Source organism: Catharus ustulatus, chromosome 1 (genome assembly GCF_009819885.2).
Source record: "Catharus ustulatus isolate bCatUst1 chromosome 1, bCatUst1.pri.v2, whole genome shotgun sequence".
Lineage (NCBI taxonomy): Eukaryota > Metazoa > Chordata > Aves > Passeriformes > Turdidae > Catharus > Catharus ustulatus.
Window position 1 is genome coordinate 108,981,269 of NC_046221.1, and position 288,358 is coordinate 109,269,626.

Below are 288,358 nucleotides of genomic sequence, written 5' to 3' on the forward strand. Positions count from 1 at the left end.
CCAGCGCAAAAACTTCAATACTTTAAATAAGATTACCCCATAAACTTCTTCCTTTGGCCCATATTTATTTATTTATTTATGAATTAATAGGGCAAATTATTATCCCATGAAGAAGAAGATAGTTGTGGTTACTTCTGGATCCCCCCACCTCAAGACAGACATCGAGGCTCTGGAGCAAGTTCAGAGAAGGAAAGGCAGCAGAGACTGTAAAGGGCATGGAGTACAAGTGCTGCAAGGAACAGCTGAGGGAGCTGGGGTTCTTCAGCCTACAAGAAAAGGGGGCTTGGGGGAAGCCTTATCATTCTCTACACCTACCTGAAAGGAGGCTCTAGTGAGGTGGAGGTCAGTCTCATTTCACAGGTAACAAGTGATAGGACAAGAGGAAATGGGCTCAAGTTGTGCCAAGGGAGGTTCAATTATGAAGAATTATTTTTTTCGTGGAAAGGGTTGTAAAGAAGTGGAACAAACTGCCCAGAGAAGTGGTGGAGTCACCATCCCTCCAAGTTTTCAAAAAATATGTGGATATGGCATTTGAGACATGGTTCAGTGGTGAACGTGGTGGGCTAGGTTGATGATCTTAAAGGTCTTTTCCAAACTTAACAATTACAGAGTAGGATTCTATGATTTTATGGAAAAAAAGAAAAACAATTCAACCTCATTGGGAAGTTCTTAGCTGATATGTTAGTCAGCTGGTCTGGGATTTAAAGTTTGGGTTTTTTTCCTGTAGGGCCTTGCATCTGTGGCTTTGTTGCAATGCCAATTAATTCAATCTTACATGTTTGTGTCATCAGTTTACAGAGATCATAGAGTACTTTGGGAATGTCATAATATAAGTATTCCCCCAAAATCATGGTATAAACTCCATTTGCTGACCTATATAACCTATGTTTATTTTATAGTTGGCTTGTATTCAGTCGCTATTTGTCAGAACAACTTCCAGTCTGCTGTAGTTTTTGATATTTCATTAAAAATCCTACAGCAGTAATAGTGTTTTTTTCATGTTACTTTATAGCTTTAGCAAAAGACTCTAAGGAAAAAAAAAAAAAAGGAAAAAAAAGGAAAAGAAAATTTGCTTGGTTTCATTGTGCATGAGATACCAGTCAGGGTTTTTTGTTTCTTGCTTTTACACATGAGGAAAGCTGAAAAGAAAAAGAGAGAAAACTATGGCTTTGTGGACAGCTCAAGATGAGATAGACAAACATTATCTTCAGGCTGATGGAGCCTCATACAGAGATCTGTGCATTCCTGGGAGTACCTGCAGTGGGGTCACCTTGGGCTGCAGATCAGTGGAAGGGAAATGGGAAAAAGAAGAAAGTTTTGCAGATGAGGAAGAATTTTAATTACCTCTCACAGGACAGTACCTTTGTCTGCTCCTTACAGACCACCAGATATGTGCAAGGAGGAATCCAGGAGTAGTAAATCCACTGCACTGCAGTCTCACTGAAAATCATCATTGACTGAAGTTTGATAATGTTTTCATTTGTTTAAACACAAGCGTTTCTTGATTGAAGTCAAAGACAGCTAGTGAGCTCAGCTTCTAATCTCTCAGCTCATCAAACTGATTGGCTTTGTGTCTTGTTCTCCAAAACAAACCTCTAATTAGTGCTGGAATTTACACAGAAACAGTCACCTTAGTAAATACAGCCTGACGATCCATCCATCATGTGTACAACATTTCTCTCTTTTTGCTGTGCAATTCAGACTCTAAACATTTCCAATACCTCATAAATTTTTAATTATAATTATTTTTAAAGTGGAGCTGATACCTCATAGATATTAAAAACCGTTAGACTGCTTCTTCACTGATGAGCCTTTGTTTATCCAGCACAAAAGAGACAGCAACACTACTGCCAGCCTTGACAGCATTTACACAGACTTTGCACTGTGGATAGCTCTGTAAGTAGAAAGGGAATCCGAAAATAAGTTCTACTCAGTGAAATTTCAGTTGACAGGAATTAACCTAAGATTGCCCCATAAACTTTGTCCTTTTGCCATATTTATTTCTTTAGGAATAATAAGGCATCTGATTTCCCTTATTATCCAAGTCAGGCTACTCTTTCAACACAATCTAAAGACTGATCCCATAACTACCTGTAATTAGTTAAATGGAAGAGTACTTAATTTAAAAATCATACTCTTCAAATAATACAGAGTTCATTTTAAAGACAGAATGCAAACGTTAACTCTGTTTGCATTCTATATATTAATGGTAATGTTTGAATAGTAGAGGATGTCTCTAAATAGCATTAAGAAGGTGAAGCACAGAAATTTCCTTATCATAATTTCCTGCTTTTATCCACCTGTGAAAATTCAGTTGAAACTCATGTAAGAGTGCCCATAAGTTAGCAGCAAAGCACAGTCACCTACTTTTATAGACAGGAAAAGTTGGTTCTGGTTTTAAAATAATGCTCTCTGAATTGTACATTAAGACACTCCTACTGTTCCTCAAAATAGGAATCTGACATAAGTTTTTGAACTATTATTTTATAAATGGTTTCTGGTTTTAGTCTTAGGCAGGGCTAATTTCTTGTAAATTGGAAATGATAAATTATTCAGTTTGCTAATAATGCCTTTCCAGATAGGTGTAAGGCACTTCCTTGCAATAGCAGGAATGGCAGTTAAGGTTAAAAAATAGCTCACATTGTGCCCACATTTCCTCCCACATAAATAAAGTTAAATTGCCTCTTGAATTGGGTTCTATGCCAAATTTCTCTAACAGAAGCTTAAAGCTGACATCAAAATCATGTTTAATAAATAAATAAATAACTTAATTTTAAAAGCTGCAGAAGACAACTGGAGAGGTTCATTGTTCCACAAGTTAGACTAAGGTCACCTTTAAGCTCTTGGCTTTCATCTTATGCCTTCTTGAAGTTTTATTTCTTGCATTATCTCTTTATAATCTACAAAAAAAGTAATGAATCCTTACTAATCTCACACCAAGATCTTTTCACACAGATTTTTTTGCACAGGCAGGTGTATTCTCTGAGCAGGAAAAACTCATGACTTGCTGGTAAAAGATCAACCACCAGAACAACACTGGTGTCCTGCAAATCTTTTCCCAACTGCACACCCGACTACACTTGAAAAGAAATACAAATTCACTGAAGAAAAGATTGACTGCTATTTAATAATTTTTGCAAAATAATAAAGAAGCAACAATTATCCACAAACTCCAACTGTTCTCACAAATTAATTGTGGTTTAAAAGTATGAGCTAAATTACAAATTTTCTATTCACTCAGAACTATCTGAGATGTTAAGAGCATAAATTAAATGCCATTTAGCTTGCACGTTTCTGTGAGGACCAAGTAATATGCTCACTGCTTCCTAATGCAACTGTGGAGGTGATGGATTTGGATCCTTCAAGTTCCACAGGTCTTTCCCACAACATAAATTTGGAGATGAACAGTAATATTTTTCATGCTGTTAACATTTGTTCTTCATCTTATAGATGTCTCTTGTGAACTTTACCATGGTTATCCCTTAGCCTGTATTGGCTACTGAAGCCTTCAGGTTGTTGTAAAGTTTAATCAAAACATAAGGAAAACCTCATGCCCAGAGTGGGAAGAGCATTATGGAAGGGTTGTTGCTGATTACCTGTAGTGGCAGTGTTTCACTATCGCCTCTGGGCTCCATTTTTTCAATGAAAGAAAAATCAATGTGAATTCAATGTGATCTTTTGTGGAGGATTGTATTTGCCATAATTCAGTACACCATCCAGTCAGTCCTGCTGAATAATTACCACAATTTCCACCATGTGACCTGTATCAAAGAAAATATTCTGAGTCTTGCTTTCAACATCATTGATGCCAATGAGTCTATTCTAGCAGGAAAACAGCAGAAACCAATCAACAGAAAACCATCACCACTTATTTTGCAATGTGGAATCAGTGCAGCTCTGTTAACCTGTTTCCAAACCATGCCACCCTTTGCAGGCACAGCTTTGGGCTACCCAGTATCTCTTGCTGCCTGCATCTCCTGCTTTGGTAGCCATGAAGAGGGCAGAGTTACAAGCAGTGTCTCTGTAGTCAGATGCCTAGGCACAATACAGACATGTGATATACTTACCACAATATAACAGTGCTGTATTTAATTTCAAAACAGAGTCTGAGACAACTGCACTGCTTTCATTGGGTCTATCCAAAGCTCCGTCGAAGCAGGGTTCCCAGGATGAAGAGGTCTAGGAATTACAGTCAATATTCCTCTTCTTGTTAGTATCTTATTATTAAAGCACTTTTATTATGCTGTTAGCTATTATGCATTTTTTATTTATATTGGGGAAGGACCCTGTACAACCAGGCAGTGGTGATACTTCTGTGCTCTCCCAGCTCCTGCCCACATCTCCTTCTTGGCAGGGCTTTGGACCTATTTGCTGTACACCATGGTACCTTTTTCTGAGAAGACAGACAGGAGGTGGTTGGATCCTCTGCCTTTAGTTCCTGGGATAAATTATGGCTGGTAATAGGAGGGTGTGACTGCCTGCTCACAGCCCCTGGAAAGCTGCACAGAAGGATATCACTAATCCAAGGTGCTGTCAGTGTGAGGGACATGGAAGTGCCTGAACATGGGGCCATGTACCAGGCATGGATGATAGCCCAAGCTTTAAAAACCTTCTGTGTTATGGCAGTTATGGTTCTGAGAGAAGTATGAATTTACAGAATCCCCTGTTTTGTTCTCCCCCTTTGTAGCATCCACACTGTCCTGGAGCTCCTGCTATTCTCCAAAGCCAGCCCTGCTCTCTGGTGGGCGCTTCAGTCCAGGCAACTCCTGAGGTCCGTGCAGCTTGTACCACGAAGGAATCAAGCCCTTATGGGACCCTGCTGTTGGGGGGAACTGACATGGTGTCTTTTCTGGCTAGGCAGCAGGCACTCAGTTTGCTTATATCTTTTCCACTGGCCTGTGACAGCTTTGTCCAGGCTCCTGGAGCAGCTGTTTCCCAGATTCCTCTGAAACAGAAGTTTTTCTTGAATCCTCATGGAAGCCTTTGTCATCTCAGAGCCAAGTAGCATGGATTTCAAATTACAGCTTGAAATCATTTTCAGGAATAGAAAGGGCAAAAACTTTTGCTGCTGAAGCAGAGTATCAGTCTACCAGCTGAGGAATGCCAGTAGGAACTTGGGTGATGTCCTGGCCTACACCTCTTTACTGGGTTGTACTTCCAGCTTGTCAAGTTCCTGAGGTAGTGTCTCTATTGAGAGGAAGTTGTGGGCAGCATGTGCTGTGATGAGCTTTTTGCTTTGAATTTACTCCTCTCTTTATTCTGTCACAGCTCAGATTTATTAACCTCTGGACATCCTTCTCTGAGGGAGGGAGAAAAATACTTGAAGGGTTCTGGGGAACAGCTGAGGAGTTTTCTGAACCAGCTTTTAGTAGTGACTGAATGTTTACATTAGTAGCAGACAGGCAGTTTATTGTATTGTTTTTACCTCTGATTACAAGCGATAATCATTTCCAAAATGCTTTTCCAGAACACTCGAGAGGTGCTTATGAGATAATGAGGCAGAAAGGCAGAATGGATTACAAGTGCGTGCAAAAAGCCCAACAAAAATTAGAAACCCTTTGTTGTACGGTACAGCTACAGATAAAAATCTTATTTAGCCATTTGATGCAGCTCCATGTGTGTTTATCAACTGGTTATAACAGGATACCTCCTTCAGGAAACGATTCCAAATTCCCTACTCCAATTCCAGCAGCTGTTGCATCAGCCGTGTTCACAGTGTAGCAATGTCCCTAAATGCATTGGGAGTGGGATGGATGGTAAGGTGGGATGGTGGGATATGCAAGTTATTAAATGCTATGGATGAGGAAAAGCCCAGCAGTGCTGACAGCTATGAGTGCCCCCGCTGCCCTCTGGGGTCAGGAGGTGACCTCATGCTCCTGAGGGGCCTGAAGGGAACCTGCCATTAACACAATAGCTCTGCCTTTAGCACAGCAACACAGACAAAAGCTGAAAAAACATAGTTGGTGTTCTCTTGGAGTTTACTTAGGTGCAGGATGCCAGAGTGGTTCTATTCAGACTCTGCATTTGGGTTTTCTCTATTTTGAACTCTCCCAAAACTCTGCTTTTGCCAATGGCAATTTTTTGTCCATAGTGTTATCTCAGGATGGTTGGATTAACATATCCACTTTGTGCTACATCATCCTATTAGGATTTTCTATTTCTTTGCAACTGAAACACTCAGTCCTTAAGACAAATGTAACTAATGAAAAATAGGTGAGAGGAAAAGCAAAATTTTAAGAAATTCCCTATCACCAGATTTATGCGTATTTTTCTAGTTATTTGCAGATTTTTGTTTTACCTTTCAAATCTGTTTGCTTGTTTTATTTTGTTGTACATTTTAATTAGCAAGACCAGGAAGTGTGAGGCATTTGGGTATTATCGTTCCTAAAGTTTGTGCAATCTCTGTCTTTCTTTCAAGTGAAGTTGGAGCAGTAGCCATTTAATTTATTTAAACATAGATGTCTCCTGTACTATTTGAATGTGTAGCTCTGCTAGCTGCATATATGATATAGTAACATTCAGAGTTTCAGTTTGTGCAGATTGTTTTTGGGGAATGTATAAACATGCACAAAAATGTCCTAAAACACTTCCATTCTTGCACACATTTCTTCACTCATTCGTGGTCTTACCTGTACCACAGCATTCCATTTTCTCATTGGGTTGGTTTGTCAAAGACTAAGAAATTTCTAATCTTCTCCTTGCAGTACCTGATGCACTCACTCGGGGTAAATGTGAAGTTACACTTGCTTAAGAAGCTGAGATTCTCATCTATCTTCATAATAATTCAAAGCTCATTAGAAACCTATGTTTGGAAAAAATTATATTAATGGTGCCTTAAACGAGGACCATTCTGATTGCCCGGAACTTAGTAATACCAGCAATGAACTGGGGGAAAGGAACAATAGAGAACACAGTAATCCTCTTCTCCAAGAATGTACATACTGAACTGAAATTTGAGAAGAATCCGTTTTCTTAGGAAATTGTTATAATGGGCACTGAACAATGGTGATATCCTCCTGCAAAGTAATTCAGTGGCGATTTTTGTAGTTGTATACAGATGTTTAGTTAAACTATAATAATCAAGTCAGATGATAAAGGCCAGAGAGGGATCTCAATTTACGTTTCCTAGCTTTTGTGTAATATTCTGATGAGGATAAATACATGTAATAATAAACGGGCATTTAGCATTGCATGGTTCCAAGATAGTACTCTTCAGCTTGCTGTTACTTGAAGAAATGGTTAAACTGATCATAAAGTTGTAAACTGGGAGATTTTATGTTGTGCAGATGCTCCCTCTTTCCCTTTCCTTTGTACTTGGCTCCCAACTGGTGCTTATGATCCTGCACAGAGGATTCCTTAACCTGACCTCTATGATTTTAGAACAAACGACACTTTGGCTCTTGAAATTTGTTGACTTTTCTCTCCACAGATGTTTTGCTTTGCTCCTCCTTGCCTGTCCTGAAATTTAAGAAGTTCCTGGTGTGAGCAAAGAATGGATCTGTTGGAAGGGACAGATGTGGAGTGTTATTTATTTGCCGGCTTGAAGGCCTTTGATAAGGTTTTGTGGCAGAAATTTTTCATTTTATATCTCCTTGACCCATAGATACGTCTCTTTGTCTATGTTTTGAATATAAACATTGCTATACTTTCTCAAGTATAACTCATAGCTCTGAGTTACATGATAAGAAATTGCTTTTATGTAAAATATGTAACTCATTATTATTATTGTTAGGAAACCCTGAGTTTCCTGACTTCCCTGACTTCCTTGATCAGTCAAAAAATCTCTAGCCAACCAAGCTGAAGTCCAAACTGCAAAGAGTTGCCCACGATTTGAAGAATTGCAGCCTAACTTGCTCATGCAACTCAGCCATATTTTTGTATTTTGAAATATGGTTTTTAATGCAATACCACAGAGAGGAGCACAAGGTTTTCCTTAAAAAAAACCAGCATTTTTTAAACACGCTTACTCCTTTTCTTAAAAAAGAGGGAATTTGCATTTGAGAGATGGTATCTGTTGACTCAAATTCCTCTACCTTAACCAATTTTTGGCATAGAGCTCTTTTCCCAGGAAAGTGTTCCCTGCTGCATCTTCCTCGATATACTCTTTAAGGAGTATTGTAGATATGAGCTCTGTGACCTGACAAACCTTAAAAGCAGTAAACTCTAATGGATATGAACTTTCCTGAAGTGCTGAATAAATGTGTCTATCCTGAGAAATCTCTGCAACATTTTTACTATGTTTTGTGCTAGTTTCATAAGGTACCTGATTATCTAAAATCTGCAAAGATTTCCTATGGGACAAAGAGTAACCAAACTCATAGTTTAGCTGCTAAGGAGAAAACTCGTTTAATTTACTAACATGGCTGATTTGTTGTGGTTATGTGGAACAGGGGCTGGAGAACTATCAGCACGGGAATGAAGTTTCAAAGGCGGGGATGACAAATTTATAAGGAAAGCCTTTACAGATTTTTATTTATTTATTTTTTTTTTTTAACACGTGAGAACATCAGCCGTACGGAAAAGTTGTATGTTGAATTAGCTCAGCGGCGCTTTCTCCCTTCCCACGCTTTTACCTTATTTCGCACACTCACCTTTCCCTTCCTCCTCTTCCTTGCAAAAATCCTCAGCTCAGTAACTACGGCTTTCCAGAAGTGTTTAGGCACGGGGCTCGCTGGGCTCGGCGCGCTCCGCGCATCACCCGCGAGATGCGCTCGGGACCGCAAGTGCTTGGGGCGGCTTTGAGGGGTCCGTGAGCGTGTGAAGAGGGAGAGAGTGTGTGAAAAGCGTGTGTGTGAGGGGGGCTGCGTGAGGGGGGGTGTGTGAGGGGGTGTGTGTGTGAGGGGGGCTGCGTGAGGAGGGCTGTGTGAAGGGCTGTGTGTGAAAAGCGTGTGTGTGAGGGGGGCTGCGTGAGGGGGGCTGTGTGAGGGGGACTGCGTGAGGAGGGGTGTGTGAAGGGGTGTGTGTGAGGGGGGCTGTGTGAGGAGGGCTGTGTGAGCGAGCCCCCGGAGGTGCGGGGCGGGGCGGGCCGGGGGCGGCGGGGAGCAGATATAAGGCGGGCGGGCTCGGCAGGGCGGGCAGCGTCCCTGCGGCGGCGGCACCGGCCATGGGCAGCGGCGGGCGGCGGCTGCTGCTGGTGCTGCTGGCGGCGACTTGGCTGCTGGGGGTGCCGGGGCAGGGCCAGCCCCGAGGTGAGCGCAGAACGGGGGTGCGGGGTGAGCAGCGCAGTGCCAGGCAGGGCAGTGCCCGAGGGGGTGCAGCCTTTCGCCCCCGCGGGGCTGGGGGAGCCCCGGCAGTGTCCCCGTCCCCGCCGGTGCGGGGGCCGTGCTGGGATGGATGCGAAGGCACCCGCGGTGGGAGGCGGGCTGGGGTCCCACCGCACGCTTCCCGACGGCCTCCCCCATCCCCTCGGTCCCTGTGCTCTTCCCCCATCTCCACGTTCCGCAGCCGCCCTCCCCCACTTTCCTGGAGTTCTTTCTCCTCCCTCGGCGGCGGGGGCCGCTCCGCCCGGCCGCCTCCGGGCCGCCCACTCCCTTTGTGGGAGACGCCGTGGAGCGGCAGAGAGCCGGGGGAGGCAGCGAGGGGGCACCGGGAGCCCCCGGCCGAGCCTCTGGCCCGGTGGGAGATGGGTCAGGGCCGGGCACGGGCCGCGGTCCGGGGGTCTCTCCCTGGGGAAGGCAGAGGAGCCGGAGCCCCGAGGGATGCCGCACGCTGTCGCTAATATAAACCAGATTAAGCTCCGTCCTAAGGAGCGAGAAGAGTCCTAAACCACTTTCCGGGGAAGAGACAGAGGTAGCATAAAGAAGTTAAGGAGATAATTTACGAAAGTTTTCTTTTTTTTTTTTTTTTGCACGTGGGCTGGCCGGTGCGTTGCGGCCGGGACACCGGAGCGCTCCGCGCCGAGCTCTAACCCTGGCAGTGACTTCATCACTCGCATCCTCTTTGTTCAGGCGCTGTAACTCGCCTTGTCCCGGTGAGACCCAAGCTGCTGAGCGCATCGGCTCACCCTGATGCTGGGTTAGCAGCAATTGACTCTGCGGTGTGCTGGGTCCTGGTGGGGAGCGCTGGTAGACACCAGATGCTCTCACCTTTGGCTTGGGTCAGCTCCTGCTGCGGTCCACAGCAGAATTCCTGCCGATCCCTACTCCCTGCACATCAACCCTCAGTCCCATTACGTCTCCATTTAAATGAAAACAAAAAAAAAATCTTGAACGGAAAATGCTTGGAAGGCATGTGTTGTGCAGATGCATGACTTGTTTTCTTTATGGTGAAGTATGGTGTTTGAGATGGATATAGTGTGGGAGATTAGCATCTGGATGTTTACAGGCTGCAGTAAAAACAGAGTGTTTATTAATATAATTATGTGTACAAAATATCCTCTAGGTAAAGAGGACAAAATCAAGCCCAAGTAAAGTTCAGAGGTTGCATCTCAGCTTGAAGACATACACTTTACTTTGGTTATGAAAATTCAGTCGTAGAAACAAACGAAATGCCAGATGAAGTGATAGAAGTTTTACTTTTTAGGGATTTTTTTAATTTTTTTGTTTTTGTTTTGTTTTAAGGTACCATCTTACATCAAATAACCTTAATTCAATACTAAATCCTACTTGAATATACATGATAACATGCAGTTTAAAAGGTAGGAATTTTCATGAAGCTTGTCATACGTGGATGACAAAAGCCAATATATTTTTCTGTTTTTTCATTAACATTTGCAGTGATCTCACTGCAGTAATGTGCAGTTTTTATACAGCAGCCCACGGGTGCTAGAGGCATGTGGATAAAATACTTGCTTTTTATGTCAGTGATTGAAGCTACCAATATATTTCATTGCTTCTAAGCCACCCCTCCTGGGAATATTTAAGTTCATAATTGTATTTTTCTAGTTGAAAGATCAGGTCGAGAGCACATTCCTCCTATTAGATTAAGTTGATAGAATTTTTTTTCTCAGCGTGAGAGCACAGATCATCCAGGGAAGCTGCGAATTTCAACCCCCCTGGTGGTGAACTGCCTTACAAAAGCCACAATTCAAGATAACTGATCCTAAAACAATGTGAAGAATGCAACGCAGATTAGAATAGCAACGTTGCTTTTACAGAAAGTAAACAACTTAAGTTCAGAATTGTAAGCATCCTGATGAGGTAAAAATACATTTTGAAGCGAGGATGGAAAGATTTCTCAGAGCAGTTGTCAAGAGAACTTTGGGGAAAAGTATCTTGACATGGCTGTGTAGAGTGATGTGGTAGAAGTCAAAGCATTTCTTGTTTTTCTGTTCAGTTTTGCTTTTGTCTTGTCAGCAAATGAAGAAAATGGGGGGGGGGGGGGTACCACAGCTGCAAGGCTCTGTCAAAAAGTGCTGAAGTCCAGTGTAAGAAAGAGAAACACACAATACTGAAGTCACTGCACTGAACAACTTTGAAAGTTAATGATTGGTTCTTTCAGCCTAAAGATTAATATCTACATAGCTATAAAATTTAGTTGGTATTTTAATTACAGGTGTTCTGTTAAAGTGTCCCTATCATAGTGAAAACTATGCTTTGCATTTTCTGATGAGTTTCTTGGACACACTAATGGAGTAACTCTTCATGAAAAGTGTAACTGTGTCTACTTACAGAGGAATTATTTTACAACGTCAGAAGAAAAAAGCCATTTCAGAGGGTTGTTGTAGCAGCTTTGCTCTGTTGGAACTCATTCTTTGTTATACTGGAGTTAAGTGATACATGTCTTCAAAGTAGAAAGGAAAATCAGTTAATGATTTTGAACACTATTGCCAACATTTCATAAATTTGGCTCTGCCATTGTCAGGTGATTTTTTTTCAGTAATTAAAAAAAATCCTGCAACTGTAAACCTGTGGTAGTGTTAACTTGGAAGGCTATAGCTGTAGACTAAATATTTCCTCAGCTGCATCTCAGTTTGTTTGTGCAAGCTGGTGTGCTGAAGTAGCCTGCTCTGTTGTTCCTGCTTGGGGTTTTGGATAAGTGCTGATGTTCTGGGAGCTGAATGACCCCGGGAAGATTCTCCACCTGAGCAGAGATGAACATAGGTATTTCACATGCCTGTCACCCATTGGGTTTAAGACCTGCCTTTGCTTCAAGGTTTACTGGTTTAGTAAGTATTCTTGGGCTATGACTAATATGCAAGTTGTGACACTGTGGTCAGCAACCACCTTTTTTTTCCCTGAAACATAAGTGATACCAATTACATTGTTAGAGCACATTCCCAGGCAGTGGGAGATTTATGTTAATCTCCTTAGTGTGAGGTGGTTTGAACCCACATTTCCAATCTCTGAATAGAGTTCTGTATTACCAAGTTGCTGTGACAGGTAATGCAGAGGAAGAGGAGTGTGTGAAATTTCTCCAGACCTCTTTGAAACTGAGCTACTGTACAGCCAAGACGGCAAGCTTCCTTCCAGAAGGGAAAAAAAAGCTTATGCTTTAGTTGGATCATTAGGGTGCTCAAAATGTAAGGAGAATACAAGTGCAGGCCTCCCTCTCTTTTATTTATTTGCCACAAACTGCAGTAACATGTTTGACTTCAGGAGAGACTCTCATTGTACCAGTGTCTGCTGGGATTTGTTTGTTTTAGATTTCAGTTGTTTTTTACTGGGTTATTCAAGCCTGGCACCACTCATGGTGTGGTTGTGAATCCCACTTAGTGAAGAAGGGCTCTTTGGTGACTAAGTCAGGGTGGTGGGTTCCACCTCAAGAAGTAATGTACTGTAATTGTAGGAGTTACAGCATTTGGCAGAAGTTTGGGGTGTTGCAGATTTGGCTGTTAGTCTGTGAACCTAGGTGGGTGGATCTTACACTCTCAACTGCCTTGTTACAATCTCATGCATTCAAAGGTGTTTTGTGCAGTGAAATAGTTTCCTCTGGCACTTTTAAAACAGACTGTCTGGAAGTTTTGGAGGAAGTTTTTCTAGCATTCCAAGATGAGTTGGATGTTGTTTTCACAATTGCTTTCTATGCGGGATGAAAAAAGTATCTTAAGTGCTTCACCATACTGCATCTTGGGTTCATGTATGCTAGTGGCTTGAATAGACCTTGTTGCCATCAGTCTTACATAGCAGTTTTTTCCCAACATCTGCAACAGATTTGAGTGTTAGAGAAAATGAGAAGGCTTCTTTCCCCTGCAAAGTTTGCCTTTACTTCTAAATATTTCCCTTTAACATTTCTGCTATGTTTTCACCAATGTGAATATTCTTTCTTGATAAGAGAACAATAAAAGAAATTTTAAGTTCCTTGAGCCTTGTGGAACACTTAAAAGCAGATTGTTTGCAGCTTGCAGTATGAGACAGGAGACCAGTGAGCTAAAAATAAGACAGGAATCAGAGGCAGAATCACTTTACATTGTGGTAAGGTAAAAACTTCTTAATTTTTGGCAAAATTTGGTACAATGTATACTTGGCTTAAGTTTCCGCTTTTTCCTCAGATTTGGGAATCTCAGTTACAGTGAATCTGTATGTGTCTTGTGACTTCAGGTAGGCTAAGTAGCAGGGGCCCAAGATACTTATCATCTGTCCACACTCTTATTTAAGTTCTGAGATTGTGTGAGAAGTCTCATGTCCTCCCACAAAGGAACACAAGATCAAGGTGTTATTATTACACCAATAACGAACCCAGAGAAATGAGCCCCTGCCAGGGCTCCCCTTTGACAGCCACCAATGTGTTATGGGAGCAGCTCTTCAGAGCTTAACAGGACTGGGCTGGTGACAGGCTACAGGGGTATGGGTCTCACCCTGGGATAAAGGGGAAGAACATCTTGGGATTGCACAGGACTTATGTTGGGATGAATGGAGGATGGGCCAAAGATGGGAGGGATCAAAGTGGTTTAGCAAGGAGTGAGTGTTGGGGAGCCACGGTGTGTGTGATGGGGCTGGTTTGTGTGCCAGGCAGTTTGTGGCTCTGTGACTGGGGTGGAGCTGTGGCCCTCAGGGGCTCACATGCCAGATACCAGCAGTGGTATCTCCATCACAAAATCTCCGTTTTGTGTGTGTGGTGTGGGGGAGCACAGTTACTGGATCCAGCAAAAACTCTGGAAGAGCAGATGTAACTCCAGAGCTCCTGGCTTTTGTTTCCTCTGAGTCCATTTGACTGTCAAAGCCTTAATATAGTGGAATTTATTCTGTGTAGTACTCTAGAAAGGTCAATTTTAGATGACCAGTTGATGATGTCACCTCAAACAGAGGTCACATTGTGTGCCCTCAGGAATGCTCATTTTGTGTATACCACTCTTTTAGAGTTACAAGGTTCCCTAAGTTCATGATAAGCAACATAAATATATTTTGAAACTTACTAAACAGAAATGAGGCTTGATCTTATTAAAAGGAATATGTAGTGTAAAAAGTAATTGATCTCAACTAGAAACAAATTTTGCTGATTGAGATCTGACTTGTGGCTGGGGAAGAAGAGGAAGGAACTGAGAAATGCCATTTTTTCTGGTAGTCTGCAAGGAACAACATGGACATTCTGTGGGAAAAATGTGCTTGGCGTTGATTAAAGCTCTAAATTTAAAATCTGCTTTGTGCTTTCTTCCTTGATTTATTTTGCAAGAAATCACCAACAAGCCATAGACCATTTTCTTTTTTCTTGGAGTACAAAGGTATGTGACAGAAAAATCCCATGAAAGCATTCTAAGTTAGACTGAAGATTAAGATAAAAAAATATTTGTCTGTCGTAAATATTTTCTCCATTCCCTGAGGGCTTAGAAAATGCATCACTTGAAATTTAGGGCTATCAGTGAGAGTTTATCAGTTGTTGGTATTTGCATCAGTCTCACAAAAGATCTTCAGGTGGGCTTTGCTGCCTTCCCCTACTTTTTTTTTTTTTTCTGTCTGCAGACATCCCTTCCTGACCAAAGAGAGGAACATCACGTTGCAAAAGTTTTGCAAGACCAGATTGGTTAGCAGGAATTGTGATTTGTTAGTTGCCATAAACCTTAAGAGCACATCAAACTTTTTTTTTTAAATTATGCTTTTAGGTGCTTATGTGGTATCTCAGAGGCTCTGTACTGTGCCTCTGAGCTCACAGATATGGATACAGCTCTGTCTTTGAGACTTGAGACCAGTGGCTCATTGGCTTGTGTGTCAGAGCAAAATTAAGGCTAGGTATATCTGTTTATTCTTTAATAATTACTTCTGCTATGTGAGGACTTCGATGATTTCTCAAGCATTCTGTGCTCTTTTTTAGAGCCTAGAAAAAAACCTGCTTTTCCTCTGAAAAGAATTTTATTTTATGCACATTTTTTGGGTATTAATAGCTATATACATAACAATTTTACAGGAAAACTGGAAGACTTTTTTTGTAATTACATTAGATATAAATAACAATTCCTGAAAACAGAAAAGCATAAAATTGAAAGACTAGAAACTAACTTTCAGTATTCTGATAGTAAATATTGTAGATGCACCTAATTTAAACTTATCTTTCTGATGTGAAACAGCAGTTACAATTCCTGAGAAGTGTAGGGCAAAACCTAGAGATTAAAAAAAAAAATTAAAAATCAGGTTTTCAAGTAAAACCAAAGCATTTTAAGTATCTCTGGGAAATCTCAACTGTTCCGTGTGAGCTCAGAGATTGGATTCATGGTAGGCATTTTCACCCACTGCCCTTTCCACAAGTTCTACTTGGCAGGCTTTGTAAAGCAGCGGCTAATGTGGGTCGATGGGCTGACACGGTTGGTTTTTTCCTTGTCATTTCTGGGCTTTTCCTACCAGGCAAAGGCCGAGAAGATCCCACTGCTGCTTTGTGTAGGTGGAGTAGATGTCAGCCTTCAGCAATAAATTCCTTCTGTTTTGTCATCTTTAACTTCTTGGCTTTTGCTGATTTTTTTTCTTTTTTTGAAGCTGTCATTCGATACAGTAACAGCTCTGTCAGAGATATTCCCTAACCAATTCTTTTAGATTAGAGATTCAGATTTGAAAGTTGTTTTGCTAGCGTAATGTAATTCCTTTCTGTGAGCTCGTTTATTGTGCTGCGGGACTCAGCCCCCATATTCAGTCCTGCATAAGAATAAAACTTAAAAAACTGTTTAAGAAATGGTCTTCCCAAAGTGGAAACTTGTTTTTTCTCCTTGACTCTGCCTGCATTTTTGTTTCTGCTTGCTCAAAAATGACCTTGATAATAGACTGATGTATTTCTGTAACTTTTATTTGCTGAGAGTCAGAGAGGACAGTGCAGAACCTGTACAGGTATTCAAAACAACCTCTCTAGTCTTGATTTGATTCTTTGATCATTATTTTTTTCTCGTGGACCCGACAAAGCAAGAAGTTTTTAATGGCAAATCCTAACTCTGCAAATCAGTGGAGTAGGTCTTGCTGACTGTAAAAAAAACGCTGGAATTCAGTCATTGGGCATAAATACAAATTGTAGCTGTCATTGATGGTAACTAAGATTAGTATTGATTGGTTTTTTGAAAGCATGACTGGAATTTTGCGTTTTTTCGCAAAACCCAGAGATGTGTGTAAAGAAATGTTTGTGTGGGTAGGAGAGGGAAAAACCCCAGTAGCAGCTGAGAACATCCAGTGCAATTTGATTGTGGCTGGGTGCAGCCTTGCCAGGGAGCACTGGAGCAGGGATCTAATGGGCAGGCTGGGTGTCTGGGGGCATGGCAGCCTGGGGAGCCTGACTGCACCTGTGATGCTCCATACCCAGGCACAGCTGCTGCCAGGCTGCATGGAGCCCAGCCAGGCTCCACTGACTGCTTGGGGGACTCCTGATCCATCTATGGGTAGCTAAACAGTGAGTGGATCAGGGAGAGTCTAGCACCAGCAGAAGGTTTGTGCTTTAAAAAACAGTCAACTGCATCCCACATTCCCTTTTTCTGGCTGTTTGTTTACAGAAGTGAGAAATCCAGGTCCTGGAAGTGCTTCACTACTGATAAAACTGTGGAAGAGAGTCCACTGGTTTTTCTTGTCTGGTTTTAATTCAAATGCATGAATAGCTAATGTGTGTTTTGTTATTCTGCATGCCACACCATTCATATATTTTATTTTCCTTTGCTGTGGTGTCTTTTGTGCATATCTTGCACTGCTTTAGGAGGGGAAGGCAGAAAAGGCTTGTAACTGTGTGCCAATCCTCTGATGATTAGGTTGTTTCTATGTTATTGGCTGAGAAGGGCTAGATAACAGAAGTTTAACATGAGTGTTCTTTGAATTGTCAAGATCTGTGGAAACCTTGTGGTTTAAATTAGGATTGTGAAATATATGGTGCTGAAATTTCTAGGATTCCTTTTATTTACTTTAACTTGTAGTCTCTGAAATGTGTGCTCAATGCCTTCTACTAGAAAACACCCTTTAAAATATGCTGAAGAGACAAAAAATTTGATGGCAAAATCTACTTCACTGACTTGGGGAGAATTGCTGTGGATTTACATTACATCTACTGACAGTTCTTCATTCCTTCAGTAGTTGCTAACTAATGTGTTCATTTTGTGTGCCTCTTTTTTAATTGCCAAAGTAGTTCAATTCACTCTTATGTGATAATTTATTTCTTACAGCATAAAGAAAAAAGTTTGCATAGATAGAAAGTAAATCTGCTATGTGTCTCAGATTTTTTTTGTACTGTAATCAGGTTATTTAGATATTATCAATAAATCTCACTAAGACTTGATTAGAATTTTAGGAACCACACATTTTTTTGCTAATGCAAAAATGTGAGCTTGGTACTGAAATTGTCTATAGATAAAACATGATAAAAACGAATTTTAGATAAACATGAATTTTAAACTAAAAGTTACAGGAATTAAGTCCTTTCCAGACCTATCCTAATTTATCTTCCTTGAAGTTGGTTTACAGTGTGTCTGCCAATGTTCTCCAGAGCAAGTCCATCAATGCTAAAGGCATGCAACAAATACAGAATCTGTCCTTGGATGAGCACACTTTACTTGGGAGTGGTCACACTGGGGACAGCTTAGTTTTGTGCATATTTAATAGTATTGTAATGGGGATATTTCTAACTGAAGAAATGATTCTGCAAAATACAGTGCAGGTTTTCTGTGATGTGGAGGAGGCAACCCTTGGCAGGCAGTGAGAAAGATGTATGTGATGGGGTGGGGAACTGCTGGTAGACAGCTGTGTTCAGTGAGTGTCTTGCTGTGGGTCAGAGGTTGCCATGCTGATGTTTAGCTCCAGTGATGTGTCAGGGTGCTCAGAAACTTCCCTGTGGGTGCTTGGTGAAAAGATCTGCTTGTTGCTGCGCTGCCATGGCTAATAGTGGTAATAGACACGTCCAAGTTTGGGTGTTTCCAGTAGGCTGAGAATCCTGCAGGAGTGATAGGGAAAGGGTCACAAGGGGATTCTTGGCGGTACAGTGGCAGGGAAGAGGTCAGGATGTTTGCCCCAAGGAGGAAAACCCTTTTGGTATACCACAGAATATTGACAGATGACACAATCTCTCTCCAATTTGAGCAACCCCCCCTTATCTTTTCTGCTCTTAAGGACAAAGGGACATAAGCTGCCCACTCTGCAGCTCTTCTGATGTTGTTGTTGTATTTCCCATAGTCATCAGCAAAAAATGTTTGGGGTGTTTCAGGCGGGATCCAACTGTGCTCGATATTATTTTAGTGTCACTGTAACATGGCTGAATTTTAAATTAAACTACTTGAACTCTGTTAGAATTTTCCTTTAAAATTATGCTTTGGGCTGAAATGCATCATTCTTGTTTTCAGGCCAAAGGCAAAATACTTTCAGAACACTTGATTAAAATTCCATGTGACTGTCTGAGTTCTTGAGCTTTAATGGCAGTACAGAAGAGAACTTTTAAAATATTGTTCCCCCCACCCCGTTTTTTGGTACTTAAAATTACACTTTTTCAGGAATTTAATCTGCGTGACACAAATGCCTTTGAATTTCATGGAGGCATTTACTGTAAAATAATCAAATAAGAATTTACACGTGGTGAGAGTTTGAAACATAAAAAAATGTGCAACAATTGACTTGCTATTAATTTTTAAAATAGTTGCAGTTTGTGTACTGTACATTTGTTAATCTGTTTGCCTGGAGACCAGCAGATGTAAGACCAAACAAAGCATAGTGCTTTGCAGTTTTGCTAGTTGCCTAGGGAAAAATGCCTAGGGAAAAAACCCAGCAGGATATATATATTTTTTTTTTTTTCCAAGGAGCAGAAAACTACCTGCATGTAATGTTGAACAGTTTGTTACTACTGAAATTTTAAAAAATAATGAAGTGCAAAAAAAAAAAACCCAAAAAAAAAACCCAGTCAGGTTTTTCCCAATTAACCTTGAAGATAAGAGATTGCTAGATCTTGTCAGTAGAGATCAGGGAATGACCAAGTTTTGCATGTGTTTGGAGTTATACAGTTGCAAATCCATTCAGGTCCATTCAAGCTGGAGGAAATGTCCTTCCTTCTACCCAGGAAGATCTGGCAGTGATACAGGGCTGTATGTGCCCTGATAATGGCTTTGTGCCTGTTGGAATGAAAACATTTTTCTTTTGTGTCTGAAAACAGGAGAGCTGGTAATTCTGAGATGCCAAAACCTCTTCAACTTGAAATAGCTTTGGTTAATAAATGGAAAAATTCGACTTAAATAGAAATTAATCTTCATCTAATGCAACTTCAATTTCTAATATTAAGGAAGTGACGAATCTTTTCTTTTAAATTAAGAAAATGAAGTAAATTTGAGTTTATATACAGCTAGTTAATAACAAACTTTTACTAAGTGAAAAATGCATTTCAGAGTTCCTTTGTAGTGCACCTACTTCTTTTATGATCACAAGGTAATGCCAACTGACTCAAGGGCATTTCTAACTGTTTTAACCTTCTTAATGTTTACATGGGGCAAAAAGTAGTAACATTTTGTTTGGTTGTGATACTCAGTCACAGTATTGAAGTGAGTGGGACCTCTAAGCCTTTAAAATTCTTCCCAAGCTCAGGTCTCCTAGAATTTGCAAGTGATAAATGGAAATTTAGAATCAGAAGAGGGCTAATAGATACTTGGGTCATAGTTTCCTTTTTATCATAATGAATGATCTGGTGTACAGCCTAAAGCTGCACATTTATGCATGCAAATTTAATTAGGATTAAACCCAAGAGGATTTTAATTTACAAGACAGTTGCTTCAGGTTGAAAACTGGTGATAGAAAAGAAGTAAAAGGGGAGATATTATTTAAGGAGTCATATTAAGTGGGAGTGGGGGAAGTGTACTTTGAGTCCTACATCAGTAAGAACAAAAATGTTTAGTTTTGTTGATACTGGGTCACATCCTAAGTGACAAGTGGCTGAGGTCCGTAGGCTTTAACATGCCGGTCACACTGCCAGTACTTCTGTTATGTTAGTCTAAGCTGATATTATTTCTTAGGCAGCATATAAGCAAAACTGACAAGACACTGAAGTCTTTAATAACTGTGGCTTGTATTTACTTCAGGTTTGAGCAAAGATTGTTCCCAACTAATGACTTCAGAAAAAAAGCTAGTGTACTGGTAAAAGAAAGAACAACCCCCAAACCAACAAGCACAATGATGCAGACTCCTCAACATGTGGAAAAAGCTTTGGGTGAACAAGAAAGAACTAATTTCATGGTCTGGCAGGTTTGTTGTTCCTTGGCAGCCTGCCCATCTGTCAACTTTTGCTTTGGTGTAAATGCTGTGGCAATTTCTGAGCAGATTCTTGAACTTGCCAACAGCATACAAAAAAATCAATACTTGTAAGACATGGCTTGACAGAAGAAATATTGATTATACTTTGGAAATGCATGATAGGATACTCACAAATTACTCACCTATCACATCAAGTTTACTGTGATGCTGTAAACTAGCATGGAATCTAGTTTTCTTTTGTTCTACTCCCCCCTTAGTTTGTTCTGATTGAAATAAGCAGCAAGTTACTGTCAATATTGAAGGTGTTAGAAATACCTGTGATATAATTTTTTATTTATCCCCAGGAATTTAAATTTATTTTTTTCCCCTCAAATCCCTGAAAGGACCAAGCCATAATACTAGAAACCACATTCAGGGCTGGGATGTAAGCTATAACACCTGTTGAATTCACCGGTGTCTTCTATGCTCAGGCTGTCAAAGATGTGCACTCCTTTGGGAAACAAGGTAGCGCATTTGTAGGAATGTCTGGTTGGGGCTGAAAAACTTGAACTTCTTCAGTTTTAAGCATCTGCACCCTGACGATATCTTTGCAACCTTATCCTCTCTACTTCCAATTTAAGTCTCTGTGATCTAGATCTGTGTTTGCCAGCTGAGCATGGACAGACTCAAAAGGGGGGTGTGTTTGAAGTTTGTACCAGCTAACTTGTTAACACATAGCTTTCTAACTGAACTGGTAATACTAGTTTGTGTTAGTGAGTACTAACACAAAAATACCTAACCGATCTGTGGTATTAAAAATGCTATACTTTGTGTAAGCAAACCCTAGTTACTGTGTAACTGGAAGGACAAGCTTCAGTTTCTTCTGCAGATCATGTATTAGTATTACATGTCTTTCCTTTTTCTAAACATTTAATCTGCAGTCTGGGACTTCTTTGTTGCAAACATTATTGATGAGTTTGATAATTCCCTAATTTCATTTCCTTTCCCTGGTACCCCTATTCCCAATACTGCATATTGCAATGAACACTTTACTGGGACATGTTGCTTTCCTTGCTCTTTCTTTACCTCAGTTTTCCAATGCATTTTGTATATAGCACGCTTCATACACTTTGAAATTGAAAATCTTTTTGGAGCTCAGGTTTTCTGTTTTTCCTTTGGAAAAGAAAAAAACACCTTTTTTACCTTCTAATTCTGTTGCATTGGGCCCATCAGCCTGACTGCATGCTGTTGTTTGGGAATTTTAAGGAAGACATGCATGTTATGCCAGACACTTGCTTCTTAACCTTCATAAACTGTACTGAGGAAACTAGTTGTAGGAAAATAGTGCAGCTGGTGTTCATTCTGGAATGACTGAACTTTTGCTTTGTTTGCAGTCTGAGTTTGACAGAATTTTATTAATTTGTAGTGTTATAACTTTTTATTAATTTCCATTATTGTAATTATTTTCAACACATTTCTGAGCACTGAATGCAATTAACACATCATTGAGCCTAAGGGAGACCACAGTAGGTAAAATGCCTTTGCTGTAGTACCCTGTCTGCATTATGGCCCTCATTAATAATGCTGAGTGCACATAAGCAACTACAGAAAAAAAAATATTTGGCAGAGAAACTTTGCCATTTAGAAGAAGGGGCAAGGTTTCATCCTCTGTAGCTTGTTTGTGCTCTAACAGCTTGCAGAGTTCAAACAGAATGTTTTTGTTACATTAACTGGTGTAATGAATTTGTTTTGTTGTCCTTTTTTTCTGGTGCTCCAGTTGGATTGCTTAAGTGTGATTTGCAAAAGCTTGACTGGATCAGAGCTGTAAAATAATCAGTAGACTGGTCTGAAAGCAAGTGGTTGAGTGCTCAGCAAATGGCTGCCAAGTAATCTGTTTTACAGATAACCTGAGTTCATCCCACTTTTGATGTGGAGTATACTTCTTTTTCAGTAAGTGACCAGGCTCTGCAGTACAACAGAGCAGGATCTTTTACTTACCTTGGTGTGCAATGCAAATAGAACAGCAGTATCTGGAAAAAAATACGGAACTTATTCTCATGTGCATTAATAAAACTGTCAAGAATTTAAGAAGTTATTCTACTCCAGCTGGTGCTGATGAGGTCTGAGGATCTGCACTGTAGGAAAAATGTAAACTGCCAAGTACTCAGAAGGATAAGAAGTTTAGAAAATGGACTGTAGAAAGATTGAGAGGCTTGTTTGCATAGTCTGGAAAAGGGTGTGTGATAACAGCTCAGGTAAACAAAAGTTGTAATCAAGATCATGACTGATCATGAATGCAGCAAAGAGGACTGAAAATTTGTAACTTTTAAAGTGATAAGTGCCAGACTAGGCTTGTCAAGGATGTTGAGGAATATCCCTCATTGGAAGCTCTTGAGAACAGACGAACTTAGTATGTTCTTACCTTAAAAGTTGATTAAATTAAATAAGTGTAATCTTCACTAGCCAGTATTTCTGTGATTGACACATTAGTCAACTCTGCTCCACAGTATAAGAAATAAAGAATGGGTTTTAAGAAAAGATAGTGTTCTGTCATGGTAGAGGTTTCTTTTCTGAAATAGTTTTATCTAAATATTGCAAATTAAAGTTTGCAGATGTTCTGCTAAAAAACCCCAAACAGACTCTGTAGTTAAATCCTGTAAGCTCGATGTTTTGCTGGCAGAAATTCTCTCTGTAGAGCTACAGAAAAAGAGGTGATCAGTTTTAAAAATAATTTCTAACTAGTGGCTTGCTACCTAAGCTTATTGTGTAAGTTGTGGTAAAGCTTTCAGCTTTTCAAGTAGGTTAAAGCTGCAGCTAACACATTTTTAGGCAATGTCTCCACAAAGTGGATTATAAGGCAGGTTGAGTGTTATACCCCACATTTCTTGCTGACTATAAGAACAGAGAATTAGTGCCTTAATTCCCATAGTTTGAAGTTAGCAATTGCAGCCCATTTATTTTAGGAAAAACAGCCTAAATATTTGATGTGATTATGGGGTAGGATTCTGATGAAAGTGTACAGGGAAGGTTAAACTAGGGATGCTTGTTGGTAAAATATAATGAGAGTAAATCTATTGAGCAGCTAGGAATTTGAACCCCAACCTGATTGTTCCAGGGCTTTTATTTAATAAACTCATTTAATCCAGAACTTGAGTAAGACAGAACAACTAAATCAAATCTGTGCTATTGAAAACTGTCTGAGAATGCTATAAAGAATGTAACCTCAACTTCTGTGTGTAATGCTATTACGTATTTTATACATTCTAATATTGTGACATTTTATTACATTTTGTCCATAGTCTAGTCTGTTCTCCTGAAGTGTATCAAACTATTCTGAACTGTCACTGTGTACTCTGTAGATGTTTTCAGTACAGGGAGAATCCAATGGTTGTGGGCAAACTTCAGTATTGTGGGTCTGTTGTGAGATGGTGATTGCCTTAACATTTTTGAAAACGCTAACTTGCAAATGAGATTAGACCCCTTCAAGTATTTCTGTGTTCTGAAAAATGACACAATAAAAGCTCATTGTTACTGAACACATCAGCTCTTTATGGTGTTTAAGTCAGATCTGCTTTGTTCACTTGCAAATTACTGCTTTATTACACTCAGCACAAAAAAAGCCAAAATACTTAGAGAGAAATTAGACTGTTGGCATCACTGAATGTCTCAATGTTGCTCAATGAAGTCTGATTTAGACTCTTCATTGTATACACTAATGAACAGTCCAGAAGACTTTCTGGACTCAGTTCTTCGCTTGGTTCATATAGTCTTTTTGTGTTCATTTCCCATCAGTTTGTCTTCTTTGAACAAAACCCCCAACAAACACCTCCCTAATTTAGTTAGCTTTCTAGAAATATCAGACAGATCAATGAATCTGGATTCAGAAAGAAGCTGTCGCATATGTGGCATTTCTGTAAGAGTTTTGCCATCTTTACTGTGTTGATCTGGATACCAAAATGTATTATCTTTATTGTGCTCGTTGAACACATTTGGTGGTGTAGTGAAACCCATGTAAAGTAGAACTCTCATGAGCATCCTTCTGTTTGTACAGCTGTTTGTAAAAGAAATTATTTTAATCAGCTATGTCTCTGCAAGGAAGATTGTTATTCTGGGGACTGTCTCCCTTCATATACCATCTATAAAAAGCAGTTTTACACTATCTGTCATACTGTGGGGATTCATACAGTTAAACACAGTCAAAAACATAGATCATGTATGCATTTTTCCAAAATGCACAAATCCTCTTCTACCCAAAACAGAACAGTGATTAAATACTATTAATTTTCTGATTGAAAGAATCATTAATCAGAAAATGAAATTGGGGTTTCGTTCAAATGTAGCTGTGCAAAAATGCAGACATATGTAACAAAGCTTACAAACCCACATATAATTAACTTGAGTTCCCAGGAAAGATATTTACATCAGCAACAAGGAGCTTGTGAGGACTTTTGTATAACCTGGTTTAAAGTAGAATAATTCCCAAAGAAATGTAGGTGGTGTGCTTGACCATTAACTTCCCAATAGAGAGACAGCTGTCCTGGCTAGAGATGCCTTTTATTTAGGCAATCCATGATAACCTGCATGCATTATCAGTACTTTGAATCTGCTCCTAAAAGCTGCATGCTCCACCTGTCACTGTTAATTTGAATAATCAGAGTCAGTAGGTATATTGAAGCACATAAAACAGAAATTTCCTCATCTGTCTTAAAACTCTTTGCCTGTCTTCTTTTTCCCTGGCATACTGCATGCTGACCAACTATTCATCATTTAAAAATGTTACAATTTGGCTTCATTATAAACAAGCCTTTTTCCTGAGTTTTGCTGAAACACTAATGCTTATGTCCTTCACCATAAGGTTTGCCTGCTGAGCTGTACATACAACAAATCCATCTAACCTCTGAATTACTTCTTGTCATTTCCTGAAGGATTAAACAGTGTAGAGTGTGGATGTGACAAATTCTGCCCTATCCACATTGCAGATCACCTTACTAGGGATGTAATTCCCTCCACTTCCTCTGAGCTTGGGGTGTTTTGTCTCTCTAGGAAAGCTCTGAATGATATAACTCTGACAGTACCCACTCAGATTTTTAGTTCTCCCTTACTGAGTTTGTCATGCATCCGGCTAAAACCAAGTCTTTATAAATGAGAGCAATTTGCTTGAACAACTAATGAAAACATTGTGCTTAGCTTTTGTGCTGAGCTGTAGTGAACCAATTGTTATTCTTTCTCAAGGTCAAATTAAGATCTAGACACTTCATTTTCTGGCATTGGAGTGTGTGTGAATCTCTGGTTTGAGGCAAATGAGCATCTGAGTAGCTGTAAAACAATGAAAGAGTTCACCTTAGCATGAAAAGTGCAGGCCAGCTGTTAGAAGTAAATGAGTTTAGTTTAAAAATCCTTCCAGCTTTTCTCAGGAGCACCACAGTTGCTTGCAAAATGCTGAGTAGTAATTCCCATGATTTTGCATGGAGCACTTGCCTTCTTTTCTAGTGGGAATAATATAATGAATCCAACTCAATCTATCATTTGTGCTATACTTTGGATAGAAAACTGTGAAAGTTAAATGGATGAAGGATCTAGAGGGTAAGTCCTATGAGGAGCAGCTGAGAGGGCTGGGGTTATTTAGCCTGGAGGAAAGAAGGCTCAGGAGAGGCTTTATCACTCCCTGTAGCTCCCTGAAAAGGAGGATGTGGACAGGTGGGAGTCAGCCTATTTTTCCAGGCAACAAGTAATAGGCTGAAAGGACATAGCCTTAAACTGTGCCTGGGGAGATTCAGATTTCACCTCAGGAGGAATTTCTTCTTGGGAATAGTTGTTAAACATTGGAAATTGACTGCTCAGGGAAGTGGTGGAGTCACAGTTCCTGGAGGTATTCAAGGAATGACTGTATGTGGCACTTGGTCTAGCTGACAATGTGGTAATCAATTAGAGGTTGGGCTTGATGATCTCAGAGGTCCTTTCCTAGGGATTAAGTGATGCTGTGATGTCGTTAAAAATGGAAATACCATTTGCTAAAATTTAGGTTTAATGAAGTGTGGTATTTTCTGATGGAGTTTGGTGTCAGTTACGGCCACTTGCATCTAACACCAGGATATGACGACAGTCCCCTGTTTATCTGTAAATGGCTCGTTTAAGTGACTGGTTCTGTGGTTGCTCATCTTTATCAAACCTACTGCTTCCTACAAGACATAACAATATTTTGCTAGATATTTGTTTTCTGTCTTTAATTTTTTCGGGGGGGGAGGTAGGTGGAGAAGTAAGAGAGAAGAGAGGTTCGCAGAGCAGCATCCAAGAACTTTTTAACTCATAACTGAGTACCTGGCTCTCCTTAGTAAAAGAATAAAGAGGAACAATGTTCTTTGAAGATACAACATATTTATTTGAAATTTACCTTTTTTCAATTTCATTTGTTGCAGATGCTTATTGTTTCTTTATAAATAATCTCCTACACTATTCTTGATCTTCCCTGAAATCAGTGGCTGCACCTCTGCAGTTCACCTTAAAATTTAATTGTGAGATTTGGAAAAAAGAGATTCATAAGAGAGCAGAGTCAACCAGGATTTGGAGAAATGCAGTACCTTGCAGGACAAAGATAGCAATCTCTTACTTTTTATTTGGATCCTGGGGCAAAACTCCAGTGCAACTCGCTTGGATAGAAGTGCCTTTTTTTTTTTATCTCTGTGGGACCCAGAAAACTCATTATGAGATTGAGATAGTGTTGCTATTCCTTTGGCATAAGTCTGTTGAGTGAAGGCTGTTGGGGGCAAATTACTGTAGCAAATGGAAAGGAATGACAGGGCTACTGTGTAGTGTGAGTGAAAGTAATGGGTGACCCAGAGAAGAAATGGATAGCTCTTGAAGATGGGCTGGTAGACCCCTGCATGAACAATAATTAACACCGAATAAGAAAAATCTTATATCATTGGAGAGCAGTGTTAAAAAAGATACCCTCTTCTGCCCCTGAGCTTTCTTGTTGAGTAGGAAAACAGAGGGGAGCATTTCTTCTTTGGCTCCAGCTTTACATCTGGAGACGCACAAGGCGAGAGAAGCCTGTGCAGAAAACATCTTACTGGCAGAAGAGCCTCACTAGAGTAGTCATTAGGATGTCTTCAGCATCCTCATCTGCATCAGATTTAGGTGTAATGAGAACAAGGCATCTGACCTAGTCTGGATTTAACATAAATGAAGTCAGGATTTTTAAGAAATAAAGAACTCCATCTCCCTCCTATTGAATTTCAAGTCATAGCACAATTGGAAACACAATGTTTGTTATTCATATGGTGGTGGTTAGGATTTAGCCAAATTTTCAATAGCTGAAGGCAACTCTTAAATAACACTGCAACTTTTCTCCAGGCTTTCTGGGGTAATATAATTACCAGGCAAAGGCACTCTAAAGGAATATTGAATGTAGCCTTTTTAAATCACAGAATTGTTAGGGTTGGAAGGGATTTCTGAAGAACATTTGGTCCAATGACACTGCCAAGGCAGGGTCACCCTGGGCAAATTATATAGGAACTTGTTCAGGTGGGTTTTGAATGTCTCCAGAGGAAAACTCCATAAGCCCCCTGGGCAGCCTGTTCCAGCCCTCTGCCACCCTCTGTGTGAAGAAGTTCTTCCTCATGTTGGGGTGAAACTTCTGTTTTACTTTATGGCCATCACTCCTTGTCCTGTTGTTGAAGTGTGCTTAAAAGAGCCTGGAACGATCCTCTTGGCACACACCTTTGAGATATTTATATGTATAAACAGCTTAGGAATGCAAAACTTTTGGTGTATATTGTGGATAACAAAGTAAAAGAATTCATACAGTTTTACTAGTGGAGTAGGCATATACTTTCACAAATGCGGCTTGATTTTTTAATTTTTTTCAGATGAAGAAAAATGTGATTTTAATACCTTTCTGTCGCAACACTAGCAATTCTTGTGGTGTTTTTAATGTGCCATACCAAGGCTCTAGCTTTGATTCTAGCCCACTGGGTTTAATCTCTAAAGACAGGACTCCTCGTTGCAAAAATGCTTCTTTTTCAGAGTTACTTCTGAGTGAAAATGGAGTATCTCACTTACACCATAACTATGCAAGAAATAAAAGCTTTTTAGCTCATGAGGGCCAGCTGGAAGATGATTAAGAAATTGTGCTTGACTTCTATCACATACAGTATTCTAGAAATTTTATCAGTAGCCTTCAAACCAAAGTAAAACTTTACTTCTTTTAGAAAAAGCAAAGGATTGCTGGTCTGCTAGCTGTAATCTTGAAACGTAGACTGTTGTTACATTATTCCAATGCAGAAGAGCAAAACTATTTGAAAGTACAGTGAAGTGTTTGTGTAAAGATTAATAAGTGGCAAGCAAAATATCCCTTAGACTTTACAGAGACTGCAGAAGAAGCCTGTAGCAAAGGTCTAAAGTTCAGTCCTTAAATCTTTCAAGTCTGGAGTGTCCTGTTCAGGCCAGTGCTGTTGCTGATGCAAAGAGCTTGTGTTAAACGCGTTTTCCGCACCAGCTGAGTGTGTGCTCTACAATCCCTCTTTGATTCTGGCAGTGGGCCAGTTGTCCCCCAGGTTTTGATCAATTCAATATGCAAGGGAAGGTTTACTAACTGGAAGAATTGGTTTGCAAACTCCTGTGTTGCTCAGCATAAAACATCCAAATGTGGAGTGAAATAACAGGGATACTGCTGTCAGGGTGCCAACTCTGCATGCCTTACCATGTGAGTGATAAACATAATTTCTTTCAAGGCCTGTTTCCTGCCATTTTGAACCTGGCCAGCAATGCTCACATCTCCACCAATGCCACCTGCGGGGAGAAGGGACCAGAGATGTTCTGCAAACTGGTGGAGCACGTCCCCGGACGTCCTCTGCGCAACGCCCAGTGCCGCGTCTGTGACCGTCACAGTGCCAATCCCAAAGGCAAGCTTCACGTGTTTGTTTCATGAGTTTGTGTCTTTTTTTAACCCTTCCCCTTGAATACAGAGTGTATTGGAGTCAAATGTGTTCTAGTTTTAGTCTCTCTGCTATGTGAGTGCAATTACCTTGGAGCAAAAGGCTGATGAAGTGTGAGCACCATGTATCACCACTGAGCACTGCAAGATCCAGTGGCAGCCTTTTTGTCTGAGGGCAGATTTCAGCTTTTACTTCTTTATGACAGGAAGAGACTGTGCTTTGTGTGAAACAAATGTGCTGGGTCAGAAAAATGCAGTGAGATTAATTTTCAAGAGATGTTCAATTATTTTGCTTTGAAACAGAGCAGCACCCAATTTCCAGTGCAATCGATGGTACCAATAACTGGTGGCAGAGTCCCAGCATCCAGAATGGAAGGCAATACCACTGGGTCACCATCACCTTGGATTTAAGGCAGGTGAGTAACATTCATGTGAGTGTCCTTAAATGCATGTAGGATACAAGTCAATACAAATTGATTACAGCTTTTCTGTGTTTAGATAAAACAAGAAAAGTTTTTAGTAAAAACTCTCATGCATGTTCTTTCTGTCTTGGTGACCAATTCCATCTGTACCAATTCCTTTGTCTCAGTGACTTTCTTCTGCCTCACCCTTCTGTCTTTTCCTCAAACTTCTGTCATTTCCCCAGGAGTCCTATGATAGTGTTTTTCTCTACCTTTTACTTCTTAAAGAGTTACTTGAAATCTGTGTTTTCAATGACTTATTTTTAGACAGCAGTGTTTTCAGGGTATTGGCCAAAGCACACATTTTATATGTGAGGATGCATCTGACTGATTCTGATCATCATCTTGTTGGAAGGAGCACTGGAAAAGAATGTTCTAAACTATATCTTCTAGGAACTTTTGCTGTTCGGTGTTCTGCGGAGTTAGGGTTTAAATTTCTAAAACAGTGATTTGTGACCCTGGGGAGTCTGGAACTGTCTGGGCAAAAGTTGTTTCCTCTGTTTTGGCCACTCTGTATGGCCAAACTTGGAGAGATTTATCATTCTTAGACAAGAACATTCTAAACTATACAGGGCATTTGCTAATTTATAAGTTTGTCCTTTAAATTTACAAGAATCAGAAATCTCCTACCCTGCTTCAAGAAAAGACAAAATAATTAGTGAAGAAATATGTTTTCCTTGGCTTCTTCTTGTTGTTCTGCTTTGAACAGATTTATGTACTGGCCTACCTAAGTTGTTTTAAAATCAAAGCTCAATAGTTCCTTATTCATATGGGAACACCTCCAAACTCTGGAAGAACCCGCTTTATTACTTACTAAGAAATGCATACTTGAGGTGAAGAATTGGTAAGAAACTTTTGTAGGATCTCTAGACCCTGCTTAAAAGTAATTTTAAAGATTAAAACAGAAGGTTTTAACTTTGATATTTTCAAATAAAACATAGTTTAAGCAAGTGCTTAGTTTGCTCTTTAATTAGAAAGCGGAACTGTTAGGAAAATAATCACAGGGTGTCTTTTGTCAGTGACAGAAGGTTTGGATTGGATTTTCATGTTGTTTGAAGAGTTAGATTTTTGTTTGGTTTGTAAATGGACAAACAGGAAGGAAAAATGAAGGTGGAGGGGATGCCTTAGTTTTTATCCCCCTAGAACAATTTCACTTTGGAAACAGACCAGCTGAGCTGCCCTCTGAATCATTTATTCTTCAGTCTTAGTGCTGTTGATGTTTCAACAAATACGTATCTTTCCTCTCCTGACCCATGCTCAGTTTCACTAATTCGATTTGAAAAGTTTCCCCCAAGGGGCCTTTCTTCTGTGTTTTCCCTAGAGAGTTTGAGAGAGAGAAGGCATCTAGGGCTATGCAAACTGAATGTAAATTACTGCTCTGTGAGAAAGGATTTGGTTAATAGAGATTGCTTGAAGTCAGTGAGTTATTAGAGCTGACTTGGTGTGCTTACTTTAAACGAGTCAGCACAAGTAAAGAAAACACAAAAGAAAAGTATGTGAAGGACCTTAGTGATTTTAGTAATTGTTTACTTCGTACATTTGTTTCAGAATTACTGAAAATAGGACCAGTAAAAATAATCTTCAAAGTCAGTACCTGTGCTTAGTATAACTTCATAATTCGTACTTTGTTTTTACATTTCAAGCTTTGTGCACTAAATCTGTCAAGTACCATATTAAAGTAAACAAGTCCTTTAACTTTACTTGCCAGAGTATATACTCACACCTTTTTCTGATGTTAAAAATAACCATTATTTGTGGGCTTTTTCTTTTTGCAATTGTCAGAAGTTCTAGGATTAAAAGGAATTGACTGTGTCTTTGGATTATTACCAATGTATAGTTTAGAGATATAGTCCAAGCAGTTGGGTTGGCAAATGCTGAAACATACCTTTGTCTGGCAAATACGGGGAAGATTTCTGTAGCTGGGAAACATTTTATAAGGATAGTGAGTACTTATGTCATGATTTTCTAGCCCATATACATCATGGCAACTAGGGAAATTTATTCTAGTGTGCCTTTCAGTCTTTCCAGGATCTACATGTATGATACTCTTTCCCCCTTTCCATTAAATGTATGGCAATGATCCAGAACTGGGGAAAGAGTAGTGTAGCAATGAGGTGTAGCGTTGATGTACAAGACACTAAGATTTGATTTATGACCTTGTGTTTCTTACACTGCTAGTTATACAGAAACAAAATACACAGCAGTGGTTTTCTATAAAAACAGCATTTTCTGCCTGAGTTTGACTCCTCTGGGCAGTTGCACTGTGAAATTACAATTCTAATAAATCCTGGCTATGATACATTTTAGTGGTGTGATTGAGCCAGCTGTAAGATATTACTCTGTGACACCATTAAACAAAAGACTACTTACCTCAGTTTTATTGCCACACTTCTAAAGGTATTTAAATGTACTCTGTATCCTTGGTGTAGCAGGAAGGCAGATGTTTGTATGTCAAAAAGTTCTTGAATTGCAAAGCCAAGAGTAGCTCTTCTTAGAAGACCCATAGTAATAAGTTGAGTTGAGAAAACAACTCCACTTCAGATTAAGTCATAGCTCATGAATATTCTATGAGTGCTGAATTACCACTCGGAGACTGATGTAAGAGTAATTTGTAGTTTCTGCTATTACAAGGTAAAAAAGAATGTAAATATTGTAATATAATTTTCCCGGAGCTTTCATCTTGAAATCAACTGGCAAGACCAGGTTTCTGTAAAGATACATGGTTTGCCGATGTCAAAACACGCTGTTCTCTTGACTTTACAGGACTAATGCTAATTTGTTGTATGTGGCAAGCTTCCTTAGAAGTCTTTTGTGGCTTTGTAAAACTGATGATGTAAGATTCAGGGTGCTCATCTGTACATTCTTACAATAAAATTCTTGACTAAAATGAATTTATCTCTATTCCAAATTAATGCTTGCACATAATGTATCAAAATCTTAAAGAAAAGATAATTAATGAGACTAGGAGTTCTGCTGGATTTAGTGTATTTAGCACTTTTAACATCACAGAATCATCAGAGCAAAATGTTGCAAAAAATTGCTAGGCTTCACAGTGTCTGAGAGCATGCTTAAAAAGAGCATCTCTTAAAAAGATATCTCTGTAAACAATATAAGCTGATATACATCCCTTCATCTAGTCTTCTATTCTTTGAGAATATTCAAGAATGATGCACTTGGTGTTGCTGGATCTGCATTCAGGGAAACAAGGTTTTTAGAAAGTCTAATTAAAGCAGAAATTTCTCATTTTATTGGCACTGCAGCTACAAAAAGATTTTTTAGTACAAGTTTATTTGGCTGATTTTAACACTCAGGATTGAAATGCCTGTAAAATGACACTTTTAGTCTATGGCTTAGGAATTGCTAACTTGCTTTGACTTGCCCTTTTTACCCTTGTAGTTCAATAAGGAAATTATTTCTGAGAAAGTTATGGAGTCAAATTGAAGTATACAGATCATTAGCTCTTGTTCAGGTTTATCATGTGGCTGGTTGGTGGGCACTGAATGAATGTGGAAAGTTGTAAGAAACTGCCTTTGGTGATGTGCACATTTGAAGAACTTATAAAAGTCAGATTCTGTAAAGAAGTGCACAAAGGAAGATCAGTTTGCATTACATGGACTTCTTGACTTATTATGGGTTGCAGAGGCAGTGGGACAGGAGGTGTGCAAGCCCCCTACCTACAGACATTCCTTAAAACATCTTCATCTATGAACACTGCGGACCCCTTAGTCCCTTCCTCCAACTTCATTCCCTTGCTTGGAAACATAATCCCTGAGAATAAAGCTCCTCCTGGTAGGTTGTCTTGTGACTTCTTGAGTCTGAGAACATTTTACAAAATCCTTTATTTATTTATTTAACCTGTATTATTTCTGTGACTGACAAGTTTTCCTGAAGATGTTGATATTCGTTGTTATGTGAATTTACCTGTGGAGTAAAATGGGATAGCTGTGAGCTATGTGTGTAAATAGAAGAGTTGAGAGGAGATTTAATTTGTTGACTTGTGCATTGAATTTGTGCACAGTTGCTGTGAAAATGTTAATATTTAACTGGCGTTTCCCTCCCTTCCCCCCTCACCAAGGAACCTGATATTTAAAATAAGTTTAACTTGCATACTCTTGTGAATTTCCTTTTACTGCAGCAATTAGTTTGTAATGGAGGATAGCTCATTGTTACTAGTTGGAACTGGATTTAAAACTAGCCACATCAGCTGCAGACTATAATGGGTCTTGAAAAATCTCAAAGTAATCAAAAGTAGATCATTTGTTGTTCAGCCAACTGTGTAATAAGTAGGGAAGCAGTTTAGTTGATCACAGCAAGCAGAGAGAACAAAAATAAATAAAGGACATATGAGAGTTTTTGAGGGAGATTTTTTACCAGGGTATATGAAAGGTTTGGGTTCCAGTCTTGCATCTTTTATGTGTTTGAGAAAGATTACTGACTTCAAAGGAACTTGGAAGTGCATAGTTGTTTCTAAGCCCAGTCAATAAAACTTCTCTAGTTTTAATAGTTCTGTGAAGTTCTCATCTGTGATGGAGAAAATACCCATACAAGCCACTCCTGTCACATTCATGTGTCTTCTGGTTTTGGGTACTGAAATGATGATATGCCAGATTCTGCTTGGCCGTAACTGAGTGCAAAACTCAATAGCACTAACTGAACAATGAAATCCAGGTTGTGTGTAGGGAATATAGTTGTTTAGCTTGAAATCTGCCCAAAGTATGTACTTTGTTAGTTTAAAACCACATATTTTGACTTTTCTTTTTTAGTTGGAGATTGCTGGCATGATGTAGGTTTTATTTAAAAGGTGCTCTTCTCTTCATGGAAGCTGGATTATAATTCTTGATATTCATTTAACTTTGATCAAATTTTAAGATTATGTGAAACAACAGAGGACTCACAGACCCGAGAGAAATTTTATTTCTAAGACTGTCTAAAGAGCTGGCCTTTCCTTTTGCCTGCATCTGCTTGCAATGCTGAAAGGTCACAGTAAAATCCTCATTTTCTGTAAATTTTCATGTTTATTGGAGCAACTAGGAATGTTCTGTTTGTATCTGACTGATGTTTAGCAGGATAAAACTGGTGTGCCTGTAAAGAAAGTCAAACCAAGTGAATACTGTTGTTTAAGTTATGTCTGATTTAATAAAAAAGTAAGCTGGTTTTACTTTTTTAAAGATATATGTAATAAATAATTTGAAGATAAGTATCACAATTTTTTTCCTTCTAATGTGTAGAAGGTCTCCTAATCAAAGCTTTATTCACTTAAATATTTTGTTTCAAAAGTAGTTTCCTGAGTTGCATGCACAATGCAGTTTCTATTTATTTTTGTGAATTTATTTCCCCATTCAGCAAAATCAAAACCTACTTTCATGTGGCAAGTATTGTTCTTGCTCTGACTTTAATCTCTTTTGCAAAAAAAAAAAAAATCCTAAAAATTTAAATTTATAGTGTATGAAAGAAGTGATTGCAGCCAGATTGGAGCTCAACACAGTATTAATACTACACATGCAGACAGGAATTATGATGATAATAGCAGCAGACCAGGCAGTATGCTTAAGTGGAAATACATTTCCCTGAGATGACTGAATAATGTAGAGATTTTCTTTCATCTAAATGTGTCTTGTTACTCCAGTGTATATGAAACATGAAACTCTTACATAGAAGTCTTATGAATTTGCAAATGCAGCCTTTTTGAGTGATTGAGGTGATGTAGCAGGTACTGGGAACATGGTGATTTTGCAGTAAGTGCCCTTCAGTGTTCATGTCTGATGCTGTAGCGAGCTGGGGGCTGGTGCAGATTATCTGACTGCCATGACGAGGTGATTTGAAAGGTGATATGAACTTAATTAGTGCCCTGCCTACTCACAGAAGTGCTGAACAGTCCTGTTGTACGCATGGGAGGATTTCACTTTGGGTTGTCAGAAAAATGGTCAAGATAGCTGCATAGCACATATACATCTTAGTGCTCCTTAAGAATATTAGCTATTTTATCATACTTCTTTTTGTCACATTCAGCTTATTTGTCTATATGCATTTTTAGCATTGTCTGTAATTAGTCTTCTGCTGAAATAACTTCAACACAGGATGAAATTTTAAGGCAAAGAGGTTTTTAATATAGGGTGTAAAGAGTTTATCAGAAATGCTATTACAGAGAAGATTACATTCCGTGCTAAATTGTAAACCAAAGAGCTTTTTGGGCTACATCTATAAAAATCCCCACAAAAACAAACAACCAAACACCAAAAATCAAACAAGAAAACCCAAACCAACCCCAGTTTTTTGAAGCCCTCAGTGGTTCAGAAGAGCTAAACATTTCCCACAGATTATTATACCCAACTAAGCCTGAAATGCACAGTATAGATATGGATTTCAGCTCTTACATCAGCACAGACTGATGCCCTGGACACAATTAGACTACCTCTTGTCTAACTGTTGTGCAAAAAATTTATCTAGAGTTCCTGTATCAATTTTTACCCTCTCCACAGGCAACCCATATACTACTTTTAAAATTTAAATTTGCTACCCTATTGGCTTCTGGTGGTGTTTTACAGTACAATGAAGTGTTAAAATGTTCTTCTTGCATTTTTTTTCAGGTCTTTCAAGTTGCATATGTCATCATCAAAGCTGCTAATGCTCCACGACCTGGAAACTGGATTTTGGAACGCTCCATAGATGGCACAGAGTTCAGACCATGGCAGTACTATGCAATTAGTGACACCGAATGTTTAACTCGTTACAATATTACACCAAGAATTGGGCCGCCAACTTACAAGAGAGATGATGAAGTGATCTGCACCTCCTACTATTCCAGACTAGTTCCTCTGGAACACGGAGAGGTAGCTTTGTTTTTGTAGTAGCAGTTTGTGATTAAGCACATGGGGTGGTAGCAATTTAAAAACATTTGAATTGCAGAGCTCATCACCCTCAGCACTACCAGATCATCTGTTATTCTTCTTTAATAACATTATCTTTACATCATGTACTAGTACAGCAAACTTCTAAATGTTGAGATTAAATGTGTCTTTGGCTCTATGTGCTCCCATTACTAAACTCTCTGTTCTCTCTTTCCATATAATTTGATGGTAGCAATTAGCTGTGAATTATTAGTTCCTTTATCCTGAAAGACTATAACAGAGGGTCTGTGTTCTGCCAGTTTTTTCATTTAGTAGAGAAAACTCCTGTTAGGAACACCTGGTTGTGTGAGATAAAGCTGCTAACACTGTTGAAGTGTTCAGCACAGCTGGAACTCCTAAACAAGCCTTGGCATTGTTTCAAGGATGTAGCATAATTAAAAGGGCTATGAGTTGTGCAGTCTTGCTGTTGATTGTTCTTTCTTTTCTTTCTTTTAACAAACTCTATTCACGGTACTTGTGTAATTTATTACGAAGAGGCAACCACATAATGAAATGATACATTAAAACCAGTGGTTACTCCATCATGAATGCTATAATGTATGACCATGATAAAAAGTGTGGCGTTATCCTGTGGAGAATGGTACTAACTCCTAGCTCCATAGAAATCAATATGTTTTTATTTCTTGGTTAAAAAAAGATTGGACTGTATGTAGCCATTCATGTAAACTTAAAACTAACAGCGAGAAAAAAAACAGTGAAATTCAGTAATGTAAAGTCACATTTACTTTAATAAAATGTTTGTTGCAGTGTTGTGAGCATATGATCAGCATATAATCAACACAGAACCAACAGATCAGATGGAACAAAGAAGCCTAAACCTGTCTGTCCACACAATTAACCCTTACAGAAAACCCTTAGGTTGACTGTATAGGAACAAGTGCTGCTTGTAATGTACGTTTTGTAGGTCATATAACTCCAGCTCCAGGGATGCCAAAAATTCAATTTAGTGACATTTTTTCTCATTCTTTTTTCCTGATGGTACACATAATTTGGCTACACTGTCTAAAACACTTTTTTTTCCTGAGCACAGTGATGGAAAAACATAATGCAAAAAATGGTGGAATTAAATTTCTGTTTACTGTGGAGAATCGTAGAATCTTTTTAGGTTGGAAAAGACTTTCAAGGTCACTGAGTTTTACTATTATTTTTGCTAATAAGGACTAAGGTCATTGAGTCCTACTATATGAGTTCAGCACTGCCAACTTCACCCCTAAACTATGTTCTGACAGTGACATGCGTACATGTCACTCCAGGGATGGTAACTCCATCACTTCGCTGGGCAGCCTTCTCCAATGCTTGACAATCCTTTCTATACAAAAAACTTTCCTAATTTCCCATATGGGACTCCCTTGGCACAATTTGAGGCTATTCCCTCTTGTTCTATCACTTGATTCCTGAGAGAAGAGGCTGGCCCCCATCTGGCTACAGCCTCCTGTCAGGTTAGGGAGTGATAAGGTCATCCCTGAGCCTCCTTTTCTCCAGGCTAAACACCCCCAGCTCCCTCAGCCATTCCTCACAGGGTTTGTGTTCCAAGCCCCTCACCAGATCTGCTCCCCTTCTCTGGGCACACTCCAGCCTCTCAATGTCCTTCCTGAATTGAGGGGCCTGGAAGTGAACACAGGATTTGGGGTGCAGTCTCACCAGTGCCAAGTACGGGGGGACTGCCACTGCCCTGGTCCTGCTGGCCGCAGTGTCTCTGACACAGGCCAGGATGCCACTGGCCTTCTTGGCCACCTGGGCTCAGGTTCATCTGCTGTCAACCAGCATCCCCAAGGGTCTTTTCTGCTGGGGAGCTTTCCAGCCACTCTGCCCCCAGCCTGCAGCACCACCTGGGGCTGTTGTGACCCAAGGGCAGGACTTGACCTTGTTGAACTTCATCCAGTTGGCCTTAGCCCAGCTATCCAGCCAGTCCAGATCCCTCTGGGGAGCCTTCCTGCCCTCCAGCAGATAAACACACATGCATAAAAGCTGTCATTCACAAAGCACAGGCTGCTCCTTTGTTGCTGGACTGTCTGTCAGACAGGAATATTGCCTACACAGAATATCTCACAACCTGCATTAGTGAATCTTGGAATTTAGGGATTTTAATTCGTTCTGGCCAATCGGTTGAGCTTAAGAATGGCCCTGCAAACCAGTTGATCTCTGTAAGTGCCTACCTTCTATCCAACATTTGCTAGCATCCCAGTTCTCTGCCATCATCTTGGAGCATCTTGATGTGAAAGAACTGTTTGGGTAAAAATACTGCATATCTAAATATGGATTTCATTAACAATGTTTGTTTTATTGGTTTTTTTTTTTGCCAAATCTGACATTTTGCCAGTTTGGCTGCTAGATTTTTCTCAGGTTTGAAGAGATAGATCTGCTTGACTCTTAAGTTCTGTTGTTTGCCTCATTTGTACTGCTTGAAGATCTGATTCCGGCAATTTACATAATCAGTTTAGGACTAATGATGAATTGCAAGGCTTTAGCTGCAGTTGTTTGAAAATGGTCTTGAGTTACGAAGGACAAGTAAGCCAAAAAGGCATAATACAGAAATACCAGGGTGTATAAGTTTATATAACCAATAAACTAGCCAAATTTAGCAGTGTGCAAGGAGAATCATGATATTTCTTCTTTAGTATCTTAGTCAGTATCCCTTCTGTTTCTCCTTTTTTTGCTTGTTAAGATTCTTCTACAGTCTCTATAAAGATTTAAGTGTATTGCCATGAAATTTCTACTAGTAGAATTTCTAGACAGCAGAATTTCTACTGTTCAGGCTTTTAGAGTAAAAAAGTGAGTTGTAATTTACATTTCATCACTTAAAGGCACTACTTAGGCATAGTGAGAGTGTATATTAGGCAGAAAAGACCATGTAAAATGAAGTGGCATGAGACACATGGGAAGTAAGACCAGTTGGTTGTGACAGGCTTTTCTTGATCTTAAAATCTCTGGTTTCCAAGTGATAAAAAGCAAACACTTGTGTTAGAAATTCCGGTGCCATGGTTGGGTCCTGCTCTCTTTGGTGAGGAAATCAAAGGATTGCAGCGAGCCCAGCAAATTCTATGTCTGTACTGAAAGGTAAATGAGAGTAGGATGTGATGCCCTATGCTGAAGTTGTGTTCTTCTATAGTTGAGCATATATGTGTTTATTTTCTTCAGTAAAATGAGTGCAGTGATATTTGAATATTTGACTGATAATTCTGCCTTGTAATTCCCAGCAGAAAACAAAACTTCTGAATTAATATGTCACAACCAATTTGACTGAAGAGAACAGACTGAGATGTGGTGGGCATGTTCAGTCTTCAGTTGCATGGGTACAAAGAGGAGAAATCTCTTCTGTATGTCTGTGACAGGATCCAATAAGAATTCTGAAATTGCAACAAGGAAAAATGTTTTCGGGATTAGGAGTATTTCTAGCAATAAAGCCTGGGCCTAGAACACATTGACTTGGAGGGTTGTAAAGTCAGCACTAACACTGGTCTTCAAAAACAGATTGGTCATCTATCTAAAAAACTCTAGTAAATTCTGCTTTAGCATAGGAAATAGACTAGAAGAATTGTTTGTATTTCTATGAGAGCTGAATATTATATCAGGTGCTTCTAATTTTCAAGATGAGACCTGGGAAACATTCTGGTTTTCATAACTGTTATTCTGCCATTGAAAAATGGATGAGCTATCAGAAAAGTGGAAATCTTTGAACACACTATGTTAGAATATTAAGAAGGAATGGTGCTAATCAATAAATGTCAAAATTATAATTTTGGGAATGTGACCTCCATTACAAGTTTCTGTTTGTATGTCTTTTAAAAAACACAGTTACTCTCTAGGGAGCCCCTAGCTCCATTACAAAATTGAGGTTTTTTTTCTTTAAATTAATAATAATAAAAAAATCTATAACATGTAAGAATATTTTCAGAGGGACAATTTGCCAGTACTGTACAAAGTTGAAATTATAAATTCAAGAGTAGTATATGAGACAAAACTGCTCTTTATAAATGAGAATATGTCATGCACTCTGAAATGCAGCTGACAAGCCCAAACATGACCCTTTGTTATGGACACCAGGTGAACTGTTGAACACTTTTCTGTTGTCTGTAGGGTAGGGTCTTGTTTTCTATTTCTTACATAAAATGGAACATAGGGGACTATATATATACTGTATATATGTATATACTCTATGTATTGTCATAGGGGACTGTATCCTCATGTGTTCCTAAGTAGCTTTGGAAAGAAGGAAGCGGCTGTTGCTAGAAAAAACTGTGCAGTTTGATACCAAAAGTCATAGTAGGGCCAACTGGAATTGTGCAAGAGAGATGTAGGTCAAATGAGTGGGTTTGTGATGACAGCCCCTTGCTTTCAGCTGTCATCCCTATTGTGGCTTCCCACTGCATTCTCTTATCACTGAGTACTTGCTGATTGTGCAGCCCTGTCACTGCTAAGTGCAGGAATGATGACCCCAGACTGAGTATGTGAATCAGATTGTGCTTTGTAATAAGATCTTTCTATTTGCAGAGAAGAAATCTGTAAAAACAAAATTGAGTTTATGGCTAGAGTTACATATTCCATCTTAATGAGGGGGACGAAGGAAGACTGTAGGACCCAGGGATTCACCTTGATACTGTACCTTGTTTTTTCTCATTTTATCTCCACAAGAGCCCAGGACACTTGGGACTATGATGAGCTGATAATGGTGGTTTCAGAACAGTGTGAGTCAGGCAGCAGGAATTTTACTTGCAGGTAGACAATGGGGAAATAAAAAGAACTCCAGGTAGTTTAACATGTCACCATCCTGAGTTGTTGGGAAACAAGATAAGTTCTGTGGTTTTGAGTCTCAGACTGATGTTTGTTGTGATAATAAATGAATCACAACTATGTTTGTGACTAAGCCAGCCTTTCTTTCCAGATTCACACGTCACTGATCAATGGTAGGCCTAGTGCTGATGATCCCTCACAGAAGCTGTTGGAATTTACTTCTGCACGATACATTCGCCTTCGACTGCAGCGTATTAGGACTCTGAATGCTGACCTCATGACTCTCAGCCATAATGATCCTAAGGAGCTAGACCCTATTGTTACCAGAAGGGTAAGATGGTTGTTCATAAATGGTCTTCAGTACAGCTTGATTGAAGAGTTTGTTCTGACCTATTTGAGAAGGAGAAGTACTTTATCGTTGTCATTGGGAGTGGGTTCGATAGGTTGTTAAATAATTCTTGCCTTGCCTTTGACACCATTAACAATATCTTGTCATAAACAGCTTTTAGGAAAAGATTTTCAGGATGGTTTTTATTTGTTTTATTTTTATTTGTTAGAGTAAATGATTTTTACTAGGAGCAGTGTTTATAATACTTTTTCATCAAGATACAAAATATGATTTGGCTGATGGAGATGCCACTTGTGGTTGCTCTTGACGCAACTGCAGTACTTTTGTGGTGTATCATGGATTTCAGGACCCAGTGCTGCAGTTCATAAACATAATGTTTTGAAAACATCGCTATTGTGTATTTTCATGTCTTATAAGAATTTTCTTTGTTATTTAAAGGCTGTTATAATCAATTGTTTTAGAGCCTGTGAATTAATGTAAAAATTTTATAGAATTCCAAGAGTATTGACTGATTTCCAGATTGGATACTGAAACTGAGCCCCAGGCTTAGACTGACTTCTTCAGCTTTTCACATAAATTCAATATTTGAAGTCTAAACAGTTCTGCAGGATTTCTGCTTTCTATCTTGCCATTTTGATCATCTTAATTTGCCTGTGACTCATAGGTTAACACTTCAGAGGCCTCAACTTTTTCTGTGCAAGTAGACTTTCTGATGAGAACAGGAGAACATGAGAAGTGTTTCTTCCTTCCCTTCTTTTGTAGCTCTTTTCCTTGAAAAACATCTGGAGGCGACTCTTCCTTGTGCAGCAGCAGGATTCTTGCAGTTTGTGGCTTCTCTTATACAGGGAATTCTTGTGCTGTCTGCGTAGCTGAGCACAGAAGGGAGGAAGGAACTTGGATTTGGTCAGGGCTTAGTGGGTACTTTCAAGGTGTCCATTCAGCTGCAGCACTTTAAAGTGTAAAATCTGGATGGTTTGCATTTTCTGTCAATGGGAATTGCTAGCGTGGAGACTGCAAGAGCAGAATATTGGACAGTAGCTGCTCCATCTGTGCCATGCTGGCGACAGGGAAATGCACAACCTGAGAGGTGAGATGATCCCACAGAGCAGGTTGATTTTTGGATCTATCAATAGTATTGGCATATCAAGACATACAACCCAAAAACTAAAGTTTGGCATGGAAGCATATAAACATACATCTGAGAAGCAAGAATTTGGAGGACAAACATTGTGACTGGTTTTGTAGCATATACAGTTTGGCAATCCAGAGCTTTGTACTTCACCTAGCACTGCTTTGTGCAGTTCTGCATGAAAAACTACATCTATTGGCCAGGGTTCCCAAAGTCTCACCTTGAGTCTCACTTTGTTGTACAACCAGCTATAAGAAAGATAACCACTTCCAGCTTTCTGGATGCTGTTTTTATTGACTTTGAAGCTATTACTATGGTTGTTCATACCAATTATATTTAGTTTCCTGTACATAGTCTTGAAAAATGGCCAATTCGGATTCTGAGTGTTCAACAGCACCTTTATTTCTGTGTTCTTTTTATTTATTTCTGTCTGTAGCATTTGATTATCACTTGTCTCTCATTCAACTCCAAGCTGCACACAGCTGCTGTGAACCATACACTGTCAGAAAATAGGACAAAGGAGATGAAGCAGGGAATGCAGTGAGAAATTAAATTCTGCTTTTGTCCCCTTCCTTTTTCAGCCTGAACCTCCTTCTTTGTAGTTTAGGACTTACTGTTCATGATAAGTCTCTGAATTATTTTTGTAGTTCATGCCCATAACACTAAAATCCTCCCAAAATAGTGAACATAAGAAATTTAAGACCATAAAAAAATAAGTATGAAGTCAAAGAAGATAGTTTGCTCCAACTCCAAGAGCCTTCAAAGAAATAACAGTCAGCATGTCTGACCGCCCAGGGCTACCTCTCTTCCTGAACTAGCTGACATTAGGGTTTCTAGGTCTGAGAGCATTGAACTCTTCCCTTAGAAGTATCCTCAAAAAGAGTTTCTTGTTCATTCCCCTGTAGTACATACTTCCCAGGATACAAACAGGCCAACCATGTTGATACTGCAGCTGTAACTGAACCCAGATGGTCATTTCCTGCCTCTTCTTTGCCTTGAAAATTAAATCCTTTCCTTATGCATGTTGTTTTTGCTCACCACCTGGCAGTATTAATGGATAGTATTCTGCTGTATCTGCAATTTTTAAACTAAGAGTTTGGCTAGAATATTTCACTGGATACACAGTAGCAGCAAAGAGCTAGTCTAGAAATGAATGTGCCAAGGGGTTTTAAGGGTGGGAGAGTTCCCATCTCAAGGAAGCATACTTTTAGTCCCTGTTCTGACTCTAAAATATTGCAATTTTTTTTCTTTATGGCTTCCTGTAGAGTGAAAAAGGTCACATTTGGTGGTCTTTTTCAAAGCTGAGGAATTTTACATATGTACTTAAAAGTTAAAAATCAGTTGGTGTTTCATACCAATAGGGAAAAACACAGGAAAAGTAAAAACTGCAAAAATTGAAGGTTTCCCCAAATGGCAAATATTTTCAAATATGTCTTTAATTTTTCAAGACACAGAGTAGTTGAATGCTGGCATTTTATTTTGCAGAGTAGGGCATGGAAATACATGGAAATACATGTAAATGTCTTTTATTCATACCTTTCTCACCTTTGTTATTTTTTGTAGTACTACTATTCAATAAAGGACATCTCTGTTGGTGGCATGTGTATTTGTTATGGCCATGCTCGAAGCTGCCCTTTGGATGAAATCACAAAGGTATTCTTTAATCTCATTATTTTTGCAAAACAACTCTTCCAATTAAAAAAAATCCTAAGGAGAATGAGAAAGAGGAAGCTAAATAATTTGTATGCATCACCCCATTGCATGATGCATACAAATTATTTGCTATATTTTTCTTTTTTTTTTTTAGGGGAAGCATATCTGGGTTTTGTAGTGTAACTTTCTTGAAGTAAACTCTTTTTCTTTGGCATTGAATTTAAACAATTCAATGGACACAAGACACTGTCTTGAAGCACAAGAGATTTGCCCCTCCTGTTCTGGAAAGGCTATTCCCTAGTAGTTGATGTACCATGGTAGAGAAGTTCAGTGCTACTTGTAGGGTATTTGTGCGTCATGCCATTTTTGGGAGTAAGATTGATACTGGGCAGACTTTTGGAAAAACTGATTAAGCTATCCATTAAAAAAATTAAAGAAAGTGGATTTTTTATTCTTAGAAATTGCAGTGCCAGTGCGAACACAACACATGTGGAGAGAGCTGTAACAAGTGCTGTCCAGGCTACCACCAGAAACCATGGAGACCAGGAACCCTTTCTGCTGGGAACAAATGTGAGAGTAAGTATGCACAGGAATTTAGGTAGTTTCATGTTGTCTTACTATTCTCTTGTTTGAGGTTGCTTTCGTATAGATCTGTACTTATTCCCCAGAAAAATCCGCAAACTTTTAACTGTGTTGATGGGATTTTTCAAAGGTAGAGAACCTACTTCAAATTGTAAATGTTTAGATGGCTTTCAATAATCTGTTCAGTGTGATTCCTTGGCTAGTGGAGTTGTGATGTAGTATAGCTTCCAGAATCTCTTTTTCAAAGGGACTTGGGGATTTACTGTATTCCTGTAGAAACTAGCAGATTTGCATCAATCATTTTGTTAGCCACTTGAAATGCAAATTTCATCAATTGATCATAAATTTTGTCAGATAAAAACCTTTGTTCTGATAACAGGTGTTTTGAAAGAAACTCCTTATTGGCCAATTGCACTTCAGATTGTCTGACAGATTGACTTAGGCTGTGCCAGTATGGCTGAATGGGTTGCTAGGGCTAGTTTCTGCATTTTCTCACTTCACATTACTGATGCATAGCACAAGCTGCAGATAATGAAGAAGCTATTGGATAAAATTTAAAGGTCTGGATGGAAAAAGTAATTTTAGTCGATGCCTTTGGTCAAGTCGTAATGTCACTCTTCAAACTAAATTTTTTGTATTTTTTTGTTGACCTCTCATATTTTGCCTATAATATGAATAAGAGAAGAATTAGACAGGTTTTCATCTGTAACACAGAGGACAGAAGAAGGAACATTATTGCTAGTTGCAGACATCACTGTTGAAAACAATCCTGACAAGATTGTTTTGTAGGATACAGAATTTTAAAACAGTGCTGTTAAAATGATAACAGTGGTTTTGAAATTTGCCTACTTGCTAAGAAATGCAGTGTATTAAATCTGATGAAGCATGTGCCATGGTTAAAGGGAAAAAACACACTTTTGAGGTCAATTGATAGCTCTTCTACTTACATTTTCAATTTTGAAAAATGTCAGTATTATAGAAAATGTTACACAGTGCGAATAAGAAAAAAATTGATTTCTTTTCCATTTCTTCTCAGAATGTAACTGTCATAACAAAGCAGAAGATTGTTATTACAACCAGAGTATTGCAGATCAGAAAAGGAGCATGGATATTCATGGCCAGTATATAGGAGGTGGTGTGTGTTTAAACTGTACTCAACATACTGCTGGGATCAACTGTGAAATGTGTGCTGATGGATATTTTAGACCACACAAAGTAAGCTTTAGAAAATACCATTCTAATGTTTGGTGAGCATGGTATCATGCCTATTTCAGCTGATTGTGGTTAATATATTTTTTTATCCGTTGCAAAATAATTAAGAACGATCAAGGGGTTTTTTTTGTAAATGACATAACACCAAAACTTTCAGAAAAAAAACTAAAATGGTTGTCCAGTTGTGTGGGAGTGTAAGTCAAGTTGCTGGAGAAGAAAATTGTGAGTGAAGATGGCACTTGATATCCTAGTGTGGAAATGTATATGTTTTGATAGGAAAGCCATTTCTCCTGTGGATAAAGTTCTAGAAAGGTCCAAAGCAGTTAAGTTTCACTGTCTTCAAAAGTGCCAAAATTGTGTACCATCCTGTATTAGCCCATTTCAATCTGTGTTAAAAAGGACCTGGCTCAAAGATCAGAATCTTTGGCTCATGAGATGTTGCAACAAATGCTCTCCTTGATATGATTTTTGCAGAACTTGTGCTCTCCGAGTGTACTTTCCAGTGTCAGTCTTTGGAAAAAAGGCATAAACGCTACAAGACATTTGTTAAGATGTGCCTGATGGAGTTAAACAGATGAACTTATACAAGTTAACGCTGTATGTAACAGCAGTGTTAGGAGTCTCTGTATGAGATATTCTGAACTAAATTTCTACTCCACATAGTCTTGCTTTGGTACGTTCATGCATATTTTGGAAAACCATTACTTTAAATGGCATAAATTGGTGCAGAGAGCAAGGGTGAGTCCATAGGAGTATGGCTAGACAGCAGGTACAGCTCATCCAAAGGAAGTACAGTAGTTTCACGAATACAAGCCGCACGGATTATAAGCCGCACTTCCGGTGCCTCAACAATGTTGCTGTCTTTGTCAATAGATAAGCCGCACCCCGAATATTAGCCGCACTTTTGTTCGTCGCGAGAATCCGTGCGCAGCTTTCACAAATTGGCCAATTAGTAACAGGATCGCGGCATAGAGGGCTTTACTGGCTCGGGGCGGGGCCAGGAAGGCTCGGCCCGCTCATGGTTGCTGACGGGGCCGGCCGGGTGGTGCTGCAGCCGCCGCCGGGCTCACTGGCCCCCCTCTCCCGTCAGCACCGCCTCGCCGCTGCGTTATTTACGTACTTGCCCTGCCGGCGGGCCAGCCACTGCCGCCGCTGGCAGGCATGCCGGCCGCCTCGCCGCTGCGTTGTTTACGTACTCGCCCTGCCGGCGGACCAGCCACTGCCGCCGCTGGCAGGCATGCCGGCCGCCTCGCCGCTGCGCTGTTTACGTACTCGCCCTGCCGGCGGGCCAGCCACTGCCGCCGCTGGCAGGCATGCCGGCCGCCTCGCCGCTGCGCTGTTTACGTACTCGCCCTGCTGGCGGGCCAGCCACTGCCGCCGCCGCCGGGCTCGCTGGCCCCCCTCTCCCGTCAGCACCGCCCCGCTACCGCGTTCCCTAGCCCTGCCGGCGGGCTGCCGCCGCCCCGCTCGCCGGCCGCGCCGCGCCGCGTTCCCTAGCCCTGCCCGCCGCCGCCCGGCTTGCCGGCCGCGCCGCGTTCCCTAGCCCTGCCGGCGGGCTGCCACCGCCGCCGCCCGGCTCGCCGGCCGCGCCGCGTTCCCTAGCCCTGCCGGCGGGCTGCCGCCGCCAGGCTCGCCGGCCGCCCCCTCCCGTCTGCACCGCCGCCGCGTTTCCTCGCCCTGGCCGGCACTGCAGGCCCCCGCACCGCCGGGCTCCCCCACGCTGCTGGCCCCGATTCTGCTGGGCTTCCCCCGCTGCCAGGCAGCCCCACCCGCCGGCCTTCCTGCTTCTGCCATGCTCCCCTGCACTGCTAGCCCCAGTTCTCCCAGGCTCCCCCGCCCTGCTGACCCGGCTCTGCCGCCCCCCTGCCCCGCCCTGCTGGCTCAGGCTCTGCCGCCCGCCCCCCACACTGCTGGCCCCGCCTCTGCCAGGCTTTCCCACCTCTGCCGGGGCCGGCCGGGCTCCAGCTTGGCTTGGGGCTGCCGCGGGCTCTCACTTCCGTGTTGGCAGCTTTTAGAATTTTGTTAATGTATTAGCCGCCCCGGAATATTAGCCGCACTTCCGGCTTTCCACCAAAATTTTGGTCAAATTGGTGCGGCTTGTATTCGTGAAATTACTGTAATTGGAGTCAGAGATTGTCTTAGAGTTGCTGTAAGAAGCGTTGAAGAAAGATTTTCAATCCACTCATAGCCATTAAATGTGTATCTAGAGGTCATTACTGATTTGCTTTACAGCTGAAGCACCTTGGAGGACAAATTTCCCTGCAAAACCACAAAATCTTACCATATGATTTGCACTGCCTTGTATTTCAAAGATTTATAGATCATGAAGTCAGAATGAGTCTGTATTAATAGATACATTGAACACAGAGCCAAAGATTTCTTTAATTTCCTTCCTCTTTGAACCAGAATATCTTTGCAAAAGGCATCCACTCTTGTCTTAAACATTTCCATATCTTTTGGCAAACCTTCACAGTAGTTAATTGCTGTTACTTTAAGAAAACGTCTATTTATGCTGAATGTGTCACACTTCAGCTTCCAGCCATTAGCAGTTACTCTATGTTTGTGCTATTGACAATCAACTTTTGTTCCCACATTTAAGCATTTTCTAGACTGCAATCCCCTGATCCTTCTGCTTTCTTTTTCCTGTCTTTATTCGTTTTAGCTTTGATGATTGAAGACAGGAAACTGATGAAACTTTACTTTTCCCAGTTGATAACTTGAGAATTTGCCAGAGTACTTTTATTTTATAGGTTTCTCCCTATGAGGATCACCCCTGCTATCCCTGTGACTGCGATCCGTTCGGCTCTCTGAGTTCTGTCTGTGTTAAAGACGAGCACCATTCTGACTCTCAGCGTGGTAAGGAAGCAGGAACTACATTTTCCCTAAACCTCAAGTCTGGCTGTAGGTCACTGAAGTCTGAGAGTACACTATCCATTTTTGAATGACTGCCTTTTAGGTACCACTTCTAAGCACTGGTAAATCTTTGGGAAGGTGAGGCTGAGGCATAATGTAGTTTTATGATTTTAAAGTATGTCAGGACCCTGAATGTGCTCTCCGTTGGGGGCTGTAGTCTCCTACTATGTAAAACAATGTGAAGTCTTGAGATCCAACACTGTGAATGCTGTTACAGCTGACACAAAATGCATTTTGCTGCAGTTTCTGTGCATTTGATTCCTTAAATATGAAAAATAGGTGGTGAGACTGACCTTGGGCCAAGTGTGTGTGGAATATGACATGAGTGTAATAAAAAAGGAATGCTTAATTATTTGCACTGTCTGAGACATCTTGAATCCAGCCTATTGCCCACTATGATATTTTTTTTCTCTTCTCTACTTTTGCTCTTCAAGGGACTTTGCCAGGCCAATGTCAGTGCAGGGAAGGTTATGCAGGGGAAAAATGTGATCGTTGTGCATTTGGGTACCAGGGCTACCCAAACTGCCTGCGTTGTAACTGCAGCCTGGTTGGTAGCATTAATGAAGATCCATGCACGGAGCCTTGTCTTTGCAAAGTGAGTATCAAACTGCCATTTGTGTTCAACATGGAATCTGTGGTTTATTAACTCCTTTTTAATAGTGAAATCTCGTTAACTGGGAAAATCACTTTATAAGAAGTAAGCTGGTGTACACCTGACAGCCCAGAACTTAAAACTACTAATTATTCTCTATACTGAAAAATACAGTAATTTATGTTGAGTAGTTCCATATGTTGCTAATGCAACATCTTCTATAATAATGGGCCAGACTGACATTAAAATGAAATAAAACCTGTACATGTGTGAGGCAGGCACAGAGAGTGAGTATGCCTAGCTGGGTTTGGTTTTAGGAGTGAGCTGAAACTTCTCTTCAAAGTCACTGATTGCTTGCAAACAAATGTTGTGTTTAAAACATCTGCTTTGTGTGAAGAAACAGCAGGCATTTGAAAGAACTATTGGAACATTTGCACTAGACATATGTATGAAATATGATTTAATTGTTCAATTACAAAATATAAACCATAAAAATGTTTAAAAAGAGAGCAGTTTTGCAACATTTTATTTTTTTGGTAAATATCCAAACCTCTTAAAATTTCTTGCAGCTGTAGATTCCACTGAATTTTATTCCAAAACTGTGTTAATATTTAAAGAAGTTACTTAATTTTCTGAACCAAATGTTAGAGTAGTTTATGTATTTGTTGCCAAATACGATAGTGAAGAGGATAACATGGTTTGTTTGACAATTCTTCTGAAAATTGAGTCCCTTTGCATAATTCTTCTGATCCAAAAAAGCAAACCTATGTAAATAACAGGACTCTGGAAAAATGAAATGGCTCCAATCATCAATTTAAATATAAAAAGGAGATACAGGCCTGATTTTGAGCTAGGGTAACACTGTATCAACCAATGCAGCTAATTAGTGAAAATTTTGGCAAAAATTGGGCTAGTTTTTCAGTGCTGCTGTGGGCATGGGCCTGGGATACAGAAATTTTAGGCCAGATCACAAAGAGTGTCACCAGCCAGTGGACCACCAATGGAGATGAAAGAAGAAAAATTGTGCGCTCCAAATATCAAATGAAGGAGACAGGATGTCTAAGCCTTTGCAGACTCTGTGAACACAGTAGAAAAAGGTATTCTTTTTTTCATATGGTGCATTTTGTGATATTTGAAATATTCCTGAAACACAGCTCTTGAGGTGTAGTCATTGGCTAAGATTTTTATTTTTCATTAAGGAATAAATAATTTCTGTCTAATAGTGTTAGACATTAAGAAATTGTGATCCAAATCCATCCTGAAGACTGAGAAATAAAAACACTGAAAAGAGCATACAAATACTATTTCTCTAAAAATCCAAGATTTTAAGATCTTATTATCTCAGGGAGCACTTTGCCTGAGATTTTCCCCAAGTTTGCATATGAACAAATAGAAGCAACCATCTTCAACCTTCGAATCAGAACTGGAGATCATAAATTTCTAATGTGCTTTGCAAACACAGGTTATACTTTGCTTACTAAAACACATAACCTGGCTGTCTAGAGAGGTCTTATGTAAACTTGACATGCCAAGTACTGTTCCAGAAGAAAAGACAGTTGGAAGTCTCAGATTTCTCTCTGGTAAGCCTGAAATTTGCTCCATATGACCAGATCTGATGTAGGTCTGCAATCTGGAGTGATTCTTGTGACTGAAGTGAAGGTATCCTGGTAACTGCTTCTGAAAGCAGAATTTGGTCCACAGGCTTTGCATTTCACATGGCAATGCAGTGCTTGTGTAGACCTCCACAAAACAGTAAGAGAGGTGTGATTCTCATGGATGCCTTGCAGTCTTAGTGCCCTAACCATATGCGTCAGGGAACTTTGTGAGGTGTTCTGTAAAGTTCTTTTTGCCTTTGTAGTGGAGTTTTCCCATAATTGAAACCAAAAGTTGAGATTGGAGAGCGGTGTGCATCCAGGTCTTGTCCTGATATGAACCCAGGACATTATCAGAATCCCTGGCAGTAGGAAATGTTCTGTCTCTTAGTATGTAGAAATACCCATGGAGGTCTGCTATTTACACAGCTTTGTGGGTATTGATCAAATATTTTCTCTCCTGGTTAGTTTCTCAGAAGCAATTGTCTAAACTTTTTTTAAGAAATAGCCACATATTTCCTACACAAATTTTTTATGACAAAAGAATAATGAGTGCACCATTTTGGATTTTTTTTCCCCTGTAAATTCTGCCTTGAAAGAGGTTTGTAGCTGGATGCTCTGAATGACTCAATTTGCATGGCAGAAGACCAATGAAAGGAGCTAAAAGAGTGGAGCACTTCTACTTCTGGAGCAGGAATTTCTGGACCTTAGCCAGAGCATATTGGGTGGAAGAGTTGCCAGCTAGCGTAGTGTGGTGTTCTTCCAGGAAGAGATGTCAGCAGTAGTAGGTGTCACAGCTTAAATAGTAAGAGATGGCTGAGAAACTGTTGTCTTGAAGCTGGCTGTGGTGGCTCCAAGAACCTGGCTTTAAAGGTGAACTTTCTGGATTCTGTCTGGTGAGATATCTGAAAGGTAATCCATTTGGATTCAGAAAACATGAGATCTTTTCTCCAGGGCAATCTACAAAGTCAAGCTACGAGAGAAGTAGACTGACAAGCTGGCAGAATCTTTTCAAACCCTGCCTCTGTATTGAAATTTTACTACAATAGAACCCTTGCTGGGGCTTGTTTAGATTTTGATGAACTGGCAAATTCTGATAAATTTTTCCAATCAGTTTCAGTTTTAAGCTTTGAGTCTTATTCAATAATCCTGCTGTGCTGAAATGTGTTTTCTTTTATAATTTCTGAATGCTGTTATGCCTAAATCCCACATAATCCATGGTATTTGTTAGCATAATAATGCTGATGTGAACCAAATGTTATATGCCTTTGACAGGAAAATGTAGAAGGTGAAAACTGTGATCTCTGTAAACCAGGATTCTACAATTTGCAAGAAAGAAATCCTCAGGGCTGCACAGAGTGTTTTTGCTTTGGCGTTTCTGATGTCTGTGACAGTCTTACATGGCCTGTCAATCAGGTATGTATGTTATATCCATGACCTAATATTCTTTCCTCAGGCAGCTGCAAAATGTACTGACATGTGCCCAAGTTAACTGCAAATTCTGGTATATGTCTCCTGACAGAGGAATGGATTTTCAGTATCATTGGGCAGCTCTGAGGTAGTCAGCAAGTCATCCCAGGCTTTGGCCCCGCTGGCTTGCAGTAATATCAGAAGCATTGGGTAGTGAAGGCTGCAATAATGCACTGGAAAAATGAATTTCCTTGCTCTCATACTTATTGGACAAGGCTCTTGGATGTCTGGCGATATGGCCAATACTCTTTCTTTGCAAACAGTGTTTGTAAACATCACTGTCTTCTGATCAGATAGTTCTTGAGTTCCCACCAAATTCCTTGTCTATCTTTGCCACATTTTGGGTCTCCTGTTTTGTGTACAACAAAAAGGGAGGAGAAACATACCAAACTGACTGAAATTCTAAGATGATTGAATAAAACTCTTTCTGTGAGAAGAAAAAAGTTCTCTCATCTTGGGACTGTAGTGTTTGCCTTCCTCCAGCTCAGCCCTATCTATAAATTGCCTTTAAGCCTTTGAAATTCTCTGTTTCTGTCTCAGAGAGCTGCATAGGTATAATGTTATTTTGTTGGAAGGATTAAATCACACTCATCATATTTTTGTTCCTGTCAAATAGAGAGGTGGAGGCCATCCTAGTCTGAAGTGGCATACTCACATATTTTGGGTGTCAGACTTGGCTAATGAAAATGTTTTAAATCTATCAGGTTGAATGAATATCTAGGAAGAGGTGAATGCTTTCTCAGTGACACAACTGCCTGAGTTCCATTAATATTGCTGCTCTTGTAGATTTCAGACATGACTGGATGGCTCGTTACTGATCTGTACAAAGCAAGGAGCGTGCAGCCTCAGCGAAGCCAATTTGATGGACCCCATCAAATAAGTATTAACAACACTGAGGCTGTGAAAGTATTGAAAAATACTTACTACTGGTCAGCACCTGAGGCATATCTAGGAAATAAAGTAAGTACTCAACTAAGAAGTCAAACTCCTTCATTGGTTCTCTGTCTTAAGCATAACCTATCGCTCTAAATATGTAGTTTCTGTAATTAATTGAACATAAAGCTCAGCATTACCAAACTTCTCACTGTATCTCTGCTTTTTAAATCAGAATGTTCTTGTACAGACATTCCCAGTACCCTATTTTTGCTCTTTGAGTTTATCCATCTCCCCTCTTCTTTCCCTGCCTATCCTGGGCACAATATAATCTCTCTTGACTGTTGCTGATCCATATGCTCACATTTCCCATGCACTTGGTTTCTCTCCCAAAACTTACACCTTTTATGCCTTGTCCCAATAACTGTAGATGGTGCTATTAAAATCTCTTACCTGTTTCTTGGACATCTGTTTCCAAACAACTAGTCTTTAATTTTTTCCATGTTTACTAGCTGAAACTCTGGATGTCCTAGTTTTTGCAGCAGAATCACAGAATAGTTGAGGTTGGAAGGGACCTCCTGGGGGTCATCTTGCCCAATCTCTGTCCTCAAGCAGGGACACCTAGAGCAGGTGATGTAGTAATACCATGATCAGAGAGCTGCTTCTGAGTGTCTCCAAGGATGGAGACTCCACAACTTCTCTGAGCAACCTGTGCCACTTCTTGGGCACCCTCACCATAAGTGTTTCCTGTTCATCAGAAGCCTCCTGTATTGGAGGTTGTGGTCATTGCCTCTTTTCCTGGCACTGGGCACCACTGCAAAGAGCCCAGATCCATCCTGTTTGCACCCTCTCTTACGGAGTTTGTGTATATTGGTAAGATCTCTCTGAGTCTTTTGTGGGCTGGACAGTCCTGCTACTCTTGGTCTTTTCTCCTATGAAAGATGCTTCAGGCTCTTAATCATTTTAGTGGCCCTTTGCTGGACTCTTTCCATTATATCCACCTCTCTCTTGTACTGGAGACCTAGAACTGGAGTCAGAACTCCAGCTGTGGCCTCACCAGTGGTGAGCAGAGGAGAACCTTGCAGCCTTACCTGTAATTATTTTCAGTCCACTCTCTCTGCCCACGCAGCTGTGTTTATTATTAGTGTAGTGACACAGTAAATGAAAACAAGTGTAAGAAATGCAACATTAAGGAGCAGATTTTGCACCAGGCAACACTCAAATTCTGATTTCTTATTCATTTAATGTGAGTCTAACTGTTGGTTAACTTACTTTGTAGTAGTCAGCAGCAGTTGTGGGGCTAAGGACCACAAAAGGTGGTGTATGAAATGTGAAAAACTCCAACATGCTGTGCCCCTTGGCTAGGATGATAGTGTGAACACCTCAGCTGTCTGTTCAGAATCCTGTTAGTGTTTCACTGAATGAGGGCACTTACCTGAATCACCTGTAGGGCCTTGAGCAAGCTCTCACCACCTGCACAGCAACAAGCCAGCTCTTGTCCCTGTGCTGGCACTCGTGGCATGTTAAACTTTTCCTGTAAAGTGGTATTTGCAAACTTACAATTGTCTTATAATTTGGATGTTGTACTGACCCGTGTAATTTCTTTGTGTTGGCTGGAGATTATTGTGTTGTTAAGACTTTGCTTTGTGTTATTCCAGCTCACAGCTTTTAGTGGAGACCTGAAGTATACGGTATCTTATGACATTCCAATGGAGAGTGTGGACAGTGATATAGTGTCTAGCGTGGATGTCATCATTCAGGTGGATTTTTTTTTTTTCATCTTGTTACTATTCAGACATTATTAAGAATCTATGAAAGGGTTAAAAATTAAAATAATATTTCTATAGTAGTGGTTTTGTCAGTTTTAAGTCTCTTAAAAGTCAATATCAAGATTTATTACTATTTATTTCTGATTTTCAAATCTGTTTGTCTGAAATTGTAGGTATACAATACTAGTTTTAAAAGCTAAATACCTAGAATTTAATCTGTGTGTGTATGGGTGAGTTGCTTATTATCAAATGTACAAAGCTGTGTTTACAAAATGAACTGCAATAAACTAGAAAGATTTACGCTTATTAAACAGGTGAGTGTTCTTGCTGATTGCTTGCTTTTCTAGATTTCTGTTGCAACTAAAAAGGCTCTATACTGAATCCAGGCATCTCCAAAAACACTGTTTTGTAGAGGTATTTGATTTTTGCATTTCAGTTCATTCTTTTACAAAAGAATTCTTAAGTCTCTGAACCAAGAGAGAATGGGATTGTGGTCTTGAAACCACACAAAATGTTGACCTTTTACTTAATTAATGCAAGGAATTTAATTTGATTGCCCCTTCTCTGTGTTATGTGGATGTGTATTTGACACTAAATGTTGTTGCTTAATAAAATTTACATACAAATACGGAAAATGTTTTCTCTTGTCCCTCCATTTCAGGGTAATGGGCAGATTCTGAGTACAAGAGCAGCAGGCTTGTCATTACAGCCATATGAGGAGTATTCTAATTCTGTGAGATTTGTATCAGAGAATTTCATAGAGTTCAATACAAAAAAGGCAATAGACCGGGAAATGTTGATGACTGTTCTGGCAAATGTGACCCATCTTCTGATCAGGGCCAACTACAACATTGCCAAAAAGGCTGTGTATAGGTAAGTGAGATAAAATATTCAATTTAATCTATGTACTTCTATTTTTTTCTGCATATGAATCATGATTCTTATTGGTGATATTCCTGAAGCTTTATGTTAATAGTTTCTAGAAAAAATGTTGTTTATTGAATTTTCTTAAGACTGATCTTTGTCTCCAAAACACAGTCGTATTACAATGGACTTTATATATATATATATATATATACACACGCATATATATCACATATATACACTTATAATAGAATGGACTTATGTATATATATAATTAGCCTTATTACAATGACTGCTTTTTTCAGAGGGAAATGCCTCCAGAACTCTCTACAGTATGCTTATTTGGGTATATGGCAAGTTAATCCATCGCTGGCTATTGAAAACCTATCAATAAAGACATTGATTGTAATTTCTTTTGATGTTTATGGATGTTGTTGAAACTCCTAAGGAAGACCTTAATAAGAAAATTAGGCTGCAGTGGATTAGCTAATTATTCCATAGTTTCAAACCAGTATTGGCAGTATCTGTGTCAGACCTTATAGATCTTTGTTTTACCTCTTCTCCAAGATACACGAATCAAGTTATATTGCTCTCAAGGGAATTGGCTTCATCATTTACTTAATTTCTTTACACTCACTGATAACATTTCTTCCTCACTCCCTAATTAGAGCATGGTGCTAATAGCACTAAAGTTATGGATTCAAATCCCCATATGGGCCATTTATTTAAGAGCTGGAATTGATGATCCCTTCCAACTCAAAATATTCTGTGAATATTCTGTCATCTGGTAGCATTTTGTGTCATTATAATAGGAATTGATAGCAAATTTGCTTTGTGCACCCACACCACTCCGGTGAAATTTAAGCTCATTTAGGGATAGTGTGTTCATCTTTACAGAATATTTGTAAACATTCCTTTTAAAAATGTTACCTATGGCTGAGAGGGTTGTCTCTTCCAGTAACAATAGTGATAACAGGACACCTCTGCTCCCAGGAGTGTAAATGCTGTGATAAGAGTATGATCACAGGCTTCTCACAGAGGAGATTGGTGCCTGTTCCTCAGCTGTCCCTGCCAGGGAACAGTGCCCAGTGTTAACCTCCCCAGAAGCAAACTGTCCTGTTGAAGATTGTGTCTGGGGAAACAAATGATGTGATGTTTTCTTGCTTAACCCTAGGCTGGACTCTGTGACCCTGGATACTGCAAATGCAAATGTTATAGATCTTTCTACAGCGCCAGATGTGGAATTCTGTGAATGTCCTCAGGGTTACACAGGAATATCCTGTGAGGTAACCTTTTACAGTGTTATGTGTATGCAAAATTGCCTCCTATTGTAAGGGATCTAGGTTTAAATGCAGGCTGCCATTAATGAAACTGCCATTAAAGTTTATGTTGTGTGGTGATCTACTGCCTATTATACTTTATGCAATCCCAAAGGTATTTTCTTTCAGGTACTCTAAATGGGATTTAAAACTTGTTTCTCGAATTCTTTTTCATAGCAGTAAAAAATGATGATGTGCTTCGGAATATCAGTGTTGCAGAGGGAGCAACTGTTAAAGCTCTGTGAAGTTATTTTGAGCTTACCTTACTCATTAATAGCACTTTTTCTGGATCAGGATCATGTTCAGTTTATTCCTTATATGTGCCATTAAGTTTATGGAGGCAATAAGGAACCTTAGAAGGAAAGAATGCTAGCTTTTGGAAGAACTCACAAGGGTGAAATGCATTGTGCAAGGTGGTGTCTTGTGTATCTGTGAATAGAAGACTTAGAGGCATAGTCCTGCAGAATAGCAGGAATTATTTTGACAAATAATTTCAGTATGAAACCTTGTGCTGTGACATTGTTAATGTTTCTGCAGAGGTGGTAGAATTCTTTTCTATTGTCCCATAGTAATGAATTTCACAGATTAAACCACACAAAAGTTAACTGTCATGCCTCCAAGGAACAAAGGGATGAATCAAAGTTTTATAGAGTTAATTCTTATCCCCTTTATCCAGTGCATGTTAAAAACAACCAGAAAAGAGCTACAGTGACATCAATAGGGTTGAAAGAGCATTCAGTTACCAGAGTATGAATGGGTTGGATGGTGGGTGGTCGGAAGTGCACGCTTTGAAAAAGTTTTGATGTGTATTTCCAACACACGTAGTGGTACTGCTTTTTCTCCCTTCATTTCTCTTCAGTCCTGTCTGCCTGGGTACTACCGTGTGGATGGAATACTCTTTGGAGGTATTTGCCAGCCCTGCAAGTGCAATGGGCACGCATCTGAGTGTGACATTCATGGTGTTTGCTTTGTAAGTCATCCTTCAAAGTGTTCTGTGTTTTAAGCATCTATTTAAGAATTGGGAGAGCATTCTATCTGTGGGACACAAGTTTACAGAGTGCATAGTTGCAAGCTATGGGTACCAAGTGCTTATTTTTGTTGGTTTTCGATGTTTAGTTCAGAGTAAGTTTCAAGACTCCATAAATGTGTTTTCAATAAAGAATTTCTCTGTTTATCATTTCATGTGGGGAATAGTCAGAACTAATACAAAAATGCCATCATATACTGCTTGATAAAAACCTTGACCTTGCTTGCTGCAGGTTCCTGAAAAGAACAATTTAAGCAGTGAATATCTGTTTTCAGATGTATGTGCAACTTCCATGGCTAACACCATTGGAAATTGCACATCACCTTGTGAAGAGAAAATATAGCTCTCAGATCTCTTCTGAGAATTAAAGGTTATTGGAATAAAATAGATAAACACCAGTAAAAAGTATATAAGTTTGTTACTGCAAATGTGTGCAATATGCAAAATATGGCTGTGTGTAAGTAACGTGGCTGGTTTCATAAAGTGTATTCTAAAATGTAGGAAGAAACAATCAGGATTGTTAGAAATCAGAAAAAAAAATTCAAACACTTATTTTCAGAGTTCTGGGCAGTTCTTCATGGCTTGAATAATGACTTCTTTGGATGTCATACTGCATGCAGACTGCTGTAGGAATCCCTCAGGGGAAAAACCATCCAGAGAAAATACCAAAAGATTTTTCCGTGTCTCACAGGGTTGTCAACACAACACGACAGGACCTTTCTGTGATCAGTGCTTGCCTGGCTTCTATGGAGATCCATCCCAGGGAACGTCTGAGGATTGCCAGCCTTGTGCATGTCCTCTGAGTTCTGCTGCAAACAAGTGAGCTTCTTATACAAAACTGTCTCTCTTTTCTGTCTTCAACAAAAACAGAAAGTGAGATAAAGAAAAATGTCATGACATCTGAAGGAGAGAGGAAAGAACCTTTTTTCCCTTCATCTTTGTTTGAATATATCTCATAGAAAAGTTGTTTTTCGAGGCAGACAAATATATAGATTAGGCTAAAGAGAGACTGAGTGAATTGGTATGATTTTGCATGGTGGATGAAAGTAGTAATTCAACCTGTCCTTGAACTTTGCACCAAAACCATGGTTACCTTCCTTATTTTTTCAGAAAACAGTAGAAGGACAGATGCGTTGTATCTGAAAAAAGAAACTCAGTGCTTTAATTGTACAGCTTTGCTAGAATGAACGCCAAGTTTTCAGGAAGTTTTAAAATCTTGCTTTTAAAGTAAAAAAAACCAACCCAGGTGTTTTTGAAAATTATACATTTATTTTGACACATTGTAATGTTAAAAGCATTGATAAACTAGGAAAAAATTCAATAGTTTATACAGCTAGATGCAAGGAAGGGTTGATAATGAATGTTTGCAGAAACCTTGTGATTCTGTGAATTGATACCAACTGCCATAAATATTGTTAATAGTTTCAGTCCCACTTGCCAGCTGAATGAAGAAGGTGGAATTGTCTGTGACAAATGTCTTCCAGGCTATACTGGTTCTCAATGTGAAAGGTATGCACACTAATTTGGGGTAAATATCTATATCATTGCCATCACTAGGTGGTTGTCATCCTATCTTCCTTGTACTGTTCATATCCCATGTACAGAACATTCCTAATAAAAATTTCCTTCTTATTTTGTCTTTCATTGTAATAGAGACACTTTAGATTAAAATTTAATAGGAAAAACCTCCCTTCAATGAGGAGAGTATATGACATGACCACACTCCAACTGATAAACTTTCTAAACTCTGATGCAGGTGTGCTAATGGTTACTTTGGGAATCCTCTTATGCCTGGACAGTCGTGTGCTCCTTGTGAATGCAATGGCAATGTAAACCCTCAAGAAGAGGGCCACTGTGATCCCTTCACAGGACAGTGCCTGAAATGTCTGGGGAACACAGCAGGTCACCACTGTGAAAAGTGTGCTGATGGGTATTATGGGGATGCAGTGATTGACAAAAACTGTCGTGGTAAGTTGTTACTTTTATTGCTCTCAACATTTAAAGAGCCCAAAAATGTAGTGTTCATGTGCAAAATGGATGGGGACACATGCACCTTTGCTGAAAAAGTTAATCAAGTTGTGAGTTGGCAAGTGCAGGTTGAAAACTCTGAGGTTGGGTTAGGCTGAGGGAGGGGAATGTATTATGTTAGGGTTTGACACCTGGTATCCCTGGAACTTACTGGCTTGCTAAACATTGTCCCTCCAGTGACATACTGTACATACTTCCTACTTCTGAATGTCACAGATAAAAAGGGCTGGAAGAAAAAAACCCTCAAATACAGCTATTCAGAGGTGTTTTGTTTTGGTTTGTTTAAAATTTCAGTCCAAATGCACAGGCATTCCTGTGATATATTAGCATCTGTGATGAAACACATAATATACCAGATTTAGAATTCTGTATAATAATGAATGCCTACAGATACACGTGAATAATTTTAAAATTTGGTTTCTTTTTGTCTGAACACAAGCCTGTGCCTGCCACGTGAATGGTTCCCTTTCAAGTACTTGTCAACATGAGACAGGCGTCTGTTTCTGCAAATCAAATGTAATTGGAGAAAGATGTGATAAATGCTTGGTAAGCAGATATATTATCTGTTGCTAATGTATGTATTTTCTTATATTCTTCTTTATCTATAGATATTGATTTGAGCAGATACAGAGAATAGCAGCAAATAGGTTCAGGGGAGAGAGGCCTGTTGCTGGAGTGGAGACCCAAGTTTGTCTGCAGAGGTTTTTGTGGCTGAAAATTGCTCTGCATGTGCTCCTTGCAGATGTGAAGCTATGTAATTGATTCAGCACCATCCTGTATAGGGCTGTTCAGGCTGGTGCTGACACTGCAATCAAAAATCAAACCAAACACTGTTAACCTGAAGGGAACTTAGAGCTGTGCTTCTGTAAAATTAAGTCTGAGTAGGGAATATCTGAAGAAATGTGGTTGGTGATAATAAATGCACCGTGGCTGAATGCCAACAAGGGATTCAGCTGAAAGGCAGGCCTGTTATAAGAACAAACAGATATTCACTGGTGGTACAAACCAGCAGTTTCCAGTCTATGCTAAGTGTAGAACGACATCAGAGACCAGAGCAGGAAATCTTTGGCCAGTTCCTGCCTTTTGTTCCAGCCCAGCTGAATGACTTTGAACACACATGTACACTAGGTCACTGACCTGCTCCATTCTAGGCTTTCATTCATATCACAGGTATCTGTGCTTGATCAGCATGGCCCACCCTCACCTCATGCAAGTCTTTAAATCAAAATAACATCAGACTTCAAAACACAGTGTCTTGTTTTTAAGATTAGAGTACCATGAGAGCAATTTAGGGTTGAGTTTTTCACCCTAGTCCATATTACTATATAGCTGGCAACAGTGAAGGGATAATGCCAGGGAGTCTTTCCACAGCAGTCATGCAGTGCTGGCCAAGATTCATGCAGGTCAGACATCATGGGGAGGAAACAAGAGTGTATATTGTAGTGTTTTCAAAAATTTGTGAAATTTAGCTCAAATCTATTTATTTCTTCTCCAACAGAATGGGTATTATGGGCTGCTTACAGGGCTTGGCTGCGTTCCCTGCAACTGCAGTCAGTTTGGCTCGGTGTCCGAGGACTGCAATCATCAGGGGCAGTGTCACTGTGTGCCAGGAGTGGCTGGAGAGAAGTGTGATCGCTGTGCTCATGGCTTTTATGCATTCCAGGATGGTGGCTGCACACGTAAGCTCTAACCCACGATCCTTCCAGAGTTTGTCTGGAATTTCTTTCAGTAATATTTTGTGTGTTGAACTCTGGCAAAGGTCAGTTTTTTTGATGATGATACAGAAGAATCTGTAGGAAGGTCTGCTAATACTTTGATTAAGCTGGGGAACAAAACATTTCTTTGCTTACTGTGTGGCTCCTTGTAAAAGGTGGTGACTATGAAATAATTCATAAAGGGTGCATGAAAGAAATATTACATCCTCAATGCCTCCTTTGTCTCTTTATTACAAAACCCTTCAGTCCTTCAAAGAGAATGAAATCTTTTTTTTCTGCAGTTGGGAAATTGAGGAGCTTCTGCTCCTAAAGATTTTTACTTTAGTTTTTCATTTAACTCTTAAATATATTTTTCATACTTTGATAAGAAGTAATTCACTCTATTTTCCCATCATCACCTGGCTGCGTACAATTTTTAATCATGATAAGGAAGAATTTGTTCATCTGAAAGGAGAACATGCCGTCAAAACCTAATTTTTCATGTTAATAAGGTGCCCTTTTCAACACAGTATAGCTAAAGGAGTGCCTGCCTTTTCTCCAGCCAGACAAAACCACTTTTCTCATGCCTCAAACAGTGCATTAAAATGAAATATGCAGTGAGATTGTGATAAGATTGTTTTGAAATGAATATACTTTGTCTTTACTAAGAATCAAAGATCCCTTGGGTACCTTTAACCATTTCATTACTGGAAATTACTTAATGTTATTAAAAAAATTAATAAAATCACTTAATTAAAAAATTCTTATTTTTAATTGGAATAATATATTTTTTTAATTGCCAAATGCATCCTGCAGTAGTTAGTTATTATAAAAATAGCTATCTGTCCCTCTTATTCAATAAGGAATTCTTGAGATTAATCTTTTCATCTGCTTGAGAACATTAGCATATCTCCTGATGAGTTTTGTGTCCTCTGTAATAGAAATTTTTTCCTACAAATGTAATCTACTCCAGAAGTAAATTTGTGTGGTTTTGTTGATCCCCCTGTGGAAGTGCAGCACTGCTTTTTGAAACACCAAACAGGCTAAGTCAATAAGCAATAATGGGCTTCCAGTAAAAAGATGAAATGGCATGGTGGTCATGATTTGTTTCTCAGTGATTAGGGATGGCAAAGAGTTCCCAGTAGAATAGACAAAGGTGCTGCATAAGAAAAGTAAGACTATTGGTGGTCTTGGAGTTTCTTCTCTGTAGTAAAGCATGGATCAAGTTACTAATTTGGTCTTGTTTCTCTTGCAGCCTGTGACTGTGCCCATACTCAGAACAACTGCAATGCTGATTCTGGCCAATGCATTTGTCCCCCTCACACCCAGGGACAAAAGTGTGAACTCTGTGAAGAAAATTACTGGGGACTCTCTCCTGAACTTGGTTGCAAGGTACAGTAGTCTGAGTGAAAAGCCATGGCTGCTGAAAGCAATTTGCCTTATGCAGATGTCAGAATTGGCCTCTTGTTTGGAGAACCATGATCTTTATTCTGTCTCAAAGTGTTAATGCAACATGCTCACATTAAAACAAAAAACAGCAAAACAGCAGATGGCGCAATGTTTATTGAGGAACCTTGTAAGAGGGCTGTCTTTGAAAATGCTGTCAGACTGCTTATTTTGGTTAGCTGCATAGTTCACATTAAAATTGTGAGGTGTTAAACATTTAGGTGTTTAAATAGTGGTATCAATCCAGATTTACAGCAACAATGGGCAACTGGGAGTATAAATCCGATAATATTACGGATTTAAGAACATCGGAAGTTTCTTGAAAGTTACTACAGGCATTTTTTCTGAAAAATTTATAATTCAAGTGGTATAATGTAATAATGTTTCATGGTTGGAACAATGATAGCTCCCATTATCTCAGCTTAATGCTTATGATTAAGCAATAAAATGCCAAGTCAGTGCAGATCCAAGGAATAGCAATCATTTTTGCCTTTAGGTTCATGCAGTAAATTCCTGTCAGAAATGGCATTGGTCCAAACTATTTTATAAATGTTGAGATTTTAAAAAGCCTCAATTACATAAATGTAATGGGTAACTTCAGTGGAGAAACCACAAATACAATCAACTTGACAAGGTCTGTCATTACATGCAGTAAGTACTTAAGTGGCAGCCAAATTTGCGTCCTTTTTCTGTTTAATTTTTTAGAGTAAGGATGATAAAGTAGTCCTAATGAGTCCTCAGAGTTACCCATCTTTGTGATTTATAATAACATAGTTGGCAACTGGTCTTTAAACCACAGCTTTGTTACCTGTCAGCTTACTGTCATTCTTACCTAATATACTGTAAAAACAATATGCTGTACATTTGTGCATTTCCTTTGAGGTGTTCCTCTTATAGGGTGATTCCACAGCACTTGCCAATGATCAGGTGTAATTAAACATGCAATTGCTCACTTTTGCTAGGTTATTTATCATTCCTTTTGGTTGCAGCATCACAGTAATGAATGTGAAATACTCTAAGGTATTTTAGATACTTTTTTGATGCAACAAACAGTAATGTGATCTCCAGATAATAGTCCCAAACAGAGGCATATTCCTTATGCTGAATAGTAACCACAGATAAGAAATTAAGAGTGAAGGCTAATCAAGACTACTTCAAAAAAGAATGCCAAATAAAGCCACCCACTTTGCATGTTTGTAATAGCAGGTTCCTATTACTGATCACATAATGAAGGATGCACTCTGCCAGAAAACAGTTTTCCTTTGGTACTGAGGTGCACTGCATGCTGAGCTTCCCACCTTTGGGATGCAGTGAGATTCTTGGTTCCTCATCAAATAGTAAAAGCATCTTGAGCAAGATGCAGAAGCTATTGCTTCTTGAAGTCTTAAAATAATGTTAGTTTTAAGATTTTCCTTTCTGTCATATTTATAAAATGATTATACTTATAGATATCTTTCATTCCGCGTTTATACAACATTATTTAATTTACTTGCTGTGCTCAATTACTAGTACTGTAAATTAAGTATTTTGGATGTATTTTTGTTTTCTGGAACAGAGTCCTTCAACTCCTTTAGTTCCCAACCCACATTTGGGAACCAACAAATTTTTGCCACCTGCTGTTACTGGAAATGCAACTCTTTGCTAAAATACAAACCAAGCAACCTCATTTCTGTGTGGAATTTCTTCCCTTTTATTATTGTACAGTATTTGTTGGCAAACACTGAGTTTTAAGGGTGATTTTTAAATTTACTGAGTTGTTTCTGTTGTAAAAAAATTTTTTATAAAGATCTGCCATTTATGGACAATTCTTCTCTTCCACTAAGGCTTGCAACTGCAGCAGCACTGGTTCAGCCAATCTCCAGTGCGATGTATTGACAGGTCAGTGCCAGTGCAAAACTGAATTTGGAGGACGAGACTGTTCCAGATGTGCCTTAGGCTACAGGGACTACCCAGACTGTGTTGCCTGTGACTGTGATTTGAGTGGGACCAGAGCAGAGACATGTAATGACACTGAAGGAGTTTGTGGTTGTGAAGAAGAAACTGGCATGTGTACCTGCAAGGTACTGAGTTATTCACTCCCTCTGGGAAAGCATTGGTGTTTTCTAGACATTGATTGCATTGAAGTCAAGGAAGATACAGGGCTGAAAGGACTTCAAAAGGCAATCTGTGTCATTTATGAGTACACCTAGATCACTGCTAAAGGATTTTCTGTGACTGATCTTACTATTAGGAAAAAGTGAAAAACGGTGCAGTTTTTCTATTCGTACATATTTGGTTTTATCAGGTTTGGGAATAACACATTAGTTCAGATGATATAGCCTGATTTTTTGAAAATTCAAATTATAATGATAGGAAGAAACCAATAAATCCTAAATGGAGAATCTCAGTGTTTTTTGAAATAGGTTTATGTTGCAAGTTTGAATTAATTTCCTATGCTGGAACCAAAGGCAGTGCTTAAGAGTAACTCAGATATATTGCTAATAGTGAAGTCTGATATTCTCATGTATAGGAAACATTAAAAACACAAATAGTATAGATTTTTCTGAAAAGATGGGAATCAATTCTTGAAAGACTGAGTGATAGAAAACTTACTTCAAGACAACAAATTTATGCCTTCACAGGTGTCTGTCCAATCTCTGGTTAAAGTACCAGTGGGTGCTAACTGTAGTTTTGGGTGTTTCTTGAGATTCAGTTTACCAGCTTGGAATTGAGGGCAAAAAAAGACACTTGGGAATAGGTCACTTAACTCCTATTCATACTGAGCAGTTTATTTGGTTTTTGGAGCTCATTTTCCAGATGCAGTTTCGGGAGGGAATTCTGTCTTGAACTGAAATGCATAGCTGCTGATTTTTGAGTTTTATGTGTGGGGTTTTGTTGTTTTGTTGGGGTTTTTTTCAAAGAAAGAAGTCAAAACAGCATTGGAAAATAATGAAAAAAGTAATGTACTACACAGTAAAACAGATTGCAAAAAATAATTGATATTCTCCTGTGAAGTTTATGTAGCAGCCAGTTTTTCTTCCAGAAATAATCATCTTTCATTTCAATAGCGAAGTATTATGAGTGTGCTGTTACTTTTTTTATTTTTTTTTTTTTTTTTTTTTTTTTTTATTTTAATATCCTCCAGGAAAATGTTTTTGGTCTGCAATGCAGTGAGTGCAAACCTGGAACTTTTGGTCTGTCTGCTAACAATGCGCTAGGATGTACTCCATGCTTCTGTTTTGGGATGTCCACATCTTGTTCAGAACTAGAAGACCACGTGAGAATTCCTGTAAGTAAAGCAGTATAACCACACAGACACAGTTTGCTGTTTTCCTCATGTTAGGTACCACACTGGTGCCCACATTTAATGGATCAGGCCAAATGTCCTGGCTGGCTTATGGGGCCAGCGGCATGGGTCAGAACAGAAAAGAAAGCAAATGTTAAGTGGTCATACTCTTATTTCTGAAACCTTGCATTTCACTCTTCACTTCTTAAAAAAGTACAGTAGTTTCACGAATACAAGCCGCACGGATTATAAGCCGCACCCCCGGTGCCTCGACAATGTTGCTGTCTTTGTCAATAGATAAGCCGCACCCCGAATATTAGCCGCACTTTCGTTCGTCGCGAGAATCCGTGCGCAGCTTTCACAAATTGGCCAATTAGTAACAGGATCGCGGCATAGCGGGCTTTACTGGCTCGGGGCGGGGCCAGGCAGGCTCGGCCCGCTCATGGTTGCTGACGGGGCCGGCCGGGTGGTGCTGCAGCCGCCGCCGGGCTCACTGGCCCCCCTCTCCCGTCAGCACCGCCCCGCTGCTGCGTTAACGTAGTCGCCCTGCCGGCGGGCCAGGCACTGCCGCCGCTGGCAGGCATGCCGGCCGCGTCGCCGCTGCGTTAACGTAGTCGCCCTGCCGGCGGGCCAGGCACTGCCGCCGCTGGCAGGCATGCCGGCCGCGTCGCCGCTGCGTTAACGTAGTCGCCCTGCCGGCGGGCCAGGCACTGCCGCCGCTGGCAGGCATGCCGGCCGCGTCGCCGCTGCGTTCACGTACTCGCCCTGCCGGCGGGCCAGCCGCTGCCGCCGCCGCCAGGCTCGCCGGCCGCCCCCTCCCGTCTGCACCGCCGCCGCGTTTCCTCGCCCTGACCGGCACTGCAGGCCCCCGCACCGCCGGGCTCCCCCATGCTGCTGGCCCCGATTCTGCTGGGCTTCCCCCGCTGCCAGGCAGCCCCACCCGCCGGCCTTCCTGCTTCTGCCATGCTCCCCTGCACTGCTAGCCCCAGTTCTCCCGGGCTCCCCCGCCCTGCTGGCCCGGGCTCTGCCGCCCGCCCCCCGCCCTGCTGGCCCCGCCTCTGCCAGGCTTTCCCACCTCAGCCGGGGCCGGCCGGGCTCCAGCTTGGCTTGGGGCTGCCACGGGCTCTCACTTCCGTGTTGGCAGCTTTTAGAATTTTGTTAATGTATTAGCCGCCCCGGAATATTGGCCGCACTTCCGGGTTTCCACCAAAATTTTGGTCAAATTGGTGCGGCTTGTATTCGTGAAATTACTGTAAATATCAGATGTGTTTTCCAGTTTTTTGGGTTGGGCATTTATTACTCTAATATGGACTATTGACTGTTTCAAAGCTCCTAAAATTGTAAACAGAATATTTGGTTGAATGAATATTTTGCTCTTTGTGTTGCAGATAACATTAACTCCAGATCAGGCTATTCTGCATGTAGTAGCTCAAAGTAACCTGACTGGAACAGTGGAAGGAGTATTTTCACAATTTCCTGATGTTTTATTGGATGCTACCATAGTCAGAAAATACTTAAATACAGAGACATTCTACTGGAAGTTGCCAGAGCAGTTTCAGGGAGACCAGGTAAGAACATTAAATAATTGGAATGCTTTGTAGATAACTTTGTTGTCTAATAGACTTCCTTTACTCTAGAATAGTAGAATAGTACCTTTATCTTCATAACATGTTTCTATGTTAGTTCTATTCTTGTAGGTCATAATATTGTAACTCTTCAGTGATTAGAACTTACTTATAGCTAGCACAAACAATAGATTTTTCTTGACCCTGTTAATTGCTAACACCCATATTTAATTACTTCCCAGATTCTGGGGTGGGGAGGGCAAACAGTGATATATTTAGTTTCATTGTAGAAACCTAAAAAAAAGTGCATACTTGAATCAGTATAGAGATCATGGAATCTCTGTTGCTTAGGAATTGAATGAAAATTGAGCGCTCACCTTGAGCAGGTCTAGGTAAAGAAACTAAGACTGCTTTTAGAAATATATATTTAACTTTAGTGGAGAAGCCACTGAGTTTGAGTCAATTTTCATGTTTTATTGCCAGTTCTTCAAAGGACTGGCAGTTTTCCAGTCTACAGAGGATGTTAAAATATTTTCAACTAGTAGCTCAAACCTTAGATTAAATAATAGTAATAATTTTTAATCCAAACAGCTCATGGCCTACGGAGGGAAGCTGAGATACACTGTTGCCTTTTATGCTTTGGATGGCTTTGGAACCTCAAATTTTGAGCCACAGATTCTAATGAAGGGAGGTCACACTAGCAAGTTGGTCATCTATGTAGATGTGCCTTCTCCAGAAAATGGAGTAAGAACTGACAAGGAGGTAGAAATGAAGGAGGTAAGCCAAAACACAGGAGGAACACACCATTACCTTGAATTAAACTTGAATGTTCATGGCTTTTATAATAAATAATAATATTAATAATAATAGTACAGTAATTTCACGAATACAAGCCGCACCAATTTGACCAAAATTTTGGTGGAAACCCGGAAGTGTGGCCAATATTCCGGGGCGGCTAATACATTAACAAAATTCTAAAAGCTGCCAACACGGAAGTGAGAGCCCGCGGCAGCCCCAAGCCAAGCTGGAGCCCGGCCGGCCCCGGCAGAGGTGGGAAAGCCTGGCAGAGGCGGGGCCAGCAGTGCGGGGGCGGGCGGCAGAGCCTGAGCCAGCAGGGCAGGGCAGGGAGGGCGGCAGAGCCTGGGCCAGCAGGGCAGGGGAGCCCGGGAGAACTGGGGCTAGCAGTGCAGGGGAGCATGGCAGAAGCAGGAAGGCCGGCGGGTGGGGCTGCCTGGCAGCGGGGGAAGCCCAGCAGAATCGGGGCCAGCAGCATGGGGGAGCCCGGCGGTGCGGGGGCCTGCAGTGCCGGCCAGGGCGAGGAAACGCGGCAGCGGTGCAGACGGGAGGGGGCGGCCGGCGAGCCCGGCGGCGGCGGCGGCAGCCCCGCCGGCGGGGCGAGCGAACGCGGCAGCGGGTCGAGCGAGGTGCAGCGCGAGCGAAAGCGGCGCGAGCGAACGCGGCGCGGAGCGAGCGAGGCGCGGCGCGAGCGAGGCGCGGCGCGAGCGAAAGCGGCGCGAGCGAAAGCGGCGCGAGCGAATGCGGCAACGGGGCGAGCGAAAGCGGCGCAGGGCGAGCGAGGCGCGGCGCGAGCAAACGCGGCGTGGGGCGAGCGAACGCGGCGCGGGGCGAAAGCAGCGCGAGCGAAAGCGGCACGAGCGAACGCGGCGCGGGGCGAGCGAACGCGGCGCGGGGCGAGCGAGGCGCGGCGCGGGGCGAGCGAGGCGCGGCGCGGGGCGAACGCGGCGCGGGGCGAGCGAACGTGGCGCGGGGCGAGCGACGAGCCCGGCGGTGGCGGCAGCCCTGCCAGCCGGGCGAGCGAACGCGGCAGCGGGGCGGTGCTGATGGGAGAGGGGGGCCAGCGAGCCCGGCGGCGGCGGCAGCACCACCCGGCCAGCCTCGCCGAGCCGTGGCGCTGAGCTGGGCCACCCGGCCCCGTCGGCAACCATGAGCGGGCCGAGCCTTCCTGGCCCCGCCCCGAGCCAGTAAAGCCCTCTATGCCACGATCCTGTTACTAAGTGGCCAATTTGTGAAAGCTGCGCACGAATTCTCGCGACGAACGAAAGTGCGGCTAATATTCGGGGTGTGGCTTATCTATTGACAAAGACAGCAACATTGTCGAGGCACCGGGGGTGCGGCTTATAATCCGTGCGGCTTGTATTCGTGAAACTACTGTAATAATAATATTAATAATAATAGTAATTATAATAATTACAATAATTATAATAATTATAATAATAATAAATTATTGTTTCCTTAGGATTCTTGGAAGTATTTTAACTCTGTTTCTGATGAACCTGTCTTACGTTCTGACTTCATGTCTGTGCTCAGCAATGTTGAATACATCCTTATCAAGGCAGCTTATGGCCAAGGATTACAGCAAAGCAGGTAAAGAAACCTGTGTTTACATTTATTTGTTGTATTGCATTTACTGTGGTTTAACTTACAAATAACCCCAACTGAGCTATACAGTAAGGACAGAGAAATTTGCGATTTCCTATTTATGACTTTTGCTCTTTCTCTAACAAGAAAACTTTGACTTTTAATTGCAGCAGAATCCCTCTTGAATTTTTTTGGTGAAACACTAAATGACTCTGCTGCTTACTTTGGTAGCAAAACACACAAAGGAGCACAGGCTGATGCAGTGTGTTCTGCAGGACTGATGATACACTTAAATATTTTCTATTTTCTAAAATATTTCTTTCCCATCTTATTTTTATGGATATTGAATTTTTTGTTTCTTTTTTCAGTTGAAGCACATGGTCCCCTGGGTTCTTGGGTTTGTATCAATCTAGATGTCTCCTGTAGCTTAAAACACTGTGGGCTGTAGCAATAAGATTGTCCTACCTCAGAATAGTAGCATTTTCTTACCATTTTGTCAAGAACTAAGTTACTAATGAGAGTGAGGGGATGGGATGTCATCATTTCATCTGTCAGTCTGGAAACTAGCAAGACAAGCAAGATGCATCCAGTGAAAACCCATTCTGTAGGTCTTCACAGCTCTGACGACGTTTGATTTCACCTCCAGATTTTGTGTTATTTTTGATTCACATGCCCCCAATTATCTTTTTGTTAGCTCTGTCCAAAACTGTGTCATGAGACAAATGTAGTTGTCTAATATTTCTGAGGAAGAATTATTATACTATTTCATGGAGGGTTTGGAAAGTTTTCCAGACTGAGGGGGATCAACCTTTATTACTTTTAATAATTTCTGATGTGCTCTTATGTGTAGATTCTTAAATCCCAAAAATAAGTAAAAAATTTTCAGTTTTTGAGATATTTGTTTGGGAAATTAAGGAAGATTATGTATTGTAGCCCTGACCTTGAAGCATGTAAATGTTTTTGTATCTCTTTTTTGGCGTTCATGCTTCTTTAGATGTTCACACTCTCTTCTGCATGTATCTTGTAGAATTGCAAATATCTCAATGGAACTTGCAGTCAAGTTTGAAGAAATGCATGTAGGCAGACCTCTAGCTCATCTTGTAGAGCAATGTAGATGTCCTGCTGGTTACACTGGATTGTCCTGCCAGGTACTGAACCCTTGAATCCTTTTTGTGTAAATGAAAGTAAAAGATAAAAACCTATTTAAATTTCTTTTAGAATTAATTGTAGCTGTTGACAGCTGTGAGAATTTTTAAAAATATTTTATTTTACTCCCCTTACAACTAGAACTGTGCTCCAGGATACTACAGGAGAAAGCATGCAGAACTCGGTGTGAGAGAGCCTCACGCTCTGATAGCACCTTGTGTGCCATGTCAGTGCAACAACCACAGTGAAACCTGTGATCCTGACACAGGAAAGTGCTTGGTATGTACATCTTAAACATTCTTTTAATGATTTCACCTGAGCATACAATGGCAGTAACCTATCCAAGGAGTTTTTAGGAGAAGTATATGGCTGTACCTCTTGAAAAAAATGTTGGGGTTTTTTTTCCCTCTTTGAAAGATGGAAAATCTGAATAGCTTCGCTTAAGGTCCATTCAGTAAATTTAGCAAGGTTTTGAGGCATTACATACTCAAAATCATTAATTATTTTAGTTTTAATTTTACTTCAAATATTACTTGTATATTGGTTGAGTTTGTCTATTTTTTATGAGACTTTCTGGGTATCTGGATAAGGTCTGCTTAGGCACACAAAAAAAGGAATAAAGGATGCAGTAATCCATGCTGTACCACAGACTTAAATCAAAGGTAAATTCTTTCTCAGGAAGAGAATCCTCTGGGCAGCTTTAAAGGAGGCTTTTTTTAGCGGCCAGACTACAGTATTATAGTGATGTGCCTCAGCAAAGTCGATTTGCTCACTTTTCTCAGTTTATCCCAAAGGTTGCACATATGATTAACACATTTCCTCTCTCTTGTAGTCTGTCAGGCTGTGGACAGCAAATTCTCAGCTAACCAAATAAGTCATATTAAGTCCATTCCCTGGCATTGCTCAGTATTTTTTTCCTAATTTTTTCTCCAGTTGCTTTGTTTTTCCAGTGGTGAGTGGGTTGGTTCAAAGTCAACTTCTGCTGAATTCATTCTTGAAATTAGTTTTTAAGTGAGTTTCCTTAGCCCTTCAGGCTTTTCAAAACAATTCTTTTGCTTTCAGGTTTTTGTGAAAGTATTTGTCTCATGAGTAAAAACTAAGGTTCTCAACTTTTACAGGGCTAAAATGCATAAGTCTTTCACAGAGGTGAATATTCATCATTCTTCCTCTTAGTTTCTTGTTGAGGGTTAGCAAGTCATCTGTGTCTTGAGATTACTACTCCACCTGAGTGGTGTAGGCAAGAGAGTTGGTTTTCACCTGACTTCTGCATTGCTACTGTTTGCCTCATCAACCAACCTAAAATACACGCTAGCCAGTATATGAAATACAGAATAAGAAATAAGAAAGATTAATAGAAAAAAGTTGGGGAAAGTAGAAAAGTACTATCGTTCACTTGAGGGACTAGTATTGTGTCTATAATACAAATTTGGTGTTTTAATATTTAATAGCACTGGCTATTGATCAGTAATCTTGACAAATTAATTGTAGTGTCTGTGAATCCTAACTGTGGATAGTCCTCAGCATTTACTGAAATGCTGAAACAGAAAAACCTGGTAGTCTGTTAAATTTTTCCTATTTTTTTCCCCAGTTTGTTTGTTTCTTTTGTTTGGATTTTTTGTTTGTTTTGGGTATTTTTTAGGAATTTTTATTTTGTACTGTGATGTCCTGACCTGAATTGATTAATAGTAGCAAAAATACAGAGACTTTATGGAAATTTAGAAAAGAAATTAGGTCAGCCTGCCTGAAGGGGCTTTCACATAAGAGATAATATTCTGGCATTCTGTTTACATAAAATATATTTTCACTTAGAGAATGCTGACCAGTGGGTAGTGACATGCAGAAATTATTGTTGGAAACTGTTCATAAGTACTGATAAACTAGATAAATTTCCTCCTGTTGTTTGTTGTTGCTTCAAACCATCTGAATTTTGTGTCTCAGAACTGCAGAGATAACACAGTTGGTGATTACTGCAGTGCTTGTGCCCCAGGCTACTACGGGAAAGTAACTGGATCTGCCAACGACTGCTCTCTTTGTGCCTGTCCCAGAGCCAACCCTGTCAGGTAGCCAGAACTTACTAACTCCAGTGCACGTTTTGCCATTCCCATTTCTTGTGTTGTACATCTAACCTCCTACTCCTTCTCCTACACTGTCACAATAGGGGTTGGTTATCATTATGTGTTCTTAATCTTTAGACATTTGAATGCTGCCTATTTTTGTTTAGTAAATGGGGCTTGTATTCTGAGCTGTACTGGTAACTCTGAAATTTTAAAATAAAAGGATTAGGTGATAGATGAGTCAATTTTTTCTCTAAGACTAGAACACAGACTGCTTTATAGATGACTAAGTTCCTGTGACATTGTTTAATATAAAATGTGAGTCTCTTTCTTAATTCAGAGAACAGTACTTTTATGTTTACAAAGATTCAGGCCATCCCCACTCAATGCAGGAACTTTTCATGAAATCAATCCTAGGGGAAGAAATTTATACATCTGCTTGTTTGGTAGAGGAACAGTTAATTTTGTATTTTGAAAAAAAAATGCTGTGCAGGCTGGGTTTTTTCAGAAGCTTAAAAACATGTCTGTTGTTTGCTTTTGTATAATTGAATCAGAATGAGAGTCTAGCAATTCTGGTGTTCTCATGCAAGTCTCAGTTAAATACATACAATAGCCATATCATACAGCATCCATTTTACATTGTCTTACATTTTTAAATGATAGCCACAATGTACTCTAGCATTTAATGCATTAATGGAGCCACCCTGGGAAAGCAAACTTAACTAATTTAAAGTACAAATTCTAGAGCAATGCAATCAGATTAAACAGAAGATGCTGTTGCTTACAGTATTTAACCTGTGGCCAAAGGTGTTATCTGTCTGGTTTTTATTTATATGATAGCAGGTATTTGTTTATCCTTCCTCCAGTTTTAGTCCCACTTGTGTCCTGAAAGGTGTTCAGGATTACCTCTGTGATGCTTGTCTCCCAGGGTATGAAGGACAGTACTGTGAAAGGTGAGTTGCACATGATGTTCGCATTTATTCCCAGCTCCCAAGGACAATTTGGTTAATATGAGCCATGAGTGCACTCAGATTATTCAGTGTTCACAAATAAGTGTATAAAAGAGTGCTCAAGGACTTGGAGTGATTAGCTAGTTACTGTTGAACTATCAATAAAATTTCCAAGCTGTCAGTCAATGTACCACTGATGTCATGGTGAACATCCCGTGATGCTCAGTGTGCCTTTCCTCCCTGCAGGTGCTCCCCTGGCTATTTCGGTGACCCTCGGCTCCCTGGTGGCAGCTGCCATCCGTGCCAGTGCAATCCCGGCGGTTCTGTAGATGGGAATTGTGATGGTGCCACTGGGCAGTGCCTCTGTAAGCCAGGGGTGACAGGACAGCTCTGTGAGGAGTGTGAGCCGAGGCATCTTCTGCTGGAAGATGAGTGTGTCTGTAGGTGGTTTTTAAATTGTTTGCTTTCCCAAGGGGCTGTGCTCCACTCCAGTGAAACTTATGTGCACGTGATTATTCCTTGGATGGGTTTATGATGTCAGGCCATGTTCTTTCCATGAAGGAAAGAGACCCTTAAAAATTACTATTCCTATAAAACAGAGAGGTTTGGAGAAGGTATTCTCTGGAGGTCTCATCCAACCTCCACCATTCTGTGAACACAGAGAATACTACAGTAGAGATCATAACATCAGCCAAGCAGTTAATCCTTAAATGGCTTATTTAGTGTTACAAACAAGTTTAAGGAAAGACAATTTTAAAACTTTTGCTGACTGTAAAATATCTTATTTTTTGCAAAATTTTGAATTCCTATAATACTATTGGAATTTTGCCAGGTTTATACACATTCACTGCCAGTAATAAGTCATATTCCCCCAGTAATTACTCTTGTAACTTTATGAGAGTGTAAGTAGAATAAGGACACATCTAGTACAGCAATCTGCTTCCATAATGAATCAGGATTTAGAACTCTGGTTTTATTTTGTATAAATAAAAAAAAATCTGGAAAATAAATGGAATTACAGGACTGTAGGCTTGAATTTCCTGTCTGATGAGCCTGTTTGCTGAGTGGCATCAACATGGATTTATTGCAAAATAGCTAAATAGGCTCAATAAGCTTATAATACAGCAAGCAGCTCAATAGTTAGCAGAACCAATAGGGCTCTAATGTTTGCTAACCTAAGTAGAATGTGTTTGGAATAAGTTCACTACTGGGCAAGAAGGGAAAGGCAAGACTACAAATTTGTACATTCAGAGTTATTATACTTTAACACTTAACTTAAATGATGAAGGCACACACTATCTAAATAAAAAGTGCAATATTTTTTGTCTTTATTTTAATACTAATTGTGCTTCCTTAAAATTGTTTGTTTAGCTTGTGATGACAACTGCACAGGAGTTTTGTTAAACAGTTTGGATAATCTCAACGAGGCCATGCTTTCAGTGAACCTCACTGGTATTGACCGTGTGCCCTATGGGATATTGTCAGAGCTGGAGAATGCAACACAACATTTGAAGGTAAAATGAATACTTAAACAGCACAAATATTCAGTCACACTTCTAAAAAAAAATTTGCAGCCTCCCACAGGCGCTAGTAATTTGGCAGAAGGCCTCCTGAAGTTCATGGTTTGAATATGTGTAAGTAATACCAGCTTAAGACCATTATGTTTGCTGTGGAAATATACCTTAAGTTATTTGTCTGCCTGTTTCAGTTTATTTTCATTTGTTGCTCTGGCATTTAAATAATAAATGGACAAATAAATGGATTAATATGTTTTTCAATCAGCAATTGGATTTCTGAACGTGCTGTATGTATGTGCTTCACCTAGATTATTTGCATTCTTAAGTCTAGCCAGCAAGGGAATTAACTTTCAGTGGTGAAATAGAAACAGCTGGCCAGGTCCTCTCCCTTTTTTGCCCCTTTGCTAAAGATCTGCCAAGGCACAGATCTAGAAGCTGTTTCCCTAGAGTTCCCTGGATCCTTCCTTGGAGTGGTAGGCTTCTTTTCCATTAACAAAGGTGCTTGGGGTGCAGCAGTTTGCTTTCTTTCTTGGACTGCTGTGTGGCAGTCCAAGTGCTTTACTCTATCCTCCATCTCAGGACACTAAAGTCAGGTGATTGTTTCAGTGTTGGATACTTTCAGACTGCTTGGGACAATCTTCCCTTCAGCTCCTCCCTTTAAACAAAGCATGAAATACCATTTTTTGTGTTTCTAGAAGGTCATTTATTATTGCTGAGGAATAGGTTCATGTGGCCTCTGCACAAAACCAGAGATGAACAGGATCCTCCCTGCTTCATGATTACTAAAAATAAGCACATTTATTGGTAAGAGTCTTCTCAGCAATAGCCAAGCAGACAAGCTCTGAGTCAGAAACAGCGCTATCTTCTTTGTATTTCATCATATCATAAAAAAATCAAAATAATGTGAGTCTTTTTGTGCTGCTAAATTCAACAAATTAAAATTTTGAATTATAATTTCTTCTACTTAAGATATAAGGAAGAATGAGTTCCAATCAGTGTACTTCAAAATGTTAATATTTGCAATAATTGATGGCAAACTTGATTTAATTACATGTTTATGCTTCAGCAGAGGTACTCTTATTCTTCAATTTTAATTGCTAACCTTTTAGTTGGAAAGCTTCAGTTTTGCTTCCCTTCCTTTATGTCCTAAGGCATAAATGTACTGAACTATTGTAATACTTCAAAGATACAGTTCACTTGCTTTATATAATTAGTTTGTGTTTGTATAGGAGCATCATCACCTTCTACTTGGAAACATTATTCATATTTAGTTTTTATTGAGCACTTTATTGCGAAGAAAAGTCAAATCTTAAGTAAAAATAAGGGCAGTTTAAGTTTCTACTTACTTCTTAAGTAAGTTTCTTGAGTAACTTCCTTCACTATGGTAAGTTTTAAATAAATTCGCCTCAACTACTTAAGTAAGCTTCTATTTACCTCTTACTTTTGAAGTTTTAGTATATGCATTTTTTCAATACTAAAATTAAATCAAAGCCAGATGTCACTTTCTTGGAAGTGGGGTGCTTAAAGTGATATAAAACTTCTTGTGACTCATTTAATTTTGTTTATATTGGGTGTTTTTAAACAATGAAATTGTGGGGGTGAGTTAATAGTCTTATTATTTTTCTCTGTTTGGAAGCAGGTATCCCCCTTTTTCTAGATATTTATAGATTACCTTACTTTTTGCCTTATACCAAAGAAACTGTGGCTGGGGGACAGAAAATCTCCCAAGGTTATTTCTGTGAATTGCAGACCTTACCTGAAGGGCTGTCCCCTGCACTCATGCTGATAGCTCAGGAACTCGAGTACAGTGATTTCACGAATACAAGCCGCACTGAGTATAAGCCGCATCTCTGGGTGTTGGCAAATATTTCGGTTTTTGTCCATAAATAAGCCGCACCTGAATATAAGCCGCTCTGTTGTTTGCAGCGAGGACCCGCGTGCAACAAAGTTGCCAAATAGTAACGGAACCGCAGCAGGTCGGGGTTTACTGGCTCGGCTCAGGCTGTGCAGGCTCGGCCCGCTAGGGGCTGCTGATGGGGCCACGTGGCCCAGCTCGGTGGGGCTGCTCGGCGGGGCCTCTCGGGGCTGGCTGCCGCCTCTGGGGTCGCTCACCCCGGCCCCGCTCTCGACGCGGCGGGCAAGCGCAGAGCACATGCCCCGGTCCCGCCGCGGTGGCGGCGGGCGAGCACGGAGCGCCCCCTACTCCTGCTGCGGTGGCGGAGAGCGGGGGCGGAGCCCCCCGCCTCCTCCCCGAGCCATGGGGATGTCAGCACAGAGCCCCCTGCCTCTCCCCCGCCTGAAGTAGGGAACTCCCCTGCCTCCCTCCCTCCCCCCACGCTGCCCGTGCTGAGCTGGCCCCACCCGCCGTGCAACACATTAACCAATTTGTAACAATCGTGAAATCCTGGGTTTTACTGGCAGGCGCTTGGCTCAGCACCCTGGCTGGCACTTCTGGGGTTGTAAATGTCAGAAAATTATTCACATATTAGCCACATTTCCGGTTTGAGAGCAAAATCTAAGTCAAAATGGTGCGGCTTGTATTCGTGAAATTACTGTACCTCCTCTCTTCTGTACCTTTCTGTGGGTCTGTTGGTAATTACAATATTATCAAATCAGATTGTCCGCTCCTTATTGCTTCTGCACCTCCAGACCATTGGAAGACTTCAGTAGTTCTGTTTTTCTAGTTAAAGCCTCCTGCTTTATTCTGTCTGATAAACCTGAACTGGTTGCTGTCCTATCCTGCTTTTTTGAGCTAGGCTTTTAAAAAAACCTACTGGGCTTTAAGGCTCAAGAGTTTTAGCTTTCTTTGAAATTTCCGTTTGAGACTCTTGTGTACTACTTTTTGAAAAATTTATATTTTACTTATATATGTGTGTATATATATGTATGTATTAAAGTTATTATGGTATTTATTTTATTGGCTCTGAAACATCTAAAATCTAAAAATTACCTTTCCTAGATTTGCTCTCTCTATAAGAGCTGCCATTAGTTTCTTTGCATCTTTAGAAAAGTGATATTCTGTTGCAGGCCTTGACTGTTTCACATATTAAAGGCTTTTAGCAGCTATGGGACTGGGCGAAATATTTAATTTGAAGGGTCTTGGAACTCCTCAAAGTAGTTTATTTGGGCAGCTCAGACTGGCGAAATTGAGAATCAAAAATGCAGAACTGCTGCTTCTTTCTGTTTTACTCAATTAAAAATACAATATGGATGGATTCTTGCTTAAAGAAATGGTACGCTGTGTTGCATGAACTTATGTCATCTTGTGTGCTTTGAAAATCAGTCCTTTCAAACATATGAATAATGTAAATTGTGCATAGTTATTTTCTTCACAACTTTTCTGGTTGAAAATTTCTTGGTCCTCAAATTTCAGTAAGCTGTTACTTCTCATTTCTTATAGAGGTCTGTAGTTCCTAGAGAAGATGCAACTTACTCATTAGATACAGCAGAAGAAAATCTTCTGAATTTATCAGGGGGAATTGATTACTTGCATGAAGAGGTAGGTGCTGGTTTCTTTATTCCTAGCATATCTGGAGAAATCATTTGAGATTTCATAGCATAATAGCTTAATGCCAGAGACTTGTTCAGAAATTACTTACACAGAATCACAAGGTTGGAAGTGACCTTCAAGATCATTGAGTCCAGCCCATGCCCTAACACCTCAACTAGACCATGGCACCAAGTGCCACATCCAGTCTTTTTTTTTGAACACATCCAGGGATGGTGACTCCACCATCTCCCTGGGCAGACTATTCCAGTACTTTATCACTCTTTCCATAAAAAACTTTTTCCTGATATGCAACCTATATTTCTTGGTACAGCTTAAGGCTGTGTCCTCTTGTTCTGTCAGTTGCTGCCTGGAGAAAGAGACCAACCCCACCTGACTACAAACACCTTTCAGGAAGTTGTAGAGAGTGACAAGGTCACACCTGAGTCTTCTTTTCTCCAGGCTAAATCTATAGAGTTCAGTGAAAGAATTCAGTCCATGCTGTAGTCTTCCTGAAAAGAGGAGTTATTTGTTTTGTGGAAATCTTCTGCAAACTACAGTGGTTTATGATATTCTACAGGAGATTTATGTGGTTTCTGCTGAAGTTAAGTTTTTTTGTACTGTGATCACTTAATGTCCTGAAAATGGAGAGTGAGTTACTTTTGTCTCATTGGTTTTACTGTGTGGAGCTTTTCAAAAGTTATGTTGCAGCTGAGTATTCACCAAAAAGTCCTTGCTACCTGTAGCAGTGTGTTTAAAATTATCTCAGGAGAAATAAATCTGTTAAATTCTCACAGGAAAAGTAGACAACATTTGTATTCTTAATCCAGCCTTAACAGAAGAATAGTTGCAGATAGGAAATACACCATAGTACTTACCCATTAAATCTCATTTGTTGACCATATGTATTTAATAATTTTCTGACCATGTATAGAGAATTTAACCAGGTGCTTCCACTGAGTTTTGTTATTGTATTGGATTAATATTGATGTATCCAGAACAGTGATTTTCTTAACAAACATTAGTTGTACCTAAAAAATTATACAATATTTACTTAGTTAAAGAAATAGCTTTGCTAATTATGAGCTTACTGATTATGGAAATAATTGATAACTCTAATCTGAAAGTATGGAACTTTAAAAACAATTAAGGCATCTACAAGCATGGAAGCATCAGAGATTTGTAAACGTTAGATCTACCTTATCAAAAAGCACTATTTCCTTAAACTAAAGTATTCTTGATATTAAGAAAATAAGCATAAAAAACATAGGCATGTGTCAGGAATTAATCAGTGTTTTAGGAGAACTGTCAAATATCATCTCTGATTTTATTCTAGACAACTAGATTTTTGAAAAAAGCTCACCAACTTGACACAATGACTCAGAAAACCAGGAATAAAAGTCAAGAACTGACTGGCTTTATTGACACAGTACATACAACCATCAAAGGTATCCTGTTTTTAAGATATTTCCATTTCTTTACAAAACTTAGTAAGGCTATGTCCTTTGCAACTATTAAATTCCTATTTATATGGAAAATGCTATAGTTTGCACAGGGGATTCAAAGATGTCCTCTTTATTATTTTTTAATGGGATGACTAAATTGTTTACTCTCGTACTCAGTACTTGCTGAAGTTGCTTTGTCACTGAATGAAACACTGGGCCTGGATCTGCCACTGTCAAATGCTGCATCTCAGAGCCTGCAGGATGATATCTCTGCCCTTTTGGATGCATTGCGCAAGAAGGATTTTGTTCAACAGCACCATAATGCTACCACAGTCCTAAAGTAAGCCTGTTCTACCAAAAACTGTATTTCACATATGTTTTGCCATGTAACACTGCTCTTTTGAAGAGATATCTGGAGAAACATTTTGCCATAATAAGTGTAATAGTTAGCCCAGGCGGAGCTGTGTGAACTTTATTTTAGAGTTGCATGATTTGGTGATGCTTGGTCATCCCATGTGATACAAATCAATAATAAAGTCTTTCAGAAGTCTGTAAAATCAATAGTAAAGCCTCTTCACTTGGATGTGATACGAAATTCCCTTGCAATAAGTCAGAAGACTCACTGATTTCAGATTCTTTCAGATCTGACCCTAATATACATCTCTGTGCTGATTTTGACTGAAAACTGTCTCAGTCAAGTGCAAGCCCAGGATGTGTCAGGCCTGCTGAAGGACATGGCAGTTGATTGTCACTGGAATGTGTAACACAAAGATCTGCAAATAAAACCAAGGCATTTTTTAAAGCATTCTCAGCCATTGCTTAGGGTTGCATTCTGTTGTCTTGATTTGTCCCCAGTTGAAGGCGATTTTGAAATGTTTTTTATAGTCATTATTAATGCTTTTTGCAAGATAAAAAAATTACATTTCCAAAAGTCAGCAAGTATTCTGTTCCACTTTCAGAAATTCTATCTAATGCCAATGCACACCAAAACCTGTAGGAATATTAACATTGGCTTCAAGGGACAACGATGTAGATAAGAGTAGAATATTTCTGAAAATTTGACTTTTTATTAAGTGCTTTGCATTAAACAGGATAGAGTGTTTGTTTTGGTAGCATATCTCATTTTGTTCAGCACGCTCTTCTACTGAATATGGAAGTGTATAGAAACTATATAGACCTGAAAATGGACCAGAAATGTACCTTTTATTCTTATTAGGAACTTCAGATATGTTTCCAAATGTGGTGTTCCTTAGTAAAAGAGGGTTCTGACTTCCAACATCAACATCTTTTGAGCTGTTATAGAAGGTGTTTGCAAATTAACTTTTTCAATTATAGTGTCTGTTGAAATTTCTGAAAGCTCTCTGATAAGGGTCCTTTGACAGATTGAAGAAGAGAGTTAATAAGTTCTATAAGGTTGTTTGCTCTGCAGATTTTCTTAAGCAATGCAGCTGTAAATTCAAAAATTATTTAAATAAGCAGCTTGCTAGTCTGTATTTTAAAGAGTAGTCGTTGCCACACAACTCACAGTGGACTGAGTTTGTGATAATGTACTTGAGGCAACATTTGTAACTGAGGTCTCCACTCATTTACCATGAAGGGCAAAGTCCCCAGACAATTTGGAATATAACTTATTTACTCTATGCTGAAACAGAAGCCATTATTGATTGGTAAAATGCTTTAAATCTTCTGACTTTTTTAAGGCTGTGGCTTCTGATTGAAAGGAGTCTGAATTTTAGTTTTAGGAAATACATGCAAATGCACATCTGCTGTTTAGTAAGAAAGTTGGAATCCATTTTGCTGTATATAACTGTGAAATAAACTAGGTTTCTTTCACTTTGGCTAAAGATCTATGTGATATGCACTCAGATTAACAAGGACAAACATTTATGTAAAAATACCACTTCAGGAGTTGCAATGTTCAGCATATGTGCTGAAATGAAGAGAAATAAAATAATAGACTTTCAGGATAATTTTCATTTCTGTTCCTTCAGTTCTGAAAAATGTTCAAAAAGAGATGAAATATTCCCAAATAGAACAGCTGAAGCAATTAACAGCTGACAGATTTGGGAGAATTTAATATTTGCCAGATAATCTCTGTTGCTGATTAAAAATATAAGTGCAGGGATTGTTCATTTCAGTGTTCGTTTTAATAAGACTTTATTTTTATTTGATATTTAAACTTTTCCAGACTCTTGTGTCTTTCAGTTCTGGTTACTTGTATTTTTCTAGTGCCAATCCTCATAAATGATGGTTTGATCCTACATTTAAAATATCAATCAGTACAGTTAGGGTATAGAGTACTCCCAGAGGAAAGTTTCACAGAGATTTTGATGTGGGGGATTATGTCCCAAATTAGGTCTAAACAAATGTGATTCATATTTTCCCGTTTCCCCTCTAATCATTACATGCAAAGTTTATGAACTGTATTACTCTCCTCTCCCCAGGCAGTCATTTTCTGTGGTAAGATGAATAAGTAAACTACCATATGTATGTATGCTATTCTAGAAGAAAATGGCAGACTTTAGTAGGAAGATGCAATTTCACATTGCACCGTTTTCTCCTTGAGAAATCCATGCCTAAGTTTCTCCTTTACTGTTTCTTTAATTTCTGATTCCTCTCCTTTTTCAGAGCTGCAGAAAAGTTGTTGACCCAGGTTCAGAAAGAGTATCTCAAACCCCAGCAGGAACTTGCTGAGCTAAAAACAGATGCAAGCCAATTCTTATCAAAGCAGAACAGCAGACTGCAGGATGCCCAGGACCTGGTGAACGCGGCACTCGCTGACATCAATGAAACCCATCGCTTGTTTCCTCTCATCTCCAGCAACCTGGCACAGTTAAATGTAAGACTGGACAGTCAGTGTTGCTGCATAAGAAATACCAAATATGTGATTGTGTTTTAAAACTGATACTTTACACTTTTTAAAACATATTTAAATGTTTTGAAATATATGATACCTTAAAAATTTAAAGGAAACCACACCCCTGTTTGAAAAGCACAATATGATGTGTTATGTGAACTCATATAGCTGCCTTATCAACCTACTATAAAACACTTCATTTATGCTATAGGACAAAAAGCAAAAAATAAAGGAAGGTGAAGAAGTCTCAACCATGCTCATTAAAGAAGGGAAGGTCCTACTGAACGCTGCTGCTGCTCTTGCCCAAGATATAGAGAACTCTACATTTGTAAGTCCTCAGGTTTTAACATCCTCCTAGAGACTCTCAAGTTTGTTTTGCTAGTGAAACAGAAAAATAAAAAGAAGGGAATTTTTTTTTTTTTTTTTTTTCAGAATGTGGAAGCCCACCAGGATGGGTTGGTCCTGTGGAGCACCAAACTGCGACATCATGTGGACGAACTGGTGATGCAGATGTCTGTGAGAGGAATGCTTGACCTGGTATACAGAGCTGAGGAACATGCCACCCAGTTCCAGAGACTTGCAGATGCACTAGAGAGGTGATAAACCGAGGAATTACAAAATTATGAGATTTACATTGGTGTCAGATTTAATATAAATAGGTAGAGGCCTAACTCAGTAATCAAATTCCCTGCCCATGTTTTGAAATCAGAAAAATTTGCTTGGAGTGACATTAGGCAATTCTTGACTTCACCACTGCCGGATAAATTCAATAAAGCAGAATTTAATATAGATTAGATTTCAGATGTTTATAATTTCCTCCTAGATCCTGTGTCTGTACTTAGTTTTTGAGTTTCAGATAGAGGCTTGTTTCTGTTCTGTTTAGGTGATACGATTTGTTTTTTCTAGGGGTCTTTATAAATTGAAAAAATTAGCATAAAGGGAAGAAAACAGGGGGAAAAAAAGAAATGGAATGGAACAAAACAGAACAACAACTAACAAAGTAGAAAATAGCCCTGTAATTGAAAACCTTTTAACTGATCTTTGAGGTCAAAATAATGAATTGAAAGCCCCTTATGCAACATTGGGTAAGGTGTGCTCATTTTTTTCAGAATGCATCATGTATTCTGGAAAGATGTGCTTGTTGTAATTGAAGGAATGGAACTGCTTGATTGAAAACAGAATTACTTGTTAATTGTCTATTTAGTGACCTTTCTAGGGTAAGAAATCTGACTCTGAATGCAACTGCTGCTATTGGCACTCACTCCAGTGTTAAAAGTGTGATTGAAAGAACAGAGAGTTTGGCAGATGATGCATCTAGAGCTATGAATGGCCCCTTGGATTTAGTAAGTATCAAAATTAGTACTTTAATTTATGTCTTCTCCCTTATTATTTATGAATATTTGTTCTAATTGTATCTGCACTTGCTGAAAACTCGAGTCTTCTTGATGGAGGCGTGTCCTTGACGGCAGCCTGTCCTACCAGCTAGTATGTACTGTATCCTGAATCCCTACTCCAAGGCAGCAATGACACCACATTTCAAGTTCTTTTTACTTTGCTTTTCTCACTGCCACAGTACCATTATCCCTTTGCTTTGCTTGCTTTTTAGTGTCTTAATGTTAGCTGGACTGGACTTGATTCTGTGAGGATTTGTATCAGGCATTGACATATATTCCCGTAGAACTTAGATTCCCAAACCTCCAGTGCTCCCTTTCACCTTTGGAATTATTCAACAATCTCCTTATTTGACCCATCCTGCTTCCATTTCTATCTGGGTGTTCCCAACCACAGCTATTTTGCTTAGTAGAGGACATTTGATAACAAAGGGGGATTTGTGTCTCATCTACCTTCCCTCTGCCTTCAAAGGCTATCAGATTGTTACTGCAACAGTAGATTAGGAAGACCAGACTAGTTCCCAATCTGATCTCAACAGTTTCCTATAATTTTATTTCTCCCCCTCACATCTCTTATACCTGCAGAAGCATATGTGTGATAATGCTTTACATGACAGTGATCAAATGATCAAAATAGTGGAAGTTGTTTTGTGAGCTTGTATGTTATTATATAGCTCTCTGTCTTATTAAAACTTTCTATGGCATGAATCCTTCAAGATGTTTTTCCAGGTGTTTTTCAGTTGGAGAACGGTAAAAGAATGCTTCTAAGACTGTGATTTTGAAATATCTCAATTTAAACTGCTCAGTGCTGGAAATTTTGAGTTAGACCTGGAATTAGAATTTCCAAAAGACAACACTGAATCACTAGCAGTATTGAAACTAAAATTTTGTATGCTTTGTTTCATAGTTGTCTTTTTAAAATTATTAAATCACAAAGACATTAATTTTCACATTCTTGAATAAAGATAAAAACTTATACTATTTTTAATGGATGCTTAATAAGATAATGAATAGAATATCTCATAAATTACAGGAATGTTCAATAGCCTTGTGTAGGTGTCAGCAAATACTTAAATGTTTTCAGTTGCATTTCTGTTTTTCATATGTGGCAATTTGATGCCTGTGTTTTTCAGCCAGATGAGTCTCTTAGCCTTCTGGGAAAAGAAACTCTACTTCTTAGCTCCAAATTTCAGAATGAAGCTAAAAATCTGAAGAAAAAAAATGATGGTCAGTTCTACAGAATTTCTGCCTCTATTTCTTTTCTCTGTTTTCTGTTTTGTGATGCCTTTTTGTGTAGTTCATTATTTCTTTAATGGGCATAAGCTAAGGTAAATACATATCTATGACTACATACATATTTTCATGCAATTAAGATCAATGCTTTTATGAATTCTCAAGGGATTTTAATTTTTTTGGGTAAGAATAAAATTTTTCTCTGTAAATGTTTAAAAATTTGGCCTTCACTATACCCCATCTACCTATAAGCAGTGCTTGCAATGGCTGTTTTTCCAAACTTTATGAATTAAATCATTAGTGATTGTGTACTAGACAAAGGAAAAGCTCAAGTATTGAAAATTCCGTTTGTTTTTATGTAATAAATCATGGATGACACAGGTATGTAAGATGATGTTTAAATCCTAATACTTTTTACTTTTTCCTGCTGGACAGCTGAAATACAAAAAATAAAAAAATAAAGCTGAAGTTCTTTGTCTCCATAAATTCAAAAATAATTTTGGTTTTTTGTGCAGAGATACCAGCAAGGCATTGAAGTCTACACTATGAAAATTCAAAAGGTTTTGTGTAGGAGCAGAAGCAAACCCTAAGTTAAATTTTTGACAAATTTGGACAGGGAATGTTTCACAGAGATAAACTGTAACTGTAAAATGGTTTCATCTTGCAATACCAGTGGTTTACAAATATGTACACATTTTATGTAGTTCAGATGGACAGAATTACCTTTTTTTGTTCCTTGTATTCTACATATTTTAAATTCTAATGAGAGGAGTCTGCAAACAGATCACAAATAGATAGAAAAAACCACTTCTTTGGCTCCTGTTAGATAACATGAACAGTGAAGAACACTGTAAAAATTATTATAATGGAATAATTTTAATTTATAGCCTTTTCCTCACTGTGTTTGTAGTCATTCAGTCTCATGGAATTGGCCAAAAAAAGGTAGATTTGAACATAACAGGAGCTTATCTATTTATACTGCATTCATTTTGCATTCCTGCTTTTAAAGTGCTCTTTCTATTGAAAAAAAAAGCTCCCTTGATGAGATAAATGAATACTTTGGTTTTGTGTGTGTTGTATGGTATTTGTTTATGCATATGTTATTTCTTTCAACAGGACTTCTATTTGGACTGAATGAGTTGAACAAAAAGGTAGAAAAGATTCAGGAAAGTGCTAATAAAATTGGCAACCAACTTAATGATTCTCTGTTGACACTCAGAGCATTGCCTAACAGTAAGTGAAATTTATATTTACATTCTCCTTATTACAGAACTCTAGTACAATTGTAATAAAACCCTGTTCATTATCTGATTGCAGAGACCTAGCAATAAACTATACTGGAGACTTCATTTAGCCTTCTAAATATTTTACATTCTTTTCAGTAAACCCATTAAACATAATTGGGTTATAATATAAGGTCTGTAGTCTGATTCACATTTCACATTGCTGTAAATCAGGATGGGCTCTGATAGAAATGTAATTGCGCTGATATGAAAGGAAAGCAAAGTTATATTTAATCCCACATGCAGAGAAATTTACATGTGGAACTCTGAGATTTCACTTTCTTTTCTGACTTGTTTCAAAATTGTTTATGCTAATCTGTTAATTTCACAGTCTGCATGTAAATGTTTTTCTGTTGTAAATGCTGACTTCATTTAATTGATTAAAATCTATTTTCTATACTTTTCTAAAATGTAAGAATTCCTCTTTCTCAGTCATTATTTTGAATAAAGGCAAGACCTAGAGCTCATGGAAACTAATAAAGAAAATTACTTTGAAGTTGTGAATAAGAGGGTCTGAAATACTTTGCCAATCTTAATAATGTGTTTTGAGTTAGAAAAACACTGATAAAGACCTCTTACTAGGGTTGTTTAATTCTACTGTGAATCTGGATTAGAATGCTAAGTTCAAAGCCTAAAATACCCATTTTGCAATTCAGAGATCTAATTCATGCTAAAGGGTAATGGTAGTGATGATTGGATATGAACTGCAGGATGCTATCTGACATAAAGCTACACATTGAAAATTAAGTCATTAAAATTACAGGAGTGTTCTCCTTAACTCACAGCTTAACATTGTTTGATTTCAACTTTGTTGTCACATTTCTTGAGGTTTTCTCTTTTCTTTTCCCCCTGATCAGAGATTCATGGTGGCATTGCTCACTGTGTAGAGAGTGGTGAAGAAAGATCCTTGGAGCTCTAACTCAGGCCGTTTTTGCCTGCTGCAGCATCTTCCCACTATTGTGGGTGGGGGGTGTAAGGGGCAGGCTGAGATTGGGAGTGGTGCACTCAGTATACAGGTGATGGTAGCCAAAAACAAGGGTGTGCTAGACCTTCTACCTCACCAGCTTTGCATAGGATTCAAAACTGAAGTCTCAGACAAGTATGGGTGCCAGCACTCATTTAGGGAACTTAAATACTGCGAGCCTGATGCATTCATACAAAATTCCTGATGAAATAGGCAGAATCAAGTTCCCCAAAGAAACAAAAATACAATTCTTACTGTGGCAGGAATGTAACTGACTGCATTCCTAGTATTTTGACTATGTTTGTAGCTGCTGTTACAAAGCCAGGCATTTGTTAGTCACAAGAATGCATGAAAGTTTTGAATGTGTTTTAACCTTGGAACTGTGTTTCAGATACCAGGAAATACATGCTTGAAGTCAAAGAGCTGGCTGTGTCTGCAAATACCAGTGCTGTGGTGGATTTAAGTAATTTTGGGGAGTTCAGTCAAAAGCTAATGAATACATCTTCTACATTGTCCCAAGTTAATGACTCTTTGAGAAAAACAAGTGAGCTCATAACTGATTCATCAAAAGCTGGTAAGTTTGCTCGGTGGAAATGTCACTGCTTGCAGAAGCAGTATTAATATTCAGTTTTAACAGGCATTAAACATGAGTCTGATGGATTGAGGGTTTATTTCTAATTCAGTAAAAATATGCTAACTTTTTTAAAAGTTCTCTGGAGGATTCACATGGGATGTATATCCATTACTGATGTTAAAAGTTGCTGACACCAAAATGATCACACACTGGCTACCTTGGCTAAGTATTTTAGCCATGAATAGTACATTTACTTTCACCCTGCTTCAACATTTCTTTTATGTTTTCACAGCATTCACAGCTGAAAAACAAGTTAAAGAAGTTGAAGCACAAGCAAGTCTTTTGTTGGACAGACTCAAACCTTTGAAAATGCTAGAGGAGAACCTGAACAGAAATCTGTCTGAAATTAAAGAACTTATCAACCAGGCCCGCAAGCAGGCAGCATCTGTAAGTTCCATAATGCCAGACTTTAATGAATTTTCACTTTTAGCAAGGAGGTTCTTTGAGATAAGGAGCATAAAATTTACCTTCAAGGTACCTGTACCTCGTTGTTGTTGTGGAGCCTCAGTGAAGTCCAAAGAGCACTGACTGATGCTAAAATCACACTGGCAGGGGTTGTTGGTACATTTTTAAGGTTTTAGCATCAAGGTTCTTATTGCATTTGTGAGTTTGTAAGAACAGCAAGCTAGTAATTTATCTGCTATTTCCTCCTGTTTCCCATAAAAATAATGAAACATAGTGTGTCAGACAGCAGTCATGAGAGATTTTGACGAGAAAGAGACAAGTTGGGGGATGGTACACTGTTTTTCTCTTTAGTATGAGATGTTAATTTTTGAGATTGTTTAGAGATTGATGTGGGGTGCACCCATAAAACATCAAGTACCGTTGCAAATTTTTGTCAAGAGTGTTGATTCCATCAATAAATTTGCCGTCTTTGACCTGTCATGTCCAAATGGTCTTTGCAAGCAGTAGCTGAGCATCCAGAGTACTTTATGACAGTATACTTGTTTTTAAATCTCTGCTTCTCCCTTAAAGACAGCAAAAGTGAATCAACTGTAGTACGGATCTCATTAGACTGTGAGAGAAAAATGAAAATGAGTAATTTTTGGTATGCCTTTGACATAATTGTGGACATGTTATTGCAAGGTTTTGGGAGGTTTTTTTAAAAAAACCAGAAGGCACTGAGTTCTTCCTGTACATCTTCTTAATTAAATGGTTATTGCTTCTATGTCACAGTCTACTGAAGCTTAATGAAACAACTGCATAAAAAAAGAGAATGGTATTTTCTGAGGTGTCATAAGCCACAGAGGTTCCTGGCAAGGTGAAAAGAATTGTTAAGCAAAATCTCTTTTTCCAATTTGAAGGAATGTGTTTTGTTTGGGGGGGCATGGGGGTTAGGGTTTAGTTGGGGTTTTTTTTGTTTTGGTTTTTTTGGGGTTTGCTTTGTTTTGTTTTTTGTTTGCTTTTTTTGCTTGTATTTTTGTGCATTTTTGTTTGGGTTTTTGTTTGATCCTTTTTGTTTGTTGATTTGTTTGTAATTTTTTGCTACACAAGAGAAAGTATGTATCTGTGTCCAGATCATGCATACATACACATGTGCTATATGCAGTTAGCAGTTACAGATCTATTCCAGGAAGTTAAAGGAATTAAGCCTTTTTTCTTGCTAAAATGGATTTTCTGTCGTTATACTACCAAGCTGCTGGAAGTTTGGCTGCATTTAGCTTGGATCAATGCTTTATCAGTTTACTAAACAGTGGTCTTAGGGGTATGACAGCAGGAATATGATTTATTTAATCTTTAAAAGTTGAACTTGCCATATTTATAAATGTATTTTTTTAATATTGTGTAAACTATTGCAAATTTGAAATAATCAGAATTATTGCAGAGGGTCTGCCTTCTTAATTTAGTAAGAAAAAAAATTCTCCACATAGATTATATGCATACATTATATACTATATACATATATTACATAGAAATGTTTTCCTTTATTTTAAAACATTTTGAATTTCTGTATCTTTATTTTCTGATATTGTGACATGCCTTTTTTGCTGATATATGTTCTTCTGACCCAAGACTTGTTATTTTCTGAGGTATTTGAATAGTTTATTTACTGATCCAAACCTCCCAACTGAATGATTGTATTAAGATAGATTTCATTCTTTTCTATTGTGAATCTCTTTATCAAGTGATACCTCCAAGATTGCAAAAATCAAACCCAGGTAGCAATGCTTAGATTTTGTGGAAGGATCTCAGCAAAAGTTTTTGCATTTGTTGATCAGAAGCTGGGTACATACTCCACAAATGAGTCCTGTGTACACTGAGACTTGTTTAGATTCCATTTTCTTCTTTTCCTCCCAGATTAAAGTTGCAGTATCAGCAGACAGAGATTGCATTCGTGCCTATCAACCCCAAATTTCATCTACAAATTACAACACCTTAACACTCAATGTGAAAACTGCTGAACCAGATAACCTCCTTTTCTACTTGGGTAGCAATGGAAAGGTAAGTTTCTGGTGTACTGAACGTGATGGTAGTCAAAAGTTTTAAATTACTTTAAAAAGGTTTAAAAGTTTGAAATATGCTTTTTCTTACTTGATGTCAAACTCAGTAACCAAGTGGGGCCCCTTGCAGACAGATGTGTTCACTAGGAGTGGAAATATTATTGTGCCTTAGATGATTCCAGACATTTTCAGAGATAGAGAATGAAAGCACCAGATTCCTTAGCCATTGCCTCTTGGCCCTGTGATGAAACTTCCCCTTCCTTTTCCTGTGTTGTGCATTAATCACATGGAGAGTAACACCCTCTGTGATACTTTCATGTAGCAAGCTGCAGTATATCAAAGGATTTGCTTGGAAACACAGCTTTCACACTCCCTTTCAAATGGGTGGATGCACCGTGCTCATGAGAGCCGGCTTCAAGAAGTGGGGTGGCTCACTGACACATTTCTGTCCTCTTCATTCCCTCTGTAATCCCAATAAATGCACAGCTGTTAGTTCCTAGAGGCACACTATCATGGGATAGTACTTTTCTACAGACTAGTTAAGTCATTCACACTCAGGATTGTATATTTCTAGACATCTATGTATGTGTACATCTCCTGTTTATATATATATATTACATAAAGAAAACATTCAACTACTTGCATATAACCTGAAGGACTTGTGTTTCGTTCGAATTGAGTGAAAAGCCTGATTTTGCTAAAGCTCAACTCCTGTAATATGGGATGTAGGGACATGAATCTGGAAAGACTTTCTCCATGTTACTGGTGAAAATGCACATTCGATGCCATGAGTTAGAATAGGCTCTGCTGTTTTTCAGACAGACTTCCTGGCAGTGGAGATGCGACGTGGTAAGGTCGCTCTTCTTTGGGATTTGGGCTCTGGATCAACAAGAGTGGAATACCCTGATTTTCAAATTGACAACAACAAATGGCACAGAATACATGCCACCAGGTAATTAAAACGAGAATGTCATAAGTGTTGTACAAAAAGCATCCACTGAGGTTTTCAGTGATGAGATTTTCCTCGTCCTTAGAAAGAAAAGCCAATAGAATGTATGTGTTAGTTAGGCCTGGTGATTTCTAAGACTATTTATTAGTATTTGTATTTGGCAGGTTTGGAAAAACAGGTACACTCAGCATAGAGGAAATGAGCTCCAATCAGAAGCCTTCACCTAAATCTGGAACCTCTCCAGGGACAGCCAGCATATTGGATGTTAACAAGTCAACCCTAATGTTTTTTGGAGGACTTGGAGGGCAAATCAAGGTTAAATTCTGAGATCAGCCTTCTGTTAATTGTTTTGAACATGTTTAAGAAATACACTTGCATTAGAAGTAATTGCATGTTTTGCTTACTTCATCAAGAAATGCCAGGTACTCTGAGGATAAAGCAGAGATGCTGTAAGGGTCTTATAGTATCCTGAAGTTAATTTTCGCTGGGCATTTTTACATAAAATTTTAACCAGGACCATCTGTGTCTGCATGCACCATGTATAGACATTATAAAATGAATTTGGATTTTGTTTACTTCTTCCATGGTTTCTTTTAGTTTGCAACTGTTATTCGTGCAATGAGGTGTGTAAGTAGGTCAAGGATATAGTTATTTTACTTTTTTGATGTACTAATCTATTATTATTTGAATTGTAATTGTTAATAGTTATACCAAAACATGTTGTTTTCTTATTATGACTTATATCTAACAAAGTTCAAAGAAAACAACCAAGCAAAAATTTTGCAGCATAATTTTCAGAGTACTTAACACTAATTTGTATTCATGAAGTATTTCTTGTCTTATAGAAATCACCTGCTGTTAAGGTGACCCATTTTAAAGGGTGCCTAGGAGAGGCATCCCTGAATGGCAAATCTGTTGGTCTTTGGAACTACATAGAAAGAGAGGGCAAGTGCAATGGCTGTTTTGGAAGGTATTTTGTCTCTTTTTTTTCTTTTTTTTTTTTCTTTTTTTTCTTTTTTTTTTAACAGGTTTAGAATAATTTATATTTGTAATGTTATATTTTGGTGTTAACTAAAAATAGGGAGCTCAGACAAATTGTTTCACTGATCATTAACTTACAGTTCTGAGCACATTAATCTGAATATGTCAGTGGTGTCAAATAACTTGCTTGTATGGAATTTCAGTTTTTGAATCACTTTCTCAGAGGAGTTTTATTGTTGCTCTCTATTTTGTGCATGGGAAGTAGAGACTACCAGCAAACCAAAATACTTTGGAATCTTTGCTTTCCAGTAAGACAAATTTATTCTTTTCTAGGGTAAGAAACAGTGCAAAGCAGTCTTACAAAAAAATTTGATGGCAAAACTGTAACTACTGAGCTTGGTACCTTTTGCAGACTGTATTCTTTTTATGTTTAAGAAATAGAAAAGAAATATGCTTGTCCATATTCCCTTTGCAGAATATTTCATGCAGAAACAGCAGAGGGTGCTGTTTGATTGTATGAGATATTTTTTACAAGTCTTGTGCTGCAGGGAAAGGGGCTAATAGATCATGTATTGTAAGTGCAATTATGCAAAGCATTTTGATAAATGGATGACATGTTTTAATTTAGAGGGTGTATGCTGTAACAATTATTTTTTTCCCTGAAGAAATCACTGGGTTTGGCTTTTATTTTTGTATATAAGGGATGAACACTTATCTTGTGTGCATCCTTCCCCATGGCTAAATCATGTGTTGTGAGGTTGTGTAATGGAAGTGGCCGTTGGCTAGAATCCTTCAGTTATTCATTACATCAAGATTCAAGCTTTTCCCCACACTTTATAAATCACTGCCTGGAGGCTGCACTGACTCAGCAGTACCTGAAGGGTACTGGTTGGCTAACCAGAAAAATGGACAGAGAATGTTTACAGGGGCATGGAGTGACAGGACAAGGGGGAATGGATTCCAACTGAAAGAGAGTAGGTTTAGATTAGATTTACTATTTACCCTTTACTATGAGGGTGGTGAGATGTTGGAAGAGGTTGCTCGGAGACATTGTGGACGCCCCATTCTTGGAGGTTTTCAAGGCCAGGTTGGAGGGGGCTCTGAGCAACCTGGTCTAGTGAAAGGTGTCCCAGCCCATGGCAGGGGGTTGAATGGAATGGGCTTTAAGGTCCCTCCCAACCTAAACTATCCTATGCTCTACAGTCATTTCACGAATACAAGCCTCACCAATTTGACTAAGATTTTGCTCCTAAACCGGAAATGCGGCTAATACTCAGGAGCGGCTAATATATGAATAATTTTCTGACATTTACAACCTCAGAAGTGCCAGCCAGAGTGCCGAGCCGAGCAGCTGCAAAGTCGGCATTTCGCGATTGTTACAAATTGCTACTCTGTTGCACCGCGAGTGGAGCCTGGCTGCCTGCAGGCAGCACGGGGGGCGGGGAGAGAGGCAGGAGAGCTCTTTCCTTCCCTCCTCTGCCGCAGCCCAGGGGAGAGACGGGGGGGCCCCGCACTGCCACTGCCGCGGCTCTGGGAGCAGGGGGGGGGACCTGGGCCGCCCCTGCTGTGGCTCTGGGAGGAGGGGGGGAGTCCGCGCCGCCACTGCCGTGGCTCGGGGAGGAGAGGGGAAGGCCGCGCCGCCACTGCCGTGGCTCTGGGAGGTGGCGGGGGACCTGGGCCGCCATTGCTGCCGCCGCCGCGGGAGCGGGGGCGGCTCCGTCCCTGCCTGCCACCACAGGGCAGCGCTGGGCTGTGGTGAACGAGCCCAGTGGCAGCGGCGGCTGGCCCCCAGTGGCCCCGCCGAGCGGCAGCGCCGGGCTGGGCTACCTGGCCCCGTCGGCAGCCCCTAGCGAGCCGAGCCTGCACAGCCCGAGCCGAGCCAGTAAACCCCGCTCTTCCGCCGTTCTGTTACTATTTGGCAACTTTGTTGCACGCGGGTCCTCGCTGCGAATGACAGAGCGGCTTATACTCGGGTGCGGCTTATTTATGGACAAAAAACGAAATATTGCCAACACCCAGAGATGCGGTTTATACTCAGTGCGGCTTGTATTCGTGAATTTACTGTAACTTATATTTTATATAAAAACTACTGTGAAAAAACAAATGTTCAGTTAACATTTTTTTACTTCTATTTCTGTAGCCCACAGGATGAGGACACTTCATTCCATTTTGATGGCAGTGGATACTCAGTTGTGGAAAAGGCACTCCGCTCAACAGTGACTCAGATAATAATATTTTTCAGTACCTTTTCACCAAATGGGCTTCTTCTGTATCTTGCTTCAAATGGCACTGTAAGAAAATGGATCAGATTCCTAAATTGTCATACATGGTCTTAGATAATTTGGTGGTTTACTGGTTTCTTTATTTTTCAGCTCACATATATTAGAGCATATTACTACTTTTGTGTAGTTTGTCACCTGTGATTAGCATCATAAGCCAAAGGAATAAAGACAAGAATCCTAGAGGACAACTCATTAGAGCAAATGTTCAGCAAAACAAAGGGCAAAATTAAACAATTAAAATGATTCTTCATAATTTATTTAAATTTTATAGTAAAAATAAATAATTTTAGACTAAAATTAATGATTACTTAACTAAAGGACAGAAAAGGAAACAGTAAGGGCAACAAGCTAGTTTCTTTCTGTTGGAGAAACCTTTTCAGAATGTAAAAATGTTATGGAACTCAGCTTGCAGAAGGACAATATAATAATGAAAAACCATATTGAATTAAATCCATAAGATGGGAATTCAGTAAACTGAAACAAATTAAATAAAACTCCTGCAACAGCAATATAACCCAGACCCATCAGCAGACCTTCATTGTCATGTCATGCAGTTTACTGCATTCTTAGATGGTGGTTTTCTATTCCTTTAGGAGGCAAAAAGCTTTGTTTGGGTACAGATTCGTTCAGAGTCTCTGCATTATTCATTTGCTTTATGTACTCACTGCCTGAATACATTGCACAATGATATCTGATTTAAGCTTTACAGTTCAGAGGGGGCACCTTTAATGCAATTCAGAAAGTCTTTTTCAATGTTTGAGGAAGGTCTTTGCTTCTTGCAGAAAAAATATCATAGTGTTTGATTGTTACACTAACTATCAAATTACTTTTAACTTCATCCAGAATTAGGAAAATGTGACTTTACCTCTTCCTCTGCCGAGTACTCAAACCCCACAATGCATTTAAGTAAGGATAATAAGACAAAACAAAAATACATCCTTGAGAGGTACTTGTAACCTTAATTTTCCTAAATATAGTGAAGATGAGCATCTTGGGTGTAACAAATAGACCAGGTGCAAGAGTTACGAAATCTTTTCCACACAGTAGGCCAAACCTGCCAGGGATGAACTTGTCAGGAAGATTTTATTTCCAGCAATGTAATCCATTAGTTTGTAATCTGTTTTTGTTTTGTGGGCTTTTTTTCTTCCTCTCAGAGAGATTTCTTGTCCCTTGAGCTTGTTGATGGCAAAGTGAGGGTGACTGTTGATCTTGGTTCAGGACCCCTTACTCTTACAACAGAAAATCGTTACAACAATGGAACGTGGTACAAAATCTCATTCAATCGGAATAAGAAGCAAGGTAGGCTAAAGACTGAAAAATCCGTGTGTCTGCACATTTACAAATACAAATATCTAAGACAGCTGCAGGGAACATGACTGCAACCAAATTTGATCACTTCCAATGCAGTGTCTTTAGCAGCCACCCCTATAATACTTTTAGAAAGACCACGGTGTGAATCTTGTGCTTGGTTTAGCGCATCGCATAAAGAGCAGGTAGTGTAGAAACTGCATACCAATAATCTTTAAAGATTCAGATTTTTGTCTGAGCCTGTAGATGAGGGATCATGTTTTCTCTTCTGCATTTTAAATTACTTAGTACAACTGTTCTGTGGGGGCCTGTTTGGCAATAACGCATATGTGCTAATAGCTATAACATATTCTCATATGTACCTATTTTCCTGTAGACTTCTCCAGATTTGGTTTTGACAGAGAGGAATGAATAAGATTAACAGAATAGCTGGAAGTACAATAAATTGCTCATTGCAAAAATAAGAAGATTGTCCATACATGTTCAAGTCAATGAATACATTTTCCTTTATTACGGACAAGATTGCCAGAAGGGAAGAATGTGTATTCATGTCCTTCTCCAGATCTTTGCTCTCTTTTCTTTGCAGGAATTTTGGCAGTAATGGATGCTTATAACCTTAATTATAAAGAAACCAAGCAAGGAGAATCTCCTGGAGTTGCCTCAGACCTGAACCGCTCTGATAAGGACCCAATCTTCATTGGTGGGCTACCAAGATCAAGGGCTCTGAGGTAAAGTGTCTCACTTTTGCACCTTTGCTAAGAATCTTGTAAGGTGAAGGAAGAACTTTTACACACTCTTATCTCCTCTGAAATTAAAGAAAAAAGTGAATTCTGGAGTTTAGTTTATGACCATGTATACCACATCTGTCCTTTGACTTCAAACTCTGATATGGTGCTTTTCACTGGTAGCCCTGATGCTGCAGTTCAGATCAGAATTAATTTTGTTTTATTCCTCCAAGGGTGATTTCCACCACAGTAGCTGCCACAGCAGACCCCCCTGCTCTTTGGGGCAAGCAATCAGCACTGCTGTCTGCAATGATGCTCCTTTGATCCCTACCTGTGCGAGCCTTGCGTTTTCCAGATGGCATTTATGGGCAAACTGTGCTTAAGGATAAAAGTTGTACTACGGAATTCCTGTAATTCAGTAACTTGGAGCAGAGGAAAAACAACTGTGAGCAGATCAACAGAAAACATTGCAAACACATATTTTATAGCCTGTCTCTAGTTTATGGGGGTTTTTTGTATTGCACGTCTGTACTGAAGTTGCAGTCACATTTCTTCCACTGGCTTCACTGTGAAAGGATAAATATGGCAGGAGAAAATCTAATTAAACTTCCTGTATGCTCTTGACAATAAGGTAAATTCTAGTACATTATTGGTCTCTGCACAGTCATTACAGACTGCAGATTTGTTGATCTTAGCTGGCATACCAGCCTGTAAGGGATTATGACAGGTTAGCCTTAGATTTCTCAGCCTTAAACTAGGAATCAAATTAGGCATCTTCCGGACTTGAAAAGTGAAAATAAATGCTGCATAGTAGACAGCTGCTCTTACCCTTTTACACAATCCATTTTCTTTCAGCTGAAGATTCACCTTAAAGTTTTGAGAAATTACCTGACCTGGCAACACAGCATTACACATTTGCATGCTTTAATTTGGGCACAACATTATCTTGACTCTTTTTAAGACCAGATTTAGTATCTGAGCGTAAAACTTAGACTACATCTCTTTTCACTTACACCAGATAAACTGCATTCTTTAAAACAGATCTCTTTCTTTTCTTATTGAAGAGAAATTAACCTTTTCTCCCAGGACATTCCAAGTACTACTCCTTGGAAAGAAAGCCTTGTTTTGTGTTTCAGGAAAGGTCTTAATAGTAGAGTGTATGTGGGATGCATCAAGAATCTTGAAATATCTCGTTCCACCTTTGACTTGCTTAGAAATTCATATGGAGTAAGAAAAGGCTGTGTATTGGAGGTACGAGACTTTAAAGTTTTATGATCTTTATTTTAATGGAATAGTGGTGTTTACTGTGAGTTGAAACAGATTTATCTTTAAAAATTCTAAAATAATCTAATCTATATTTGATTTTTTTCCTTACCTGACATTATGTAGGGATAAATTCAGTAATTATTTCTGTTCTTCAAAAATTAGCCTATTCACAGTGTGAGCATCATGAACAATGGATATATTGAGCTGGTACCTAAGTCCTTAAGCCCAGAGTCAGAATTAATGGCAACTTTTGCTACAAAGAACAGCAGTGGCATCATCCTTGCTGGACTCAGTAGGGGACTGGAAAAGCGACAACGAAGACAAGCACATTTGGCAAGTACTGAAAACAAAGAAGTTTTGGGGATTATTTTTGCCATTTTTATTTTGTAAAATCAAATCAAGTTGCTATATATATTGTGTGTCTGTTGTACAGTTGGAGCCTCTAAAATCCAAATAGAAAATCTTACTATTTCCTGCTCTAAGAGAAGGAGTAGCGTGTGTGTGTGTGTATTAAAAAAAACCAAAACAAACAACTCTTGCACTTTACCTAGAGTTATTTTGACCAGAGAAACATCCAGCATTTGTGTTTGCTGTTAGAAGGCTTTGCACTCTGAGAGGTACCAATACAATTGCTACTAGACTTTGTGTTTCATTAAAAAGTTTGCAACAAGGTTGGAGGTAAATTTTTTTTTCTTATGTATGTTCTGTTTAAACACTAAATGAGTGCCTGAAAATTGAGCTACAGTTAAAAATTAATCCTCTGATTGAATCTACAGCCATTCTTTTCCATCATGCTGATTGATGGTCATCTTGTAGTGCATGTTAATGCTGGAGATAGAGCAAGTACTAGGAAAGTAGTTCTTCAGTCTGCTAATGGAACATACAGTGATGGACAAGAACACTCTGTCATCCTAATTCGGAATAAGAGGTACATATGACTGCAAAGAGTACTACCTGTTTAATTATTATATGCTGTTGTCAGTTCACTGCACTCTCTGAGGAATTGCCTTTGCTAGCTTATTAGGTGGGATAATCAGGGCTGTGTTTTTCTGCTGTCAATGCAGATGTTCTGATTTACATGGTAATTTTATACAGCCACTGATAGAGGTGTAGCTGAAAGCTCTCAGAATCTCTAGAACAGCTTGGGGCACTTGAGTACAAGCATACTAAATAGTAATAGAAAAAAAGATACACAGCTATCAAAATAATTCAGAAAGATATTTAACAAAACTTTACATTTTAAAAATTGTCAAAAAAGGGCTTCCACCTTTAAGACATTGAAAGGATTATCAAAGTAATGGAATCTTTATTTATTAGAAGAGCACATTTTTGAGGCCGATAGGAATGTTTTCATCTGAAAATGACTCTCTAAGACCTTGCTGAATGTTTTCCCTACTTTATCTTTTTCAGGATCATAACTGTACAGGTGGATGAAAGCAAACCTGCAGAATTGAGGCTTGGTTCAGCAGCAGAAAATAGCCCAATTAATATTTCCAACTTCTATGCTGGTGGCATTCCAGCAGGAGAGGGCATCTTAGGGATAAAATTGGCTGGCTCCTTTCATGGCTGTATCAGCAACCTTATTTTTAACAAGGAGTAAGTCAGAAGGGTAACTGCCTTGTTTTGGAAAACCATGTATAGTAATTGTTAAATTTAGTTTGTGATCTCTTCCATGACACTTCCATTTGCTTGGTTTTTAACATAAGATATGCATGATACTCATGATCTGACTATTAGACAGAAAATGGATATTACTAGCTCTATTTCTAAATAGTATTAAAAATGTCTTCAATGTTTATGGAGATGCTGGACAAAGCACAGCTTTCTCTACTATAATTTCATCTGCAGTGACACACAGAATGGTTTTCCAAAAATATTATAGATTCATATTGTTCTGTGGACGGATTATTTGCCACTTCTCAATCTGTTTGTCAAAGATGCCACTTCTTTTCTTTCCTTTTCTCCTGATACTACTGAAAGACCTTGAAAAATACTCTCCTTCTGCTTCGGAAATAAGCAGAAATTAACCTCTTAAAAATGTGTTGTTTATTTTAAATGTAGGCTTTTATATTTCACCACTTCCATGAAGTATGAACATGTGGATATGGACAGCTGCTTTCTGTCAGAGAAGCCTAAAACAGCTGTTGTGCCATCAGACATTGTGATTCAGCCTGAACTTCAGGCTCTACCACTTCCCCTGAGACCTCTCACAGACACAAAAAAAGTGTGTATTGCAGCAAAGCTCTGTTGCCACCTCTTTTGTCCTTTCTTTGTGGAGAATTATCCAACTATAGACCTCATGCATTTGCTTCCTCTGCAGTATGGAATGGTTCAATGGATATTGATTTGAAATTTGTGTTTCCTAGAGAAAAACTGATACTAACCTTTGTAGCAGCCTGTTGGCCATTTGGAATGGAAATGTAGCTAGGTTTATCACTCTTCAGGCAGCAGCAGCAGCAACAACAAGAAAAAGTGGAATGATAATCTCCCAACAGAAGGACTTGACTGTAACTATTACCTTGGTGTATTCCTGCCAACAGGACTCTGTGCCCAAATTTGCAGTAGCTGTGCAGTTCTGCATTCGCATTTTCCTGGTCACACACATACAGTCTCTGCTCTGTGTCAGAGAGGAGGCACAAATCACTTGAGAGACACAGTGTCTGAATGCAGCTTGCCTGGCACCTGTTTCCTCTCACACAGTCCTGTTCCCAAGAGAGAAGGCACATTACTTCTCTCCTCCTGCAGCTGCACATCTTTATAATGAAGGGTTTCCAAAGCATTCTGAAACCACTTTCCTGTGGCAACAGAAAACAAGATTTTTTACATTTGATTTTATAAAAGAGCAAGATTTCATGCATACAATTGCAACTAAAAAAAGAAACAAATTGTCCTTTTTAGGGCTAAAGTAGAGCATTGGTTTATACTCTGTTACTTAGCTCTTCATACTCCAAATCATAAGAAAAATGTGTGTCCTCATAAAATGGGAAAATATTTCTACCAAACCTATAATATTTTCCCACTGAAATTTTACTTCTAGCATTAGTTTTCAAAAGGGCTATCAATTAAGACAAAAAGTGAATTAAGTATGTCTCAAACTGCAAACATTTCTCAGTAGAAAAGGCCAGTGCTGTCTATGAGAAATAGCTTAATCATTAGAATTAGTTCTTTTTGAGCCTGGAGATAGGTTGGAATTTAGTTAATTGATGTTTTGCTGTATATTTTGTTGTTATCTTGTGGCTCAGTTTTGTTTCCTACAAAGCTCTATGCAGCCACATTGTCATTCAGCAGTTGCTGGGCAGCACCTGACACCATCCTACTCAATAAAGACCTTTCATTAACAGGTAGTTTGTGCAAAAGATGAGCTGCCTGATCGTGTTCAAGGTGCCCATCAGTTTGGACTTGCCAAAGGCAGCCACTTGACCCTGCTCTTCAATCAGTCTGTTGTCAGGAAGAAGTGAGTATATCCTGAATTACACATGCACACAGTGTTATTTTGTATTGAGCTGCAAGAAGTGCAGCGATGGTTTTCATGATTGATCACTGCATTGCCAGCTTTGAACATGGCCCTCACTTCAGGTTTCTGTGAGCTCCTCATGGAATAAAGTATCCCAGGTTAATGATCATGAATTTAGTAATTCATGGTCAGAGTTCTGCATTTTTTTCCTCTCAGACTTGAGTCTCACTGTACCCTCTGTAAATACTTTAATTTCTTTTTTGCACATACAGAGCTCACATCCAGTCCCTATTCCTTTGTCTGGTGCAGATGACATCTCACCCTCTCCCCTCTATTTTCTGCAAGTGCACTTTCTGTGTTTGAAGGTGCACTTGAAGGACACAAGGCTGCTGAGAAGAAACATTTTGTTAAGACCTTATGTATGAACCTTTCTGCCTCTTTTACTTGAGAGGCTCCCAACAAAGTCCCCATCACTTGTATTTGCTTCTTTCAACTTAGGAAGTCCCTGCAGGCATTGAGAAAAGAGTGGTTTTTCCTTCTAGCCCTTCTGTTACAGCTACTGAGCAAAGGACATTGCAGAGGATTGATGCCATGTACTCTGAACCTGGTGTCCACATAATAAATGGTTCATTAATCTCCTCTACCTTTTAAGCCTCCCTCTGTTCTCAGTCTGCCCATAATATCCCAGCAAGCCTGGCTAATAGTAATGGATGCCATAGTTATCCTGGAATGGGTTCCTTTCTTGGGGCAATAAGCAAACCTGCAGTCACAAACAACTGAGCCTGTCCCTCTTAGAGTTCATCTTGCTCTTTGACAAGCATTTTTTCCACTTCTGACAGGTACAGCACTGATTTTCATTATGAAATACATTTTAAGTCATGCTTTCTTAGAATCAACACAAATTCTACTTTTCTGGCCTTTGTAATAATAAATCTCCTTTCATAACAGTAGATTGGTTCAGGCTGTTCTCTGTGTCCAGAAAAGCTTTTCATCACTGCAGAAGAAATACCTTTCAGTAACACTGAATTTTTATTGTCTAGACTTTCCGTCCAGCTGAATCTCAGAACCTTTGCCTCCAGTGGCCTGATTTACTACATGGCTCACCAAAACCAGGTTGATTATGCAGCCCTACAGCTTTATGGGGGACAGCTCCATTTCTCATTTGATTTAGGCAAAGGAAAAGCAGTAGCTCTTCACCCTGCTGTTGTCAGTGATGGAAAATGGCATACGGTAGGTGGTCGCCAATCCTGTGCTCCATTTTCTCTTCCCTGGTGGTACTGGTATGGATTTTGCTTGCCTTCTCTATATACTTTGTGTTGTAACAGCAAACTGGTTCTAACCCAGTAATGAAGTCATTCAGAAAACTTTTATTAGATAATTATTTCCTTTAAAAATTGTCATTAATTGTACATCAAATCCATCTTCCAGCTACTGTCAAGTATCTCAAACTATTTAGGAATTAAATCATTCACCAAATGTATAGTGATGGTTGTCTTCAATAGAGAAGGACCGAACAGAGAGGTGTAAAAAATCTGACCTTCTTGACAGAGAGCTTTCAATGCATTATGTCACCAAAGGCCTGCACTTCAGCATCTGACAGGGTGACAGAGATTTGTGGGTGCACTGTTTCCCTTTTCTCCCATTTACCGCTTACTACCTGAGCACATCACAGCAGCCAGTGACAACAGGGGAGCACTCTTTCCTTTCCTTGGTTAAGGCAACATGAGAAAGGGGGACATTTGAAATGCATGGAGGACTTGTCATAAGCAGAGTCGAGGAGAAATTATGTCTACAGCTTGGAGGTGTCACATAGCACTCAGGGCCTTCTGCACAAAAATTGCATCAGTCTCTATTGGCCCAGCTCCTCCAAGCAGCCCACCTGCTACTGGCTCTGGCTTTCTGTGTGAGAAGTGACTGTGATGTATGCAGGAGTTTTAGAAGTAACTCTGAGGATATCACTTTTCCTGAAGGCAGGTGAGGATGACAATATTCATCCTGCTAAGCTTCCCCTCCTCACTTAACCATATGTGAAGCCTTCACTCTAGGAAGTGACTTCTGTGGGACAAAGTGATTGATGACACAAAGCTGCCAGCTTTCCTAGGTGCCTTGGGAATCAGCAGAGATCTTTTTGCTTTTCATAAATAATCAGCAGAAGAAAAAACAGCAAAAAATAACATGAAGAAAGGAAATGTGAACTTCTGTCAGAGATATCACAGTTAAGCTCTGCTGCCTACCCTGAAGGGAGGAATGCTCCAGGACTTACAGCTGCCTGTTTAAAGTTACACATACTCACATTAAACTCCTACTGACATTATCCACATTTTAAGAGCTGAACAGATTCTACACAGGAGCTGACCTATCTTTACTACCCAGGACATAAGGCAGGAGCTTTAGCCTTCTTCAGAGATTAAAGCTGTCACACCTCCCAGCTAGGGGTGATCATTGCTGTGGCTCTGCAATCAGTGCATTGCTACTGAAAGAGGCACCACTTCTTTTCATTCTCTACTCTGCTCATACAACCCTGCTTTACCCCTTTATACCCTTACCAGCCCAAATGTTAATGAAATTTCATTTTGAACCTAGTCATGATTCTGAGAGGGGCTAAAAGTAAATAGAAAAGAATAAATGGCTAGCTGACTTCCCTTAGCCTCATGTGAGTAATTGTTTTAGGGTAAGGCAGGCATGAGGGCATAAGTGACAAGATGGACAGAACTGGAAATCTTTTTGCTCATAGTGAACGTAGCACTGCCTATCATAAAATGACAGCATAGGAATGTGCACTTCAGAGAGCTGAGATGGCTCAGCTGTTGGGTTGCACAGAAATTGCAGGAGGCCAGCACAGAACGTCTTTCTCCAAACTCAGTGACGTACCCATATCCTAAGGCAATAAACTGGTGATTTAAAGAAATAATAAAACACTGAAAACCTTAGGCAGGACAGTATGAAATCACTGTGAGCCCTTGGGAAGACAAGAAAACTGTTCAACTGCTCAGTTGCATTCAGAAATGGTCACAGCCTCAGGAAGAATTTCAATAGGGTGCCTCAGAACAGAATGTCAAAGCAATTGATCCACTAAAATTTGTCTTGCTTATTTCAATGGCAAATGATGACTAGGTAACAAATTCAGCTTACTCATTGATGTTTTCATGCTTCCCTTTTTTCCAGGTAAAGACAGAATACATTAAAAGAAAAGGTACAATCATTGTGGACGGACAAGAATTGGTAGCAGTCAATGCTCTGGGAGATGGTAGCACCTTGGACGTGGAAGGGAAGCTCTATGTGGGAGGACTCCCTTTAGACTATGTGCCAAAGAATCTTGGGAATGTAAGAAGGTTTGGGGTGGGGGGTGCTTCTGGCATTTTGCAAGACTAAAATGAGCATATTCCAGCAAAGTCATCAAATTCAGCATCCTGTCTCTGACAGGCTAGAAATAAGTACTTAGGGAAAGAAGCAACAAGGAAAGTAATGACCCTTTACTAGATCAATCTTTCTAGCTTTCTATGGCTTAATGACTCCAGCTACAGCTTATATCTTTGTGTGTTAGTAATAGCCCTTAACAGAACTTTTTTTCATTCTGTTTCTCTGTTAAAAATGGATAAAGAATATAATTTTCTGTCTTTCACAGTAAAAGGTAAAAACATGATCCACAATCTCAGACGTTTTGGTACCTTAGTCCTATTGCATTCAAATTAGATCCCTTAAATACCTCTGAAAGACTGAGTTTACTGTCTTTAGATTAAAACATATTTTTAATACATGCTTTTAGAGGGTGGGTTTTTGTCACCTTCCTCCTTGTGCAACCCTTTCTATCAACGAGGATTATGGTGATGACGATAATGTTTCTCATAGAATTGTAGAATGTCCTGAATTTGGAAGGGATCCTCAAGGATCATTAAAGTCCAACTCCTGGCCCTGCACAGGACACTCCAAGAATCACACTATGTGCCTGAGAGCACTGTCCAAATGCTTCTTGAACTCTGTCAGGCTGGTGCTGTGAGCACTTCCCTGGGGAGCTGTTCCAGTGTCCAGACACCCCCTGGAGTGATTCAGATAAACCTTTCTGATGAAGAGAGCTTGCAAAATGTCCTGCAAAAATCTTGATTACTCATTAATTTGCTGAAGCGTGTTTGGAATGTTTTTACTGTCGGGCGTATCCCTTCTCACAGTCAAACAAATACTATTCTTTCTGTATTATAGGCAGTGTATGCTCTGTTTCTAAACTGTTTGATTTTGACTCTAAGACATTATGTACCTTACATAATTATATGTAATAATAGAAATTTAATTGTGTAAATATTTTAGATTCTACTGTGTTTTGTTCAGATAATATTTTATCTACAATGAAATCAGGTGAATCCCTAAGAGAGCATCACAGCAATTTATACTAAACATTGCCTCTTATGTTTCCATATGCTTAGGTTACTCACAGTATTCCTGCCTGCATTGGTAGCATGACAATTAATGGCAAACAACTGGACAATGAGAGTCCTGTCTCTATCTTTGCTGTGAATAAATGCTATGAAATAGTACAGGAAGGTACTTTCTTTGATGGAAGTGGCTTTGCTGCTCTTGGTAAGTGTCATTAAATGAAAACAGTGCCTTACTGAATTAATGTTAATGAAAACATACTCCTTTTAGGTCTTACTGGGACTGTGTATAATTAACTGACTCCTCACACAGTGAGTGCATGCCCTGCATATGGATTTCTAACTGAATCCCTTTACTCCATTCATCCAAAAGTAGTAATTTCTGAAAAGGGCTATCTTGCACAAATAAAAGAGATAATGATTTTTATACTGGGAAAAAAAAATTAGCTACATCTTTCTTTAGCTAAGAATACCCATGTTCATGATGTTAAAGAATATGAAGACAAAAGACTTGGGAAGTAACATGAAGGATTACATTTGTGCTCTTTACTGTTTCTTACAAATGAGATAGAATGGATTAAATCTGAATAAATTAAAAAAAACCTTATTTGGGAATTTATCTTTTACAGTAAAATATGGGAATTATGACTTTGGAAGACTTACTTTCCAGAGGTTCTGCAAGGTCTTGTGCCAGTAACATAATTAACAATTTTTTGTAGACCTTTTAATGGTAAAGGATATATTTAACTTTGTACCGTGGGTTGCAAGTCTTCTGCTAGAAGCTTCTAACTTCCTTTCAGTCAGAGAAGGCTACAAAGTGCGGTCTGATGTGAACATCACCTTGGAGTTCCGTACAACGGCGGTGCACGGGGTTCTTCTCGGGGTCAGCAGCGCCAAGGTTGATGCCATTGGACTGGAAATTGTACATGGCAAGGTAGGCTCCCCTGTGCAGGCACACTGATTTCACAAGGCTTGTTTCAAAATGGGAGGCTAAAGCTCTTGGAATGCATGAAATACGCACCAGTGAAGTGTGATGGAGGCAACTTTCCACAGCATGAATATGGGACACACTTCGTCTCAAGGTTTCTCATTGCCATCATGATAGAATGTGCGATTAGCAGAAGTCACTGGAACTTTTTGGATTTTTAATTAGTGTAATTTATGTTAGTGTACAGCCATCTGACCTCCTGTACTACATACCTTGTATGTTAGACCAAATATATATCTTTTTTATTGCTTAATACTTTTTCTGCCATAAAGCTGTCCTTGTCCTTGAGAAAAATATTGCATATACAATGCACACTGTTTTGTAACCTCTTCTTCAATATTCATGAGCACTTAACTCATTCTTTACTTCTACTGGCCATTATGCTCCATAAACCTTTTAACAATCAATGTATATAGTTCTCCAGTCATCTCTTGCATAAAAAATATGCACTTGATTGCTCTTAAGTATTTGTTTTTGCAGAAATAGCTCATTTTTTATTCAAAGCTTCCTACTTGGAGATAGTGTTAAATATCACTGTTTCTGTGGGACATACTTTCCCAGTTAATACTTACATATTAATCCTCCCCACAGAGCTAAGGAAATGTCTGCTGCTTTGAAAAATAAATACGTGAAAAAAATCAATACATTTATTGGCAGCGACAAGTACTTTCAGGCCATTCTTCTTTCTCTTCAGTTATATACAGTGAATCTTCTTTCAGATCTGAACTCGCAGGTTCTGTGGAAAACGTCTTGATTTGTATTTGTAAGAAACATTGAAATCCCTAGTGAAGTGTATCAATGGACCATTGCATAGGTAGATCTAAGTGTTTTAAATTTTAGAAAACAGGTTACTAAGGATCTACTCTATCCATCAAAGTAAATATTAACCATGCATTTTGCCAAATATTTCAAACGGAAATTTCTGCACCAGTATGATTGTGCTTTTATCTAGGCAGATTAGTTCATGTATTCTCACTTTATATCTTCATTGGCATCTGGCTGTTTGCACAGGTTTTATTCCATGTCAACAATGGAGCTGGCAGAATAACTGTTACATACGAACCAAGAGGCACAAATAGCTTGTGTGATGGGAAATGGCACAAGCTTCAAGCAAACAAAAGCAAACATAGCATTTCGCTGATAATTGATGGGAATTTGGTTCACATTGATAATCCCTACATCCAGTCAACATCTGCAGATACGAACAATCCCATTTATGTTGGAGGTTATCCTGGTAGGTACAATAATATTTCCCTTCCCTTCTGTACCTCCTGTACTCATTCTCACAAGAGTGACTCTTAACCCATGCTCCCTTTTGGTTTGCCATGGAAATTGTGATTGTGTACAGCTCAGCTGTTGCTTCATATTCTGCTAGTTTCTATTTTAACTTCAAAAACACCCATACAGAGTGACTTCCTCCTCTACTTTTCCCTCTCATCTTCCATTGTCCCCTGGCAAGAACTACAGTAATTTCACAATTATAAGCTGCACCATTTTGACTAAAATTTTGGTCCAAACCCAAAGTGCAGCTTATAATCAGGTGCGGTTTATATATGGACAAAGGACAACAAGTTGCTGTTTTAGTTTGGAGGACAGGTGTCTGCTGAGAAAGGCAGGAACTTCTCTTTGAAATGGAGAATGTAAGCCCCCTCCCTCCAAATTATTATAATTTTAAAATCAAGGGGCTTTCAGGCAAAAATATGGGATTTAGGAATAACAGTTCTTTTCTAGGGAAATCAAAATAGAAATACAGTACTACAAAGAAACAAACTCCAAACCTGACAAAGTCAGAGTACAACCTGACACCCCGTCAGGCAGGGTGTTGGTAGCAGTCCCATTAAATGGTGGCTGCATCCTCCTGCAGTGACAGATGTGATTCAGTTGGAGCAGTGCTCCTGTACAAGGTGCAGTTTCCCTCTGGAGGTCCAGTGGTGATGTGGAGAAATCCAGTTTTCCTCTGGAGTCCAGTGGAGAAAGGGCTCCCTTAGTGTCCCAAAACCTCTGTTTTTATCTTGGTAAGAAATGTTGGGCTCTTCCCCCTGACTGGAGCAACTTCCAATGGGATGAAGTAATTTCATCAGTCACACAGTGGGACTCAATGGGCCATTAGCAGAAAATGACTCGCTGGAGGAAGGATGGGTTGTGAAAAGATAAAGAACAATGCCCTGCCTGGTTTCAATGGATGGCCCATTAGCAGAATATCTGCCGTTGAGATAAGGATCACTGCCTCCACCCTCAACAGATGGTGATAGAATAGATACCTTTTATCACACTCTGTATTGAAACGTGCTGCTTATAATCAGGTGCGGCTTATGTATGGACAAAGAACGAAAAGTTGCTGGCACTCGGAAGTGCAGCTTATACTCAGTGCGGCTTATAATCGTGAAATTACTGTACTTCTCCAAACTCTGCCAAGTTAGTGCTGTCCGTGGCTTATGCTTGAAAAGAGCAGTGACTGTCCATGTTGGGATGTCACACTTCATCCAAACATGAATAGAACTTGATGCTCCTCAGGTGTTGGGTTTACCTCTCATTTCAGAGGGGGAGAATTTTAATAACCTGGATCTTTGTATTTTTTCAGTTTGGTAGAAATAGATTACACATATTTCATGTTTGTTTTTCAGCTGATGTCAAGCAAAACTGCCTCACAAGCAAGAGCTCATTCCGTGGCTGTTTGAGGAACCTTGTTTTGACCAAGGGCCAGCATACAGAATTGTTTGACTTTAGCAGAGCTTTTGACCTGCGTGGAGTGTTTCCTCATTCCTGCCCTGGGGCTGAGCACTGAACTGTAGCAAAGCCTGTCTGGATTGAGAGAGGGATTGTTTTTCTTTTTGTTGATCTGTTATTTTGCATTCTCATTTTGTAATGAAAAGAAGAACTGACAAGAACCTGCATCTATTTGATTTTTCTGGTTGTTTTCCAACTCAGGTCATTTATATTTTTTAATCAGAAGCTCTATGTCTGCATTTTAACTAAATGGTTTTAAACAACAAATACCTCTACAAAAATTTTAATGGCATTAATTGGGTATTTTTATTTTGGGAATTTTTATTAATCAGTGTTTACAGTATGTTTTCTTTTGATTACTTGACAGTATTTCATTTTATTGTGTGTTGGTGGTTTTGTAAGAAGGTAATAATTTTGGACCATATAATAAAACTACAATAAACTGCATTATTTCATGTAGTTCAGTTGTCTGTGTATTTTAGTTAGAAGAAAAAAAGCTGGAAGGCTGAGAAGTTACAAGTATGCCCACTACAGGGAGGTTGGAACTAGATAATCTTTAAGGCTTCTTCCAAGCCAGGCCATTATATGACTGTGATTATATGAAATGTAAGTGGACATAGTCCAGCAGAGGGAGCAGGAGACTGAATAAAGGCATAATTTTGAAGGTCTCAGATTCAGAGTTTAATTAATAGAATTTTCTTAGTTACACTTCATAGGGTAGCTCCAGTTCCTTTTCCTTCTGCCTTGCTATCCAGTGCTTCTGACACTCATTATAGATACATTGGATAGACAGATTATATTCCTGTTTATGCTCTCATGGAATCAGCTTCAGGACAAGCAGCACCTCTATGGCACAGAGATGCCTGTGAAGTGATGTGTTGCTGAAAAAACAGTTTGGATCTTATTTGGGAATAACTATGTATTTTGGCAATGCAAACTAATGCATCATTCTTTGGATAACTCTTTCTTGTGGACAATGGAAGCAGTTTTGAGGCCAGCCTTCAGTTGTACCTTTGTCTTTTCTTACCATGCTTGCCTCTGTTTCTAAAATGAGTCTTTCAGTAGCTGTTCTTAAGCCATATTTGGGAGATATATGCCCAGTCTCAGTCAAGTAAGGACATCCATTCATCAATTGGCCAGATCATTGAACAGTGACAAATGTGTCCCCTACTTTAATATGCATCTATAATAAACATAGTTCTTTGCAAGTTACTTGCATCTCCTTTTTTTTCTCTTTGAACTAGCAGTATTTTTGTTTGGTACCTCCAATTTTATTTGCTTTTACTATGCATTTGTACAATTTATTCTAAAGTTAGTTTTTCTCTATGTATTTTTGTACTACTTTAAAAACTACTGGCTGAAATGAAACTCCAAAGCAGTTTGCCATTGCTTTCAATGAGGCAGGATTCCAAGCAGTGTGTTTTCTACATTGCAATGAGGTAGACCAAGGCAAGAGCTCCTGGAGCAAGGAGATCCTCCACTTCAGCAAGGGCGGCAGAACATGGTCCTCTCTACAGCTGTTCAGATGCTGTAACAACACAGTTGCTTTGAAAAAGGATACACCACTGCTTCTCTGCCCCCTGCTTCTATCCAAAATACACGTGGTTAGATTTGAAGAGCAGGGTTTGTTGTAATTTTTTTTATTTTTGACATGGATACAATACAGTGGACACACTCTGCTGTACAAACACACGTACATGTTGGCGTACTTCAACAAAACACATAACATAATGAGGATTGTAAGGGAAACGTACATACAAACACTTCACTTTGATTAGTGGCATTGTATTATTTTCCAGAGAAGACACACATTAATAGAAACCCATTGAAAAATAAAAATGAAACACCGTTTGTTTGTATTCATTGTCTATTAACCCCAACATCTGATCTTACAAGGTTCACATTGCAAGCATAATTTAGGCAACATGGTTTGTATAAAATTTCATCCATATCTCGAAGTAGGTATTTTACTAGATTTTTTTTTTGTAATTTCAAATCTTGCCTCATACAAAAAGAAATACTGTGTCAGTGTTAACATGAAATTGATAATAGATTAAATAGTAAACGTCTAAGCCAAAATATTTTTCCTGGAAAATGCAGAGTGAGGTAGTTAATATTATACATGGACACAGACACATTTGCACACACTCACACTTTCTCATGACATTCGCTGCATATACAGGTCAAAGGATTCCAGTCTGATTTGCAACACCTGCTTTTTACAATACTCTCTCTCTATATGTTGATATGCAAAATGCTGTCCTTGTAGAACCGTGGAGTATATAAATGCTTGAGGCATCTTTGGAATTTCAGTAAATTTCTCCCTGCTTGCTACCACTTTCTTAGTAATAGCTTTCCAGGTATGTTACTTTTTGTTAGGTGACAATCCTCTTGCAACTTAGTTTTGACTTCAGCTTCTGTTAGGAGGAACAAAATTCCTCATGCCACTAGCATCTTGAAATATAAGACCTAAAGTTGAAACATCATATTGCAAAATGTCATTGAGCTTGTTGCATTTGTCTGCCACATATTAAATCAAGTTAGTGTACCAAAACAATACAAAACAACTTAATGTGGAACAGTATTAACCACTACACATGGTTCATTAGGGCCATTTCTATCAAAAGAGAATTCTGACATTCTGTTTCACAGACAGGAGGTATTTGGCCATTCTATGTAGAATCTAGTTCATCTGCTAATATGCATGTCTTATAAAGTTATAGGCAGTTTCAGCATAGAACAAGAGCTCACAGGGTGGATTTTATTACATCATATTTGACTTTCCAAAGTTGAGAAGCAGTAAAAAAGGTCTTCCAAAACCCCCTCGTATTCTATACAGAATGCAGGGAGATCCATTTCAGAAATAACATTGATGAGGTCCAGGACATGCTGAGCAAGTTGCAGCATGACCACAGGGCTGCTCTGTCCTTTCCCTTGGACAGCCATTGGGAACACAGAGTGAAGTGAGTGGGCAAGATGGAGGAGGTCAATATATTTGTCTGAAAGTATTGTAGGAAGTTAGCTCATTTGCTATGACATTTCAAATTATTTTCTTAATGTTTGGGCTTTCTGTAGTCACAGAATTGCCTTTCAGTTGGCTATAGATAAAATGATGCTTAGCATTTATATGATTCTCTTTGTATTCGAAGCACTTTCCACATAAAAAGCCTTTGCTGAGTTTGTTCTTCCCAGATGGATGTTTATAACTCCTGATCTGCTCAGGAAATTGTTTGCCTACAGAATTTAACTCAACTAATTCTCATGTTGCCTTTATATGGAAAGTACTAGTCCTGCTTTGCAGCTGGCAGACAAGGGCAGCATAAGCAGAAAGGGTTGTCCTTTGCCACAGAGGGAACTAAAAGGTATTGGGAGCAAAGCACATGACAAAACGTTTATGCTTAGTCCTATAAACAAGCCACAGATCTACTATCTCTTGTACACTTAAAATAAATAGTTGTCAAAATAAGGAGTGTATTTTATAATACAACTGTCCTGTTTTTTTCCTTGTTGCAACTATGTCTCCTTTAGTGTTAAGAAGAAAAAGGAAAAACAAAAGAAAACAAAAAATCTAAACAAACAAACAAGAACGAAAAACAAAAAAACAACCCAAAAAAACCACCAAAACAACCAGAAAGTTAAAGATCTCACGGTTTTAAAGAAAATGGTTGTAATTTTTTATCATTTTTATCAAAAAGATAAGAAAGAAGACAGGATCTGCCCTCTGTAGTCATCATTGTTGCTGGTGAACTTACTAATTCAATGCTGATTTCTTTCACTGACCACTAACAATGAAAGTTAACTACCAGAGAACGATTGACACATTTTAGAGGCTGTGCTTCTGGTTCAGATCCTCATTGCACAGCTTCAGCAGAGCATCACAAGTTACAGGCTTTCTCTGCAGCACAGCAGACTTTATGTTCACCTGGAGGACTTGGTTCAGTGTGCTTTTAAATTGCTATGTAATAACAGAACTTGTGCCTGTTCTGCTTCCCTGTGTCCAGATCAGGAACAAAAATCATTGCTCAGGCTGGGGGTGGTTTTATTGTGCCACATCATCATCTAATGGTGGGGACATCGCAGGGCAGTTGAAGGCATTGGTTCTCACTTGTTACATATGACAAAGATGAAAAAAATACTTGCTCTCTTCCAGATTTGTGATTTCCCTACTAAACAAACCTCTTTTAGTTCAGCATAACCCAAAGTGAGATGACTGAGTGAAGAACATCACTTGCTCTTGAGACTAGCTCCAAACCAGACATCCTCTCTGACATTCCCAATGCAGTTGCTGCCCACTCTTCTCTTGTCAGCCTGTGTGTTTGCTTAGACTGCATGCCAGGTGCAATTTGCTATGTGTTTGTAAAACCTTCAGCACAACTGGGCCTAGATTGGCTATGGTTTTAAAGACCTAATGTGTAAATTATTAAACCCCTTTTCTCATTGGAAGCCATGTTTCTTCTCCATGCTGTATTATACAAGACCTGAACAAAGATCTCTCTTGTTGATGCAGCTGAAGAGTATAAAAATTGCTTACATATTAAAGCTAAAATAAACAAAATAAAAAGAATTAGGTTACAAATTATAAACTATAATGCTTAACAAAAAAGGTGTTGCCTGTAAGTGGCACCATTAACACATCTCATAGTCTGGCATTACACAGATTTAATTCTGAGAGTATCAAGTAAAAGGCAGAGCTAGGGGCATATACCCCTTCTCACCTAGCTTTTGTCTCCTGAAACTTGTGTGACAGGGGAAGGGAGGGGAGTGTGGATCGTGGCAGTACAACTGCACACAGCTGAGGAACCCAGACAGATGATTTTGGAAGACTGGTAGTGAGATATACGGTGGTATGTGCACTGAGCAGTACAGCTGTCTATAGTTCCTCCTCCTGCCTCCCTCCCCCAGTATCAGGTACTCATGAGGAGTGACTGAGAGACACAAGTATTGCAGTAACACAAACTGTATGGGTTTACTTTCAGGAGAAAGGTTTGGTTTTCACACAGCTGTCTTGGCACTGCTGCATGTTGAGCTCCCACCTTCAATGCCTGACAGACATCTTCCTTTCTCCAATGTCTCTGTCATCATCTGCGTTATGCTGTGGTCAGTAGTGTTTCATTCATCTGATGCCACTGCATTATTTCCAAAAAATGTTCTAACACCAGGTCAGGAAACGAACACCGTACCTTGGTCTGCCCTCCTCACCTCCGGGCCAACTGGCACAAGTGTAGTCCATATGAAAGCATAACTAATGTGGTATTTTTCTGATGGTTTGGAAGTTGGAATACCAAAGTACTATGTGCTGACCATCAGTTGGACAGTACAGTAGGAAGGAATGATGTCCTGTAGCTACCATTTTGTTTTGTCTCTGCAAGAGCTCTTTAAAATGACAGGCATCACTCTTGTCCATTTGGCTTTTGTCCAGTATACTGCTGCCTTCTGCTTCAGCTGGCTTTTGGTTTTATCACCCATTCTGCATGAGGATTTGCCCGGTAGACATCTAGCATGAACGCATCTGGATCCAAACAGTGCTGACCTGAAAAGGAAATTGTCAGCCATGAATCATAGGGTGTTCTAAGCACACAGGGACTGAGCTGTTTTAAAATGTCCTTGAAAGCTTCTCTGAGTAGCACACAGCAAGCCTGGTTGGTGTGTCCATCCAGCTAACATCTTGCCTGGGTACAGAGAGGGTCTTTGGTAAATTTGCCAGTGATTTTACTCTGTGACAGTCATGAATTCACTGTCCGTTCTAGGCAGTATGTCCTGCATTACACTGAGTAATGGACAAGACATTTAGTCAAACAATGAATATGGTCTCTTCAGAAGCATCAACAACACTGTTAGTGTAAGTGGTACAGCATGGGGGGCTTTATTTCTTTGGATTTACTTAGCTGGAATTATAGCTCTCTGACTTCTACTCTATTTTAAATGCTGAAAAAGTAGCTCTGTAAACAATGTGTTCCCATACAGTAGGACCTCGTGAAGAATTGCAGGACTCTAACAAGGTGTTTGGGAGTTGCCAATTTGAGGGTTAAAAAAAATAATAAAAAATCCTCTGCACTCCAGCTGCTTCATTAGCTGGTGATTGGGAAGTTGTGGCTGCCTTTGCCAGAATGAGGATTTCGTGCCTCTTAGTTGAGTAATAAGGCAATAAATTCTAGAGTTAAGTTGATTTGTGGGACTATATTGCATTTACATGGGGTAATGAAGTCATTTCACTAGTGAGGTTACTTTGCTGTGACACAAGATTATGGTAAAATTTTTGTACGGTTACTTATAAGGTCATTGGGGTCCTAATGATTTTATTCAAGTGAAAGCAATATAAATGAATTAATGCTTAATCAGTGGACTAAGGTACCCTGAAGGATCTAGGACTGTAAAAATGATTTTAAATGAAGATGCAAATTAAATGTCTGAATTTTTTGGAAGACCATTGTAGGAATATTTGGGATTGTTTCACAAGGCCTTTAGGATTTTTTTTTCTCTTTTACCATCAGTTGGTCATCTTGTTTGGACAGGCAAAACAAAACACTAATCTAATTTAGTTTTGTATTATCATCAGTAACAAATACAGATTCCTGATTGCTGCTGAAGTAAGTCTGTGATGTTTTGTAATAACTTTAGAGAAACTCTTTAGAGCTGAATCTAGAAGAAATAAGGAATAATCTAATCAGATAATTCACAACTGAATCCAACAGAGCATCAGGAATTTTGGTATGAACAGAGAAAGGAGAGAGCCAGGATTGTGTAATCTCAAATTAAAATATGTTTTTTGACCTTTAGGCCAGAAACTTGTGGAGCAAGCCACTGTTGTTATTATTATAAGAAGTGTCACTGCATGAAACAGAAGAAGACAAAAACCCTACTGTAAGGAATTTGCAATCTAAATAAAGCACACAGATTAGTGTGAGTATAGAACACCCACATCTGCAGGGGTTGAATTCACAGTTCTGTGGGTTTTTATTTGTCAGAGGTTAACATTTTCATACAATAAGACAGAAAAAGGTCTTGGAAAAAGGCTTGACAGCAAGGTGGAATGTGCTTGCAATAGAAGACTAAGGAGATCTTAACCATGGAAAAATTCTCAGCTACGGGAGTGAGAGAGGTAAGGAAAAGGTCAGCTGAATTTGGCAAGACTGTAAAAAGTGCTGCTGAGATCCAGCCACTGGGTGCATTCTCTCCTGTGGGGTGTCCCTCCTGGCACTCTGGAATTGGAAAAAATAATGACATTGATTCTAACAGCTTTAGGGTCAGGTTCCTTTTCTCCAGATGGACTGGAGGGTAGGAGAGAACCAGCTGTGCCAAAATAGTGCTACCCTGAGGTGTTTTAGGAGGTAAGGACATTCAGAATTAATTTTCAAAATTGAGACCTACCTATATTTCCTCCAATTTCATGTAAACTTTGGGTCTGGCCTCTCACGTTCTGTGATGATCCACGGCTAGGATGGAAAAAATCCTTTCAGTTTGTCTTTCTGTTACAACCACAGTCTTATCACCCATCATCTATGTTAAGCTAAAGCAAAGCTTTTTTTCCCCTGTGAACTTACGAAAACCAGCAACTTCTACCAAATGGACCACTGCAGAATAATGAATCTACTACAGAGGAAGATTATTGCATCACAGTCAATGAACCCTTCTATATATTTTTTTATATTATTTAGTCAAAGAACAGAATTATGTGGTAACATTGGAAGACTCTGCAGAAAAGACTTTTCAGACACAATTCGCCATTTCCCATAACTGCTAATAATTATTACTTTAGAGAAATAAAACCATTCTAGACTTATGGATAGATGTAAAACAATACCTTTGGGTTCTCTGTGTGGCAAGTCTATAAAACGTATATTTAATGTATGTTTTTAATAGTGGTCTACTAAAGGGAGAGCAGATTGATTCTGTATAGGAGCCAATTAAGTAAAATTAAAAGAGTAAGATAAGTGGTTAAAATTTCTTCGACCAACATAACCATAAATTAGCAATTTTAGTTTAGAAAAATGAGTTCTTGTAACACAATGAATCTTTGAAGAGGGAACAGTCTATTAATTTATAGTTCTGACATTGTTGTTCAGGAAAAACAAAATGTTCTGCTTTACCCACCTGTTTTCACAGTGGAATCGAGCCAGGATGTCTTTGGCTTTTGTTTGGCTGTTGAGTTGAATTGCCATAGAGACTTTTGAATGCAGTGGAGCATAAACTCTTATCACCCCCTCGGGTATGTCAGACTGCAAGTATGGAGGAAAAGTGACAGCTCCCTAAAATCAATATTCAATAGAGTAAGTCTAAGGCAAATATTGCTCTAGCTCAATTCGAAAGCAGTTCTACAACCTCATTTGAGGTTGCTTGCAAAACTCTCTGTCCTGCATTCTCTTGGCTATTCAAAAGACATTTACAGTCATAAAAATGCAAATTTGTAGACACAAATCAGATACAACACAAAGACACAAACTCTTAGGTAAGTAGCACATAAATGCACACAGGGTAAAGCCCTTGAATTGTGACTTTAACTTATTTCTGTTAACATTGGTCAGTGAAGCGACTGCTTATTTGAAAACTTAAAAATTATTAAGAATATCTGTTCTTCCTTCTAAAGATGAAATTTTTCTTGAGGCAAAAGATCCAGTTCTCTGTTTCTGCTTCCTATATCTTCAACTAGATTGAAGTGCATGTACAGTAAAATATCAAGTACCATATGGCTTCTGTTAATTTGAAGTTTGACCTTGTGTAGGGTTCAAATGATCATCTATGAAGTTTATGCACTCTTCCATGATTAATGGTGGATAAATCAATTAGCAAGGTTTGCATTCCAGTTCTAATCCAGTTAATACCACGCTGACCAGAACACAATAGTCTCTCCAGTCTCTGTCTCTGTGTAATTTAGAACATCTGAGACCTGGGGACTATGTTAAGTGCTCTCAACATTAAACTCAGTTATCCAAACAGAGTTTGCCTCCAATTTGCCCTTCATATTTCAGCTCCTTGCCATGGCTACCCTCATTTTTATTAGCTGTAAAGCCAATTACTCCAATCAATGGACTTGTCTTCCCAAAGGTGCAATGACTTCAGTAACTGACTCTCCTCAGAGTAGTCTATCTGTGTTCATCCCAGGCTGAATTTAACTTTGCAGAACAGTGTCTGCACTGCCATTTTAAACAAACATCTCTGTCTCCATCTGCTGCACCAATGTATGTCCTACCCTACCTAGAATACTTCAATCAGTGCTGGAAATTTCTTGAGAAAGGTGAATTAGAATTGATTCACCACTCATATACAACATTTAGTTTTCTACCTTTCCCCCCATACATTACCTTCTGAATTTTCTCTCTTGTCTGTACTAGATGTCTAATTTGCTATTTCTCATAATCTTTGATAACTTTCCCTCCTAATTTTCTTTTCTTTTGTTCTTCAAGACTATTCTTCAACAACTATAGAGTCCTTTACAGTTTCCTTGATTACTTCTCTTACAATTCACCAGTCTTCATTCTCTTAAACATTCATGGAAGACTCTAAATACTTCCAGGTTATTAAAGGTAGTTACTACATGGAAATACATGTAATTGCTATAGGGAAAGTGTAATGCATAGAGACATGACATGTGGACAAGTATCCATTTCTCCCCTCCAACTATACAGGGAATAACCATGCAATCTACTTCATTGGGCACTTAACATTTAGACATAGTTTAGGTGTCTGCGGTAGGCAAACTGAATTTTCTCTGTGCTTAAAAAGTTAGTGCAAAACTCCAAGACTAAAGTTTGCAAGAATACCAAATGGACTGTACCAGGACATGGATAAATGCAGTTAATCCTTATATGGACCATCCTACCATTCAGCTCCAGATCCATGCATTTGTTGAGTATCTACAAATCATTGCTGTCAAGGACAGTCCATGTTTCTTACAAAACAAGTTAAGAACCAGCTTGGCAGCTTTGGCTGCTGGAAATCATTCTGTCTTCCTTACCTTTTCTTAATCAATTCCCAAAACTTTGCCTTATCACAGTGTTGGACTGGGAAGCACACCTTTCAAGATCACTCTCAAATCATCTTATTTTGTACAGTAAAATTTCATCCCCACACCCAGAATCTTTCATGAGATAAAGGAGGGAAGCTGTTTAAAGCTGCCCTTGAAACTTGTATCTTTTTATCACACCTCTGGTCTTTCAGGTCTCTCCCGTTCCATGGTCTTTCTCCTCAGAAGTTTTCTCACTCCTTTGTCAAACATCAGCTGTCTCTTGCTGTTGTTCATTGCTGCCTCATTCATTTTTCTAACTTGGGAAATCAGGAAGGATGGGACCTAGATGGAGGAAACCAGATCTGAGTATATACAGTAATTTTTTCCCAATGCGTTGGGTCTTCTGAAGGGCACCGATTTTTAGGCAGCAGAAGCTCTGTTTATATGTGCAATCAGTAGCTCCTCTAACAACCTACAGTTATTCCTTTGGTGATATCTTTCACGCCATGTGAAACTTTAAAATTATGTTTGCAGCTGCAGGAACTTTATTAGGAGGTAGTATTTGCAACCCCCATTATACCCTCCCTTTGTTACGAGCAAACGAGCTGAGACTGTCAATATCTTCAGGCCAACCTTCAAAAGTTGAAGGTTGTACAGAGTACAAACAATGTATACAAACAATGTGTGAGAGAAGGCAATTGATGCTAAAATAGATGTCTTAGAGAAGTAGGAGCTCTCAATCCAGAAATATCTGTCAGGATGCCTCATTCTAGATATAAAAGACTCCAGTCAGTTTCCAAAGAAACTGCTTCTCCTTGGAAGGTCAGTTTACTCTGATTTCTGCACAAAGCAAAAACCTGCACAGGAATGGAACCATAAAGGGGGAACCAGCATTACTCACTGTCCACAGGATGTCCTGGTACCGGATTAAAAGCCGCACAATGTGCGCGGTGGTGGCGGCTGCTTGCATCTCTTGCTGGTTTGCACGTTTCCCTTTGTAGATGAAGAGGTTTGGTGCTACAATCATAGACACGTTCCACAAATTCATCTTGTTTTTCCCTTCATTAGCAACCACCTTCTTCAGGAACTGAAGAAAGGCCTGGAAAAAAACCAATACTTGTTTAATCTCAGGAAATAAATTACTTTTGAAATGGAACATTTTCAAATGCACATGCCTGGTTGCTATATTTGCACTTGGAGGTGAAATTTAGTGGTTTTTTCGTTGCATTTGGATTACTCTGATATTTGATGTTACAACAACTTGAGTCAAGCACAGAGGAATAGTTAATATTATCAAAATATACATTAATTAATTATCTATCATTTAGAGAATAATCCCAAATTTGTAAGGCAAATACAGCATCTACACTAAGGCTCTGAATCCTATAGTAACATGGTAAGATGTACACATATTGCGAGGGAATAGTTTCTTCACAGATTACCAAGTGTCCGTTTTGATGTATCTGGCCAATGATTTTTATATCACAGTCACTGGAGGTGATTAGTCTTCAAATCTGCAACAGTCACAAACGAAATACAACTTGAAATTTCTGCCAGCACCCCCCAAACTTTTATTCTGGGATAACAAAAGCAAGAAGAGTTAAGTATTTGCTCATTGATGTTACTTTTGCACATGCTTGGCAGAGTCAAAGGAAATTAGTTTCCCCTTTTGGGTAGTTTATTCAGAATTTTGCTTGAATGATTAACAGCACAGCAGCTATAGTAAGAGTTGGGGTCTACCAATGAGTCCTTCTGCAACACTGCTCTGGTTTCAGCTGGGACAGAGTTAATTTTCTTCCTTGTGTCTGGTACATGGCTGTGTTTTGGATTTAGGATAAGAATAATGTTGATAACACACTGATGTTTTAGTTGTTGCTAAGCAGTGTTTACACTTCTTCAAGTGTAATCTTTAGCTTCTCATGCTGCCCTGCCAGCAAGGGGGTTGGGGCTACACAAGGACCTGGGAGGGGACACAGCCTGGAGAGCTGACTCCCAGGGGATATTCCATACTGTATAGCATTGTGCTCAGTATCTAAACTATGGGGAAAACCGGTCTGGGCCCACTGCTCAAGAACTGGCTGGGCATCAGTCAGTGAGTGGCGAACAACTGCATTGTGCACCACTTGTTTTGTGTATTCTAATTATTAATCATCATTTCCCCATTCATTTTTGTCCTATTAAACTGTTACTGACTCAACCCATGAATTTAACTTTTTTTTCATATTTTCTCACCCATCCCACTGGGAGGGGAGAGGAGTGAAGGAATGGCTGTGTGGTGGTGTGCTGGCTTTAGATGGGGTAGAGTTAATTTTTTTCATGCTGACTGGTATGGGATTACGTTTGGGACTTGTGGTGTACACAGTGTTAATAATACAGATATTTTTTTTGTTATTACTGAGCAGGACTTGCTTAGAGCCAAGATCTTTTCTGCTTTTTGTACTGCCCAATGCTGAGGTGTAAGAGAAATCAGGAGGAAACACAGCCAGGACAGGTGACCAAAGGGATATTCCAGACCATGCGACACCATGCTCAGCATAGAAAGGTGGGAAGAAGATGAAGGAAGGAGGGGACTTTTGGAGTGATGGCATTTGTCTTCCCAAATAACTGTTACATGTGATAAAGCCCTGCTCCCCTGGTGATGGCTGAACACCTGCCTGCCCATGGGAAGTGGTGAGTTCCTTTTTTTGCTCTGCTTTTGTGAACAGCTTTTGTTTTTCCTAATAAATTACATTTATCTCAACTCATGAATTTTCCAGCTTTTACCCTTCTTATTCTCTCCCTGATCCCACTAATGGGAGTGTGAGCAAGAAGCTGCATGGATTGGTTGCTGGCTAGGGTTAAATCATGATAGGTATTAGCTGCCTCTTGGTTAAACAACAAAAACGATACCATTAAAGCCACTGTCTTTCTACTCTGACATAGCAATTAAAACATTTTTTCAAACCCAAGAATTACAAAGTAGAAACTGCATTGGAGAGGTTTCTAAAATCTCATTATAGACAAGAGGGTGAAGCTGTGTAGAGAGTTTTGTCATCACTTCTATTTTTGTACTTTTAATAATAAAGTAGTAATGAAGACTACTCCTCTAGCATGTGTTTTACATATGCAGCTCTGTATCCAAATGAACTTCGGTGGCAGAAACAACTCCCATTCTTTACAGAGCACTAGTAGACCTTCAGATGCTTTCAAGACAGTGTTGTTCTTGTCCCTTGTTACTTTATATAAAATACAGGTAAAGAGGCACCTAAACTCATAAAGTTGTATCTAAACTGACTAGTGAAAGGCTTTCAGAGGTGGGACACCTGCATGGTCCCAATCAGCAGGGGATCTCACAAAATATCTAGAGTTTCCCAGGAAGCTTGTTCACTCAGGTTTCCTTGATGTAGAAACTGGCCCAAAGATGCAATCAGTGTCTCCTAGGGTCAGGACATAGCTGAAGTCAGATCTGGGAGCTCCCAAGCATCCAAAACTGTTGCAGCCACTGTGTTCGTATCAGGAAGTGGGGTGGGCACGGGTTTGTAAGGCAAGTCAGCTGAGGGTGAGCTCTGTGCTACAGATGCCCTTCCAGTACCAGGAGTGCACTAGGCAAGCTTCTAGAGGGCAGCTCCTCTTCTAAATTCATCCTGGAAAATTTCAGTTACACAGAAAATCCAAAAACTGGACCTCCTTTGTCCAAACTAAGTGAGGAATATGCTTCTTTGAAATGAGTGCTCCATAATAATGATGCCTGAGATGTATCAGTTGAATACCCCTGGCAACTATTTCTTAATTGCTTGTAAAAGAAATGACAGCCAGGAAATTCGAGCATTTTTCAAAGAAATCATCAAAACCACAGATGAATACTTTCCTGGTGTAGCATCTGAAAAAAATGAGTCTCTCATTTAAAAGTCAAAAGCACCACAGATGGCAGGTGATAGCAAATGAAGAACTTACCTTGGCTGCGTCTCTGTTGGCCTCAGGCATCAGCATGATCAACAGATGCAAAGCTTGTAGTTGTAACTTGATCTTGGAGATTTCTAAGGACATGAATAATTAATGCTTTTGAAATCCCAACTGCAACTGGTTTGTTCTAAAAACTGTGTCAGCAGTTCTAGAAATACCAACTAGTGCCTGGTTGAGACTAGCATGCTTAGGTGTTGATTAACCATACACTTTTCCCCAAATATAAAATGACCTTAACAAGTGGGTTTTTCCTCATCATCTTGCATCTTTGTCACACAGGGGCAAAAGGCGCTATAAAATTCTATCTACATAGCTATCATACATATCTATCTATAATCCAGTATTTTTTTGTACTAGCTAGTTTCTCTGAATATCTGTGTATTTGTTGTAGAGAATAAAGTCACTTCATTCTGCACAAGCGTCTCCTGTTCAGTCTTCTCCAAACTGCTGAGCCATTGTATGCAGCCTGGGATTCACAGGAGCACACTCAGGTATGTGTAGTTTATGGGAAGAGGTCACCTCCTTCTGCCCTTTAAGCTACTCATGGAGACACTGAAAGCATGACTACAACCTTAAATAAAGATCCTCAGCTTTCTGCACCAATTTGCTAATAAATTCACCATCCTGAGACTTTTAGTCTGCCCTAGCTCAAGTGACTTTACAGTGAAGTCATAGGTATGGCAAGGTAAAATTACATTCTTCCTGGAAGACAAATGAACAAAATGTACTGAGATGTACTGAGATGGAGAGGTGTATGTACACTGAAAACAAAGCTCAGCTGCCTTTCTGCACTCACACAGATCTCTGTACCAATGGTCTGACCTCAACATAAACTTTAACAGAAATAAAATAGGTCCAGTAGATAAAGGACAGCAATTTGAGTTTACCTTGCAGAAATTTTCATTTGTGAAACCTACGGTTAATGTGAATCTGAGTCTATATATGAAAGTGACTGTTTACTCGCAGGTTTCAAATTTCACATTAAACAGTTGTTTTGTTCACACAACAAGCCTGTGCTATTAGCTAAATGCAGACACCGTTCTCCTTTGAAAACAAAATCTTGCAGAAAATGAAAATGTTTAGGCAGAGCACTGAGTGTTTCTCTCTACTTCAGAGGGAGAAAAAAGATTACATGACTTTTCTCCATATACTTCAGAGAGAGAGAAAAAATGTAATGCCTACTCTTGCATTTTATCATATTTTCAGTCCATACTAGCTCCATTTCCACATACTTTCTACTAGTGTGATGAATGCAGGCAAATATTCTACAGTGAAGAGTGGGCTGGGGAGTTCTCTTATAAACATTTTCAGCAGTCCCGCTGCATCGTTATTTCGTACTTGGTCCCAGTCAAAAGTGTCTTCATAAAATTTTGCCTCAAGTTCTTGATGGAGATTCTGAAAGATAAAAGAAATGTCTGGCCTTCAATCATTGCTGCTGACCCAGCAGTTTGTGATGAAATCCCATTACAAGCAGTAGGCAGGTTTGTGCAGCCCTCGAACTAAAGCAGCCAGTGACAATCTAGGTACAGCCATGTGGTGTTCGGAGCAGGTCAACAAGCCAAGTTCCAGCAGATATTTAGCAATCAAGGCTAAATGTGGTTTGCTATAGCTAGATTTTTGACAGCGAACAATTTGAACCATCTTAAAACAAGGTAATTTTGTGCAGTATCTTAGAACTAGTAGCAGAAAACTCAGCACATCTCTTCTTTTTGTTTAAAATGCTCTCCAGAGGTTTGACCCTTAAGTCACAAGGGAGTGGTGTTTCCTCCTCACTGCCAATGAACTTGCTAGATACATGGGCCTTGAGCAAATGGCTTAAAATTTAGGTCTTCCCATCTTTGAAAGGAACTTTTATGTTAGGATAATTATAGTTAGATTTGGTAAAATTGTAGAAAATAAAGATATAAACCATTACTGTCAGAAAAAACTTAATGCATAAAAAACCCCCCAAACCTCTAAAAACACAGGAGAGATTTAACATAGAATTGGTGATGATGCCATTTTGGGTTCCCATTTAATCCCCTTGCTCTCCAATGGCAGCATTCTGCTCCATAACAGAAGTCAGTTTTGTTCTGGAGGGTCACCAGCCAGTGTTCAAAACACATATATTAAAGGGAAATTCTCAGCAAGGTTCCTAGTAGGAACAGGATTTGCTTCCAACCCAGATCACTGTTTGAAAAATGCAAGCTCCTCAAAAATTTGTTGAGTTAAAAAGATTGAAGGACAGTATTTTAATACAAGGATATCTATAAACAATGCAGCTTTCACAATTATTACTGGTCAAACACTGTCCTATCCATAGGAAGTTTGTTGTTGCTTTTTATGAGACCATTTATGACAAAATATATCTGTAGCAAATATTCAGTTTCAGATCACGATTTTGTCAGATGTACTTTAATATTATGCAAAAAGTTCAGTCCATTCAGGCAGAAAAGCTTTTAAAAATGAATTCTGTTTGCCACGTCTCACATGAATGGAAGGAAATTACATATCAAGTACAGTCACACATAATGAAGTAGAATGGTTGCACAAACGGAAGTAGAAAGTCATTCAGAATTTGGCATAAAATGTTACAGTCTCATTTTTACTAGCACATTTCACTGGTTTTAATCTGGGCTATCTCAGCTTCCTCTGTATTCACATCCTTTGCACATAATCGATACAAACACCTAGATTGAATTCTCGCCTGTAACTGGCTGGAAATGTGGAACAGAAATCCTCACCTCATCAAAAGCACAAGAGGACAGAATTCTACTCCACATTTTTCTGCCGAGAAATAGAATGCAAGATTTTTGAAACACAAACATTTTTTATATATGTACATATATATATATATATACACACATATATATCTCCCTCTACACAAATAAACATATCTTTTATACACTCAATTCCTTCCCTCTCCTGCCTTGTATACATGTATGCATCTGTGCATCTAATACTTTTAAAATATGTGTTGTAATTTTTTTAAACATGACTGATTCTTCACTAGACTATCATACAGTTTTGGTTCACTGTAGCTTTTGTTAAAGAGGAAAACTTGTATGCATTTCTTCTATTCTTTGTTTTATAGAAGAGTAACCTTTAATCATTTCCATATGCCTTTTCTTTCTCCAAACAAGACTGAAATAAAGTTGGAATGCCCTCAAGTCCTAATGTCATAATAATGTATGAAGGCTTTTGAAGGATGAAATCTGGATCTGCTTTGAAAAAAATCTCTCTTGCTCATTGGTTTGCTGGGCAGACTCAAATGAAACCAAAACTCAAATAATTTAAAAGTTTCATATGGGCAGTTTAACTTATCACCTAGCATAGAGGAGTTGCATATGAAGTCATATTCATATCTCATAGCAGCTCCCAGGATACAGGTAGTGAAAAAGAAGTGAACAAGACACAGTACAGTGTATGCAAAGAATATGGAACACAGTGTATGCAAAGAATATGGAAATAATTGAACTAGAGCACAGGCCTGCTGTGTAATCTCCATGGAAAGGCTGGAAAAATTTGAGATTTTGTGAAATAACATTGAAGTATTTGTATGAAAAAAATGAGGAAGCTGAAAAGTACAGAGCAAGTTAGGAGCTCCCTTCTGCAAGATGTGGCACTTTTCAAGGCTCTGGGTACTTTTATCAATGCACAGAGTCAAAGGAGCTGGGATGATGCTGCCCATCTTTGGTGTGCTTCATGTAATGCAGCTTCTTATTCAGCCATTTTTTATGATCCCCAGCCCACCAATATTTAGCAATCCCTAACATTTGTTTGGCTGTCACAATGTTGAGACTTCCTGCCCCAGAATACAAAACTAGCTTCCTTGAGGATGAAAAAGTGGGAGTAGGATGGTCCCTCAATGCTGTAAGGTGCTGCTTGAACCACATTTTAAAAAAAGCCTAGGAAAAAAAAAGCAAAAATCTGGGAAAGAGATAGACCCTACTAAGCCCAGGAAAAAACCCAACCAAACAAAAAACTGCCTTGTTTTTCTTATTTGCCTCCTCCAGCTCCTGAAATGAAGTTGGTCTGGAGAAACAATTGCAAATATTACTGGCCCACAGTGTCAGGCTATTGGGTGCCAATTATACTGTGTTCATGGCCCACAAATAGCCTGTGAAAATGCAGTACTTCAGGCTGCCAGCAGTGAACACAGGCCAAATTTCTCTCACTTGGATCATGAAATTGCAAGATCACAGGCGATAAATGAAAAATAAAATGACACAGAGGTTAAAATGACATAAAATAAGATCTTTATCTGATGTTCACTCGGTTTAGGAACTCTGCATTTCTGAAATAAATTAAAACAGAGATAAGATCACAGCAATTTTGGGTGACAGAGATAAGCTGAAAGGATGTCTCAAAGTTTTGTGGAGAAAAATTGCATCCAACATCAAGGCTGTGCTTTATATAGAACATTAACTAAAGCAAAGTAATAGACCAAATGGCCTGTGATTTATTGGTTCCCAGGAACTAGTCTGACCTTTCACTGGCAGGAGTAGGAATGCTGAGCCACACAGATCAGTATTCATGTGCAGTCTGAATTTGCATTATTTTACACAGAATCTGTGGTCCAGAAGACAGAAAACTGGCTTGAGTGTATACCTTGACTCTGGAGGCAGATCCAGGAACCCGTAGAATTCCTTCAGTTTCCAAACCTGTTTCCTCAAGCTTGAGCAGCAGCTGAAAGAAGAGAAAAAAAAAAAAATTCCAAGAAAATATTCAGAAGTGTTTAAGAATACTCCTGTTTTTTTTCAATCTAGATATCCTTGAAACTAATCTGAAAAAGTTACATTTCTATGGAATCAGCTAATGAAATCCAGTCAGCTCATGTAAATAAATCTGCCTAATTTTTCTCCATAGTCCTGATCCTGAAGTAAGGAGCATGCAGAGTATAGGAAACTGCTAATGCAATAGGCCCCTCTGTCCTTGACTTGAGAGTTGGCACGGCTATAGAACAATAAAATGCATTAATGAAACAGCAGATATATGCAAACACAATGGTGTTTTGAAGGAAAAAAATAACCTCTAAGAAATGTTTAAGTGTGCCCTGAGGAGTACAATGGAAAAGTCTATAGATAACATAGCTTTTTTGAAACTGAGAACTCAGATTAGAAAATTATCCCAAGATATTTTATTCTGAAATTTCTGTGAATAGAGAACTAAAATCTAAAATTTCCACTCTAATTGGATATTAAAAATTAAAAAGAACAAAAAATGATTTTACATAATTTTGAACATTGTGGAAAAAAATAATTTCCCAGCATTTAACCATACAGCTCTGGATTTTCACCACCAGATCTGCTTCCTGCCCTAACCTTGATTCTTGTAATTTCCTATGTTATCTTGATAGAGCAGCTGTGGAGCTAACTGCAAAGTCATGTAAATGCTCAAGTTGTGTCAGTCTTTCCCCTGGTACTCCCCAACACTTCCTCTTTTATCAGTATTTACAGGAAAATCTGTTGGCATTTTGAGTCTGTGTAAACCTGCGCAATTGCACTTCTACTTGTCTGCGTACCTGCCTCCACGACTTCCACATGGTGTCCCTGTCTGGCCAAATGTCTCATTTAAATGTCCTTGTCTTGTCACACAAACCTCAACAAGAAGATACCAATTCCATTCTGGAAACACTAGTTAAGTAATACCTATGGTCTGAATTAATGTGAAATTAAAACTCCTGAGACAACTCATCTCTGCCACTTCTGCACACACATAATTTTGCTTGGCTCTCTCTTTTAATGAAAAAGGGAAACAGAAAGACATCTTTTTTCTGAAGTTTCCTGTGTGGTATCACATAATTACAAAAACCAAAAAAGGGTCCCCACCACGGATAAAAAAACCAAAAAAGGACCAGATTTTCTCTCCTTGTCACAAAGTTTTCAAACCACAATACTCAGTCAGACAGCCTGTAGACACCTGCGAGTCTCTAATGCCTGACAGAAACTTGTCTTATCTGATGACTCTTTTGAGTATCCATGCAAATGGTGGAAAGACAAATCCTAGTGACCAAGCAGGCCAAGTGATACTCACTTTTTGGAAAATAAGTGGCACTTTTACTCCAGGAACCTTCTTTTGATCGTTCTCCAGCAGTACGGTGAGAGGGACTCCAAACAGACCATTCTCTTAAAAAATAATAACAACAAAAGTGAAAACGAGGAAACACAGCCTCATAAGCATCTTCTTTCAGATCTGGTGGACATAAGGGCGACTGCCCAGGGGATGCACACGCGGTACCTCGTCCCCGCACCCTCTCCACACGGTTCCTCTTCAGCTCCACGCCCAGCGCGTCGTAGAAGGCCGTGAGCTCAATCAGCGAGAGGTAGCGGATCTTCTTCATGTCCTCGGGAGACAGGTCCCCGACCTCTGTCAGTCCAAAGCGGCTTTTCCGAACAACGAATTTCTGCAGTAGAGATGGGTCGCATCTTTATTCGCACAGAAGTTACAGGAAGTGAATTTTGGTTTTGAAAGAGATGTGCATGTGTGATTGGAGGTCATGTTTGGGCGGATGGATAACAACAGACAAACTGTAGCCCTGCAGATTGGCCTGGTATGGTGACACAGTTTGCATGCACCTGAACATAAAATTGGGGTTCTTGCTCACCATGCACCCTTGCAGTTTGATTGGGAAGTACTGCCTGTTCAGCTGGGACAAACGAGATATGTGCTTCTTTAAAAGTTTTGCCCAGTTTCAGCAGGATGTAGTATTTTGCTCTGCTTCTGCCTTCCCCAAAATTTCTTTGAAGTGGCTGACACAGTTAATCATGGATATGGTTCCTTATCAATTGTGTGTGTATAATGAATCCCTGCCTGCTTTGCATAATGCTATTAATTTATGAGGTCTTACAGGGGAGTTCAAACTAAAGATCTGAGGAAAAGCCCAGAAGCAAAATTACTTAATCCAGAAGCCAACCTGCCAACTTAGTGGTATCTTTTATTACTCAAGAAAGCTTAAAACCAGGACTCCCAGCAGCTAACAATTTATTCAAGAAGAGTTGAACTAAATGATACAGATTAATCTGGGGGCATGTGAAGATGTGTCTACATACTTTAGAAACTGCGGTGTCATGGACCAGAGCCAGGAATGTCGCATCATGACAGATGCATTTGTACAAATATCAAAAAGAACACGCATCAGTTTCTGACACAGTTGTTAGACATAATATAAAATAACAAAGTCATAGTAAAAAACATGCCTTTCAAAGAACTGTGTATCTTTGGTATTGTATGTTTATTTTTCATTTACTGTAATTTAAACCAGGAATTATTAGTCAGAGGCATAAATAAATAAATAGCATTACAAACCATCTCCTTCCTTTAGGGAACTGAGTGGAAACCCAGCCTCTAGTAATGTTTTGCTTCTGGAGATTTCAGCTTAGTCCTTCAATTTTTTAAACAAATTTGGACAATGTTTAACCTGTCTTTAAATTAAGCCAGTCAAACTGATTAAGAAAAATGTAAACAAGTAAAAACACCCTAAACCAAATCAAAACAAAAATTAAACTTATACCAGATTTCAAAAGCAAGAGAGTAAAAAGGACACCAAGATTATGAAATTTAGGATTTCATAAACTACATTGCATATGGTCTTTCAATGGGGGTTAACAATAAGAATCCTAAAGTACTACAGAATATCTACATATTTCGGCTCAAGTGATGCAAAAAGTGCAAAAGTAGTCAAAATGCAATAAATCACCTTGAAAAAAGGAAAAAAAAACCCAGACTGTATACATGTATTTTCTAGGGGGAAAAAGAAAAGAATTCTAAGCACTGCAAAACTGATTAAAAAGGGTACTACAAAGATTTTCCACAGGGGCTGTTTGACTCCTAAGGATCACTATGATGTGATGCTGTGGTTAATACAAACTTTGGGGCTGTCTGTCTGTCTTGTGTCATAATTTTCCAGGGTTTTTTCTTACAGTGATGTAATATGCAGGTTTGAAGGAGGCTGTGCTATCCTGAAATTAGATTACTAATGTCTTGGCTAAGGATTGTGTCTGATATTCTGTGGTGTTGTTTCTATGTGGAACTGTGCAGTATACTCAGATTTGTAGTTCTGTAATACCTTCAACTAAGTCACATGGATGATGGTCCCACAGTGGAGCAATCACATGTACTTTGGGGAAATCCCTATGCTCCTGGGGATGTCTCTCAGGAGTCAGGGGACTCTCTGCTGCAGGGGACATGCTATTTTATGATATATAAAATCACTCTGTGCAGTGTTGTAGACACCGTCAGTGAAGCTGGCAGAAAGTGTGATGTTGCACAGCCTCCAGTGCAGCCCCATTGTCCCAGATGAGGAAGGAGGGACAGTCCTGAATGTTGGTGACTGTTTGCTCAGTGTAACAGAGTGAGAGGTGATTTTTCCACTGAGGCCCATTATGGTCTGAGTCACTATGGGAAAAAACCAAATACCATGAGAGGCAGAAGATGAAGCAAGAGAAAAGCCAACATCAACAGCTATGATTGTTGGCTTTCTTCAGAAATGCTCTGCAATGACCTGGCACGTTTCTTGTGTGGTCTTCTGAGCTCACAAAATTATGTCCTGCATGCAGAGCAGTTCAAGTCCAGCGCAATACTGGCATTTTCTAAAGCTCATCAACTGTGAATCCACAGATCCATGATATTCAGTGTGGCATCCTCTCTTCCCTCTGTCATCAGTTTCCCTGCTCTGTGCTGTTGCAATTTGTGCAATTTGAGAACAATTTGTGAGTGTGCATGTGTTGTAGTAAAGGTCAAAGTCATGATGGGTGCAGAGATACCATTACTCTCCACAGGACACCAAGTTATCCCCACCAAAAAAAACCACCTAAAACCCAAATAACTAAAGACACAAAAAAAAAGCACAGGGATTTCACATCATCTACTGTATATAAGCTACTTGGTGTCTTGTCATTCAATATAGAAGCTTACTTTTGTAACACAGTTTCTTCTTCCTTGATGGAATCTGAGATGGACAACTGACTAATTCTCAGATAATTCAATGTCTGTGTGTATTGTAAAAAATTCTGATTTGGGACCTCAGGACATCATAACATTCAGGAAATTTTTCCAAACACTTTACAGCTATTTCACATCACTAATGAGGTGGCATTGGAAGCACTAAATTAATGCTCCAGTTTTCAGTAATGGAAGTTGTGAGGGCTGATATAAATAGAAAATTGACTTCCATGACCTCATGAAATAATTCCATATAAGGCAGGTAATCTGTGGGCGAAAAATGTGGGAAAGTAGACCAGCAATGAAAATGATTGTTAGTTTTAATGCCAATAAGTAGTTTTTATTTCTGTGTTAAAAAATCGTGGTTGATGCAATATTTGTGGACTGAGTTACACACACTCATCTGGGTGCATGTTCATGATGGGTACCAGTAAAAACCTGGTTTAGATATCCATACTAACTCTGGGAATCAATCACAGGCAGCAGGCAGGCACACTGAGAAGTCTCTACAAAGCACACACTGCAAAGGCCAGATCATGTATCTTAACAGACCCCAGTGTGATGGGGATATAAAGCAGGAAATTGCTGTGGTAAAGAAAACAATTGAGGAAATACATGGAGAAGAAACTTACTGGCAAAGCTGAGTCTTCCTTTTTGAACCTCTGATTTTTTGGCCACTCTTGGGTTTTTGGAAGGACTGTAATGGATTCTGAGAAAGAGACATCGTAGGAGAGCTCTTCTGTTATGGATGGGCTACCTTTATCTATTCCACAGTCTAGACAGCTCTTAGCTGAAAATAAGGGAAATTATATATGAATGATGAATTGCATTTAGTACAGAGACATTAAAAAATTGAACCAAGATGAAAAATTCTTGAGAAAGTAATAAAGGAAGTGCTTCAAAGAGGAATTTCAGTGCAAACCACAGCATGTTCCTGTTTTGTCTTGAGGAAATAACCCCTTAGAAATAAAATTCCTATTTTTGTTTTAGATTATTTAACTTGTTGCTTTCTGTGAGAAAGATAGTCGAGCTGGAACTTCCTGTTTATCAGGAATTACCAAGTTTTTTTATTCCATCCTTGTCTTTCCAGGCCAGCAAACTGTGGTGGCACTTGTCAAATGAACAATTAAAAATAAAAGGTCTTGACAGAAAAATGCTGTTGACACAGTTTCTCAGCTTACTGATGACTTATTTACAATCCCAAGACATTGTGCATATATTTTATGTGGTCACATACACATATCTATCATTGGTGATAGTTTAGATGTATAGCACCATAACAGGACAAAATGTACAATATTCCAGTTTGAAAAATACTACATCTACTGGCATTTCTAGTAGATATTGTGAAATGACTTATCGCTCTTCTCTAAAATTTCGTCACCTCCTTGAATTAATGGATGTCAGAGGAAAATTTTTGAAATCAGTACAATCAAGTCCAGAAATACAGTCCAGAATATTGTCATGGAGGTCAAAGTGTGATAACATAAATGAATTCCAGGGTTGCCAACTTTCTTGATGAATCTCTAGTATCTCAGATCAATTTTTAGTTTTCCTGTAAAGTTCAGCTCCTAAACCCCGTTGGAATGGAATCATAGATTTAATTGAAAGTGAAATAAAATTTTGGCCTCCAGGACTACAGAGAAGAATTTACTAATATGACACAAGTGTATTCAAAAGTCATGGCAATCAGAAAGTGAATTAAACAACATCACATGTCTTATAAACCTGTGCATGCCCCATGTTCTCTGAATCATTGCATTTACAGCTAAGGGGACTTTTTTGCAACACCACTTATTTTGCAAGTCTGATATGAAAAACTTTAAGTGTGTTATAAAGTGGCTTCTGGTTTCTGAACTGTGGTTTTAGTTGTTGTCTAATGCCCAAGCCATTTAAGATGTTTTCCATCTCTCTTGCCATCCTTAGACCTGGGATCACAGACTGCTCATGGTTCCCCCGGGCATTTGGTTCCCCATCTGCCTCAGTGAAACTGCTTGCAGAGCAGAAGTATCAGCAGAGCAGCTTTCACCATCAAGGGAAATGTCTGTGGCACAGTATCCACTACTGTGGTAAACATCCAAGAGACTAGTTTAGAAATTTGGGTATTATTATCCCCTTAGTTAAGCCCTGAACAAAAGTGATGGGAAGAGCTTCCAAACTAAGAGATGGACATTCTCCTGGAAGGCTGCTGACAATTATCCAGACACTGAGCAGACAAGTGCTATTACTTTCATTAGCACTGCCAATCACTGTCAGGGCAAAGCGTTTAAGGGATAACACCATTCATAGATCAGAATAACAGGGCAGAACTAGGAAAACTGTAAGTTTTTAATACTACAATTTCTGCAGTACTGGAGAAGAAATGTGGAGGAAATATGCCTCTTTGATTTGCAACAAAAAAATACACTGATGACATATTGGACAAATTCTGCATGATATTACTTACAGATAATTTTTACATTCCCAGCCTTGCGATGATCAGCATATTTTAGATGCTGATACCTCAAGGACAGCAGTCTGTGTCTGTACAACGTTGGTCTTTAATGGGAAACTTTGGCTCCTGCATGACAATAAGCTGACAATGATTTTAAAGAAATATATGCAGCACTGCCCCAGCGTGAAAGAGGGGACTAACCTCTGAACCACAAAAGGGTCTGTTTTTCTGTCTGTCATTTTACTAAGAGGAAGTGAACACTGGTTACATGTTGTCATACTCACAGCTAACTGATTTCCAAACTGGCTTCTGCCCAGGAAGCTGGATACCATTAGGAGATACTGGTGACACTGGAACTGTCTCAAATGTGGGCTGATAGGCAAGGAAAAATGATCAGACTGCAGTGAAGGCAAACGTCTGTGGACAGAAACTGCTACAGTTCAAGCAACAGTGCATCATTCTCAGCTTACACCCTCTTGACAAGATTAAACAACCTGTTGTGATTCTTCAGAGTATATTTTTCATAGCCAAGCCTGAGAATCCATCTTCCCCAGACTGCACAGATTTGGACCGTGTGGAGGTCAGTAATATTGCAGCTTGCTGTGCCTAATGAGTCCTGTCCTATAAAATGACTGAAATTAGCTAAGTAAATTGCTGTACAGAATTAGGCTAACTAAAGGTCCTCCTCAAATTGTAATTGATCCTGGCTTTAATCATTTTGGCCACAAACCTTTCTGAAGACTCTCTGGCACATGTTGAGTACCTGCTATTCCCAGGGACCTGTCAAAAATCAATCAGTCTGCTACCTCTTGTGATTTGGGCACCAGAAAACTATTACAGCATGGATGTCCTCCCATAGGTTACACACTAATACTTTTATCAGTGAACTGCCAAAAAACAACTTGAGGGAACAAAGAAACATTTTCTATATTCAAATTAATTTCTTTCCACTCCAGAAATCATTTTGCACTGCAAACAAATGGCTTGGCAGCCCAGGGGGTGACTTTCAAGTAGTGTCACCTCTTCTTAGCAGGGGAGTTTTGGCCTTGTCCTCAGCAGTTTTGTAAAAAGACAAAAAGACAAATCTGAGTGTTTGTGTTCATGGGCAATAGTGGCTCAGCTAATTGCTCTTGAGAAAAAAAAACAAAACAACAAACAGAAACAAGGTCAGGAATTATCAAAGTGCTCTGAAGGTTACTCAATGAAAATTACTACAATGTTCCAAACTTGTCTTATATTTTTTTTCTGCTCTTATTTACATCCCTGTGGGAGCCCCTGAAGCCCCCAGCCTTTCTCAAACCTGCTGTCTCACACCCCCTTGAGCCTGATGGACCAGACTCAGTTTTCCAGCTGAACCTGCAGCTGTAGGCCCCCATTAGCCCTTAATACCAGCTCTTTTAATTGCTCTTTAAATTGCTAAGTCAGCTGTTTATCAACAAGTAGCAATGCCTCAGGGCAGAAATTCTGTTTTCTCCAGTTGTAATCAATGTGTGGGAGAAGCATTAGGGCTGTTAAAAAATGTCAGATGTTTAAAAGACAGGCAGCTCTTCCAATTGGAAGCCTGAAATAACGTTGCAGTTGTTTTATTCAATCTTATCCTCTGAGCTATTCAGGTAACAAAGTCAAATGCAATATGAATAAAATCTCTCCTGAGAGAGTCCATTCAATGGCTGGTGAATTTGATAGCAAACAGGATCTGAGTCACAAGGGTTTCCTTTGCCAGAAGACCGTAAGGACCATTGATTTTTAAAAAAAGATAACTGGATACTTTTATGATAAAATCCCACAACATTTACACAAAAAGCTTCAGGACATAAAAAAGCACTATAAATTTCAGGTGGGACTATAGAAGTTGAGAGGATGGCTGAACTTGCCTCAGCAATTTGGGAAAATCAACATAGAAGTAGTTATGCTACTGCTTAAGATCCAGATGGAGAAATTATTGATAAATATTAGCAACTGGCTCATCTACTTTCAGTGCTCAAAATGCCTGATCCTGTGAACAATATTCAGAATAGATTTACAGTCAGTCAAGTTTATTAAGAAAAAAAACCACTTCCATCCTTGTTACATGGGTGAAATGAGTCGTGAAGCACCTGCAGCAACCTGGTTCTGATAAGCAGGGCAGAGCTGGCAGACACAGATATGGAAGATGGAGTGGACTGCACAGCTCTGCCTGGCACCCAGCAGGGCTGGCAGCAGGCTGCCCCAGCCTGGGGAATTGAATAATGTGAACTGTGCACAATAACTGGGGTACTGAAAATGCCATATTCACAGCCCCATTTCCCAGCTTCCACAGTGAGAGTGTATAATGAATCCAAATCTATGTCTCTTTTGTGAAAACATCTTCCTTCCCCTCCACCTTTACTTTTTTTTAATGTTAGGAAGCCTGGGAACAAAACCTTTTTAATGCATTAATTTAAAGATCCAGATTATTTCTGTAGTGTAAAAGAAAATTAAAGGACTTTTGAAGACCTTCCCTCAATGAATGTGAAAGACCCAGAGTCAAATTGTGTCCTTAAATAAACTGGGACAGCTTTATTCATTTGCCTGGGGCTCCAAAGGTGAGGCTTCCCATATCCTGATTTCTGACTGAAAGTGATTCATTAGATACACTAAAAATGAGCCCACTGTTTGCTGCCACAACATACACAGGAATTTCCAATGGGAAGATGAAATCAGAAGAGCAGGGAGAGGATGGAGATGAGGTAGATAGACAGTTCTTAAGTAGAAGATGTAAAACCAAATCATTGGAGCACCAAAGAGACCAAATTTTCTTTTCAGCCCTGCAGCTAAAAGAAATAAAGGCAAAGGAAGATAACTTTATTGCTATGGCCAGGATACAATTTGCCCCTGCTTTGAATATATTCATATTTTCAAGCACTGTCATCACAAACACTTTTTCATGCAAATAGCTCTGGGTTAGCTAGTGAATCTTCTTTAACTAGGACATGATTTTGGCATGCATTGCTCAAGTAAAATGCTTGTAAAAACTCTTCAGGAGTTTTACTTAATTGCAATGTACTGTGTTGGGCTTCTAATGAGCACAGTGCTTCTTTTCCTCTCTCCAATAACAGAATCAATGTATGTGTGTCCCCCATTTGTATTCTGCTGTTGATTTTTCTAAGCTCTGAGCACTAGCAGAGCCGATAGCTTCTGATGGAAGCAGCAGGGTACCAGCAGTAAGGAAAATCAGGCCACTGTGATTTATAAACCATTCAATTTAAAACTCAGTACTGTGGCTGTCAGTTGAGTCTGCTGGCTGTGGACGTGTCTGAAGCAGAGCAAAAGCACCTCAGCTGGGACAGGCTGCTCAGCTTGCCAAGGTGTGGCACTTATAAGGGCGATGAACTAAGAGGGGCAGCATTTTGCCCCTAGGGGTCACAACACTTTTCCAGGACAGGCAACAGAAAAAAACCCACAAAAAAACCAAAGCTATCAAACAAGAAGAGGAGTAGCCGCATTTCTTTTTCTTTCAGTCCATTTTGTCTGTTGAGAGGACACTCCTGCCATGAGGGCAAGGACCTCAAGGCAGGATAACTGGAAAAACACTCTTTGTTCTGTGTTGACCCATGCAGAGCCTGGCTACTAGGCAGGAGCAGCAAAACATCCAGCAGGCAGGGGTTTTGCAGAACAGAGAAAAAAAATAGGGCAAATCTATCTTTTTCTTCCCCTACTCCAGATGACAACTAATTTATTACTCTTTAGTGGTCCCCTAAATCTCATCTCAGGTGACCCTAGCGAGCTAATCACCTTTTCTCTCATCATTAGCCAAAGAAGAGAGTAATCCATCCGGTGACCCATCCCTCTAGGCTCTTGTGATTCTTAGGTTGTTGGGAGAAGGGTGTAAATCCATTCTCTTAATGGGGAGGATTACAGAGTAATGAGAAACAATTAGGTCTGGTTTGCTATTTGCAGCATGTTTGGTTTACTTCTTCCCTTCCTGACTAAAAGGCAGGGTGGGAAAGCAAAACTGTGTGTCATTTCAGGCAGAATCCTCCCCAGCCTCTCTCACCCAGCTGTGCGGAAAATATTTACCCTTCTCCACCTCCTGCCACTCTTTTCTTTTGGCTGTGTCGGTTTTAATGTGCTTCTCTTCCCTAAAATGATTAATCACAAAGATTCCCTGGCAGCTGTAGGGCCATGCCCAAAGAGGCAGCAAAGCTGCAGGGACCTCTGATACCCCCTTAAAAAGACTACTTGGGAAACCCTTGGGCCAGGGACACAAGCCCTCCTGAAGTGTGTTTATCCCTGAAGGGCTGATAATTAGGACACAGTTTCTAAATCCCATAATAAGCAGCAGAGGTAGGAGCACAGGTGAACAGGAAAATTAGAGTGTTGGGGCCTTGTTGGGGCTTTTAGAAATACAAAGTTTCACAGTCTGTTGGAGGGAGGTAAAGGTGTGCTCTGCAGTTGTGTTTGGGCATCTGGATTTAACATCTAGGTCAGCACCTGCAGAACTGCATATTTTGGTCGGAAGAAGAATTAGAAGACTTAATTACTTATTTGATCTTATCTTTTAGGCTTTCACAATGCAGAACTAGTAAGCAAACTGAATTTTGGAGGAGGTAAAACAGTGATTTGAAGGGCAGTTGCTCTGAACATCCAAATTCCTTTTGCAGGTGAGAAACTTTATCAAGTAAGAAGGGGAAAATAAGCAGGTCAAAAATAAATCAATAATGTGCCCATCTGAGATGAAATGTACAGTGCTTATTTGGCTGATTGAAATTTATTAGGAAACTTAAGCTTTTATTAAAAAAATTAAAAACCTTATGGTTTACAGATACTTGAATCAGGAGAAGTGAACTATTCTAATCAGAAGTACCACCAGCTTTTTAATGTTCATGCAAACATGCCTGACTCCTCTCATGGAAGAAAGTCTGCCCACAGGATACTACTGGATGCTTTTGAATGTCTTTGTGGGATATGTGCAAGTGGTTCAAATGAATCAAGATATTTAATTTGGAAACAAATAGGCCAACTATCTGGACATTATATCTTTGTAATTTTAATATAACTATGCAGCTACAATTTTGTTACCTTTTTTGTTTTTTTAATTAATCCAGGATATCAAGGCCTTGGGGAGATGGTAGAACAAACAGGAAAGGACAAAGCAATAATGAAAAATAGTTTCTTAGAGTTTTATAATGGCAACAATTTCAATTTCAAAGGTGAGCTTGTGATCTTATTGGTGACTCCCATTTAAGATATCTTGAGTGATAAATGAAAAATCACATGTGTTGCTTTGAACAGTGGACTAAACTCACACACTTGACAGCATTCACAAGAATCAAAACGTGCACTGGTGTGTTCAGAGCTGTCCTCAGGGAAAAGTGGATGAAACCTCCAGAGGTACTGCTGATTTCTGAAGCCATGAAGCAAAGGAACAGTCAGTAGGTTTTCATTTGCCATATAAGTGAAATGTAACTGCCAATGTACAAGTTACAATCATGCTGGCAGGTGTTTAATTGCTTTTGCATATTTGAACCCCAGTTTGCTTCATTAGGCGAGTTTTACTTCACCACTGAGACTGCTGAGTAAATAGCAAGTGTCCCCAGAAGCCATCAAAAATTTGAATAGCTGCCAAGAGTAACTCACCAATTTCCACAAAATAAAGGATTAAGTGCTAGTCTTGACACAAGGCTGTGGGAGGAAAGTTGGCAACAGATACAACATTATGTTACACATTAGTTACAAAACTGTGTGTCATTGTATTTGGTTTCTTCCTTTCCTCTCAAATGTACTGTATATAGCATTAAAAGTCTGGTCTTAGGGTCAGAAACTGCTAGTGGCTGTCTGTGCATTGTCAGCAGCTAAGTGCTCCTGTCTGGCAGAAACTTTGGTGAGCTACTTGCAAATTGCATAAAAATTAAGGTCCAAGGCATGCACGAGGATACTTACAGAGGAGTCACTGGTGCCAAAGATGTCTCTCACATCTCGTACTGTGTGCTTGTTCTTCTTCCTCAGGGTCTGAGTGTAGGTGTTGTACCTCTTCTGTACAGCAGCAGCTTGAGTTCTGGTCAGAGTGGACAGCAGAGCTTGGCCATCCTCCTCCTCAGCTCCTGAGATCAACGTGGATAGCCCTACATCTTGCAGCCATTCTGCCTCCAGCTCCCCTTCTGTGGAGGAAGAGAGTGTGTTAATAAGCCAGGCAAGGAAGGGAGAGGGGGCTGAAGGAAAAGAGTCGGCATGATAGACTACTACCACAGCCTTTTCCTTGAGAATACTCTAATTCTAACCTTTCTTAGGCCACAAGTGCAAGTTAAGTTAGTTTTGTAAACATACTGTAAACTTTCAATTTGTCAGTGTCTGCACAAGAGAGGCTTATGAGGAGAACAGAAGAGGCATTTCATCAGCATGTGCATGTGAACAAGGCAGCAGAGTAACCAGCCTGATAAAGCAAGGTCCCTAAAAATGAACCCCCAATTCAAAAGCGTAAATCCGCTCAGTTACCATTCATGCCACGCTCACCATTTGTACCATGGTGCACTGGAGAAAGCCATTTGGCTGATGGAAATAAAATTAGTATTCCAGTTCAAATAAACAGAAATACTGGAGGTGTGTATACAACAGAACAATGTATTTGCAAACTAATGATGCAATTTCAGATTCCAGAGCGTTGGCTGAGAGACAACCAGTGAAGAAACCAGACTGAGAGAAGGGTGATGTCAACCTAGTCCAATTGCTTGCTTTGAACAAGACGATTCAGACCAGAGCTGGTCACTAAAGAACAACGGTGATGAAGGGGTAGGTGTCTAAGAGGGAAGGAAGATGCAGAAACAGCCATCCTTGCATGCCAGGTATCACCCTAACTTCTAATTTTTGAAGGCTTGCTAGCACTGTACACTCCAGTGTTTCTTGGTATCTCAATTGGTGACTAATACCTTCTTTAATCTGTTCAATACCTGCTTCCCACATGGTTCATTTACTGCAATTGGTTCCATAGTGAGGTTATGCATTGTGGTAAGAATTGTTTTCTATCCTGGCTCTATTGGACATGGCAGAATCTTTCCACAGAGCTACACCTACAGTCCTCTCACTACCAAAACCTGCCCATGTGAAGAGAAGGTGAAGGTTTTCAGCTTGCTACCTGTTACCTGAAATTAATATGCCCTGTCGTTATCTGACTGTGAGAAGGCCCCAATCTACCTTCTCTGAATCACTCAGTAATTTTAAATTTTGTTATCATTGCTTTTTAATTTATCTTCTTTTTAAAATAGTCAAAGTCTTTTAAAATCTCTCTTCACATAGCAGATTTTGAGGTCTTCCATTTCAGTTTTGTGAGCAATCCTAGCTCAGCAGTAAGCTGCTTGACACAAGACAGTAATTTCATTCCAGCCCTGACTGAAGAAGAGGTACTACAAATAAACATGTCAAACAGGAAATGGATTAATTTGCAGCATGTTTTATGAAACAACTCATCAATGCACTTATTGTTCTTGTCTCAGCGCCAGTCTTAATGACAGGTTGGTATTTCCACTCTCCCTTTATTGCCTCTTCTTGACATCAGAATGCAGGCTGATTGATGGACACCAGTTTGCTGCACTTTGGCAGTTAGATACACAAAAGAGAAAATTACAGGACTGGGCTGTAGGGACAAGCAAAAGCATCTTATGCATGTGCCATCACTGACTTCATTGTTAACTGCCCTGCCTCTTTACAAAGCACTACAAAAATAGCTGCTTCTAAACCCCTGCTCTGGGTTAGCCAGGGGTATGGCCAGCCCTGTATCCCATGAAATAGCTTGTCTCTGCTCTTATCCTTTCTGTATCCACAGACAGGGTGACAGACTGTTCCTTTTCCTTCTCTCTAAGCTTTGAATCAGTGGTTTCTTCTGCCATTTTCACTCTTCTTTCTCATCTCTTTCTTGTGTGCCACTGTTGGAGCCACATCTGTCCATGTTTCAGCTTTTAAATTATATTAATTTTGGCTTTTGTCCTGACATATTCTTTCCAAGAATTGAGCTTGTAATCAAACTTGCTATGAAAAATAGCATGGCAGACATTAAATTCTGCCTGCTTACTTGTCACCCTGTGACTTGTTTACTCTGGCTCTTCCCTTTTCCTGTTCCAACCACATGCAAACAATAGACTAAGACATAACAACAGCAATCAGAGAAGTAAAACTATTAAAGAGAAGAAATTTATGCATTAAAAAAAGCCCAAATTTTGATGCATTGGTACCTGCTCAAATGACACATTGGTATTAAATTAAGGTTAACCCTCACACTCCCGATGTTGTTTTAGAAAACATTCTTTTTATAGTGTTAGCTACTTATACAGCAGAGTCTTGATACTGTATTTGATTCTGCTCCATCAGAAGACAGATAATTGAGAGGGTAAATCTCTTTTTTCTTGTAGAGTTTGCTAGGAAAGAGGTGTGTCTTGCTTTGAATCTCAGAGATAACCATAAATAGCCCACAGATATAACCTTAAATAACTCACAGTATTCAAGCCTTGTAACAAATATTGTAAAGTAATTGTGCACAGCATGGGCATCTTAAATACACCATGCATTTCTCCTCTCCTACATTTTCATTCTTTGTGTCACTTGTCAAGATCTTCTGTTCTTTTTTGACCATATTTGCTAGCATCAACAGAAAAGTGTGCTGTTGTCTGCCCTTTGCACATGATGTCTGGCAAATCACATTGAGGTTTTGACAGTCATGCCTGCCTGGCTTCTATCACCCTTTGTCCTCCTTCTTAAGGATCTTCATCTCCTCCTCTCAAAGACATCTCAAAAGGGTGATGAATATTTGCTTTTATTTTGCCCTGAGGGTTTCCACATTGATTTTCAGAGTTTTGATCATTGGCAAGGAGTATTATCCTATTAGGACCTTAATAGAGCTCACTATTATTTCCAAGATTTATAATCTCAGACTGAATATATTCCTAATGTTAATAACACTGCCTGATTGTGTGTGGTGCATGTAATACATATATATGTGTTTAAGACAACAATATGAAGGTAAATGAAGTGTGGAGATGTACTGCATTTTGACTTGCAGTCTCATTTTTAATTCAGGGCAGAGGGCAAAAAATCAATGTGATGTAATGAGGTATACTCAGACAAAGGGTAACTTGGGACTGCAGCAGAGTTTGGGCTGTTGAGAAAATTTAGCTCAGCAGTGATGAAACTGATGGAAAAGTTTAAGGAAAATAAGCTCTTATATTGCCTTGTCCTACTAAGTTATCCAGCTTGTCAGCTCACAGATTTGTGTCATTCCCCTGACTGTGCAGACAAGTCAGGGATACCTGTTAGCTCATTCTGACAATTGCATGGAGAAGGCACCAAGTGGCTCAAAATCCCTTTATGGAGTCTCCATGCTAATGAGTATGATCAGACAGGAGTTTTCCCAAGAAGGAACAGAGGAGTGCAGTTTGGATTTAATCTGACTGACCATAACTCTCACAGCAAAACAAGATTTCTGGTGAACTGGTCTTCTCCCTTTGCTTCCAGGAGAGCCCAGCTGGAAACTAGTGAATGGGAGGTGTTTCCCATGGAACAAGTACATGGTTGGAGCTAGATACCTCTGCATGGGTTACTTAGAGCATGACTGGTTGTCTATTTCATTGCTTAATGCAGTAGTACTTTCCATCATTCTTCCTAGTAGCAGAATTAATGACATCCCATTATACCTCAAGGTAGGAAAAATACATCATCACTCGTGTTAATAATTGTATGGAAAGAACACACCATCATTTTAAAATCTATCCCCACATCAGTAGTTACCACACCAGTGGCCAGGAGCCACCCAAAGGTTGCAGGAGTTATCAGCAGGTCATGACCCCAGAAGAAATTTAGTTTCATTGTATAGTAATACCTGGTATTTTGTGTTACACAATATAATGCATTTGTGACTGGGGTCCTAACCGGAAAAAAAAAGAGAACCACTGTTCTAGATGTTATCAAATCATCTGACACAAAGCTGCATTGCAACAAGCTAGCACATACTGCATGTTTTTTCAAATACAGTACCTAACAAGGGAGAGGAAAACATTAAGGTAAGAGAATGAGGCAGTAATACCTTCAGGATACATTGTATAAGTGATGAATGAATTTGGTCAAGCAGGAAGTCTGAATGATGTAGGCATCCCTACATTTAGACTTTTCTCTAAACTCCTCTTGAATAATATCGTAATTGGGCAATCTATGAGAAACAGGCAGATACCAAACCCCTGATAGCAGAAAATGCCATCTAACCAAAAACTGCTTCAAGACTTGAATAATTTCTGAATCATATCCTACCAAAAGCCAGAAAGCTGAAAAAAAGTTAATTTTTTCAGCATACTAAATTCAAATTTTGGTATTTTAAATATTTTGGTTTAGTCTGTTTAATGCTGGAAATTCAGTTTTCATTGAGTGCCTTTCTTTTCTGAATTACACTGTATCTGAACTCCTGAAGCACAAATAAATCAATGCAATGGAACTTACTTAGAAGTAAATTACTGGCTCCAGTGCATAAACCAGACAATAATTGTTTCTTGCCAGTGATTGACTGTGATGTTCAGAAGTGGAGCTACAGTGACAAACAGACTCAAACTAATACTTCTGCTCAGACTGAGTGACACGAGGAAGGAGATCAGGGCATGATTCTTTAGAGAGGAGGCAAAGTCAGGGTATGAGGAATAAGTGGAGTTCATGTGCTCACCATCAGCAGGTTTGAATTCCAAGAGCATTGCTTCTTCAGATCCATCTTCTCTGCTCTCCTTGATGCTCTCTACTTCACACCAGAAGTCCTCCATGGAAGTGCTGTCCACGGAAGCCTGAGAATTGGAGCGACTGAAGGCAGGAGGGACTGACTCATTGGAAAGCATCCTGTTAATTCTTCGACAACGAGAGAGAGACTTTCTGAAAAGAGAAAGAAATACAAATAAACCATCTTTCTATCATGCTAACTTGTGCCATGCAAATTGACCTGTGCCTGTACCAGGAAGTAGAGAATGAGATTTCAGAGGCCAAGAACACAGTTCTAGTAATTGTCATGGTCTCCTTTGCTCACAACAATTATGACAGGACATGTATTTTGCATCTAATAATTTATCTCTTTAATGTCCTTCAGTATTTCCCACTCTAGAGGGAACTCAGGAAATGCAACTTCTATTTCTAATACTGGTATCCATCTAAAGAGACACTGGAAAACTATTTTCACCTTTTTTTGCTTCAGTTTCTCTTTCTATCCTTTCCTGTTATGCTTACCAGCTGAAATGCTTCAGTGAAAGCTTCTCTGGGGAAAAATAATGAGACTCAGAAACCCTGAAATATTTTACAAACTCACCTTCACTCCAAAAGAGAATTAAAAACTTGAAAGATTTTAATTTGAAAGAATAGTTACTTTTTATTTGAAAACCCTTTTAAAATATTTGGGTTTTTTCTTAAGTTAAAATAATTTTAAACAAAATTTGACCTTGAATTAAAATAGTGTATTCTAGGTTAGAGGCTTTGATCACAGGTTCAAAAAAAATATGATTCATCAAAAATCAAGTTCCAAGTTAAGACTCAATTCAGGGATTGAATTAAAACAAAGTTTGTTCTTTACTCTTTTGTTCTTGTCTCTTTGTCACTGTAAGTACTTGCAGCCAAAGAGAGTTATATAAATTCATTCAAAATCTCATACAACACCCACCATGAAAATCGTCTGACTTTGCTCTTTTGCATTATTATGACTGCAATACTGTAAACAGCTTTTGTATGTGTAATTGCATAGATACAGTAATCAGTAGTAATAACCACAACAATATTTGTACAAAGGAGTTAGGAGGTAACACGATTTTGGCAGAGAGCTAGACCATAGGAATTTGTGGAAAATTCTGACATAAGGTCTTCTGACCTTCACTTATCTGAATTAATTCAAATGCAGTTTCCCTTTCTCTTCCTTTTCTGTACGGCACGAACCTGCCAACATGCCTTTGTTTAAAACCACAGGCATCACTTTTACTCCACAAAAAAAAAAAGTTATTTCCTTTTCAGTGTTTCCCTCCTTATCAAAGTTTTCCTAATGGATGTACAAACAATGCATTATTTCATAAAGTTGACTGAGCATGCTTCTCCCTCATTGTGCCTCTGCTTCATCCTTCCCTCCCAGTGAAGGGCTGGAAGCCCTGGGGCTTGCAGAGCCTCCTCACTTTATCTGGGCAGGTCCTTCTGGGCTAGGTCTGAGCCCCAGGCCAGGGAGCTCTGGTAGAAACAACAGAGCACAACAAATCCAGCTTTGGATATGGTCAGGCTTTATGAAAGGCAAAGCTCAGGCCTTTTTGAACACTCATAGGTATAATATGGATGATTCATCTGCCAAATCAGCCCCTCTGCTCTTGGAAGCAAAGCTGGGAAGCAAAGCTTTCTGATGAGTGACAACATTGCAGCAGGAGAGAATGTGCTACGGGGTGGTGGAGACACGTTCTCTGGGAAAAGTGCTGTCTTCAGAGTTTCTCTCCATTTCTCCTCCCATAAACAGTTTGTTTGCTTTAAAACACAGTGCTGAAACTGTTATTGTTTTAATTAGAGCAAGACAGTCACCAAATGTGAGAGGAATTTGTGACACAAGTGTGGTTAAAATGCTTTCCTTGTAGCACTCCCTCTGGAGAGATGAGAGTTTCAGTCAGCTTTGTTCCCAAAGCCTCACATGGCTGGGGAACCTGATTAAATTATAATCACTGGAATCATGCATCTGGGCATGTCGGCCTCTGGGGCTTTTGTGTGGATTTCCCTTTCTTTTATGGATTCACCTACGTCTCTTCCTCACATTAGTAAGTAAGAAAAATGCAAGGATCCTTGGATTTAAATATGATGGGCTCATGTAGTAACCAAACATCCCCAAGCAGAGATTTTAACAAGCAGAAGCAGAACCCCTGAGAAACAGTCAGAAAACCCCATCTCTTCAGCTGGGATGGGGCAAACAGCACGCACCAACCATTTGCTTGTCGCTGTGAAAACCTGAGCTCTTTCATTTAAAAGGTGATAGTGAACACAAATAAGGAAAAAGGAAAACTACCCGATACTCTAATGATGTTTGGGGCCCCCATTCACCGGACATTGTGCAAGCAGAGAAGATGCCAAGGCCTGGGTCTGTCCTCCTGCCACAGCTTGTCCCTCACCATCCTCCTCTTCAGCTTGGGGGCTGAGCCCCTGCTCACTGAGAGTCCCTGCTAAATATAAACCTTTAAAAGTAAGTCCCTACACATGCCATATAGCACATCCCAGAGCTCCCAAGCCAGCAACTGCAGGAAGGAATGCTCTCACCATTCTGGAATCAAACATGAGCTGGGGAGAGAAGAGGGCATCCCTGATAGCATCACTGGCTCCCATCATTTAGTCATGGTCAGGGAATTTAAACATTTCCTGCCCTCCCAGTGAATCTTGACCACGACCTTTGTGCTCTTCGGGCGCCACAGCACACTGATGCTTGGGCTTCTACCCCATCAGCACTTCAGCTGGCTCAGACCAAGGCTTTTTATTTCACCATATTAGGAAGAAAGAGGCTTGGTGGGTTGCTGTTTTTCTCCCCACAGTGAGTGTGCTTATTTTGTAATATTACTGTACCAAAAAGCTAAATGCAAAATAGACCACGTAGGACAGCAACAACTGCTGTGGCAACCAGCTTTGCCAAATATGTGTAAGGTTCCAGTGTAATTAATGTGCATTTACAACAATATTACAAGTATTGAGCTTATTTGGAAAATCAGCTGAACAAAGTCTCCTGAGAACTTCATACTTGAGGCTTCTTATCTCAACCCGGATTAAATTAAGCTGGTAAAATTCCTGTAAGAAGAAAGGTTAGGCAGAGGTGCTTTATCCTTATTGGTAAACATCTGAAGCTTGCTTCCAGGTGGTCTGGTACAAACCTTCTCCAATTATTCTGAGTCTGCCTATTAAAAGCTCATTTGTTTGAAAGACTTCCAGCTGCTGTTTTGACCCATATACCTGTGACTTTTGTTCTGGAGGAAGTGGTCTTGCCTTTATGTGATAATGGCAGTTGTCTCCCATTTCCTTCAGCCAAAGCTGCTCAAAACAGTTTCAGGAAAAAAAAATCTGACAGAGGAAGCAAAGCATATTCTTCACTGCTTTTAATTAATTCTTGAAGGACACTGTAAGAGCACTGACTCAGCAATCTGTTTGCCTGTCTCAGAAAGAGCTAAAGAAGCCCAGGTTGCCTGTTACCTGGGAACTCTTGCAGCAAAAAACCTCTGTTCCTGACACCTTTTTCACCCTCAAGCTGTCCTTTTTTTTGGTCTTTTTTTCTCAGTGTCTGTAGAGAAGTTGAGAACAATAAAAAGTTTTCACTAAACTGGTTCTGTTTTTCCCACACAAAAGTTGTAAACCAGTCCTGTTAAATAAGCAGTGATCACAAAGTTCATGCTAAGTTTCTTTTGTTCCCTCACACACACGGGTAGTAGTGAGCTAATCTGAAATGCTGATTAAATTAAACACAGGAGGGATCTCAGATGCTGGCTTCCTCGATGGAAAAAGCAGGGAGAGGAGTATGAACCTAAAAGCACTGAGAAAAACTTATAGCAACTCCACCGGATAAGTTGAAATGTTTTTCAGGATGGAATAAAATAAAAATGAAAAGCCACATAAAACACTGAGAAAGGAAAGAAAAAGCAAGAAAAAGTATATAAGAACTAATGTCATCAAAGAACTTGTCTATTACTGGATATTCACAGAAGAAAGAGTTAAAGAGTGTCAGGAAGGAGAAATATGATATCATTTTAGAAAGCCTTTTGTAGAAAGATTATTGCAGGGAAGGAGGGTATTTCCACAGGGCACTAGATTCAACTGTGTTTGATTCTGGTTTTGGCCTGGTGTATGTTTATAATGCTGATTAAATGCAACAGCTGAACAGGCCTCCTGACCCTGTATTTTGTCTTCAATATGTACTGCAGCAGTGTGCTGTTCAGGATCTGATACCACCTATTGATTTCAGGATAGCCAAGCCAGATTCATTAAGCTCTTCTTACCCTATCCTCGAAGTAAAGGTTTGTAAAACCACACGAAGAGCTGGCTCAGTGACACTTAATGATTGCTCACAGGCTCAGTAATGATAATGCCAGGCCTGCATTTTGAGTTTAATTAAGTAATGGATGGTAAAGAATCCATAAAACAAACGGGAGCAATAAAGCCATCTTGTAGTTAAAAACAGCACTTAATCGTTGTTTACACAGAGGGAAAGGACATCTTATTCTTGTGGGCTGTTATCCTTCACTTCATTTGGTGGGTCCTGAACCTGTTTCATCACAATCAGTCACATTTATAAGAATGGGAAAGGTGAAGAAGCTAATTGTTCTGGTCATTGTGGGACAAAGATCCACCTTTCCACACTGCAATCATTCTATCAGTATAACCACTTGTTCAACTTTTCCCAAATGTAAATGCACTGACAGGGGAAAACATTTATTCCTCTTTATTAAGAACTGTTCTGAATTGTTAGTAGTCATGTACTATCATATCACTTTCTTCTAAATAAAATGTATACAAATTCCAGGCAAAGGAAGAGAACAGCAATGGAAAATAGTATTTCTGTGCACAGTTCACTCTTGACCCAAATCTCTCATCTTCTGGTTCCTTCCTGGTGACCTTTTTCCTGCACTGTTTGTGGTCTGCTTATTTCCTTCTCCCCATGCTTCATGGCTTCTGATCACAGAGAAGGGTATGTATCAGATATTATCCCCCCAACCCCATCTACACACTTCTGTTTCTGATTATCTTGCAGATGTTGGACAAGTTGTAGATAGTAGATGCTAAAGCTTCCCTGTCCTCTCTCTAGCATCTGGTAAAGCAAATATTTAAACTATCATGCTCACTCTTGCTGTCACACTGCCTCGCTCTGTAAAAGAGTATTTGAGTGAGAGGCAGAGGAGGGTTTTATTTCATTATTAATTTTCTCATCCTGTGGCCCAGCAGAACTCCAAAAAACATGTGAATCTCATCACTTTTTGTTAACAAAGATGGGTTTGAAAATAAGCTATCACCTTACTGTATTGGTTAGATTTCAAAACACAGGAATTCTCTGTTTTGCCTGTCTTTGTATTCTACAAAAGATTCTCCAAAATATGTTTCTGCCAACTTTAATTTTACTCCAGAATCTGCACCTGGGGTGGGTCAACCCTGGATATAACCACAGATTGATGAACAAAATACTGCAGAGCAGCACTGCAAAAAAGGGTCCTGGGGTTCTGTTGATGACAAGTTGAACATGAGTCAGCAGTGCCCTGGCAGCCAGGAGGGACAACCCTGTCCTGGGGAGCATCAGCACAGCATCACAGCTGGGCAAGGGAGGGGATTGTCCTGCTCTGCTCTGAGCTGGGGCAGCCTCACCTCCAGTGCTGGGGGCAGCTTTGAGTGCAACAATACAAGACAGATATAAAGCTATTAGAGATCATACAAAAGAGGTCTACAGGGAAAGCTGTATGAGAAGTGACTCAGATCACTTGGTTTTTTCAGCCTGGAAAAGAGGTGGCAGAAAGGACACTTCACAGCAGTCCACACCTTCCTCAGAGGGGAAGAGGAGGGCAGGCACTGATCTCTTTTCTCTGGTGACCACTAATGAGACATGAGGGAATGGCATGAAGCTGTGTCAAGTGAGGTTTGAGCTGGATATTAGGTAAAGATTTTTTCACCCAGAGGGTGCCTGAGCACTGGAACAGGCTCCAACAGCACCAAGCCTGACAGAGTTCAAGAAGAGTTTGGACAATGCTCTCAGGCACACGGTGTGATTCCTGGGGCTGCCATGCACAGGGGCAGGAGCTGGACTTTGATGATCCTTGTGGTCCCTTCCAACTCAGGATGTTCTATGCTTCTATGATTTTTTTGAACCAAAAGGGATTGTCTAATGAATGGCTAATGAAGCTTAAGATTTAAAGACTTAAAAGAGAAAATATTTGTAATATTTGCAGCAAGTAGAAGTTTTGTTTATTTACTTATATTTTGTCTGCAATTCATCAAGGTAGTAACAGAAGTCAGGAGATTGAGTTGTGGAATTTGCGTGCCAGTGTTACCTGCCAACATTTAAAAATGCATTTCACCTTGGGTTCTTCAGCTGTCTCTTACGCAAGATCTCTGTGAGTGGCAGGGAAGTTCCCTGCTGTAACAAAGGCCACATTGTGGCCACTCTTCAGCCGGCACGGAGATTGCAGAAGAATCTCTGTGTGTGTGTGGGTTTCAGTGTGAGGGCTCTCACAATCAAACCCTTTGAGCTAGGGGAGTTCAGGGAATATACGCTCTAGGTATTGCCTGCTGGCAGCAGTGACCTTTGGGGACATAACCCAGACCTCTCCTCCACACTGGCAAGCACATCACTTCAGCGCTGGCCCCGTGCAACAGACAGTGCACTACATGGCTGCACTGTGTCTGCCAAAATCTGAAAGGGACTCTATTTCATCTTCTTTCTCCTAACAAAGCTATTGCTGAAGGGCAGAAGGGGTTCCCAAGTGATTAACACTAACAAGAGTATGTTCTGTTAACCACTTTTTTCAAGTTAATTGGAAAGAATTCTTTTCACATACATTAAGAGGAAGCAGTACAAGCCAGTTTTCAATGCTGGTGACTTAAGAACATGAACAGATCATGGCAGAATATGTTACATATGATTTTCAGTGGGTATGGGCAAGATAAGAAACATCTGGACATAACCTACAGGAGGCAAAAGCTGGGCATGAGCATCTGGTTCAAACATCTTAAACATTTCCAACACATATTTATTGTTAGAAGTGACACATTCTCCTGTTGTGTTGATGCTAGCCAAAGACCTATTTCTTTTATACGAGAAACAAATCCATGTTAGTCCAGGATAGGACAAAGTTTTCCAGGAGGAAGCATAAGCATGTGGGCCATGTACTGTGGGCTTACAAAATCCTGTTTCCAGAAAATGTTTGCTCTATTGTGCCTTTACAGTACAAATGACTTGTGTCTGAGCACTGAACCCACTGGATGCCACACTTTATCAGTTAGAGCTGATGAAAGGCTCCAGGAGGACCAGGTTCATTGCACATGCACTGTACAATTTATCCACGTCTGTTGAACAGATGCCTCCATAAATTCCATCTGTCACTCACCAAGTGAGATCCTAGTCAGCTGAGCACCCCGAAATCCAAGGCAAACCCTTCAGTTTCCACCTGGACTGAACCTGAAAATATGTTTGGTAGCAGCTTTGTGTTTACTGCTATAACATTACTAATCCTTGGCATGAATTACTCAGTGAAGGCACACAAACAGCATGAGGCAGAAGTGCTCTGTTCTGCAGTTTAGGGCAAGCAATGTCTTAAATAAAGTAGAAAGCAAAGATGGTTAAGAGTCACATGAAGGAAAAGAAAAGCAGGAAACACAAATATATTAGATTGGTACTTGGTACTGCATCAAGGGTGATCCTATTCACTGCATGCCCTCAGTCCCTCCCAGAGAGCTGTGTGTAACAGTGAGGAAGACCTCACTAAAGGCAGTGGAAAAGCTGTCATGCTCTTTTGCTTCCAGCTGCTCTGGTAGTGTCACTTCTAAGGTAAACAACAGCCCTGTAAACACTCCCTGGGCACAGCATGGTCTAATGTCAGCTAGAGTACATCAGACCACTGCGCATCCTGGTGCATGCAACTACAAATGTCTAGGAGTTAGAAGGAGAAGGAAAGTGAGATGCAGACTGATTCAGAATATTTTTTCACAATAAAATTGATAAGTCTCTGCCAACAACTCACATTTAGCCAGATTAATTATTTATAACACCACAGGATACAGTTAAAACTGCAGGAAATGTACATTTTCAAGAGCTCCAATGGGGTTCAAATCATTCACCAAGCAAAGAAGCAAACCAAGTAAAGTCCATGTGAGATGTATACTTGATTATGTTACTTTATTATTATTATTTATTATCATTATTATTATTATTTAGTTAGCTTATGAAAAGTTTTGGTTCTAGAACCACAAATTACAGTTTTTAAAGAAAAATACATATTAAAATACCCAGCAGACACAATGAAGCACGGAAACATAAGGTGTCAAACTTTCTACAGCTTTCAATACATCTTCTAACATTGCCTGCACTTGTGATGAAAATGTGAAAGAATATACATTTTCATTTTTATATAATTCTAGAGGAGCTATCCTTTCAACCAGCATTATTATTATCATTAAGAAACTCACAATATTTGTACGACTTTCTGAAACACTTCAAAAGACAAAGTCATTAATTTTTGTTGACCTAAGGTAATAGCACAAGGAACTGGACTATACTGTCTATTGGAAGGTACCTAATGAAACTGTATATATTGCAAGTGTAAGCACTTTAAGGTCCTGATATAAGCAATGAAGGGAGACAGACACATCTAGAGAGTGAACATGTAAACTAAACAAGAGCTTAAAGTCATGCAATATGTGTTTGAAGTTTTCTTTGTGCTTAGTTTTAAGTGAAGTCCAGCTATTACATTCTTCCTTCCTATAATTAATGAATGCTTTCAAGTAAATGTCACCACTCCACCCATTACACTTTTTTCAAAGGCTTCAGGACCTAAGCAAATAAGCATTACTTGAGTTATTGGTTTTTCCTTTAGATGTTTTTAATGTATATTGAAGGCCATGCCTGAGCTACAAAATATAAATAAGTAAACTCTAATGTATTCATTTACATTATCACCACTAATGGTACTCACGACAAAATGTTTTGAACATCAGGCTTAATATTCACAGGACTGGACTGAAGTAATGTAAAACAACTTTTAAAGCTAAGAAAGACACTACCTTTAAAGCTATTTCATTGAAAAAAAAAGCATATTCACGGAAGATACTCTTGAATCTTTTGACAGAGTGATGAACAACTTCACATCGTCATGAAAATTCTGGATCAGATTCTCAGATTGCAATAAACTCTTACAACCCCACTGCCTTAATTTATCCCTTATGTTTAAGTTCAGAACATCCTTCTTTGTGGTACTGCTAATGTTGAAGTTATTATAAATCACAAAATTTCATGAGCAAATGTACACCATTTAAATTTTTCTCGGTAGTTCTGGGTTGGCTGTCTGGCAGTTCCGCGCTCTCAGCTTGTATTTTCTGTGCTGTATTGTACTTTGTGCTATACTGAATCATTCAGAAGGAATGAAAAATTTGCTGGACATTGCTGTATCCAAATAAAAATCAAGACGTGAGCTTAATTCTATTTTTTGCTGCACAAGTACATTGGTAAAGATTGTAGGAGGTACTTTGGAAAGTGTTCCACACTTGCTGAATAGTCTGTTTTATTGTTAATGAGACTGCTTAAAAAGCAGTGTAGATAAATAACTGTAGATGGATCTTGGAGAATATCGCAGAGCACTGGGTTTCTCTTTCCACCTGAGGAAAAATGGTTATACATCAGCTGGAAACTGATGGAAAGTACATCAATATGGATGTTGTCAATGTCCTGAACAGTCTGTGACTTTATTGTTGATGACTTGAGGCAACATGAGGCCTCATGTCTAACTCTGTCACCTTTCCATCCCTCAGTCTGCAGATGTCCCTGAACCCTGCTTCTTTCCCTTCCCTTTCCATTTTCCAGAAATCCAATGCTGCTGGGCTGTGTGAGAGGCTCTGTAGGAACGTAGCAAGCAGAGAAGTTGAGAAGGGCTCTCTGTGCACGGGGAGGTGACACCAATGCCAAAACACACAGGGCATGGGATGGGCATTGCAGCTGGTGGATGTATTCCCATGCTACTCCAACAGCATTTGACTGCCATATTTCCTTATCAGCAGAAGTCACACACCAGCCCCTCTTTCCACTCAGTTCCAAATATTTGTAAAAAGCTCAGGCAAAGCAACAAGGACACTTTACATGCTACAAAAATTAATGACTAAAAAGTCCCAAACAGCCAGGATATATTAACAGAAGTAAATTCTCTTGGCTCTGATGAACTGATAGATGTTTTGCTGATGTGGTGCACATTTCACCTTCAAGCTTTAAGAAAAAAACTGTATCAGAATAGGCTTTTGACCTACATTTTTTGTGGGGAACACTGAAGGTTGTATTCCTCGCTAATTCACTCATCTTCTTTTGGTTAAAATTTTAGGCTGTTTTACTTGCTTTAAAATGAAATTTCAGCATATTATTTGATAATCTCTCCTATTCAGGATATCAGTAATTATACAAACATAACTATGTAAACATAAAGCTGATTTTAAATCAAAAGTTGGTAGAAGACTCCTATTGGAGACTTGCCTAGAGAGTTGTCATTTAAAATATACATATAAAACTGTGCTGGCAAGACCCTCTTGAGTTGCCAGATGAGTCTAGTAGCATTGCCAGTACTATGAAAGGTCATGGTGAGGTGACATCATAAGAAATGACAGAATAGAGCTGAAAATGAGCGCAGGCTAAAATTTCATGGAGACAAACACGACAGACAGGGAACACCAAATAGAGCCTCACAGGCCTCTAAGGAACAATAATTCCTAGTTTGAGAGGAAATTATGGGCCACAAAATCAAATTTAGTCTGTTATATTCTCAGATCTTCAATAGAGGAATGAAGAAATCAAGAGAAAGAAACCAATCAATTTTCTTATATTTTGTCTACACAGCTCCAATCAGTGGAGTATAAAAAGGTTTTCTGTGCTTACTGTCAAGGCAACACCCTAGATCTTAAGTGGTAGTTTTCTAATTGTGTCCAAATGTTTGTACTACATGCCTGTGAAAAACATGACCTTTCTATGTAGGCAATCAAATGAATCTGTGGTGCCTCCAAACCACTAGGACTTCAGTGAGAGCTGGAAATGTTAGATTAAGACATGTTTCTTCACAATACCCACAAAAAAGGCAAAGACCAGAACAAGAAAAATCACCTTTTGAATGGGAAAACTAATACATGATTCACACCAGCTTTCCAGTTTCCTTCAACTACCATTTTGTTCTCCTGCTTACATGATTTTTGAGGTTTGTCTCAAGTATTTCATCCATGAGGACTCTGAGGAAAGCTGCAGCATGCCAGGTATTTCAAAACTAGGTTTTCAAATATACTGCAGCTCCTGAAGCTCTTAGAGCTACAGAGGCTATTAATATTTACAAAATATGATGCCTCTGTCTTTAGTACCTCAGTGATGCTAGTAATTCTGAATACAACAAGCAGCCCTGTTGAAGTCAGCCAAATGACTCCCGTGCGTAGGGTTTGACTTTCTTAGCTTCTTTTAGTATTGATGCTGGGGTAGCAAGATGTAGCTCTTGGAAATCTCTCAGAAAAAAAAAGCTCTTTTTGAGTGAAAGACTTCAAGATTCAGAAGACACAGAGGTATGGTAGTGCCTTTGAAGCATCTTAACAAAGGCACAAAATGCCCATTCACGTTCTCCTGGGAAGCAGAAACCTTAGATGGCCCAGAAGTGCACTAGAAATTTCCTCAGCACCTTTTGTAGATGTCATGTATTACAAAAAGGGATTACTCTTGGTTATTTGCTGTTTTGTACTGGCTTTTGGTAAGCTCTTTGGGGTTTGCACCAGGTTGTACTGGAACAATGGAAAGAGGACTTTAGAGAATTGGCTCTTTAAGCTGTGTTGAGTACTTCCCTGCCAGTCACAGCCCAGAGTCTGAACCCAGATATCAAATCACCATGCAGTAGATAAAAGCAGAATTTGGTAATTATCAAAACACGTCAACCACTCCCTGTAGCCCTTCATTAATCATGTAGGCAAGAGCTAATTCATCATATCACAACTCCAAAGACATCAAATAAAAATTACAGAGGCAGGTGAAATGAGACCTCCAAAATAACAAAGATGTTTAGTTACAGAAGAGGGTTAAAAATGCAAGCACTAGTTTGTGTCTTAAAGCTATGGAATACTGTGAGTAAAAGGACTGCTTCTGTAAATCCTACAGAGCTTGGCTGAAGTTTCTATCTGGGCTTTGCAATCCTGTACATATTCTTGGCTAGATAACCACTAAAAAGTAATTAATATTGCTATGCAAACATAGTAAATCATGTCTGGAAGCTCAGATACTCATGTCAAAGGAGTACAACTAAGCTGTTGTGCCCTCTGTCAATGTGGGCTCATGCTCCTCTTCCCACACCTGCCTAGATAAGAGAGCCATGATCCACGATAGGAGGTGAAGATTCAGTGGGCGTTCATCCATCTTTTGATGATTGTGCTAGATCTTTCACTGTGCAGGCACTTTATGAATGTTGTGAAACTGTAATGCTATCCTTTCCATAAGGACACCAAATTACTTATCCATGCTTTTGATATAATGCATCTTGGCTGAACCTCTGCAGCTCTCTCTCTCTTTGGATAATTTCCAGTCAAGGGCTATATTTACATCAGTTACAATTGATTCAAAACGCTTCCACAGGATCTTGAACAGGCTAACACATCTTTGTGAATTTAATCCAAACCGGATGACATATGGCTTTCCAGTAAAACATGGAATAATCGTGCTCATGCCTCTAGTTCTTTGGTTTGAGTTGGTAGTCTGGGTTAATATTCAGCCTCTGTTTGCACTAGAACATTTTTTTTTTATTTTCAGATGGCTACAGATTATGCTTCCAAAAAGGGACTAAGGCAGGCAGTCACCTAACTCCTATTTTCAGGAAAGACAGAAGGACTCCAGAGCACAAACCCTATGGACTTACAGGAAAATAAATGCTCCTACTCTCAAAGTCAATTTTGACTCAGGCCTTTAAGTCACAGAGAAGAAATTTTGAAAATTTGCCTTCAACTTTGTCCTTGGAGTTCTTTTTTCTGTGGGCATTTATCCTGCCCAGTTTCCTTGGACTTTGACCACCTAAATTCAAGCATTATCTTTTAAATTTCTCTTTGATTAACACAGCTGTTATTTATTCTTTTGCTTGGCAGGAGATTCTTCAAGACTGCCATAAAGTCAGCCTGTTTGCATTGTATTCTATTCTACTGTTAACCTCCTTTTCCTTTATGACAAAGATTCACAGCATCCTAAAGAGGAGATTACTATACATCTATATGGACTTGGACTCACATAAAAATATGTTGTATATGATTGTAAACATTGTGTATGAACACACAACAAAGATGGCAACAAAGGGAGGGAATATTTTAGTAATCTCCTACAAGCCATGGTGAAAAAGTCTAGATAACACATAAAATGGAATGTTTTATACAACACAAAACAGGAGATCAACATTAATCAGTTGCTTAATGAAAGCATAATTCAAAATAAGAAATGGAACAGACTTCCTTCAAAGAAGTTGGAATCATTTGGGTGGGAGAAAGAGCTGTCAAATTAGGAGACTGCTGCATCATTTTGATAACTTACACAGTTCTCACTGCCTAAGGGTTTCCAATAATGCATTTGAAGAGACTTTCTAGCAAGAAGTCATTAAAATAGTTTAAGAAAATACTATATTGCTTAGAGTTGCTAGGTAATTTTTCACCAGAATCTGATCATCATCTTAAAACCTCAACAGTGGAGAATTTGTAGCTATCTAGAAACATCTACATTTCTGTGCTTCACAGAGACTTTAGGAATCACTTTACAATTTTCCTGTAAAGCCTTGCCTTAAAAAGCCCTAACATCTAAGAGTGAACTGCCTTTTCATGGCATATACATGATCACTTTCACTGGGAAAAACAAGACAAAACTCAGTGATGGGAAATCCTTCAGATTTCTTCCACTGATAGGAAAAATTGGTCACAAAATCAGAAAAAGGAGCTTGGACAATCATTTATATCAGTAAATTCTATCTCCCATCCTGACAGAACACTGCTAGCACTTGTAATGACACTGTATTTACTGAAGAAACTCTATTGGTGCTGGTGCTGCCAGTAGAAATTTCTCAATAATACCACTGATTTGACTAACTTTTCCAGACAAATCAGTCAAGAATCTAGGGAGCAAAAGTCAAATCTGCAGAGATATTAGCTGCCAGGATTTCCTTTCAGTGAGACTTCATGTTTGTCAAAGGAAGAAGAAAATAGTTGCTCTTTCATCCTGATCAAAGTCAATTAAAATCAATTACATACTCATCATCTTGACCATGGTCATCATTTTGTGCTTCTCTACAGCATCAGATGCCATTTCAGACTTCCCTTTGACCCCCTGTATAGGCCTCATGCTGTCCCTATGGAGGGAATAACAGATTAAGAAATCCTTGAAAAATTTCCCCCAAGGCAAGGAGTATTATTTCTGCTGATGGTCATGACCTCGACTCATGATATTTTGCTGCAGGGGAACTTTGGAACCAGAAAGGTTGCACTGGCCATTTCAGTATGTGAGAAAACTGTCACAGAGCAAGAACAGCTGAAAAAAAAACTCCTTAAGCACTTCTGATGTTTACTCTCAAGGTGCAGAGCTGTAAGTGCCATGCCAGCCAGCCAGTAGGGGAAAAATCCCCTGGAATCCTTGTGCAACAGAGGAGAGACCCTATTTGTGAGTCTTGGGTTGATGGTCTATTGTTTCCATTTGTTTAGACTACATAAACAAGCTTCTAGTTTTCTTAAAATTATATGTACAAGTCCTAGCTTCCAAGCCCCTTGAATTCCTCCAGATTTTATTACTAGGTAAACAGTTCTAGCTGCTCTTCCCCACCAATCTCCTGCCACACTGGATTTTTACCCGGTTATCAGTTAGAAGCACTTTCAAACTGAGGGCAGCCATTAGAAAGAGATGTGCTATCTGAAAATCCTTGTCTGCCAAGTGTACAGGACCAAGCCAGATTTGAGCACAATTTGAAAAATGAGGATTAGGATAATGTATTTGTGAATGTAGAAGCCCTTTAGCTCATTTACCCATGTAATCTCTATGAATGCATCACTTAAATTGTCAGACCTGTCTTTCCTCCCATGGAACAAGTCATAAGCTTCTTCTTTCCTTATAGCTAGGTTTGAATAAAGCTCTTCTTGCTCAAGTTAAAGTCTGGCCATGACACTGAGCTGAAATCCACATAACTGCCATAAACATCTATACAACATCAGAAGGCAAAAGTTGAAAAAAGCAAATTTCTGACCTCAAATGAAATAAGAGCAAAACCAGGAAAAATTGCAGACAATCCAATTTGAAGTGAAGGTCCTTCTCTCTCTGGAATATTATTCCAAGGGGACATGTTTATTACATAGAAAAATAAAATATTAAAACAGAGTATAACTTTCTAGATGCACACCTTATTAACAAAACCTTAAGAGGGTTTATATTCATTGATTTTTGAGGCATATTTTCATACATCAAACCATGCATATGCCCCTTCTGAAGTTGCTTACACTTGCACTGTGTCCAGTTGTTTTTCTACAGTGGAGCATTTTTTTCATCCCCCCTTTCCTGCCTGGTAGAGCTGGAAAATTCCACTAGTGATAATTCTGACAGCTCGCTCCCCCTCCTGAAGTTCCTTGTTTAAGAAAGAAAGAGGGAGAGAACATGGTCTGAAAGGCTGAGAAATTACTGATTTAGTAAATTCTACAAAGTCTTACCTCAGAGCAGAATAGAGCCTTGGTGTTATCCTTAAAGGAGCAGAGCAGAGTCTTTCTTACACCCAACTTCTTCATGCTCCTAGTGGCAATGAGTCCCTCCTCAGCCTACAATCACCAAGTTGCATATTCTGGGAGCTATCTGACAGCCTGTGACAGGATATTCTGTCTCTAGTCACACAAGGGCTGCGGGAACAAAGACTGGTGGAGCTTCTGGCCCTTCTGGGAAATGGAACTGACACTGCTCCATCACTATTTAAAGAGCAGATGCCTTCAGGATAAATCCTCTTAGTATGTTTTCCTGTTTGTGTCAGAACTTAAACCTTTTATCCGTTTCCTAAGAAGAGAAATAAAAAAGTAATCAGCACTAAGCTGCTCTGTAATTCAGGAGAGTCCCTGTGGGGTGGCTCAGAAAAAGACAGAGCCAGCCTATGTGTTTCCTTCTGAAGGGATATGAGACGCTGCCATTAGCGTAACGCAGAAACTCATAAATGGCCAGATGCAAATTAATGAGGAGCTCTTTCTGCTCTTTCTTCACCCAGAGGAGAAGTGTGTGCAGAAAGGAAGGAGAAGGGAGCCAGAGTACAGCTGTTAAGAAATCAAATATTTATAGGGAAGCCTTTCTTGCTTTTCTTACAGTGGGATGATCAGTGGGGGTCCTAGATGAAAACTGAAATAGCATTCACCAAGTTTATATGAATAGTGGCCCAGAACTGGGTTGTGGCCACAAGATAAGTAAAGTCTTGAGATTCAGGGATGGGTTTGAGCTGCAGCTGGGGGAAGAGAAAACACATAGTGCAAAATGCTGCATGCCACAGGCAGTTAATGCTGTCAAAGGAGCCCTAAGAAATAACTCTTGAGCATGGAAAACATATGAGTTGGTCAAACTTTACTCCCTCCACCAAACTTTTGTTTATGCACTGAAATCCTTAAATGGGTCTGTCAGATTTACAGCATTCCTGTGGTCATTCCTCCAACCTGAAATACAGGAGGAAAAGCTAACTTTCTGGTTATAAGCTTTTTGATATCCTACACTTCCTCCAAAGACATGGCTAAAATCATGTAGCAGAATAAAGGAAAAAGAAAGTCTGTTATTTAATCAGGGAAAGAAAACAAAAAGGACTGAAACAAAGGAGAGAGAAGGGAAAGGACTTCCTGAATCAAACACAGATTTCCTAAGGGGTAGAAAATAGCAAAACCAGAAGTGATTTGGTTTTACAGTTAATCTTGAAGTTAAATTTGCTCTATGTTTCAAACTGGACTTAACGTCAACCTTTTTTCTTCTGGGAAAACTCTTATGATTGCATAAATCCTTGAAAATTTTGAAAACTTCTAGTCATTTACCATTGGCTGTAGGTGTGTTTAGGGACTATTAGATCATGCTTTAAAGGACAAACTGCAAGGAACAGGGAAAGTGGTTCAGGAATTTAGTAATGGGCTGGGGGGCTGTTTATGCTACAAATCCAGATGATGGTGGTAGTGACCAGAAAAAGTTTGGAAGCTCTTACTGCTTTGCCTGGAATTATAAAACAATACTAGTCCATATCATCCCAACTAAATACCTCTACAGTGTTACTTTCCACAGGTATTCAAAGGCAACCTCTAGGCTGAATAGTCACAAACCCTCTCTGCATCCTTCAAGGATGTCATCTCTCCTCAGTGAAGTGATATGCTGCCCCCACTATTACTCTTCTTGTGTCATATATATAGAGTTTTAGGATTGCTTTTTCCCAAGGTTGCTCTCTGATGAAATTTATACAATCATCAGTAACAGTGACTTAGGTTTTCCTAGAAGCTAAAGTGATGTTTGGTTACATTTTGCAAATATGAAATTTTCAACTCCTGTTCCTTGTAACCAGCTGCCCATGGGATAGAGAAAAATGTTTTTGGGAGGGGAGATGAGGAAATGGAGGTTGGCTTACATGCAGGAATTCACAATGAGTGTATCTTCCCTCCGGCAGCAGTTGGCAATTAAAACTCTCCCCATGCTTCAAGAAGTGCTGCATCCTCTCATTTCATGTTATGCGTTGAACCAGAATGTGTGAATTAGGATGCTGCTTGCCAAAGCCAGCAGAAAGTCACCTCCAAAGAGCAATTCAGCTCACCCATGGTTGAGAGGTCTCTCTTGCTCTCCATAAAGGGAGAGAACAGTAAGGGACTCACCAGAGAGCTAATAAATGCTGCGAGTGGATAACTGCTCACTGGGAATTAGGTACATTTAAAATTAAGGGAAGTGTGACCCTCTAGATACAGTGTCCTCCTTAACATATTTAACCACCAAAATGACAATATTTTCTTCAGTAAAATTTTAAACAAACATTTAGGTTTAAAGAATTGGCATAGAAGTGTATAAACATGTCTAATCATAACTTTTTGGCCTCACTCTTTTAGGACCAGCACAGTGGTGACCCCTAATCATATCTGTCCTATGAAAAATAAAGAGTGCTTAACTCAGACACACACGTGTCCCTCCAAGGATCCTTCCGCCTTGGCATCTTTATTTATATTTGAATTTTCTGTCTTATGGTTTGTAGAAAAGTAATTCTGAATCAATTCCATATATGGGACATAATGATGGAATATTTCAACAGATATACTGAATGTCACACATCTGATAAATACTGACACATGTTTTCACGCTATTATTTTTCTAAATTTAAATGTTATACCAGTCATAAACAATTAACTGTGTAAATAACTGATTTTTTTCAGGCATTGGTGAAACAAGGAATTGAACAAAGTCTTCATTTAAAGTTAATCTGAAACAAAACCATTTTCTTTTCCTATAGAACTTCAGAAGAACAATAAACAGTTTGATCTCAGAGAGTTGTTTTACTTTTCTGTTAAAAGTTAAATGCACATAAATTAGAAAGAAAGCAGTACCTTTAGAAGATGTTGCAATGAAATGTTTCAGCTTTTCCTGATTTTTGCCAATTTTTTTCCTTGGCACAAAACATGCTGTTGTAGATTATTCTGATCAACCCAAAGTTGTTGTTTTTTTTTTTTTTTCCCCTTGAAAATAAATGTTCCTTTTATTTTGATTCCACTTCTGAATACAGTCTCCTGATTTAACAGGTCACGGTGCTGGGGAATAGCTTTAAGGATTTGTCTAACTGATGTCATATGGCATGCATGAAAATAAAACTAAAGGGAAGGAACTGGAATAAATATCATTGGATTAATTATTCCACAGAAATTCAACTGGCATGATCATAGCTGTGTGGTGGTTTCTTCTGAAACATGACTGCTCTTTCCAGAGTCTCTATATATTGATCTATTCCAGCTGTAGTGAGTAAAAACCAGAGGCTCTTCTCCAAGATATATTTTACATTAACGCTGGGATACATTAGGTGCATATGCTCTAAATCTGGCTTGTTTTTTGTGGTATAAAAATGGCAATAGGCTAAAATTTAATAAGTGGCGTACTTGAAAGCAGCTATATAGATAGAAAGAAAACAGTATTTCATGGCCAAGCAGGCCAAACTTAACATCAACTCCTCAGGTGCCACAGAAGATTAAACCTTCTCTTAGGAGATCTCTGAAGATCTGCTTCTCCTGTCTGGACTTGGGCTGAGGATCTGTGAAATGTCCTACCTACATTCATGATCGATTAAGGTTTAATTGTGGCCTTACCTCTGCCTAGGAGGCCATTAATTTACAGAATAGGGATTTTTCAAAAGAGAATACTTAACCTCAAGACCATTTAGATAGTAAAACCAACCAGGCAAGAGGAGAGGGTTTACAGAGCATGATAAAAGGATTGCAAAATGTACAGCGTAGATAGACGAGAACGGTGGGACACAGAAATCCTTGGAGTGCAGGTAGGAAGGGTTTAGTTTAGCTCAGTCACAGGAGGCCTGTGGGCCGCTGAGCCGAGTTCCACAAATGTGCTGAGGCGGCTTTCTTTATCTGCAGGAGCGCTCGTGCAGGCTGTGAAGGTCACCTTGACAAATGAACTTGCCTGGCGGAAAAACCCTCCTCCACTAGTAAATTAGCAGGAAGGACTGAGCTTGTTTTGCAGGGCCCACTGCGATAGCCGTAAGCCAGGGCCATATGTACACTGGAAACAGCGTCTGGAGCTGTGTGAGGGGGGAGCTGGGTTTTGTGCTGAATTCACAAACACTGTGCTTCTCAGGTGGCTCTTTGGTCTTTGGACAAACACTGTTCCCCCCCTTGGTTTTCAGTCAAATTATCAAAAGTGACTTCTGGCAATATTCTCCATTAGGTCCTCCAAGAAAAGCCTGCATTGCTTCTTGCATTAAACAGGACCATAGACAAGCTGTTATTTATCCTAATTCCAAAGATTTACAGAACAGTTCCCTAAGGAAGCCACTTAGTGTCCCTTAGAGCCATATTTCTTTAAAAGTTAAACCAAGAAGGCCAAAAATAAAAAAAACTGGAGTCTGGAAGAAGAATTACTGACTGAGGAGATGAATAACAAATACTCCAAGTCACATGGCAAGAAGGGGAAGGAGGAGAAGGAGAAGGAGAAGGAGAAGGAGAAGGAGAAGGAGAAGGAGAAGGAGAAGGAGAAGGAGAAGGAGAAGGAGAAGGAGAAGGAGAAGGAGAAGGAGAAGGAGAAGGAAGGAGAAGGAGAAGGAGAAGGAGAAGGAGAAGGAGAAGGAGAAGGAGAAGGAGAAGGAGAAGGAGAAGGAGAAGGAGAAGGAGAAGGAGAAGGAGAAGGAGAAGGAGAAGGAGAAGGAGAAGGAGAAGGAGAAGGAGAAGGAGAAGAAGAAGGAGAAGAAGAAGAAGAAGAAGAAGAAGAAGAGGAAGAGGAAGAAGAAGAAGAAGAAGAAGAAGAAGAAGAAGAAGAAGAAGAAGAAGAAGAAGAAGAAGAAGAAGAAGAAGAAGAAAATAATTGCTTGTATTGCTGATGTTGCCAATGTCATAAGCTATAATGATGATATTGCTGAAGCCATTTTCACTTGGAAAGAAGGACCTGAGCTGATTGTCTGTGATGCTACCATTTTCTATATTCTCCACAACCAATTTCTGGCAACAGCCTGACAACAGAATCATAGAAGCATAGAATGGTACAATACTTTTTGTTGGAAGAGACTTTTCCGATCGTTTAGTTCCAATCCCCACCCATGTTCCAACCCTTCACTATGAGTCCAACCATGTTTACACCCTGAACCAGCTACTGCCTCAAAGAGGCTTTTCTAGGTATAGTTTGGATTACGCCTCAAAAGAAGTGAAATTATGACCCTTAAAAGCAATCTTTTCTGCTGATCCTTTCCCCTTTTTATTTTTCTCGTCCCAAACCATCTTTCAAACTTGTTTTTCTTTTACTCCATGTGCTTGATGTTGCTCCATGCCTTTGACGCAAGGGAAATGTTAGGGGTAGGGTTCCTGCTGTCTAAAATGACTGCCTGCTTCTCTACTCCAGAACAAGAATATTCATAACATATGATGTGGGCTGAGGGTTCAAAGATTATTACAAAGAGTATCAAAAACCCAGGATGCATGACATCAAGGGCTAAAGGATTACCGCAGCTTGAGCAAAAACAGAAGAACATTGTTTAAACCCAAACAAAGCCAAGCAATGGGTAAAAGCCCTGGCTTACTGATTGCCAAATGTAAGACATTTATTCCCCATTCCTTCCTCAGATGTTAACTAAGTACTTCTGAACTAACTATAGCTAAACCTCTGTAATGTATCAAGATATTTTTATATTAACAGATGTTCTTCACAAATGTAACTTCAAAAGTAACTGCTAGATTCATATTTGGCCAGTAACTTTTATTTTAAGAAATGGGGTGAGTTTCTGATGACCAATTTGCTTCTCCTTAAAGGTGCAGATTTAATTTGGACACAATACCTTACTAGTTTCACTTTTTAGGTAATTTAATCAGCAGTATTACTTGAGTGGGATTTCACATAATGAAATGTGTTGCAGTAAAAGGACTTCAAAAAATCCCTAAATGCTAAATAGGCATCACATCTGAAAATTCTGTTAGACATAAATAGACGAAGGAAAAAAGAAATTTTTACTTGCTGTACACAATTATGACTCTGAATATGCTTAATCCATTACAAATTGCCAGTTCCCGAAGTCTACTCCTTTAAACAGAAATATACAAAAGTCAAGGAGATATCTAATTACTATGTATAAATATTAGGTTAGTCTAAGATTTTGCTAATTATTTGACATAAAAGCAGAACTGGGCCTGGCAGTCAGGAAGAATTTGGGATGTCTGTCTTGTATGATGCAGAGGATAGGACAAAAAACCCCTTCTATTCTGAAGCTTAAAAGAAAGAATCGATGTTACCCATTCTATGACAGACATTTCAACATAAAAAAACAGTAATACATGACATTTGAAAGTATTACCATGAAATAAAAAAAAAAAAAAAACAAAAAAAAGTAGATACACTGCTGTCTACCATTGCCATAGGGCATGAACTGTAGCTGAGACCACAGTTCTCTTTTCCTGGCTTCAACCCAGAGACCTAGAGCCCACCATGATCAGCACTTGGCACACCCAGAGCAACCAAACTCATGTCAGTGCCACCTACGGAGCCAAGACCATTACCAGTACTGCTGAAAGTTGTGTTTTTCCTTTAATTGTGCAGGTCTGAATGGCTGAAGCTACTGGAGACTCAGGCTGGCAAAGGCACTGGGAAGTGGGCATGCTCCTTGTCAAATATAAATGCCTTCAAAAGCCTGAATGGATTTCCTGCATGCTTTCAAGATCAAGGCTTTCCTCAGCATTGAGAAATCTCTGACTTCCACAGCACTGTCCTGCAGACAAGATATACGTGGACCCATGGTTTTCATGAACAGAGATAGAAGAGCACTTCAGGGCCAGCCTGAACCTGCCATTCACAGTTTTGTTTCCCAGTCCCTCTCACACTAGTACAAATTCAGGCAGGAAGCCTGAGGAGGACACCAGCCACGTGACAATGTCATAGGTTTCATGGAGTCCTGCAAGATGGTTATCTCACAGTTATTTCCTCTTGCAACACTTAGTTGCAGCAAAGCTCTTCAACTCCCTGTTGTACTGATCCCAGCACCAAGGTTTCACTGGCAGAGCTTTTTTTGGCATTGGCAAGACAGAAGAAAATTGTTGATTAAAATTAATAGAGAGTTCTGGATCAAAGAGACAGAAAATTCAGGATATTTGATAAAAGATGGTGTTTCAGAAAGGCCTTTGTGGCAACACTGCCAAGACTGCAGTAACTGTCTCCTTTGCCAGCTGATGCGATTGCAGGCAGCGCTCTTCAGATGGTCCAATGGACAAGTGTTTCACAAGGCCTCATAAGAGCTGAGAAGGCAATTTATGTCTTACAGGACACGAGTTGGTAACTTAGTGGTGGGTTATGGCTGATGGGGAAAAGCATGTGTTGTAAAGGGCAGACAGTGAAATCTGACAATGTCACCCACACAGGATACATACAAGCACTAATTGATGAAGATGCCCCTTACTCTCTGCCCCACCAACATGTGGTTGGAGGTTTGGGTACAAAAGACCTACCAGGAATTCCCATGAGAATCCATTTCCTGATAGGGCTGCACTGCTGTGTCCAGTATTCTGGACAAATTCCAGCATACACCCAGCACTGTTTACAGTGATCATGAAATTTCAGTCTGCCGCTTATGCCACCTGTGCTTATGCCACCTGTGTCTGTTTCCATGTGCTGTGAAAATGTTGCTGTGTACTATTATTATTATTATTATTATTATTATTATTATTATTCACTGGAGTTGTGATTCAGACACAAAAACCTCCTGCCTGCTGTCCTTTTTTCCAGCTACCCTGCAAATTACTGTTTACCATCAATAGCTTGCAGCCCACATGCCCATGCAGAGTGCTGTGCTCCCTAGCCATGTTCTGATTGCAGTTCAGGCAGAAAACATCATTTTATAACCCTAAGATAGCTACATTTGAGTGATGGAATTGCTTCCTTCTCACTAGATACACTCAGAAAGTTAGGGGTATAAGAAAAGCATAGCAATAAAAACAAAAAGCTGGAGATTTTCCCATACTCAATTACATGGCAATTTTAAGGCTGCTCTCTTGGGCCCTATGAGGCATAGTGCTCTGGTCCAGTGAAGAATGATTCTAGTCTCAGAGGGTATGGACATATGTGGACTCAATCCAATCAATGATCCAAGACTATGCTTTTGTCTTTTTCAGGCCCTAGGCTAATCTTATAACTGAGGAAAAGAGGTACATATTTCCTTTATTTTTGTTTCTCTTTCTGGCTGGCTGTTTAGAGAATATATCAGCTATTTGAAGACAGATGTTTGCAATGCTGGTAAAACTTTGTTGTAGTGGATGTGGAGAGTGAGTGGGGGCAGGTGAGCAGAAGTGGTGTTCCTAGAGAGTGTGTTTTTCCACATGGCTGAAATGCTGGGTGTCTGCACTTCAGCACCACTGCTGATGCACTGCAGGTGGAATACACACCCCCTACAAATACACACATGCAGGGATGCAGAAACGAGTGCAGAACACAGGCAAGACCACACCACAGTGAGGGAGTGCGTACACCTCAAGGATTTTTAAAGCATTAAGGATCAGCTGATAGAGGAATTACACAGCCTGACCCTGAAACTAAAACCTTGAGCAGATTTGCCATGACAGCAAAAGTGTCTCTGCTTGCTTCATCATTTCTTTCTCACCATGTTCTTCGGACTAGTTAGAAATCTGGCTATAAGATTTGGAAATTTACTTAGTAATTGTAATTTACAGCAGTTCTTCACAAAGATTCACTATTATTGGAAAGAGATGGAAGTCGAGTGCACGGAGGTTGCACATCATGTTGACAGCCACGTTTGGAGTTATCGACTTGAAATATTTAATGTAGTGTGTGCTGTCAGACACACCACGAATTCTGGTTTACTAGGGATTTCTTTTATTTGATTTAACAGCTTATTGCCCCTTTGGAGTATATGCTGGGTATGCCTGAGAATTTATTACACACTCTTCTTTCTGCTCTATAGCTGAAATTTTTCACAGGCTGCTCAAAAAGAGTTTTGAATATGTCTAGGTAGCACCTCAGCTCAAGTGAAAATATTGTCCCCTGGAGTTTCCTCAGAGGCCGGCAGTCTATTCAGGAGTTTCCACTGTGGGCAACCAGTGGCCTAATCCTGCTCAGAACTGAGTGTTCAGAATAAAAAATATGGGTGTTGGAGTGGAGTGGAGAAGGAAAAATCTCACTTAGAGGTGCCAAGTCTCAGAGTTGGAAAGAGTTTTTTTTACAAACCAGAAAAATTAAGCAAGGTCTGATTCCTCTGAGGTGCTCAGCACACTGGCCACGATCCAGTAAAGCACTTAAATGTTAAGTGCGCTCTGGAGAGTGCCATAGGGAACAGCCTGAGCACTAAGTACCCGGCAGGATCAAGCTCCAAATAGGGACCAGACATTAACCAGATGGCATTATGTCCGCTTTACCATATTAATAAGTTATTTAGTTTGCATTTTAATCTCTCTCTCTCCCTTTTTCTCCTTTTTTGCTTTGCCTTTTCTATAAAACAATTCACGTGTACTAGCAGAGGAGGGCAATGCACTGAAATTGCCCTTATCACCTTTTCATAAGTATGGGGTTGAAGCAAGAGCTGGTAAAGTGGTTGTTTGTTTTTGACTTAAACTTCAATCAGCAGTTCTTGGAAAGGACCATCAGGAGTCTGGAGCTGCTGAAGGAAGGAAAATGCTAATTGTCCTCTAATGAGCTCTCTAAACATGTGTTGAGTGTGCTATTGCACTCGAGAGAATCAGAGGTTATTTTAATGCTTTGGGGTTTTTTGGGGATGGGGGGCAGGTAGGGTGGTTGAGCAGGAACAATGCAGACAACTTTCTGCCTGTTTATAAACTGGGTTAAAAACGAACTGAAGTGAGAATGCTGCCAGCAGTGTTCAGCACTCATGCATCCTCTGAGGTCACCTGCCAGAAGGCAGCAGGAAAAAACCCAAATTCTAGTTGCCGCTTTGTTTTTTCAAACAAGCTCACTGCTTTCCCCTTTTTCCTTTCCAGCATGGTTACAACTATCTCCAGAACTTCCTCAGACTTGTGATTTGTGCAGAGGCCAGTTTTTACATGGATGTTTTTGAAATTGAGCGCTGCCTAACTGGAAGCTGTCCTAGCTGGAGCCACTTTGCTTCAGGGAGGACAACAGGCTCCAGCCAAGGTGGGACACGTGCCTCTTTCTCTGCACTGCTGGCACTGCTGACTCTCAAGGCAGAGCTGTCTGGGCTCAAGTCCGAGCCTCAGAGCTTGGATTAGGGCACGCCAGCTGGCTGCCAGGCAGGTTAGGGGTATTCTTGTACAGGCTGCAAGTCATCATTTCATTGGAGCTGTGTATGTGTGTGGGTTGTGCAGTTAGACTTAAGAGGAAATTTCTGTGATCATTTTAGCATTCAGGCAACTGGAAAAGGAGCTGATGGAGGCGCCAGACCTTTGCTTTCATGACTGCATTAATCTTCTCCTGGCCTTGGAGAGAAATTTTAGATGAACTAAACATGTGTTCTCAGAGCTTTCATTCTCAAAGTTATTTGTGCTGTGGAACCTGAACTGATGAATGATAATGCCAGTGAATTGGCCAATATAAATTAAACTTCACTGGATAATGCTTTTAGTGGTGATTCCTACTGCTGTGTTGTTATGTAAGAAGGTGACAGTTGACTGCCATGACCTGGAACTTTTCAGAAACATAGATTTTTCCTGTCTCAAAAGTTGGTGGCAGAGACTGGAGGAAGTAGTAATGCTCTTTTATTTTACAACTGTATATCATCCAAGAAAATTCTATTCTTAGGTGTAGTTATGGAGTTCTTTTGGTCCAGGGAAAGGAGTTTCAGATTAATAGAATTACAAGAGTTAAGGTAAATAATGTTATTGCTGCTACTGGAAAAGTTCCTAATTAGCAACTGAGCTATATTAACTGTCATGTAAAAGTTCAGTCCATGGCAAATGTGGCATAATTCAAAGCAATTCTGTCATGAAAGAAATAAAAGCCTAGTTAAGTTACTTTTTATTAGCCATGCACTAAGAACCAAGTCCCTAAATGGTTATAAAATCTCACAGTGTAAGTGGCAGCTTGTTTTGTCATCACAACTTGGTTGTGATTCTGAGCCCTGAAAGACCAGCAAAGAATGAAAGCAGTTTGGAGATGGATGACTGCCAGACAGTACCTGTGAGTTTGGTGGGAATTTGACAATAACTTTTGATCAAGCAAGGATAAACTGAAATGAAGCCATTTTGCTTTTGTGAACTGCCTAGTTATCTAGAGTGTCCTCCAGAAAGTGCTCCCATAGATGCAGTTGTCACAGCTGCAGGAGGTACACAAGTCTATGGCAGGGTTTTTCTTTGGTTCTCCCACACTTCCTGACCATAGATTTGCTGCAGAGCTGCAGTTCTGAAAACTGACAAGGGAAGTTTTCTGGCTTCACTGTAACATTTTGAGCCAATGATATGAGCTGGGAAAACGGTCTGGAGAACCCCAGAACAGCCCCTGGTACACCCTGCAGTCAAGCTTAGAAGTCATCTATATTTGTCTTTCATAAGGAACTGGATAATGTAGTTAACTGCCCCAGGTGTCCATCTGTGAAAAAAGTGCAACCCAAAAATTTTGTATAGAACATTTCTATATGAAACAGAATATGACTAATAATGTGCAAATCAATCCCAGCAAACCTTGCAGGAAACACAGAGCAGTGCTACTCAGAGGAAGTTTATGATAAAGTCTGTGTCCAAAGAAAATCACACAACTGCAGCAACTCAGAGGAGCCACAGCACTGCTCTCATTATTTATCTTGTCAATGAGATTAAGCTAGCCCATCCATCAAAAAATGTTCAAAGTACTTAGAAATACAGTAAACCAGAAAATACAGTAAATCATAAAATTTTCTACAGTACAGACAGTACAAGTGTCTAAGTCAAGGCTTTCCACTCAAGATACTATCTGATTGCTTTTTTCATCCAAAACATATTAATTTCATTTTTGTTAGGCAAACATTGGATAGTAACACGAGGTTAATCACAGCTGAGCAAGAAGCTACTCTCTTATCATAATTTCCAGGGAAGCAGGACTTTCCTATTTACATATTGTATAGGATAGCAGTCAAAACTGAAATACAGTGTAGTAAATCATTTGACTGTTGGCATTTCAAGGGTTGAATCAAAGAAATGTACAGACCTGACCTTTCAAAAAACTTCTGCCATCACATCTGCTATGAATGTATATTTTCACATGCTTTCTTTGTGAAAACGCCCAGTAAAGTGTGTTTCAGTTACTTGTTCAAACTTCTGAGTAACAACTTCTACAATCCCTACTCATATTCTGGTCACAAACATTCTTTTCTACATAATCCAATCATAGAACTTTTCAACAGCTTTAATTTCAACAAGTGCATGATTAAATCAGTAATTTAAGTAAAGCACCACATCAAAACAAAACACTGAATTCAAGAATAAGCCTCAGCTAAAGAATTTTGATGAGCTTTCATCTACCTTCATCATGCTTTTAGTCTATCCTTCACTTTACTACTTGGTAATGGAAAAGCGTATCTATTCAGCAAGATCTCTTCCAATGCTGTCAAATATCACCCATTTTCAAAGAATGACTAGCCAAGATTTTGTCAACAACAAGGGAAATGCAAAAATATCCCTCAACTACCTAGCAAGAGGCACTTGTAGGATAAAAGTAAATCTTAGGTATGTTTTCTTTTTTATTTATGCATTTCTTATTTTGCTAAGTAATTACCACTTTACCCTTAACTTTTGAGTTTTCTTCTAAGTTCCTTTAGATTCCATTAATAATTGGAAGTTCTCTTGCTTCAGGTTTGGATGTGTGCTGTATTATTTTCTTTTATCTTTTCATAAGCAACACATTCTGAATATAGAGATAGGATGACCTAAATCTCCACCAATCTTCTTATCTTAGGTACCTAAAAATGATATAACTGTATATTTCTATTAACTTCAATTGATGTCTATAATGAGGACCAATTCAACGATTAATTTCCAGAAGATACAACATCACCTGCAAAATCCAAAATACTTTCCCCGCTCTTAAAATCTACAGGACTCATTCCAAAACTACAAAAGACTACCTCAGCAAAAGCCAAAAGCAATACCAAAAGCACACAAAGTATCACAGGTAGAGGAAAAAAAGTCCCATTATTAATACTCACAGAATTTCTTAAAATCTAGCTGTGTCTTTCAAGCTGCTGGCCAAAGGACAGCTGTGCATGAGGCAGAGACACAAACAGTACATCCTTTGTTACCTGTTCACAAGACCATTTGAAGTCCCCTAGAAGCAAACTTCTCTTGCAAAATGACAAAATAAGATGAAGGAAAAATACAATTTTGCATCAGCTCTTTTGCTTTCTGCACAGCAATTCCCATGAAGATTGCAACGCAGAATTTTTTTTCTGTTAGTATTGCTCACTTGGAGATCTGCATCATTGTATTTGATTTCAGCTAATCAAGCATACAAATGAACAGGAATGCAGACACACAGCACTGTAAAAAAACACAGAAGGAAGTTTTTTCAAACAAAATCCCTTTATTAGGCAGTGGTTCCAGTGATGCAATCAGAATAGGAAGGAAAGTCTGTGTTGCTTCATTGTTTTGTTTGGATTTTGGGTCCAGTGCTAACTTGTGATAATATTTCCATTTGTAAGTATATATCTCTGAGAGCAATCCAAAAAAGTGACTGTGATGAATCTAAAAGGAAAAATATTCCATTGAACTTGCTAAGTTTTTCCATCATGAGTGACCATTACAGAATTGCCCGGCTCAATTATCTTTCCTGTGTAGCTCAGTAGTTTCTGGCTAAGTTTATTGTTTTTCATCAAAGTCCAATAAATGCACAAAGTGGATGGAATAGAAATGCAATTACAGAGAAATTCAATAACTGATTCATCCCTGTGTGGAATTTAGGAGTTTCTAAATAAGAGAATGGAATAGGATAAATGACAAAAAGGAAGAACTGCAACAGATATTAAAAGACACAGAGTCAGTTGCAGAATGCTGACACAGGACATCTAGATCTTCAGAGGCAAACCCAAAGCCTACTGTCACCAGGAGGAGTTCTAGGTCTGACTTTCAGTGTGATGAGATGTCAATTACATTTGTAATCCAAAGATTCAACTCTGTATAGCCTCCACAGTTCAACAGTTAAAACAAACATGTACTCTTCTCCAGAGTGACTTATCTGATCAGCCCAGCACAGCACCTAACTGTAAACAGGATTTTCCAGGTGTCATGAACAGAGCACTTTGTTGTCTCTCTGGCTTTAGATATCATGGTTTAAGTGTGAGAAAGGGCAGAAATGTCAGCTCAAACAAACAGGAATTTTCCTTATGTCACCCAAGTATAAAATGCACAACAGCAGTCCTGCAAAGTGATCAAACTCTTTTCATCAAATATGAAATTGATGTCAAAGATGAAGAGGTTTCCTCCCCTTCTGTAAGAATATATCACTCTTCTCACTGTACGTAAGGATATGCTGTTCATTGTTTATCCCTGAGATCTACTCATAATTTTCAAGTGATCTTCACTAGATGGTAAATTTGGTTCACATTACGGGAATTTCTAATTTTACACGTAGTTAAAAATTATGGAGAAGTGGTATTAAGTTAGGTTTTAAACTAAATATAGACCACAGAAAAGTACAGAAAAATAAATACTGAGCTTATTATCTTCAGCTATACCAGTTGTTTAAGTATACTGATGTCAGTGAATGTTTTAAGACTCTGTGAGGATGGCCAAAGCCATAAATATGTGTTTTCTTTAAAGATACCAGGAAAACTCTTCCCACTGTCTATGATTTTCCTGTTATTTTCTGGTACCTAGTGCAAATTGATGTATTTGATTTCAAAGATTAATCCCTTGCTAAGTTTAAATGTATTCAAAGTCTTCAAAGATTGCCTATCAAATGTTATCATTATGTCCAGTGAATTAATGGGATGTGGTTATTTGTGGGCTTTAGGGTAGCCCTGCAGGTGTGTACCATGTCAGAATTTGGGTCATTCCTATTGTTGCACAGCCTGAGGTCCACTTGGCTTGTATGAAATATAAAATCTATCCCAGTGATGGAAACTCATCACCAGTAGTCTCAAAGGAAGTAACTTAATCTAGCCATCCACTCCACTGATATAATTAGGAATGCACTTTGTCAGCCTTTGAGGGTTTAACTACAGCTGGCTGGGTTCAGGGCAGTCTCAGAAACCAATCTGTTCTTAGTAACATCATCTCCTTCACAAAATTACAGACATACTTTCAGCAGATATACCCAGCTGACTGCTGAATGATGTTTTTCCACCCACTTTTGCAGTGGTCAATGTCTTTTTCAGCATAACTGAAGCACTGAATCAATGCCATGAAATGATTCAGAAACCAAAGGCTGAATTGGCAGCTCAAGAATAAAGGTTATAAACCTTATTTTTACAGTGTTTGAATGTGGCTCAATGCAGTTTCTGAACATCATCATATTTATGATCCAGCTGATGAAATTTAATTAGAAAGGAGATTCTAATGGGTATTCAGATGCTGAGTGTCCTCAGTCTTGTTTAAGAAATAGAAGATTTTTTTAAGCTCTACTCTCCCAGAAAATCAGAACTCTGCTCTTCAGAAGAATTACCTAAGTTAAAGGGAAAAAAAATCTAACCTAATAAAAATGTAAAATCTTCTTTAAATTTATTCATCAGAACTAGTGCTGGATTCCCTGCTGTACCCTTGATTGTTCTGCTGGAGTCTACAGGGATTCAGACGATGAATACTTTCATATTGTTGCCAATAAGCTTTTCTAAGTGAGTTTCACAAGCAGCACTCCTTTTTCAGGAGCTTTTCCCTTGCAGGAATCTGATTTGCACAAAAGAACAAGACATTCTGCTATGGTTCCAGTAAGTTGGGTAAAGCTTCCCTTCCAGGCTGCAACGTATCAGAGAAAAATGCAGTGTAACTTTATACCTGTTTATGTACCTCAACCTGAAAATACCCAGCCTAACCTATTAATCAGCAGAGTGGCCTGTTCAGAAAAACACATACACTTTTTTTTTTATTTTCCTTATCAGTCCTGAAGCCTTAGTTCAAACACTTTGAATTCCAGCCTCCAAGTTTGCTACAGCCATGTCAGTGGGCTGGCCACAGGCTCCCCAGGACCAGAAGCCAGCAGCTGAGGTAGCGCGTGGCTGTTTTTTGGCTTGGGCAAATCTCTGTGCTAACGTGGCCCTACAGGTCCTGGACACAGGCAGAGGGAGGTCAGATTTGCTTGCAGCCATCCCATGAAAGTATGTTCTGAATTCCTGTGTGCAGTCATTACGTGGTAATCTTGATATCCACTAAAGCCACAGATTTATTGCCTTGCTGTTAGACCATATGATGTCAGACTGAATCTCTTTGGTTTTAAGTTTTTTTCATTGCTTTATTTGGTTCTTTTTTGCCTGTAATGCAGATTTTCAGCAGAATACAGACATCAGCTGAGCCTAAACACTGATAGCACACAAATTCCAGTGTCCTGTGTCTGAGAGCAAAAAAAATACTATGAAACAAAAAAGCAACACAGTCTTTCTTACTTCAGGAAGTTTCATGTAAGGAGGAGAAAGTTACCTCTGACAATTGCAACTTAACTGAATTCTTGGTAGCACTAAGTGTTAAACTCCATGTACAAATGCGTGATTACTTAAAACTAGTGATTCATTGCTGCATGACATGAGAGGCAATTAACTGCAGATTTACTTGTGGTCAGTGTAGACTGAAGCAAGCTGTTTTGGCTTGCATGATCTTACTGCATTGCTGAATGTGGAACAGTTAACTTCAGCCCAGGGTTAGCTAAATCTTGTAAAACAAATTTAGTAGTTAAAAGAAGGCATAAGAGATGGAGTCCATTAAGGATGAAATGCATTTCGACCATACAAAACAGCTGCAGAATCAATGTCTCTCCCAAAAATATGTGGTGTGCTTCCTAAATACAGAACATGGTGGTCCTGTATGGTGAAGAAGGCTTTTCAAAAATTGACATAGGTTTTCGTTTGTTTATTTTTAATTGCTGCTCTTTGTCAGAGGCACAGATGGTTTGAACAAATATGCTTGAAGAAAATTCCAGTTAATATTTGACTTGTGGGACAAGTAATTCTAATGTTTGCCATATACTCTGTGAATTGTCAGTGGCATGTGGGTAACCATAAACTTCATGCTCCATCAATGGGCTTGCACATACTCTACACACACAGGTGAACTAGAATAAATGAGTACTTCCAGAAATTTCACATCACTAGTAATGTTAAATTCTCATGGGTCAATTGCGTTTGCTAATTGAAAGAAAGGAAGAGGGGAGAAAGCAAGCAAACAAGGCAGCATCAAAGGATTGCAGGAGATCACAGGATGAAATGCATCCTCTGAGTGGAAGATGTAAGAAGGACCTTATATGAGGCAGACACTATTGTTTCAGGCAACAAGACTCCCATGTACTTGAAAGACCTCTTTCCTTTGCTTGGAAGGCTGTCCTGGCATCCTTCTTCCCACTATCTCTCCAAAAGTGAGCATTTGCAGTTTAAAATCCTGCTGCAACTTGAGTACAAAGGCTTCCCTTGTCTCTGTTCGCCAGGATAAACTCCTGTTTCTGTTCACTTCCTTGCACATGCATGACATTGGCATCATCAGGCACAGAAAGTGGACAAGGAAGGCAGAGCCTAAAAAACATCTTTGGAGAATGCCCTAGGGCCCCCTGCTCCATGTTTCACCTGTGTTTACAGCAAAGATTTTATAATCATCTCTGATACATCCAGACAAATATTTAGAACTCAAGTTTTCAAAATATTTGAGTAATGGAGGGAGGTATTGCAAAAAGAAGACAGACCTAGCCACTGCTGTGTTTTAATTAACTAAGACTTCATACTGATGCCCTATTGTGCAAGAATACTATTAAAGAAGTCAGCCTGACTTGAGACAGGAGATAGCATAATCAGATCACACCCTGTAAGCAAAATTATTGACAAGATGTGAGTTCTGATGACTTGATTCCATTCCCACTAAATTCAGAGGTAAAACCTCTATTACTACACCTAAGTGTCCATTAACTCGGTCTGTATGTACAAACAAGATCCAGACGCCACTTGATGTTTCATTGCAGGATTTATTGTTGATGTTTTATTAAATTAGAATGAAAAAAGGACTAGTTCATGCTAGCTTGAATGCTACAACCATCCAGTTCTTGCTCTTATGCTAAGGTTAACCTTAAAAAGGATGTGTCATTATGACTTCTAAATTCCCTCTCGACCACTAGGTATGATAATCACTGGGCCAGAAAACAAGGATGACTTTTTGTTCTGAGTTTTCATTAGCCAGAGAAAGACAAACTGATGATGAAGAGGCTCTCCACTTCCATGCCTAGATTTTGCATTGATTAGCTCAGAGTCTGGCTATCTGCAGACTGCAGGGGTGTAGTTGGCAAATTACTAACCAATTAATTAGTTGTTAATTTGATGAGTCAAATTCAGGCCTTTAGACATTTATTATGCCCTTCCCAAGTCTGACCATTTGAAAGCTAGGGGTTTTTCTATTAGCTCTAATAGATTTTGAAGACCTACAGCTCTAGAGCTTCATCCATCTCTGGCAGCAAATTGTGAGAGTAACCTGATGGCTGATGTCCTGAGGTTTCATTCACAGGTGTTTAAAACACCGTTCCCTGGCTCCATATCTATAGTTCTCCATATATACTTGTTCTCCTCTGTCTCTCTCTGGTAGGGCTCTTCTAGACTCTACAAAAAAACCTTATGGTCATTACCTTGCTCATTATCTGCTCAGAGGACCTTCTGCACCAAGAGATTTTAAAAAAGGCTTGTGTAGTTCTCAGGTGGAAATTCACTAACAGCAATTTTAGTAGGAGACATTTCTATCTTTCCTTTGTTCACCTGCATTCTGCCTAAGCATCCAACATATGTCCATCCTAAACTGGAAATTCCCCAGACTTACAGTAGCTGAGTATTATACACAGCATCCTGAATAAGACAACATAACTGCCTTTAAATGAACAAGCTGATAAAAGGCTCCCTGCTCCAATGTTTATTCCACTCTCCTCAGAGACTCTGACAGTGTCTGGAAAGTTAAGATATGGCAGGGGAAAAAATGAATTACAGAAATGAGGGATCCCTCACAGATCATCAATCTTTTCCTTGCATTAATTACAAGGGATGCCAACTCAAGCACTTCTGCTGATCTCTGATGAAATAGTCCTTCAGGGTAATAGCACACTTTTTCAAACAACCTGTCTTTCAAACCATTTCATGTTCTGACTTCAAAATCACTATTTAAATGCCATTCCAAACCCCATGTGTTTGGTGAGACTTGAGGCCCAGCCGTAAATTTCCCTACCACAAAACAACATTTATGAGTTATTTCTTTTCTGGCTCCATATCCTTTTACTTGCACACAAGGATGTGAATCAGGTAATACACTTAAGAGTGTGGTCCTTCTCCTGTCCTCCTTTGCTTCCCTCTTCTTTCCACCCCCTTGTATTCTTTTTTTTTTGTCTCCCTGAGTCCCTAGTACTCAGACAGAACTTGGAAGACCAGGGTGGTATGAGTTGATTTCCACTGAGAGAGCAAGTAGGAGCCAGGAAAAGGGGGGCCAAAATGCTAGGTAGGATGCTTTGCTTCAGTCACCACCTTGGGATGGGACTCTGGGCACTATTCTCTGGGTTCCTTTCCTGTGCCCTTTGAATGCACCCAGCATGGTGGTACCTGAAGTCTGCACAGAGCATGGTCCTGCCCCTCTGGCAGATGTGCTGTCAGTTGGCTGACTCTGCCGTGCTGCCTGGCCAGCTGGAGCTAAGCATCACAGTGGGCCAAATGGCTGCTCTGCTGTGGTTAGCTGAAATCCAGGATGTTAGCTTGAATGTTTGCTGTGGATACCCCATACCATTTCAGGATGTGATTCTATATTTGCAGAGCACTAACCAGATGCTTTTCAGATCTTCTTCTAGCTAAGTACTTTTACTAGTACTCCATAGTTGTGTCTTGCAGTTGCTACCTCTGCACATTTTCCACACATTTGCACTGAATTATTATGATCTCCTGTGCAAAAGCAACACTAAGGTAGTGGATTCCTGGCAGTTTGTTATGCTAGTGATGTCAGGCTGCCAGATGCAATCTGAACGTGTCTGTGTAGGGCACAGGGCTCTCAGGTCCTACACTTTTTGCAGGCAGCTCCAACCCTCCTGTAACCAGAGATAAGTGACTTAGTTGAAAATGAATGGGGAAGCTGGCTAAATGCTCAACCAAACAAAACGATCAAAGGGACAATCCCAGATGTTTTACATTAGCTCTACATATGGAGGTACCAGGGAGAGCAGCAGGAGCACCAAACTAAAAAGAAACCAGAGAAGCCAACTCTAGTTTCAACCATAACATGAGGAACTGGCTATAAATACTACATTCCTCAGTGTGACTCCCAGAGGACTTGCTTTAAGTATTTCTAAAACCTACAGGAAAAGCGTGTCTACTATTGTCTGACTTATTTATATGCATCCTCCTGGTAAATATTTTATTATGAATTAGCATTTATAAAATATATTTTTAAAATAATATTTTAGAAAGCTTCTGTAAGTTGTAACAAGGGTTACTTTTTACACAAAATTTATTTTTTGTGCAGCTGGTGCCAATGCTGTTCTTTCCTAGGCTACTGATTTGTGGGATTTTCTTTACTACATTTAGTGCACTTTAAAATTTTAAATTCATAGCTTTGGAGTCCAAGTTACTGCAAAAGGCCCAAGTCATGTCAAGATTTACTGTGGAAAAGGAGCCAGATTTTTATTTTTGTCTCTGGGGAAGTTTATGATAGAGTGAGATAAACATCCAAAATAGTTAAGGTTGTTTATCCTGCATCACCAAGAAGACATTCTTGACATCACTTGTATACAACTGAGCAGGGGTGCTGCTCAATCAGCACTGACAGAAATCTAACCCAGATCACCTGGCCTCAGGGCATACAGACCTTACTGCAGTGTGATAAAATCTGCTTCTGTTGGGATAAAACCTGAACTGTTCACATAGCTCCTCCTGTCACAAGACAGATTTTGGTGCATAAAGACTCCTCCTGCCGTTGTATTCCTTCCAGGGAATTATTTCAGGACACTTTACCTCACCTTGACAGATATCTGTAGTATCTTGGGGCTTGCAAGGAGGAATGACTCCTACAAAACAATCTGGTGACATGCTTGTCCAGTGTAATGACTTGACTATCAGCTCCAAATCTGCAAGTCTCAGACTTGGGGAGCAGGGATCCTGGAAGTTGCCAGCAGGTAACTCAATCCACACAGTAATTTTCAACCGGTATAGAAAATATACCTGTTCTTTTTTGACTTTTTGGTTTAGTGATGTCTGTCTGAAAGTCATCCCCCTGACAGTAGGAGGAGGGAGACACACTGAATGCAAAGAGATTGGGAAGGCATTTCTCTGAAACAACTGGAAGTACCAGACTTGCAGTTGGCAAGGGAAGAAGGTAACAAGGGCTCTTGATCAATAGTGCTGACATCTACTTTGTTCTTTACTTATGTAGCAAGATCCTAGGTTTGGCCGTACATATCTTGCTCTTTGCATGATTATTGATTGAAAAGGTTACTCCACATATGAAAAGCTTGATGAGACCTTTAAAAGCTGCTCTCACCCCCCTCTGCAGGAACAAACCCTATGAACATGCTTTTTCTTTCCCCTAATTCTTGTTTCATGCACACAGCCACTCATTGCAGTGAAAACGTTGTGATTTGCAGTTTAGGATGAGTTGTTTGCTGGTAGACGTGCTGGTAGCAAACCGAGGAACACATTGGTTATCATACTGGAGTCAAGGAAAGCTGCAGCATGACTCACTTAGGAATGCTTTGTCTTCCCCTAATTGCATAATTACCTTAGAGAGCTCACTGGCCATTTGGCATAGAGGTCATGCCTGTTTCCTTTGAGCACAGGAATAACTCCTCCTAGCTACTCTTAACAGGATAAAAAGGGGATGTGAGAAAGACATATGGCCTTGGCCCCACTTTTCCTCTATATAATCCAGGAGCGGTATTTGCGCACAGCTACAAAGTCCTTCATTCTCTGAAATGAGGAAGCCAAAGTTGACCATTATGTAACATAAATCAGCACTTTCACCTTTGCACTGAGGCAGGATCTGTATTGACAGGGATAGTGGGATGGATATTCTGGGTTCTTTGGTACTGGTACTAATAAACAGGATTAAAAAAGAGGGAGGGGGTTGCAACAAAAACAGGAATCTTTCCCATTATACTCGTATGCTGTAGAGCTAGCCCGACTGCCAGGCAAACAAAACAGAGATCTCCCCAACACCTCATTCTCACAAGCAATAAATAATAATGAAAAGATATGAGTGCTATAAATGCTTATAAAATGCACATAAAAGCAGATGGCAAGCTAAGCAAAGAGACCTTAATACCCCATGAGAAAAACGGAAAATAAACTTGCTAGTTACATTAGCAGATTTAAAGGAAGGGGTTTGTCTGGAGCTTTCTCCTGGAGCTCCAGGAAACTCAACAGCACAGTTTTCAGGGCTCACCCCAGCTCATGCGTAGTACTGGTTAAACAAGTCTGCAAGATGCAACAAATTAAGAAAGATACAATTGAACTATACGGGTAACTGAAGCAAAGATAATTAAGCATCACTGTCTTTGGTCCCCCTGATGAGCTCTTGCTCTGGAGGATGGGTGGAATCTCTGGTTCTTTCTCTTAACCACATTATTGATGTCATCCAGCATTACATTTGGAAGCTAGCATTCTCCTTTGCAAACTGGTGATGGCATCACTATGCAGTCAAACTTTCATCTCACTCTCCTCTTCATTACTTCTATGAATTCTCCATCTTCCTTCACTGCACACTAATGCATCCTCCAGTCAAAACAATTAAAGCAGATTTTCCCCTGCTCTCCTTACAGCCCACCAGCTACTATCCCCTAGCTTATGATGGGGTGAATACCCACTAGGCTTAGGAAAGGAAATACTTGCAGCTGCCATACTTCATGCTGACCCTGATGCTGGCAGTGTGTTTTAGAGATGCACACAGGATGCCAGCAAGAGTTGTGCGTGAATATGGATCCTATGGATCCAAGTGTTCTGCTGCATCTGTTGTGTTACCTTTTGTGCACATGGGCTTCTCAGCCGTGTGTCTGGGTTGTCAAGAGTATTTAAAATTACTCATTTGTTTAGCGGCTCCTGATGGTTACTTAAACCTTTCCTTCTTCTACCAGTGTCTTTTTAAATGGTAGGGAATGGTGTGGTTAAATGCTGGCTGAGGTTGCATTAGGTTCCACTTTTTGTGAGAAAGCTCAGATTAGAATGTTTCCAAAGTGGAAGTTTTTGCAAGAGAAAACAGCTGGAAGACACCTCCAAGCCTGACTCCAGTGAGTGGAGCTATTCTAATGTGAAGAGGACATCACCCTAAAGCAAATGAAATGTTATAAGGACAGGAAGGAAAATTAAGTATCTGAATTCCTAAGCTGACAGAGAACTGGTCAGAAGTTTACAAAATCAAAGGCTGATATCCAAGACAGATTCTATTCTCATTGATAAACATCTCAAGTACAGATTGCATTAGAGCTCCATGTAACTTAAGCAGCTGACTTCAGAGGAAAATCAGGTTCTATGTCCCAACTGTTTTTGTTATCAAACAAGAAACGGGTGACATGTCAGTTCTTTTCATGCTTTTTGGATCATTTTCTTGAAGAGTTAAAGAATTAACGTGCCATAGAGTGGGTAGCTGCCCTGGGATCAAGGAACACCAGACAGAATCTATAATAAAACCTCTTGCATTAGGATGGCGGCAGAGGAAACTATACAGAAAATGCAGTCCAAGAAAGAGTTCTTAGAAGATGAAGTAGGGATTAAGCCAGAGCCTATTTCACCATTTGCTAAAACACTCAGTGCATTTGCCTTCATGGGTTTTGCATTCCACAGGACTTCATGCTGGGTTAATAAAATCCCTCTCTTGAACAGGCTTTGGAAACTCAGACAGCCACTGACTGCCCATATGGCAGAATTTGGCTATTGCTATTAGACAGCTGTGGGAAGTTGAGGACAAGAAAGGGGAGACAACACCAAAATCTTATGGATACGTAGACATAGAGAGAAACACATGTCTTTGCCTCATGACAGAAGCTTCCAAAATATGTTCCTCATCAAAATGTCAGGATCTGCTTTAGTATTTTTTCTTTTAGGAACTGTAATTTGCGCTTCTGCTTTTTGTAGGTGATATGCATGTGATTTATATGTGTGATTTAAACCCTCATACATTCTGAGCTTAAGTTTCAAGTGCATTTTAAAACAATTAGCTCACATACAAGAAAAACAGCAAACCACCACATTTCTGTTGCTCACAAACTTAAAGGGAGATTGAGTTTAGTGCTCTTCATAAGGGAAGAGCACAAGGAAGAAACTACATTCTTCCCTGTAACCCAATGCCAAACCACTGCTCTCTGTTTTGAGTAGCAAATGCCATTCTTACTGCGTCTAAAAGCCCAGACTCCGTTTCTTTTCTCAACATGTAATTGTGTATTTTGGTACTGCTCTCAAACAGCAGTTTACTAGAACAAAGGAGTTATCTTTATGAGACAGTCAGGGAAGCACACAAAGAACAGGAAGATGCAGCTAATCTAAATAATGACATTGAAAACAAAATAGCTATTGGGCTATAAATAAACAATATGAAGTAAATATCATTATTTTTATTAAGAGAAGTCACAGACTTCATTCGTGGGGATAATGTCAACTGCTGTTTTGTTAGACTTTAGTTGTTGTTTTTTCAGTCAAGCCATAATGCAAGATTTCCTACTTTCTTCAACTTTTTACAGTATGAACTTTTAATAACACTTTTGGAGAAAACTGCAAAACTCAGATATGTATCTTTAGGAGAAAGATCAGCTTTTCTAAAATAGTAAAACTGCTCAAACCACTTGTTTTTGAACTGTGCAAATACATGCATTCTTACAAGGCAGGAAGGTAAACATACATACGACTGCATTAATTAAGACAATACTCAGTTTCCTGCAACACAAAGGAATTTTCGTATTTAGTCTAAGTCTTTAACGATGCAGTCTCCCATTGTGTGTATGTGGGTGTGCAAAGCAAAGCACAGATAAAAGCACAAGGATCGGTTTGACCTGATGAGTGAACGGAGAAGGAATTAAATAATCCTCTAGACCAAAGCCAGAATCAACTTTCTCAGCGCCAAGCTCAGCCAGTCCCGCCACCTCACATTTTTGGCAACACAGTCCTGAAGGACCTGAGCAGGAGCCTGATTCACGTGCCTTTTTTTCCTAGGGATTGTCTTGTTGAGTGTCCTGGGCAGGAAGCCGGCCTGATCTGTCGGCTTACAAGATTCCAAACACTCACTCGTGTTTCCCCCTCCCCAGCCCAGCCCGCACCCTGCGCTGAATCACTTTCCCGGCGGAGGGAAGCGGTGTGCGAGCGAAGAGCTCCGGAGCGTCCGAGCGCTCTGCGGCTGGCACAGGCCAGCAGAACAGAGTGCAGCACGGGCACGGCACTGCTCACATCCCTCCGGCTGGCACAGGCCAGCAGAACACAGCCCAACATGGGCACGGCACTGCTCCCCATCGCTCCGGCTGGCACAGGCCAGGAGAGCACAGCCCAGCACCGGCAAAGCACCGGGGCAGGCAGGGCTCGCATCGCTCCGGCTTTACCTGCTGGCGGGGGAATGGCTGGGGGGGATATCCTGCACAAAGCTCTGCTCCACGCCCGGGATCCTGGCCGGGCTGTGGGGATGGTAGGCTGTCAGCACCACGCTGCCCTGGTCCTTCATCTCCATGGTCATAGGCACATGTCGCTGCGGGTGACAGGGGCGACCCGGGGAGGGCGAGTGGCCCTGTCACAAGGGCCAGCCCATGGCCCGGCTCGGCGGCGGCCGCTCGCCACGGCCGGCTGTCAGGAGAGCTGTGGCACCGGCACACGGCTCCTCTCCCTGTCAGCCCAGCTGAATTAGCATATATTCAAAAACACCGCCCACAAAACAACCCGCGGACAAGTTACTACGTTCCTAGGAAACGAGAAACCTGAGATAATCCTGCAATCCTGCCCGGAACACTTCCTCCCCGAACACTTCTTCCCCGAATAGTTCTCTACTTCCTTTCTTTTTCTTTTTTTTTTTTCTTTTTCTTTTTCTTTTTTTTTTAATTTTTTTATTTTTTGCTTTTAACAGCAAATTCCTACTGCTCCTCCTGTCTTTAAGTGAAACGATCTGCTGGTCATGCCTGGTGGAGAGCGCTCCTCAAACTCCACACACATTTTGGTGAGCAGGGAGTCTCACAAGGGACGCAGAAACACAGCGGGCTCTGCTCGGTTTAACTCGCCAAGCAGCGGGAGCTGTGATTTCCTACTGCACTGGCTGCCTCCTGAAAACAGATGAAGATTTCATTTTGCCCGATATGGCTGTGTACATAATTAGAAAGGCGCTGGAAAATTGAGTGAATTATTTTTACAACAGTGTGTGTTCATCTGGAGCAATCCCGTAAATAAATGCACACCAAGACGCTTGATATTTTTTTGTGATTCAACTTGATCTCTGCACCTTAGTTAAGTGCTTTTCACTCAAAAGGACACAATCAAGAAAAAAAATCAGGGACCAATTCTGGAATAATATTCAGAGAAAAATCTGTAGGACAAAATGAGAAAATTTGCACATCTCTGTATTTTCCTCTCCCACTTCTTCAGGGTTTGGGATTCTTTTTTAAAAAGAAAAGTTTCTGATAAATGCCAATTCCTGAAAACTACAGTCAATCCAATGAAATCACGTAGGATGTCCCTAACTTTTCTCATTGGGCCGCAGGTGTCAGAGCACCCTGTGAGCAGAGGTGTGAAAGACCAGCCTCTGTGCACCTTGGTCACAGATGCCAGAGGCATCCTGAGTGCTGGTTCTCTACAAAATGCTTGTTGCTCTCCTCTTTTGCATCTCCCTTGAGTGAGGTTGCTCTCTCCAGCACTGCTGTACAATGCTACATTACACTGATGGTGAAGTAGCTGGTTTTGAATCATAAAACGATCTTCTCACCTCCACATTCCCCCTGACCTGGGTATCCTGTCTGGAGGGACACAGTGGTTTCGGTCAAACACGCTGCTGCAACTCATGTAGGCAGTGCCCAAGTTAATTTTAAATTAGCCAGCATGGGACACTGATAAAGGTACACTTGGCAGCCCTTCTTGCCAGACTCACCCAGGAAGCATAAATATTTGAACGTACAGAGCCTCTAAGCCTACTTTTGCTATGCTGTTAAGATATCCTGGATTAAAGATTTCAAGACCAGGTTGCCCAGGATAAAATCACAGCAGCTTGCATGGCAGCATGGAGGCCTTCTGGAAGGCTCTGTGCAGCCATGTACAGATGATAGAAACGAAGGAGAAGGCTCTAAGCCATCTCTGGAAGAAATAGAAGGCTTTAAGCTATCTCTTACTGCCCACAACACTGGGACCATAGGCCATGATGCCACCAGTGATACTGGGTCGAGTGCAATGGCCAGTGTTCACTGGAGTATTCACTCCTATCCCAGTTTTCACATTTTTTTTCCTGGATCAGAAGGTGAGAAATCTCCTTCTTTGTTGACGGGGAGTGAATTGTTAATAGAAATTTATATTTGGCACAAATTCAAATAGCTATTTGGAATATTAATCAGACAAAATGTACATATCAAACAGGATCTGAGATCAAAAAAATTGATAAATATATGTTATAAAAAATTTGGTGACACCCTTTAAGGATGTTCTTCACAATTTACTTCAAGAAATTAAACACCTGAAAAAACATACATAATGGAAGGAGCCAAACACTAGCAAAAAGGGAGTGGGTGTCCTTTAGGAGATCAGGGTGCTGACAAAATATTGGCTTAACTCCAGGAAAGCCTTTTTTCTCTTCTTTCTATCATAACACTAGTCTTTTTGCAACACCATCAGCCAAAAAATTATGATTATGGGCTTTAAACTATGTGTAGATAAAGCACATAGTAGAAATGCAGTATATTTTTAGTATTATTTTTATTTTGTCTTTCTATAATAAAAACCCTCAAACACTGAAATTATTTAGAAAGTATACAGATACCATCTCAATAGAAAAGTACATATAAATAAAGGAGGCCCACACTTATTAAAGGGGATTTTCTCTCTAATAAAAATAAACATGGAAGATTTTATTTGGAGATTTATAAAGTGCTGGTGCACAAACTGAAGGCTTGTATGGAAATGGAAGACTATTTGGCACAAGTACAAATAGATATTTTGAAAACTAATCAGCCAAAAGACATACACCAAACCAAGAGCTAAAAATGTTTATATGCCTAGTGGCTCTTGGGGTTAGACATCTGCATATTGCTGAAACCCCAAAAATATGCAAAATCAACTAGACACACACATCAATCTCAAAACAGGGTGGGCCAGTGATACAGTCATAAGAAAAGTGTACGAGACAACGTGTGCTGGACTTGAGTTCTATCTGTGAAATTCTGTTCCTAATGGAGGAACAGAATTTATTTCCCTGGTTTATAAAGAAGCAAGTAGGAAAGTATTTTATTCCAACATGTTTGTGTTTGTGCAATTTTTGTGTTTCTGCAAGATTCTTTTGAATACTAGATTGTGAAGTACTCAGGACTCTGACAGTTCTAATTGTTTTTTCAGAACTTAGTTAATAGCTTCCTAGACCTTTCAATTACAATGGAAATGCCATTTTAGTGAGAAAAAAAAACTATTGTGAGGATGCTTTTAGTGACAAGCAGTAGAGTGAAGGTATAGCAAGAGAAGAGTCAGTGGGGAGTCTATGGCCCATGATCCCATGAGCAGCTCTCCTGTGTTTCGTAGACAAGGGGCTTGTGCTTTCAAATTTTATGTTGCGCTTGTGTCAAGGGGAGTGCTTTGCACTTTCACACATTTGGCAAAATAATTGATAAAAAAAAATAATTGTATAAGGATTAGAGGAAGATTATTGAAGAACTGGGAGTGAGAAATCTTTACTGACCTGTTACTTCAGAAATATAAGTTAGTGTCTGTATATTTGTATGATCAAGCCTTCAGCTTCAGCTGTTGAAGAATATCTCTGAGAGCCATATACATGAAATATAAACACACAGAAAGTCACTAGTTCAAGTTTACTGAAATGAAAAAGAAACTGTCATTGTTATTAATATCAATTTGGTATTTACATTGAATGAATTAATAACCATTTGGCAACAAGATGATGGGCAACCTGTGCATAGCACATTTAATATCTATTGCTTGGAAAGGAACTATAATGTTTTCCAACAGATTTTAAGCAGCTTTTTCTGGTCAAGTTCAATGGGGTGTTGTTACTCAAAGGAATGGGATTTGTCAGGGGTTCTTGTCCTGACACGGTCGGAGCGTTCACCATTATATTGTAAGAGTAGATCCAAAGAGTCCTGGAAAGTGGAAGATTCCCCTTTGAATTACAAGTCACACAGAAATCTCTGAGTATTGAATTTCATTGCTCTTTTCATTGCTTAAATTACTCAGGACAAAGTTATATAAAATTAGAAAAACTCTGAAGTTAATTTTGGACCAGTTTTATTTCAACTTGGGTTACATTAAGTTTTAAAAGGAAGCTGTGTAAAGTACAGCATTTTTCAGTGATTAAATCAAGGGAAAATGAGTGGAGTAATACATAGAAAAATGTCATCCTAGTACTGTGTCTAAATTTCCGCAACCCTCTTGCAATAAATGTTGTCTGTGTGAAAGTAACCAAAACCACAACCTCTGTATTTCTTCATCTTTTTTTTTTCTTGGGGGAGGAAGATATGGGGATGTGGGGGCCGGGGGGAGAGCAAGCAAAGACTATCTCTTATCTCTGCTTTTTCATTTGGATGGAAAGACATTTGAGGGGTGGGGAGCAGAAAGCCTCGTCACACCAAAGAGTTGGTGTCAGCAAAAAGCACCTGGACAGTCTGAGAACAAGTCTGGTACAACATTGCATAAAAGCCAAGGTGTGTGCATCTTCTACTGCTCCATACCAATTCACATGAAAAAAGTGTCTGAGAAGGGGCTGACTTTGTGACAGGAGAATTTTCGCTGTGTCTCGAGGTCTATTTCCTTTCAGACAATTCTATGTGTCATGAAGGATAGTTTTTAATCTTGCTTTAGCCTCTGAACCTTATATTCTGGTGATGCTGGAAGGATTAGAGTCCTCTTTTCTACTATAAAGGAGAGGTGTTTGTGTGCTTTGTTGTGGGCAGCTGGGAATGTGGGGGCAGGGTGGGACCCACTGCTTTTATAACACTTCAAACGTCATAAATAATAAAAAAAAACAGAGGGAAAACTGTGCAGAGAAAACTGTTGCTTGTCCTTTAAAAGCAGGTTAATTAACAGGGCAATTTAAGGAAAGAGAATAGAAATCTGGTATTGTGGCAACTGGTGGTTTTGCAAAGGTTTGTAATTAAAGTATGAAACAAAACATTCATCTTTGTTAAAGATAGCCTCACGTTTTTCAGTTCCAGACTAAATTTAAATATATATCACATTTTGGTCAATTTTAACTCTGTTTTTTTTTTTTTTTTAAATTTTTTTATTTACTATAGATTCTTTTGTCCTAAACAAGATACTAGTGCATAGGAAAAAAAAAATTCTTTAGGCAACTTTGTGTAGTTTCTTGCTTAACAGTGACCCTCATTTATTTTTTAGGAGCTCAAAAGTTGTTTCTCCCTAGCTCAGATGAAAATACTCATATATTATTCCCATGTTGATTATGTTCAGAAAAGGAAACATCTTTAATCTGTCTGCCACAACAGGGCTTTCTGGAGGTTTACTTTGAGAAAAAGCTCATATCCTTTCATTCATCCATGAGGTTTATGCTCCTTCATGACATGTTGATCTAACCACTTCAGCTGGGACAGCTGACATCCACAGCTGAACGCTGTGGTCTGTTTTTTCAGTCCTGAGCAGTAAGTTAAAATTACATGAAGGAGTGGTAATGTGGTTAAGTTAAGAAAAGTAGCACTGGGAGAGGCTAGTTACTTGTTTGAAATGTTCCTCTAAGCACAAGCTGAAAATGGGAATTGGTTTCTGCAGAATGGAAGGGGGAAAATGATCGTGGATAGACAGCAATAAGCATTTTCAGTACATGTGTTTATGTCCTGATACCTCTGAAAGAGCAGAATTGAGTTAGGTATTTGAATTTGGTACAGGGAAATTGAGTCCTCATATTCAGATTATTCTTATTTGTAAATATTTATAGATTACACATCATACAGATAGATTAGTAAAGAAAAATGAGATAGGATGGTAGGCTTTTGTATAAAAAGCCAACCAGACAGAGATTTATAATGCTATTCTTTAAAAAATACTGTTCTCCAGGGGCCAGTCAAACTCCTAAGAAGCTGTATATATATGTATGTTTATGTGTTTGATTAGGGAATGTGTATGTATTCACATTACACCTCCCCACCCTCCACCTTTAACCACCATTTTAACATTCAAGAAAGTTATTCCTTTTTTTTTTTAAATAAGGCCACAAATGACAAATGCAATTTCTGAAGTTACTAATGATTTGTGAATCTACCTTTGCCCTTATAGCAGCACTTTGGTAGTGTATCTGAATACAAGAAAAAGACTGTTTCCCCTTTCTTTTTATAGTCATAACTTCGTATTCAGCATTTTTGTAAAATTTTTAACCCTAAAACTACAACATTTTCTAGGGATGGCTTTATGTAAATTGCCGTGGGCATTTCCCCATAACCCTGCCAGTGATTTTTCCATTTTGCCATTTCATATCTGAGCCTGTTTCCCAGGCATAAGCAGTAGACCACAGCTCTGCTGGTGCATTTGAAAGCTGTACTGAGCTATATATTCACCAGAGGACTGTTAATTAAACTTCTTTGAGCTATGTTCTGAGGGATATGTGTGAAACTTGATGAAGCAAGGTAGAAAGGTGTTAACAGGACCCACTAAAGTTCATCGGGCACATAGCCAGACATGTCAATGTCAGCTATCTTGTTTTGATTGCATTCTACTCCTTTTTAAAAACAGAAGCTGCATTTTTTTTTTTTTAATTACAGAGTCTAATAGCACTATTAACTGGATTTTCCACATCTGCATCCAAGGGGTGGTACCTCAAATTCTCCTTCCCATCTAGAGAAGAGGGGTATATTTCAAAAAAGCATAGCTTATGTCTTCATCCTGCTTTCTCATTCTGTGGCTTGATGACTTGAATTCCTGAAATTACACTTTTGCTATGCAAAAGTGAAGAAAGTACTCCTCTTATCTGCTGATTTCTTCATAGTACTGCCATATCACCACAGACATAGTTTATTAGGGTGTCAGAGGAAATCTTATTTTTGTATTGGTCATGCAGGCGTGATATCTCAGAACTTCCCTGCAATACCTGTGTTAGGTAAGTTATTGCAGAATGAAGTGAGTTAGATTGAAAAGGGATTTTTTCTTTTTTGATAGAGACATTTTTATAAGTTTGTAACTTCAAATTTAGATCTGCTGCAGAAGTAAATAGATGTATGTTGATTTACAGCAGCTCTAAAGATTTTCAGTAAGAGGAAGCACAAATACACCCAATTAAAATCTCTATAAGTAAACTTAATGCTCCAATTTACTTGACAGTTTGTCACAAATTTAAACCCTAATTGTATAATTTATGAACAGTAGGAAGAGGATGCTTTCAAATATAAATTAAACAGACTAAATATATCTAAATAAATTTAATAAGAAGCAAAAAAGCACTGGATGGCACCATTATTTATATAAATATATTTTCATTTTGAAGTCATATTATCAAAGGTATGCAATCACTTTATAGCATTCCTAACTTAAAGATACCTGTGGGAAAGGCATGTTTCATAAACCCCTGTATGAACACTCTGTGTTTTAGGAATAGAGACATTGAAACATCAACTGGCAGTAAAGACGACTGACCTGGTGGAGCAGGGAGCTTTTCACAAGCACTCAGGGGAAAAAAGAAGGTGTATCATATTTGTACAAAGGGGCAGGTGACTCAGGAAATGTTTAAGGGTGTCATTAGGTCGTGCAGAAAGAAAATTAGAGGGAAAATCTCACTTAGAACTGAATCTGACTGCTTATGAAATGATAATAAAGAATGTTTTTATAAATAGAAAAAATAATATAAAAAGGGAAGTGCAATGAAAATCTCTGTTCTTTATTGGATGTGTGTGGGGCGGTGATGTCGCTACTAAAGATGAGGACAAGACTGAGGTACTTAATGCCTCCTTTGTCTCACTGTTCTACAGTAAGAGTGGTTATTCTCAGGGCAGCTAGCCTCCTGAGCTGGTAGACAGGGATGGGGAGCAGAATGGATCCCCTGAAACCCAGGAAGAGGAGGTTAGTGACCTGCTGTGCCACTTAGATGCTCACAGATCTATGGGATCAGGTGGGATTCATCCAAGGGTAGTGGAAGATCTTGCTAAACTGCTTTCCACCATTTATCATCAGTCCTGGCTAAATCAGGAGGTTCCAGGTGACTGAAAGTTGGCCAGTATGACAGCCATCCATGAGAAGGGATGGAAGGAGTTTGCAAACTTCCAAAGAAACTTTCCAACCTCAAGAGTGGCCTGAAGGAAACATTATTATGACTAAAGTCCTCTCTCTTGCAGCCCTATAAACACCATAGTAGTGGAATGAACCTCACCAACAAACTTTGTTGTGCTGTTGCTTTTATTATAAGCCTGTTTTTATTGATAACTTTTCCAATGATTCTTTAAGTGCTCTTAAAACACTCATGACACAAATCTCTGAAAGTAGGTTGTAGCTGAGTGGGGATCAGCTGCTTCTGCCAGGCAGCTAGGGAAAGGACAAGGGGACATAGCCTTAAGTTGTACCAGGGGAGGTTTAGGTTGGACTTAGGAAGAAATTCTTCACAGAAAGGGTGATCAGACTGTGGAATGGGCTGCCCAGGGAGGTGATGGGGCCACCACCCACAGGGGTATTTAAGAGCAGGCTGCACTCAATGCATTGGTCCAGTTGACACGGTGGTGTTTAGTCATAGGTTGGACTTGATGATCTCAGAGGTCTTTTCCAGCCTGATTGTGCCTGTGATTCTGTGATGCTGTGACTGTCTTTTGCAGGAAAATGCTGGGTGCCAGACTATAGCTATAGAGGGAACTGCCTGAGTCACAGTCCTGTGCCCTAATCACATGTGCGGTTGCAGCTTAATTAATGAACAATTTGGGAAGTACTTTTGTAAAGGAATGGGTAAAAAAGATGATACATTCAATCAGCCACAGAAACAGAACCACAATGGGAGATGGGGAGAGCATTCCATGCGAGCTACAGAAATGCCACATCTTCCCTGGAACTGGCTAGTTAGAGATTTGTTCTCTGCAGGGAGTGTGTGCCAGTTTTGGTGGGGTATCTAGGGAGACTAGAGGGCTTTCCACCTAATGGAAATCATACAGATTAGCCCTAAGTGGGAACACATACATGAACACAACTTTGCTAAATGTATCAACACTCATGTTTCTAGGGTACATTTATGTCATGGTATTGAACACTGTGATCTTAAATATGTTTTAGAGGCACTAGAAATAAATTTTGTCACTGCTGCAAGGAGTTGGTTGCATCAACATAGTGAGCTAAATGAGTTATCATAATTAGGGGGCAACACAAGGGAATTTTGCAATACCAAGGATCCGGGAATTACTGTCTCGGGAGATTGCAAAGAACATTTTAGATATTTTTGCTTAACAAGGTCAGGCATGAGCTTTTCTCTCTGTGATACTGGCACAAGGAATTTTGTTTCATAGTTGAGAGTTTTATCAGAGTTTAAGAACACGGAGATTTCGCATTAAATTTTGTCATTGTACATTGTTTGTGGAAAAATAAGGATTCCCAGGGCTATTGTGCCAATTTTGTTAGTGTAAATTGCTAGCCTTCTCAACACAACAGAAAAAAATTGCAGTTATTTGAAAGATATTTCTGTTAGAGGAAAAGAAATAGCATGTAGCTATTATTTATTTGTTTCATTTGTTATTTTTTTATTCACATGTTTTTTATCTGTGGCCTCAATGGGCTACAATCCATGGTATGCAACCCTATCAAAACAAAACAAAGTCCCTCCAGGGATAAAATAGATACATTTTCTCCAGATTAATTTAATAGATTAATGTTTCACACAATAAGAGAGCCAAGAATGCAGATGACTTGTTTTTGGTTTGGAACTTCAGGGAACAGATGGGAAAGTGGCAGCATTAATGTACCTTAATGGGTCCACAGGACCCCATTTATTATTTGGCTTCTGTTCAGAATTTCTTTCTCTTTTTTTTCTCTCTCTCTTTTTTTCCTTTTGTTTTGTTTTGTTTTGTTTTGTTTTGTTTTGTTGCAGTGCAGTGCAGTGCAGTGCTGTGCTCATTTCAGAATCTTTTTAGAATATCTTCCCCTTCATTTTTCTACTGCACTTTCCCCCATTTTTGATGCTACCTTTGTTGTCGTGATTACAGGTTTCACACTCAGAAAGCATGGACAGTCTCTAGCTCTTTTGCCAAAGTGAGTACCGTATGGGGACATGCTGAAGGGAATAGAGAGAAAAGTGCCCTCTTGGCCTCTGCTCCAGGAATTGGGAGTATTGGGGAGTACGAGAGGAACCTGCAGGGCTCAACTCTCCTGTTGCTGCTACTGGAGACAGGTTTGAGACAGATGACCTTCTGACCTGACAGGGAGTTTCCTGTGGTCCTCAGTTCACATAATGAGTTTTTATTAACTCTTATTTACTTATTATTTAAAGTACAATATTTATGCTTGTCTGCTGTCAGTCCATGTGGTGCACAGTAAGGCTTGGCTTTTAAACACAATATCAAAAAATCTCTGGGCTGCTACTGAGAGTGCTGTCTTTTTGTATATGTCTCCTGCATGTTATTTACAGCAAAGCCTTCTTCTATTTCTTGCAAACAGCAGTTTTGTTATTTTTCTCCAGTTGTTTTGCTCTTTGACATTTTGTTTGTTCCTACCTTCTACTGAGCAGCAAAACAAAACAAAAAATTAGGTGAAACATTGAAAGAAAGAGAGAAACTCATAATTTATTGAATATAGTTCAGCATGAATCAAATAAGGACAAAGAAATACATAAAAAAATACAGGTACTGACTGGTAAATTGAGAATGTTTTTTCCTCCTCAAAGTCTTATCATTTGATGAATGAGATACTACCGGCTTTTAATACACAAATATACATTCCTTGTATAATCATGCTAAGCATATATGTCTTAGAAAAGATTTAATGATGAAGATATGTGGATATATCTGAATTGCAGCAAACACAGAGTTTTATTTAGTCATCTGAGTCTTTACTCAGCAACCAAACTGGCATGTCAAATCTGGCATTTGCTTGCATAAAAGAGATAAACAAAATGCTGAATAAACCTCATTTTCCTGGGAAATTACTGGTATTGCAACAAACAAAAAGTCTTTCACATGCAGAATGCAAGGCCACGCGTTTTCCTGGGTGACCAATTGTGCCCAAAGTGTGTCTCACTCTTTCTCAAAACAAGAGCTATAAATAGGCAGGCACTTTGTGCCATTTTAATGCTGAGTATTACACATTCCAGCAACTTCAGTTTTTCAGCTGGTTATTTTTATTTTCCTTTGTTGTGACTGAGCAAGTGAGCCCAGCCTACTGAAATGCCACCCACTTCTTGAAAGAAAAATCTAGGAATAACCTGAAAGGTCAGGAAAGGGCTCTACCTAGAAATATGCTTGAAACAAGGAGAAGAGAGTGCAGAAAACAAAATGAAAATTCTGATCTGAATACAGTGAGTATTTTGTTTGAAAACAGTGATGAACTTTTGTCTGAAAAGCTCTGACTTTACTGGTATTATTACAAATCCCAGTCCCTAGCAAGGAACATCAGGAGGGTTGAAGGGGCTTTTGTAGCAAGACAGATGGCTGCCTGAAAAATGTTACTCCTTTTTTTATTTTTAATTTTTATTTTAATATGGCCCCCCATTGTTTCTATACCCTGGGATCTGGCACTCAGAAAGCCAGTCATTTCCTCTGAACACTGTTGGAAAACACCAGGAATGATATAGAACAATAATGTTCCTTTAAAAGAGTTTCAGTTCATGGGAGAATTACTGCAATATGACGACTTGTTTATAACACATTACAGTGACTTCCTCTCCCTATTATCATTAGCAATACAGCCCTAAAACTTGCAGTCACCATCCTGCTGATGAAAAATTCCCAAATCTTCCTTCATGTCAGCAATGGTTTCCTGGATGCCATCTGTGTTAGCAGATCTTGGTGCAATGCAAAGCCTTTAGTGTTCACCTGACTGCTGAAACCTGTGCTGGACCTGAGCTCTGGTGTCCACCTGGACCTTGTGTTGCCCATTTAGGCAGCCTGGAATCTGTCTGCTTGGGAATTCCACACCCCTTTATGTCAGTCCATGACAAAGGGTTGTTCCTGTTTTAGAGAAAACCACCAGCAGAGCCATCAGCTTAATCTTAGGCATTTAGTTAATGACAGATGTATAGAAACAGAAAGTCAGAAAAGCTGCATCGTGCTGGGGCAGCTGTGAATGCAACCATGAAACTGTGAGCTTTTGGAGGGTGCACATGATGCACTGAGGGTGCACATGATGTTTTTACGGTTTATTTACCAGCTGTTTTGTCCAATCTCATCTGTGAGAATGTTCTAGAGGATAAACACTCAGCAAAGCTGACCTTGAGCTAACAATAAATAGAAAGGATTTACTGTCACTCTTCTAAGGATTTGAAAGTTTAGTAACGAATTATAGAAAACTCCTGTGCACGGGAAACATTGTCTATGTGGGATCATAACTATTCCATAAACTGGCAGACTCTGATCCTTGTGGTCTCATATTGATGTCACTGCAGTCTTATTCTGGGCTAAACTTCTCTGACCAAAATAGAAGTTCTTCTTATTTATGTCACTGCAAACAATGTTAGCACAAATGTTTGATCAAGCAACTGCTCCAGCTTGTAATGGCTGGGTTAGGATGAACACTAGGAATTGTGGCTCTGAGGTTCTGCATTGCTCAGGAAAAGGCTCATTTGCACAAAACTTTGTTACCCTAAACTTCTGCTGCATTTTTAGTCCTTTGTTAGACCACCCTTCTAGCCCCTTGGCCCTCTGCCATCTTTCCAGCGATTCTTTGAGCTCCAGAGACAAGGTTGCAGATTGCTTCTGCCATTTTAGTTCTTGATTTTCTCTCTGAGCATTGTTTTGGTTCTTAATTCTCTCTCTGTGGTGAATTTTGTACAGGACGATTCTCTTCAGGCGAATAGGAAAAGGTAGTTTGGGGACCCCCAAAGAACATCAAAGTGATAGTGAGTATGCAGCAAACAATACAGAACACTGAACATGTGGACTTAAACAGAGGAAAAGGCTTGAACATGACTGCATTTCCTGTGCTGCAGCCTGCACTCTTAGAAATGGGTGTCTGTGGGAGCCAATTTTTCCTTCATAAGCTGTTGAGAACGGGTATTTGTGCTTGCAGCAGCTAGGAGGGCAACCATCCAAATCTGGTCTGCTCTGTAACACACACAGGGCTCTCTGCAGTGGCAGCAACCCTTGGTGCTGCAGAACCTTTTATAATTTGCCCTTTACTAATCAACCTAACTCCTATTCCCACTGTGTCTGAGAACTGCATCCTCATTTAGACTGCAAAATTATTGCAGTCTATGTGCTGAAAATAAGTTGAAAATTATATTCTTTAAAATATTTCCACGATCCTGAATAGCTACTGAGCTCTTGTTCCTTTGCAATTACTGCACCAACCAAGAGAGATTGTCTTCATCAAATCACTCAATAAAATGACTTTCTGTCAACGAAACCTACTCACCTGACTTTGTGGAGAGGATCAAAGGGATTTCTTACTGCAAATGGCATGCCGATTCTATTGGAATACAGGGTAATTATGATACATATGTGCCATTTTAAGTTGCAAGTAATCCCCTAAAGGGCTGTATAGTGTTCTGCTTCACTGTGCAACAGAGGTACAAAGAGGGAGGCACAGTCCCCAAATTTGGTATATAGTCCCCAGCTCTGTCTCTCTGACTGCTGTGAATGATGAATTTTTACTGTATTACTGTTTTCTAGTGCAATACTGCTAACATACTTTTCAGCAAAGGGTTAGAGTAGTAACAGTGATCATATTTATGAAAAAAAAACAACTTCACAAGAGCAAAGCATGCCCTTTCACCTGGACTACGCAACTAGAAAACAGAGAAGGCAGCGTAAGAAATGTTCAGGACAAGGACAGGAAAAGCCTGTCCGACTCAACATGCCCGGTATTTTCTTTCTGCCCTTGTTTATCTGAAACTCACTTCCCTTCTTTTTTCTCCCTGCTCCTCTAACTCATTCTGAACTTGTCTTTAATTTCCAGCACTTTTTCCATTAGCACTACATGAAGTCTTGGCATAAAGTAGTTGTGATGGCAACATTTCCCACTTTCTTCTAAGTTTTGAACTTGGGGAAGCGCTAATCTCTTTGCCTGTAGTTTTAAAGGCCGGTGCAGACAGTGAGCACACAGTTTTTGTCTGATAGCTGTGTATGCTTTACAACTTTGCTGAGTTTTAAAATTCTTGTGCCAATTTAGATTAGCCTGAAAACTGCTCTCATAAACTTTTAGATAACTACAGTTGCTGTGGCCATGCTTTTTGACTAGTTTGGCACAGAGATGTTGCATCAGTCTTAGTTTTCCCATGTAATCGTTGCCAGGACAAGGGAATCTTGGAAGAAATCTGTAATTTCCCCTAGTCCATTCATTTTTAATCAACATAGAAACATCTCTCATATTGCATGAGGCAGGTAAATTTGTGGTAGTTGTGAGGGACAAAGTGGATATACTGCTTCAGGAACTGCGCTTACTGATTTATAAAAGTCCCATTCAAACTACACATGCCTCAAAAATTTCAGAATGTTTAAAACTTATACTTCAACTAACCCTGCCATATGTAATAATCTCTTTTCTATCTTAAAAATAGCTATACATCATTCTCTTTTGTTCTTTGAGAGTCTATTTTTACTCCACTCTAGGTCTTAGTCTTTGTTCTATACCTTTTATCCAGTAATCTTTGATGTGGAGCAATGCTAAGTATCCTCTGAAACCTAATTAAATTAGAATTCCCTTTATCTATCATGGTAGTAATATCTTCAAAGAATTCTAACAAGTTAGTTAAGGTTGAATTCTTTTGCTTCAATATAGTCCAATTATTTTGAGATGTTATCCTCCTAATAGAAATCTCTTTTAAATAGCTTTCAATACATTTTTAAAACAGTCTTTAAAAGTTACTGGATCCCCATTTCATCCTGTCTCTCCCATGTAACATTTTTGATGATTGACCTTAAATTATGTATCTTTGTTGTTTTATACAAGGATCCCAATGTAAGATAGTGAACTTCGTATAAAACAAAGTAAAATATATATTCAAAGGTTCTCATTCTCTTTCTCCTCTTATCTACTAATGCTCATGGACATTGCTTTGATTAAACAAAATTATACCAACCAATTACATCATACACCTAACAGAATATATTCTTTCCTCTTTGATTGCTGGTGAGAACAGTTGTTTTGTATTTCCTCTGCAAAGAATGGAAACATGATAAAGACTTCATAATTCTATTGTATTTAAGCCCATATTAACTTTTCACTCTTCAAAATTCCAGTCAATATGTAAATTATGTATATATATCTGGAAGAAGAACATTTGGATTAATATAAAGGCTTAGTACTGAAAGCTATACTATCCCTTATGATGGTTTAGCTTTAAAGTACAGTAATTTCAGGTGTATAAGGCTCACCCTTTTTACTAAAATTTTGGTCCGAACCCAGAAGGCTACACCAATCTGTGAAAAATGTTTGCAAATTGAGCACCTGCCGGTGAACCCCACGATCGTGCAATTCTGTTACTAATTCATTACTTTGTTGCACGTGGATCCTCGCTGCAAAAAAATAGTGCGCCTTATAGTCCAGTGCACCTTATATACGGACAAAGTTCAGAAATTTGCTGACACCCGGAAGTGCGCCTTATACACCAGTGCACCTTATAGTCGTGAAATTACTGTAATTAAAAAAATAATTTCTAGGGTTTGGTTTTTTGGTTTTTTTTCTCCCTAATGTTCTGGAAATCCCAGCTAGCTCCTGTTCCACTTGCATAACCATAAGGATACCTTAAGCTTACAATGGAATAATTTAATTTTCCTTAGTAATTTCACTGGTGCTTGCAAAGTACCTACTCAACCCTTGTCTTTCCTGAGCTGAAGGGCTGCCTGGACTGATTCCATTCCTGTTTCTGCCGTATCGCTCCTCCCATGTAGGGAGTGACCTTTCAGTTCCTTTCCACACACAGAAAGGCTCTGGGCCTCCACTAGCACTGAGTTGCCAGATGCTTTTGCAGCCCTCCAGAGCATGGCTGATGTGGCCAACTTAAACAGCAGTGCCCAAGGAGAAGGAACCCCCTCATCAGGATCCCCATTCAAGGGCTTGAAGCAACCCTGTTCCCTCCTTTGCTGTGCCAAGCTCAATTGAATGGGTTTGCAGGTTTGCAGTGGCCCCTGTGACTGGTGGTATCAGTGGTGTAAGAATTTGTGTTTAAACAGAGGGACTTCAGTGGTGCTCTTGTTTACTTTAGCAGTACTTTCTAGGTATTTGCATGAGCTAAACAACAGTTATGAAAAATCAGGGATATATTGAACTGGAACCCTGCTTTTTTCTGTTCTGTTTAGGGGGGATATCTTTTTTGGCAGGTTTACAAGCATGTGTCAGACAACTGTTTTACAGCAAAAACATTTTGCTGCAGTTATGGGTTGATAGAATGACTGATTGTCATTTAAGAGGCCCTTTGTTCTGACTCCTCGTATGTTTCCTCATGTGCTTGCAGACTGAGGTTCATTTCTCTCTGAAATTGAATTCATATGTTCTGGAGAAAAAAACCCCATCCCCTCATTCTTGTACTATGAGATCTTTTTCTTTCCCCCCATGACTGATTTTCATAGTCCTGTAACTGATTCTCATAGTCTGAAATGATAATTTTATAGCTGCAGTGAGCACAGAAGAAGTGAAGCTCAGCCCCAGGAAGCAAGTAACTGCCTGGACAACCTGTGGAGAGCTGTGCTGAGACACCCGTGTCAACTCTGAAAGAGGAGCCTTGGGCACAGAAAGCATCCCTGTTGCTGCTTCACAGAGGGGACTCCCTGCTCTCATGCCTCAGCGCAGACCTCAGACACAGACATTAATTAATAGCAGCCTGCTGAGGCAGTGAAATGCTATAGCTATAAGAATTGCCTGCAGTCACAAGCTGAAACAGAGCCAGGAGCTCAACCCAGCCTGGAGTTCCAGTCTAGTGCCTTTTACCACTTCCTTCTCTCACATGACTCTTTACGTTACTGACCTTTGGAAGAAAACAACTACCCCCAACTAGATATTTATGTATGCTTATATTTGAACACAGGATTCCTGCTTTTGAAACATCTTTAAAACCTCTGTAGTCCAAAGGTCTCAGCAAAGTCCAGGCTATCCAAGGAAAAGCACACACTGAAATCGAAATTTGAATTCTCCTAACATTTATATAGAGATATAACCAGCCTGGTAAATCCTGTTTCACCACATTATTTCCCTTTGGCACAGAATAAAGGAATCTAGGGACAGTTGCTGGGTGGCTTCTAGGAAAAGTGAGGTAGTAAAGTGTTAAGGTAACAACAATTGTTTACTTCTTACAGGGATTTCAGGGGCATGGTCTAGGCTGCTGTCTGCTAAAAGACTTCAAGCTAACCATCCTTGGGAGGACAGCTCAACAGTGGTCTCAGCTGCCTCAGTTTCAGATAAGCATATGGCGAACAAAGGATTTACTTTGGAAGTAAAAGCTCTATCACTTCGTTGTCCTCTTCCCACAAGTTTATAAAATTTTGCATTTGTTGGCTTTGTTTGCTTAAAATTGAAAATTTTAACTCACTTTTACTGATTGCAGAGTTCCTCTGGATATCAAAGTGTGTGAAGTGGTTCAACTAGAGTCTGCCATCAGGGCAGGTGCCCAGCTCTCTGTGGAGGACGTGCTGTCCCCCTTTGCTGAGCAAATGCTACCTGAGTCCAGTCCTGGATCACCAGCCTCCACCACCAAATACATGATTTTGGCTTGGAGAGGGCACCACAAATGCAATGAGCAAATGCAGCATAGCAGTCTCTCATTTTCTAGATAACTTTGGGGGTCATTAGAAGTCACTGTAATTCAAAGCAACCCTAATGTCCTCTTAGAAAGTGAAACTGCTATGAAAGCAGAAGAGTGACATGTAAGTGCTAAAATTAAAAATAAGCAAGGATAAGAATGACTGATCTCTTTAGGTTTTCAGAGCTAATTCATCTAGAAGTATCATTTCATCACAACAGTAGGATGTGTTGCCCTTTTACAGTGGTATCTAACATAGATTATACTGGGAAAAAGCCAACTGAGTGAAATTAGGGGACTGTTTGGATTACCTGCCTCAAAAAAGATTTCTAAGGGAATTCCTTACATGTCAGTGTTATCAGTTAACATGCAACATGAACTGATACAGGAATATATGAAAAATACATACTGTACCTTGAGGTTTCTGAATTGTAGAGAATGGTATGGTAGTCTGGAGAGAAAAAGAGGATTTTCCTATATTTAAAATAAGTCCAAATGCACCGATGATCTTTGTGTTCATACACAGACAGCGAAGTCAAAACACAGCTGTGAGGTCTAATTTTAGAGGCCACTAACCTTGATCATGCTCTTTTAATAATCCTCCTGTTTGGGAATTCAAAAATTTGAGGAGAGTGTAACCTTGAGGGCTTTAACCAGTCCTTGAAACCAATATTCACAATGTGTCATCTGATTTTAGAAACAATATTATCAGAATGCACTGGTAGATTGTGGCTTGACCATAGGATGCCCTGGAAGCTGAAATACCATTTTAAATATAAACAACACAGAGGGTTCTGCAAGAATGTTTCAGCTGAAGGAGATGTGTGAGGAGTCTAATATCACATTCCTGTGTCAATCATAGTATAGACAATGAACAGAAATAAAATCCTTCACTCTTTAAGTCTTCCACCAAACTATCTCTCATAACAACTCTGAAGAGGAACTTTGTTAGGGTTTTCTGGTAAATAAATGCGGAATTACTATAAAGTCCTGAAGTGAACCTTATTCTTGAATCTTCTTTCTCTTTTTTTCAGCATTCCAGGTAGAATCTTAGCAAACTAAAACTTTTATACATTTAGGAGCCCTGTTGGTTTTGCAAAGCTGAAGAATTTGCTACTTCCAAATGTATTACTCATTTGAAAACCTCTTACATGACAGCTGACTTTCAGTAAGCAGGAAAAGTATATAAACAATGACTATTAATGTAATTTTATTCTGTTAGAGAAAGCTGTGATTTGTAAAAGGAATGAAATGAAACAAGACTTTGCATCTATTCAAACATAAAGATTGCAGGAGATTTTACTCCCGCCCTGTCCTGCAGTGGGAGAGCAGCTCAACAGCAGCATTTGGACAAAGCCCTGCACAGCTGATCTGACAATGCCAGAAGGACAATCCCATGTGTCCCAACATTTCTGGGGAAAGGAAGAGAACTAAGCTGAGCCTGGATGAATTAAAACTGTGCCCATCATACACAGTATTCTCCGTTGCTGTTAAGAATCCATTGCCTGAGCATTATAGTCAGATTTTAGGTTTGCTTGTGATGGCACAGATGAATGATATTCCTGAATGGCATTAAAGGAAATTTCCAGAGCAAAATCTACTCCCTATCATTTTTCTACCTTATGACCACAGTCTGTACAGTCCCTCCCACATAACTACTCAGTAGTATTTCAAAATCAGAATGATTCCCTACATTCCTGGTTAGCACATTCAGAGGTTAAACATAAACCAGAAACTAACACTGATTATCATTAAGCATTCCTGTGCCAAATACCTTGCTGAAGGAAAATGATAAAAGTTCAGCACGTAATTCTTGGCAGGTATGGCTGATAACTTTTTTTTTTAATGTTTCTATTAATATGCTTGGTTTACTGTGGTCTCACAATTACTTTTATTTGTCTATATAATTCCACTTTGTTTAGTCTTGTGAGCTTTTATTTCAGATTCTGTACAGTATCACACACCAAAAACAGGCTGCAGGAATTCATAGCTCATATTAATGAACTACTGTGGAGCTAAGGTGAATTGGCAAAGTGCTATGAGAAATCTAACTCTAAAAGGCAACTGCAGGAAATGGGCACCTATTTGCTCACAGCTTTTTCACACTTAACCTGAATGTGCACAGGGTCTGTGGGATGGACTGTAGTGTGGTTTCTACATCCTACCTAGTCTTGTATTTATTAGCACAGACTGTTCCCCTCCAATTGTCAAAGATTTTATCACTGATCATGTTCTTCAGTATGTAAGAATGCTTTTTCCTTGCTACTCTCTTCCAGGGGCTCCAGGCAATCTAGAAAAGGGTGGAAAGAAATGAACAGTTCAAAGGCCCCAGTGTGTGCATCTACAGTCCATGGAATGAACAGGCTTTCAATTGGTGCATCACTGATACAGTATTTTAAACCCTGTTGTTATCAAAAAATACTTGTTCCTGATAGTGCAAATTCTTGAGGTTTTCTGAACTTAGTTGAAAATGGAATCAGAAATAAAGCCACAAACCTAAAAAATACTAACTAAAGCCAGTGGGAATATTTAAGACATGTATGGAATGATATAAGATTGACCTAATGTGTTTTATCTTGCTGGCTTTGGTCTTCTCCATAACCTGATGCATTCATAGAGATTACTGGCTTGATCATGGGAAGGTGTATCAGTCTCTAGAACACTTACAGATTTGATTACACTCTTCCAGAACTCAGAAGAGACATATGTTACTAGCATATATCCAAACCCCATACTTTCTCACACGAAATTTGATAAAAACGAAGATGGTGTCAGCACCTAAAGTACTTGGCAGTGGAATTGAACTTATTTTTTCTTGCTTAATAAGTACAATGTTACCATAGATTCATTACACAATGGGTACTGCTTGTGCAATAAAACCCACCACCTTATCCTACCACTTTAAGTCCAGCAAGGATTGGCAGATATAACTTCTAAAGGCTGCCTGACACAGGGAGAACAAGTAATGGAAAAAAAAGGAATTTATCTTTTTTTTTTTTCTTCTAAGGGAAGAATTCAGATAATTGGGACTGCCTTTGTTTACTGACACTGGAATAAATTTTTGTACAGGCCCACTTTAAATAGTAAGAGGGCAAACATTTAAAAAATGCAAGAAATTGTGAAGTAAATAAAGTTATGGAATCCACTTGAGTATTTGAAATAGCTTTAAAAATTTGACTGTAACCCTCAAATCTGATTGTCTCCAAAAGGGGATCATTCAGATCCTGTTTAAAGAGAAAAATACTGTGATAAAAATTTGATTTCCTTAGCCTTTTCTGGGTTAGGTCAAAAAGACTGCAAAGGTGTGAAAGACTGGCAAACAAAAGTGTTTTTATAGATACATTTTCTTTAAAACACCTTCAAAACCTCTGATTTTCAAGGTCCTTATAAAAATAGCCAGCCCCCCCCCCACCCCCCCAAAAATGAAACTGTGCCTAGATAGTTCTTTTATAAGCAAGAGGAAATTAATCATGGCATAACAGGGCTTTTTCATCTCACCTTTCTGGCCAAAAAAATTCTGGTTAAAAAGCAAAGATGATATCTCCTCTTCTTCCTAAGAGCTTTCTGGTTTTTCTACTCTTCCAACTTGAGAGAATCCCTTTATCTCCTCATATGACCAAAAAATATTTTCAAAATTAGAAATACTTCTTCTCCAAGGACCTCATGTTCTTCTTCTTCTTGATGATGTTTTCAAGCATCCCAATGAAAGCAGAATTTCCTTTCCACAGAGAAATCCCCCAAAACACCACTGGAAAGTCTATAACTGAGATAAAAACTTCCTTTTAAGGATTTTAGGATTTTTGCTAAACTCTCCTCTAAGTCAACCAAAACTCTGCTCCTTGAAGGTATTTCAGCATTACTTGTTTCTTTCATCAACTATTTTTCCCTCAGAAGAGGGAACATTCTTGTCTACTTTGCTCTTTCCCACGTGTTTCATTGTGAGTGTCTTAAGTCCCCATCAATCTTACCAGATTTTGTCATATAGTTTGAGCACAGTAAATTCACGAATACAAGCCGCACTGAGTATAAGCCGCATCTCTGGGTGTTGGCAAATATTTCGGTTTTTGTCCATAGATAAGCCGCACACGAATATAAGCCGCTCTGTCGTTCACAGCGAGGACCCGCGTGCAATTAGTAACAGAACGGCGGCAGGGCGGGGTTTACTGGCTGAGCTAAGGCTGTGCAGGCTCGGCCCGCTAGGGGCCGCTGACGGGGCCAGGTGGCCCAGCCCGGTGCTGCCGCTCGGGGCCACCCGCCACTGCCACTGGGCTCGGTCACCCTGGGTCGGCGCTGCCCCGCGGTGGCAGGCAGGGACGGAGCTTCCCCCGCTCCTACGGCAGCAGCGGCGGGCGGGGACAGAGCTTTCCCGCGCCCGTGGCGCCGGCGGCGGGCGCGGACAAAGCACCCCGCCTCCTCCCCGAGTCGCGGCAATGGCGGCGCGCACTTCCCGCCCCCCCCCGGGCCGCGGCAATGGCTGCGCGGGGCTCCCGTCGGCTCCCCGAGACGCGGCAATGGCGGCGCGCACTTCCCCCCCCCTCCCCGGGCCGCGGCAATGGCTGCGCAGGGCTCCCGTCGGCTCCCGGAGCCGCGGCAATGGCGGCGCGGCCCCCCCACGTCCTCCCCGAGCCGCGGCAATGGCTGCGCGGGGCTCCCATCGGCTCCCCGGGCCGCGGCAATGGCGGCGCACCCCCCCCCCCCCCCCGCTCCTCGCCTGGGTTGCGGCAGAGGAGGGAAGAAGAGAGCTCTCCCGCCTCTCTCCCCGCCCCCCGTGCTGCCTGCAGGGAGCCAGGGCAACACGGTAACACTGTAACAATTGCGAAATGCCGGCTTTTACTGGCCGGTGCTTGGCTCGGCACTCTGGCTGGCACGTCTGGGGTTGTAAATGTCAGAAAATTATTAATATATTAGCCGCACCCGACTATTAGCCGCACTTCCGGGTTTCCACCAAAATTTTTGTCAAATTGCTGCAGCTTGTATTCGTGAAATTACTGTAAGTTAGAATTTGTTTCTTGGAGAAATAATTATAATAAAAATTACTTTGTAATCTGAAGTTCTAAGTTTATGTACCTCTGCTACATATCTACAGAATTTTTGGGAATATTAGCATTAATTTTGGAAGATTTTCTGACTACATTTAAAGAGCAAAATGATGGGAAACACGTTTGGCCATGGGCCAAAGCATTTTGCTTTGCTCAGGAATGTATTCTGTCCTTGTCTACTTGTTCATTGCTTACTGCAGTGGGAAAAATTAATCTTTAAGCCTTTGGACTATACAAATCACTGTTTATAACTGCCAATGTTTATTATTCTTCCCACCAAAATCCCTATTCAGAACAAGCATTAAGAAATATGTTTTGACCTCTATTTAATGAAATACAAATTTACCTATTTAAATCCTGTTCTCATTTAGCCATGAGTTTATCCAGAATAACTTCGTTCATGCATCATGTAGTGTGACAAATCACCTGCATGATGCATGAAAAAAAGTGCTGAAGAATTTCATCAAGAAAAGGTGCTTTAGCTTAGAAAGTTGTAGAGTTTCAAATGCAGTTACTGGGACACAAGAGGAGCAGCAGATGTGGCTCTAATACTGATTTTGTCAGAGAGGAGCAGCTATTAGGCAGTCATTAGATACCAGCCTCTTCCTGTGATGCTGACTTGGGTTTTCCACAAAACACCTGTCTGGCTACTGCTGGCTGTGGGCCTAAATACCTGTGACAAATACAAGCATCTGTGTATGAGCAGCTGCTAATCCTCCGTCACACAGGGATGATACGAGATGTGAATGGAAAAAATTAATCTTGTAACAAAAAATTCCAACATTAGAAGACAGCTTATCAAACATGGAGTATGTTCTTAGACTTTTCTTATTACCATTAAGAAAAATAAATTCAATTTGTTGCTAAAAAGTTATAATTATTTTTCTTCATATAAAACTTGATGTTGTATGCATTTTTGCATGGAATTCATGATTTCTTTATTTAATGGGTTTTTTTTGCTCTAAATTGACCTTATTAAGACCATGCAATTTAACCCAGTTAAATCTAGTTCTAATTTAATCTCATTCAGATCACAAGAGCAGAAATCCATCTGTTCACCTACTTTACATGTGAAACCATTATATAACCTAGTTTTGCATGAAATATTAAGCTTAATATACTTTTCAACATCCCTGGACTGAAAAGAAAGTGGGGCGTCTAATAAAACCAGAAAATATTGATCTGAACATAATAAATACTAAGTTTTGATATGCTAAGTTTTATAGAGGACAGAAGTAGACATGTATGGTTTAAAGACATCATGAAAGCATAATGTTTTCCATTTACAATAGTAACAAATGGTAACAAATTTCTGCTGTCCTACTGCTTATAACAATGTGGGCAGATGGCTCTCAGTGTAGGAGAGATCAATCGAACAATGTCAAACTCAACAAAAGTTGTGATATGAATAATCTATAAAATGAGGACAGTTAAATATAGTGCCTATAATGAAAATGTAAATTGATGTAACAATATTACTGTTCTGTACTAAAAGATGTGGCATTTAACAGGATCCATATTTCAAACTGAGCTTACCCATCTTATAAAAAAATAGAAATTACAAGCCTTTGCAGCTTTTATTCTTTTTTGACTGTAATTAATATTATTTTGAAATTGTCAGACCATTCTGAAAGAATTAAGTCAGGTTGCTCTGGACCAGAAGTGATTTACATTGCTAACTTGCATGAAATGGTCTTTGTTTTAAGAGTAGTTTTCTGAATAGATCTTCATCAAATATAGCTTTTAACCAAATTTTGGTAAATGGGGTAACGGAATGACAACCTATTCCAAATGTGATGAAATGGCCAAAGGCCGTAGCAAAGCCAAATTTGCTAGATGAGAAAGTGTTGTCACTGAGAAGGAAAAATGCAAATGTAAACCATGTCAGTTCTTTAACCCACACTGCTATTTTAAGTACTGGCATCTCTGGAGTGGACAAGGTCATTTTAGAAAGGGAATAGCAGCTGCTAATTTGAGAGTCAGAAAGACAACCAAAGGTATTTATGGTAGTTGTAATAGTATGAAGAATGACCTCCACAAAATCTCAAGAATCTGCAGGGAAGCACTCCAGTAAAACTACTCTAATTATTAACAAAGCTTCAATTACACCCCACACACATGCCAACAGTTGTCTGTGGTTACCACACTAAAGATCCTTGGTGATCCTACATGGATGTAGCATAATTCTCATTCTCTGTACCACAGTTGTCTGAACTTATGTGTTGCTAATGTTCTTATGAAACCACTATAAGTATTTCAAACATAGAAGTTTTTTTGTCAAACATGAATGAGGATATGTCTCTTTGATCAGATCAGAAATGTAGTGAGCTGTCCAGGAAAACAGAGGCAAGTACAGTGTTTTGGTGAACTTAATGCGAGAACTTTCAACTGCAGGTTCAATTCATTCTTTTAAACTTCAGTTGCACTTTTGCACAGAAACTAAAAGGTAAAGCAAGGATTTAAATAAAGTTTCAAAGAAGTAAGCCTCATGCAGACATGGAAAACTTTGGACAGGAGGAGAATGGAAGCAAATAGACCAGCTTTCAGAAAAGGCAAGGTCCAAATGACAACATGTGTCTTCTTGAATGTAGTAGGTGTACTCCCACAGATTCCCTTAAGGAGAGGCAAGATACCTTTTACTTTCAGCATGGTGGTTGGTTTTAGATGAAAAAAAAAGGGTGCTAGACATTTGTGAGTGCCATCTGTGTGAAGCAGAAATACTCAAAACTGCATGAAGATGCTGATAAGGATGGGTGGAGGGTTTTTCTGGGAAGCCTGTGCTGGCCTCAGTGTCAGGTGGTTGTCTCGAGGGTCTATTTCTCAGAGGAGATGCTCGGCAAGCTTCCACAATTGAAGAACAAGAGGGCACACAAAAAAGGGAAAAGCTCAATGGTTTAATATGGAGATTTTCACTGAATGAATTTTGATAAGAAATGAACCTGGGCCAACTCTAATGTCAATTCATTACATTAAATGGATGACATGATGTCTGCCTACGTTCACTTCCGTGCTCCATTCAGGTACACTTTGCACTTCTATAGATTTTTTAAATGCTGCAAAGCCTTTTTCTAGCAAAAGCAAATGACCTCACTATAACCTGTAAAGTAAGCATTTTATGGGAATCTGGTGCGCTGACTGATTAGTTGACTGACCTGGTAAGACACCCAACAGCGCTGTGGCAGAACTGGAAGCAGAACATTGATCTATTCTCATGGTTTATTACCCTGTGCCTTCTTATGACAGAAAGTCAAACTATTTAGCTTGCCCTCCCATCAGTTCATGTCCTTTGTACATATGTCTTGGCCTCAGAAATCTGCCTCAATACCTTCAGATGCATCCTTCTGCATATTTTCTGAGAATCCTCAGAATTTCTCAGCAATTCTAGCTGGCCTCTTTACTCCATCGTGGTCTGTGAGGTATGTGCCATAGCTTGGCCAGCAGCTTATGCTCCATCTGGCACATCAACAGACAGAACATGAAGGGTAAAGAGTTCACTTTTGCCCAGAAAGACTGGGTTTCTCTTCTCTAGTCCTCTAACAGTTTTTGTGAAACTTTTATTAATCTAACTGTCTTTAAAATTTTGTTTCTTCTATCATACCTCTTTGCATTGCCTAATTAGATCAAATGCATTGGGGGTGTGGGCAGGCTTGACATAAAAGATGTGATTGCAATATATCTTGCCTCTAAAGAAATTACTTAAAATGAAACCTAATCTAACTCAACTATAAACTCCATATTGAAGAATAAATTGCATTGAAAAAAGTAGAAGTAAAATTTTGTGGGATTATTCCTAGAACAACTTGCTACTGGACTTCTTTCGTGTTCCTATGAAACTTCTGGTAATTGTGAATATCTGAGGTGAGGAATGAGACTTCACATTTAAGGCATAAATCCTTGGGTCTTGTTTTTCCAGTCAGAGGAGAAACTGCCGGGAGGAAATATTCTGTATGACCACTGATCTATGAAGCTGAGCTAGATCATTCAGTCTTTCACCCCTAATTGTTTTATAGATCCATTACATATAAGGACTTGTCCTAGCCAATATTTGGTGAAGGAAAAGGCCACTGCTTGACAAATGGCCTTTTGGTTCCTGTTCTGTCTGGGCCTCCTTATCCCCCTTTGTTTCCCTGTCTGGCATTAGCCTTCTGTTTGGCTGAGTTACAGGTGGGTAGTGTTATTACACCAGGAGTGCTTGGCTTGTGTAACTACATTTCTGTCAGTATTCATCGTAACAAACACTTTTTCCCTTTCAGTGGATTCCTAATTAGAGTCTGAAAGCTGTTTCAAGGCTGTCTTAATATATCAAGTCCTCAGTTCTTCTTTCAAATACATAAAAGTAAGACCAGGGCAGCTAATAGAATAAGTATAGATTTAGGCCAGTGAGATAAAAGTTTAACCTACATTTCTGCTAAGGAATATGTTTTCAACTATTTGGGAGAAAAAATGACTTGATGTATTTGTTGTGTTAATAGCTTGATGAGAAAATGGCAGTTTCTTTGATGAGGGTGATTTTCATTATGCTTTATTCCCGTGGAGAATGTGTGGTTGTGATGGACACCTGCAGGCAGTGTTACTGGATGTAGGGTCCAGCTTAGCTGTCTGTGGCCAGCATGGGTTAAAAATCCTTTGAAGAGCTATAGCAAGGGAAAACAGTGAGGACAGGCTCACTCTGCAGCTGGTGACAGGATTGTCCAGAGGCACAAGGTATTTTAGGGCCTCTATTGCCCCTTGTGCAGATAATGTCAAGTACAGAAGATTGATAAGGACATTTCTCGCAGGAATGTGGTGTCTCCTATCTCAGGAACAGAGAGCTAAACTGAAGATCTATTCACACTTGAGCAAGCACGCTGGAGTGAGCATGGTAGCATTCAGGGAATTGCTTTAGCAGAACATAAAACCAAAAAATCACCAGCAAGACTTCCAGCAGCCTACCCCAAAGGGAATCTGGCATACAGATAATGTAGATAAGGGAGTATTTTTTTTTTCACTAGGAGATGCTTCATATTTACAGATTCACCCTGAATGAATCTGCTGAGGGTTGGAGATGTTGACATAATCTGCTATAAACAGCATAAATGAAGAGTTTAGTCCTTTCAGTCTGACCAGGAGCCACAGGCTTGTCCATATAATGCTCATTCTTAAAGCAGTCTCAGCTGGTTTTCTTTAATAAAATTGATCCAGAACAATCATAGAGGGATTTGATTATTTTTGGTTAAAATTGAAGGATTCATACTCTTTTTATAATGCAAACAATCATAAGAACTTTGCCTGGCAAAGTCTTATAGGGAAATAAATTTTGAAGATGACATTTTCTTTCCCTTAGATCAGTGTGAATGGAGCTCTTAATTCCTAACACGTTGCTATTTTTCTGTTGCTTAATTTAATCCTTCAGTTATAATTCCCAATTTGGTTTGAATGTGACAGTTTATTTTCGTTACAGGACATCTGAAGTTCATAGTAGTTTTGTCATTGAATTCAACATGCAAATGTGGAATTAGGGCAGTAGAGCAGGAAGGAGATGCACAGTTTACTGCCAAACCAAGGCATAACTCTTTTAAGTCCAATATAAATACTTAGCTCTTTGATTTTATTTTTCCTGGATTTGTTGTCTGGCCAAAAGGATTAGATTTTGCCCAATGCTGTGTTTGTTCTAACTTTTGATAGCTAGAAAGATCATAACAGAAGAATCACTTGTTCATAAAGGATGAGGAGGTAGAAAAGCAACTAATGTGTTTACAGACATGGTTGATTTTTTTTTTTGGGAAACCTATGAAATTAGCTGTTACCTCATAAATGGTAGTTATTTTAATTTTCAGAACCCCAGAACTAATTAGTGTGTGTGTGTCACTCTGGTTGGTATCTCTCTTTACCATCTTAGAGCAATTACTTTTAGCTGCTGTAAAAAAGCATAGTCATGTGGAATCTTTACAGCTGTATCTGTCTGTATTAATTAAATTTGAATATGGCATTAGCAAACTCAGGCACATGAAAAACACAGAATGTTGAGATTTCCAAACCACTAGAGAATTTTCCAGGACTGTATCCTGATTAAGTGATTCATAACCTCATTTACAGGAACCAATTGATCCCAGAGTACAATATGCTGAATAGCACATTCCTGAAAGGAATTTGCTGATGTATTAACAAACGGTGATCCCAAGCTGTCCTGCTTTAAATTTGATCAAGCACTTGATATCCTAGCAACTTGTAAAAGGGAGGCTGAGTCCTGAGAAGAAAATGAGTATTATCATTTGTGGAACAGCAGTGGCATTTTTACTAAGAAAGCCATCTGATGTGGCAGGGTGTTTTCAAAACTTTTCTTGCAGACAGATGTTCAAGTGAAAAAGCTCTGATTTTTCTGCAGACTTGCAGGAGGAGGCAAAGGCACTTTGGGAAGTAGATTTGTTCACAAAATCACTTCTGTTTGATGTATCCTTCACACATGGATAACAAACAAGATAATCAAGCCAATGATCACAGCTGTTAAAAAACAACTGTGTCAGGAAGAAAAGCATGTGCTTGGAATTTCCCACAGAGATGCTTTGAATAATAGAGTTACATTGCTGTCCATCATGTAGATGCCTTTTCACTCTCGTCAAAATTCTACACACACAGTATAAAGCTACTCCGTGTAAAATCTACATGTAAAAACCAGTTTAGATTTGTAGGCTATATAAGGAAAATTGTATAAAATTCAGCACCTTTCCATCACAGAACTGGTAACAGAAAGGTAGCTTTTTAAAAGATTTTACAAGCTACAGGCTTTCTCTAAAAATACAGAGATTCTTAACTAACAAAGTCTGATATCTGAGACTAAAGTGTATAGATGTGCATTAATTTTAAACTGCCAGGATGAAAAATTTCTAGACATCACAACTTGAGGACAGACTTCCAAGAGCTTTTTGCCCATATGACTCAATTGAATACTCAGCTTCTTTGCTAAACTGGTGTTGATTGCAGAAAATTGCAGCTAAGGTTCATTCTTCATTAGATTACAAACCAGAGAGTTTCTATTTCCTTTTCCTGTTTTTTCTGTGTTTACAGTCGCAGTCATTTTGGAAATTGGTTGACAATGTTCCTATCCACAGAATTTTTTATAAAATGGGTTTTAGCATGTAGTTTTGGAAATGCATCGAAAAACAGGTGGAGTATCAACTAATTTCCTCCCACCATGAGTACAAACAGAAAGCTTCCTAAGTTTCAGAAAGTGATGGCCATATGAAAAGCACTGATATTCTAATAGTAAAAAAAAATTACAAGAAATGTCTGTTTTCTGGTAATAGATTGATTGTTGTCCACAACGAATTCTAACTAATATGGCTCCTCAGTGTTTTTAAGAAGTTTCTATCTTGGATTTAGATTTTTGTACCGTTCAGAATTTGCTGGGCTTGTTAAACTTTAAGTCATAGTTGAACTTTCAAGCAATTATCTTTCTTAGTAGTCTACCTAAGGGTATGGGGAAAGATAACCTCCTGATTTTCATAGGTCAAATTCTTATATTCTTTAATTAGTTTAGTCAAACTGATTTGATACTTTTAAAGTCGTTGCGTTCATTTAGGTAATTACAGTGCACATAACATAATAGTTTAATCAGGTAAATATTTCACCTCTTCAGTGGGGAAATGACCGATCCTCTTTCAGTTAAACAATGTTGGATACATTTCAAAATACTTTTTCACGAGCTGTGATGGAGCTAGATCCAGCCAAATGGAGCTAAATAGAGCTAAAGGAAGAATAAAAATTCTGCATTTGCTAGTTGCTCAGTTTTCTGCTCCGGAGCTGAAAAGAATGTAATTCTTGACACTAAACTTTCTGTAGATTGCAGCTGTTTCTGGCTACCCAAGACATTTAGTTCATGTTTACTTGCAGCCATTTGGTGGGATTTGGTTTAAATTTTATCTTTCACATAAGCACATCTGGGAGTGTCTCTGGGGTTCTATGATACCCTGAATGTTTGGATGGCAGATTTTGGACGAGGTGAGACCCTACTCCTTTCCAGCCTAGGGGGAAAGGACACACATACAGGATCCATATGGTCATGGAAGCAGGATTGCAGATTTTCTGTGGAGCATGCCTACTTGTGCAGTATGAATGCAATTTATGGGACTTCAGCCGTCGAAACAAGTACACATTCAGTTGTAAGACCACTTATTTTTAGAATAGGGTTTTTAAAAATGGTTTAAAAATGCAGATAGAAATCAAATAGAAACATAAATAAAGGGTCTGTGTGATATTTATAGCATTAAACAATAAATCACTTGGGATAGCTACCTTCTTTAAATCAAAGGAATATTCTGTGAGAAAAACCATGTTAACAGAAATGCACACACTTTGTTAAATATTGCAACTGAAGCTACACAGATCAGTGCTAAATATGAGTGTATATTAAAAATATGATCTCAGATAAGAGTAGAGGTAATGAAGTCCTGAAATATATTATATATAATATTTGTAATGAAACACAACATTATTAATGATGTGTTAGGTAATTGTGCAACTCTTTCAATAGAGAACATATTTATAATGAGTTGAAAAATGGCAACCTTTTTGCCAAAGTTGTTTCCCATTTTCTCTTTTGCAAATGGAGAAAAGATTAAGCCAGGTTTGTTTACAGACTGTGATTACACTCAGTGGAGTGCTGTTAAAAGGAAACTTGTTAAAATCAACTTTTAACTCAAGCCTGTGCAATCAGCAGAAATAGGAAACCATTATATGAAAACAAAATCTGTGCAATGCTACCTGTGTTCTCCAGGTAGGACATACTAGGATTTATGCTATCTTATTTTGGCCCACTAAACTGACATATATGTTTTAAGTTAGTTGTCCATGTTGTCCATTTCTCCAAGTCAGTGATAAGAAAAGTACACCCAAAAATGCAATTTTCCCACCTGAAACAAAGATCTCTAAATTTAAAAAATTTTCTTTGGATGGGTCAGGAAATGAGCCACAGTATCACCCTGCATTTTTTCAGATGGGCAAAAGATAAAATTTTCCAGACATTTATTCTTGCAATTGCTGAAGAGTGCAGTGGTGATTCTGAGCGAAATACAAAATATTAATTGCAGAACTATATGATTAAAAAGGAATACAAAATGCAATGCATGTAATGCAATGGGATTCTGAGAAAATTATCTTTTTGCTATGGAGAAAAAAGAGGAACTGAAGATTAAATTTATAATGTGTTCCAGGTGTAAAAGCAATAAGATTACATGTAACTACTCAAATATACATTTTTAGTAATATCACTTTCCGAACAGTAGATGTAGTTACATTCCTACTCATGAGCTGTTCACCTTCTAACCTTCTAACTCTAGTAGGACAGTTAAAACTGAATTTATTGTAAGTGCTAAAAAAAAATGTTCATTATGCAGAAATTTTATTTTGCATACTTTGTTATTTTCTAAATTCTAAAATGCAATTTATTCCAGTAACCCTTTTCCAACCAAAAAAAATAAACCTTCCAATCATCAGAATAAAGGCAAATTGTGATAAAAGGTGAAAGCAAAGAACATTATGAATGAGAAGAAGAACCTGCATCTTGAATTAGTTGCTGATTGCATTTGCAAAGACAAAACGAGTCTGAGTGATGCACACAGATTATAATAATACAATCAGTTTAAAAATTATCTCAGATTTCCTGTGACAGTACATAACATCCAGAGAGAGAATTCTTTTCAGTAAATCTAAGTACAGTGTGAGAATATGAAGAAATTCTTGTTTCATATATTATTCAACTATTATGCATTAATACTTGATATTATTATTATTATCATTAGACCCAAAATACACTGAAAAGCAATAATGAAAAACTTGAAGTTTGCACACAATGAAGTTAGCAGACAATGAAATTATAACAAAGAAGGTACAACATGCATTAGGAACAGTAAAGACAGCCAGAATCATTGAGAAGCATTGAAACAGATTTTCAATGAGAAAGAGAAAAGCAAGAAGCAAAAAATCAGTTTAACAAATCAGTCTACCATACTCTTATCTTTTAGAGACATATTTTGAGCAATGAGAGGTTAAGTGGAGATAAAAGTACAAGCAATAGGTGATATATCTGAGAATTCTCAGGCAACTGCTGATGGAAGCAGAAAAGGTATAACTGCAGTTCTGCAAGGCACAGATAAGGCAATAAGAGAACGCAGTCCCTGCCAGGAAAATCACTGCAGGCACCAGCACTGCTATGACCCTTAGGCACAGAATTATTCAGGAGACCAAAATCACCAGTATTGCCAAGTCTGTGTAAGCATGGTGGGAACTAAATTCCCATCAACTCAATAAGTAAGATAAGAAATGCATTGGCACATCTTTAATCAGACAAGTGAGTTTAGGTAAACATCTGTAAAATTAACTATCTTTGATACAAACAAACTACGTGCATAAAGAAATCTGAGCTTAGACTCTACTGACTGATCCAATCTTAGTTTTTGAACAGTTCATAAAAGTGACAGAGCACCACCACTGGCAAATCTGATTACTAAGTGCCTGCCTCCTGATTCCCAAGGGCTTATTGGACATGACATGTGCTACATGTAAAAACATTTTGCCACATTTACTATAGCACAGACAGACTTCAGAAAGTGTGGTATGATTTGTCAGCTGTCTGACATTGGCCAGGCAGATTTTCCAGTAGTTCCAGTATGTTCAGAAAAACCCCAATAGTAGTAGTAACGGATCTAAAAGAAATTTTGATCACCTAGTTAATCCCTTTGCTGTGGTATTTAACCTAAGACTTCTCCCTTATAGAAGCAAGAGAGCCATAGATTCCTAAGTCTTGTAGAGAACTGTATATTTTCTAGATCCTGGTTTGGTCATTCTCACTCCTGTTTTCCCTTCAAGAATGTAACACAGTTTATCTCTGTCCAGTTTGTGTTCCATGTGAGCCACAGGGCCTTTTTTATCTCGAATTCTTTCTTTGTCTCTATTTGTATAACTAAGCAGACCTCTTGCAATGTTTTTTCCTTATTGAAAAATATAATAATAACATTTCAAACTCATATTTTGTCTTCTAGCTTGCTTGGATCCCATACAGGCTTAATTTGAAAAACTTCTTTCTCTACTGTCAAGACTATTAATTTAAATGTGTAATATTGCCAGATCCATGACAAATTAGTGTATCTTTTGATTGCTATGGTATTTATCCTAATTTGTAGACAATTATCCTTTTTGTGTATTAATTACAAGGTCTTGAAAAAAGAAAGTTGTTCACAGAAAGGCCTGGTACAGTTTGCCAACCTTCAGAATAAACTCTTTTCACTATAAAAATAAATCCTCATCCATCTGTGACAAAACTGGACTGTGTAAGGGGTCATTAAAATTAAAAGAGAGACACCCAGAGGACAAAAATAAGGAGTGGACCTTGCTGAACTGTCAAACAAAACCAAATGTGTTCCAAGAACTGGTAAAATTCTAGGTGGTTTTTAGTGGTCTATTTTTTTTTCTTGTTGTTGTTGGGGATCTTTTTTTCTAATGTACACTGACTTTGTCCAATTTTACTGTTCAACAGTATTTATATAATTCCCTTCTGTGTTTTATAAAAGCCTCAATGTGAACATTTGTGTTGATGGGCTTTGCTGGTGTGAGAAATCTTAGAAGTATAAAGACAATACAATCTCTAACGAGTGCAGCAATACCATGCTAAATTGTATGAATAAGGATTAAAAAATAGATTTGGAAGAAATCCTAGTGAATGCATATGCCAACTTCTTCATCAAGGAGTCACTTGCTCTTTGAACAGGCTTCTCCATACATTTCCCACACCAGAATTCAGAAAGGTAGAATAAAACAACTCTAATCCAAACTAGACAAAGAATGTATGACAACAGAGCCCTGAGGTTGTTAGCATTGCCCTTGGGATGACTAAAAAGATCTTCTTAAAAATCAGTAAACTTTGTTCTTTATTCTTGTTAACCTGTCCAGGCCAAGCTGAATGGGGTTTTGAGCAACCTGGTCTAGTGAAAGGTTTTAGTGCCCATGGCAGAGGGTTGGAACTAGATGATCTTTTAAGGTCCTTTTCAACCCAAACCATTCTGTGATTCTCTGATTCTGTGATTAGACAGAATGCTAGTAGAGTGTGGAAAAACAAATATATATTTGTTTATAATCCAAATAAAAAATAAACAAAAAGTTGATCTGTAAATCTGATGCAGCTTATGTTCCTTCTGTCTTTGCAAGGAAATGTGTCTTTAGGCTTCTGGTTATAGCATCCCTTTTAGTAATTGCTGCTGATACTCATCTGCACCACAAATCAAACTATTTAATCTCATGAAATGATATTGCCAGATATATGAGAACCCTGTTACAGTCTTATCTCTGCAAGTAAATAATGACAGTACAAAGCTTTATTTGTAATAAGTGCAAGTTTCTGGAATGAGCTTTTCCATGTAACTACACACAGTGTGTAGTGTTTTATGTGATTACAGACTTAAGAAAGAAAAGAAGTTGTATTTAGTGTTCACACATAGAGGAATCCAACCTGGTGTTTAGTTCTCCTGGGAAAAATTCTAGCAAATAATATGCAATATAAGAAAAACATCCAGGATTTATTTATGACAACAACATTATTCTCAATACGACACTAATAATTCAGATAATATGACAACAACATTATTCTCAATATGACACTAATAATTCAGATAATATTGAAAAATTGACAAAATGACATCTCTTTAGATAGAATTTCTGAATTATTTCAGAGAGCAGGGGCATAAAGTCTTCTGCTCTGTCCATTTTTAGAAGCCAAGAATATGTATTTTGAAAAAAAAGTGTTTTCCTAAGATGGCTTTACTGAGTAATAGCAATAAAATAGCTTTGAAAATTTTCATTCTACCATTTTTCGTAGCTTACAAGTAAAGATATGTCTATTATTGGCATTTTCTAGTTATTTTCAAGGAATGTATCAATAACTATTTTGGTGATTTTTTTTTTTTTTCTGATGGTTTTATTTTCAGCACAACAATGTAGTTCAAGCCTCCAAATCTCTCTAAAACTCAGCTATAACCACTCAGAAGATGCACTACATCTGGGCCATGGATGCATGGATGAAGGGGAAAAGAGGCTTTAATAGTATTTATATCCTGAAATTTGGCTAATCTTCTTCTGGGTTTGATGTGATGATGTCCTGTGGATCCTAATTTGACATGCCATGCAGATAAGAGAGTAAATGTGGGCCAAAACCTTGGGACCAACAAAATTTCAAAGTTCTCTGATGCAGTGCTATTGTGCTGAAAGTACAGTAATTAAGGACATGGTTATGCCTGTATGAAGTCAGAGTCGCTGTTGAACAGCTGAATTATCTCCTGGTCTCATGTATGAATGGTGAGAAAGTCAAGTCCTGGTGTTCCCTGTTGGGGAAACAATCAGAAAACTGAACTTTGTTAGGCAAGGCTGTACAGTTGACAAAACTGAAAGAAAACAAAATTCACAAATGAAGTAGGGACTGAGTAATTATTTGTATTCTCAATATTTGTCTCAACAGGCTGATCCTACTTAATCCCTTCCAGTGTTATTCTTGGTTTAGAATAGAAGATAGAGTCATTTAAGAAGAATAAGAATACAATCATAGAGTAAGTAGCAGCAATACAAAGATATACTTTTTTTTCCCTCAAGTCATCTGTTAATCTTAAATTCTTCCTCAAGGAAAAAAAAGATATCAACAATATTAAAACGAGTAATTACTTACGGGGCTATGAAGTGTTGTCAGTTTTATCATTCCTAATATTCTTCAATATAGGAAGGAAAAACTGCTTAAAAAGAAAAAACACTGAAAATGCTCCTCAGTCTAAACCTTTGGTGCTAGAAACACTATTTATTGCTGTGATGCCTAACATAGTATTTATTTACAATATATAAACAAAGTTTATAGAACCAATGATTTTTCATGCATTCTAAGGGTTTTGCAGAAGGCTGACTTTGGAATCTAGAAACTATTTCTATTTTTAATTGTCAAATTTATCTTGGTTGATGTAAGTGAACCTGGACTTCAGAGATCTGCAAAAGAGATTAACCATAACCAGCACATTAAGGGGTCTACTGGAAGTGTTTCAGATGTCTACAAATACAAGTTCTCTCAGATGAATAATATTAAAATACATAAATCTCTCTGTCTAGCTGTCTTCAACAGACATAGCTGCAGACAAATCACCATAACTAGCGCAACAATCTCTATACCTGCTCACATCCTTTGGCACTGAAACTGTCACTTTTCTTCACATTAGTGTCCCATTCTTGTAGCTGATGCAAATATGATCATATTCTAAAAATTAGTGTTGCAAGTTTGTGTTATGGTTGCTTTTTAACAGTTTATACTTAATAAGGGAAATAAACCAACTTCCCTGTTTTCCTTAGACAAAATCACTGAAGTTGCCTGCAGCAGAAGTCTTTGTGTAAATCCACTGGTAACCACTTTGGAGCAGAAAAATAATGGAAACCAAACCTCTTTACATCTTTATGTAAACACTGTGGTTTGCACAGTAGTGATCATATAAATGCAACTTTGGAGAATAATTTATAAGTGTCTTCTCCTTGCTTTCAGCAAAACCATTATCCAATCCCATTACTGTAAACTGTCTTCTAGTGATCAAAAATAATGATCCAGTTCACTTTACTGTCTAACCAAATGAGTCCCTTTAATTAGAAATGCATTAGAATTCCTAATTCTAATATAGTTGGTAGTTTTAATCTGCAACTTTCTGGTAGCTCCCCACACCTACTGATTTTGCATTTTATGGTTCTACTCTTCAGGCTGGAGTTTACTCTCACAAATAATTGCACAGAATTCCTTGGACATAGAGTGAAGAAATTTTGAACTTTTATTATATTGAGAAGGCTTTGGATTCCCTTTGGAATCTGCATGGTTATTTTATGAAGATCCTTAATGCTTAGCAAGCACTACAGGAAATTTCAGTTAAATGAAGTTATGCTGCTGAAGGATAACAGAAGGACAAAACAAAGCTGTTTTAGCAGCTTGTGTTTTATCAGAAACAGAGGTAAGGGAGAAACCACCCACACGTTCCAGGGTGACAGAAGCAGTAAGAGAGCATGTTCCCTTAGAGCTTTCCAGTGCTATGATAATCAACAGAGCTAATAAAATGCAGCACTTCATGGGCTTTTGGCAGTGTGAGCCTTCAGAAGGACATAAAATTATTGCCAAAAAAGAATCTTAAAACCTTGCTTTTAAAACAAATATCCTGCCTGCTTTCTCTAGCAGCACTAAATTGTTCCTGAAGTTGTTTGTGTAATCTGCCTATCTCCCTTTATCTGGATTAGATAAAGGAAATGAGGTTATTGTATCATCGATCAAAACAGTGTATTAATGGCCTCCTTCTGGATTGGGCCAAAGATACTGTCTACATTTGATTTACTAAAGTTGAGAGAAAACCTGCAGTGTTTGTGAATCCTGGGTAAGTATGCTGGGTAGAAATGTGTGATACAGAGTCAGCAGCAACACACAGACTGCTGCAAACAACAGATGGCAATATTCAGTGTGACTTGGTAAGGTTAGTCAGCCCAGCACAGCAGCCAAACTCTTTGCTGAGATTCTTTCTCTCTCTCTCTGAATGTGCTCCTACCCATTGAGAAAAATACTTTCACACACATTATTGCTATAGATTTTTAACACCCAATGTAAGATCTTTACTCTTTCTTGCTTTCCCTCCCAGGGAACTGCTCTATTCATTACCTGGACTTAATCTACTCCCTGCAGACTGAGCAGGCAACTAACTTTGCCAAAACAAATGTTTGCACAGGGCTTCTCTAAATTGTGGCATTCAGCTATTGTTAGGAATGCACAGAGTTTATTTGGGTTAAAAATCCTCCATTTTGGAGAGTGGAAAGCTATAAAAAATAAAATTCCTTGCACTTACAGTACTTTAAAGAAAATGTTTGTGTTTACCAATTTACAAGGCCAGTAGATACATAAAAGGCATCTTAATAGTAAGTGTCATCATATTATTAAGCTTTCAGAACAGGGATCAGTAAATCTTCACAGGTCTCTGTACACATCAATATCCAACTGTTTGTAAGGGGCAATTCTTGTAGAAGGCTGCAGAAACCCTATGGGAAATTCCCCTCGTTTTTTACTTCTCCACCAACTGAGAGGCCTCTGCCGGGCTCCCCTCCTGATAAATCTGTCAGGTCCTGGGGTCTGATCACAGAATCACAGAATATGATGAGTTGGAAGGGACCTTAGAGCAGCTCTATTCTGCTGCAGGTCTTTCCTGCTCCCTTTTATTGCTGGAGCTTGATGCAGGTAACACCTATGAAGAAGAAAGGGATTTTGGCCACAAAGTACAGCCAGCTCTATCTGTGGCCCATGCACAGAGAGGCACAAGGGTGTTAAGAATATCACAATAGCATTCAAGCCTGAAATGTTGTTTAAAATCATAGTTAGAGAATTGCAAGAAGGCTGCTTCTGAAAAGAGAGCTTGAAAGAAACTAGAAACAAAATACTTTATTTATCGGCCAAACAGATCCTAGTTATGAATTCTTTCAAGTTATTTCCTCTTGGCCAGCCTAGTTCAGCTGGAGGGCTGCTGCAGACTGGAGGCACCACAACTACAACAGCTCACTGCAGCTGAATGCTTCAGGAAAGCAGAAACACAGGATAGTTATTCTACATTCTTAAAGCCAAGGTAATTAAACTGTGAGGTGGAATTGTAACAGCTCAAGTCAGATTTCCTGGATAAAAATGAAAAATACCCCACCAAAGCTGTGACCTAGAATTTCCTCTGTAAACTTGTTTAAAATGTCAGATAAGCATAAAATTTAACTGTACAAAAGAAGGAACAATAAGTAGGTAAGTAAGTAACTAAAAAGTGTATAATGGCAGATTGATCAGAGAGGAGTTAGATTGGTACAAATGTTGGATAATAGCATGAACTTTCCATGTTTTAAAGTAATGCACTGCCAATTTTCCCCTGCAAGTTCTTTCTGGCAGGAACCACTAGGGTATAGAGAGGTAATGAAAAAAATATGTGTGACCTATGCAACCTATATAGATTCAGGGCACCTCAATGAAAGAAGACTCTGAAGTTTTAGTCTGAAAGATAAAGTGTGGAGAAAAGGAATTTCTTAACCCAAAATTTGGAAAGGCTCTTACAGCAGGCGTCAGTCTTCAGACTGAGGTTTCTCAACACAAGGGAAACTGGGATAGCCCTGTTTGTGATGGTCAGGACAGGAAGAGAGTGATCAAAAGAGAAAGAAGAGGGAGAGAGAAAGCAATGCCAGTCCAAAGCTGGCCTGGCAGCCTCCACAGTGGAATTGTTTCTTATGACAATTTAAAAGTAGACTGGCCATGAATGTATGCCTATTTATCCAGGGCTGAAGAAGTTTATGGATTGGGAAGGTTATCATCCCTCTGCATCTTTTCCACTCTCCTTTTCTTCTGGTATTAAGGATATCAGAGAATCATAGAATATTTGAGATGGGAACGGACCTCTGAAATCCATTTGGTGCAATCTCTCCTGCGCAAGCACAGCCACCCAGTGCCAATTGCACTGAGAAGTTTTGAATATCTCTAGGGATGGAGACTCCACAACCTCTCTGAGAAGCCTGCACCAGTGCTTAGTCACTCTCACAGGAAAAATTTTCAGAGGGACACTCCTGTGTTGCAGGTTGTGCCCATTGTCTCTGGCTCTGTCACTGGACACAACTGAAGAGTTTGGTTCTGTCCTCTTTGTACCCTCTTCTGAGATGTTTGTACATATCAATAAGATCTTCTTGTTGCTTCTCCTACCCAGGCTGAAGGGTCCCTGCTCTCTCAGCCTTTCCTCACACATGAAGTGTTGGAGACCCTTAATTACCTTTGATGCCCTTTTCTGGACTACATGTGTGTCACACACTGAGGAGCCCAGACCTGGACACTGCACCCTAGGGAGGGACCTCACCTGTGCTGAGCAGAGGGAAAGGATCACCTCCTCCAAACTGCTGGCAGCACTTTGTCTAATGTAGCACAAGAAGGCTGCAAGGACACATTGCTGGCTCATGGTCGACTAGGTGTCCAACTCCAGGGCCTTTCCTGCAAGGCTGCTTCTCACCAGGATGGCCCCCAGCATCTCCTGCTGCTTCAGGCTGTTCTATCCCAGATGAAGGACTTGGCACTTCCTCTTGTTGAACTTCATGAGGTTATATCCTGGGACAAAAATAATCTGATCTATTATTTTGCCCATGATTGGAAACTTCGCTTTTCTAAAAGCTTTGAAAAATTTTATTCTATTAAAATATACAAACACGTAAAAAGTATACAGTATTTTATGGGGAAATTTGTTCATAACTCTTTGATTCCAAAATGGTGTTCAAATTTATTTTGTTTGTATATATTTTCTTCTACTGTGATGGTTTGTTGATTTTTTTTAGGATAAATGCAAACAATATGTTTAGTTCTGTAATGCATGAATATTGACCAATGACTTGGTAAATATTCACTCTTAGTGAAGCCACACTAGCTTTTCCCAGGCAGGCTGTATTTCTCAAGTATCCACTAATTGTAGACTTGGTTTGTACTTGTAGTAGTTTCCCCAGTAAAGAAGGCAAACGTAGAGATTTCTTGATCCCAAAGGAGCTTTAAAAAATATATCACATCTGTGATACCACAGATGCTGCACTCCAGTCTTCAGGTGCCATGGGAACCTTAAAGCAGAAGTTAGATGGTGCTGTTAATAATTGAGCTGTTTCATTCTTGAGGTCTCTTAGAGCTCTTGGAGGCACATGATCTAGGTCTGGTGATTACAGTGTTTGTTTCGATGCTTTGTTCCTTGTCCCTCCTGCAGCCGCTTCAGTTTCAGACAGGCCCACTACAAGAAGGTAAAAGAAGGGGAATTTGTCTTATTTCCACAGTGAATGTCAAGGCAAATAACTGGTGTAGTATTATGATGATCAATTGTCCCTACCTAAAGTCTATGGATTTCTTCTGATGTGTGTGAAGAATTTAGTACTAGTTTTCATTTTATCTCAGTATTAGCTTAAAATTCTAGTTTAGTCTGCACTGGCTTTCTTTTCACTTGATATGCCTGAATTTTTATTAACACCATTCTTATATTAATGAGAACATGCATGATTTCAGCAATTTGAAAGATGATTTTCTATTTCTAGCAAATACTTTTCTTTTCCATTCTGTCTTGTTTTCATCCTTATTTAAACCTTTCCCACTGCAATATGATATGCAAATCACCTGTAAGAATTTAACTTTCTTAGCTCCTTCTTTCAACCTCCCTTTTCACAGGCTCCTTACTTTTACATTGCTCTGTTTCTTCATGACTCAAGAAAAAGTGCAACAACTGGAAGAATTCTCTTTGGTAATAGGGTGTATGAGGCCACAAACGGTGTTCCTTTAACACCAATTCCTGTATGTAAAAACCACCCGACTCAACAGAAATTGACTGGATGACTTCTTGAGTGGTATTTGTATCAGTTATGATGGAGAATTATGGTCTAGATATGATCTCCAGATCAGGAAGTCACTACCTAATTGCTGAAAACCCAGATGGAGTAGCAGGGGAAATATTATTTTTTATGGATTCTCCATCTCATATATACCTCCCTAAGCATACCAATCACTGTCTAAGACAGGATATTGAAGCAAATGGTTTTTTTGGTCTAACTCCATATGCTTGTTTTTGTACAAAGTAAATCTGTTAAGAAGCAAATGCTTCATGGAGTGAGGTAAATTTCCGCAGAACTTGATTTCAGAGGAAAACAGCAGGAAAATTCTGGTGTTATTATATTCCCTTCTAGGGAACCTGGTTGCTTGATTACCTTTCTGAAGTGCCTGTAAATAAATGCACACAGCATGGGGAATAAAGAAGAAGAACTGAAAACCTATGTGCTGTCAGCTGTCACAGGGCCAGGATCTCATTACAATTAGAGACAGGGTGGGACAGCTCACATGGCTGGAATATTGTCATGGATGACTATGTACTTTTAGAAAGGACAAGTCAGAGAGGTGAGGTGCTGGAGTAGCTGTTTATGTGAAAGGGAAAGTGGAATGTATTGAGATCTACTCAGGGACAGACATGTGATTTGAGGGTTTATGGGTGAGAATTAAGGGACAGGTTAATATGGGTCACACTTGTGGGTATTTATTACAGGCCACCTATAGTGACCATGAGATGGTGGAACTCAGGATCCTGCACAAGGGAAGTAAATCAATAAGCAGGAGGAGAACCCTAAACTTCCAGAGAGCTAACTTTGGCTTCTTCAAGGACCTGCTAAGCCATGGGTCATGGCTCTAGAAGAGAAGTGTGTCCAAGAGACATGACCAATATTAAAGAACCTTTCTCTAAGGTCAAGACCAGCATATTCTCATGATAAAGTAATCAGGCAAAAGGAGTAGGGGACCTACATGGATAATCAGAGAGCTCCTAGTATATCTCAAAGGCAAGAAAAAGTTGATGGGATGTAGAAAAAAGGACAGGCCATGTAGGAGGAACACGGTCAAAATATGCAGGGATGCAATGAGGAAAGCCAAGACCCAACTGGAATTTTTACTGGCAAAGTACCTCAAGGACAACAAAAAAGGGCTTCTACAGGTATATCAGCAGCAAAAGGAAGATCAGGGATAATGTTGATGTGCTGCTGAATCAGATGGGTGTCCTGGTAATGGAAGACACAGTAATTCCACAGAAAGTGGAATTACTAAACACTTTCTTTGCCTCAGTCTTTACTTCTGATGATGTCTCTCAGCAGTCCCAGACCTCAGAGGTAAGAAAAGAAGACTGGAGAAAGAAAGACCTTGTCATAGAGGGTTGGGTTAGAGGTCAACTAAGCAGACTTAGCACCTATAAATCTGTGGGCTCTATTGGGATGCACCCATGGCTGTTAAGGGGGCTGGCAGATGTTGTTGCTTGGTTGATCTCCATCATCTTTGAAAAATCACAGAGAACAGGGGAGGTGTCTGAGGACTAGAGGAAGGCCAGTGCTCCATCTTTGAGAAGGGCTAGAAGGAGGACAAGAGAAACTATTGGCCAGTCAACCTCAACTCCAGTGCTGGAAAGGTAATGGGACAGGTCATTCTGGAGATCATTACCAAGCACTTAGAAGAAGCCAATTAGGTGTAGTCAGCATGGATTCACCAAGGGGAAGTGATGCTTGACCAACCTGATAGCTTTCTCTGATGACATGGCATGGACAATGAAGGAAGGGCAGTGGATGTTTTCTGCCTTGATTCCAGCAGGACTTTTGACACTGTCTCCCAGAACATCCTCCTAGGTAAGCTCAGGAAATTAATGTACAAGGTGAGGCGGGATCAAGAACTAATGGCAGAGCTCAGAGGGCCAAGATCAGAGCTCAGAGGGTCAAAATCAGAGCTCAGAGGGTTGTGATCAGGGGAGCAGAATCCCATTGGAGATCTTTAGCCAGTGCATTCCCCAGGGATCAATACTGGACCCCATCTTATTCAACTTGTTTATCGATGACCTGGACAAAGGGATTGAGTGCACCCTCAGCAAGGTTGCTGATGATACAAAACGGGGGAGTGGGTGATACCCCTGAAGGCTCTGCTGCCATTCAGTGGGACCTTGACAGCCTGGAGAGTTGGGCAGAGAGAAACAAAATAAGGTTCAACAATGGCAAGTGCAGGGTCCTGCATCTGGGGAGGGATAACCCCAAGTGCCAGCACAGGCTGGGGGATAATCAACCTGAAGTTTCTCGTGTTCCAAAGTAATTTTCATCCAATCTCTTCCTTTCAGAAGCGTGTCGCTGTGGTCAGCATCCATCCTTTCAGAGCATCACAGATCTTTCAATCTTGACAAACTTTCACAAATCAAAACATTCAAAGCCTTGAAAATACAATCAGTCTCAAGAAATCACAAAATATAAAGTCCTTCCTGCGTATAAGAAGAAAATTGGTTACATGGAAACAAAAGGCTTCTGTCTACTTTTTTTCTTGCAGTTTCTAGTATAAAAAGCATCAGGGCAAAATCAGATGAAGAAATGCCAATTTAAAAGTAAGTTACAACCAGGTTGCAACTTGAAATGCTTTGTCCTCTATTCCAAACTGCCCAGTCACACTTCACTAAGCTTGATTACAGCTTGATTTCACCTTTGTGTCTAAATTATTGTTCTTCCCTTGAAGGAGCCTGGTTATCTTAGCCAGCTTTCATCCTGTTAACAGTGGATATAGAGGTCTTTTTCTTTGTTTGGAAAGGTATGTGATTATAAATCTCTACTGACTTTGAGGCTATTTGATGGTCATCAATTTGAAGGAACACCTTGTTGTGATTGTGAGATGTTTCTGAAGGTCTGCCCATTCAACCTGCTACGCCACAAGGCATTCACGTGAATTTGGGATGTCTTGTTTATTTGACCTATTGTGGAATGTAAAAATTCTTAATTACATAGTAAATTTTAGCAATTAGCTATGGCATGTTTATCAGTGTTGCTGAACTGCTTCAGAAGCTTTCTTGTTTTCCTTGCTGTTTTATTAGTCACAATGTGGTACTGACTTTAATAAATGTAAGTAAATAACACAATTTAATTAAATGATTTTAGATTTTTCAACATACATATGTAAATCCTCATGAAGAGGGGCATATACTTTATTCTTAAACACTATCTGACTTGGAACAGGTTAGCAGAACTGAGAGGAAAACAGTTTAAATTACAATGCAACACTTTAAAATTAAACTTTGAAAAGTAAATGAACCTTATGTCCTGTGAACACTTACATTGCAAGAAAGACTCATTACTTTATTGAAAGAGCTCTCATCTTAAACTCCCAAGAAACAAGTAATTACTCATATTATTTCTTGGGCTAATTTGGGGGACTTGAGCACAATCTCTGGCAGGAAAGTCACTGTGTAGATTTGGTTTGTATGGGGCTCTCTCTGGAAAAGGAAGGAAAATATATCTTATTTTAAAAGCAACCCTGTAGTAATGACTTGGGTGCAGGTATCCAAAACAACATGTGTGTTTCAGAATCCACAGTGTTGTTTCTCTCCTGCTGTCCAGCCTTACTTAAAAGGAAAGCTTTTTTCAGAGGAATCGGTTTACTTTGGTAAAAATAGTGAGAAATACTGGATTTTCCCTTGTTTTTTGTCAGGATGTGAATTTTGCCTTCATATCTTTCCACATTTTCTGTGAAGCCCTGAGCCAGCTCTGCCAGCCTGGCTATAAAGCTGTTACCCAGCTGTCAGCTTGTGCAGTGATACTTTTAATAGCTCCAGTATCTCAGGCTAAGTGTGTTTAGGCTTCCAGGAAAGATGTGTTCTGCCTTGATGTGCTCGAGTGCACAGCAGTTACTCCTTGCTAGGTATCAACATGTCTATTCACTTGAAGGTTTCCCTTCTAGTCACAAAAGAAGAAAGTACAACACTTCAAGCATCACCTCCATTTATTGACTCCCAAACCTTTCATCTTGCCTAATTATTAATCCTTACACCTTTTCTCTTTTCCTTCACTGCTTCCTCTTAGTGTGTCTTCTTCCTCTGCCCTGCTCAAGCTGCCATTGCAGCGCAGGAGGCCATGCTGCTGCCTCCATAGCATGGTCCCAAAGAACCAAAGATTCTTCTTGTCTCCCTTGGTTTTGGAACTGCAATTAGTGCTTCCAAGACTTTCCCTCTCATAGTGAGGAATGAATCATAGCTTAAAAAAAACCCCAAACCCAACCCCAAAAAAGACTCCCTTTCTCACATAGCTGCAGTAACAAGGGATTTTTATAAAGAGAAAAAAAAATTTTAAAAAGGCATAGCAGAATACTCATACAAAAGTGGAAACACAGCTGCAATATATCAATAGTGGTTTTCATGCTGGAAGGAAAAAAATCTTTTTGGAAAAAATATAGAAAATATCGCTAAATTTGGACCATTTTTAAAAGGAAAAGCCTGTTATAATATAATGGCCACTTACAACTGGGAGACTCTTTAAACGTTCTTTGCTTTTAGTTTTTTGTTCTTTCTTCTACATTACGGCAAGTTGTTTTATGTCCCCGAAATAAAATAATTTCTAATTGTAATAATTTTAACATGTACATAAACCCTTGATTGACACTGACAAAATGTGTACAGGAGTCCAATTTAATATCAAATTTCAGATGTAGAATATGAGTCAGCCAACTCATTAAGTACACAGTTTGCTTGAAGTCTGGGATAACTTCATTGACCTTAACAATCCTATTAGCAGGTTTATCTTGATTTTAAACCCACCAAGGTCTCATTAAAATAAATGACACTGACTACAAAGGCTTTTAACTCACAGCCCAGGCATATAGTACATGACTAATCTTTAGTGGATCAAGACCACAATATTCACTATCTGAAAACTTTATCATTTATGTGCAATAAGATACATAATTAAGTATAATTATAGGTTCGCGTGTCTGGACCTATTTAAAAAAATACATATTCCTACTTCGGAAGAGTATTAAAATAATATATTTGGCTTGTATAAAAAATATGTTTTCTTTCCTCATGTTGGACAAAATATTCTTTTCATCAGACACTGACCAGGATTCCCCTCTCCTACATCCTTTTTTGAAGATTAATAGAGCTTTTGTGGTTGCAACAGCTATGAAAGAAAAACGCTATAATGATTTTAGAGGAAATGTACATTTGTTTCAGAATTTCCAGAACATATATTTCATACCTTGCAGTGTGAGCGCATTCACGGCTTTGAAATCTACAGCCTTTTAATGACTCTTTCTAGTCACTTATTGCAGTCGTAAATTTTGTAACATTGGATGGAACATTTCTAGGTGGGTTGTTGAATAGGAACTCAATTGCTTAATGTGCAGCGCTCTTTACATAATGCACTGTGCTAACAACCAGATAGAATTTCCTAATTAAATTTGGTACAAGTTGTATAATGGGAGCATTAGTAAATCTGTGTTACTGACGCAGGAGCAAGGCACGCTAAATTATAAATTGCAATCACCAGAAATTGAAACACAACATGTGCAAGTTTAACAATCAAGGAACAGTCAACTAAATGTAGGCTTAATTTCCCTTTTAAACTCACAGAATGTATGCAGGTAAGAAGGGCAGTATTTTTTTAGCCTAATATGTGCTTTTTAATCTGATACTTCTCAACTGAGTTTAGTCATTGTCAAGGTCTTTAATCATGGACAGGGTTAATTTTTTGAGGTACCTGTGATGGGGAGAGCCTGGAACAGTGTGGGTGTGGCCAAGACCCAAATGTTATTCAGTGTCATTTCATGTGATGGTCAGGGCATTCCTTTCTGGTGCAGCCAGCCTGGTGGATGGAGCCAGGGGCCCAGCCAGAGGGAACAGTTTGGGTGGTATGGCTGTGGGTGGGTTGAGCTCCACACTCTGTCTTTTGTATGCTTTTGTTATTAACATTGTTGCTGTTTCCAGTAAATTGTTCTTATCTCAGTCTTTGCCTTTTGTGCATCCAGTTCTCGTCTCTGGCCACCCATGGGCAGAAATGAGGGGGAGGGGAAACAAGTGAGAGGCTCTGTGGTTTTGGAGTCCTGGTGGAGGGGGCACTAAATACCACTCCTAAACCATAACAGTCAGGAAAAACCCCAACAAAGCTCCTATTACAGGAGCTATGAAGGAAATGTCGTCCACAGCTCAGGAGGCGGCAGTCAGGAGGGAATCATTAGCTGTTCTGTGTGACAGACAGATGCCTCTGATTGCTATTCAGCTATTGATTGTTACCTTCCTAAGGAGCTCCTAGAAGCAACCAGGTAGAGCATTTCTGAGTATTTGAGCTGCAAGAGAAATAGTTACCTGGCTTGAAAGTGGCCAAGTAAGTAATAAGACAGGTGGGAGTTCTTAGTACTTATTGATAACCTTGTGGACAATTGTCATTAATAACAGGTAAAAATTCAACAGATTATCACAGTATTAAAGTATACACATTTTAAATGGTATTCAAACCAAATAGTATTAGAAGGATTGCATAACAAAACACAGGGCTACTATGTTTTAGCAATGCAACATACAATTTATCCTGATGTAACTGAAAGTTAGGTTTCCTGTTGGATGGGACAAATCTGTTCTGCAGGAGGTAATGCTAATGGAAATGTTTATATTATTTTTTTTTAATCAATGTGCATTGATATTATGAATTAGAGTGTGAATTTTAGAGTGAACATATATGAATATACATAAGACAAATCTATTCATAAGAGCTTAGATTTGATGACTCTAACAACAAGACTCTTACAAGAACCATTTTTTTCTGCAGAAATTAGAGGTGTTTATAGTGACATGGAAAGAAGTAAAGCAGGAGATTGTTCTTCTGATGCATTAATTACTCATTTTCTCATCCTTATTACAAGGATGTTCAATAGCTAATCAAGAAATTAAGTGATTAACTCAGGCTGTCTTTACTTATTCTGTCATTATGGTTCACTCAAGCTTGCATGACAACAATCCTGTGGTATGCCAAAGCACTGAAGATGCAGTAATGATTTGTGTATGTACATGAGTTTATATCTGTGTTTCAGTGTGCTCAGGCTGATTTTTCAGTCCCTTGCACTATCTGAAAAGAAATATTTGAAAAGTAAGGGTTTACTGAAGAAGCTTTAATGTAGAATAACTTTTACTCACAGATGGATAAACATTACATTTATATAATATATATACAATTTATCTATAATATATAAGCTATCAATGGCAAGTATTAACTTGAATTTTTTAACTTAATCTATTAACCAAAATAACTGCTAATATAACTTAGCATTTGAAATGTTCTAAGATATTTTCCAAAGACTCTATTGAGATTTAGATCAGGTCTTCAAAAAGGTGAAATGACACGGACCCTTCAATTCATGGAATTTTTATGTTATCCTATTAGAAAAGCTGTGGACAGTTTGCAGTGCTAGGCTCTTTCAGTAATCTTTGTATTATTTATGCATGTGTGTATGTATGTATGCATGTATCTTTAAAAATTCAAAATGCTTATAATTAATTATTAAAATTAAGGTGCATTATTTCAGACTATAATGATATGGTGAAGATACATTAGTAACTGAGATAACATCTGGTCATTGTCACTAAATGTCCATTCCTATCTAACAAGTTACATGTGCATCTGACAGTATTTTATTTTCCCTACTGAAACACCTTAATTTATTAAGATGCTCCTCAGAACTATTGTACTGTTGCTTTTTAAATGTCTATAAGGCTAAAATTGTAATTATTCAACCCTTATGTAGACAGACAGCATAAGCTTTAAAGACTAGTTACTGTTCTTAGCATACTAATGGTGTTGTACTAGTTACTGATCAGACTAATCTCCAATTTTTAAACATCAGCACAGAAGAGGTAAAAATACAAGACAGCTGTCCTTCACAAAAGGAAGGACTTATTTTCCACTGCTAACGGGTATAATTATACTTAATGAAGGAATGTAAGAATCAATATTATGAAATAAATTACTGCATAATAACACATGGCATATTAAACATATCTATAATTAAATATTTCAGTTTAATGTGATAATTCATAGGAAAGAACATTAATTTTAACACAATCATTGGCTGCGTACTGTCAAAAATTAACATTCTGAAAGACCATGAAAATTATTATTGCTAATCTATTTGCAAAAGCAAATAGAAGTGCCCCTAGATTTCTTTCCACACAAGGATCCTTTGTATTCTGTTGAAAAAATAGGTGTGAAGGGTAAATGCTGAGTGTTTTGCCTTTGTGATGCCAGTAGTAGGTGATAATCCCTACATTTTTTTGGTCAAAAAATTGTTTTTAAGTAACATTACTTAACTGCTCATCTCCTGTTCAGTGACACAATGTCATGAGTCTCAAGAGTTTATTATGCTGTCAGTTAATGAACAAAGAGAGGAGCTACTTGAATCAGGACTTCTGCTGGATCCCAGGTATTTCAAAAGAGGTTAAATGCACCTTCTCAATGCAGACTGCCTTTGAAATCTTGAGAGTGCTGCTGGCTGGAAGCTCCAAGTGCACAGGCCTTGCTGTGTGTGCCTTGCCTTTCTACTTTTTTCCAGCTGTGCACTCTAGATGGCTCTTTGCTCTCATTCAGCTCAGTATTTCTTCAGATTTTAAGTATTTGTATAGTTATGTGAAAGCAGGTAAGTCTCATAACAAGGGGGCAAGATTTCTGAAACCAAGAGCATAGCTACACAACAGGAATTGACGTCAAATACATTTTCCCCAGGCAGCTTTGTCAGGGCTTTCTATGCTTAGACCCTATGTGAGAATCATAGAATCACACACATTTCTATCCAAACAGCTAAGGATAGATTCCCTTCATCTGGGAAAATGGAATGACAAAACTATTGGATGCTACCAGGGGAAGTTTCTTGATCAAGTGATCATCAGAAAGCCTTGTAGGTTCCTGTATTTTTTTTTTGCTAAGAAGTCCCATGAGGCAAATCACCAACTTGAGTCTGCCGTGGAAGGAAATCCTGGATAAGGCGGAGCTGGAACAACACAAAAGATCCAGCTGTTTTTGCAGTCTAGTGTTTCCAAGGAGGTGACAACTGCTGAAGCCACTTGTTAATGTAGTAACACAAAATAGTCTCCACAATCAGTCAACTCCAGAAGTCTTTGGCACAGTCTTCTAACTGGAAATTGTTGGCAAATAGCATTGAGCAATGGTAAAAGATGAAGGGGCAATATTAAGGCAGCCTTGATAAATCATTACTCCCCAAAGTAAAAAAAAAAAAACAGTCTTGTAGAAACTGATTTCTGAAATTAAAAAACTTGAAAAATAATTGCAGGATACAAACATTTAGCTTTTAAAATTTTCTTTATTGGCTTTTGCTAATAGCAGAAAATTTACTCTGTGTTCAGAGCAAAACACACTGCAAAAACCTCTGAAGAACAGATTGTGAAACGAAAGCTGAAACTAACATTTACAGCCTATAAAACTTACAGTGTTTGTATTGTTGCCTCATAATTGCATGAAAGTTATGTATATTGATTGGCTAGGATATACTGAGACATGTTCTACATATCCTTTTACATGATAATATTTCTACCAAGCTTATTTACTCATTACCAAAATATTATCTATCTTGCAATTCATTACTTAAATTATATGTGGGTGCATGGTCATTTAACATACAATAGTTTCTACAGCAGTTCTTTAGCTCAGAAATGTTTCACACTCTGCATTTAACAGCAAGCTCTTTAATGATGCATAAAGTTGCTCTCTTATGGAGAATGGTCTATATTTAAGGTTTAATTTCTTTTCAACACAGTTCTGTAACATCCCGACTCTTGTTTCCAAAGCTCAGACACAACATGAGAATCCTGCTCTCTCAGGGTGAAACTGCAGATTTCCTTCCTGATTTAATTTCAGAAGTTAAACGCAGCAACCTTGGCCTCCTGAGTGCTGCTGAACCCACTGTACCTAATTTGTAACTTGAGCAATATTTTACATGTTTGATTGTTATACTGAAAAAACAGAGCATTATTCTTAGATTATTCAAAGATCATTATACAACAGACATGGTTCAAGCAAAAGAATGTTTAAGAAATGGCATTCAGATACTTGCATCACAGCCTATTTATTCTACCAAGTATAATCTTTAGCAGAAGTTAGTAGTTTGGGTTTAGATTCAACAAAGATTTTGCAGAAATGGTTACTCAGGAGACCTGAATCCTGACACTTTTAAGAAAGAATTTGCCTTTTGTATTTCTTGCTCCCATGAACTTCAGAGAGTAGAATACAGATGCACTTCATTCTGCTGGGGACTTCTTGGACCTGTTTAATAAAACTAGTACATCCCATGTTCTGCTCAGGCTGCAGAAATAATTCTGAATGCCTCACTACCTTCTAGGAGAATACCCTAATTGGATCTACGTCATCTGTTATCAGAGCTGAAACAATCCATGTATGTCAAAAATGATTGCTTGCTTGTGGCTGTGTTCCTCATTCTTCCATCATCTGTAAAATGTTGGTACACAGGCCCTGTAAATATGAGCTGTGAGAAATAATAGTGTTGCAGGGTTACTTTGCATCCCAGAGAGGCAGAGGCTCAGGTTTATTCTCATCTGTGAGCAGCTGGCTAACTCAGCTCTTATTAGTTCTTCAGTTCACGTTGGCCAAATAAAGTCTGACCTCTCACCTTCCTTCTCCTCTTGGCCTTGGCTGATGTGACATGTGCTCCCTCCTCAATGAATTATCCACGGCTGCAGGACCAGTGGGGCCAGCCTTCCTTCAGTCCTTGTAACAAGCTCTTCTAATACTGACACTGCTTGCACTGGAAACACCATGGGTTTTGCCAGGAGAGTTTGTAGGGAGTTCCTTGAATGCACTAAGCTGAGTGAGAATTTAAGATTTTGATGGTCTAACTGGTGGACACAAACCAGTGAGCCAAAGTAATATACTTGTGAAGATGTTTCATGTGGTGACCTAACCAATGTGAACCTTGTAGAAATAAGCAGCAGAGCGCCAAAAGAAGTGTCCATAGGTAAAATGTTTTGTCATTAATGCTGTAAGATTAAAACCAGTCCAGGTCTAAACCCTCCTCCTTCTTACAATCAATTCTTTGCTGCCAGCACAGTTAATGGCCCACATGTTTCATGCCTTAGACAAAACCTTAATGCCTTCCTCACCTGCCTTCTTGCCAACCTGCATTGCCCTCAGCCCCTTGGTACTGCCCTGCTGTGATAGTTCTGTCTGTCCAAGGGCTCCAGCACTCACTGGAGTCAAAGAGGGAAGCAGAAAAGGGTGAGAAACCCTCTGAACTTTGTTAAAGAAACATGAGAGTGTAATTTGTGTTGGGCAACACAAGCAAACATTATAAAATAACTCCGCTTTTATATCTCAGACTAATACAAGTTTGTGCTGCAAAATGTCCTTTCTCTGCTCTTTACAGAAGGGCATGTGTGCACTGGCTTATGGTCTCAGAGGAGCATGGTAACAGACATTTAATTCTCACATATAAGTACCTATATTTGAAAACTTATGACCTTTAATATGGTACTTCTTTTTCTTCTTGTTTTTATTAAGGGTCTTTCTTGATGTTAGAGTCAATTAAGCACGTGATTATTTCAATCACTACTTTATTAACAAGAGAAATCACAAAAAGTAGGCCAGGGTTTTCAGTGAGCAGCAAAGAATTTCCTGATTTAGCTTGCCATGCTCTATTTTATGGCAAAACTGATTGACATCCTTCTGGTTACTATTTACTTAAATACTAGCTTTCTATCAGAGACTAAACAAAGTATAATCCCTACAGAAACCTGAGCTGCTTATATTAAAGTCAGATGGGATGTAAAATGGAGAGTTTCTGTTATTTTTGGCTCAGTAATATGCAGTTATGGTAATTTCCACCAGCATACTCAGTGCCTTATGCTTTTGTGACAAAACAGAAGAGGCCTTTGCTTGGCTGTTTCTTTTCCATTAGTGACAGGATGACTTAAACACATTAATGCAGCCTAGAGACTTTCTGTCTCAGAGATAGCTTTGCTTGCACTTGAGAGATAGAGGAAACGCGTGGAGGGGTTTTTTATGCCAAGTTCTTTATTATGCACAGGGGCACATAGGTACCTGTACACAGAGGTTGTTATTTCTCCCCAGTGGCCAACATCTTCCTCAGTTTAATGGCTAACTCCAAGAAAGAGGCTGCTAAAACCTTGCTGGTAGCTGCAGGTTTAGCTAAGTTCAGCTGTTTCTTAATAGAGGCTCAGAAAGTGCTGACAAAAGCAACACAGAGAGCAGCAGGGAGCCAAGGTACTTCTTTGTCCCCCTACTTCTTTAAACATTCCTATCAATGTCAGGTGTGGGTGAAAGAGAGATAAAATCTTTTACCAGAATCTCCAAAACTCTACTAAGAACAACAATGGTTTCAAAAGTAAATAAAAAATATAATAATTAATTATAAAAATAATTTAAGTAGCTTCTTTGTTACATGTATGTGAGTAGACCAGCTGAAAAATGTTATAGGATGAAAATTAAGGGATTTAAGAAAAAATATATGTCTATATCCTTTCCAATCAGCTTGTCAGGGACAGTGAATGAGAAAGAAATAAACTTGCTTTGCACGCTGGAGGAGAGGATGTAGGATTTCTTCTACTCATACTACCAACCTGTGAACTAAGAAATGGTATATCATGTTTGCAGGAAGAAAACAGGGCTGGTAATTTCTATTTCCACTTAGCATAGAAAGTGAGAGAAAAAAAATAGAACAGAATTAAACTTTTTTCCTTCACCTAAATTAAACTATATGAAGAGGACTTGTGTAATTTCTTGGCCTGACATGAGATTCCTAATAGATTTGTCAGAGCTAAGTAATAATATTGTTTCTATTTTCATATGCTTTATTAAAGAGAAAACTCTAAGTTTGCCTGTAATACACATTTCCTGAGTCATAATTGCCATTAGCTTGAATTGTAACTATTCATATCTCAGCACCTTCATTCATTTGAAGTGTTGGTATTTGCTAGCACCTACTAATGATTTGCAACATAAATATTATAGAAAGATATTGTTCTTTCCTTTAAACAATTTACAATCAAAATGGAATATTTAATATTCAATCATAATTGAACATTAAATTGAATAGAATTCACACTTATTAAGCAACTGACATCTACTTCAGTAGACTGTAATCAGCTTATGACATATAATCAAGTAGTTTACAACATTAATATGCCATTCAGATGAGGGAGTACTGAGTTCTGTGCTTCCCAAACCAGCTGGTCACCCATGCTGCCATAGAAAATATAAGGTTCAAGATGGACTGTTTGGTCTGTCTTAATATTAACTTCCCTTAGGGACTTGAAATATTTTCAAGTTTATGAAAATTATGTGATGGGTAATGCATTGAAAAACTGGAACTGGGCTTTTCAAAGTTAGAAACCCTTGCTCTTGAGTAGGGTAATCACACAGACAGGGTGAAAACTTGGCTGCATTACCACTGTACAGTTTGCAGATAATACAAGTACTATGTAACTGTTTTGTTAATTTTATAGAGCAGTGTCATTGTTGCAAACTGTATCGTGCCTTAGTCACTGTGTGGAGCTGAATGTAAACACACAGCAACTTAAAGTAAAAAATAGCTAAGTTAGTTGCATTTCCCATCACCAAGCACTGCTCTCTCAGAAAGCCTCCTTTTCACAGGGGATGTTTCTGATCATGACTCATCAGCTGGCTAAATAAAATCTAAACATATAAGAGAAAAAAAATCTTTTATACAACTTAATGGTTATGAGAACCCACTAATTCTGGTGCGTATTATTGCAAAGTTTGTGTAAGACCTCTGTTATTATTGATTCAACTCAGAGGGATGTGATATTTTACTTTTATGACTCTGTATAATCCTTTGCCCTGGAGTTGAAAATGCATTGTCCCCTGACTCACAATAAGTGATGAATTACAAGGTAGTGCTGCCAATTTTCCAATACACACAAGATGAGAGATATAAACAATCATTTCCTCATAACAGCAACGTGAACTAAACCGGGTTCAACAAAACTGAAGGAAAACCTGCAAAACAGCAAAACTAATTTTTCCCACAGACTGTGATTCATTACCTCCTTTGGGTCCCATATTTGAAATTTTGGTTATAAAAAAAGCAGTAGTCATGTCAATAAACCATCAACCAATCAAGGCCAAGTCTGAATTAATCTGTGAACATGCACACTTATGTACCTATATACATGAACATGCATGCATTAGTTGTCTGTATTATTAACATTCAACACAGTATGACAATGCAGAGCCATAATTTTTTTAAGCCTTCATGTACCTCCTCACTGTGATTTCAATTGTAGGTTGAACATTCAACATCCTAAACATCAAACCAGAAAGATCTCTTTCTTTTGCCCCACATTCACTTTCTGCTAAAAATGCCAAGATACCTTAGAAATATTTCCTTTTTCCTCTGAACCTTAATCCTGCATTGTATTTCAAATGCTGCCATAATGAAACTACAACATGTTTATTGCATATCTTAGAGCTTTGTTTTAATTAGATTGGTAGTTGGTGGCTTCGGTGTTGAAAAACCTTATGTCTTCACCACTCTTGCCTTTGTGGTTTGTGGAAGTAAAAATTCAAATTGTCCTGTGGACTAAGACACATGGAGAAAAAGGACACCTTATAGGGAGAAGAGCTAGAGATGTGTACAGATACAGCCGTGTGCAAAAATGCATACGTGCTGATGCCTGCACGCTCAAGCCTTGGGAAAATTCCACCCCACCTTTTTTTCTGCCTTCACTGTATATTTTCTGGAGTAGTAAATGTCATAGTTTCCCACTATGTTTGGCCCTGTAGATTCTCTATATGTGTGAAACGGTGTAACCTTCCTTCATTATTACTCGTAGGGACCACCATATTACTTACAGCTTCTTTTCCTTGCTTAACAGGAATTGAATCCTCTGTGAAGAACAGGGTTTCTCATGAGGAGGAGGAGAAAAGTGATTCACAAGTCAGAGTGAAGGTGAGCTTTGAAAGAGAGTGAAAAACCAAGACCAAAACTAGTAATGGAGTTTGAAGAACAAACTATAGCACTGCAGGCAAATAGGCAGCAAAGATTTTTGACTAAGATGCTATGGTTGGTCTGAAAAGAAGACCAGTTAGAGCAGGAGTGTGAAGTAACTAACCAGGAGAAAGTGGTGACAAAACCAGTGAGACTTAAAGGATTTAGTGAAAAGAGCCTTTTCCTCCTTTTGGAGGAGGTGAATTGGGAAAGGTTAGGTAAAAAATACCTAGAGGCAGGCAGTCCAGTAACAAAAACCTAATAATAGAAAAGCAGATAAAGAAAAGAAGGGAAAGGAGATAATTGTTTAAGCCACCTTTCCTTTTTAACAAGATGATAAAATCTTTGCAAATCCTTTGCAAAATGCGACATTGATTCAAATCTGGTTCAAATCTGGGAATTTGGAAGTAATGAATTCCCTTCACACTTATATGAAATAAGAAACATTGTGCAGAACAAAGATAAGAAGGCAATTTTGGAAAAGGCTACCCAGGCAATAAAACCACCAGTTCCATGTCTTCTGACATGCAGCAGGGATGTGGATGAGCAGCAGGAAATTCATACTCCAATCTGTGGAGGAGGGTCCAGTGGAAAATATTTTATAGTATATCACTGTGCATGTGACTGTAAAATGTTGTATGCAAAAATAAGGAGAAGTCAAGATACTGCAGGTGCCAGTGACTTACTGAGGAAATGCTAAAAGGAAGTTGGGATTTGAATGTTTGCCTTCTGCACACACAAATTGTCATAACACCAAGAGCTGTCTGGATCACCTCTTGTAGTGATTCTCATTATCAGGCTAATTTTTGTAAAGCAACAATTTTTGGCTAGGATTTTCATGTTAGGGTGAAAAGAAGAGGGCAGAATAAGAAGCTGAAAGAAGTGAGCTGAGAGATGAAAAGAATACTGACAGGATATTTGTGTTTCAAAGGCATCCCCTTCAAGCAAAGCTGTTTTACCTAATCTTGTTTGCAAGCTCTCTGTGGGCTCTAACTGAGACTTAAATGCTTTTCATCCATGGCAGAGAGGCAATGTAGAAAATTCTCTACCAGTCTGGAATCCTGGATGTGTAAGATGTAATGACAACAAAGCACTGAGAGTAGATACCATCACTATACTTTATAAGATCCTGTACTGGTAAGGTAAGCAGGACCAAAGTAGGGGCACAAGTATCTGTACATGCAAAGAGCTGCATCATTGAAGCTAAAGTAGGAGGCTGTATTGTGCATAGTTTTGTAGATGTTCTCAAATTATACCCAGAAAATGTTTATATGATTTGTATTTAACTCCAACACTCATAAAAAAAAAATTTAAAAAAAAAGTTTTTGCTGTAAAAAAATAGCATCTAGAAAATCTTCAAGGTAAAAATTATAACTACCTTTCCATACTTTTTTTTTTCATGCAAACTTCCAAAGATACAAAGGAATTTTGCCTAAGAAGAAAAGTAACATATTTCTCAGAAGCTGTGGTCCATAACTGCTTCCATCCATGACTTCAACATAGCACTCCCAACAAACAATGTCGTAATCGGCCAGAATCCTCCCTCAATTCCCTGCAAAAACACTACCATGTTTATTTACATGTTCAGATGGTTTCTGTGTATGTCTTATTTTATTGGCAGTTCTGGAAAGGGCACATTCTCTAGTGATGACACACTCTTGGATTCTGCCCCAAAAATGCATCAGACTGCACAGGATGTGTTGTTATCTGCTCTGTAACACATAGACGGTAATTTCACTGCTATCAGACAGATGACAGACAGCTAAATTGAATGTTTGCATATACTTTTCTTTAATTTGCCGTGTTTCTTGATACCTATCTTTTCTGATATTGCTCCCATGTCAGATGTGAGCAGATTAAGTCTGTCAGAACAATGGGGGAAATTATTATAGATAGCAAAGTTACAGCCCTGTCATCAGTGGCAGGCACTTTTCAAACTAATGACTTGTGAGTATTACACATTTTCAAAAGCCCTCATTTCATGGTTCTACAAGTTAGTTTTATCCTATTAAAAAAAAAAAAAAAAAAAGAGATTCAAGATTTCTCAAACATGCCAGCAGTTTCTCTGAGTCCTCAAGGAGCCTAAAAATATTGTATCTAAAAGTGTGATTTTTTATTAATACACAGAATTTTTCAGATTTCTATGACTTTTCAATTCAGTACAATTGGATTCCTTTTACAAAATGCATTTCAGTATGAACCTGAAGCTGAAAATTGTAAAAGCAGAGAGTATAATTTGGGGTAATTATCCTTTCAATCAAAACTACTAAGTAAGGAAATCCAATAGTCAGAAAAATGCCAAATGCAGTCACGCTGTGAATACTAGATGACACTTTCAGTGCATGTCTCCCAGCTATTAGCTTACAGAAAAAAAATCATACACTTCTGTAATATGCATCAGTCTTTTATATAGAGGTCTGTCTAAGAATTTACAAATTTCACTGAAATTTCTTCTTATTATGTCACCTGCCATGGAAAGTACAGTGCTAGTGCAGAATCCCATGACATGAATGCATGTTAATATAGAAAAGTCTCTGTCCTCCTTTTTCAGGAGACAGCCTTCCTAGGTTTTATAGCCATCCTAGTGTCTGTCTACACAGCAAAAAATAAAAGCCCTATGATTTGTCACTTCATCATAAATGGGTTCTGTTGCAAAGTGTAAGTAAACAGAGATGTTATGGCAAATAATTGCACTAAGGAGTCCTGCTACTAGCAATTATTTCTGGATGAAAAGGTGTTTCTTGAATTACCATGTATGATGGTGGTTTTACTTGGTTTGCAAAAGTGATTTATTTAAAGAACATGCAGAAATATTTTGTTGTAGAATATAACAATATGGTGAACACGCTTGTAGCTTATGTAGTATGTTTTCAGTTTGCCTGAAATATTCTCAAGAGTCTGAGAGAATTCTGGAGGGACCAGTCCTTGTAACCATAAGAGTGGACAGGAAAGCATTGAAGAGGCTAAGGCAAGCATTCCACAGACCAGAAAGTTGCATTTTTACAAAAAGAATACTTAAGACAGCTTTATACGAGGTCTTTTAACATGGTTATTTTAGATCGAATGTATACAGGCTTGCTATGTCCATGTTGTAATTTGCATCTTTTAATAAAACACTCATTTTCATGTTTCTGCACCCTCGGTGCTCTTCATGGCCAAGTATATATATATATGCCTTATTGATAGGGGAGTTTTGACTTTCTTTCTTTCTCTCCTGACCTCCTCTCATTGACATTTGGACCTCCAATCTGCATTTCTATTGAGTTTTGTGAGGAGAAAAATAGTTCGCTTTCCTTGCATGTCCACTAAATTATGAATTATCCAACCACTCTACTTAAATATATTGTCTATGTTTTTAATTCACAGTACATTAAATGCCTCAGTGACATCAATCTACTTTATTGTACTGTCTTCAGAGCCATCAATGAGCCAGATTTCATCTACACAGACCTGCAGCAACCTTGAGCATGCTATTTCTGTACAGTAACACAAAGGAAGATGATTATAAAGTAAATTTTTGTAGAAGATGATCAATCGTACAGAGTACCGATTTAGTAATAAAAGAAAAATAAGAGAGATTTGTGCTTTGATGTAAAAATCCCTTGAGCCTGTATACTGGTCATCATTAACCTTGACAAATTCATTGGGCTATGTTAGATAACCTCATTAACCAAGCACAGTTTACCTCAATTCACAGATGCTTTTTTAAGGTTAAAACTGATAATCACTTTTGGTTGTAAGACTGAGGTTGAGAAAAAAGGTTTTTAATTTCCCTTAGATCAAAAGTGGAGGATTTTTTGTGGTTTATAATGTTTTTGCTTTGTTCTTCTGGAAGTAAAAATCTGAAGTTTGGCAAGAAACGTGGGAACTTAAAATTAATAATGTCTCTTCTTCTCAAAATATTTCTCTTGATTTTGTAGCCACATACTTGATAACTCATAAAAACAATAATAATGTCAGTGCCAAAGTACAAATAAGAGAAAACAGCCTGGGGTAGGGCTTTTTCAAAGACAGAGATAATACAGAAACTGAAATATGTGAGGGGGGAAAAAAGCATTGTTTTTGTCATGTGAGGGCACATGCAGGGCAATGATTAAATGCTGAAAGAGAGGGGCAGATGTTAGGCATTCACCAGTATGCAACACAAGTGAACTTTTAAAAACCCAGGATGCTTGTGTTGCCCTAGGATAGCTCATCTCTCAATCAAACATGGTAAGTATGAACAAATCAGCAGTTATCCTCAAAATGTCTCCAGTGATGGATGGCACAGTTTTTTATGTCACTCTTTTTAGCTCTTCTGTTGATTTTTTGAAATGAAAGAAAAATCATCTGAATGCAATTTCTCATATTTGAATGGCACAATGGGATGAGAAAATATTCATGCAGATATCTTTGTGATTTCTTTTCATATTCCTTGGTACATATTCATTGCATAGACTTAATTGGCTGAATTGTGAAAGTATCCTCATGGATCCACTGCAAGTATCCCCATGTAATAATGTTTTCTGCATTTGTGCATTATTTCTCAAGCATCTTGGGGTAAAATCTGAAGTCACATCTGTGCCATGATAAATGTCTATGAGTTTATGGGTGCTTTGTACACCAGTCTGGAAGGGAACTTCACTTTCATACTGAGATAAAGAGGTTTTTTGTGCAATGAGGTTGGTTTTCCAGTTTACTGAAGGCAGTTAACAAGAATTTATGTGCAAGAGACATGGGAGTGTCTGCTGCTCTTTTATTCCTGTGCAATGTGTTTCATCACTCTGTGTTACAAAAGGTGAAATGTTCACAGTCCTGTTTGGTTTTGGTAAGATAAACAGTGTTTTCTAAGATATGGGAGGACTTAACTCAAGCTTTAATTCTAGTGCTTTGTATGTTTAACTGGAGAAGACTGAGTTCAGGAGAAATATGAAACAAATAGAGTCAAAAATACCCATGCTTATGGTTATGTGATGGTAGGGAACACCACTGACAATCTGTGCTGGTGAGTAATTAGAGTGGTCTTTGGCATGGGGACCAGCACCAGCTATTCATAGCACAGCTAAGGGATTTGTGTGGACCAGGGTATCAACCCCAAAACACAATTTGGATGCTACCAGCAACTTCTGAAGTGTGAAGGACTTTAAAATACATATGGGCTGCTGATCTGATTAAGCCTATAGATAGAATGATACATGCTGCAGGACACCAGAGAAATGACTTGGCTGAAATATTGCTAAATGCCTTCTGAGAGGCCTACAATTGAGTTAATCTCTCTGGCTGTGAACAAAAAAAATTCACAGTAAATAAAATCACTTTCTAAAAAGAGTTTTGATCCATTGTTAACAGGCAAGCTATGAAATTTGCCTCTTTTTGAGCACCCTCCTCTCCCCCCTATCCCAGGGCTTAAATCTTCCACAGTTAAAGAAAAGAGCATTTAGAGCAGTCCTTTTTTTGCCACATATTCCATGAGTTTTTGTGTCAGGTAAGGATCAAGCTTCACACATGATCCAAAAAATAACATAGACCTGGAAATCCAAAAATAAAAGCATATGTCATGTAACACTTGCTGATTACTGACAGGCTTCACAGTGGAGCTGTAAGGAGTCACACTAAGACCTCACAAATTCTGACTTCTCTTCCTCTCATGTCTCTCCCACCTCATTTGCACTCTTAGGCAAGTTTTGCCACCAGGAGTCATCCAGCTTCAGGGGTATATCCATCAAATTTATCCACTCATCCAGAGTGCTTGTAATCTGTGGTAAATTTAGCTTTTGTTATTGGCAGAATTTATGAGCTGGGATGTCTATCTTTGTAATAGACACTAGGTGGATATTTCTGTGGCAACATGCTATGAACAGTTTTCTGAGGAAATAAAACCCTAAAAGTCAGCTCAGCCATTCTGGAAAAGGAGATCAAGATTGCTTGCAAACTATCCCATAAAACTATTGAAACTAATACTAGTTTTAGGGTCTGATTTTGTAAAGACACTTGAGTACAGTAATTTCACGACCATAAGGCGCACCGGACTATAAGGCGCACTTCCGGGTTCGAGGGAAAATTTTAGTCAAAAAGGTGCGCCTTATAGTCGTGAAATTACTGTAATACATTACCATCCTTAGCATATCCTATACCCAGTTTTGGACTTGAATTTGGCAGTAAAGGTGAAAGCCTTTGGGTTTACCTGGCAAGGTTTTGGTATGAAAGGGGGAGCTATAGGAATGGCTTCTGCTAGAAGCTGCCAGAAGCTTCCACAATGCCCAGCAGAGCCACCACCAGCCAGCTCCAAGACAGACCCACAGCTGGCCAAGGGCAAGCCTATCACCAATAGTGGTGGCATCTCTGGGATAACATACATAAGAAGCAGGAGTGTTATAAATCACTCACCAAAATTGGGTAGGTCAATCAATAAGGCAATTTATTAGTTTGTTAAGGAACAGGCAAGCAGTGCTGCGGACATGGGGAGTCTGCACTCTGCCAACACATCCATCTCACCTTTGGTCACTGCCCCTTTTATAGGCAGTTTCTTGGTGGCTGGGCTGTGACATGCCCACTGTGCTGGGGTACAAGTCTAAACATGTTAGCCAGCACTCAAGCAGCAGTGGCCACAAGCCCCCACCAGGTCTGGACAAGGCTCAAACATATTTTCAAGTTACACTCTTAGCAAGCAGGTAACAGCAGTGACAAACCTGCTTATGTCCACACAAACCCGTGTTTTCCTTATACATAAAAGTGGATACAATTCATGATTATAGTGACAAAATAATAAAAATACATAAAACCAAAAAACCTAACAATTTATAGCAAAGTGATTTAAACAAATATAATGAAATGATTAGATTTTCCTGTGTCTCATGTCCATGCTTTACTTTGGATTTAGTATTCTTGTTTATATTGATCCTGTGTTGTATTTTCATAATGACATGAATCACTATGTAACATCTTACAGGAGTGAAAAACAAAATGGCACCTGGAGCTGGGAAGAGGAGTGAGAATACATAAGAAAAACAGCCCTGCAGGCACTGAGATTGAAGAAGGAGAGGGAGGAGCTGCTCCCATCGGAGCAGAGATTTCCCTGCAGCCCATAGTGCAGCCTGTGGTGAGGCACCTGTGCTCCTGCAGCCCATGGGGGTTCACAGGGATGCAGAATTCCACCTGCAGCCCATGGAGGACCTCACGCTGGAGCAGGTGAGACCTGAAGGGGGCTGTCACCACATGGGAAACCCACCCTGGAGCTGGCTCCTTGCAGGACGTGTGGGCCTATGAAGAGGGGAGCCAACACTGGAGCAGGTTTGCTGATAGGACTTGTGACTCTGGGGGGAACCCACATCAGAACCACCTGTGCTTGAAGGACTGCAACCCATGGGAAGGGCCCACATTGCTGAAACTGATAGAAGTAGAGTGGAGTTAGGGGTTTTTTTTATTATTACCCTACCTGATTTGATTAGTAATCAACTAAATTAATTTCCCCTAGTAGAGTCTCTTTTGCCTGTGATGGTAATTGGTAAAAGACTCCCTGTCCTTATCTTGACCCACTATCCTTTCATTGTATTTTCTCCCCCTTGTCCAGCTGAGGAGGGAAATGATAGAGTGGCATTAGTGGGCACTGGGCACCCAGCCAGAGTCAACCTGCCACAAAACCACAAAAGAAACCTGATGGTGCCAGAAACTTGGGGTCTTGAGCAGGGAAATGGGGGATGAAGTTCTTGCAAACAGAAAAGTGGCCTGAAACTGAATCTCTCCTATTACAGGAAGGTGCTCTTATTTCCTTACAGTTTACAGGATACAGGTGTTTATCTGCTCTGCCTTCAGCCTCCTATATCCACAGTTTTCTTTAGAACCAAACTGGTAAGTGTGGTCTGAGAAAGAAAAACCAATTTGGGTCCTCCAGGTATTTTTTGGTTTTTAACTACCTTGCCCCCTTAGCATTACCAAAATTTCAGTATATTCTTAGTTTCTCAGAAACAATCTGGGAAGTGTACAGGAAGGAACATGGATGGTGTTTTAAGAGCACAGTGTTGTAGAATCATAAAGTGGTTATGATAACCAACCTAATGATGGTTATCCATCACCTTGTAGGAAGGCCAGTCTTCACAAGGGGTGTCCTATCTGGGTAGCTGCCAGCCCTGGGAGAAAAAAAGTCACCATTCCCATTCCCCTACACCAAGGTGTGTTTGGTTGACCAAGTACCAAACATGACGCCAGGAATGGTGCAAGCAGCAGGCAGTGTGCTTCTGCTTCTTAAATAACAGACACAGGATGAGCAAGAACAGAAAAAACTTCTTGCTTCACATCAGAGCTCATACAGGAGGCAGCAGTAAGGCTGATACAAGCCTCCGGAATGACAGTGGGAAAGATGGGAAAGACTGGGACTAAATCCCCAGTACTGGCTACTTGTCTAGGGAGAGAAGAGTCTTCTCAAGCCCGTGATGAATAATTCTTTAGTGATTGAAGCAGAGGGTTGTAAAAATCTGAGGTTGACCAAGACAGCCAGAACAGGAACTCTTGGAATTATTGATTCCAAAACCACTCCAACATCCTGCAGTTGCTGATAAAGTTCATTGCACACTGTGCTGGATTTTGCTGTAAACTGACAATCTGAAACGGTTCACCCAAACTCTGCAGGTGGTAGCAGTGGTCAAATAGCATCAAATGAAAATTTTCTCTGACATCCATCTTTAAAATGTATCCATGTCAGCAATGATGCAGTTTGCCAATGCATGCCAATGTTAATATATGAGATAGATAGATAGATAGATAGATAGATAGATAGATAGATAGATAGATAGATAGATAGATAGATAATAGAATTATGGGATGGATAACGAACACATTAAGGAAAATGAAGAAGAATGACTATGAGAGCTTTTAATATTAAAGCTGTCACTAGGGTGAGCTTTAATTGTGGTAAAGCTGAAGAAAGTTTCTAAGTTTGGATGCTGAATCAATGCCATCTAGTGGTAGTAGGGTTGGGTTTTTAGTGGGTTTTCTTTGGTTTGATTTGTTTGGGTTTTTTATTATTTATTTTTGGTTTTGTTTTATGGTCATAAAGATCACAGTTTAACATCATCAAAAAGTTCCACCTAATATGTATCTTTTATACCTTTGTGAAAATCATGTAAGTATTTCTCCAAGTTGAGAAACTAAAAGCCACTGATCTGCAACGGTCAAGATAAGACCAAATTCAGAAATATTTACATTTCCATTTGTTCAAATAACTATATCCATCAAAGACTAAGACTCTTTTCTATTGAAGCCTGCATTGTATTAGAACTTATCCAACACTCCAAATTTAAAAGAACATCTTTGCTTCACTATAATCTCAGGAGATGGGAACATTACACTGACCTGCACTCTCAACCTTATGTCAGTTTGTCTAACAGAAGGTATTTCCTGTGATGATAGACCTTACAATGAGCAGCATTTTCTTAGCTTTTAATTATGAAGATCGTCAAGTTCTCAGGTGTTTGTCATCACACTTGGCTCCTTAGCAATAAATTCTTTTATGTCAACAAGCACTGACAAGAACAAGACTTAACAAGCAGGATTCATTTCAAAGCTTTGTAGATAAACTGACAAGTTCTGAGCCCCCCTGCAGTCCTATATTGTAAAAAGAGCTACTTTGGTGGTCTGTTGTTTACTTGCAGAGTGCTGGCAGAAGTGAAATGTTAGAAACAAATGCAGTTTTGTCATTACCCTGTACAGGCTGTGGTAGTGAGGGTAAATTAGAGCATACACACAGTTGTGAACATGGTACTTTATACTCATAAGACTGGTGTGCTAAAATTGTATCTACTGATAATTTCCTAAACTATATTCCTCACATCAGGATTTATAGTAGAGTAAACACCTTCATAAATGTTTGGGATTCTCTTCAGAGGTGTGCAGCTCTCAGGCAGTAAATTGCTTCTATTTGTTCCTAATGTCAGTGCTGATCTACAGTTTATCAGCAACAGGAACAAAGGAGATGAAGGTTGTACTAAAATGTGAAAAGGTGGTGTGCTGGGTACCAAAATCCTGCAATGACTGAGTGCCTCAGACACAGCTAAAGGAAGGAAAAGTGAAGACTCTCTGGGCAGGACCTTAAAGCAGTCCTGGGAAAATTGTGGTGAGAGGACTCTTTAATCTGTGTTTATTATATATATATATATTTAGTTGTCCTATTTTTATGTTTGTCCTAACTCTTTTTCCCTTATGGGCTCCATGAGGCTAGTCAAATTTTCCCTTTTACAGAGAGACAAATCCAGCCTTGTCTTGTAAATGGTACTGATAAATGAGATTGGGCTTTGACATCTCAATTGCTGCTTTAAACATTTTCTCCCTGTGAAAAAGTGCTCTGGGACTCTATGAAAGGAATCCCGCAACACTGGAACTACAGGTCCTAGTAACTGCATAACTCTAATGCATTTCTATAAACAAAGTCAATGAATCACAAGTGTAAGAAATTTGGTTAAGCAAAGAATCTTTACGTATGTAGTACATGAAAAATCTGTACATATACATGAACATCTGCAACTGATGTAGATATAGACAATGTTGAAAGAATTAAGAACTTTTGTCATCTGTCCTTGCAAACAGGATAAAATAAGCAACAAATGAAGGAAAAAATTATCAGTGATATATTGCTTGAATTTTATTTCCATCAGAGGCAACTGGAACTGCTGTTACCTTTCAGCAAAGTCTGTTTTTTGATGGGATTTGATACCTGAACTCTGTGATGTGTACAAATCCTCAGAAATTATAAAAAATGTCTACATCACTGGGCCTGTAACGTCTTTGCACATCTTCTCAGTTGCATCAGCTGGGACTTCAAAAGCTAGTATTATTATGCAGCATTTTGCTTTTCTTAGGCATAAAGTCATCGACATTCTGGCTGAACGGGATGCTTGGAAATGATTTCAGAGGAATCCTTGAGCTTTGGGAATGAGCCCTTTGAGGCATGTTTATGAGAATGTGGTATGACCACAGTAGCTGGTGGTAGTGTGAGTACTTGGTACTCACCTTCTCCTGAATAGCCATTCCAGCATTTTCTTTAATTATTTACAATGACAGCTTCTGCATTTAAAACCTAGAGAGTTCAATAAACTGAAAATACTTTTACACCAAGCTCTTTAAAGCTGCATATGGATTATACTTGAAATTTAGACTGACCTCAGTGTTGAAGTCGCCTGTTTAAACCCAAGAACTCCCCTGGTGAAAAGCTATGGGTAAGCCACCTAGAATGGCCTTGGCCATCTTCTGCTGTCCCCTCTATCAGTGACCTCCAGTGCCCAGGACTGCACAGACAAGATGTCCCTTGCTTTACCTGCAGCAAGATGTCACAGATGGTCCACTAATGATCAAGAGAATGAAAAGCAGTCACTAGTGGAAATTTTTATCTTGCTAATACAAATCGCTCGTTTTTACACTATCACATTTGCATTGCCACTAAGCCACAAGAGTTGAAACTGTGTCCTGGCTTGTGCTCACATCTGAACACATTAAATGCTGAAATTGTACTGAAATGGTAGAATCAGACTATCCAGATGTAAATTGGACAATGCTGTTCTTTCTCATCAGCTGTAACACACATTATTGTGAAACTGAGCTTGGTCAAGTGTAGGAAGCAGCTCTGCAATTAATGGTCACAAAGCAGCCAGGGCTGTGTGGGACTATTCTGTATGACTTCATTTTTGTAGGTGACGGCTGTGTAAGAATTAGGTAGTTTGAAAGTGAAAGAAAGAAAAAAAATCTTGCCCTTACCAAGGTCACATGTACAAACAGAAAACTGAAAGTTTTTGGGCTTTGAACAAAGTCCCCAAAGCCACATGCTGGAATTGTTTGCAGTTTCAGCAGAGAAGTGGGGGATGGTGTGAGGAGCACTCCTGTCATTGGTGATGGTTATTATGATGTACTTGGTTAAATAGTGCTGGCCTCTTTTGAATATGTTTGAAGATACATTTAATTATAAAATCCAATGAAATATCCTTCATGCTTTATTAAGAAGCAAGAGCTAGTAGTCATCATTATGAAGAATTTTTTACTGATGGAAGAAAATGAATGTTAAATAAAAGGGTAATGAAATAACACTTACTCTTTCCTCCTGTGAATGAATATGGTATTAGAGTTTTACTTCTGCAGAGTTTCTGAACACTCCTGGTATATCTTTGCACTGTGGAGAGCTCATGGCAATTCCTCAAAGAGTTACATCATAAGGCTATTATAGGGCTGCAGCTGTGCCCTACTTATACAGAGGGTACCCAGAGGCATTTTCTTGTTCCTCTTTTAATTTCCTTGCGCTTAATATTTGGTGGTTTCTGAAAAGTCTTAAGAAAAAATGCCTACTTTCTGCATATTTAGGTGATTCAACACCTTTGAGAATCTGAATGGAAGATGGTTTGGGTCAAACACAGTCTTGTTGTATTGGTTATTATCAATTCCAGTGACTAATGCTCTGATGTCATCTTTCTACTAAAGAATCCACTTTTCCCAATGCAAAAAACTCAATCACTTGAACACAGTATTGCTTTCTGTTTTCAGTTACTGCTCCAATACCTGCCTTTTCTCACCAGGTTTTTTGAAAGAATTGTCTGTTTTCCTAAAAAAATCCCGTCATGTAAGTTCAAGGTGGTGGCCAACCAGCCATTATCAAGACAGAATATTTTTAAACCACACATTCATGTCTAGTAGTGTTCCTTTCTTTTCTATCAAGTATCAATTTTCATGTGCGAGACAACTTTTCAAGAATTTTTGTTGTATTTCACAATGTAAAAAGGATAGCCCTAAAAATGAGTTCCGAAAATATCCCACTGTTCAGGGAATGACTTCCTCAGCAGTGGAATCTTCTTTCCTTGAAAATTCATTCACATTTTTACATTAAGCATCGACCTAACTCCAAGTTTCAAAAGCTGGCTAAAGATTGTGGAGTGGCTTTAGGACAGAAGCACTGAACTGATGTAATAATTTTGTGACAGTAGGTGAGATAAGTCAAATCTCTTTTACTGCCTGATAAATGACTTTTCTTATGGCAAGAAGTGAAGCAGATAGCACATATCTTATTAGATGACAGAAAGACACTGCAGTACATGCTCGTCAGAAAAATATCCTCAGAAGATATTTTCAAAAGCTGCATGTCAGCTAAATCTCAGTTTCCTGGAAAAGAAATCATGCATCCTTGGATGAGGAATAACAACCTTGTACCCTCAATAACATTCAAAAATTTGGTGCCATGGTATCAGAATAGTCACGTGTTGTGGACAGGACTTTTTTAGTATGCATGGGTATATTCCTGCAATGAAATTAATTCATGAATTTCATGAATGTTCATGAAGTTCCCTTCATGAGCTGCACTGGTACAGCAGCCCTCTCCTCAGAATAGATGCTCCCTCTTCCCTCTGCAGAACCACTGACAAAAGGGAGGATAAAATACACTTTTAGACAGTCACAGCTGTCCATAGCTGGGCCCAATCATCAGCAATTGTGTCACAAAGCTCAGTAGCTCTGGGATTATGCATTTGAAATGAGCTTTAAAATGGAGATTGTGGAGTGTATCAGAGCTCACCCAATCCCTCTCTTTTTTGACAGATTTTCTCTGTGTTCAAGGACTTCAGACAACGAACTATTTAATACCAGCTCTACCTCTAATTTCTTGCTTCCCAAAGAAAGCTGCAACAATTTGCCATGGGGACTATAAATACACTTTTTTTTCCCTATAATCAAGCAATATTTTATTTCCATTTCTGTAGCTATGGCATCATGCAAGCAGACAAGTTTTTTATTTCATTATTTTCTTTGAGTTATAAATATTTAAACATCATTGAATAGTGAGTCAGAAAAGAAATTCCAACTGCTTTAAAAGGCTATAATGATTTGTATCTCAAGTGATATGAAGAAGAAATTGGGAAAATAGGATCTAGATTATAAAGGTGAACAAAAAATCTAAGAAAATACTGATATAACAAGCACATCTGGCAATTTAACCAGTTTCCTGAATCCTACAGTTAGAAAAAGCCAAATTGTGACAAAAAATATGCTTGCATTGCCTATACATATCTTTAAAGTGAAAATATATATAGCATATTTTTCAGTGAAGATAAATAAAATCATCGTGGAACACTAGTTAATGGCCTTAGCCACTGACATGGTAACTAACTCCAGAATTATGCTCACAAATAGAATCTGCACAGTGCCATGTTCATGGGGAAAGAAAGTGAGTTAGGGCCCAGAGCCAATGAATAACTGGTGTGATCATTGCAGTAAATCACAGCACGAAATTAAGAAAACTGAAAAATGCTACTTGATAGGATCAGAGTTTAGGAGTAGCCTCAAAGCCTTTCTACATTGTACAGAATCAAAAGCAGCAGGAAGAAGAAATAGCAGCCAAAACACAGGAAGAACTGACCAAAATGCTTTGAACTACAGCAGCAAAAAATGGGTATTGTCTGCTAACAGTGTTTACTTAGCTATTCACACATTAAATGTTCAATTAAAGTAATAAGATCAAAGCAGATAGCAAGTAGTGCAGGAAATGACAAATGTTGTATGAATTCTTTGTGCTGTCTCAGGCCAGTGGGCATTCACTTTAGCCTGGCTTTAGAGGTGGCCAGCTTATCTGATGCTTCAAGAAAAAGCTAATAAAAGAGACAAGTAAAACAGAAGTGGTGCTGTGGAACAAAATTCCACTTTATTTAGTCAAGATGCTGAATGAAACTTTGGAACTTGAGGTTTAGTTACAATACTCATTTTACCATAAACCTACCAATGTCAGGAGGAAGCTAGGAGCTCCAAAGGAGTTGAGTGATCATATGAGCTCAGAGCTCCTTATTTCAAGCCTCAGTAGACCAGAATTATTGTTTGTCTCAGCTCCTGCCTGACGTATTTCTTACACAGAGGTTGGAAAGTATGTGCTTCTATGCCCAAATGAAGATAATCTTGAAAATATTTCTAAAAACTGTGCTGTTTCAAGCAAAGAATGATTGGTGACAGCCTATTCACCACTCTCCATGCTTATACTGGATGATTATTACACCAAATGAATTTCCACAGCTTCCAGCAGAAGCAGCTGGGCCTTCTAATCAGCTCCTGAGCCGCTTAAAATGACTTGTGTTTTTTCCTGTACCTAAACACAGTGGTCAAGTTCTTTGTGGTCTTCTTGGGCATCTGAAAGAACTAAAGTCCTTACATACTTATTAGAAATGTTGTTTTCCAATTCCTGCATCTTTCAGCGTGTTTTGAAACTTCTCCAGTTTCCACGGTCATCTTGAAAAACAATCAGCTGCTGCAAACTGAGCAGTTTGTAAGTAAATTCCTTACTTTCATGTCTCCAGCCCTGTTAAAAACATCCCTTCATTATAGAGACAGAATCAACTAACTAGAGAAATTCTGAGGTCATTACCCAGAACTTCTCACAATCACTGTTTTCTATAATTTCATTTCTCATCCCACAAACATTCAAAGTTCCATTTTTTAAAATATCCTACTTAAAGGGTGAAATCCTAAAAAAAAAAATCTTATTTTGAATGGAAGTAGCTGGGTTTATTTTGTAGTTCATAATATGAAAAACAATTTTCTAGATTTTTTTTCTATTCAACAAAAAAAGTTGTCATAAGAGGACACCTATAAACAAATACATTTGATTTTATACTGTCATAATTGCTCAGTCACTTTTCTTGAGTTACAGGCTATCCATTAGGGGGATTATATGACTTGAGAATAAATTAGTCTCTTTGATTATCAAATCTTATTCTAAAGTCTGCACTATTTTGGACTATTAAAACAATTTTTAGAATTGTGAAAGAGCTTGGTGAAATAACTGTCCTAATTTCTAAAGCTGTGTTAGTAAAATGTGAGAACTTAAAATATATAATTGATTTGTATTTGCTTCTAAGTAATGATGATTGAGGAAGGTGATCTTGGCCCTCTCCTCAGCCCTAGAGAGGCTGCACCCTACTGTCTCCAATCTGTACATGAGATACATGGAGCTACTTTTGACACATATGATTTTATCACAAGGTATGTGATAGAAAATTTCTCATCTTTTTCAGGTTTTCCATATTTGACAGGTAATATAAAGCATTTCCATTTTACATAGCACCCACACAGTCACTTGTTAGTCAACCACGATCATTCTTTGTAAATAGACACCAAATCTAAGGTTGATTTGAGGTAATTCAATCAAACACACTTGGGCTGAGGATACACATGAGAAATATTATGCTAGTTAAATGTTTCTAAGTAGATATTATACATTTTATTGAAGAGCCTGCAATAAAATCAGATGTGTGACTTGTGTTATTTACACAAGATAAACATTATGTACACTGCAAATATTTAATAATTCCAATTTTATTTAGTCTCTCTAATTTATTAGATTACTTTCTTTTTATCATCCTGGCTAAACTTTGAATGCTAAATAGCCAACCAGATCAGCATCTGCTACAACCGTAAGCAGAGCTAAATTTTGATTTTTCAGAATGTTATGAAACTACAGATGAATCTACTCTAGGAAGATGTGAACCTTCACTTACTGAGAAATATGCTCTACTCATCACAGTTGATTCAGCTGACCATGAATACAATTTGATAGTCAGAGCAAGGTATCAACCTGTTGTTTAGGTTGGTCACTTGGGAAAGGAAAAACTTGAGTTTTATTTATTTCTGAAATTACTTCTTAATTTATATATTTTGATGGAGCATTAGATCATTTCTGCTGCTGGAAAGCTCTTTGATGTTGTTTTTGAAGCCTGCTTATTTTTTTGTTAAATCCTTGGGGATACTTTTTATTCCAAATTTAATGTAATTTTTTTCCCTATCGATGTACCTCTTTTTCTCCTCTAAAGTAGGTTATACTTTGCAATCAACTTTGGTTTACTGACTATTTGCCATTCTGGACGTGCATAAGCTGGATTTCATGCTTCTGGCCTCAGTGATGTTCATTAGAAGTCAGGACATGAAAAGCAACTGGGAAGCAAAAGAGCATACACTGGAAAATGATTTTAAGAATTCTAAGTTAAAAAATTTAGCCTTGTTGTGACTGGACTGCATAAGGTGTGACGATGATGTATGGTGAAAATGCAGAAGAAGAAGGAAGAACATAGCCAGGAGAAGCAGGGAGAATTCTGAAGGCATGAATCGGTTAACTAACTGATTATCTATTTGAATATTGTATTATTGTACATATTGCTTTTCCAGGAAAATGCAATTTTGTAAATAACATTAAAAGGTTCTCTGTACTTACAGCTTTCTGATGAAATTAGTGGGAGCACAAAATGCATCCAATTACTAAACTACATCTGGATGTTCAGAACGTGGCACATAACATCAAAAACAACTGAGATGAGAAATGCAAGACAATGTAATATATGTGGAAACTCCTAGTGTCACTAATCTTCACATGTATTGCATTGCTTTTTTAATAACTATTATTAGGAAATACTATAATAAAATAGATTTAACTCAATCTTTTTGTATAAATTATTTTTCATAAATTATTAAAACTCTGTCATCCATTTGAGTAATGTCTATATCAATGATCTGCAGAATTAAGACCATATTTCATTTTCAACAACTGTTTCTGAAGCATAGTACCAATAAGCATAATAAATAAAATTTTAATATGATGAAATAAGGAGTGGATTTTCAGACCAGGAAAGAGCTATTAGAGTAAGATACAGCTCACACATTTTTCATTTTATATGAAAACTTCCTCTAGCGGATCCATGTGAATTATACTGTCTTACTTTAGAGAATTTCTGGGTTTAGATGTTTCACTTAATGAAAAATATTTAAATAGGTATGCACACAGAGTGCACTATATTTAATTAATTTCCCTAGCAAAAATGTTGAATAAAATTTTCTAATTTTCCTTATACTTTAGTATTCATAAAAGTTGTCAGAATCCACTAATTGTGAATGAGGTCTGGACATCTAAAGGAGAAGATGAGGAGGAGGAGAATTCATGGCTCTGCTGAGGGTGGGTGGCAGCTGAGCAGCCCGACTGTCCTCGATGATACAATGACAGTCTGGATGGATGAGGGGTGGGCAGCAGATGTGATTTACTGTCACTTCAGCAGAGCTTTAGGCACTTTCTACTCCTTGTGTCCTTGTATACAAGCTGAGCTATCACAGTCTGGATGGAGGCCATCGGGATGGTTGGAAATGGAACACTTGTCCTGTAACATGGGGTTGAGGGGCTGGGGCTGGCTCAGCCAGGAGATAAGAAGATTTTGGGGGCACCCAAAGTAGGAGCAGCTCCTGGTATGCACCGGGTGAGCCAGAAAACAAAAGCAAACTCATCACGATGAGCAGATGAGAGACAACGGGCACAAATGGGAGCTAGAGGGACTCAGACTGGATTTAAGGAAAGTTTTCATCCTGAGGACAGTCAGGCAGGGGTACAGGCTGCCCAGGGAGGCTGTGCAGTCTTTGTCCTTGGAGATTTATATGACCTGAATGGACAAAGCCCTGGGCAACCTCGTCGGATCTCACAGCTAATCCTGCTTTGAATAGGAGTCCTCCCAAGGCCCCTTCCTACAAGCATTATTGTGAGATTAAGACCAATAGATACCTGTCTAAAATACCCATTAAAAGTGCATAAATTTCAATCATTTTGGAGATCATGTTCCAGTTCTCTCAGGTCTGTGAAGGAAAGATTATGCTTGTAAAGGGTCCCACTGGTTATTAAGAGTGTTATAATATCTGCAGTTTAATCTCTGAAGAAGCAATTGTAGACAGCTTTGATATAAATACAGTAATCAGAATTCATTCATCTGACAGTGTAACATGGCATTTCATTTCACAGACCAAAAAAAAAGGAAAGAAAATACTTTCAAAGGCAGCAGAAATCTTCTACTTCTTCAGAAAATGAACACAGTCTGGCACCCACAATCACAGCTTTAAGATTAAATGGAGCAGTTTTACAGATAAAGGGGCTCTACTGCCACAGTGAAATTTCTAAAGGTTTTTTATTTGGAACTCAGTAAAAAGGGAGAATAAACGTGGAGAAAAGCAGACTGATTTTCAAGCATATACTGAAGTGTTTGCTGCTTCCCATGAGCTCTCAGTCACAGGTGCACATGACAGGTGCTATGTGAGCCACATGTGTTTCTGCACAGGTGGGGAGGACATGCATTTAACTCAAGTACTGTCAGTCTTGTTGACATATGTGAAAACATGAGAGTAAATGGGAAAAGTATATGTGGGTCCAGTGTGTGAACCTCAAAACCACATCCTATTCTGTATGCAACAAGCTTGCATTAAATAAGACTAATGTCTGTCTCTTCAAACAAAACTTGGTTTGTGAATGCTGCACTGTGGAAAGGAGAGTACACTGGTATCAATATCACCATGGTATTACAAAATATGTAATAACTCTTCACCTTCTAGCACCAAATAACTGCCTCTGGAAAAAATAAGGGCCACACAGTTCTCTGCTTTTCTCTTTCTTTACAAACCTTTAAGCAGCATTAATTACTTTTTGGCCAAGAAAGAATTGTTAGGAGATTTTAGCTCAATGAACCCATCTCGGTAGCCAACTGTAGCCATTCTGGAAAAGTATTTTCTTTAGTATTTTCTACAGTATTTTCACCAGTTGCTGACCTGCTAAGTAGAAAAATGTGCTAACAGGTATCATGGGGTGATAATCACAAGGCTACCAGACCAGTCATATGGTATTACTGGTACTTGGCTGCCAAAAAGCCCAGTAATCCCAAGTATCCATGTTTTGTGACAGATGTATTAACAAGCTGTAGCTGTGATAATTTTTTTTTGGATAAAGCTTATAGGAAATGTGTCATGAATGTAAACCATCTTTGAAGGGTAACATTCATACTTAAAGCTTCTGTTAACATAGAGACATTGAATGAAATGGGAAGTTAAATATTCTGTGAAAGATAGCTGCTTCACAAAAATCTGATCACAAAGTCTCCTCTGAGACTAAAGTATGAGGGTATAGGTAGAACTGAGACCCTTTGAACATTATTCATCACAGTTCCTGGAATTTTAAAGGGACCTTAGGGTAGGCATGGAGATGGTTGACAAGCTCTACAGCAAGACTAGTTTTGATTTGAGCAAGGTTCTGAAATACAAATTTGTGTAGTTCTTTAACCTGTTTAACTGTTCTTTAACCAAATTAGCCCTGCTACATAATTTTGTGGGTATGGATCTGTTACTATGCATTATTTTTAAATAAACTAACAGAAGAAATATGGTATTGTGAGCAACTGGTGGATTCTATCCATATTACAAACTAGCCAAACCTATAATAATAAACATAAAGAAAACATTGGTAGATTTAACATTTTCTTGTTTTCACACAGTGAATCTCCCGGAGGAAGTTACTTTCTGTTTTTTAAATGGCAGTCACATAAAAAATTAATCCTAAATTAATTGAAGTCCATGATAAAATTTCAAAAGGATCAGCATTTCTTCCTTGCTTATATTGTGAGTTTTATGGTGAAGTTTCCAAAAGACCTAAAGCATTATGAAATGTGTCTGCAACAGATGCTGAAGGAGTAGATGGTATATTCATAGACTTTCTCCAAGAACCTCACTTTTATTCATGAATCTAAACAGTTAATAAAACGGGATTAATGCAAGTAATTATTAAAAGTGCATGTTGTTTTTAATCTAGAAGAAAATGAATTTTAATACATAATTTGAGAGTTGATGCCATTTTAAGGTATGTATTTTTCAGGACATTTGCATGCTGAATATCAAAGTATAGCATTCAGTCTTTCCCCATTTTATCAACCATGTTATTCTCTACATTTAAGGTGAGAACTTCTAACAAAAGAGAAAAACCAAATGGCTTTCATAGGAGAGCATGGCAAAATAAGCAAGGTTTAAGTATCCTAGTTGTCAGGTTGCAACCTCAGACTCCTGGCTCTTCCTGAAGACATGAGACAAATAATTGACCAGCGAGGAGAGCTTTGCTCTTTGCCAGTTGGTTCAACCAAATTAATAAATGAACCCTGACTAAATGGCCAGGGAAGCTCCATTTGAACATGTATAATTTAGTGGATGCTGAGGAGTGATTTTGAACTTGATTAGTTTAAATGAAAAAGCATTTTCAAAAATTGCTGAAAATCTCTTAACAGCGTGTCTTTGTATCTTCAGAGTTTTGCTGGAGAGAATACTAGGCTGTATTATTAAGCTATTAGTGAGCTGAATAAAGAGAAGCACAGAAAGCAGTAAAGGCAGTGCCATTACAGAAATCATTGGCATATTTTTGAAATGAGTAGTCTATACAGAATTTTGGTCACTGCATCAAAAACAAGCCCAAAAGAAACAGAAGCAGCCCAGCAGTTCTGACAGAAAAATTACAGCTCTAGAGATCTCATCTTTAGATGAAAAGATGAGATAAATATTGGCACCATCTCATACTGAAATAGTGTCCATGTGAGGTGATGTGACAGAGACTTGGGAAAATGCATGTTACTTCAGCTGTCATTCAGATGTCCTGGAAATACAGAACTGCAAAAACCCTTGATGAAACAGAAGATAAGGCAGGAAGGCAACCTTTCATTAATAACATGTATAAATACAAGGAAGCAGTGGACAGAAAGATTAGTAAAGAGAATAATTCTTAACATTCCTTATGATTTCTGTGATAACCGTAGCAAGGACAAGAGGAACTCTTCTCCTGAGAGATTTTTTGAATGAGATGACCAGATGACCTTTCCACAGGCTCTGGAGTAATGCTTGGATAGCTCTGGGCAACTCTTTACCCACCCATATAGCTCCTGCCCAGTTCTGTGTCCCACATTCAACCTCTTGGTCTCAGTGGTGGCTTGTTTGACAAGGGACACAATTTCAGCCTACTGCTCCTCTTGAGACCAGGCTGTGTCACTAGAGGATTCAATGTCAGTCACCACTCTTGGGACCAATAAAGCTAAAATCATAGCAGGTGTTTGGAGGGTGAGAAGAGATAATGCAGCTGAACTCCACAGCTCTCCAGCTCTAAATAATGAGTGAGAATAACTCAGCTCCAGCTGCCTACCACCCACATGACAATTTTGGAATCAAGAACAGATAGAACATAAGGACCTTTGACTTCCCCCCCCCCCCCACACCCCCCTTGGTCTGGTTATCTGAAATATCACCCACAGGTTTAATTTCTGCACAGGAAGTCCTTTAACACAAGGTTCAGCTGCCTTTCTGATCATTTCTTTGGACAGATAGCAGGCTCCAATCCTAGACACTGACAGAGATTTTCCCATATCTATTTTACTACCTCCACGGAAATCTTTTGTTCTGCTTTTCATCTTCCTTTTTGCCAGCATTAGTCAGCATTTCTTGTTGTATCTTGTCTTCGATTTGGTGCACAGCCTGAGTGATAATAAACATTTGCAGGATACCCGAATCCCACTGATTCCCATTAAAATATAGCAAGTTCTATGAATCTCTTGGGATCTGATCAGTAGGCTGTTCCTCTTTCCAACAGCAACATTTGTAATGCATCAAGAACTTTTATAGAGTTATCAGCAGAAAATATATAGTGTAAACAACTTCACTGTGCAATCCCAACATCCAGGCTTTAGCCTAGCAGCTACTATGTACCTAAATCTTGCACATAGGGGTTTCTGAATCTGAGTGTTATTCATAATATAAAGCAAATAGAAACGTTTTTATTTTAAATTACAACGACAACAACAAATTATCAAGGTAATTGCACTGAAATCCTTACATTAAAGAAAAATTCTTGTTTCAGGCTGTCAATATCTATCATTAAAGAGCACACCTGCTCTCCATTGCATGACAAATCTTCTGTTCTGCTTGTCAAGGTAAAAATCATAAGTATACATGTCCAGTGATTATCAACTTGTTTTTTGAACAGATTTTAGGGTATGTCAAGGACTCTACAGATACAAACCATGATTTTTGCTTCCTATTAAATCAGTTCAAATGATTGCAATGATGATAGGCACTGTGTCTCTTGTGTGGAAATATTTTTTTCTTTTCCTTTCTTTACTATTTTATTCACTCAGATCTGCTTCAGACTGAAAATTTGCAAGTGCTTTTGGAAGTAGAAGAGCCTAAAGCAACCTTTCCTTTAACAATTAACCTTGACTAGTGGTATTCAAATTTTAATTTTACAGGATGGAAATTTATTTGTTATTATTTAGCTGCAGAAATATCTGTGCAGATTTTTATTCCCAGTTAGAAAGCCAATTTTAAGAAAAAAATGAGAGATGACTGATTTGTATCTCAAAGCAAACACTAGATATAGAAGGACTTGATTTTTGAAAAATGAAGGCGACCAATCTAGAGACATCAAGAACCTGAGGCAAAAAGACAATGTTAAGAGTGAACCCACCTCTGTGTATGTGGGTATGTATGGACATAAAAGACATATGCAATGTTTTTTAAAAATCCTTTTCTAGGAGTGTGGCAATCACTTCTGTTTCTTGTAATTGCTTTTGTTATGCAGCAACTGAATACATCTGTGTGTGAGTGTGCATGCAGAGGTAGGGGAAGTCAGGGACTGCCAGTGTGAGAGTAAGATGGAAGAGCAGAGGGGTATTCTAACACCCTTGTATGATGTGTGATACATTTGAGCACTGGTATCATGTTTTCTTGAAATACTGCTTGCTTGCTGTGCTTTAGCATAAACTGGTCTTTTTGTTTCATTTTCCCAACTTAGTCACCAAAGAAGAGAAGCAATAAAATAAATATTAGCCCAAGGGAAGACTTTTTTGTCTGCCTCTTAATAGTGTAGCTAGCACCTAATACAGGAATTGAATAAAATAGTAATGTTTGCTTTCCATTTTATCTTAATGAGAAAATTATCATTAGAATTAGACAAATGGAATACTTACCTTTTTAATTTTACTTTTGAAATAGCAAAAGATCTGAATGAGATGCTGAATTAGAAACAGGAACAATACTTTATGCTGACTCACAGATGGTGACAAAAGGCCTGCGAGGGTGGCTACAGAAATGGATTCAGGATAACTGGCAGTGCAGAGCTAAAGCCATCGTGGCAAGATCTTGCTGCCTGGAGTGGAAATCTTGATTTTGAAGGTGTATTACATTAGATACCCTTCACCAAAGGGTTGAGCCATGGAAGTACAGCTTCTCCTGGCACTGCAGCTGCTGGTGCTGGGCTGGATGTTGAAAGGTCCTCCTCCTCCACTCTGTACACAGAATTAGTGGGTCACATTGATCCCACAAGCTTGAATAGGAAATCCTAGTCACCCAGGAATCTTGGAAATGATAATGGGCTGGCCAGACGGCAAGATTTTGGAATGTTGCCAGAGCAGAAGGTGATGTGTGCTGAAGCATCCTTATGTTGGGTGCTCAAAAGGGCAGTCATGTTTTAACCCCAGCACCAGCAGCCACTCACTCCCACTCCCCACCCAGGTGGGATGGGGAGGAGAACTGGGAAAAAAAAAAACCAACCTAAACTTGGGAATGAACAGTTTAATAATGGCAAGAAAGTAAAATATAATACTAATAATTTTAGTTATACTAATGAGAATAGTGCTATTTAAAATAATGGTAATAGCAATGAAAAGAGGGGAGAGGAGGGAGGACAGAGGAGAGGAATACAATGCAAGAAAAGGAAGTGATATCAAATAAAATTACTAACCACCTGCTGAGGGATGCCCAATGGCACTTACTTGAGTATAAACTGGGGTTGGCTGCATTTTTCCCACTTATTAACTGAAGACAGAAATCAATAAACTAAATTCCAGTCCAAGGGAAGACTTTTCTGTGTGTACATTAATAGCGTAGCTAATGCCTAATACTAATGAAAGAAACGTAATGAAAGAACAACATTTGCTGTCTTTTCAGTTTAGTTTTTCTGAGAGATAATAAGATCTCTTTCCCAGGCAGTTGCATATATTATGAATTCTGTTTCCACAGATGCAATTTACTCTTTTCTTAGATATGGCTATTTCATACTCAAAGTACACAGCCCTGAAACAGGCAGACTTCTATCATGGCATTTATATTGCAGAAATTGAAGGTTTTCCTAAATGTTGAGATACATGTAATCCATTAAGGATTGAACCCCAGGACTACATTATTCCCAGCACATTTCTGAAGTAAAAAGTGAGAGAAAATTTCAACAAGGATCACATAGATATATTAGCACTTATTGAAATATTTTACTGATGTTTTCCGAAAAACACGAAAAAAAAAACCTAAAAATTTCAAAGGGAAATAATTACATATTTCTGTACTGATGAAGAGCCTATATCAAATGTCAAATGTGGGAATGATATCTCATGTTTAGCACTAATCTCAAGTGTGATTCTTTTTACTGTGCTGGAATATGCAACGCTGCTTTTCTGAATACTTCAGTGTTATTTGAAAATGTCAGATGGATTCTAGTCTTTGAAGTAAAGAGATTCTCATCTATAACACTGTTAGTCAGCAAAGCTCATTGTTAGGCAAAATCATGCAAAATAACACTGAGATTTTAAAAATGGAAACATCAAAGCAAGTAGCTAAAAATCCCATGCCTGAGAGCGCGCTATTTTCTTGTGTTCTTAAAAAAATTAAATTGACTTTTTGTCTGATGGGCATTTTGCTTCACATTTTCACCCTTTTCTTTTTGAGAGATTTATGTGAATTAATGTAAGTGTAAGAAGATAAACAATAGATTCAAAGAAGGTACAAGAGTAAGATGCCAAGAAAGAGATGATGGGTCTTCGTCTTCAGAAGAAACACGTGTAAACTCCAGGGCCCATCTTATTTTTTGTTGCAGCTAGCAAAACAAGGAACTCAAAATATGTACCTTTGAATTTATAATAGATACTTTAAAAACAAACAAAAATATTTTAATTGTAAATAAACAGGTTTATATGATAATCGTTTAGCATCTATGATTTTTTTGAACTTTTTGACTCATGTCCTAATTTTTTACAGTATTCCCTCTTCATTGTTTTTCATTCAGGCATTTGGACAATAGCAGTAGCTTCAGAAATTGTGTGTGCAGTTATTGCACAGGTACTTGTGTGAGAATGATTTTGAAAGCTGAGCTATGGGCCGACACAAGTATAATTCAGATCTTGATGGGCATCTACACTGCCAATACTTGCCTAAGGATCGATTCACCTGGCACTGCAAAATACATTCAGTCATTAAGGTGAAAAGTTTCATAAAACTCCCATTCTGTTCTCAGTTGAAGAACGGCTGTGGTAATTAGTCATAGCAGGCTTTCCTTTTTGTAATACAGAATAAAAAGTGGCAATTTTGAAAACAATTTCTGATGGAAGAAATAAAGAAAAAGCAAATATGTGCTTGTCTGTGTATTCTTATCATACATATGCTGGAAAGGGAATAATTATTGTACTTGAAGTGAAACTTCATCTCATATGGTCTGATCCTATATGGTCTCCTCAATTAAGTATGAACCCTGTTCCAATTAGCTGTCTTCAAATGAAAAAACACAGATTTTTAACATATGCAGTGCAGTCAAGATGACTTTATTTCCTGAAAACTAGATTTCCCCAGTAATGATTTTAAAAAGCCAGGCGCTACTAATATTTAAATTACAGGCAGGATTTTTCCACAAATAACTACCTTCCTCCAAGCTTTAAAATATAAAATATAAAATATCTGTTCATTCGGCTTTAATGAATTAAAAAAACCCTCCAGTTTCCACAGTTAGGTGGCACTGTTTCCTTTTTCTTATTGAAGCCTTAAAGGCTTTGCAGTCACCGTGCTTCAGAAGCTCCAAAAAAAGCACTTTTTGAGATTAAGGCTTCACTCTGAAAAGGAACTGGACAAACATCAGACTGTCTCACGGGTCTATAATTGTTCCCTTCCCTTCGAAGCTGACGTGTTTCCTACAGTCTTTGTCTATCACCTTTTGTAATGTGCCACAATTACTGTGGATATTTTGTAGCTTGGAGAAATGCTTAAGGGTGAAATTTCTATCCTCTCCAGGCAGGTGCACTGCACTTATTGCTGTGGCCTGCTTTCACTTGCCCTGCAATGCCATTAGATCCCTATATTCAACTCATCTATATTCAAGTTGAGCATCCTCCATAGTGAAAAATGGCATTTCCAGAAGACCCTGCCTTCAGGAGAATTATGGTGGTGAAAGGAAGATGTGGATCCATTCTGGCCATGGTTTTGTGATCCGTCCATCTAAGGCCATTTGCTGTACCTTGCAAACTGAACTGTCTTGAAAATAAAGGAATTTACCGTGATTAAATGTGATTTATTGTGACAATATGATTAGGAACTAGGTTCTCACCTATGTCAAGACACAAAATTGGACCCAATGAGTATGAGAACGTCTGTTGATATGATCGGTCACAAAGAAGTGTTGATGAAAATAGCAGAACCCATAGTACTGAACATAGCTAAAGCTATAATGTCAAAAGCTGCCTCATATTATTTCAAAATTCCTATCATATTCATTCATTCGTTCATTCATTCATTCTTATTCTTCTTCTGATTCTTCAATAACTGATTTTATTAATAAATGACTTTATAATAACCGACTTTATAAAATGCCTTATCTTGCCAATTTTGTTTTTTAAACAGGGCTTGTCAATTATCAATAAGCCTTTGGCAATGTACAAAGAAAAAATAATAAGGCAGTACATCTTAATTTCTGTCAAGATAAAAAATATGGTTGAAACACTTTGTGAAGTGGATGGAGGTGTGTTGGAAGCACAGTGGTCTTATCCCAAAAATTGCAACCCAAGTTTAAGCAAGTGTTAAAGTTTGCACCTTTGGAGCTCTGCCCCATATTTTCTGAATCACAACCTGATGCAATATTTTATGTCAAGAAAAACACTTAAAGTCAGCAATATCCTTCTTTTTATTTTCTAGGCAGTCATGATGTACTTTAGGAGTGGCTCCTGGATTTCTTTAATGAAGCTTGAAGTTCAGTTCATGTGTGGCCAAGAAATCTCAGAAATGTGCTGGACTGAGCCTGTGGAACAAAACATTGCCTTGTAATTTCTGAATTGCTTTTTCATAACAGGGTTCCAGTATGGTTGCCTGATATAAATCATCTTTTCAAATATTTGCTTAGTTTTAGTACTAGTGTTTCCCACTTGATAGAGTTTTATAATAAAACTGCACTATTGAGTCATGGTTTGTGTCTTTCTGAAAAGCTATCTTTTTGGATGTAGTTTATTCTGCTCTAGAATTTAGTGCTATTTTTACAGTGTAAGCTAAATAAACCATGAAACTTGGCTTCTTTGTGATATCTGTGTTCTTCTCACCTTTTTCTAGTCAATCTTTTCCACAAAGCTTTTCTTCTCTTCTTTGGTTGCCAGTGATCTGTAGTGTTACTAGAAACTTTATGAACTTGAGAAGTTATCAGCTAGTAATATAGCACAAGTTACTGAGCACCCATCAAGAATGTTTTGCTATTCTAATAATCCATCTATGAAAGAAGACACCAGGGAATGCAAAAGACCTAATGAAGTACACAGCTGTTATTACTATTTTTTTATTTAACAGTTCCCTTCTTCTCTGTAGACATTTGTGGCAGGTTGACCTTGGCTGGGCTCCAGATGCTCACCGAGCTGCTCGGTCACTCCCACTCCCTGTGGAACAGGGGAGAGAAAATCAGATGGAAAGCAACTTGTAGGTTGGGATAAAGCAGTTTACTAAAAAAAAGCAAAAGTGAAAGTTTGGGTGCACGTAAGCAAAGAGGAAAAGAAGTTTATTCTTTATTTCCCTGCAGCAGGTGATGGTCAGCAGCTTGCTGGGAGCCAGGACTTCAAGAGTCAGTGGTTGCTCCAAGAAAGCAAGTGTTGTAGATAATGGATTTCTCCCTACTCCCCCCTTTCTTCAGCTTTGTATCTGAGTGATGTCATATGGTATGGAATAGCCCTTTGGCTAATTTGGGTCAGCTGGGATGGTGGTGTCTTCTCCCAGGATCTTCCCCCTCCCATACCCTCGATAGAGGGGGAATGTTGAGAGACAGTAGTGATGCCAGCACTGCTCAGCAGTAGCCAAAGCACTGGGTGAGTTATCAATGCTTTTCTGGCTACCAAGGCAAAGCACAACACTGTGTGGGCTGCTGTGGGAAAATGAACTCCTTCTAAACCAGACCCAGTACAACATTTCATTTAAAGAGAGAACTTTTCAGAGAATTTGACCAAATCTTTATAAGTGTTGAAGTTGCTAGCTAAATTTTCAGTAAAACATAGAGATTTACTGGGGGTTTTTTTTAAGAAAAACAAAATTGAAAAATCCCAGTCTACTCAGAGATCTGCAAGACATCCTTTGATGACATCCTAAGGATGTCTGTGGACATTTCTGTTAGAAAACCTGTAAGAATGCAGAGATTTACAGTAGAAGTTGGCTATTTCTTGTTCCTTACAGGTAGCACCTGTTCAAGGTTAGCAAGCAGTGGTCCAAAATCTGTTTCCAAGTAATCTTTTGAACTCTGAGGAGGTGACAGCATCTCTGGGGAAGGGAATTGTTGTATCTCAAGGTTTTTTTGTAAGATCAACTGATCAACTTACTCCTCTTCTCCATGCAAATGACTAGCTTTGCATAAAAAAAAAAAAAGAAAGGGAAGGAAGACTCACTCTGTAAGTGAAATCTGTTCATATTTCTGTCCTGTTTGAAGGAAGATGTGGGGAATTTATCTCCCCTGGGAAGGTCAAAAAGGAAGCTTTCAGTTGCAATAATATTTTTTTTTAAAATCCCTCAATAATAACTGAAACAACAAATCAATTTTCTCCAGAAAGGAACTAATTATTATTTAAAAATTATTTATGATTAAATAAATATAATAAAACCAAATTCTTCTACTGAAGTGTTCAGATAAATACTTAGCTGTGAAATGTCAGGTACCTAATACTACAGCATTTGAAATGGGTCTCCACTATTTTAACACCCAAAACTGGCAGGTGCATTAGATATACTATTTATTAGTCAGCCTATTTACTACAGATGTCCTTCACAACAACTGCCGGGTAGCAAAGCAAAAGGAAGTTATAACGTGTTTTATGGCACATGTACTGTAATATCACAGTTGGATTTTTATCTGTCTATGAATTTTATTACATCTGCAACAGAGATGAGGTCTGTGCAATTTGTTCAGCAGGTATACAGGTCTCTTCCTTTCCTTTATTCACAGAGTTTCACTGGCTCATTGTGACACAGAGGAGCTGAAATATTCGGGAAAATGCAACAATCTCTTGAATAAATAAACTCAATGTCTATGGTAGATGGTTCTCAGCATACTCTGAGGTGCTATATAATCACTGTTCTGTTTTATTCTTGTCTGATTTTGCTGTTGTTTCTTGAGATATGTATGCACATAAATTAATGTAATTCATCAATATGACAGCTGAATTTTAAATTTAGGGTTGTTATTTTTTCAACAGTTCAGCTGCTCACTTTAATGTCAACAGTGATGCAGGCTTTACATTATGTACTTTTCGTCATCTTTAATTCCAGATTTATGTGGCATAGATGAAGAGGAATGCTCATATTCCTCGGTGGAACAGACATTTTTCTTTTCCAGAGATCTGTCTCAAACAGCACTGTAAGCTCTTCTGGAGTCATGAGACCATCCATGTTTAAGTTAATCTTCTGTTGGGTCATCAAAGTGACATGGGAGTTACTCAAAGAGCTGGAAAGGCATGTTTCTGCTTCTGTTCCCTGCCAGCAGGCCTGCCTTAAGGTAGAATTTCAAAATTGTTTTATGACCTGAATCTCTCTGCTTCTGTATATTTGTCTTCTAAGGGAGCATGTAAAAAGCATACTCACTCATTCCCTTGCACAGGCTAATGATACAGTTTTCTTTTTTTATCTGCTGTTGTATTTGTCTGCTGTTTTTTAGAGCTATTGGACCTCTGTTATTCTGTCTCCTCTCCTCCATCCCTGCCCCTCTACCCTCCCTACAAAACCCTCAAACCACTGGAAAAAAACCCTCAAAACCAGACAGGGATAAAAAAAAAAAAGCTTATGAAAAAATGTGAGGAGAAAAGTCTTGTATAAAACTTGTTTTTAGCATTTATGAGTGCTACTGTAAAATTTCACAACAGGTGATCTTCCTCTTTAGCATGTTAACCTTAGGAGGAGGAGAGCTACCAGTCCCAAACCTCTGGTTGCATCAAAGGGAAGCCCAGCTCTTTGCCTTCATGAGAGCAAGACCTGGCCAGCTGTCACGAGCCTCTAAATTTGCTGCAGGTCATAGACCTCAACCACATTGATGGATTTGCAAACACCTTTTTCATTTTCCAGTGGAAGCTGCTGTGCCAGCAATGATATCAGCTTTTTGTTTGTTTTGAGAAGCACTTCGCCTTCGTTTCCATTCCACTGAGTCTGCAGCAGAGCCACAGCACAGCACTAGTGGTAATTTTAAATGAGTAAACTTTCCACAAAACAGCAGCTGTCAGGCTTGCCATATGGGAAAAAAACCTCATCCACAACAGGACGAGTATCCAAACTTGGGACAAACAACCTGATAATAGGGTGGCAGCAAAAAAAGCAGTTTAATAGCAGGCTAGACAAATAACCACAAAATTAATTATCAATGTAAAGAGTATTTTTATTTGAAAGCTCTGGATACTTTAACTTGTTTTGAAAGGAACCTTTATTTCAGCTAGTGAAATGATTCCTGATTTTAGAGTCCTGTGCAAAAGAAGGACCTACAATATTCAGATGAAGGTTCCTCCGTTAAAGACAATGGCCATGCTCTGCATACCCTTACAAACTTCTCCGTGAAATGTGAAGTGGAACTAGCTATAATTAAATATATGCAGATATCACAATAATAAGAGCTTGATTAACTCAATTCTATAGGAAGCTGCATATTAATTTCCATAATGCTTAAAATTAGATGAGTTCCATCTGAATTTTAACATTTTCCCTTGCCAAATGAAGATGCTAATCGCACTATTCAAATGTTTGAAGAGAGGATTGAGAAGCTTAGTGCAGACAAAAAAAATCTATAGTGTTACCATTTTAGCAATACTCATGTGCCCGACATAACCAATCATAAATGAAACCCTTTTACTTAAATATTTGGGAAATGTCTAGCACATCTCAACAAACCAGAATATTTTTTATTCATCTGCAGAGAATTAAAAAGGAATGGATGATTTCTAAATAGATTACCATGTTATTTATTCTTCTTGAGGAAGAAAGTCATCATAATTTGTTTGAATATAATATTAGCTGAATTTTAGAAGATGTTTATCTAAATCCTTCTTTAGAGAAACCATACATGTTTTGAGATCATTATTGATTAGTGGTTATTTTTTGGCAAAAAGGATTTGTTCTACATCTGGATGTTGAATCATCTACATACCAATAACTATTTGATCAGGCCAACATGATACATGATTACAATAATCAACACAACACTAGAATCAAGATACCCTTTTGAAGAAAAATATGCTGCTTTCCTATGATATTTCTTTGGTTTTGCTTAGCTCCTATAGCTAAAATGTAAATTTTATTTTCCATACAGCTTGTTTCTAATCCATCTTTTGGGGATGTGTTTGGCTTAGGGTTTGTCCTGCTTAAAATTGAGTCTGCTAGCTGTAAATAGCTACTGCTACTTTCAAGATCTTTTCAATTCTGGTACTTTGGGAAATAGCCCAACCAATTTAATTCCCAGCATGTGTCATGGGTTTTAAGCATTTCAGGACAGTAAAGTGTTGTTTTATTTCTTCTGGAGTTACTAGTTCAGTGTATTGTGTTTTAAGTAATGTCCAATGAGAAGCTGGAGATGATTCCTTACAGTAACAACAAATAAACCACCAAGCTTTGGAAAAAGGATTCTGTGTCAGCATTAGAGAATCAATGGTTTTCTCTCAGTCAGACTTCTCCTACAAGTACAGCTGGTTTTAATTCTGCTATTTTAGACTTGAAAGCCTTTTAGGGTACCAGTTTTCATTTACACCTTATTCTTCTGCTAAGAGAGATGGCATGATGCAAAAAGTATTATTTGAGAGGATGTAGCAGTGATTGCAACCCACTAGAGAACAAACCTATTCTTTTTATACCTCCTGGTTTATGTCTCAGGTTATTGATTTCAGGATATCATCAAGTGTCAGACACTTATTTAAAAATCATCATGTCAGAACAAGAACATTGCCACGGAAGTGCTATAAAAATTACACAATCTTTGGCTAAATCTTAATCACTGAGCTTCTGAACAGACTGATGATGACAGCTATCATGGTGAAAAATGTCATAATTTCTGACACACAGTATGTGTTCACAGAAAGACTGTAAACCACTACTCCTTCTGTTACTAGATATTTAGGATACAGATTGCTATTTTGCATAATTATGGCTGCCACAAAGGATTTAACTTGTACCAAAATATATATATATATCACTATCTAAACAGAAAATGTGGGCTTTTTTTCATTGCTCTTACTCCCTCCTATCTCTGTTCAATCCATATCTCATTCTCTTTCTATTGTGCTGGCTCCCTTCTCTTTCCCAGTCATTCTTTTTGTTCAGTTTTCCTTTATGCCTTTATTATTTCTCTGTGTCCCTGTATTTCTAAATCATTGTTCATTTGGGTGAAGAAAAGTTATTTTAAGTCTTTTTATTTTCTGGTTTTGCATAATTCTCAATTCCCTTTGCTTGTGTCCTTCTTCCCCCTAGTATTACTTGATTCTCCCCATTTCACATCTTTGCAACTTGAAGCTCTTCCCTTTTCCAGAATTCCTGGTTTTCTGTGCTTCCTCCAATAACTTACGTTGCTGCTTCTTCTAATAATTGATTGAATGTTCTTCTGCCTCCTTCCAATGGAATGTATGTGGGGTTTTTTCCCCAAACGGTGAAATTTTGAAATTCTGTTTTGAGCAAGTCTCAAATAACTAGAATACTTACATAGGAATGGATGCACCAGCAGCAATCCTTAAGCCATCAACAGATATGTATCCAGTACTCCACTCAGTGAAAAACAAGAGTGGGGTGGATATTTGGATGAAGAAAACCTATAGAAAAAAAAGCTGAGAGTGTTCAAGTTAAATGATGGTTCAGCAGAAGTGGAAGACCAAAACTCTATTACAAGGGGCTTTTAAAAAATTTCTGTTCTTCCAGGAGTAGTTGTACTTTGGATCCAGTCTCCACATAAACTTTTTAAAATTTCAAGTATTTAATATGTTTCCTTCCGCTTCTTATCTGACCAGTCTTTCATCTACTGTTTCAACTTTTGCCCTTGAGCATAAACACAAAATTAAGCTAACCTTCCTTGGCCTTTAATTTAGATATATTTTAAATGGATCTAATTATCATTTAACTGTCCTGATAAGGTATTTACAGTTTGCTTACTAATTGTAAAGAACATCAAGATTATCTGCTTAAAGATAATTTAAATGCAAACTATTGTAATTTCCAAAAGAACCTGTGACCTCAGAATTAAGTAGTTCATTACTCACTTAAGCATCTAGCCTTCAAAGTTACTTGATTTAGAAAAATCTATTTCTGCTTTAGGTATTGCATTTACATGAAAGAAAATTACTTTACTTGCCAACTTGTTATTAGTATGTCATATACCAGTTCTGAAATATCAACTTCTTGTTATGCAATTATTAAACAGAGAAAGATTGCAAAATTATACAGATTTAAAGGCTTGTCTTATGATTATCTTATTTTCTTTCCTATGTGCATGCTGAAGCATGCTTTTTGCTACCTAGAAGAAATCTATAAATCAAATAGAACTTTCAATATCTGGTTGGCACTGGCAATCTGCTCTGACAGACTGCAGTATGAACAATCTGGTAGCTGAGTAAGAGAGTCATTATCAAGGTCTTGCATCCTGCACTGACTTCTTAGCAGTTAAAAAAAAATCTGTTAGTACAATCCCTGTTTTAAGACTACAATATTAAAAATCCTGGCTATGAATGTTTAATGTTGCCTAATTAATTTAAATTATACCAACCATTAGCTTTCTGAGGCGACCAAGATACCCAGGGCGTCATAAGTACCAATTAAGGCTGTGAAATGGGAGTTGTGATCAAAAAAGTAGTGCACTGGTGCCTCCATCTCCATGTTCATTGTTGCACTGCAACATTATTTGGAAAAGAAATTGAGGAACAAATGCCAGTAGACCTACATCATAGGAGACATGATCCTTTGTTTTATTTGAAGAGCTTCTGGCCTCCCTCATGTGCCTGAGCATGTGGGGTGATGGCTCCACTTGGCCATTGTACATACAGACAGTCTTGGCAGTGTGCTCAGTGGGATTTTTAGGCACTGGGAATTTTTTACCACAGGGCAGGTGAATTTCCACCTGCAAGTGCTGTTTCTTCCTGCATAAGGATTATTGCCTTCCAAATATACATAAATATAGATGAGTAGCCAGTTTATACTCACAAGGTTTCACCTATTTAAGCAACTGAAGGAAGGAAAGGCCAGAACAAAGGAAATATTAGTATTCTGCTAATGTGGCACTGAGGTCTGTATAAAGCTTAAATTTCAGATCTTCAAAGGATTTCTTTGCACATCTCATTCAACCTCACTCACCGTTCTTGGTGTGTCTGCTGGCATGTGGCCACTGAAAAACAGAAAATGGTAGCATTCAAACTCACTGGTCATTCACCACCTTCATCTCCTAGATGGTTTATATAGTTTAAAAATAGAAGGGTCTGTTTCTGCAGTCTGTTATACCATACAAGTCTGAGGAACCAAACAGGGATATTAGTGTGTATGTAATATTGATTTTGTGAAGGAAAAGAAACATTTTAAGTTTAGGGAACTAAGAGTAAGAAGAATATATTATTTAATTTAAAATCTTTATGAGTGCTCTGTGAGTTTCGCTGAGCTTAGTTCAAAACTCAGCAAGAATTTAACTTATAGCTACAGTCTATATGATCTAGCAGGAGTTTAGGAAGACATAAATCCAATTTCATGAACTTTGTCCAGAGACAGCAATAAAGCTCCAAAAATATTGAAGTTAGATTTTCTGTTAGACTAGGGACACCACTACATTCTTTCCTCCAAAATGCTTTTATGACTAATACACTCTTTGTGGTTTAACTGTAGAGTAGTTTTTAGATTAAAAAAAAAGTTGTCTTGCTAAAATTGTTTTCTCTATGCATAAATTGCTGCATAAGTTCAAACTATTGGTTTTTTTTTAAAAGAGGAGATAATCCATAATAGAACTGGTGCAGTATCTAGGGGAATATAAAATCATATCCTAAGAAAGTCACTGTTATAACATGTCTTTAACCTTAGTTGCATCAGTATGGCATTTGCCTCACTGACATCTTTTAGTACTCCCTCCAGCCTCATGTTGAAACACAACTTTCAGATGATTTAGCTGTCAAATAATTTTCCTGAAAGCAGCAAGATAACCAGAGAAAACATGGCACATGAGGCTGGAAAGGCCTTCAAGATGTCACTCAGTCCGTGTAAGTTGGTCTAAGGCAGGACCAGCTTCTCCTAAATCTCATCTTGCACATATCTATTATCTTTTTTCTGGAAGCCTAAAATGACAGTTCAGTATCAAATTAGATATCAGGAATTTGTTTCTAACTGTAAGGGTAGGGCAGCAAGGATGTAGCTGTGGAGAAGCTACCAGGTGGGAGGGTTTTGACTGTGGGTGAGACAAACATTAGCCAAGTGTGATGGAGTCAGCATTGACTGGGCCTGCCTTGGGACAAGGATGTGGATTGAATGAGCTTGTCTAGACACGAAACAGGAACTGTCTGACTTTGCCCAGTGTCCCTCAACGACAGTCCTCAGCACTCTCAGTGTTGATTATCACATAGTGTAGGGTTTTCCCAAGAGGCTGTCCATCATCTGGATCACTCGTGCTGCCTTTCTCCACTCATTTTTACCAAGGAAGTGGTGTTGTCTTCAAACCATTGTTGCCTGAAACTTGGGCTAAATGCATGGTTTGTGACTCCTACTTTTAAAAATACTCTAAACTAGCTCCAAATCAGGTGCTTTCGGTCCCAAATATGATTAGGACTGCAGCTATACTATTCAAGCCAGAAAGGTTGAACCTATTTGTGCCACTGAACACAAGCCAGCAGTGTGCTCCTGCAAGGAAAGCTAAAAGCACATTGGCCGCACTGGCTGTAGCATAAGAGCAGTTTGAGGTAAGTGATTAGTCTGGCACTGTGAGGCTTTATGTACATCCTGTTATTGATCTCCTCTCCTCAGTACAAGCAGAATGTCAACAAACAAGAGAGTCCAGCATACATGCACCAGAATGTTTAAGGGCATGGTGTGTATGTCTTACAAACAGAAGCTACAGGAGCTGAGTTTCTTCATCCTAAAGCAGTGTCAGGGAATATTGCTTACTGGTTTTGTGCATCTGGAAAGGAGTTGTTGAGAAGATGAGGCCAGTGTCTTCTCAGAGATACACACTGGAAGAATGAGGCAGTGGTCACAAGCTACAGCAAAAGAAATCCCAATTAGTCATAAGGGGAAAAACAATGGAGTGCTCTAGTTCAACCTGGTGAGGCAACGGAAGTTAGTTCTTTTGGAGATTTTCAAACATTACCTGTAAAAAGTTCTGAGAAACCTGACATTAACCATGCCTTCAATCCCAGTTTGGCACAGATAACCTTCAGAGATGCCTTCCAACTCCAATCTTCCTGTGGTTCTGACTCAGCCCCTTATTATGCACTGTAGTTACTCTTAGACCTTCAGGAAGGAAATGTCTCACAGAATCATAAAAAAGCCCAGACCCAAGTGACCTCAGAAGATCATCTGGTCCACTAATCTTTTATGGGAAGGACAGCCTAGATGAGATTATCTATCACCCAGTTCTGCTGCATCTTGAAACCTCCAGTGGTGGGGTTCTACCTCATCCCTGAGGAGGTTGTTTCAGAAATTGGTTGTGTCACTGCAGAAAAATTTTCTTACATCAAGACAAAACCTCTCTCAGTACAATTTGTGCATGTTGCCCTTTGTCTTCTTCATGCAGCTCCTTGTGGAAGGAAAACCTCTGTCTTTTTTGTAGTCATCCTTTAAGTGCTGGAATACTTTAAGTGCTATGAACTCCCCACTCCCTTCATCAGGGATGAAAGGCATCACTCCTTCAAGTCTTTCCTTATGGGGCAGGTACTCAAGCCCTTTGATCATCTTCACAGCCTTCCTCTGTACCTTCTCCAGCTTTTCTGTATCTTCCTTGAAATGTGGGGGACTTGGACTGATCTCCATGTGTGGCCTGACCAGCACTGAGTAGAGAGGATCCCTGCCAGTAATGCCCCTGTGGATGCAGCCTAGGATCCTGTTTGCCCTTGTTGCTGCAGCTCAAAAGCTGCCTCAAGTTCAGCTTGTTGTTCCCCAAGTCAGCCAGGTGCTCCCAACCACACAGATCCCAGCTTGTGCTGGGCTTTTTGGTAGTGTCCATCCCAGAAGCAGGATTTTGTACTTGGTAAACCATCCAAGTAAAATAAAATCCTTTGTATCTGTTGTATATGAGAGCCACTTTAGCCGAAAATGTGTGGGAGGAGAAAACATAAGATGAGTGTGACTCCAAATTAGAGTGTAAAATAGGATTCAATAATTCCTAGGACTCCTGGTGTATTGCAGGATATGATTATTAATAATAATAACAATAATAACAACTCCTGTAATTTTCTTTTAGTATCACATTTTTCCTCCATTGAATAATAATAGCATTGTTAGGCTAATTTTGAAAGGATTTGACATAATCTGAGTATAAGCTAAGAAACTATGGTTATGCCAACAGAAATGAGAAATCAGAGTATTTTTAAAAAAATACTAAGGAAATGATGCAGTGTTCAAACAAGTATTTTCCTTATTTTCCAGAATTCCCAGTCTTTTCCCTGTGCCATGTTTTATTAGGAAACAGCAAATGTCTTTTTCCTTACTGAGCAACTTAGTGAGTGTGCTATAGATAATGTTTGAAAGGAAATCATAATATGTGTGTTTATCATCAATCAGAAGCACTCTTCACTCTTGTAATCACCATCCTGTGAAGTCCAAGGACGTGTAATTGACCAAGAGAGAAAAATCAGCTGTGATTGACTTTTACTTTAACGTGCAAAGTTATGTCAATGACATTACTGTTAGTAGTTATGTTTCTCCTGATCCAGAACATACATCTAAGTCTCAAAGATGATTTAAGCTTTTGTGCTTGAGAGATTTCTCTGCTTCTAAGAATGCAAAATTACTTTTTTTTTTTTTTTTAAAGAGGTCAATCTGTACTATTATAGTGTGGTCAAAATTACTGCTGTGGCTAATAACACAGGAAAATGAAATGCATAAATCAGATTTTTATACACACACAAACACCAATAATATCTCTTATATTTAAAGTGATTAGTTAAAAGGTGTTTTCACTGGAATCAAAATAGAATTTTTAACTAAAAATAATAGAATAACAGTATCAAGGTTGAATTTATGGTTTTAAAATAAAGTTAAAAAACTATTAAAATGAAAAGCAGCATATAGTCTTGCAGTTTTCAAGTGGAATAGGAACTTCTGTCCTTCCTCCTTACAAATGATAAGGCACCATAATGTACAAGCTGCATGTTTTTTGGGTTCTGATGTGCTGCATGCACTGTGCACCCATCTCCCTTCCTGTGGATTGTCTCTCCTTACTTGCTGAAAAGCTTCAGGACAGGAACCCATATGGGACATGACACTTTGCACTGTCCTCCTTCCTTGTACTGATGATGTGTAAGTGAAGGGACAGTTTTTCCATATGACTACTCTATATTTCATATACCTTGGACACTCAGGAAATGTTTTTAGAAACTGTCGCATTATTTTGTCAGCCTGGTGACAAACATATCTCTCACAATCTTTTCTCATAAATATATAAAAGATTTTACATTTTAATCTGTGAAAAGGTGTTTAAATTGATAATTTTTGTGGTAGAATAAACAGCATTATTTTTTGTACACTTGTCTCCAGCAAATGTTGCCTGTTTTATTTGAGAAGCTTTGGCATTCCTGCAGTGAAAACCATTTATCTCCTCTGAAAATTGCTTTTGGTTTGTAGGAGAAGTTAAATGAAGCTGAAAAGGTTCAGTTGCACTGTGAATTGGCAGAAATATTTTTCATTTGCTTAGATTAGTTTGAATTTTCTGCACATTTCTGACAGAACAGTAAAAAGACTGCACATAAGTAGGCATACATACTATATTTGTAAGCTTAGCTCAACATCTGAGACAGTAAAAACCCTATCTAATACATTTGTCATTTTATATTCTTTCAATTTGGTATAAATGTCTTGTACAACATTATTTAATGTTGAAGCCTACAGGGAGAGCTGGAAACTGAAAGCCCAAGAGGCAATATTTAAACCAATATGATGCAGTACCAGCTCACAGGTCGAAGATCTGAGCTGACTTTTGGATTCTGCTGATGTTGCACTACCAGGAAAATTAATAATGTTGCACTGGAGGAAATGATGTCCAATATTTCCAAAGCCAAGTACTTGAGCAGATACTTGGGTTATTCAGTAGTTTGGTGTTTGTGTGGGCTTCAGTGAAAAGGTGAAGCACAAATACATGCATATTTTGGCCTACATGGATTGCAGAAGAATTTTTGCTAGTTTCTCTCAGCAGTGTTTGTAACTCTGATCGGGGTTAGAATAATGGAATGGTTCCTCTCCATGCTCTCTAAAATAATAAATACAGTCATTTTTAGTCATTTGGCCTGGGGTGGGGGAAAAAAATGCATTGGCAAGAGGTAAACAATATTTTTCCCCATTCTGCAGATGTTGTAGTTTATAAATTCAGATATATTACATGGATATGTATGCATATGGAAACCCAGATGGAAAATTTCTTTTTAATGAGTGTATGCACTTACACACATTTTATTGTGATGATTTCCAGCAAGTTATCTAAGAAACATGTATCTCTAAGCCTGTGCATAGTCCATCTTATTTCAGCAGCACTGTTTAAAGCAGGAAGTCAGGTTCATGGCCACATCCTTCCCAGTATTGGGCTTTTAGAGTGTAACCCAGTACTGGCTGAAGCACTTGGAGAAATGTGCCAGCAATTTCAACTCAGACCCTGTCGCTGCGTCTTGTGATTTTTGTCCAGGCTGCCTCATGGAAGGCTGAACAATCAGTAGCAATTTGGAGGCGCAGCAAGGACCCATGGTAACCTGCATCCTGATGAGCTGCTTCCAGACTGCAGAAGCATTTCACCTGTACATCCTCAGACAGCTTAATTTTGTCTCAGTGGGGTCAGCAGCAGTGCAGCATAGAAACAAAGTGGTCTCATGGGTGGGATGGAAGCCTGTGAGCTAAACTTTCCCATTATCCAGAGGTGACTCTTCAGAGCAGATCCAGATTAAATTGGAGATGGAAGAGTTTGGGAGTGCAGAGCAAGACCTAAACTGTTTAAATGTAAACCCAGCTCAGTAGTCCTCTCACCCACCACCTTGTGAAGATGTCAACCTAATGAGCCAGTTTGTAAAGAAATGCCATCTCCCTCTGTCCGGATAAAAATATTCTTTGAAGGTTATTTGAAGGAAGCTGAAAGGAATCCTGAGCTTCATTAAATTGGGATAGAATGATGATAATGGATAGTCCAGGGAAAAGACTAAAAAATTACTTGAATCTGGTATAATGTGGTAATAGCAGCAGCTGTACACTGATTTCTCATATGCAAAATTGGTGCAGTCATAAAAAAACCTGCTATTTCACATAACAGTAAGATCTAAGAAGTTTCTTAATATAATCCAGCAATATTTTTGATTGAACACTTCACTTTGATTCATTATGCTGTGTGTTTAATGAATAAACAACTATTTTTGCATCCATTACTGGAGAGTGTGAACTATTTTATTATTTCCATTTAGAAGAATTAGGTGAAACTGGATTACAACTACATTTTCCTCTCTTATTATGACAGGAAATAAAACTTTCTTTATCAAACTAGCTCTTTTTTTCTTCCAACTTAGTGCTGAGCAGCCCAGATGACTTCATTCCCAAGGATGCACCACAGGCAATGATAACTCTCTAACCCTCCTGGCTATCACACAAAAAACTGTATGTACATCTTCCACACCACAGAAATGAGTCTTTAATCTGGATGGTGAAGAGAGTTAGCTAAGCACGTTAAAAAAAACTGTGGACACCTTTCTCTGAAAGGAAGAGTAGGATTCTCATTAATACCTCTGAGTTATTTGTGCTAGAATTGTCCAGGGATGTTACAGGAGGCTGTTTGCCAGCTGTATTGAAATGTTTTTCCTCCTAATAAATACAGCAGTGACACTTAGTTTGTTGGAATAGGCAACAGACATAATGAAATTGATGGAAGTGTAGGAAATATTCCATTTTCTCCCTGCAGCCCACCACATTTTTTTGCCAAATATATATATATATTTTTTATTATTTTACGTTGATATTCAGATTTAAAAGTGACTTCTGATACAAACAGAAACATTGCCAAATCAATTACTTTCTGCATAGAGTACTTCCAAGGTAATTTCTTTTTTTATAGAAGGCAAAATCACTTTTCAGCAGTTACGTGTGGAAGCTATAACCAAGTTGCAAGGATTCCTCAGATTTCAGTGTTGGGGGAAACCAGGAAGAAAATGAAACTCTGACAAATTATTATATTGCTTAAATATAGCTTAAATAATTATAAATATAAAATAAAAACATAAAATCATAAAAATAAAAAAATAAAAAATAATAAACATAA

The 288,358-nt window shown here is 39.0% G+C and overlaps 2 protein-coding genes across 4 annotated transcripts; one reads left to right on the forward strand and one right to left on the reverse strand.

Moving 5' to 3' along the window:
• Positions 1-8,668: 8,668 nt before the first annotated feature.
• On the forward strand, positions 8,669-112,360 carry LAMA1 (laminin subunit alpha 1). Its single transcript, XM_033077008.1, has 63 exons — positions 8,669-8,745; positions 29,264-29,434; positions 29,770-29,882; positions 36,515-36,757; positions 41,718-41,897; positions 44,608-44,697; positions 45,156-45,273; positions 46,316-46,494; positions 49,242-49,347; positions 49,839-49,999; positions 52,864-53,004; positions 53,845-54,018; positions 55,590-55,691; positions 56,362-56,573; positions 57,739-57,850; positions 58,743-58,853; positions 59,602-59,729; positions 60,333-60,419; positions 60,667-60,878; positions 61,378-61,484; positions 62,437-62,617; positions 63,888-64,024; positions 65,902-66,138; positions 67,203-67,346; positions 68,732-68,911; positions 69,500-69,685; positions 71,166-71,293; positions 72,315-72,435; positions 72,575-72,712; positions 74,372-74,493; positions 75,354-75,440; positions 75,684-75,877; positions 76,809-76,951; positions 80,355-80,453; positions 81,778-81,889; positions 82,064-82,226; positions 84,515-84,725; positions 84,955-85,071; positions 85,176-85,339; positions 85,948-86,086; positions 87,268-87,361; positions 88,484-88,600; positions 90,006-90,188; positions 90,481-90,635; positions 92,547-92,690; positions 93,508-93,641; positions 93,803-93,953; positions 94,484-94,608; positions 96,760-96,910; positions 98,056-98,200; positions 98,796-98,937; positions 100,071-100,185; positions 100,363-100,533; positions 100,977-101,128; positions 101,611-101,796; positions 102,262-102,424; positions 103,542-103,654; positions 104,695-104,884; positions 106,820-106,978; positions 108,073-108,226; positions 108,822-108,955; positions 110,021-110,243; positions 111,634-112,360. The coding sequence occupies exons 1-63, from the start codon at positions 8,706-8,708 to the stop codon at positions 111,792-111,794; spliced, it is 9,252 nt and encodes a 3,083-aa protein (XP_032932899.1). The 5' UTR covers positions 8,669-8,705; the 3' UTR covers positions 111,795-112,360.
• A 1,037-nt stretch (positions 112,361-113,397) lies between these two features.
• Positions 113,398-189,327, reverse strand: ARHGAP28 (Rho GTPase activating protein 28). Of its 3 annotated transcripts, none has more exons than XM_033081351.1 (15): positions 188,999-189,327; positions 147,629-147,828; positions 142,879-143,096; positions 137,262-137,349; positions 135,176-135,333; positions 131,841-132,006; positions 131,637-131,728; positions 130,212-130,289; positions 126,854-127,016; positions 125,613-125,695; positions 122,581-122,778; positions 121,878-122,021; positions 119,828-119,952; positions 119,105-119,169; positions 113,398-117,266 (listed from the first exon to the last, which is right to left on the reverse strand). In XM_033081351.1, exons 1-15 carry the CDS (start codon positions 189,127-189,129, stop codon positions 117,175-117,177), a joined length of 2,001 nt encoding a protein of 666 aa, XP_032937242.1. In that variant the 5' UTR covers positions 189,130-189,327; the 3' UTR covers positions 113,398-117,174. The 3 variants fall into 3 exon arrangements, with proteins under 3 accessions (XP_032937242.1, XP_032937234.1, XP_032937252.1); XM_033081343.1 differs by having other exon boundaries at positions 119,828-119,982; XM_033081361.1 differs by lacking the exon at positions 188,999-189,327 and adding an exon at positions 163,357-163,435 and having other exon boundaries at positions 119,828-119,982.
• Positions 189,328-288,358: the final 99,031 nt, after the last annotated feature.

What these genes read in the sequence shown, in the direction of transcription:
- LAMA1 (XM_033077008.1), top strand. Translation starts at nt 8,706, where the DNA reads ATGCGCTCGGGACCGCAAGTGCTTGGGGCGGCTTTGAGGG. An exon ending in CTGGCATGTGTACCTGCAAG is followed by an intron (nt 66,139 to 67,202) that starts GTACTGAGTTAT and finishes AATATCCTCCAG; the next exon opens with GAAAATGTTTTTGGTCTGCA. An exon ending in ACTCAGAGCATTGCCTAACA is followed by an intron (nt 88,601 to 90,005) that starts GTAAGTGAAATT and finishes ACTGTGTTTCAG; the next exon opens with ATACCAGGAAATACATGCTT.
- ARHGAP28 (XM_033081343.1), bottom strand. Translation starts at nt 189,129, where the DNA reads ATGACCATGGAGATGAAGGACCAGGGCAGCGTGGTGCTGACAGCCTAC. An exon ending in TTGGCACCAGTGACTCCTCT is followed by an intron (nt 137,350 to 142,878) that starts GTAAGTATCCTC and finishes CTTGCCTATCAG; the next exon opens with CCCACATTTGAGACAGTTCC. An exon ending in CGATTCCACTGTGAAAACAG is followed by an intron (nt 119,170 to 119,827) that starts GTGGGTAAAGCA and finishes TTTCCATCCTAG; the next exon opens with CCGTGGATCATCACAGAACG.